Source organism: Tauraco erythrolophus, chromosome 1 (assembly GCF_009769465.1).
Source record: "Tauraco erythrolophus isolate bTauEry1 chromosome 1, bTauEry1.pri, whole genome shotgun sequence".
NCBI lineage: Eukaryota > Metazoa > Chordata > Aves > Musophagiformes > Musophagidae > Tauraco > Tauraco erythrolophus.
In genome coordinates, this window is record NC_141465.1 from 18,405,567 (window position 1) to 18,693,924 (window position 288,358).

The 288,358-nt window shown below is 38.0% G+C and overlaps 1 protein-coding gene across 2 annotated transcripts; it reads right to left on the bottom strand.

Annotated features, from left to right (window-relative positions):
- Window positions 1-63,485: 63,485 nt before the first annotated feature.
- On the bottom strand, window positions 63,486-187,125 carry CADM2 (cell adhesion molecule 2). 2 transcript variants are annotated; one of them, XM_086631278.1, is made up of 8 exons: window positions 187,086-187,125; window positions 184,472-184,609; window positions 179,703-179,873; window positions 159,842-159,932; window positions 128,642-128,820; window positions 107,408-107,527; window positions 65,343-65,468; window positions 63,486-63,604 (listed from the first exon to the last, which is right to left on the bottom strand). In XM_086631278.1, exons 1-8 carry the CDS (start codon window positions 187,123-187,125, stop codon window positions 63,486-63,488), a joined length of 984 nt encoding a protein of 327 aa, XP_086487404.1. The 2 variants fall into 2 exon arrangements, with proteins under 2 accessions (XP_086487404.1, XP_086487412.1); XM_086631286.1 differs by lacking the exon at window positions 107,408-107,527.
- Between the last annotated feature and the right edge of the window lie 101,233 nt (window positions 187,126-288,358).

Consider the following 288,358-nt stretch of genomic DNA (forward strand, 5'->3'; position numbering starts at 1 on the left):
GTTTTATTTGACTTTGTTTTGATAATCACTTTGCTGTTTACTCAGGTATAGTGTCATCTTCTTTGCAGAATACTAAGATCCATGTGGAAAACAGAAATGTCTGCTAATTATTTCCTCCTAAAAGCAAACAAGAGAATGAAATGTCTTGTGTAATTGAATTTGAAAAATGCCAAGAAAGTTTATTCTCTTCACAGCCAAAGTTAAAGCAAATTATTTTGGTGAAGGCTGAAAGAAGGGGCGGGGGGAACACAAGTTTCCATATAATTTGCAGGTGCACACACGTTTTGTCTTTAGTTGTCAAAAGGCAGCCTTTCCATAACAAGTTACAACAAATACATGAAAAAAAGCAAAGCCTCTGTCACAGGGGCTCTGCCTTTGTTCTGTGTTTGTGCAATGCCCAGAACACTGAAGCTCTGGCTTCTAAGCCAGATATAAATAAACATGGAAGTGAAAGAATAACATGAGAGAAATCAAATAGATAGGTAACTTGAGAGAAGAAATTAAATTGTATTTATGCTGTTTAACTCTTGCTTGTCTATAGCTCTTTACGCTGCCTTAGAAAAAAAGCTGGTTTATTACAATTCAGCAATATTTGCAATTGCCTTCTTTACAGTACTTCAAAAACAGTACCAATGGAACATTAAATACATATATATTTATATAGCAATCACACTCTAACATAATAGCTCAGTTTTTTTCCCCCATGGAGCATGGCCCACTTTTATACAGCAGAGCCCATGAGAGCCCCGAGTTATATAGGTTAACATATTGAACTTCTCTAAGTATTGACAAGGAATTTTGTCCTTTATTCTCGCCAGGTAGCGTGACAGTCTTTGATGTCAATTTAAAGCCTCCAGAAACCCAAAATATCTGCTTGATCTTTAGGACAATAATGAGAGAGAGGTGCCAGCCCACCTGCGGGAGAGGTCTCTGCTGGCGGCCGATGAGCAGTTGCTCACCAGCCCCAGCCCAGCAGCCTCTACAAGTACTGTGCCTCACTGACGACCCTGAAAAGTTGAATCAGACCCTTGTCTGCAACAAGGTCTGCACAACTGGGATGCACCATTCTACAAAATGTTGCTGTTCTTATTCCTTTCAACACAGCAACAACAACAATTGAGAAAAAATATAAATGCAGGCATTTTTCTTGAGCTGGAAGACTCCAACAGCAGTGATAGCATTCTCGTAAAAACGATCCACTACCCAGGGAAACAAGACCTAACAAGCTTGCCTAGCTGGCTTCTATGCAGAGGTATTTGCGTGGTATGTAACAACACGAGGCAATTAGATATGATACTTAGGTACAGATCTGTGCAACCAACCATCCAGGACATGAGGGAAGTAAAAAAAGTTACAAATACACTAACTTCATTTACATTCAACAAGGAATGTTATGATCTGATATGTAATACAGAACAGAAGAGGAAATACTGTCCCTCCAGAAGAGAGTTTGTCCTACATATCAATGGATAGACATGTAAAAAACACTTTATTTATTGGATTAGTACTTTCTCATTGGAGACAGCAGAATTAATGGCACAGCCGTGGTCATCTGCATTTTTTGTATCACAATATTTTAAGCAGCAGTTTTGGATTTTGCTGTTCTTTACTTGCTTTGCCAAAAAGATAACATGAAAAGATAGATAGAATAACAAAAGATGGCTGCATTCAGAGGAGTTGTATAGATGTTTTTGTGAAGTTACGGTAGAAAAACCTTTGCAAGGTTATTGACCAATATTGCTAAGAAAGGACAGAGCTATGGAGTACAAATGTACTTGTATTGCCATTTTACAATGTCATGTCCCCTAACTGAGAAATGCATTCATGACAACATCCAGGAGAGGTGGGGGAAAAAAAAAAAAAAAAAGACAGTAATATCTCTGATTTCAACAGATGACTGGAAACCTACAGAAAGGAAAGGTTAAAATGTCATAGTGGCATTTTTTTTTTCTGCAGAGGAACCTGGCAGAGGAACTTTTGCTGTTGGTACAACTGCTGATGTGATCTGGAAAAACTGACATGAGGTTCCAACGGAGTTATTCCCAAATCATCCATGTGCAAAGAAAGCATCTGTGTTCTGTTTTTCTGTTTTCACCAGATCACAGCGCTAGTAAGTTAGGCGCCAAAGGAAGGAAAAGTTGTAGCATCATCATGTTGCATTGAAGACAACAAGGTTATTTCAGAAGACAGCAAGCCTGATATTAGCTCCTATTATAATCAAAACAAATCAAGCATGGGCAATTTGGATCACCTAACCAGGCTTTATACACGCAAGAGGAAAATTTGGTGGAAGCCAGTAGTAATACGATTCTGATGTGTTGTGCTGAATGGCTACATTCATCATTTAGTATTCAGAGTTCCCAGGCTTAAATTCTGCAATGTCCTGTGATTGCTGATTGTTTCAGTAGAAGTAGTCAACAATTTAGCTAAATAAAGAAATGATAATCCAGGAGTTTTTCAAGCTACAGCTTGTATTGGATTTCGAGCATTTGGGATGGAAATACCAACCTGCTTGCAGCTGTTGCACTTGTTGAACAGCACGGATCAACAAAGAATTAACGCGGTCGCTCGTAACCACACAGTAACGACAGAAAAGTGAAGATGTCCACACAAGCGTCATATTAAAAAAAAAGTTTATGAAATTTGTTGCAGAAATATAAAATACTCTAAAACGTCTGAATCATGAAACAGTTCAATGTGCACAGTTACACAAACAGAGCCACAAAGTCTGTCATACAGGAAAAAAAAAACAACAAAGACATATAAAATGTAGGTGTCTGCATTGATCTCAGATTAAAGCAAAGAATAAGCCAATTATTTTGACCCCATGGCTAAAGGAAAGTATAACAAATGCCAATAAAATAATCTACACAAGAAAAAGAAATAGAACTAAGGAAAGAAATTAAGATAGACTTATAAGAGACGAGAGAAGAAGGTGATAAATGAAAGAAAGGGCAAATCAAAAACCTGCACACAGATCTTTTAGCTTAGCAAATTTAATGAATGTCTTTGGGTTTTCTGTATTTACCAAGGAAATGCTGCTGAACACTTGAGATGAAAAGACTTCTAATTTACGCATAGAAACTATATTACAGGACTAAATAGTCTGAAGGAAACAGGGGAAGCCAACAAAAATTCACCAAAATGAACATAAAGTTCTGCTGCTAAATGGAACTGGAAGGTTGATCTCATGGATGCAGTACAAAGTCCTTAATCCACATTTATTGATGCAAGTCTTAAATTCTGAGTGGTAGAGGCTCAGATCATTTGTCTGGCTCTTTTGAAATTCACAGTGCCAGGCTGTGGGCCTCTGATCAGTCAGGGAATGGCACTTTTCCCACTGAATCACTAAGCCAATGACCCATCATCATGTCAGGGGCAGGGAGGGGCTGGTGCTGATGGAAGGCATGCGTGTTTGGATTAAGAAACCCAGCAATTTCCCCTCAAAATAGATACATTGGCCCAAGCGTTCTGGCTAAGTGCAAGTGCCATTGCATTCTGCCTACCTCAATTTTCCCTGTGGTTTTAATTGAAAGCTATATTGCTTACTGCCCATCCTAAAATGTTGACTAATTCTGCCCTGCCTTGCTGGACAGCTGCTGTGTTATGGCCCAGAGGTAAGTGATGAAGTGACTGATCCCTCTGTACCCCTCACTGGCTATTTCACTTGGGTACAGAATGTCTTACCTAATGCTTGCAAAGCACTTGGAGATCCTTAAATAAAAGGCGTAAGAGCACAAAATACCATCATCATTAGCTATAAGGGCCACTGCAGAGCAATGGAAAAATATTCCTTTTTCCCTGCCCATCTGGGGTTTTGCACACTGCCTAAGCAGTGCTCCTGTCTCCTGCCAGCTCAGAGAGCAAGAGATCAAATCTGTGCCTCTGGCATAATAGTGCAGAGTGCTAATTACAGAACTACCATAAAACATCTGCTGTAATGCATAACTATAATTCCTTGGCATGCACAAATACAGCACCTAGATGCTCAGAGCATAGCTCTGTAAGTAAATCCTATGAACCAGAGTGTAAACGACCCTCAAGTGAGTCTCGTCCCAGATGAAGGGAGGCAGAAGAGCATGGGAAGACACCAACCCCTCATGCACTCCCTTCATGCGAAGGAGTGGCAGCTGCAGGCTCCATACTCAGAGAAATGCAGAAGCAAAGCCATTGATGCTGCCATCTATCTGCTTTCAGAGCAAGGTCAACGACCTAAAAGGGAAGGAGGGCTGTACTCAAGAGCATACAGATGGGCACCTTCCTTTCATGGCCCAGGGTGACCCAGAATTTATTGTTTGCAAGACACTGTGAAGCCTTGCCCTACCATGGGAGGACTCAGAGAGGTTACGCCTGAGAATCAGTTATCCCCAAGACACAACTTCTCCAAGACTTCCCAAGGCCTGGCACAGCTTCCCAGTACTTCCTCGCTGCCACTGCAGAGCTAGGTCCAAATAGGGTGTCTTGGCTCCGAGAAAGCTCTGCCATAGACAAACAGGACATTAAGACTCAAAATAAAGCTTCTGTTCATGTATGTTTGGAACGGGCTATTTCTTGTGTATGCTTTGGGTCAGCAGTTACTGACTGCAGAGCCAAAAGTACTCATACACCATATATTATGCTTTATTGCTTTTTAGGATTGGAGGAATGTGGACATTGTCCTTCCAACACGGTGCTCTATCTTGCAGGACTTGGGATGACCTGTCTAAAAACTCATCCAATACATCAGGCTTATAAACTAGATGATAAACTCCATCAGGATGGAGTTTCAAGGAAAGTCATCAAATGTTCCCTTATTCCCAGCTGATGTGCATGGGCTTGAAAAAGTGACACAGAAGGTGCCTGCGTTCTGCACCAGGGTCACAGGGAAAAATTATCTGCTGGAAACTTTTTTGTTAGTGTGAAGCTTTTTTACACTGCAGCCCTGAATTGTCAGAAAATATGTGCTTCAGTGCCTGCAGGAAATACATATCCAAGCCTATTACATCTCTCTTTTCATCAAAGATGAAACACTAGTAGTAATCATCGCTATCATTTTAAAATATTATCACATTTTAAGCATCAACTTTAAAGTAAACCTATAATAGAGACCAAATCCAGATCTTGCTTTGCAAGAAAGTAAAGGACAAATGAAGTCATTAATTCCACAATAACAATTTATGTGCTAATGTGACTAGCCCTGAAGACAATCAGGCCATAATGAAAAAAAAAACCCCACCACAGAATGGTTTTGCAGCAGTTCTGTAAGTCCTATGGAAACACAAAAGTGCACTGAGCTGTCTTGCTGATAGCTTTACAGAAAAGCTGGAAACACAGACACTTCACTTACTTGTGCACAATGGTACTAGAGGAAACGTATAAGAAAGACTCTTCAGCTTGAAATGGATAAATGGAGATGGAACACTGCCTTGATGCAAGGCTAATCAGAGAAATTGGAGGCTTTTGTGCTAAGTTGCTTGGATTTGTTTTGTCTGCATAGAAGCACCTTTAGAAATGTCAATGTAAAAATAAGAAGCTTTCACAATGCCAGAATTCAATATCAAACAAAACTGACATGCATGTTTTAATCTTTGTGCTGGCTGTATCATATTCACCCGAAAAATCTAACTGAAAAATTATGTCTACAAAATCTGAGGAGCATACCTAACATGCAAACAGACCCTTAACTGCATTACACTGTCGGTGAATAGAATGATAGAATGGTTTGCGTTGGAAGGGACCTTACATCTAGTTCCAACCTCCCTGCCTCATCTAGAGGGAAGACACTGTGGGGAAGGCAGGAAAACTTCAGTAATAAGTTGAAACTATATTTGCAACTCAATGAATAAACTAAAACCAAGCTTTCTGTAGTTTGCTACAGAATGTTTTTTTGTTTTCATTCGTGTCTCTGATAAATTTATTTTCACTTAAGAAAGGTTATGTTCTCTTTCTTTTTGCATAAGGCAAAATAATATTCTTAAATATGAGATCTTAATTAAAAAAAGAAATAAATGTGGCTCTTAAACACGTTTCTACCATCCAAATAAAAGTATCTAATAGAAATTAGGCACCATCTTTGTAACAAAAAAAAGCTGTAGCATTAACGAAGGGAAGTCGGTAATGAGCATAGAAAGAAAATAGTAAAATATAACTACATTTTTTCTGCTTTCCTGAGAGAGAATTATTGGTGCTTCCTAAACACTTCTCAGTTTATAGTGCTGACCCAAAGGTCCTTCCCTTTCGTCTTTTAATATTAGATTTTGGGAGATTCAGTTGACCACAGTGCTTCTTTGCCTAAATCAGTCAGCAACCTAGCACGAAGGAAGTCAAGAAGAAAAAAAAAAATATTTTGAAAGGTGTTGCTTCCATAAAAGCCAGAGATAAAGAGATTTACTGCATCTATCCTCACCACTGACTCAAATATATTGGAAACTGGATATGATGGTACGTGTGTGTACACAAGAAAAGCAAGCAAGAAAAAAGATCTTATCTTAGATAAGTATACTTAGAAAATGCATTTGGAAATTGTCAGTTGGGACTGAAGAATTTTATAGATATCAATATATAACTTATTCTTTTTTAAATTAATCAGTGAAATTCAGTAAGCTCTTCCAAATGAAAGAATATACAGAAGAGATATAAGAATATCACATGAGACGGCTGCATTAGAAACAGAGGAAATAATTGTTTAAAGAATCCCATAGGATCTCTGCTTGCTAATACAGTGTCAAACCATTAAGGTCACAGACCATGCTTTGCTTGAGGTCTTTGGTATTCTTCCAGACTCAAGGAATTTATCAAAGCCTGCAAAAACTGCATATGCAGTTTGACATGGAAGCCCATGAGCTGCTGATTATTATTAAAGGAGATCAGTACATTTCTTAGAGTTACTTTTGTGATTATTTATTTTCTTTACAGAACATCGAGAAAACAACTGAAATGGTACTTGTTTTAATTACAACTCTAACTAGTAAGGAAAACCAGTAAGGTAAATAGAGAGTAACTTGGGACAGGATAAAACAGCAGGATTAACTGTTCTTAGAAAAGGAAGGATCGAGAAGAACAACAAAATAAAAATAGTGAATTTCATGAAGGAGGCTAATACATTCAGAGAACTGGTAGACCATAGCGTCATAGGGAAGAGATAAGCCTAAAGAAATTCTGGAGAGCTAACAATTCCTTAAAGAAATTATAACAAAGGCATAAAAGCAAACTAACCCCATGAAAAAGAGGGATAGAAAATTTAATTAGAACCCCGTTGGCTAAATCACAAGCTCTTCATTGACCTCATTTTAGAGGAAGCCACAGAAGATTACTAAGGACTGGAATAAAAAAGTTGCATTAGTATATCTGGGCAATGTGAGACATCGCTTGCTAGCAAACAATGTAAAAGATAACAAGAAATAATTCTAGAAGTACACTAGTGTGAGTAAGGCTGAAAAAAAAACAATATATTGACCTCTTCTTCGTAGAGAGAGAGGATACCCACAAAGTACCGCAAGCCTTCTTTGCTGTCAGTCTTCATGAGAAAAATGATGCACTATTGATGTCAGCAGCAAAAGGCTAGAGTAGGGAATAAACAGCTCAGAGAGACTTATGATTTGTTTTCAGACTCCATGAGCCCGATAAACTTCATTTTGGGGAATTTAAAACATCTGAAAGTTCTTTGACATTAATGGCTAGTTTTGAGAATCTCCAGGAAATGGTAAAACTCCAGAAAACTGGAAAAGATCAAATATAGCATGTATTTCTGAGACGGAAAAGGCAAGTGGTAGAAATTATACATCAGTCACCTTAACCTAATACCTAAAAAACTATCAGCACAATCAAACAGCTTTTACGAACTAGCAAGGAAACAAAGACGTGACTAATTGTGAAGAATCAAATCTATCTAGTGTCTTTTTATCGTGGGATAACAGGTCTTCTGACCTTAACCTTTCTGTGAGACAGAGACTGGTAAACATCATGCACTCGCTCTATGTTGCTTATGAGGAAGTCACAGGCAGCAATGAAGGGAACCAGAGCCTAGATCCACAACACATATAACATTTCCTGGGCTGTCTTCAGAGTACTTATCAGGTGTTCACTCTTAAAATTCAAAAGATGCATCAGGATTAGTTACAAGTTTTGATTCAATCCTTTCATTAGTGGTTTGAGTGATGGAACAGAACTGGTCTATTTGTTGAAAATAAAGACGACACTAATATGAGAGGCAGCAAGCACAATACAAGAGACCATCATTTAAAGCTATCTCATGTATTGGAGGGCCTCTTGTTTTTTTAAGAATGGCATTCCACACAGCCAGCAAAAAAACCCCAACGACCTAATGCTTGCACAAATACAGGCTGGAAAGCGACCTGCTAAAACCAGACAAATAAGTGGCATTACAGTGAATCACAGAAAGAGCATGAATCAACAGTGTCATTCTCTGGCAAAAAAAAAAAAAAAGACAGACATTGAAGCAGGATTACACACAACAGTGTAAACTGTACTGCTTCTGTGTTTCCTAGCTTTCATCCATTTTGCTTTAGTAGTCAGTTCAGCTTTGGATACTGCCCACCAAAACCATGTGGGTTGCTTGCACAGATTCCTGAGGATCAGAGATCTAAGATACATAACCTACAAGGAAAGCCTGAAAGAATTGGGGTTGCTAACTGCAAAATTCTTCAAGTATATTAAAGGCTTTTGCGGAGAAAGAAAAAGAATAGTTTATCCTCCATGTCCGTGAGAGAAAGAACAGAAATAACAGGCTGAAACTGCAGCCAGGGAAATCCACTTTCCATCACCAGAACTTTTTAAGAACAGGCAAGACAGGCATTTTTCAGGAAATGCAGACAAACTTTGTCTTGTCATTTTCTGCAGTGTCTTCCCTCAGGGCTTCCTGAAATCCCTTTAAAACCTATAATCTATGATTTGAAGTCAGTTTCCTGTGCATTCAAAATATTTACTAAGCCACTATATTTCCTTTTGCTGCCCTGAAAAAACATGGTAGAAATATTTTTGAAAAGGTTATTCTTTTTGATAACTACTCTAATTAGTATGATTGTCAGATACAAATAAGATAGCATTTGCTGGAAGCATGACTAGGATCTATGGTCTGTTTATGATGAGACTTTTCCATTTCTACTGTGAAATTTTCTAATTGAGAAAAATCAAACTTCATAAAAAGGAAAAAAGAAAAAAAAAAGAAAGCAGCATCTTTTAGACATTGACATCATTGACCTTGGAATGCTTTTTGCTCCTTACAAAGGCAAACACATTGGTTCTTTCAACCTCCTGTAACCAAATATCTGTTCTCTGTTGCAGGAAATATTTTACAATCAAGACAATTTATTATTTTTCTTATTCTTTAACTAAATTCTCCTGTGTTCCATCCTATTGTAATCACCTCACAGTCCTGAATATTTCATATAGTTACAGAGGCATTGTCTAAATGGGAGCATGTTTTCTTTTTCCTGTCAGTTAGGTCAAAGCAATATCTAACTGTTCACCTTTTTTTTTAAAAAAAGTTATTGATATGCAGAAAGCTAAGACAAGTCCACTCTGAGCATACCACTACTGGCTATCTAGAGATCCAGTAAACAAGATAACATCAAATCTACAAAGAACAGAGGAAAAGAACACACACCATGACAACTCGTCTACTATATCACTTGTCACATGTCCTTGTTTGAATTTTTGCACTCACGGCTTTGTCATGGTTTAGGCCGATCTGGCAACTAAACTCCACACAGCCGCGCTCTCACTCCTTCCCCAGTGAAATGGAGAGAAGAAAAATAAAAGGACCGAGGGTCGAGACAAGAACAGAGGGAGCACCCACCAACCGTGTTCCCGGGCAAAACAGACTCGGTTTGGGAATAAAGCAAAACAATTTATTAACAGTTACTTGAAAGGATAAAGAGAAACAAAGCCAGATTTTAAAAACAACACCTCCCCCCTTTTTTTCCTTTTCTTTCCGGCTCTGCCTCCTTCACCAGCTGCGCAGGGGGACAGGGAATCAGGGAGTGCAGGTCAGTTCATCCCATGTTTTTACCATCGCTCCTTTCTCAAAGGAAGTCTCGTTGTTACACCTTTTTCCCTTACTCCAGTGGATCCCCTACTCACAAGGAAAATCCACAGACTTCTCCAGAATGAGTCCTACCCGCAGGTTGCAATCCTTCCCCATCGGATTGCTCCAGTGCAGGCTTTACCACAGCCTCGGATTCTTAGGGAGTTGTTGCCACTTGCTCTGGCGTGGGTCATCCCACGGACTCTAGATGCGTCTCTACCTTGTCGTGCGTCCCATGCTCCACAACCGTTCTCAGGCTCAGACATCTCTTCTCCAATGTGGCTTCTCCATGGGCTGCGAGTGGGTCTCTGGTCCACCAAGTCTGTCCTGGCCACAGGGGGGCCGCCTGCCATCTTGCCACCGGTTGCAAGGGAAACTCAGCTCCGGCACACCTCCTCCCGTTCCATCTCACTGACCTGGTGTCGGTGTGGTCCTTTCTCTCAGATCTCAGTCGTCTCTGGGTGAACTCGGCCCAGCGGGCATCCTGGGAGCGGGGCACTCCCCAGGTTCCCCCGGCAGCTCTGCAGCTGCCAACCTCAGTGGGTGGTGCCGGCCTGGCACAGGCAGCCGCCCGGCCAGGAGCCGAGAGCAGGGGCAGTGCCCTCCTCCCTTCTCTCCTCGCTCCCAGGCAAAGCACCTTTTGTGGTTCCTTTGTCCCAGCTTAAATAGGGCAATTCGCAGAGGCGCCGATTGGCTCAACCCCGAGGGGGATGGGACTCCAATCTGGTGGCCAGAACCGGGTGTGACCCGGTTCCAAAACCAGGGAAGTTACAGGGAGAAAATCACCTCTCTTGCCACCAGAACTCCTTTACATCAACCCATAACAGGCTTCTAAATATTAATATTGTTTTTCATTACTAACATATTTGTATTATTGTCTTCCTCCTCCCTGGAAGGTTGTCTCCATACACATTGGTAAACTTCTCAGGAGAGTTTATCCAAAATATTTCTCATGCGAAAGAAGAAAAACTAGAGTTCTAAGAAGAAAAGTTATCTCTCTGCACAAGAATTAGTGTCTTTCATACAAGGACAGATATGTTATAGACATGCTTTTAAAGAATTCCTGAATTTAAATGTTCTGGACAAATTTCTCAATTGCAATGCTTTCTTAGAAGGTGAAGAGAATATGTATTCAGTAACATCAGCATGAAGTTTTTTTCCAATTCCCTCCTGACCCAAATGTTCTAACAAGATGACCTCTTTTACCACAGTTTACCTATGAACACACATCATTCTTAAAAAAATATCACATTTATGTATGTGCAAAGTTTGAACTATATCATTCTGAAAATCTCCATAAACACTTAACAACAAAAATTCCATTTATTTTTAGCTAAATGTTTTGTTCAACTCAGAAGAAATGCCCTATGATGAAACTATCAGTTGTTTAAAAGCCTTGGTTTAAGCCTGGAGCATGTGCAAAAGTACTGAAAAGAAAGCTATATGGGCTCTTCATATTCACAGCTACAAACGTAGCACACTGCAAATTCAGCAAACCTACCAGGGTTAAGCAGCTCTTGGGCAAGTACAGTAGCTGTCTTGAGCCATGTAAGATGACTGCTAGAGTTTGGCGCTGACTATTGGAAAACTTCTTACCCTGCCTGTCATTGAAATACAGGTATTTGAGGAAAATATCCTGAAAATGGTGCACTCCTACACTAAGAAGAGTTTCTGGTCCTAGTTGTTTAACTGAGTAGCTCTTCAGCTGGTCATTCCAGCCAGGGCAAAAGGATCATCAAGATCCAGAGACTGGATCCTTGTCTCCTGCCCCTCAACTCCCACAGTGGTACTGCGCTGAGGATGTCTCTATCAGAAAGTCAACTCGGCTTTTTTGATGTTACTGTAGCTCATTGCATCTTATGGCACACAAAGGTTGCTGGAATGCAAAGACATGAAAAATCAGCAGGACAGCAAAGGTGCTGACAACTGGACTGGGATGAGACAATGTGAGAATTTGTGAAACCAGTGAGATGTGGTAGAACAACACTGGCAAATACTGACAGATATTTTCTGAAAGGATATTGCTTGCTGAAACTGTGAGTGACAGGGTTGCCAAGGAATATTAGATGGCTGGGTCACTGACCAAACAACAGGAAAGTATCATGGCTATAAGATTACAGATGACTAATGCCAAGATGGGAATGGAATTTGCTCAAGAGGAACAGTGTTAAACTAGCAGGAAATTAGGGAAGACAATGGCATACACCTGTTCAAGTTGCAGACTGAGAAAAATATCAACCAACAATTTATTACTTGTTTATATAAAAGTTGAAGCCAAATAATAACCCAGAGGCACTCAGATTAAAATCAATTTGCAATGAGTTTCGTGTCTCAAGAAACTTCAGACAAAAAGAAAGAGATGAAGATTAATCTGGCTGCTTTAAGAATGTTAACGTATTAAACAGAAAAGGAAGATCCAGAAAAATCAGACTACAATTAAAATAGGCTACATCTATTTTTGGTGCAAACCACTATTAGTTCTGCCAATATCAGCATACATGGCGATGATGCTCTGTTGATTCTTACTGCCTTATAAAGAGTCCATCAGTCAGGCTCTTCTGTTGGAAACGATGCAAGAAAGAAGAGGAGGTTCTGGTTTAGCTGCAAAAATTAGGCATATTAGAAACAGTAAGTGTATAAAGAACAAGTACTTGCTTTGAGACAGAGAAAAAAGAAAAAGTTATGAGCTGGGGACGGTGCTGGTGCTAGAGGTAGCTTGCTTCATTAACCTGTCAATGATGGAAATGGTGGGCGATAGCAGAAAAAAATGTAAATTGAAACAGCTCAAGGAAAGACGACGAGAAATCAGAATTAAGACAAAATGTGACAGGGAAGATTTCAGAGAAAGGAAAAACCCAGAAAAGGAGGAGATGCAAATAGGAACTGACAGCAAGGAACTGCTTGGGATCGTAAATGAACTCAGAGGAAAGCAGCGTAGCACTCACTGGGCTGGAACCACCGAATTACGGGATTAAGCCCCCAGAACTCAGCACCACAACATCCTCTCCCAGCTACCCAAGCGGCTCTAGCTTTATTATATTGTACAGATGACTGCCTTTCCTAGCCTGTCCTTGTAAAAGCATTGGAGTCAATGATGAATGGAAAATTAACCAACCCATCTCTCTACCTGTCTTTTCATTTCTCATTAAATTAGTGAGAAAACGTAAATGTTATTTTCTCCCTCTCCATCTCTCTTCACCAATTGTTGACATGTGAAAAGCTAACAGCAAGAAGATTTAATTCAGAGCTTTATGCTCTTTCTCCATAAGCCAATGGCCTTCACAGGTGCTATCAGGAACCATTCATACTGCAGCACTTTTACTTTCAACTAGTGTTGTGACCTGCGTCCACGAAACACAAAGAAAGGACTTAAAATTAAAGACAACAGGGTGCTTATGAAAGCATTTCTTTCCAGGGTTTAGTAGTATTCTATGATAAGTTCATATGAGGACAAATCTTTCCCAGGACAATTTCATAAAACTCCTACACAGAAACTCTGGAAACCCAAATAGAAAATTCACAAGGCTGCAGATGGAGTTTGCTCCACATTATTCAAGAAAAACCTTGGTGAGCCCTTCTGTTTTTCAAGGCAGCAGGAAGAAGGGAGGGAGTTTGGCTTACTCAGCCTTCAGTGGGTTTCTACATTTCAGATTTTTGTTACCAAGTGTGATTCTAAAAATACTGAAACTGTCCAAATACAGGAAGCAGTGGGGTTTTAAGTCCAGATATCGAACAGACAAGATGCAAAGGAGGCACGTTTTGTGGAAGACAGACTGTGGTCACCTTTCCTGCATCGTTTCCCTCTGTATTTCATTAGATCTTTTCTCACAGAAATAAAAGACATGGACACCATCTGTGTGGTTCTTCTGGTTTAGTGTATTATTTGGCCAGGAAAAATAAATGGTACAAGACAGGATGTTTCATTCAACTGGCTACCTCCATTTTTATAGAGGTGGGATCATACATTAAGGCACATAATTTCAGACCAAGCATTCTCACATCTATTGACCATTTTAAGGAATCTAGGATTCATTCAATGTCATGACTCTCAGCCTCAGGACTGAGGTTTGTGTGATGCTCAGACTCCTTCTCCTCCTTCCCCCAAAGGATCACATGCTACAAGATGTTTTAAAACAGAGGCAGAAACCTCATCCTTCCAAAAGCAAAATCCAACTCTTACAAAAAAGTGTCAGATTTGATTTATTGGAGTGTGGTCTGAGACAACCAGAGGGCACAGATTTCTACAGCAGCCTGGCTTTTAGCAGATATAGTACTTGCCTCTGCTGTTGCCTCTCTTCCGTTCTTCAGAATGCTTGAAGTAGTGTTGTACAGGCTGTAGCAAATTATACTTTTTGTTTCATGGCTTTTCAGTGTGAAGCAACCCCACTTAGAATTAGCAGTCGTGGTGCCCACAGAGTCCCTGCAAAAGTAGCAGAACCAAAGCCACCACCTCTGCAGAGGCAGTGTGTCCCAGACCCACCAGGACAAGGTATGTTGCCTTATGCTGGGTCTCATGGTCCTAGGTGAGATGCCTGACCTCTTACCTTCATGTCCAAACTCATCACTGTCTCTGCAAAACATTTTCCTTGGCAATAAACTGCCAACAAAACCCTGTTTTTTATTAGAACTCAGAGTCTGTCTTGCCCAGCATAGGGATATGGTTCTTGACTCTATCACAATGCTGAAAAATGCCACCTGGAAGAGACCAAATTCTCTTGATCCAGCTCTCCAGCATGGAATTACCCAAGGTGATGGAGCTCGGAACATCTGGGTGCCATGCTAGGCTGGGCACCTCCCTTAAGTATGGCTCCTGACCCTGCCTAGAAACTATGTGGTCTTTTTCTCTCTTCTGTGTTATCTTTTAAATTTTTAAAATCTCTCTTCCCTCTGGTTCCTTCCCAGAGCTCTAGAAGGTCTGCTCCTCAAGAACACGAAATGACATTCTAGAACCATGGAAGTCAACAGCAAAACTCTCAGTGGCTAATTAGAATGGGCATTTAGTTTAATTTTTACTTCTCTTCTAGAAGATGGTAGCACTCTACTTTTTTGGGGTGGGGTGGAGCAGAGACAGCAGGGAACACAAAAATCCCACGTTATAGATACATTATCTACATATTGTACAGTGAGACAACAAGGAAAACTTAACTCCTATTTTCCTTCTGTTTGTGTTCACTTCTGTTTGCATTGTTGTTTGGGGGTTTATTTTTTGTGTTCGTTGTTGGTTTGTGGTTTTTTTTTTTCCCCTTTCAGATTGCAAAACCTCTTTTAAGTAATCATAAAGGCTCTTGAAGAGTGAGGCCCTTTATCTTTCCACAGAATTAGTATAGCACAGGTTGCTTTCCTGTGCAGCTGGAGGCATCCACTTATAAATGAAAGAGTGGCTCATTCTCCTCAGCCAGTCAGTTCTCAGCCAAGAAACTAACAAAGGGAAATAATTTTTGTGTTTATTTGAAATGTTATTCCCCATGTTGCATCACATATTCACATTGCTGTATAGGAACAATAGGAGACACACCCTGCCCCAGGGAAGTTAAAAGTAATGCTTTCACAGTTCTTCTCCCTCTCCCCAAGAATTGCACACTAGTTATTATAGAAAAATATATTAAGAGCTAAACGTTACAGGGGGGAGTCACGTTGAGGAACAACCCTCTTTTCTCTGCCCACACATCCTTTTCTGCTTCAGGGGCAAGAATACCTACCCTCATCTCCTGGCTGTGAAGGGAGAGGGATATAGGAGGGAAATAGAGCCTGTGGGATGACCTGAGCCACTGTTTCTTCCCACCTGAGCTACTGAGGGGCTGCTATCTTCAAGAACTGGGAGGAAGCTGCAGAGAGAGCCCTTTGCCAACAGGTCTCTGCTCTCCCTCTGCCTCTGAGCACTCATGCACCCCATGTGGGAGTTTGTGCCTGCAGACACCCACATCAGCTCATCATCCGCATGGGAACAGAGGCAGCAAATCTGCAAGGAGCAAGAGGGAAATCCTGAGGGAAAGAAATGGTGAAGAAATTGAGGGCAGGGGAAGAACAGTAAGCGGAAAGAGTAGGGAGACTTTCAAGATATAGAGAGTAGGATGGACCAAGTGAGAATACGGGGAAAACATGGATGAGAATAAGGCTCTTGAAGATAAATGGTGACATTCGGAAGAAGAAAATGAGACAAGGCACACCAACAGATCATGAAAATGTTTGAGAGTTGAAGGCCATTCCTCACCCCACCCACTCCCCTCTTTGTTTTTTGTTGTTTTTTTGTTGTTGTTGTTGTTGGTTGGTTGTTCTTCTGTGTTTTTTTGTGGGTTCGTTTTGTTTTGCTTGGATTGTGTTTAAGAACTTATTACAGAAGGAAAAAGACATTTAGGAGACTGAGCAGGAACAAACTAAAGGCCCCAACATAAAAAAAAAAGAAAAAGAAGTAGGAAGGACTAAAACATGGCTTTCTTAAAGAAGATAGTGAAAAATAATCTTGTGGAGGGCACCAGTGGTCCAGGGCTCTTTTTACCTACTGACTATGTATGATACATCCTGCGTACTATATAAAAGCATTTTGGCCAAAATCACTCCAGTGATATGAAGTGGTTTGTGATAGTAGATGTTATCTACACTAAGGTCTGAAAACACGAACTCTAGCTAGTCAGTTGCAATCATGCAATGAGTAGGAATTTATGTGGTTGAAGCAGTGACTTGAAAATGTTGAAAGTGCTACGATAGACATCTTTATACTTCTTTTCCTACAGGATAAGTAGTTGCATGTAGTTGTAGAAGGAGATTTTCTTTCTAACTGGGAAAAAAGAAAAGAAAACCAACAAACCTAGAATCAGTAGGAAAGAAATAATCCACTGTGCATTCTCAGCTCTGCTTATTTTTTGAATAAAGAAGTAATAAAACACAGTAAACTTATCATCTTAAGAACAGCTTTTAGTCAAACTCAATTCGTTTTCAGGTTGTACCTTCTCACAAGGGAAATACTCCTCAAGCTATCTGGCTTATCAGTATGTTTAAGAACAGAAAAGACTACTTGTTGGCTGTCCCTTTTTCTTCCCCTTTCCAACTCACTGTGGAAAGCAGTTGAGCAAACAGGAGTCAGAAAAAAGTTCACAATTGACTACAGTAGAGTAGTAGTAAGTTCTTTCTGCCTCCAAACAAGAAGGATGAGCAATGATTCAGAGAACTGTCTAGATCACAATGACTCCAGGACTTTTAGTTATATAGTATTTCAGGCTACCCTAAAGCGTAGCTCTTGTTTGCTGAACATTTAGATCAATACCATTGGTACTTTCTTGAACTGAGATAGATACTTTCTTTGATTTCCTGCATCAGGCTACTATTTAATAGAAAGAAACTGTATATATATCAATAAATAGTGAGTCTGAGGTTGTCGTTGAGATGCCAGAAGTAGCTAAAGAGATTATTGAGCGGGCATGCATCTTTGTCTAATTTTAAAAATCGTAAGCAGTTCTTTATGCTTTTCTGTTTGCAAAATAAGTGAAAGCAAACGTGAAATGAAGTCTCATCTTTCTGTTAAAGGCAGTAGTCACCCTTTTTTTCTTATTTGTTCAACCTGTAATTAAGACTTTTGTCTCAAATTTATTTTTTTTTCTGGATAAAATTTATTATTAGTTGTATTAACAGAACATTCACAGTTACATGTTACCCAGTCATATTAGGTTCTAAGTATATATTTATAGAGCTTTGGTGAGTGAACTGACAGATTTCCTTTAAAAAAAATTAAAAAAAAATCCTACAAATCATCAACTGCACTTAGAAATATTAACTAGAACCAAAGTAATGAGTCTTCACAGCAAGTTAATGTATGCTGTAATGACTTTTTCACAATATTTTTAGCATGCAGTGCAACAGCTTGCTAATGCTGCATGATACTTTAAAATATGAAAACATTTATTGAGAGGACAGATAAAAGTGTTACATGATGTTTGTCCTTGGATTAAGAGTTCCTTATTTGTTTGCAATGACATGAGAAATGATAATGGCTCCTGAAAGACTGATATTGTTTATCATGTCAGAGGTCCATTGAGATTTTCCTCTTTACAACAACTTTTAACGCAAAAGTAGACATAAAATTGCATTAAACCAAATCTTAGAGGCTTAGCTTAAATCTTAAAATCAAAATAGTTGACATAATTCCTGATAAGTCTTTAGATGTGGGTAGATCAATGCATAATAGGCAACAGGTATGGATCTTGCATTTGGCTTATAAATGACTCCAAGGTACAGTCCCATATAGAATACATTAACATTTAACCTTCAGGTAATAAAGGCATGAAGGTTTATTATTCAAAATCAGCTTGGAAAGCAAACATGGCAGTTGTCACCTTGCAAGACAAAAGTGGAAAAATTGGTACATTAAGCATGCAGGATCTCCCATCCTCAATCAGTTAAAATGTATGCTTAAATTTCCATTCACCTTTTTGTGCTGGGAGAGAGCACTCCAGTCACATTAAAGCTGACAAGAAAGATGAAAGACTGGTAGTGCCTCACCTAGAAGATCTATACACTGCAAAAGTATTATAGTATGGCATTTTCTTTTGGGTAGGAATATGGTAATTCAAAAGAAAATGTTAGGCTGCTGAATTAGAAGCCCAGAGGACTGAATGCTTGTAAACAGAAGTTTTATTGATATGCTTGGAAGACTTTGTGAACATCATATCTAGCAATACAGAGAAATTTGAGACCAGAAGTTGTTAACCCAAATTTGGAACATTGCAAACACCATCTTAATGGCAATTCATTCTGGCTTTGTGTTTTGCACTTTTTGTTGCTCACTCTTGGTTTTTCTAAATACTCACAAAACTTGGGGCAGACATGGAAACGAAGGCCGGTCTGTTTTGGCTCAGTTCCAGGAACTGTCGCCTCTGGTTGCAAGACTCAGGAGTTGCCCAAAGCTCTGCCACAGTCTTCACAGATGAACTTTTGGCTAATTAATTATCTTTTATCCAAATCCTCATCTGGATGCTACTTAAATTCAATCTACTAGCCTAACCATGACGACAGCTTACATGCTCTCATTCCATGTCCGCTCCTGAATGCTCCTACAGTATATACGTCTCCAGCAAGACAGATGTATTCTGCTGTAACACCTTGAGAGGGGATTTTGGGAGAGAGGTTGAAGAGCAAGCCTTGCTCACAGCTGCTTCCCAGCCCCCCCCCCCCCCCCCCCCCCCCCCCCAAGATAAGAATACAAAATAAGATATATTAGAAAAGCATTCTTCCAACTGAGCTAACGCAAGACCTGCACTAGTACTGACACACACCCAGTGTAAAAAAAAAAACAAACAAATGTCATCTACAATCCATCCACAAGTCTAAAGAAATTTTTGGTTTTTTTGTTTTTAGTTTTGTCCCATAACTGCAAAGTTAAAGTATCAGGTCTTTCAATGCATTTATAGGGGCAGGGAAATGAAAATAATTCAAAAGATGCCATCTTTGTCCAGGTAGAATCTTCTCAGTGATCTTCTATACTAAAAAAAGAGAAGTAACAGAGGGCAACAGTTTGCCAGCTTATCAGCATTGAGGCCTGGACTTCATAGCAGTTTTTAAGATCTATTGGTGTACAGTACTCTGAGAGGAAAGACAGCAGTTCCCTGTTTCCATGGAAGTGGCTATTTTGGTCCCCCTCTCAGCAATTCTGTCTTCAGAATAACAAGCAAAACCCAACCATGTAGCCAACCTAATGATAGCAAGGATTGTCCATCAGTTTCTAGGAACAGACGTTAGGGTAAAAGCATAAAAACATTTTTGCTTTTCTCACAGCCATGGCATATAATCTTCAAAAGCAATCTATATGTCACAGTTGGCTGGAGTCAACACAAGACCCCCATAGCTGGCACTTTGCTTGAAGACAGTGAGACAATGGATATGCCGAAAGACTAATCATGTTTCTCTTTATAAAGGGAGAAAAAAAAAAGATAAACTGACCATAAAGAAAAAATGGAACAACTCTTTTTTTCATAATGCCATACATCAAAATCAAATTATTTGGCTTTTAACAGTGTAAATATCAGTAATCAGAATAAACTCTCTGAATTAGGGAGGAAAAAAAAAAGGGGGGAGAGGAACATGTAACAATAGTAGAAGGATTATTTGCAGTTTCCTGCCAAACTTGTAAAGCAGTCAGATAGAATTCCAAAGGAAAATCCCACACTCTTCAGCCATACCAGAGGTGGCTTGAACTTTGTGTAACACAAGCATACCCACAGTAAACTGAAAATACTCTGCACAATTAGAAAAGCTGTTCAATAAAAGTCAATCTGGAAATCAGTTATAGCTAAAATAATATATACTGCAGGAAAAATGGCAACATTGGACCAAGTAATAATTGTACCTGGATGAAAACTCTAGAAACAGGAGTTGAGGTTGGTAGTCCCACTTTGTGTAAAAACATCTGTGCAATTAAGTGTATTGCTATGATTCTACAAATTATGCTTTTAGCTTTGCAAGATGAAATTAAGACATACAGCCTGAAAAAAAAAAGCAACCAAACAAAAAACAAACTAGAACACACAAAAAAATACTTAAACTTATACTGAATGCTTATTTTTGTTGTTATCTAAGTTAGGTAAGCATTATATCAGTTATATTCATTTTTGCCTCTTAAAAATAATGTTGCACTAACTACAAGAGATTTTCTAAAACAAAATGAAGAAATAAGGGGAAAAAAACCACATCAACAGAGTTATGAGCATCTATTTGCCAGCCCAACCTAAGACAATATTGATTTCATTTGCTCTCCTTTCCTTGGTGAGAGTTGTTTGGATCAGCCCTAGTTTGTGCCCAAATGTCAGAGACCCTTAACAGATGTTTTAGTAACTGAGAACAGCAAGAGTGCATTAACAAAGCAACCCAGTCATCTTCCCTGCTGGGGATGCTGATGAATGCTGATATAGAACTACTTTAGTCCCACTTCACCTGAGCAGCACAGAACAACACCACTCTATGGACTGATCTCACTCTTCTACTTCCTGAGCTCCTACTGCTGTTGCTACACATTTCTATGTTTTTGAAAGAGCAGAGATCTAACACCAGCTAAAAAAAAAAAAGGCAGAGAAGGGAGGAGGAAGTGCACTAGGAACAGTCAGGAAGGAAAATTAAAGTATTACTCATTTAGACCCATGAAGGTCAGGAGGAGACTTGAGGAGTACAAGCTTGCTGAAGTTGGGGTTTGATTGCTGTGTGTTTTTAAGTTGTGTGTTTCATACAAGGCAAAAGAGTTCCCTATCTAATAAATAAAATAGAAGCAAAGGGACTGAATTTCTTTGCTCAAATATTACCAGTTTTTGAACAGTTTTTGCCAGAAAGAATCTCCATCGGCTTGGTTTCAGAGTCAGTTTGCAAGGACCCTTCTGCCATCCTCAGATCTTTGCTCACTTCTTGACAGTATTCGGGTTGCTGCACTGACTTCTCCACTGCACCCAAGGACTGGCTCTGCTACTGGTATTTAAGATAGGATTTGGTCTTCTGTGACAAGAAGACCCTCTCTGAAGAGAAAGGAACTGCTGGGGACTGACAGGATGCCCCTGGCAAAGTGGAGCAGGCACACCCTGGCTGAACTGGGAAATCCTGAGGGAATCCAGAGGTCAAAAGCAAGCACAAGGAAGATGGGAGCAGGGAGAAGTTATGAAAGAGACATCACCTGTGGAGGAGTTCCTCTTTGAGACTGGCCATAATATTCTCTCGGGTATGGACAATCCCTGCTTGGGCCCCAGAGCGCAAGGTTACCAACTAGATTACTTTTGTCCTTCAAGTTAACTTAATGGCCTTAAAAGGAAATGTAGATTGATTGCCTGCCAAGATGCACGCCTCCTGGATGCCTCTCCGATGACCGCAATGAGGAGACTAAAGGGATGAGCTTATTACCTGTCGTCTGCTAATGCTACCCTATCACTATAACCCACGAGAGTGTGTTTACGTTAAGCAAGCCAATTGTAGAATGTAGTCGTGTCACGCCATGTTCTGCTGTATAACCTGTGTGTCGGTTGTAATAAACGAGCATGATTTCTAACCATATTGGTGTACAGTCATGACTTGGGTCCGTCCACAGTAGGGATCCTGCTACAATCACCGGTGTACAAGGTTGCACTCAGGATGAGCAAAGCTTGGCTGGAGCTGAAACAACTCAGAGTTGAGCAGGGCAGTAAAGAGGGAGTCTAGAGGCACCCTGGTAGCAAACTCAAGGCTTGTTGAAAACATGAGCTTGTTGCTGAATGCAGAGTTGACCTATAGAAGAAAAAACATGGGAAAGGCCAGGGCACTTAATGTCTTCTTTCTACAAGTCTTCACTGAGGAGGTCTGCTCTCAGAGCCAGCTGGAGTAAACAGGAACTACCAGACAGAGAACAATCAAATTTTGGGATACTTGAGTAAAAGAAGTGTATACTCATCTGTGGAACAGGACAAAGCATACGGACATATGCTGGCCAATATCGCCATAAGCCCACTTTCTATCATCTTCAAAAAGCTTTGTTGACTTGCATGGTGCCCAATGACTAGAAAAAGGCAAATGTTACAGCCTTCTTAAAAAAAAAAAAGCATTAAAAAAATCAAAACAGCAGGACTAGGATCCAAGGAACTATGAACCACTAGGGCACCCTTAAGTCCCTGGGAAAATTATTTATTTTGCAAGTCCTCATGAAAGACACTTTATGCATGTGAAGGACAGGAAGGTGATTGGGAACAGTCAGCACAGATTTACAAAATTGCACTTGAGCAGTATGATTACTTACTATGATGAAACGACTGATTCTGTGAACAGGGAGACAGTTGATAATGTCATTTACTTTTAGTTTCTAAAGAGACTTTCACCAATGTCACCTGGCAGGTGAGTTACAGTGACTGGGATTGAATGGGTGGTTTATGAGGTGGCTAGACTGGCTGGACTTTTAGGGTCAAGAGTTTGAAGCTTAATTGCAGTTTGTGGGTGGCACTAAGAGAGGCCTCAGGGATTCAACCATGACAGGGTAGGAGAAAAGGCCAACAGGAAAACTGAGGAGGTTCAACAAGGGCAAAAGGAAACTTCTGCACCTGGGACAAGAATAACCCCAGGCAACATTATAGGCTGGGGACTAACAGGCTGGAAAGTGGCTTTGCAGTGGAGGCGACTTATATTATTTACAGCGTAGCAAGTGCTTCTTCCATCTACTGTCAATAAAACAGGCCTACTTCATACACCAGCTTCAACTTTTCATTCAATTTCCCGTCCTAAAAATAAGTTGAGGTAATCTGATAAGGTGTCAGAAGGAAAATGAATATCAGAAAGAATATCTGTCATAGCACAGAATAGAAGCAACCAGAACAATATATTTCCTAGATTTTCTTCCTCTCAAATTCTGAGGCTGGTCATCCGACCTAGTCAGAAAAGGGGACTAAAAAAGAAAACCAAAACACAATTGCAACAACAAAAAAAAATAAATCTGAAGACCCATGACAACCAGATAGATAGTGAACAAGATGTGAGTAAAATATTTATCACATGCCAAATGACATGCTAGACACTTATTTGAAAATAGGATTGTATTCTACTTTATTCTGCTGACACCACCATTTTTACAACTTAACATTTCTATTAGTGTATACCTGTCTTTTACTTTTCATCTGAGAATGTTTAATCAACTTCAGTATTTAGAGAAAAGAGGGTGGGCTGACCAGTTTGCAGCTCACAAGCTCTAGTAGGTTTCAGTAGACATTTCAGACAAATTTGTGTCTATATTGCACTGAATTTTGCGCGCTAGACAGATTGAGTTCATGTTCTGCAAGTTTTCCAAAGAGCAGAACTAGCATCAAAGTAAAAAGCGCCCAACTTCCTGTTCGCTTTGTAGTAGGTTTGCATTTTCAAACAGAGTGTGTAATCATAAGTGAAAAATGGATAGAGGCGACCAGAATTATTTTTGTAAAACAGCAAATTATACACAGAATTTCCACTACAAGGAGGTGAGGGAAAAAAAAAAAAGAGTACAGTATAAGACTTCTTAGAGTTCAACTTCATAAGATTTTAAGATATCTGTGCTTGTCTTCATGAAACATATCTTAACATGAAAAGAGAACAGATAAGATGATTTGACTTGGAAGTCCTGGGAAACCACGAACAAAACAGGCGGCCAAAACACAAAGCCTAGGTCATCAGTTCTTGCAATCCGAAGTAATTTTTAATTGTTCCTCACTAGAAGTACCTGTTCTTTCCAGCTGTTTACAAAAGCCCAGTGATTTGAATCTTGGATACTACCTATATTTGAATGAGTTCATCTGACCAGATAAACCAACATGGCTCCAATAAAGCGATAGTGCCAAATGAGTTTAGAGCCATGAGCGAGGTTTGCCTGCAGGCTTTGCAAGTGCCAGTGGAAGAGAGCAGAGAGGCAAGGGCCGCCCATTTCTGCCCGGTGTGACCAGCTGTGCTCTCCCTGCCACTTCCTGCCCTGCAGGCAGTGGCCGTTGGCATTCCACAGCCCCAAGTGGCATGGTGGGCACACATAGGTGCAGCTGCAGGAGGCAGAGGTGGGGAGAGCAGGGACGAGCAAGCTGCTGTTGCCCAGCGCAGCCTCTCTAGTCACCTGAGCCTGAAGCAATCCCCTGAGATTATGTGTGGTTAGTAGGTCGAGAGAGGTTCTCCTCCCCCTCTACTCTGCCCTGGTGAGGCCGCATCTGGAATATTGTGTCCAGTTCTGGGCCCCTTAGTTCAAGAAGGACAAGAAACTGCTTGAGGGAGTCCAGCGCAGGGCCAAAAAGATGATGAAGGGAGTGGAGCATCTCCCTTATGAAGAAAGGCTGAGGGAGCTGGGTCTCTTTAGCTTGGAGAAGAGGAGACTGAGGGAGGACCTCATTAATGTTTATAAATATGTAAATGGTGACTGCCATGAGGATGGAGCCAGGCTCTTCTCAGTGGCATCCAATGATAGGACAAGGAGAAATGGATATAAGCTGAAACATAGGAGGTTCCGCTTAAACATGAGGAAGAACTTCTTCCCAGTAAGGGTAACAGAACACTGGAACAGGCTGCCCAGAGAGGTTGCGGAGTCTCCTTCTCGGGAGATGTTCAAAACCCACCTGGACGCGTCCTTGTGTGATCTGATCTAGGTGGTCCTGCTCCGGCAGGGGGATTGGACTAGATGATCCTTCGAGGTCCCTTCCAATCCCTAATATTCTGTGATTCTGTGAGATCCTGGCATTCCTGTTTCTGGCTCCCCTCCCATGAGGGGAGGCTGATCTCTCTCCCTGCCAACACCCGAGAACCACTGAAAGTCATACCGGGGTCCGATGCTCCAATCCTGAGCCTCTGGCTTGGTGAGGGCAGCAGTCAGCCAGGCACTGCCTCCTGCACCTTCAGCTCCGGGGGCTCCAGAGGCAGCTGTCTAACCACAAGCTGATTATTTTTTTTTTTTTTTTTGAGCATCAGCCATGGAATTTTGATATTTCCCCTGAATAAACCCAGCAGGTTCCCTTCCGCCCCCCCAGTCCCTTATAGGGGCCCTGTATCTTCTCAGAGAGGTGCTCATATTTAACTTACCCGGAGGAAAACCCTCCAGTTTTCCTTTTAGGAAAAACATATATCGTCTGAAACTTTTAAATGCAAACACACACCCTCACATTAATCACTCTAAAGCAGAAACAGGTCTTGGAAACCTTCAGTATGACTCCTAAAGTCAGAAGTTATATGCAAGCCAAGACAGGCTTTTCCAGCACAAAACCATCCATCCAGTTGATGGGCAGCACTACCAGCTCTCCTCAAAAGTCCCATTCCTTTCGGTCTACTTACATTTCTTTTCGTATGTATTGGGCTAAGTCACAGTATTTTAAGCTTCAATTACTCGTGTCGATTCTTATTCACGTAGTCGAACAGTCCTTTTAACAAAAGGAAGGCTTGCAGTCCAGGACACGCACTGAATATTTAACAATCCGAATCAACCTGAGCAAAAGTATGAAAACAGTTGAGGAAGCACTGCAATCTGCTCACCGTGTGTTCAGAACAGGAGTTAATAGAAAAGCAGATAGAAATGTTCCCCGAGCACCGCAGTTATGAGTGAGCGCACAAAGCAGCAGAAAGTGGGAGGCTGCTGCCGCAGGAGCTCCACCAGTGAAACTTGCTGCTCAGATCACAGGAGGTCAAGCTTTCACTAGGCAACCACGTCTTTGGTCGGTGTACCTCCTTGTCCTCAGAGATTCAACTTCTGAGGCCCAGGTCTACACAGTCCAAGTCATGTTTACTGTATGACATCTTGGCCACTCTTGCCTCAGGCCTGTTTATCTCTGTTTTCCTTTCTTGCCTAAGGAATCGGACTGAATGCTTTCTCAGTAATGGGACTTTTGAGAGCTCACTTTCAAACAACTAATAAAATTCAAAACAAGTCTTCCTGATTTGTTTCTTTGGTACAGTATTCCCTCTTCAACTCCTGCCAAAGCTCCCCTCCCAAGGCAGGCGAAAGTTTCTTCTAGACTATCTTCCTCCCATATATTAATAAAGCATTACTCCCAGGTCTGTACTTGCAGCAGGCTTTCTTTTCACTGACCGCAAGGTAATTGTGTACAGATTTCCAGCCAAGCACTGTTGCTAGCTTAATTTTTGTTTTCTCCACTTAGGGAGCTCAAATTCACAGAGGCTACGCCATGCCTACCACATCATAATACTCACAGTACACTACAATTATTCTGCTAAAACTTATGGAATATTAGCCTATATAATTAGCAATCCCTCATATTAACATGTTGCAGAATTAGCAAGCAATGTGTAATCTGAGAATTTTTTTTGTGTTTGGTTCTTTTCACCCCCTAGGTGTTACAATTAATTACACCAGTGTTTTTTGTTTTGCAAGTATTGTTATAGTTAATGATGATTAGCGTAGATAATTTTGTTAGGTTCCCATTTCTAGCTTAGGGGTATCACTTCTATTCTAAAGTGTTGATTGTTTCTTATCTAACTTTGAAAATGAGATTAGATACATTTAAAATGATGTTTCTTATATTGTCTAACTATGTAGATTTATACGGTAATTTAAAATCTGATAAGATATGAGTGGCACAAGACTGCGTAATAAAGCAATCACAGCAGTTGACACTTCGGAGAGAATTAAATTGAGTCTTGCTTCAAAAGAGAGAGACAAAAAACATATGTACCGCTACATGCTGGGGACCAAAGTGCTGGGGGAAACATTTAGGGCTAGGGAGTCATTACTTAACTTACATGCAGTGCCCTCATTTTCTCTGCGTGACTGGACAGGTGCATCCATTATGTGTTATTTCAGGAGGAAGAATAAAGGAAATAAATGGTCAAATACCAGGAGCTGCCTAGAATGAGATTGACTCACTGAGGATTTCTGTGATGGGACTTGGATTACAGACTTCTCCTAATGCAGTTCTCTTTACATGCTTTTGCACAGTCATGGATGGGAGAATAATAATGTAGGAGTGACCCCAGTCCAGTGGGTGCAGATTCTTCTAGAAGCAATTCAAATTCACCTCACAGGTGGGGCAAAGCAAAAGAAAATCTTTTGCCTTCAGATTTTAATGCAGTTTCTAAATCAAAATTGGAAATTCAATTACACATAAGAACTCTGCACAGAAACGCCATTTTCAGCACATATGAAAGGCAACCAAGAAGTGAAATGTGGTGCTTTTAGGGAAGGATGATGCTCCTGGAGACTGTTAGGTAGCACATGACTTTGCAGGATAGGGAGCTGCACGCTGATTTTGTTCTTAAAAGAAGTCGCCCTAGTATACATTCTTAGATGTTAACTCAGAGTTGTCATGCTGCAACGGGAAAGGTGGTAGGACAGAAAAGGCTAAAAGAACAATCTAGAGCATGCTAGGAGAAATGTCTAATTGAACTATAGCTCTTGCACACTGGAAACACAATCTTGTAGCCTCCAAAGACTATAGCAGGGGCTGCTCTAAATATATCTGTGCAGTGCAGTGACACCAGGGCTTTACCACCCCCAGACACTCCACCCCGGCACCTTCATCTCCCAGTGAGGGATACAGGCCCCTCTCTTGCCTAAATCAGGGCTTCAGATAAAGCTGGCTCTGATTACAAGCCCTCTTTATGGATTAGCCTATGGTGTAGCCAAAGCATATCATTAGGAGGACTGGAGAAGACTACAGTCGCAATGTATGACCTTCCTGGAGTACATATTAGGGGGACTTTGGAAATCTGCATTATGATGTCAGAGTAAAGGGAGAGATGGGCTCTGCTTTGCCTTATATAAATGATCTAGTTTTTAGCAAGACAAAAAGAAACGCAGATAACTATGTCAAGCCAATATATGTTTAAGAGCAGCTGAGTCTCTATCTGAAAAGCAGAGATGTGATCTATTTGTTTGAGATACACAATCCATATTTTATGACCAAATTGTGATCAAACACTATTGTAACCATTGTTCTTGCACATTTTGCATCTGAATGGTAGACACTGCTGTATCATCAGGCAGCTGAGCCACAACACAAGACACATCCCTTTCCTGGCCACACAGCATGAGTAGCTGTCTGAAATAAAGAGGATACAAGCCCTAGTTGAAAGTAGGTGGTAGAGATCCTTTGCTCTCAAACAGGATCATCCTGAGTTAGCAAGCAGAGCTCCCGCAGGAATGAAGAGATGAGATTGTCCTTTGCTTTTAGAAGATAATTTTACAGCATTTCACACTCTCCTTTTCTCTCCTAAAGTCCTGTGCATGCTGGAATAATTTGGAAAAAGGCCGGGAAAAAAAAAAAAAAAGAGGGCCTGGAAGGCGTTGCTGAACTATGGAGGAATCCATGTGCTCTCCTCCATTTGTTTTAACTGAACCAAAAATTAATCAAGTATCACAAATGCATTAAGGTGTTAAAAAAAATAATCAAGAATAAAGTGTCTTTTCTATGCCCAAAAAAGTTTAAATGCTTCTGTGCTGCTGTCCTCAGTTAACCAGAGTTTTGAGGTATGAAAGCCTCTTTTCTCAAAAGCAAACACTAACACAATGTTTTATCGGAGCAAATGCTAGCTCTAACAGCTCAGATCTGCTGGTGACAGTTTGATTGGCAAATCATTTCATTCTTGACTTCTCCTGCACACTGCACTCTCTTAGGCTGGGCTGTTAGCACAATTATGCTTCCGCCCTCCTAAGCAATCTCTTTGCCTTATTCTACTTTCTTCCTCTGGCTCCCTCTTGCTCTGCTCCCTACATGGTCCGTCTGTCTCCAGGCAGCCCTGCTACTCATTGGGGTGAAACAGCCTCCCACCCTCCCTCCATAAACCACCCTCCCTCCATAAACCACCCTCATGACACATAGCACTATAGCCAGGCCAGAGCTATCATCAGGCACCTGCCCCCAACCCTAACCTCTTCTCAACATAGAAGGTGAAGAGTGAGCAAATAAAAACAACATCCTTCCTCATCTTCCCAAATAGGTGGCGAATAACAAAAAGATAAGACTTCTAGCAGAAAACCCAGAGTTAAGAAGTAAACATTATCCAGAAAAGGATAAGCCTCAACTCTTAAATCACTTAATGCCTTCCCTGAAGTCACAGATCTACTGTGGACCAAAAGAGTCAAATCTAGCCTTCTCCAAGGGATGAAGGCAAGGAGGCACACTGCAGGCAGGACTCAACTTCCTATCCTGCCCTTTCATCTTTAGCAATCCTTGTTTCTTGTCTGACACATCTCTGCTAGAGACTGCAGTGCTTTTAATACCAGAGATTCATGCAGGATTTTTCAGTGTCAAGCCCACAGCAACAAAGAGTTCTAACCATTTCTGGGAAATCTTTTTCTATCCCACTCCCTCCCATCAAACTCTCTTAACAGCATCAGTTAAACAAAGCTGCATAAATCCAATATAAATCAACCAGTTTGCTGTAATTCAGAGCTTGCAACTCTTTAATGTTATTGTGCTTTCATACTGCTCTAACTCAGCCAAGCAGCAAGTAGTATCTGATAATAAAATGGCTTTTTTTGTGAGGTGCTTGTAGAATATCTCTGCATAACCAAGAGCAAACACAGTTGCATCCCTTCTTTTGGCAAACTATCAGCTAGGCAAGGTACTTAGACTAACCAAGCAACGTATACTAACACCACATGCTCAAGAGTATTCATAATCATGCAAATATCTTTGGCCCATTGACTGAGTTTCCGCAAGTGAACAATTAGTTTCTCCTCTATAAATTTTAATAAGCATAGGGCAAACCATCTACACTGTAGCTGTTAGCTTTCTCCTCATCTCATTATTACAGAAAAAAAATCCATTTGGCATTTGTCAGCTTTCTCTGTATATCTTCAGAAGAAAATTGTTCTTGGTATTCAGCAGCTTCCTTTTTTAATACATTGTCATAAACAAAAACATGTATTCATTGCTCTTCAGATTTCTCCATAGGACTTGAGAAGAGAAAGTTTTGCTTGGCAGTTGTTATACTTCAGGATATTTTTCATAAGCAAATTATTCACCATTCATCAGCTTTATGTGGATCTACCAAAAAAAGGAAGTGCTTGCTCCACTTTTCATCGACACACAGATGCAACCTCATTATAGTCCAAGGATGAGCAACTCTAGATGCATAAACTCATAACCAATTAGCATTACAGGGAGATCTTCTGTACTTTGAAAATACAATTTGCGCAAGTAACTAGGGAAAACTTCCCCATGGTTATTAATTAGAGTGGGTGATTAAGGCTATTAATCTTACTGACTTTTTTCTACTGATTCACTGCAATTTACTTGGGAATAAATAACCATAATCTTTTGGACAATTCTTCTTCCAGCCTTCAACAAGAAAATTCCTTTTCAGAAAAATGGTTAAGCTTGGAAAGTGCATTCTCTATAGTCAGTACAAACTACAAGCAGCAGTGGGAAACAAAGCCCAATTTGAGTGTCTGAATCATAAGACAACTGAAGCAATTTAAATTGCACCTGCAGCAGGTCAGTAGGAACCTCTTCACTCCTCACCTACACACTTGTCTGCTCAGCTGATCCCAGGACAGACAAAAATGACAGGTAAGGAAGGAGAAAGATAAATTCCCTAATTTTGTCAAGGTGAGGAGCAATCTAGTGCATAAATAGACTATATTATGCTTCAGGTCTGCAACTGCTGCACTGGCATGAGGTTCCTGGTATTATGACAGTGATTGCCACAGAGCCCCGCTGCCACTTTTCCAAGAGACCCATCAGTGGCTTGCTTTATATATCTAAAGGACTATTGCAACACTCAAAAGTAAAATTATTTTTTGCCATCTGCATTTAGCAAAAGTTTTGCACCTGATTTGGGATTTTTTTCAAACAAGCTTTGTACCTCTGTAATGCTTCGCACCTTTCAGAAGCACACAAAGCACTATCTGTCACAGCCAGCTGTTTCCTTCCTACACCTTCCCAAGAGAGTCCTGAATGGGGATTTTATTAGCTGGCTCAAAATGCAATAGGCCAGGTGTGGAGAGAATATGACAGCAAACACTCGCTAATTTAGAGAAACAAACAAACAAAGAAATCTGTGATAACACAGACTTTTGAAGAGACGTTTATTGCTGCTATGGCACAGGCAGGAGTGATGGCACAGAGAGATGTGTAGCTGTAGCTTCATCATTCACTAAAAAAGAACCAGGAAGCAAGTTTAGGCACTGAACCCTGATCATCCAGACTGGCTATTTCCTAGCTGTTTTGACTATTTGAACTTTCCCTTTCTATCCCAATGCCCAAGGCCATCTAGAGACGTAGCTCACTCCAGAGATGGTATAAGATGAGGCTTTACAGGGTCTGTATTCTTTTCTTTACCCAGTTATTTATCACTAACCTGGCAGATTCATGACAAAGGAAAACCACTCTGCTGGGCTGCAACAAAATATTTTACATAGTATGAGATGTTTCAAACTGAGAAAACCACACAAAACATTTCATAATAAAGTGGTCTTATGGACCTAAAGGAATCCCACGTTCAAGGACCACTTAAACGCAGATTTGGCCAATCTGCTTGTGCAGTCTGGACATGAACTGGTGGGTACCATACAGCCTTGGGGTGAGGGACTAGTCTCTCCTATTCAGAGCTGTAGATGTAGCATGTACACTCACTCATATGCCATCAGGGTGGACGGTGATTACTCATCTGCATATATGCTCAGTGTTTTTACAGACACATATGAAGCCTGAGCTCCATCTCTAAGGGTTTACAATCTGAGAAGCATTTGAAGTTTTGAAATAGAATCCAAATAGCCCTGAGGCTATTTAACTTTCCTTTCAAGGTGTTGTGAATTTATACTTAGGCCCCTTCTTAAAAGACCATTTTTGACCCAATGGCCCTTGATGGCTTCTTCAAAGCAAGATACAGTCTATCAGTCAACTTCTGTTTAGTTCACAGATCATTGATACAATGGAATTTAACAGCTGCTCAGGAGCTATTATAGTCTTTCACGTCAATCTGGTTGTCAAGTGTGTACAACAAATGTCAAAAATCTTCAAGAATAATTTTAATTTATATTTACTGACCAGACACAAGAAGTAAGTCTTTATGCCCTAGCCTTTTCTTCAAAGGGTAAAGCCAGAATACCCTACAACCTGGGAATTAGAGCTGCCAGAACAAATTGGTCAACGCAGTAAACATCAGATATGTTCTTAAGCTGCAGGAGCTTAACAGCACGTTTACTCAATAAATCCCTGCTCTTCGTTTCAGTCCTATAAAATAAAACTAGCTAAACTTCAAGAAGTTAAAAAGGGAATACTTTTTATTAAGACTTCACAACAGTTTTAATATAGGTCTGTTTTTACAACCAGCACTTAAAATGCTGTCCTCAAATCATCATGGATGTATGAAGCCTCAAGAACTGAAAAAGTTGGGTTATGTACAGAAACAATATTTATAGGCAGAAAAAATAGTTTGGGAGACCAGATATATCATCCAAAGCATGAAATATAAAAACATGAAGTAATTACTGGGAGAGAGAAAACTCTTATGAGTTAAATGAAAATAAAAAGTCATCCTTGCAAACGAGTGATGTACAGCGTAATTGCTCACCACCCCTTTACCAAGGCCTGTCTCATTACGAAGCTGCAATCCCAAAATAGATAAAACTCGATACCGCGATCCCGGATGAACGGGAGCCCCGAGACAGAGAGCGAGAGAGAGAGAAAAAAAAACACTCTGAGAGCCCAAAAGTGAGAGTCCCGGAAGGGCAAAAGCCCTTCTTTCCGGCTGACCCTCACTCTTATACTGGGCATGACGCTGCATGATATGGAATACTAATTGGCCAGTTTGGCCCTCAATCTTAAGTTCAGGTACAAATTGTAAGGAGAGTTGTGGACCCCTTGTCCCGGCTATACTCCCCCCTTATCTTGTTGTGCTCCTGCACACTGGCAAGAACCCGGCAAGCTGAAAAGTCCTTGAGACCTCAGTGCCAACTATAAAAATCAGTGCGCTCTCAACATTCTTCTCAGAGTGAGCCTCTGAGTAAAACCAAAACACGGAGCTCTTCTAGCTGCTAAAAAGAAGAGCTAACTCTGTCCCAGCTAAAACCAGGACAGTTCTTTACTAAAAAAAAAGACAGTGCAGGAGGGAAAGTGAGAGATGACTAGTGGCTAAAACACTCACAGAAGAAATGCTTCCACACCTTCCTTTCAAAAAACAAAACAAAACCCCCTGCTGTTCACCTAAATGGTGTCCTAATCGCTGGGTTCTTGGCTAGGGCTTTGCTGAACCTGAGACACCTATTGGAATACAACACCTGGAGTCAAGGGTGAAAAAAATTACAAATATATAGTGCTCTGTCCGCTCTGTCCTGTAATGCTCTTTATGAGATGAGCTTACATGCATGTGTGTGCATGGGAAGCCTATCTGTGCTCTGTAGTGGAGGGAGAGGAAGACAACAGACAACTTCTGTGTTTCAATATTTTCTCAAAAGAGTTTTATGTGTCATATAATACACATCAAAGAGCAAACAGCTGCTGACGAGAAATCTAGGTCTTTCCACTTCCAGGAAACACTTTCCCACAGAGTGACAGGGCTTTTTTTTTTCTGTCCCAATGGATTTTGGAGATGTGGAAAGGAATTTGAAAGGAAGAGTTGCTACTGAAGCAGCATTAGCTAAAAGGTAGGCATCCATTTTCATTCCCTCAGAGGATGACAATACATGCTGAGTTACTAGATAGTAGGGAGTGATGCCATCCACCTCCTCTACATGTCTTCCACTAGATGCCTGTTAAAATAGGGAGGATCTTAATCAAGAGCTGTAAACTAAAGCTTTTAGGAAGCGAGACTTGATGGTTTACATACAAATCATCATGGTTGCCCCGTCAGGTGTGTATGTGGCACAGAAGGGCTGATCACATCTTCTGAGGTTTCCATTTGCCAGTAAAAAGAAGCTGCATGTCTGGCATGCCAATTTTAAGTGGTTCTATGATGCACAGCTGACTCTGCACATCCTACTTGGAAGAAGGTGACCCTGCCCATTCACCTATCCAGGCACCCACTACAGGACTCTAGACTCAAAGCTGAGGAAAGGAGAATATGCTTAGTTTTCAGGTATATCAGCTACTCATTTGATCTAGCACTCAGATTCTTTATGAAGAAAAAAGATTATGGAAATTCAAATCATTGCTGGGAGATAGGGCCCCTTGCAGAGAAAGCAAAGATTAGTTAGGTAGCTAGGCCAATTCATTAGGAGGAAACTGCGAGCTCAGTCACCATTGCCAAGAGGATAACAGTCTCAGAAGAATGAAATGAATTTGAGGAAAAAAAAAAGAGAAAAGAAAGGGGGATATTTACAGATTAGAAAGGCCTGGTGTTCTTGATACAAAGGAGTAACTGATAAATTTGAACACACGAATTCTTAAAGCCATTGTTTTTGTAGTTTCAAGGTCTGAGTCAACTATCCCTCACATTCAGGGGCAAAACTGAAATGAAGTATCTAAATAGTCATTTAGCACTAGGAAAGAACATCAACCCACTTCAAAGCATGTCACTTAAAAAGAATAAAATATTAGCTATTAAAAAAATATTTCTGTGGGTTTCTAGAAAAAGTTTCCAAAGTGTTTGTTCAAGTAGGTAGATTGCCATGGATGCATTACAAAAATGTTGATCTGTATTAATTGACGTGTTCTCTTTTCTAAGGTCAGAAAAAAACTGTGAAGTTTTACACAAACTTTTTCTTGGCTGTGCTATCTATTTATCTAGGAGATAAGAGAAGATGCCTTCTTAATAACTTTTGACTGCTCTTCAAGCTCATTCCTGTGTAGAGAAGTTTCACTTATTTCTGAAATGTCTAGACTCAAGAACAGAGAATCTTCTGAGACGTAGAAATGAATGAAAGTAGATTGGTCTTTCCAGTATCGAATCACAAACAGATTAATAAGGAACAACAGCTAAAGATTGAGCGAAAACTTAGTATTCATATGCCTGTGCACAGGTCGATTGAAGCACAGAGTAGCAGGTAGCTATTAGATCAGAGTGATCAGTAAGGCATGTTAACAGGAATCACTGTAAGAAAACTGCAAAACGTCTATTGCTTTCAGCTCTATGAAATTTGGGTCCTCAAAACAAGCTGGGCTCCTACTTTTTGGAGATGAACTTTTGTATCCCTGTAAAATTAACAGGATGCTCTTTGACCCATGTTTGCATCCCATTTTCCCCTAAAGGAGCAACTGTCTGGGAGGAATCCAGGGCTTTCGTGCCAGTCCTTTGTTCTGCACTAGCCACTACACTCAGCAGGCAGGAAACAGCCTTGATTAAGTTATTTGTATTCCTTAGAGGTTTACTCCTGCCTAGGCTCACTCTGCAGTCCTCTAACCTTGATCAGGAACAGCTGAACAACTGAGAATAGTTCTGGCTGTTATATGCCATTAAGATATAATGATTGTCTTAGGAGCACAGAACAGCAGCACACATTTAACTTGAGCAGCAAAGCTTTGGCCTCACTTTTCATTACACCAGTCTACCAGAAACAGCCGAGCGGGTTTGCAGAGCTCTGATGCACAGACAGAAATCCTCAACAGGACACCGCGTTCCAAACTCTCACAGTTCATGCGTCTGTTGCTCCCTTTTACCTTGCCCTTGGCTTTCAGAGGTGCCTACCAGCTGAAAACATTTCATTAGTGTTTTACAGCATGAAACAGTACCCAAACATATAAAACTTGGGCTGGAGGAGACAAGGCAGCAACAGGAATAAGTTCGTCCCTGTGCAAATGGAAACAGGGCCAGGCGTTACGTACTACAAAGATATGAGACAAGGTGCCTACACAGCCACCCAAGACTTTCTGTGGCTTGTAAAGCTGACTTTCCAGAACTCTACCCTTCTCTCATGGGATTCCCCCTCCAACTTAACCAGGTTAAACATATTTCTAGCTCACTTGTGCTACTTCTATTTTCTGCATTGTTGCAGGTAACACAACTGACGATTGTTGTTAAACACAAGTAAGTGCAACTGAGGAAGAGACTTTTTAAATAAAGGAGCAAGTAAAGAACCGTTCAGTGTTCCAATAAAAGAATATGATTTTAAAATGTAGTTTTCTCTCTATCTTGTTACTTAATTTACAGGCCTGCCCTGAGAGAATTTAAGTTTAATCAGTAAAACAAGCAAATATAGTAATTCAATGAAGTGGATGAGTAAGAACATGTCACTTTTATGCAGCGTTGTGTTTAACTAGTTTGAAAATATAAATCTAAAATAATTTCTGAAATGCCTTTACTTTTTCCTTAATCCTTTCCTTTTTAAACAGAGAAAATAATGAACAAATATTATTTAAACTCCAAATACATTCAGGGCAATAGCTAATTCTGTAACCAATTAAAGGAAACTCTAGGGCAAAGAGTAGAGTTTAGAAACTGCTAACCATGAAGAAATACATTGTTAGGTTTCACTGCAATACTTTTGAAAAAAATTTTCACATGTCATTAGGCTCATTATTTCTTAAACACTACAGATATTATCATCAGCATAATACCAGTGTTGACCTTTTTTCTGTCTATTCCTTCTTTAAACTCACTATCCTCTTCAAAGCAAAGTTCTTATACTTAAAAAAACCCCCTTCTCTCTTGTCAGCAAAGCACTCTTATTCTCTTCCTTCAAATCCCTCCATATAACCTACATTTCACTAAGATTGACAGTAGTGCTCTAAATGCTGTCAGTATCACACCCTATCTTACAATTTTACTCTTATCCTATATATCATATTATTCTGAAATCAGATTCTAAATTGCTGAGGGCTTAAAGTTGCCTCTCTACTTTCCTTTATCTTCAATCATTCAAAGGGCCAAGCACTTCTCACCCCGGCTGGTTAATTTGTAGGAGCTATGGGACAGCTTTATAGCAGCTAGAAGAGCAGCTGAGGTTACTCTAGCCATAAACTAGGAATCAGTTGAGCACATAATATTCCAGCTCCATGTTTTCCACTCCAATGGACTACATCACTGGCATAGGACTGGTTACATGGCATTTACAAATTAGATCAAGGTCAGCTTGCGTTGCTCATTTTCAGAAAGCTATCTTGACAGAGCTGTGAATCTGCTTTAATTTACTTCCAGTTTTGTAAGCTAAAAAAAAAAGAGTGACTTTTAATTATGAATCTTGCATATATGATGTCATTAAAATTATGCAATAAACTGAAAAGTAAAAATGATAATCAAAGTCCCAACCACACAGGATCTCAGCATGGCAAGTGAACTGAGACTGTGGAAAACAAAGATGCTCCGTGATAAATGGGGACTGCATATTAACGTTACAACAGCAGAGTATGGCAAAGACTACACATTCAAGACTCTAAATATAAAATGAATGTCTTTAGACAAGAAAATAATTGCAAAATTCAATCTTGATGTTTAATGCAATAAAATGTTAAGCTTTTTAATAAATAAAGAAAAGCCTTTCTTTGGTGCTAATTATACAAAGTTACTGGAACTTCTCCCTGTCAAAATATTAAACCAAACTCACCCCAGGAGTCCTGACTATCTGAAACATACATCTTTCTCTGCTGCTTTTGAAGTATCAGTATATACCAGTAAGCTTTCTAATTGACTTTTTTTTAAATATAGAAAGTCTTCATAAACATAAAATGAGCTAATTTAAAACCTTGATGGTCTTTGCACTGAAGTGCTGACAAGATAAAAAGCATATCTGAAATACTGAAAGTATAGGTTTTTTAGAGAAGAAATAAAAAAACCTAAGAAACTATTCAAATCATTTTTGCTTAGTGTATTTTTCTATTTCAAGAAAGGAAAAGCCATTTTACACTGGCTTATTGTTTCCATAAGCCAGGGTATCGCAAGGGCCTTGGTCTGCTTTTGTAGCAAAATAGCCACTTTCAGATGAGGCATGGGAGCAAGCAAAAAGCAGCTCTTAATCACACTGCAGCGTTCTCATCATCACAACATGGAGATGTTCAGGCTCATTGTAAGCGGCCATAGCCACATGGCTCCTAACATATCCCAGTGGAAGAACCACAGAGCTCTATGATGCACCAGTGAGGCTCCTTTTCCTCGGCTCTGCTCTCAGCCGAGTGCCTCCCACAGGGACTTACAGGGGATGAGGGAATGAAGTCCTCGCAGCAGTGCTGCTGGGAGCTTGCCTCTCACTCTGGGAGGACCTCAGCCCAGAGAGCTATGAGCAGGTCATGACACTGAGGTGGCACAGGTGAAATGGGAACCAAAAATCTGTTTTACGGTTTTCGTAAATTGGAATTTGGAAGAAAGAATCCCTTGCTTTTCATCAGAGGAAAAATACATACCTAAGCACAAATTAGAAACTAAAGGCCATCATTTCTTTCAATTAAAAGACATAGCAGAGAATTAAAATTAAAAAAAAAAGTAAAATTAAAAGGTCTCGTTGAAACATGCTGTTTGGAAAGCAGCTGGAACACTACACATTGCAGCAAGAATGGCCGCCTCAAAGCAACTGGGCAGCGCAACGCACCAGCAGCCCATTGCCAGACAAACAGAACACACCCCCAAATTTCCAGCTTGATGTTCAGCTCATGCTCTGCCTGATAGAAGAGGTTTAAAGCCTCAGCCCTCAAGAACTACAAGCTCTGAATACCAAATACATCCACAGCCACATTCTAACAAAGATTACCTGCCCTGTTGTGGCTGAGAATGCATCTGTGAAGCCGCAAGTGCAAAACCACTGGGATATCTTGAAAGCTGGTCCAAAGAATAGTAACTTGTTACCATTTTGCTACAGAACCCAATATCTGTAAGGGACACTAAGAAGTGTCTACAACATGGATCAATATCTGAAGCTCGATATGCTCTTGGGATTAGCTTGCTTTCCTGTACTCAACCACCCTTTTTAATCATGTACTCTAAGCAAAGCTTCATTTCTACAACATGGAGGTTTCAGCTCCTCACTGTATTGGGGAGTTATGAATCTAAGAAGCAATTTTAATAGAAATACTGTAGTGTAGCATAAAGGTAAGAAAAAAGATAATCAAGACACTACATCTGGGATGAAAAGTTACTGATGCTAAAAGAGAAAGAGAGTCAAGGAAGTTACAGTTCAACATTCTCTTTGATCTGTGCATGACTTCGCCTTTTAATTTGCTTAAGCTTGAAAAAGGTGGACAAGGAAGAAAAGGTTTTATGAGAGAAATGGTTTCACAGCAATCCAACTTCATTTGAGACTTCTGAAAAAGCATTAACTTATATACTACAAATCTGTCTCTTAACCCCGCCCCCCCCCCCCGTTTACTCAAAGGAAAAAAGGATTTTTTTTTTATGTTCATATGGCCCTTGAACTGCTTAGATCATTATGTTATAAAGTAGATGAGTCTCACTAAAGGTGAGAACCTTTTGAATAAGGTTACTAATTCAAACCTTAAAACTGCAAAATTTACACTTAAAATTAGCTCTGTACTTATGATTTTTGAAACAAACAGATAACGAATGTGAGATAGACTGATACAGAAAGTAGTAACAGGGACTCCTTGAGACATGCTGCAAACATTGAGTAACAGATCTGGATAGTACATAACGCTGTCCAGAGGATTTTCAAGGCTGTGTTGAGCAGAACAGACAGGAGCTTCACAGACAGATATCCAAATCCTTCTGACCTGCAGGCTGTCTGTGAAGGCACTGAGGTGACCTCATTTCATTCCTTGCACCCAAGTCTGTGCCACACAGCTTCAGGACCAATAAAGGGATTTGAGAGTGAGACCAAGGCTCCTCCAGCTTCTCCAGCACACCACCCTCTTACACACAGACCCTGGCAGCAATTGTCTTTCTCACTGCTTTGCCACTTTCTCTGAGCACTGGTTGGGCACCACAAACAAGGTTGGTTTTCTGCCCTAGAGACTTTGAGAAGTCACTATGGGCAGGGTGCTCATGCTTTCTCCTGACCAGTTTCCTTCAATTTAGCTCACTTGTTCCTCAAGTAAGTGGGATGAATTAGGTGTAGCACAGGAACTGGCCACTGTACAGTTATGGAGCAGTCCACTCTGACACTGTCCCAGCATCATGTACCAGCTGCCCCCAGTACACTGCAGAAGCAATAACTAACTCTGCAGCTGGGGTGCTTTGCTCCTTTTTACTATACACTTTTACAGAGGAAATCACTAACCCGATCTTCTCAACTGTTTCTTCAAATATCCTGTCTACAAGCTTAATGCCAGCACAAATGTTAGTATGAACATTAGGGAGATATAATTTGATCCCCAAAGCCCCTTGATCCTTTTTCCTCCCTCAGCCTTCCAGATAAAGAGGCCATCAAGAAGTGTATTGTGTGCAGGGTTTTTTTTCAGAAGAGCCAGTAAAAGCTGGTCCCATGGTCACATTAAAGGTCCCAGGTTACCTCTTGTTAGAAGAGAATAAGTATTTTTTGTGTGTGTGTACTTTCTTCAGCCAAGCGCTCTCCTCCCAGGGCACTGTACTAAGTACCTGCCAGCTGTCTTCCATCTCCTAGAGAGAGCTGAAAGCTTTTTTTGTAATGAAGGCCACTATATACATCTAAGCTATTAATTCAAAGACAAACAGGCACTTTGATGGCAAGATGCGAGTCTGTAAGGTAGAAATGGGTTAATAAATGTGAAAATGAATCTTCTAAGGATAACATGCCAGTGTCAAGTAGCAAAACAGCTAAAGCACAGTTCTGACATCTCCTCAGGACACACGATATTCTCATAAAAATCTGGGCAAGGGAGAAACATTTGATGTCTGGCCCTACCATTTATATTTTTAGAAGGCTACACAACAATACTCTGACACCCCCTGAGGTAGCTAATGGTTCAACAGTCCTGTACAGCTAGGTTCTGCCTCCTTTCTAAGGCACACAAATCCATAAACCTTCACTGACCTATAGCGTTGGTATGTTCCTGCCTGCAGCCCTTTTTTTCTGCAGTGTTAGAAAGCCTGATGAGACTGCTTATTGAATTTCTTCCTTTCAACATCAAAGATACTAGCCATGCTCTCCAATTATTTAATAGATTCTGCTACAGTGGAGATCACCGATTCATTTTCACTAGAGATATCCAGTCATTGTAAAGAGCAATTATATATAATAACAGCCTAGCAGTTCTCAAACGTTCTTTTATCAAACACACAGTCCAGTGATTACCAAGATGGGCAATGGTCTGATATTGATAATAAAACTTAATGTCTTTGGTGTTAGTTTTACCAAAATATCAGCATCTTTGCTCTGCAGACCCCAGCATTCAAAACGCAGTGAGACTTTGGACCGATTTTTGCTTTAACTATTATATTTATTTCATGGTCATTCTTTTCAAGCCTCACAGAAAGGTGTCTCTGATTTGGGTTTCTGCTGCTCAGCAGTGCTGTCTGGAGGAATGACACCGGGAGACAGGAGATGCTGACTTCTGAAGCTGGCTCTGTCACTGAGCAGCCTCGAGCAAGACGTTTTGTCTCAGCCTTTCCATTTGTAAAACTTTCCTACTTAACTGCGCATAGGGGCTGAAGATCAATTTGTTAATGGCTGTGCATTAGCACTGCACACAGTCCTTTGAACATATAATATGTCCTAAAAATACTAACCCTTTTTGCCCTTATTCACAGATTACTTTCCAGACCTACAGATTAAAGTATTCTTTTTCTAAAACCTTCCCTGAAATAAAAACTCAGCCATAGCTTCTTACTGAACCCTTTCTCTCAGTGGCTCCAACATAGCAGGTCTTCTACTTGAAGTAAAAATTTTTCCTAACCATTTTACAATTGTGATAAAGTGAAAAGCAAAATTAAACTAGTGAGGTTCACAAGGTTTGCTTGACCTTTAAGCATAAGTTATGAAGAGCAAAATGAGAGTATTCACCTTCTCCAGACCAGTTTTGAACCCAGCCATCTGACTGCAGTGATGAAGATAATCGTCTTGAGCACATTTACATCCCCATCAATAGAAGGCAGTGGTGTGCATACTAGCTTCCCTGCTCTAAAGTGCTATTATGTCCCATAAGCAGTTTTCACACATTTTAAATAATCTTTATTTTAGTTCAACAACATGGTCCTCTATCTTTTATCTTCTGTACTTTCTTATCTGTAAGGCTACAACAGATACAAGTTTCTCTTGACATTCTCTTTTTCTGCCTTAAAAATCAGATCCAGGCAGACTGTGGCCATTTGTCCACTGTGTAGGATGCGAGCACAGTTCCCACTGGATTAGGAATGGCAGCCATCTCGGATCCTGCCCACAGCACGTACATAAGCAAATCCCAGGGGCCATACGCCGTAAGGATGACATGCTTGCACATGCAATACATTTACCTAAGGCACTTGAACCACTTAGAACACGTATCATTCATTCCCTGGATCTGTGAACTGCTGGATTACTCTCTCCAGGATTTCCCTCTCCAGGATTTCCCAGGTAGAAGCCTTAAGGAGACCAGCTGACTGGAAGGCGCTTAGTACACACCAGTGCACAGGTTAACAGGGAACAAAGAGTGAGAGCTGTTCCGGGAAGAGCAGGTGGGTGGGTGCATTTGTTCTGACACATTAGTTCAGATCTTGCACTCAGACCAGAGCACCACACAGCCTTCGTGCTGTCATCCTCTGGCTTTAGGCTGAAACAGGTCAAATCTTTCATGATGTCAAGTAGCCCAGGCATAGTGTGGGGAGCCTGACTCACACTATTCTGCCTCTAACAGCAGGTAGGCTATAGGGAGGATTCAAGAACACACTATGGCTCTACAATCTTCATAGAAAATTCAAGGAGACCATAGGTATGACCACCACACTCTGCGAGGGAACACTACACAGGGCCATGGCCAGGCCAGGGTCTCTGGGACTTCAAGGACTCTTCAGTGCTGCCAGCTGAAGCACTTTGAGCTGCCATTTCAGCTCTGTCACCCCTAGTTTCAGCAAAGTACCTGGCCCAGTTTACCTATTATTATCAGCTGCTCCAGCTCTGCCTTTTAATTGGAATTCATACCCTGCAAAAGCTAGAGCCTGCAGCTAACAGATACAGCAAATTATTCAGCATTAACTAGCATAATTTGTGCTGGTTTTGATGGTGCCTGTTTCCCACTCCTCCCCAGTCACGCACAAGCTCTCTCTGTGGGCACGGAGGAGCACATGTGGAGCAACCACAGCAGCTGTGAGGGCAGCTGGGGGTGGGAAGAAATTTTGCTTGTCCACATGGTTTCTCTACTTCATATTCTAACTCCACATCAATTTTTTTTTTTTTTTCCTCCACACCAGGCAGCTGTGAGGCTTTGTTAATACACCACCTGAAATCTATTTTCATCTAGCATTCAAAACATGACTGTAAATGGTTTATTGTTGTCATACTTTTAGATTACTTTAACTTTAGGAGCACTGCCTTTCTCCTCTTCATTTTTCCTGGCAATACACACTGCTTCTGTAAGGTGAAAGATGTATAGACTGCTAGTTGTCAGTGCTTGCAAGTAGCCATTTAAAAGCAGATATTTTTTGTCAGCATTTTTATTTGTGAAGCTTCTATGACAGATTTGGAAATTGAAGCCCTTGATTTATCTCCAGGCTGAAAACTAGACAGAGGCAAGGACGCTGTGAGCCTTAGGAATGAAATTACAAACATATCATTACCTACTTTAATCTGCTCTTGTTTCTGCGAAATTGCTCCAGACAACCCCGAAAATCCATGTGCTTTTACAACAACAAAAAAAATCCTCTTTTTAAGCTATTTTCCACCCATATTATTTGAGGCTACTCACTGTTCACTTGTGTAAAAACAAAGGCTAGTAAATACATTGCTTTTTAACGTGTAGGGAGATAAGCCAACAGACTCGACTAACATGCAAACCAGTCATGTCTAAAATCACACAGCAACCCCCTTTTTTTTTTATTAAATCTTGTTTGGCTCACAGGAGAAAACAGTTTGAAACAAGTCACACTAGCACTCAGTTCAGGCCACATTTGGCATAACATAACATCACATCTGGCGCATTGAAACCACGACTGACAGACTCTGATCAAGATCTGTGTGATGGGAGTAGCAGGGGTTATTGCAAAGCTGAAGCGGGAGGCATCAGAGGAGCTATAGTGAGAAAGTGGCAAAAAGCCCAACTCCCCTTTGCCTGCTCGAGCATTTCTATTAGCTCTTATTTCTCCACCACACACTATAACTCTATACATAAATTAGAATAACCACCACACATACTAGTTTGTGCTTTTACCCATGTGACAACATCTACAGATGGCTGAAAAGGATCTACTGTGATGAGAAAGGCTTGAACAGGGGTGCAAATGGTTGTATAAAGTATAGCCCCTTTCCTGAGCCAGCCCTGAAGTTGATGCTGGCACTGGCAGTAACTCCTAAGCAAGCAATGCCAAGTGGAAAATTGCAGCTGCCTGAGCTGCGTGTATAAAACCTCCTTCTCAGCAGGATGGTGTGTTTCCCATGTGAGAAGCAGTCTGATCATCCTTAAGCTATTCACCACCGAGATGGTCATCCAATGCCAAGAGAGCGGATGGCCTTGTGCTTTGTACATTTTGCCGAGGTGGAGAACCAGCAGCAGATCTCATTTTGTCTCAAAAATCAAACAGAAAAACTGCAGCAACAGTGCCTTCACACCTTACATAAGTCTAAATGGGTAAAGGATTCACCTACTGTGGAGGAGATTCCATTTCACTTCGGATCTGGGAGAAGGCCACTCCACCTGGGGCGATTCAAGCCCACATCTTCCAGTACCTGTGCCGTTATCATAAAGCTAAACCAAAAGCAGTGCCGTGGAGGAGGAGTGTGTTTTCCCCCCTCCTTTTTCAGCTGATCTGACTTTGCAGAAGAGTGGGTTAGGTCCCTAGCTGTTAACCTCAAGAATTATTCTCATCATCATTGACCCAGTAAAGTCATAATCTTATTATTCCAAGAGTTGGCAGCAGTGACAAACAAACCCTGAAGCAAATGTGGGTGTCTCTGCAGCCACATCGCTTTATAGGAGGGCACTCACACCAGAGCTGAAAACGCTGACGCTGGGGACCATACAACCCCATTACCCTTCCTGGTAAATCTGCCGTTTGACCTGATTTCTGGAAGAGGTTCAGGCAAAAGGTTCCAGTACTGAACCCAAATGAATAACTGATTTATTATAGTCTCAGCTAGTTTGGCAAGGCTCCAGAGAAGGGTGGAAGTTCAGACATATCCCTTTTGTAAGCATCACCTGCTGTCTTAACACTCCACATTGATTTTAAATCCCTCTGTTTTCAGTGGGCTGAGCATCCATGTCCAAGGCACCCAGATCCACCCACATGGATTTAACACAGAGCTCTGGACTCTGCTCTGGCAGGTAGCACTAAACATTAGATATCAAAACACATAACTTGAATCCTTAAGCCCAGTCTACCTCTTTGTGTTCAGATTCCTCTCTGTGACATAAAGCCCCTACTCATCCTTTATCACAGGCCTCTTGTGAAAATAAAAACAACAATCTCCAAGAAAATTTGGATGCCACACTGGCACAGGTTATTTATACTCACTGCCGTGGTGCTCAGCTGCTGTTGTCTGTCTTCACATACACCACCACAGAGAGCTGGAAGTGGGGCTAAAGCCCATTAGTCAAGAAGGCAGAAAGTAAAAAGCAACTGAAAGTGAAAAGAAAAAACCCAAACTCAAAAATCCAGTAGTGATACAAATGCAAAAAAAAAAAAAAAATACTCAGGAGAGAGGTCAGGCTCTTAATGTTGTAGAAAGCTGCAATGAATAGCATTGGAAGAGGGAGTGGGCTGCAGGCAAAGGCAAGAAATAAACAACTGTTTCTCCTCCCCTTTCCCTCCCCTCCCATACCTGCTAAAGAGTTGGTGGAAAGAGCAACAGCTGGGGCCAATGGCAGCCAGGTGCCAAACAACACCATGACAAAGCCAAAGCCATGTGTCCTCATCAGAGAATCCAATCAGCCAAATGAGCAAGTGACAGGCAAAGCCTGTGTGGAGGAAAGGGAGGACTGGGTGCTACCAGAGAAGAGGAATGGTGTCCAAATTGTGAATTCTCTCCCTTTAAAAAATAGCCCTGCTATCAATAGGTCAAGTCTTTTAGGTATTCAAATCTGTGATGGAATCATCTCAGAAAAAAAAATACATTGATAATCATCAAGGATTAACAAAAGTAAAGTTGTCATTAGCCAATAGGGCCTTCTTAATGACGTTTTCTATTATTACATGCTTAGGCTGGAAGTTGCCTTCCCACATAATATCTGTCTTTGTGATGAATGTATCAATTTGCTTCATAACTTGACCACAACAATGCAGAATTCTAGCTGTAAATTACTGGTTTAGTCTTTTCACTTATGGTATAAATACTCTTTATCACACAATATGCATAGTTTTGCATATTAACTACATAGTGGCATTTTACTATGGGCACATGATTTCATCATTTTTATGGTATTTTGTATTGTTTGGGAACAGGTAAATTTAAAACACATTGTTACATAATCTTCAGTCTGGAGGAGATCTTTTGAGATAAATGCATTAGCCTGTAATTTCAGTGTTTGGTGCTAAAATTAAATCTTCATCTTCTTAAATGCATAGGTTATGAGTGCAGCAGAACCATTCTCATGTCAGTAAGATGAGAATCAAGTCCACAGTATGGAAAGATTACTTAATCTGAGATTTTTTTTTGTTTGTTCTAGAATTCGTGATTGACAGACTACCTTATTACTCTTCCTTTTTTTCTTAACTTTAAGAATATCTAATGAAATTAATCATAGCCTGGAGAGACAGTTTGAAACCTGCTAAGAATTATACATGTCAGTGCAAGCTTTACAACTCACTTGGACTAATTTGCTACTGGCAAATATATCACTGTCATACACTTCTGTAAACTTTGCATTTGCAGTCTTTTGAACTAACCATACAGGCTGAAACACTAGTTTTAAAGTCTAAGAGTCTGATAGAAGTGTTGACGCAAGGTTTCCAACTCAGCAGTAGCTCCAATAAAGACATATTTTTACACTCCTCTGTCGTCTAGTAATACTTACTGTTTAGTCCGTATCAGAGATACAGACAGAGTAAGAAAAATAATTTGACCATTTCTAAATAAAGCAAAGAACAGTTAAAGCGAAAACCCAGAGAAAGTGGTCTGTAGAGGCACTCGTATTGTGTGCAACCAGGTTGGATGTTAGTATTAGGCAATGCCTTAAGATCATTAATATTGTTATTAATTAACTCACACATTAATTTATCTTTCTTGGACGGACAAAGAGGGTTGCGTTATGCTACACCCAGACTATCCAAACCTTTTATAACAGCAGCAAAAGTTAGAGGAAAGTCTCTAATAGTTTTTTGCCACTTCAATACCTGTCACTACAGTCAGTTCTCTGTAAGTTATTGATTTCTATTTGAAACAAATACCAGGAACAATATCTATGCTACTAAAACTCCTGCGCTAAAGCAAAACCTTAATTACGACCTCCTATCCTCTTGAGTCAAGATATTGACGTATCTGACTGTCACTCAGCCCATCTGTTTCCAAAGTTGTTTTACAGTGCTGAAGATGCAGTGGATATTACAGCAGGAGATGAGTTGTCCTGCGGAGGACATGCTTTTTCCAGTGTTGGGATTCAGAGACACCTGCTTATTTCCAGACGAGGTGCTGCAGTTCCAGATCTGTCAGATATCCGAATTGAGATTATTAGCAAATTCAGTAGATCCTGTTGAATTCAATTTCTTTCTACACCAGCGGTTGTCACAGACATCTGCTTTCCTGATACCACCACAAGTGCAAATCCAATGGGATTTATAATAGGTGTTAAACTAACATATTAGTAAGAGGCAAAGGCTAATTTTTAACATGATAATCTCCAAAGTACTTTTAAAAAGTGTCATAAGTATTACCTCCATTTTATAGATGGAAAGCATGGAATGGATACCAGACTTGCTCAAAAGAACAAAAAACAGTAAAACCTAGTTATCCTGATACCTATTTAGCTCCTGTCAGTTAAAGGGCTTTGGGGAAGAAAACACTCCCCAAATAACTCCTCCCCTCCCAAACATGTTGACAACAAAATGTGTTTGCACACATAGACAGAGTCAGACAAACTTTTGTCAGAGTTTGACAAAAGGATTTTTCAAAGACGCCTAGGGATTTGAATAAATATATTTAGAGATATATGTGTCTCAGTTGCATTTCAAGATCAGATCAGGTATAGATCTGTATTCTCTAGCCACGCTGCTATGAGACGTTTGGTTAACAAGAGGCACGGGCACATTAGTAAGTGACGCAATCCTTGGCCTCGTTCATCCCAGCTCAAGACCCATCTGAGATGCTGTTTTGCAATATGCGTTTTGTCTGTATGAATAGACTTTCTAATTCATTACAGCAGGAAGCGATAAGAAACCCAGGTACTTCCAGATTGTATTTGTGTTTAAAAAACAAAACAAACCAAACCAAAAAGACAAAGCCAAACTTTGCATACCATTTAAGCTCTTATTTCTTACCGGTCTTCCTGTTTTTTTGAATATCAGGTCTTCCCTAAAGAATGTTACTTGGTACAAATAAATTTAGGAAAGAAGAGGGAATATCAAGAAGCTAAGGGATGACCTCAAGACTTTTTTTTTTATGCTTTTATTGGTATTTTTTATCAGTTTATGGGGAAAGGGAAAGTGTACTGTTGAGAGATGATTTGCAAAGGGACCATTCACACGGGAGTCTAACAGAGACACTTTTAATTTCAGTTTAAAGCCTGTTCTCCACCAAGGAAATGCTGCTGTAATCCTGTACCAGCCAGATGAAGCTGTTAGATCAGTCCCATCATACAAGATGTAGCCGGTTCTTGGTGCCAGCTCTGTACCAGCAAATGAGTTAGTTTTTCACAGCAAGCTGAGCATTAGAGAGGCTGTTTGGCCAGCAAAGAGCAAGGGGATGGGGGTTAGTCACATTGTACCAGGCTCTGCATTCTTTAGAAATCAGTCATTTGCATTTCTTGGAGCTTAGCACAGCTACTGAAAGCAGCTCTGCCCAGTTAATTTTATGAGGACATTTAATTCCCAGACCTTTCCCTGCAGGCCCACAATTCACTCACATAACAACTTCTTCTTAGGAAGATCTACTCATGGTTTTCCTCTGTCATATTTGCCAAATAGTCCATCACAAAAAAATGCCTGCTTTCCCATGACTTCCAGTAAATACATAGGCTTTCAAAGAAAACAAACAAACAGGCAAGCAAATACCCAGTCCCTCCGTTATTATCAGGTTGGGTTTTTTTCCCCTTGTCCGTCTCTAATTGCACATTTTCTAACTTGAAACATGGACAATTCACTATCATCATATGACTGTGCTAGACACTCATCCTTCCCAATATCCTCCCACTCTCAATTTTTATGCATTAGTTTAGAAACAAGCTGTATAACTGTCTCTGCTTCTTGGAAGAGGTCGATGCATTAATATGCTACTGATTTTTTTTCTGAGGCTAGATGAGGTGTGGGACAGAGTCAGCAGGACTGCAACACTTCATGCATTTTTTTTCAGACGTCTCTCATGCTGCCAAATGAGAACTTTGACATAAGACGTCATTCAAATGAAAAAAAAAAAAAAAAGAAAACGAAAAAGAAAAATAAAAACCCTGAACGAAACCTTTCTTCGTTCTTTGCCCCAGGATGACACTACATCCAGCCCTTCGGAAAAGCAGTAATTGGGCTCTACGCTTACTTACATCTATCTGAATAAGGAGTAATTTCATAGAAGTCCAGGGAGTTAGGCTGATTTTAAACCGAGTCAGCTTTGATATAATTAGATTTATTTCTGCAGTTCTCTTTCACTTCTTTCATACATATGTGATGTTTGCCAAGTCATTGTTGGTTTTTTATTAGAAAAACTAAATCAAACTGTAAATTAGCTCACTCATTAGGGATATGGGGCAGCAAAGGCTTTCTTTATCTTTGTATATAATGATCCCAGTTTCTGCAGAATACTTCATTTCCATTTGCAAGAGAATTTCATGATTTGTACAATGAACTCTGTGGCTCATGAAACTCTGACAATGGTCTTCACTCCTTTCTTTTGGTTAATTGTAACAAATTTCATTGCCTTGGTGTAAAGGAGGTTATTTCTGGGAAGGAAAATCCTGCCCGAGGTATATAAGAAGGTGAAAGATTTCCAAGTTTCCTCTCTTGAGCATGTTAATAGTGCACCAAGGTTTAGTCTCTTTCAGTATGAATTTAACAGAGGGTTTTTAGAGTTCCTTTTAGCTGTAAAGAAGTAAGAATGCCTCTGCCACTGTCAGAAAGTAACCGGCTGTCTTCCTTTTTGGCAAGCGCCCAAGTAAGTGGGTGGCAGCTGGTGACAAAGGCTATGACTGCACTTGCCATTTTCTTGTGATAGCTGAAACAGAGCATTGGCCTGAAGCAATTGCTGCTGAGTTCCTTATGTCTCCAGTATGGTTAAGGAGGAGAGTTATGCAGATGTAAATATTTATATCAAATATGCTCATTCCGATTGAAGCTGCTGGTATACCTATACCCCAAAAGAGAAGGGAATGCTTTAGACAAGGTCATCATTTCCCATTAGTTATGGGGAGGGGGTCTCTTTTGGCGACAGGAACCTCAAGCAATTGCCTTCTGCTTTACTGTCTGCTACATATTTCATGCTGAAGGTGTTCCCTTTAGGCGAACTGCTCTCTCTTGGACTCCTGACTTCAGTGTATGTTTTTAGCAGTACCCTTTGATCAGTTCGAAGGCCGTCTGTGAGTGACAGTGGAAGTCCTTTCTGTCAAAAACCTGATGTGATGCCTCCTCAGCCCCAGCTCTGGGGACTTTAAGGCATATCAGCAGCACCAAGTGACACTCTGTCAGTCTGCCATCATCTTATTTCTTAGGCCTTTCCCTCTCTTTGCCTTTGCTTTGAAATTTCTATTTAATTCCCTCCCTGAGCCCTTATCAGTTTTTGTGGTCTTATCTGAACCTTTAGCTATGTCCTCCTTTAATTGTGAACCTCACAATTGAGATTCAGGGTGCTGGGCAAGGTATTGCAGCACTTCATCCTGCCAACACTCTTCTTTTTCTCACTTTTGTTGTGTTTCTTGTTCTTCTCCACCCCACTCAGCCTATGTAATTCTCTTCCCCCTATTCACAGGTCCTTACAGGAGCAGTTATTTGTTAGCTTTGTGCGTTAAAGGGAAATACCGTTTTATCTGGTTTTGCCCTACAGTAAGGTAGGATGATCATGATTCATTTCCTGAATGAAAACTTAGATTCAAGGCCCCAGGGGCATTGAAACAAGCCACATTATTTTCATCCCACTCTGAAAGAAATAAAGAATGATGTTGGCAGAGAAAAGTATGTGATTGGGTGGTCAAATAATGCCTTGATCTGGTGCTCCTGCTGACACAGACACTCTGCCAAGCTGCAGCACAGCCAAAAAGCAGTGACACAGCCAACAGCTTCTTTCCCATCCTGGGTGCAGCAATTGGCAGCTTCAGGTACCAGCATTGAATCTCTCTCCCACTTCAGTGAACACGGCCTAAATGATCTGAGTACAGACAAAAAATCCAAAATGTTTTCCCCACCCCTCTTTTTATATACTAGGGCCTCCCTTAGAAAACCTGGATATACCTCCTGATGAAAAACTTTCAACCAAAGTTGTTGATCAATGAGTAAACCTGGAGTTAGTTACCCATGCCACACAAAGCATCACGAGTAGCTGTACAGGTATAAGGCAAACATGAAAAAGAGAAAGCTGTGTCCAGGCAGACTATGGTAGATATAAAATCATGAGCTTGGAGTAGCAGAGCAAGTGGAAGATACCTAATGGGGTAAGAAGGAGGCATCAAAAAATACACAAAGTCTTGTGCTTATATGTGTGTATATTTCTGTGCCTCTATGCCTGTGTGTTTATGAGCTCATACAACCTGAAAAATGAAAACACTAAATTATAGCCCACTGCTAATTTCAAACAGTGCCTGAATAGGACCCCACATTCACATTCCAGTAACTTGTGGTATTACATGTGAGCAAATTTCTTACAGTCCCTAAATCACCTGTCCGAGGAGAAGCTTACAGTGTGTAAATGACAGTCTCTGTAATGACCTAGTGACTCTCTTCCTTTCTACTCTGTGAAATGAAGTAGCTCTCAAAGAGGTTTTTGTGAGCTTCACAAGGGTTGCTGGAAAAGGGGAAGGTGCTGATACCAGCTTTTCCGGCATAAGGCACCCAACGAGTAGTTATGGAAAACCATATCTCCCATCTTGCAGCTGTCCAGTCTCATGGGATTAATCTTGTCCTACATCAGCTTCAGCTTCCCCATGCAGACAGGAGGCTGATTGGTCAGATGCATTGCATTCATGTGCTGTCTGCATGAAGAGGGCATCAATCTCAATTGTGTACAGGTAAATAACACTTAGGCCTCAGTCTGCCTCTGGAGAATGCCAAAAACAAGCCCCAAACTGACACAGTGGCATTGTTACCCTCCCAGTAGGAGTACTGCTATCCTCCTCTACAACAGCAGCCATTACCATTGCTTTTTACCACCTCCAGGCAATAAATGAATTTGAAGGTGGTGGCAAAAATTCATCTATGTCATCTCTCAGGTGGGCTACAGTGGTGCAATATAACTGGCCATGAAGAATGTCCTCACACAGCCTCAAAGGCATGCAAAACTTCGACGCATCTTCTTGGTAACAATCAAGCCCAGCTTGCTCCTTGCAGCCTACGTTGGCTTCTTATAGTTTTCGGAATTTAGCCCAAGGTCCTGGTCTTTATTTTAAAGGCCAGATTTGAGAGCAGCTGAAAGGCTACCTAGAGCTCATAAATGTAGACCATCATCAATAACTTTATTGCTCTATCACACTGAAGGTTTTACAGGGAGAACTTTCTAAAAGTGGAGCATTGAATCTCACAGAAAGAAAGGACCAGCACAAAATCTATTGGTTTCTTTTCCCAATACAAAATGTTTTTTTAATCTAAACTTTTTACATAAACATCAGAGAAATCTAAAAATAAATAAATAACAAACAATGCTTCATTGCACACATACTCCTCCACAGGGAGTGGCTGGAAAAATAAATATGACAGCTCTTAGTCATGTTGCTTATTGCTATCCTGGAGGGTAATCTCATACTATGTTAGTGAGTGCAATATAATGATGTACTTTAACTGGATCACATCATGGTATATGCTCTTTTGCCTCTGAGGTGAGCATTAGATGCTCCAAAAAGGGTAAAAATGCACTGGAAAAATTACAGAATTATATTGAATATATTCTTTGCTCTGATACAAGCATGGCTAGTGCTCTGATACAGAACTAAGCACCCTTACAAAAGGTATTCTTTCCATTGCAATTATTTGTACTTTCTATCCAACTTCATCTGTCCAGGTCAACATTCTAATTTGCTTGTTTCTTCTTTTTCCTCTCTTTGTATCTTATAAATTCCCACCTCTCTATAAGTTCAATCAACTCAAAGCCTTTCAAATAGGAAGCACCACCTGTTAGCTAGGTGATGGCATCTGTGTCTTGGAGAACATTTCTCACTGTTCAGTAGCTCTGTGATCCTGCTGGTGGGATCAGTTTCATTTTTCACTCCTTGTGGCTGAAGCTCTAGGTGTGAATACAGACCGAAAAGAAGAGTAACGGGCTCCCCCACGGTCCTACACCTAGAGATGGACAAACCCGTCTCCCATGCTCCTGGCATGTGCACAGCTTTGCCTCCTCTCTCCGCTCCCTCCCTCTTTCCTCCAGCCAGCTGGCACAACCCAAAGGATGTACCCCCCCCCAATACACCAAGCAGGGATAGTTACTGTCCTTACCAGCTGACATCAGTGCTAATTTCCTGTAAGTTGCCAGAGAATAAAGAAGAGGCCTCTTTCGAAAAAATCTTTCCGGCTTGCTTAAAAACACTCTCTGTCTTCTTTTCTTCCTGCGTGCAGCTTGCAGAATCAATAAGGCCCTAGCCTCTTAGCCTTGAGCAGCAGAGAAGCTACTGCTATGAACTCAGCAGGAGCAAGAGCTAGGGCAAGTAAGTAGCCCAGAGCTAATCAAAAGTGCCCTCCCGTGGCTCAGGATGTTGCCAAGTGCTTGAAGCAGAACCAGAAGGCAATGCAGTATGACTCTTTTGTCAAGCAAGGAACCATCTTCATTATCCTCACTTGATTATCTCTGAATTTCACTAATTGCACTTACCTTTACCTTACACTTACCAACAGAACTTGTGTTGTTCAATAACACTTGTTTTGAAAAAGTGTGTATGTCGTCTTATAGGTGCCTGATGACTTTTAAGTGGGGTAAGCAGACTCTTTCACATCCCTGTATAATGCCGTGACAGTCTAGTGCAGAGACTCTATGTTCAATGAAATTATTCTCAGTATTCAATGAAATTTCAAGCATCCTTTACAGTTTAAAAGAATTCGTGTTTGTTTCACCTTATAGTATTCCTATTGCAAAAAAAAAAAAAAAAAATCCAAACAAACCCAAATCAAACCAAAAACTCAGACAAAAAGGGACTGTTGTCTTTTATTATACAGAAAGTGGGGAGAAGGGCAGGTATTTAGTTGGCTGTTGATGAAACAGATCCCTTACTGGCATTTATAGATGTAGGGCTCTTTTTTTTAAAAAATAAGGTGAGAGACATACCAGGTTAGGGTGATCACTGTAAGAATCTACCTTGGTCAGGGAAAGGCACAGAGCAAAGTAGAGTTACCTTTGGGGAAACTTTTGCCTGAGGAAGGAACACAAGGCAGTACTAAAAAATTACAGCTTGAAGGCAGAAAACTAGAAATCCATGCGGTGGATTGTGCCATTTGCTGGACTGTGTCATTTTCCTTGAGTAAACTGTAGATTTCCAGCATGCTTTGCCCGAAATCATGGGTGTATGACTTTGAGGATCATGTGGAATTCTGCATCGTTGCTGTATTTAAAAAATATGTTATTGCACATTAAAAATTGCTTAAGGGAACATATTTTGGTTTAGTGAAAAGAAGTAATAAAGACAAGCACAAATTTGCTGAATGCAACCGGGCTGTGCATTTGTCGACTGGGTGCTTTGTTTAGGCCATAGGAAATCTCTGCCATCAGACATGCGCAACAGCACTGGGATATCCTCTGCACGGAGGTACCAAACTCTATTAGTGTCTTTCTCTGCATCTGGGACTTGTTTCTTTTTCATAAACATGGACCCTCTCAGAATTTCCTCTTCCCTGTGACATTTGTCTCTCTTCCTTTGAGACCAGTGGCCTTCTTGCCCTTTGTAACATCAACTCAAGCATGGTAAGTGGTATAGAAAACCTTGCATGAATTCTAGGTCCTTCAAGAGGGCTAAGCCATCATTTAAGTCCCACAGGCTTAAATGCTTTTTCAGCACTTGACCTCTTCATAAGGATGAATTTCTCCTACACTGAGGACAGCATCCAAAAGTTGTTACTTTGTCAGCCAGAAAAAACTGTACAGCAATACACAGTAAATAGTCTATAAAAATAAAAATTGTAATTATCTGTAAAACACCAGTCTCAAAGATTATTTTCTTAGATAACTGTTCAAAATCTCAGAATTAGTATTTAGAGAAGTATTTAATTAAAACAACTCTACTAGAAACAGCAAAATCTGCTCATTGAACAGTCTGTGTGTACAGCCACTGGTCTAAATCAACTCCACTGCCAAACTGGCAAGCACCAGGATATATATTAAATGAATAGACAATTCAGAAATGTCCAACAGATAACTAAAATTGAAATTTTATTTTTTCAATAATATTCATCAGACATTTTTCTGACAAGACTTTTCTGAAAGATGAAGTGCAAATGGGAACCCTGTAAGAATGTTTAGAAGAATTGTACATGACATTTTTTAAGCGCCACCAAGTACACATTGAATACTTTGTAAGTATATAGGCATAGCAACATGCAAGTGTCATGTACCTAACATTACAATATGCATTTTGTCTGCTTGAATTTATTAATGAGAAGATTAAATGAAGTAAATGTGTCTCATCATCACTGCAATATGTTTAATTCCCATGGATTTTGTTTACAGGTTAGTGGTTGTATTTCTGAACCATTCAAATAAATCCTTCCCAAGGTCTTAAATTGCCAGTGTAAGAGCAGAGTACAGTGGAGTTCCTAGGAGTATACACTTACACTGACTATGAATAGATGAAGTTGTCACAGTCCCTTCACAGATTATGCCATATTATTTATTCTATGAAACTTCCTGCTGAACTGAGTTTTTTTTTGTAGTTATAAAATATCTAGTCTAGAAGTAAAAGATGCACAAGGAATGCTTTATAATTTGGTTGGAAAAGAGCTAAATAGCCACTCAAATGTGCATTAAGGACTTGAGCCCTGTTCTTTTGAAATCAATAGATGTATTGTACCCAACTTTTATGGAAGCAGGACGTATATGAATCCAGTAATCCATGAGTTCACTCTCTTGGCACACTGTTTAGGCAGAAGCAGATGATTGTAGGTCATATTTGCATATTTCTATGGAAGTTATAGAGTGGTATAAGCAAATCTGCTTTCACTGAAAAAGGACAACGTGCAACTGCATATTTACTAACATTAATCAATATGCATAGAAAGGAGAGAAAGAGGAAGTGATAAAGAATTCAGTCCAGCAATTAAAGATTTTCCTCCTCTCCATAATCAACATAAACAGTTGATGATGACCATCATTATTTTCTTTACAAGTTATTACTTTAAAATCCCTCCTTTTGAACCTATTATGAAAACCCTTCAATGATTTCATTGTAGAATCATAGAAAATGAGTATGTTTAGGTGAAAACAGCAACAGTGATTTTCAGCACTGTGCATAAGGGCAGGGTAAGGCTGTCTATAGTTTGTGCTGAAATGTGAGATCGGAGCTCACACATGAAACACTGCTGGCTTGACCCTGAACACAGGGAAAGTGCTAAAGTGCTGACCCCAACAAGCTTGGCTTTGCACCTGAAATCTAACAAAAAAAAAAAAACCAAAAACCCTTGAACTTTTCTTTAATAGTAACACACACTGCTCCTTTTAGAGGACAGACTCTTCTTTCCTACCTCCTTTCCAATTGGACTGCTGCTTTTAGCCCAGCAGAGCATAAATGACTTAAGACACAGAACATGGAGAGCAGATCTATCATAAACAGAGAAGCCATGAAGAATTATTTTTTGTCATCTACTGAGATGCTCTGGAAGCTCCTAGTACTGTAGAGTCATCATATTGGCTCCACACCATCTTCCGTCTGGTTGTGAGTACATTAAACATTGCTAAAGAAAACGAACACGGCTTGGCAACAAGATGATTCCTAGATGCTGGAAGAATTCCCTTAAGGGCTGCTGGAAGTGCACAAAGAATGGAGCATCTCAAGGATGTGAAGTGATATAGAAGTGTGCTGTTAAACCATGTTTGTACCCTTATTTCCTCCTGAGTTAAAACAAGTGCAGAGTGCTGGGTTAGATTCATCAATAGCAAGAAGGAACTGTGCTAGCTTCTGCTGATGCCAAGCAGACAACTCACATTTGCTTTAGAGGTACTAGGTCCACTCTGAAAAAGCACGTAGGAAGTCCCACTCTTGATAAGAGTTTCTACTCTGCTCTGTTGACATCAAAGGCTGCTCTATCCATTGAATTTTCTCTTATTGTTTGCATTAGTCCTTCCCTGTCCCTCATGCATTGAATGTTTTTAATGTAAACATGCCCTGGAAATATTATGTTTAAATATTAAGAAACATGTCAGAATATCTCGACAGTACTGGTATTGCATATTTAATACAAAAGCTTGCATGTGCTTTTAAAACTTTCTCTTCAAACCTGCATGCCTTTTACTGGAAAGAATTGTATTGCAGTTGGATTGTGCGCCACTATCTGGTGCTGACTAAATATTGATGTGTGATAGCAGTTTATTTTTAAGCTGTTTGGGATGAATCCCCAGCCAGTGTAAATTGGCCCACATTTAAGGCAATAGAGTGAAGCTGATTTATACCAGCTGAGGCTGTGTCCTTATGCCCTGCTAAAAGCTCAAACAATTCCAAAACTAGTAAAGAACAGAGCAAGAATAATGAACCCAGGCAATAGGTATTTTGTCTATTTTTAACAGGAAAAAAATAATATAATGATCTCATTTCAAGACTACACCAAAGATTCAGTAGTATTTTAAAATGTATACAAATATCTCATCGCTAGCATTTAGACTAAGAGGTAGATGTCATATTGTAGGAATAGTATAGTGTGGAATGATGCTAATGGCAGTTGCTAAATACATCTATTTGCCCGTTACTCAGGACACAAAGGAGGGCTATAGCAAGTGCAACCATAAGAAGGCTTACAACATCCTTTTCTTCTTTTGCTATTCTATGTTATCTGTCTTTTGGTGCATTCCTTCTGGAAGGGTACGATAGAAAAGTGGCGAGAAGTAAAAAGATCAGTAATACAAAACTTCACGCTTACAAAACGTTAGCTTTATCATTAAAGGCATCCTCTGTACTTTGACAGAAGCATTTTTTACTTACAATTTAAGATTACCTGGCATTACTGAGCAAGTAGTGGAAATTCCAGGTGCGGTGATTCAGCAAAATGGGGGTGAGAAGAATGCAGCTTGCTCTCACTATTTCTCTGTTGTTCATGCTAAAAATACCAGGACATATGGCAGTATATTTCAGCATCTTAACATATTAGGCTCCCTTGAGGATGGAAAAAAAGAGGGAACTTGTGCTGTTGAGCCAGAAACAGATTACAAAACAGTGTTGCCAGACATACAGAGCGCTGGCAGAAAAGCCATTAGTGGAGTCAGTGTCTTACTTTGCCTAGAGGTGTTTCAGTGGTTTTTAATGGGCCTCAAAGAAATGGAAAGCAAAGCTAGTAAGAATATGGAGCGGTATAAGTGGTTTTATAAATTAGTTTTCATTGCAAGTAGAGGAATTACACATATTGCATTAGGATATTCACTGCTTGTATATATACCTCCCAGTTTTCCCTTGTGACTGTCAGGGGTCATCCCCCTGCTTGAAATAATCAAAATGCATATTATAATTACACGGTTTTCCAATATCCATACACAGCAAGTACAAGATACTTACATGTAAGTACACTGTATTTACCTATATTTTTGCATAGTTTTTAGTGTGTACTTTGTGCCACTTAATAAAAAGCATTACTCGTATTGTTGTTGTTTGTTTTTCTCTATTAGACAGCTTATTCAATTAAAGTTGAAGTAGCTGGATTTTTGGTACTTTCATCACAGATTACCAGTTCCTAGGAGTGTAGAGATTAGACACTTGGAGGAGCCTGGATAAGCGGTGGGGGAAGCTGCAGTGTGAACACGAAGTTTTAAATCACCTCCTTAATTAAGAAATGCAGTATCAGATTAATGGTGCTAATTTAATAAACTTACCTTTAATTTGAATGGAATTGTAAAGGTAAGAACTCCATTTACCTTTTGGTAACACTTTACAATAAGTGGCACTAAATTACACTATAACTGCTATGTTACAGGGAATTACATGTAACTACACTGTAACTTGAAATAGCTACTGTACATGTGCGTACATGGTAACTTCAGTGCTGTTACAATCATGAATTACATAATTACAGATGATTCTGTCCTTTCTTTTCATTGAAATAGTTATATATATATATATTATACTGTAATGAAAATACACACGATGTTAACTTTCATGTCTTATTTAGAAAAGTTGGTTTTCTTCACGTATTCCTTTACAGAGGGAGTCTCAGTGCAAGACGAACCATCCTTAAGCCATGTGGAAACTCGTTTTTAAAGTGTTCTAGCTTAAATTCTGAGCCTCAAGTTAAACATCAGGTTCCTTAAACTGTTTCTTGGTTTGTCAGATGACACTAAAATAGTGGGAGGATGCAACCCTTGTCTTCCGATGCATCACTTTCTTGTTCAAATCATGAGAATGTTCTTGAAGTGTTTAAAAATAAAATTAAAAAAAATCTACATCAAAAACTTTAAAAATAATCAGCAGTCGACACTGTAAACAGTACACTGGCAGAAACTAGCCGCCTGGTCTTGAGAAAACTACTCTGCAAGTGTGTGAGGGATGCCACATGTATTTTAGAGAGGGCAGTTCCCACTCAGAGCCTCCGTTTTACACATTCGCTGGACACCTCACACCACAGTCAAAGGAGTATTTCAGAATGGGATCTTGGACAGAGGGAACGGACGACTGCCTTTTAGCCCACTGAATGTCATAGTGCTGAGCCATGGTTCTGCTTACAAAAGAGAGGGACGCCTCTTTACACCTTGCGTAGTAATTTAAACCCGTGAAGACCAGACAGGCCTGCAAAGTGCTATCCAGGTAGAATGCTCGGTGTGGGTTTTTTCACACCTGCTTTGCACAGATGCAAAGGACATCACCAGGTGCATGATAATGGAAGATCAACTTTGTTAAAAAACGAGCACATGTGAGAAGTTTTAATTGAAAACCAATGAAATAACCTATTTTAATAGTACAATTTATATCTCTTTTTGTAAAATTTATATGCTGTTTCTATGCCACTGGAGAAAATGGTTTGAAATGGTTACCCCAAGGGCAATTCTGCTTTGGAAGGTCCTGCCTGACCTTGGTTGGGCAATGGTTCAAGTAACAACCCTACTATTCGAGCAAGCTGGAGTTAGGAAGAATGAAAAAAGACATAAACACCGTGCTGGTGGGGAATTCCACTGGAGCAAATAAGGCCCTTGTCCAGGGAAGCACTTATTTTTAAGCATATGAATAGTGCCTTACAGTCCAATGGAACTTCTCCCACGCCTGAAGATGAGCATGTGCTTAAATGCCTACTTGAACTGGGTCCCAGGTCCTGAATGAAACCTTGTTGTATGTGATGCTGTACTGTAGCTAATGTAACTTGCTGTTGTGACAAGAACCCATATTTTTGGTATTAAACTGAATGACTTCCTTTGCCAGCCTTTTACATGTGTATGTTTTGAAAGACATGAATATCTTGTAAACCTATACTAGTTTTCAATGTGTCTAGTAGCACCTACCTGGTTCTCTCAAACTACCATATTATATTAACATATTATTGCATTTTTCCACAGATGGGTATGGAGTGAACTGTAAAAACAAGCATGCAATCACATCAATGCAGACTTATTTCTTTAAAATGTCATACTGTATATGATTTATTATGTTAACACTCAACCACATCATATTATTTATGTCTGTATATTTTGAAAAAAAGTGCTGCTTTGATTGACGTCACCCTTTTGTCTTAGAAATTAACAAGATAAATGTTTCAACAAAAACAATTAAAATACTCTAATATTGTCCTTAAAAGCTTTATACTCTTCTGATAAATAATCTGACACGGCACCTTATCTTCCATTTTACCACACTACATGATGTCATATTCCAAACTCTCTCTCTTCCCCACATAAAAATAAAATCCCAGGAGAAAGTCTGTTACAGCAGACCATCATGCTTTTAGGCTTCACAAGTACAGCAACCAGAGAGAAATATTCTTTTGCCAAAGGTGCAAAACTTAGGAGCAAGACACGCTTCAGCTAGACTAACTTGCGTTCTCCAGTGTAGAATCATTTCCAAGAGCTGTTATGGCAACCTTTTTATTTAATTGGAAGAGGAAATAAGCCGATGGGCTTACAGTGTTTTGTTGTCATATTTAAGAGCGTGTGATTTTTCAGCTGTCAATTACACAAAAAAAAATCAGAAATAATCCAAACAGAGACTTTCACTGTGGAGCTAAAAGCATGGCAGGAATTCTCTATCATTCACGGTGACATAAGTTTGTACCTCACAAAATGCATAGACAGGAATTTAATATAAAGAATTAGTCCATTTACTGTATACACAAAACATATATCTTTTGTTTTAACACTTCTATTTTTTTCTTTTTTTTTTTTTCTTTTTTCTTTTTTTTTTTTTTTTGGCAAACCAACATAGAGAAGCAGCTCTGGAACTGCCAAATTAAAAATTGAGAATTTTAGCAACTCAATAGTATTTTTTAAGGATAGTAATCAAATGTGGTTGTAATTTAAAACCTGAGGCTGTGCACTGGTTGTTAGCTTAAAACTACCTTTCCATATAACATTGTGCTTCCATTGTATAACAAAGAAAAAATTAACAAGAACTAGAAAAGTTTGCTGCTGAACAGTGCTAGGACATACAGACAAAAAAATACTAATACATGTTATCTACTCAGAATATTGATTTGAGTCATATCTAAAGGGATATAATGGACATTAGAAAATGCTTACTTGTGACTGACTTAGCTACCGCCAAAAAAGTTAAATATGTATCAAATAATGTTTAATTGAATTTATTATATGCACTATATACAGATACTAAAATGACTTGCAGTTGTGTCCCATGAATGCTTCAAATTTGAGTAGGCAGGTGAGTTCATGTGAAGCAAATAAATTATAAGAACAGAAATTACTCAGAAAGATCTCTAATCTTTGCGATACCAAAAAGCAGTAAAAGGGCAGGACAAATTTGTTTTAAATGAAGCATTATTGTCTAACTTTGCAGAATCTGTATAGCTATTCAGCATGTTTTTACCACTGAAACATGGCACTGTTGTCAAGGTACCATTTAAAACATAATAAAATAAAGCAAAACAAAACAAAAAATTCAGAGGACTGATAGTTTTTTTTCCACCAAACCCAAGCATACAAGAAACTATCCTAAAAAGATTTCAGCTTGTGTTTCCTAGGGCATATGTTTCAGAAACAAGTTGCTTTTTGAATTATAGATAGACATGTATAAAACATTCTTTGTAAACTTCTAATCTTAGACTTAACATTTTATGTAAGTAAATTAGGTCCTTACCTAATAGTATTTGTTATGAATATTGTTCTATGACACACTAGTAGGGACATGACAAAACAAAACTGAAAAAGAAGAAAGCTGCATAACATTTAAAAATGCAGAAAACTTGGATTAAGATGATGATTAACATTGTTAAGGCTGTATATTCAAGCACTGTATGTTAAGAGAGCAGTGGATATGAATTTTAGGCAATAAGAAATGTCCTGCTTTACGCATGATACTGTAATTATAGAATGATGATGTCAACAGCTGATTGTTGGCATAAACTGGCTACTTATAGCAGGTATGTGAGTTAATAAAGATAGCAGAAGATGGCAGAAATGAATTCTGAGAAATGATAGCCAGTTTTCTCCAGCAGTCAGCCTGATAAGTAAAACTCCAAGACTCTAGCTCTGCATCTAAATGAAATACTCTTTTTTCTCCTCTGCATTGACTTGGCTGCCCTCTGCATTGATAATGGCAGTGTCGGCATCAGGTGCATCTTCAGCTCCTTTTGCTTCATTTGTTAAATATGTTCCTATAGGAATCAGTACAACAGAAAAGAAAAAAAAATAGATTAGGGGTTTTTTTTTAGCTTTATGCTGCATTATAGAAAGTACATTTCTAACAATGATCCAATTCCTTCATGTATGGACAAATATTTTTACAAAATTTTAGTATACATCACACAGGTATGCTCAATTTTCTAATTTGTCTAAGAAATATTTATAGTATTAATACTGAGAACGCACATACAAAAATTCAAGTATATCCACAATAAATTAAGGAAATCTTTTAGTAAAGATCCACTTTATCTAACTACAGTAATATGCAATATATTTTGCAATTATAGAGTAAGTGATAAAATCTTGGTTATTTCATGGAACAGCTACCCATAGAAAAACAAACGAACTTTGAAGACTTAGATATTCATAAATGCTGATTTTTTAAAAAATGGCCACTCATTATTTTTGTATTTCTATTTTTTCATGATCGTATCTATACTTTAATTTTACAGAAATGTATCATAGTCATTTCCATGAATTACAAAATAGAGGTAGTTTTATTAACCGAACTCACACCACATTATACTCTCACAGATATTATTATGTTAAGGATACGAATAAAAAGAATTGTGTACCATAGTCTAACTTTCTCCTTGTGAAAAGCATTATTTATGTTGGCATAAGATGTCTATGTGTTCATTCAAGAAAGTAAAACAAAAGAGACACTTTCACTGGCTCATTAAAAAAGTCTTGGTTTTCCCCTGCACAGTCCAATCAAATTAAAAAGATGTTTTTATCAGATTCTGTCTGCTAGCCATATGGTTATCGTACCTACAATAAGACTTAATGACTTAACACCAACACAAATTCTGTCTTCACTTTTTCTTTTTTTTGGTGAGGATAGGGAATCAACTGAGTTTTAGCAACTGGTCTACATGCCATTCAGAGGTTAAATTTCAAGAAAGGATTTTGGAATTAACTAGGTCAAAATAGGATCATAGAGCAGCTTAGTCAGAAGTCAGTGTCACTTTATCCCTGTTATCTCTAATGACGGGGGGGGATTGAAAATGAGGGAGTAGAATTCTTAAGGTGAAATCTCTGAATAAAGTAAAGCTTGGCCCAGGAATGAAACTCTTCTTCCAGTGGGATCATTGGTAAAAGAGTCACTTATCTGAAAACTTACCACTGGCTTCTAATATTATCTTTTAAATACATACTAAAAGTATTAGCACAGTTTATTAAAATGAAAAATCTTGTTCACTCAGTGTGTGTGTATATATATATATATATATATTCTGCTGAGCCCATCCCTGGAAGTGTTCAAGGCCAGGTTGGATGAGGCTTTGAGCAATCTGGTCTAGGGGAAGGTGTCCCTGCCTATGGCAGAGGGGTTGGAACTAGGTAAGGTCCCTTCCAACCGAAACAGTTCTATGATTCTATGATTCTATGATATAGTAGTGAAAACTATGAGATAATGTAATCAAGTGCCTAGAGCTAAGGGCTAAAACCAAGGGGCAGTCTTATCTCTCAGTCTCTCTAAATCACTGACTTATGATATGACCTTAGGCATGTAACTAGATGTCCTTTGCCTTGGCCAGTCCACAGGAAAGCTGGGTAAAATTCAGGGACTTCACTCATGACTGGATTGTGAACTGAGCTTTCTTGTCCAAATCATTTAGCAGATGGGGGAAGGCAAAAGGGAACAGCATTCTCAGATAAAATCATGCCTTGCTTCCAAAAGTGACTGAACTTCCACTAAATCTGTCTTACCTTTATGTCTTGCCAGGTATCGACCAAGGAGAATTATAGAACATAGCGTTACAAAGACAACTACAGCCACTATTCCTCCTATAAGAGCGTGGTCAGGTCCAGTCTGTCCAGCCAAAGCATTTGGATCTGGAGGGAGAAACAAAACGCAGAAGTGGTCGTACACAGACAAAAATTGATAAGAAAATTCACAAAGCCAAGTTTTATACCAACCATTCTGAAAATAGGGCATTTCCCTCTTTAATATTCAGCATGGTTTATTCCCGCTTTTACTACCAGTATCTTATCAACAACATAGGGCTGCTTGTATTCCCAGATTGTTAAAGCCCTGAGGACATCACAGTTATGAAAAATATTACTTCATTCTTCTTTGGCAGAGGTTATTAAATGGGAAAGGTTTCTGGTTTTGTCGTTGTCATTTTACAACTGAAAACCTGGCCGTAGCTATTTATAGAAGGAAAAACAAGGAACTGAGAATTGGAGATCAGATAGCATCAGCAGAATAGTGTCTGCATAATACATAATTTATAGAACAGATTCTCAGTGGGGATCCCTTATATATTCTCTTCCTCTCATTCCTATCCTATTGCACCAGAAATAAAAAGGCAGATAAAGTGCAGCCGTGCCCAGTTCCTCTGCACATGGCTGAGTCTGCATGAATTTGGTCAGATAAAGGTACCAGGCAACTGGAAAGATCATCAGTCTCAAGCATCAGTTTGTGAATTTTCTACGAATACTCAATTAACGCCCAATGTGAGCAAGCTGTAATAGATATAACAATGTATTAGCAGGTTCATTTTACTAACTCAGTGCAGAGTGCTAGGAATACTGCCAGATTCAAGCTTTCTGTGCTGGTCATTTGCCTGTTCTGTTGCCTGGCACTTCACAAAAGTTGCAAAGAGGCAATTATGGGAAACGGTACTACTTAGGGGTGAGTAATTCTTTGGAGCTTTTGAACAATGAACCAGCAACCTGTGACTTGACTCACCTGAAATATGCAAAAGAAGGTAAAAATTCAATCTAAGGATGATGGTAAGATTTCTATTTTAATGAAAATGCCTCTGCTACGAAGCAATAGTAATTCTCTGAAGACGCTATTAGCATGTACTGTATGTTGCAATCAGTCTACTCTCACTGCTTCAAGGGCATTTTCCTTGTAGGAGCTGTTTATATTCTACAAATAGTTTGCAAACAACTTCTTCGCTTTGCAAAAGGGAAAGTCAAGAAAAATATTTACACAGAAAAGAGGGCAGGTCTGTAAAGATAATAGAAAGGCCTCTGATAATGCTGAGAAGGTGTGATTCCATGGTGCCATAATTACATTATGCTGACCAGGATCACTGTATAACAGTAAGATGTACAGATATATCCACATACACACAAGTGTACATAAATATAACATTCTATAGATGAAATAAAATAATCATGTTTTTCCTTCCTTTCGTAAACTGTCAGGCATACTGAAACTACACTTTCAGGTGCGCTGGAGCAGAGAGTGGCATGGCCACTATTACAGATACAGTTCTGCTCTTAACAGTCACTGACCCTGTCAGGCACGGCTTTGTCACTTATTGCTAGCTTTCTGAGCTCCCACATCTTTCTCTTCTGGCTGCTCAGAGGACTTTGGGGAAGCTGGCCACAGCACTTCTGCGGACGTGATGGCGAATAGTAGTTATTTGCCTCAAAAAAGCTAGAAATACCCTATAAAGTCAGCTGTGCCTGCCCCCTCCTCCATCTCCATGAAACCTCCTGGGATGGTGCTACTGTTGGCAGCACTGCACTGAGCGCGTAGAATCAGTCCAAGAGGACATCAGCTCTATTTCGGTGATTAAAAATGACCCCGAGTTCTGTGCGCCAGCAGCCTTGCAGGGAAAAGCAAGAGGGCTGAAGTCTTGCCTCCCCAAAACAAGAGCTTGGAGTGCACAGCCGTCCTTTCCTACACCTCGCAGAGGCTCTGTTTTCCGAGGGCAGTAAGGAGGAGGTGACTGCTCTCTTGAGAAAATGGAAGGTGACAGCTTGCTGCAGGATTGTCAGCCTGCTTGAGCCATCTAGCGAATTCCTCCTTCTGTGGTGCCTGTAGCAACGTTGCTGTGAGCCTCCTCCCTGCAGCAAAAAGGCAGCACCCATTTGGGCAGGAAGGAGCCCCGATGTCCCCAAGTGCTGCATGTGACCTGCAGGAGATGCTCTTCCCAATGCTGGGCCAGGAGCAGCACCAACGTGTTTTCCCACTAAAAGCTAACTCCTGCTAGTACACTTGCAGTGAAATTAAAGAATGAAAGGAGATATTTTAAGGGATAATACACTTCCTGATGGAGAATATAATCCAGAGAAGGGTTAGCACAGCACTTTATCTGGAGGCATTTTTTAAAAAGCTGATTGCGGTGTGCAGGCTTAGCTCAATACCCAGATTTACAATGTATCTCCTCTGTGAGCATTAATAAACATTATAGATAAAAATCCTCACAATAGACTGAGATGAACATACCTCTGTGTTTTTATCCTCAGGTGATTGCCTATATATAGCTACTCGCTCCTCTGACATATCTGATGTGACTACATGAAGTGACCTAAAGCCAGCATAAATATAAGGTTCCCACCTATTAGTGTGGATTAATGAGATTCTACTGCTGCTATAGGTTGAAATTTTTAATTTTAAAATTAATTTAGGTATTAAATGGAATGCACAGGTGGCATTGTATTTCTGTTACCATCTCTTAACCTTGTTATCAAAGCCAGATTATATTGATAAGTATTGCTAGTCAAGTTTGCCCACAAAAAAACTTACATGACATATCACTGTTATATTACCACTGAAAAATTTATTTGTTAAAAAAGATAAGGAAAGAAAGGAGAGGAAGGAAGGGATAGGAGGGAAGGAAATAAAGAAATATCCCTAGAAGTGGCCAACATTTTCTTGGGAAACAAGCATTCTTTCATCTCAAAATGAAAATCTGTAGAGCATAAACAACATTCTGAACAGGAAGTGCACCTCATAGAAATATTCTCCTCATAGAAAAATAATGTTAGCATTAAATATAAATATGCTCTACATTATGCATACAGAGTAATGCACTATACTTTTGCCTTTCATGAAATGACCTAAGCCCCATGAGTCAATTATAGATCTGGGGCTATCTATCATCATATAAATAATTACTATGTCAAAATGTGCCGGAACAGTACCTGAAAGATAGAAATACAGGAGTTTGGAAACTATGCCATTTTGTATTTTAGGTATTTATACAGAGAACATGTATAATTATCCATGCATTCTGGGCATTTGTATCAGCAACTCCCATTAAAGTTCCTGAAAGTGCTAAGTGTGTATTCGGGCACTGACCACTCCACATTTTGCTTCCCAAAATATAGAACAGCATTCAGATTATTTTTAGATTCCCATTATAAGCTTCAAGGGCTTTACCAGGTAAATCCTACCATGCCACACATATTACTTCAGCAAATTAAATCTTAACTATGCAACTGTGCAATAAATACTGTTAATCCAGCTGCTTCCATAAACAAAAATAATAAAATTATTAGATTATTCTGTTCCTATTTTAAATATAGACTGTTTTTTACTGCATGAGCGGAGGCAGCTGCAGTAGTCATGACCTGTAATAGTGAAATTAAAATTTCATAATCAAACTAGAACTTCTTCAAAGATCAGTTCTTTTTCTGTTTATTTCATCCTCTGATGAGACTAAAGAAATCTTATAGCAAGATGACACAAAAGCTCATAATTTTCTTTTGTTTGTTTTTGTCCTAAATTTAAGAAGCCTCTTCAAAATACTGATTGCTGATGCAGTGAAGTTGCACCCATTTTCAGCCTCTGGGATTTGCCCGGTACTGTTTGCTCACAAAGCTACAGAAACAAAACACTTAAAATGACCAAGAGGAAAAAATGCATCATTCATTACGAAATGAAACACATCAGATAACTCTTAGACCTATTAAATAAGTAGATACATGTTTTTAATGACCTGCTGACAAAGTTTCAGTGTAGAATATTTTTATATGAATTCACACATTAGTTAAGCAGAGAAATTTTGGAGCAGTTTTTCATGCTTCTGCATAAAGTATATGTTAATTATTCATCTAATTTCATTTTCTTCCTGCATAAGTTTCCTTCTTATTTATGCACAGTTGACTTGACTGAGCAGGCTGCAGGAAAGTGTCAGATAACCCTTTCCTGAGCAAAGGGAGAACAAGCACATTTGTGAATGCTGAAATGGCATATTTTGAGGAATATATGCTCAAGTAGCCTCCTTTATTGCAGAACTTTATTAACGTGTGTTTTTGGCTCAGGTGTTGAAGTTTTAAAAAAATTAGTCTGAGCATAAGATGTGCTCACATTTGAGGCATCCAAAATAATAATTTATTTTGGTCATTTCTACTAAAAGAAAAATTGGAAATAAAGGTCCTAATTTGCCATGCTGCTGAAATAGCATTCACAAAAAGAAGATGTATTAAGCAGATGTATTATTCATAAATTACTGTTCCTTAAGGCTGAGAAAAGAACAGGGATGTCCCATTTCTCAGACAAGTACTGAAACCACCAGCCTACAGTCACTTTTACTGATTTCATGAATAATCAATTGCTGAGGAAAAGTAGAACTGCGAGAGTAAAGGATCCTGGGGCATGGCTCCATGTTACACTTTATGTGGCAGAAAAATCTCTTCAAGTGACTCTTGCTTCTTTCTCCATGTTCAGGGACTTGTTATCACCCCCAGCACAACTTGCCAATACTTCATACTTGTGCAAAAGCAATTGTTTGAAGGGCTTGGCTCAAAATCAGATGAGTAAAGCAATGTGTATTTTAGGGTGGGGAAACCCACGAAGCACAAAAATTAAATAAATTGCTCTGTCATATTTGAAAGGCTGTTGAATAGTTGCAGATGAGGGCAGGATGAAAATGAGTGGTGGGAGCCGGTGAATGTTTCTGGAGAAAATTTAGCAAGTAACCACAAATCATGGGACATCTAAACCCATACTACTTTTAAGTGCCCTAGCCAGAGGACAGCAAACTGCAAGAACTATGGGAAGCAAGTAGTTTTGGGTTTTCTGAAGTCCACCAGTGAATGTAACTTAAATTAGAAATATTGCTCATTGAAATTTCTCTGCATTTCAGCTTAATTTCCTAAGGAGACACAGCTTGTGTGATCATGCTCTTTCACTGTATCCAAATTACTTGAGAACCATGGATCCATTACAATGAGTTTTAAGAGACAGTAAAGATCTCAAAATTGTTGTTTTCTTATAACCAACCTGAGAGGACAGGTTGCTGCAGGAGCTCAGACCTTATTAGATATCAGAGAACCTATAGAAAGGATGCCTTTAGAAAAACCATAGCAGAGACAGAAGTTTCAGCCAAGATCTGTGCCCAACAATCAATTTTTCATTAGAAGTTTCTTTCCATTGAGAGTACTTTGGTGTCCAATACAGCACAGATCCTATTTGGAGCTTTTCACATGGTTAGGTGGGATTTATAACATCTGAGCCCTTCTCACCTCACTTTTTTCCTCTTTCCCCTATACACACTTTTCCTGCTTCTCTTCTTGTCTCATAAGGCTAATATCATTTGCCAGATTGAACCGTAGAGACCATATAATTTTTAACTGTCCTACAAACATAAGCTTGGAAAAAAAGAAAAATTTCATAAAAAAAACACAAACAAAATCTCAATGATTTGTCTAACATCAGTAGGAAAAAAAAATAAAAAAGGAATTTACTCACAATATGGATAGGAGATATAACTGGAGTGGTAGCTGACAAGGTATGCACTTTAGGAAAAGTGGCAGTAGTACTGTCTGTGATAAATGCTGGTAAGTAGAATTTACCCATTTTAGCATCTTAATTTGGGCACCCCAGAGTTCAATTTCCCCTGTCTGGCCTGGAGTGCTGAGACAGGTACTTTTAATCTCATTTTTTAATATACTGATAACCACTAAAATACATGTACGTGAAACTTGTGAAAGTATTGTTAAAGGAGAAAAGAAAGTTTCTGCACCTTCATTTAAATTGCAAAGAGTAGCTGCCCAAAGGGGCTGGTTGTGAAATTCGTTGAAAATGTGTTTTGTTATTAACCAATTCTGAACTTAAAATATGTGACAAGCTTCTTTTTCCATCTGTGCCTGAAGCAAAGAAGAACAAAACAGTGTACTAATATACAGCATATATAAACTGCTATTTTAACAGTAGAACATCATCAACCATAGAGAAGACAGGCAGGAAAAAAAGTTTACTTGCAAACCTTCAAAGGAATTGATAGCGTTTTCTTCCCATGTTACTGCAGTAGCACATTTGGCACATTCTACCTCTGTTTTTTTTTTCACAGTACTGAATTATATATACATTCCTATTAAGAAGAGCTCACATCCCAGAAGAATAAAAGTCTCACGCTAATGTTTCAGCAACTGAATCTACAGCACCTTTTGAGGAGTTCATGTCGTTCTGGTGAATCTAAGACTTCTTTCAGTGGAGAGAAAAACCCAAATGCCTTCTGATGTGTATTTGTAAGCAGGGGGCCCTTGTCAAAGGTAAATAAAAACATTACCCATACGTATTTATTTTGTAAATGTATTTTTTGCAATGCTAATGAGAGATCTGTATACCTATGACTTTAAGACAAAAAGTTTAATGATATTTTTCAAGATTCTTAGAGCCTCGTTCCAATTTTTGTACCTTGTGTCATGGACACAGGTTTTTTTAAAGTTTTTTTTTCTTTTCTTTTTTCTTTATGCTGCTTTAAAAGTTCCAGTTTCTTGAAGTTACAATTCCTCTAATTAAAGCACATAAAAGACTTTTCTTATTGACAACATTATATTTTTGCCCGTCAATAAACTCATTAATTGCTTCAGAGTTTGTCTTAAGAAAAAAGAACTACAATCTGCAAATTTTTGCCTTCATCCAATTTTCTGTAGGGGATAATAAGTCAATTCAAGGTTTGAAGAAATACTTGCAGCCTGTCCAGCTATAACTTCTGGCTACTAAAACAGGAGGCTACAGGGAAAGAGACAACTGGCACATATGACTGTAGAATTTCCCTGTTAAGTTTCTCTCCCAAAATTAGTCAACTGTGGGCTGCAGCCACAGGCAGGTGATGCCTTAGCTCTGCTTCCAGCATTTTAATTTTTATCTTCTGGTGAAGTTCCGGAATGCTCAGTGCCTTCATTGTAGAAAACAAAAAAAAATAGATTGAAGTTTGGAAACTTCAGCCTACTAGATACTTAAAAAAAAAAAAAAAGTAAGAACCAAGGGGAAATGGATATAAAGTGGAACACAGGAGGTTCTGCTTAAACATGAGGAAGAACTTCTTCCCAGTAAGCATAACAGAACACTGGAACAGGCTGCCCAGAGAGGTTGTGGAGTCTCCTTCTCTGGAGATATTCAAAACCCGCCTGGATGCGTTCTTGTGTGATCTAATCTAGGTGGTCCTGCTCCGGCAGGGGGATTGGACTAGATGATCCTTTGAGGTCCCTTCCAATCTCTAACATTCTGTGATTCTGTGATTCTGTGTAACCCATCCCTACCCAAAAAATCAAGATGCATGACTTCCTTCTTTGTGAGCAAAACCACATTTCGTAAGAGTCATATTTCCTCTGATGTCTTTCCATCAATAAATATAGGAGGATCTCTGCTCTTCTTGGTTTTCTTCATGAAAAACAAGACAGGCACTAGCTGGAGTAGTGGTGTGTGTGCCCGCACAACTTCTTTTCATGTCATCAGAGTTTAATTATCCATACAAATAATGAACCATTGTCTAATTAACACAGAGACTGGAGATGCCAATGTACTCCTCTGCTCCCTTCCTTGTAGTACCTCATAGTTGTGGCTCTTGGTCACTTCCTACAGACTTTGGTTTGCTAGAGAGAATATGAACATGACTGCATGGCAAGGGAGTGTGGAGCGTGTGCTCAGCCGAGTGTTCTGAGCGTAGGCATCTATGGCTGCTGGCTGTCTCAAGGGTCGCGGCCAGGCACTCAGATGGTTTCTGGCAGTCTTATCTTTCACATACCATGAGAAAGCAACATTATTACAACAACACATCATGAACTATGATGAGATTGCTAGGAGAGTAATCGCTCAAAGCATTTAAGAAAGTTATTCTGCTAACCTCAATAGCTTAAGCCTAATAGAAAGTGGTATAAATGTTCCCACTGTGACTTTTTTGCCACTTTGTTTCTATGCTATCTGTTACACAAACTCACTTACAGATTGCTTCTCAGAGCTAATCAGTACCACTGCAGAGCTCAAATAATAAATACTACCTCAAGTAAGCAGCGCAAGAAAGACATGCTTTCAGCTGAGAAATGGCATGAAACAAATAGAGAAGTTCAGTGAAGTGTAGAGATCGGGACAAAGCTGTTCCCGATGGCAGAAGCTATGGAGGAGAAGACTTTCTCATGAGTAAAGCAGAGCCACAGACAAAGTTAGCCGAGAATGTGTATGTTTGTATAAGGGTCAGAGAGGCATGAACAGATTCTCAGTCACACAACGTATGCACAAGGTATGTTGCACTGAATATGTTCATGAGAGTTTTAAAACCAAGAAAGGCAGCTTTACTTTATTTGAAGAACATCTCTAATTAAAACTTACTCTGTGGTGGAAGAAAACCTATTGTTCAAATGAATTTTTTATGCTTGTCATACTAATTTTTCCTTACCAAATCAGATTAGAATAATTATAAGCCTATAATGACATCAAAACACCCCAGTAAACCAGCCACTTACAGCCAGAATCTGACACCTTATTAATGCTGAATAGCAATTTAATCTGTCTTGGGACTACTCAGTATGAGTAATTGTAACAGAATTTCCTCTTTGGCAGTTAATAGCATATTTTATCTGTCAATATATCTCTAGAAGATTATCCAGGCATACTTGCGGTTAAGGTAACTGATCCAAAAGAGGCTGTTGACTGACCCAGCTTATCTCAGAAATAGAGACGTGAGAGACATTAGCAGAGACAGTCTGTTGTAATGCACAGAGTAAAAGAAAAGAAGAGTAAATTATTGATAGGAAGATGAGCACTCCTGTTAATATGTGAGGCATCTTTTATAGCTGTTTTAATTAGGGCACAAAATCTTATGTAAATTCTTTGGGACAATGGTAATATCCATCAGCGAAGTTTCTGTCCAAGCAATAAAACTACGTCCAAGTTGTCTGAATGTTTGCCTGTGGTTTAACTGAATGCTATCCATTCTTTATGACAACTCTGTACTAATGGAAACAACAATATTTTCCACATTTAATAATGACATGCTTGATGGAATTTAATATCTGAACCAAATTCTCCTCTGGGAACATTAAGACTTTGTTGTTTTCAGATGCCTTAAAGTTAAATACCATCCAGCTATTAGTAAAAGACTGTTTGCTCTTAACGCCATTGATTGGTAATGGATTTGCTAAGAATAAGGTTGATCTTTCCTTTCCTAAAGGCTTTTTGTATTCATAAAAAAATAAAGCTACACAGTTTTTGGTTTATGGGCCTATTTTTTTTTTTAACTGGGCAGCATGCATTCATTTCCAGCAGCACTCGTGGTCCCTATTGTCAGCACCGCTAGCTGCAATACATCCGGATTCTACCAAGGGGGTCACATCCACACCAGTTTGCAACTGACAGATTCATTTCCTACCTTCTCTTGAGACAGCAATGAGGACTGAAAAAATCAGAGGTCCGCTGTAATTACTATGTATATTTCAGATTAAATAAATGTGATAAAAGCCTCCATCTGGCTGTTGATCAAACATGCAGAGGCAGACTGATTTTCAGTGACATATTACAATATGTCTCTTGTAACAGTCCCTAATGCCATCCTGTAAATTACTTACATTTGGGATTACTTGACTACAGGCAGACAGAAATATTACTCACTGCTTAAGTGCTGCCTACTGGGAGTATGGGAGACGCAGTCTAATCTTAAAGTTGTTAAGCAAGGCATTAAGAAATAATGGGGCCATGTTTATTTTACTAAATGCCAATTGTGCTTGCACTATTTGAAGACGGTAAATCCAATTTAATAGTAGCCTGAGCCTGTTCCTGATGCTAGAAAGCTGTAAAAGGTCTAACACTGGGGAAATAAGTGTAAGTGGTGTGCTGGAACAGTTCTTGAGGAGAACTTTAAAGATCAGAAAAGTCTTGCAAAATACGTCAATAGTTTCAAATTATGTTCTACCTGCTGAAAAAATGCAAGCCTCTGTCTGAATAGAAATTCAGAGATTCAGGGCCTTTCATTAAAGAAAATTCCCAACCAGCTACCCAAAAAAGAAACAATGGAAATTTCAAGGGAAAAATAGAAAATGGTGCTGCCATTTCTCCACTTAACTTTACACATCTCCTTGCAGCGGTGCTTGTAATGTGTGAATAGTCAAAATTTACTACATTATTGAAGGTCTTTTAAAAAACTTATGGTAAAAAAGAAAGACTAGGGAAAAATATGTGCGAGATATTCATAGAGCAACTAATTGTGTTTAGATGGGCTGCTCTTTCTTACGATTTACAGCTCCTTGAGGTTTACAACTCACAGAAGAACAACAAAAATAATCCAAAATTGAAAATAGCAGTGCTTATTTTTTAGAAAAGACAAATCTCCCTCCCTAGACAAACTATGGATATTCTGGTCTACAATATCACATTTGTACTTCTTGTTGAATATTCATTCTGCCCAGAAAGTGTACCGGGTCACTCTGTGTAAATCAAGGTGCTGCTCAGCAAGGAGAGCTTTGGCTCTTTAAATTCTTATTGTAAAGCCCAGCAGAAAGTCCTTGTTGCTCTACAGCTCTTATGAGTACATCTTTGTACTGCAGTGGTTAAAACTGGTTTCCTTCTAGCCATTGTTCTGGAAAATGTTCTTGGAAGCATTCACGAGCCCAGGAAACATCTACTGGCATTTTTTCCTCTAGAAATATTCTGCTCATCTCCTATTTAATCACTCCAACAAATAACTTTCCTTTGCTTTCCCTATCAGTTCTTTGTTTTAACTGCACAAGATTTTCCATATAATCCCTTCACCCTAAACTGCCTCATTAGCCTACATCACTTGGCATCCACTCTTACTTAACTGAAGCAGTTCATTAAATGACATGTCTTCTTAAAAGGCCTCTAAAAACTTAGTCCTCTCTTTAGGAAAGCATGAACACAAAATGTGAAAGCAAAAAACTATGTTCCAAACAAAACTGGAGTTAACACGACTTTTCCGAATGCCACTGCTCAGCAACTTTTATCTCTTTCCTTCCTTCCTAAAAGTCTGTTTCCTTTACATTATAGCCACGTAAGGGACATGATGTTTCTCTCTGAAGTATTCTGTGTCCTTAAACTGATTAAAACCAAAGATACACTCCAGAAACATGATTCCAATCATTATGACGTTCTGATCAATGCAGAAGGTTTTGTTAGTCTACAAAATTTCAGTTATGACTATCTCACTAACATCTCTAACAATGTAATTCCCAATATGAAGCTAGTAGGTACTACATTCAGATGAAAAACAGATTCTTTCTGAAAGGTTGAGCATATAAAGCCAAATGCGGATATTTCAACTTTTCTGGTGTTACAGCTCTTAATTCAGTAAACAAGTAAGTGTGCAACAAATGGGACTTAAAACAGGATTAAGGGCTTTTGTTGAGTTGGAACTGGAGTGTTAGATCCCAGCTTCAGTTTACAAGACACTGGCTACCAAAGCAGACAAAGATAAACTGAAGAAGGAGCTAGGACTCCTGTAGCTGTAAGAAGCAGTGTTTCTAGCCTTCCTTGCCCTCCAGAAAGCTTTAGCAAGCTGCTCCTCCTCCTGCGGAGGTGAGATTCATGAATTCAGAGCCAATTGCGACAGCTTCTCTCTGACATCAGCATGTCTGGGTCTGGCGCCAGAAGCAGCGGCAAGCCCGCGGCACCAGGCAGCGCATAATCAGAGAGTCCCCCTTGCTGGTTGCAGCCTCTCATCAAAGCGCTGCTCTTGTCACCTGGGCCAAGGAGGCAGCATGTGGCCTGTTCCTGCAAAATCCATTTCAGTACTTAAGGTGGAAAGGGTTTTTTTACACCTTGCAGTCCAGCAAAGTCATAAAAATGCACACTTGCTCTGCCTAGTGATGACTTCATCTGCTCACAGCAGCACGGAAGACCTAGAGGCTGATGAGGCGTCCCTCCAGGACACCGCTGATGACACTCCTTCAGAGGAAGCTTAGTTTTTCCAGGGATAAGTTTGGAAAATCAGGTTTAAATCCTTGCCACGTAACAAATACCTGGGCATGCACTTTGGCAAAGGGTTTTCTTTAGCTGTGCCTCGGTTGCCCTAAAATAAATTGAGACTCACAAAGATGAATGATCTTGTCTAACAGAATGACTCATTGGAGATACCGTGATAGTAGCAGTAAGGCAGGTACTTCACCTGTCCTTACAAACAATATTCTAGATAATGCTATTTAGAAATGTTTGAAATGGACTTCTGTGGGTTTAATTTTTACTAAGCTTTTGTTAGATATATTCTTTGATCTTTGGATAAAGGGAAACTGAGCATCTATAATTATATATTTGCATAATGAAGAAATTTATGGCTGGATACTTTTATTTCTGAGAGACGAGACTGAACCAGATAGCCTGACACAGCTACATTACTAAAAGTAATTCACGTCAAGTAATTGATGAAGATAAAACCAAACAGAAATATGGGAATAAACCAGAAATTTGATGAATCTACTTCCAGATTATGGAAACAAACAGAGAAATATTAGGGATGTTGTTAAACATTGTTAAACAGGTCGAATGAACTCTTGGGTTCATAAATAACCTTGAATTTAACAGGAAAAGTTGTTCTATTTTAATAATAGAATCATTGAAGATGTAGGTCAGCTGATACAAGAACGTAGCAGAAAATGAATGTCTAAAAAATGAACAGTTATACTCTCCTGGCTTCAGTTTTCTTTTTCATTCCAGTAATGTCTGCCTTCTCATAAGTGCTAATTTATGCATTACAATTAAACATCGAAAATGATGATTAAAACTTCTTTATATTTAGTTACACTAACTTCCTAAAATCTCAGGGGAACACTTAAAGGTTAGTTCCTTTATCTGTATGTTAATCAAACACAACAATACAGTTTGGAACTTTAAAATTACACGAAGCATGCAAACCTGCATCTAGCTGTCAATGTTTCAGTGAATGGTATTACAAGGTAATCCTACAATTTTTGTGACAACTGAGCAACAAAAGCAATCACAACAATCACAACAGAAGAAACATAAAATGTTACTATTCTAAAATAATGTGTGTACTGGTACAGTGATTTCTCTTAATAACTTTAGTAACTGTTCAAGCACATGAACATGTTAGATATTTCAAGGGACATTTGTGCCTTTCATTGCTGCCATAGGGCACAAGCGGTTAGATCTTCACGGTACTATAAACTAGTATTGTTCCAAAAGTTACCATGGCTCTGCAAATATAGGCCACAATATAATGTATTTCACATGTTAAGCATGACAATCCTGGTGAATGATACACAAAAATAAAAAAGAGAAGCAAATTCATATCCTACAGAGGTCAGCTAGTTAGTGGCTGTCTGCACTCCTAGACGGTAAGGGGGTTGGGGGCTGAAGCATATAATGTATGAGGAGATGATGAGAGAATTACTTTTTTTTCACTCTTAGGAAGAGAGAGCTGAGAGAGGAAACATATATTGCTATCTTCAGCTACTACATAAGAAGGAGAAGAGATGATCGAGCCAGACTCTCATGACAGGTACACTGAGATGAGTGAGAGGCAATGGACACAAGCTGGAACACTGGAAATTCAAACCAGATACTCAGAAATTCTTTTTCACCACAAGTATGGTCAAACACTGGAAAAAGTTACCCAGTGATGTTGCGGGTTCTTCGTCCTTGGACATATGTAAAACTCACCCGAATGAAGCCCTGAGCAATCTGATGTAAAGCGGCCCTGCTCTAAGCTGGGCTTGGACCAGGTGATCTCCAGAGTTCCCTTACAACTTATATTATTCTATAATTCTAAGAAATAGGTCATAAGCCACCAAAACAAAGAATACACACACACACAAAAAAGGTTTTCCAGATTTCTGCATCTTAAAATGAAGAGTCAATAGCATCCTGCAGATGGATGCTAAGACCCTACTATTGTTTTAAGATGTACTGTTCTTTCTGTGTTGTCTTACATTGTTTCCATCACTGTTGTATCCATACTGTCAAAAATTCAACAAGCTCTCCAATTACTTTTCTCCTACCTTCTAGTAATGGATACACTTGAATTAGGGAGCAGGAGTTCACATAAAAACTTTAGAAATTATACTGCAGAAAACAGCTGTATGTTGGCAGAGGAAAACCTTATGTGATATAAAGGGCCTTGTCTTCCTCTAATTATTTTTTCTTGAAACAAACTTTTTTCTTTATCTCAAAAACAGGGTCACAGCAGCCATTCTGAAAGAAAACCTCCATACTAGATTATTTCAGATAGTGTTTTACAAAGCATTATACATAATAAGAATGTCAAAGATCAGCAAATTGTTCCAATGGACTTTCCATCAAATTATGTTTACAATTACTGAGAGATTAGATCTGCAAAGAAATGAGCTGATATTTCAGCATTCTGTGGCAATTGCAGTATTTTCAGTCTGAGGATTTCAGTTTTATGCCCAGCTTGACAAAACTAGTGTAATTCTGTTTTTCTCAGGTATAGCTAGGTTTATTTATAGCAAGGTCAACTCATTTGAAATCTCTTGTATCTCTTTACTCACTAGAGAAATTGTCATGCAAGTAAAACTCTGGATGGTGGTGTTTCTCTGTAATAGCAGGGGGTAGGAATCAGCAACTGTAGAAATTGCTTCTCTACCTGTCAGATTTGATATTCAATGCACAAAACATTTTGTAGATAAAAATATACTGCAGCTTATCTCCATGTAATAACAGTGAGCATGCATCTTTCAAAGTACACTGTAGGCCCCAAACACTGTGGGGGCTCTGATGGGACTACTGCGTGGAAGCCCTCATCTAGCAATCTGACAACTAAATATACGGTCCAAATCTTCTCCACAAACCTGGGGAGATAAAATCCTGCTGCAAAAAATTCTGATCTGAAATTTCCCTCTGCCCCCAAATTCTGTGGGAAAACATTCCGGAGTGCATCAGCCATCTCTCTTTTCCTCCTGCTCTCCCCAGTCCCTTCCTCTTTGGTAATCTGACTTCAAGAAGAGGAAAATTTCTCAGAAAACCTGCTAATGACATAGTATCTCAACCATACTTAGGAGTGGGCTTCCACACAGTTTTTTCAGTCTCCTGCCCTCCACAGCTCTAGCACTATCCTTCCCTGTTACTTTTTAATGAAAGATGCTCATACAGCTTCAGCAAAACTGTCATTGAAAACGACTTCCCCAGTGCCACAAGCATCTGCATAAATGCTGTTATTGCCTTGCTATTGCATTGTTGTTACTTCCTGCTATTGCTTTGGAAATCAAGTTTTCCTTGTCCCAAAAGTAGGTTCCATGAGACCTCTTGCATTTTTTTTCTATTCAATGTTACTGTGTGCTCAGGATGAGAACCAAATGCACATTTAAATGTCTTTAATACATCTTAAATCAAATATGAGCAACAAAGCCATGAAGTGTGTTCACGAAAGCATGGCTTAAGCCATTTAAAGGGCAGCGAGACAAATACGCCCCAGACAAACACGGCCTCGGAAAACTAGCGCGGTGTACTGTGCATGCCTAGAGGCAGTACTGTTCTGGCTGATCTGATCATCTGGGTACCTGCCTCCCCAAAAAGTTGTTTTAAATTCACAAAGTAGGTGTCTCTAGCCCTGAGTTGCCTGAGGGCCCAATTGATTTGTTTTACCTCAGGAATGTTAAATGCGCACTTGAAAACACTGAATTCTAATCAAATTGCACTAGCCACAGACAATTTTATTCAAGATGCAACATGAAGAGGAGCAGAAACATTACGTCTCACTGCGGGTGTGGAGATTAACAGGGAATATTAAAATAAATAAAATTCTGGCATGCACGAAAGAGGGTGAACCCCCCTGCAAATCACAATGACATCACCATAACAAAATTACATGCCATGACCACCTTTGCACTATGAGACAGAAATGAAGTCAAGTCCCCCGAAACCAATAGTCATGTTATCTGAGCAGCAGGGTTTTGTGACCTTAATTTAAGAAAATACCACTTTTGAATGAAACTGGCTTGGAGCACAGGTAGAGTGAACACATGAGTTATTTTACTCAAGGAACAGCTTGAAATGCCTACTTCGGCTATAGTTAACTGCCTAACATCACGCACTGAGTATCACATTGCCTCTTCTTTGGCCTGATTTCCTGTTGACTAGGTGTCCCTACAAAGATAAATTCCTCCTGGGCAAATAACTCAGAAGATGGATGCAGTGACACAGCTCTTGTCTCATCTCCCTTTCGTGCATGAGCTAGTGTATGCTGATCAGCAATGGTACCATTTGGCCCGAGGCATGATGGAAATATTCCAGCATTCCCAATGAGATATAAACTACTTTCAGCTCAACAACACTTCATCTACGAATCAACTGGAATGTTATATATAAATACATCATATATGAAGCATATAGTGTCTCTAATATGTTCTGCAACTTTCTGTAATGAATATACAGAATTCCTGACTGTATGTTCAACAGAATACAGACACTCAGGCAAATGTCTCCCTTTCTCTATCCATCTTGCATCTCTTCAGAGGTGTGTAATTTTCACACAGCAGTTGTTTAGAACATAATTTTTTAGGCACATTTACATTTTGTTGATAGGGTGTCTTACTCCTTTATGGTCACAATTATTCAGTTTAAACAATTCAATTTTAGCATCTTATGACAGGAATTTATAGTTCATTAACAAATTTTTTACATTATTATGTTTTTACAGGAACATATAAGAAAATAGAGAATGTGAAATCTTGGAAAGTTTTCTTCTGAACACTGCCTTTTTTTTTGAGAATTTATTTTATAGTCATTACAAGAAAATCCATGAAAGCTATGATGCACAGTTAAAAGTATATCACATTGTTTAGCGTTGCTTAAATATGTTCTTTGAAATACCTGCTTTTCAAGCTTTATTTACCTGTCTGTTGATAGACAGAAAAATTACTGCAAGACTTTTTTGCCAGAAGAGATGTCTATCATTTCACAGAACAGATGCAGAGAAAAGTTGACTTATTCAACTTTTCCTGAAACATTCTGGAAACAAAACTTGCCCAAACAAAACAAATGCTTTAGTTTTCCATTACGTCCGTGAAAAATTACACCAGCCAACCCTTTAAATAAATACTATCATGACTGAGCCCCTCATTACAGGCTTAACCATGAACAGTCTAACATTGTGTATGCTTCATGCTTGCTTTACTTCAGTATTTTGATGGTCTTTTTCCCATCTGATTCCATGTACATTTCAAGCTTTTAAACATTTTAAACAACTTGAAACTAATACTAAGGGTTGTTAGCAGACAGATATGTTTCTCAGCTAATACAGACTACTTCTGGGACCCTCTTTGTGTGTAGCATGGTTGAAGATGTATTTCTTCTTAATACAAATAATATAGAAACCATTCTAAAAAGCACTGAACTGGTATTTATCTTATGCACATATTTACCTCCTGATCTGGCATATATTTGAATATAGTATCACCAAGAAGACTTCCTGAACCAGGTCCATAATCTTTAATAGAAGTTTGTCACATGATATTGGAGCAGAGAACAAATTCAAGGAAGTATATGCAGCCTGGGGGGAAAGAACAACTCTTGTGCTGGTACATCCCCAGTGGCCAAGCCCAAGCAGTAGAATTTCAGGAGGATAATATTTATCATTTCACGTTGCATACTTCAGCATAATGCTTTTTTATGGACTAGTGATTTTTTAGATACCAGTCATAGAATCATAGAATCATAGAATGGTTAGGGTTGGAAGGGACCTCAAAGATCATCTAGTTCCAACCCCCCTGCCATGGGCAGGGAAATCCTCCACTACACCAGGTTGCCCAAAGACTCATCCAACCTGGCCTTGAACACTTCCAGGGATGGGGCATCTACAACTTCTCTGGGCAACCTGTTCTAGTGCCTCACCATCCTCTGAGTGAAAAATTTCTTCCTCATCTCTAATCGAAATCTCCCCTCTTTCAGTTTAAATCCATTGCCCCTTGTCCTATCACTACATGCCCTTGTAAAAAGTCCCTCTCCTGCTTTCCTGTAGGCAAGTTTTATAACAAGCTATTACAGAAATCCTTGTTTAAAATGCTGACATATGAAGGAAAATATTAAAAAATTAAATCTCTTTAGTCCATAGATGCACACAGAAATAGATACTGAGAGAAATTGCTAGAGAATATCTCTCCTTTTAACTCCCAGTTCTCAAAATTTGTCTTCAAATTATTGCAGTCTTCTTATGACAACAGTAATCTGGATAGGATTACTTGAGGAGTAAAATACCACATAGCGTAAGAACTTCAGAGTATTGTCCTTTAAAGAAGCAACAATGTGTATGGGGTCCATGCCACATCAAAAGTACCAATTCAGGGATTGCTTAAAGAGAACAAAATGTTGTGAAACATTCCAATACAACATTTCAAAATGTCTCACGTGCCTTTATAGGAAACATAATAAATGATGGCTGTGATTGCTCTTCATAGCTAACAACAGCATTTTGATATCAGATCTTTCTTTTTGAGGTAGAACCTGTGTGAAACAAGCAGCTGTGCATCAAAACCAAAATATTCTTCCAAAGAGCTACAAGAAAGACCTAAGATATAAAAGGACTGATAATTATAACGGCACAAATGTAATGAGCTCTGAGTGTAATTGATGGTGAGTTGAACTGTTCTTTCAAATCAAAAAATCAAACTTCATTTTCAACATGTTTAGGGACAGTTATTCTAGTGCTAACATTTTAATAGTGTTTTTACACCTAAATTGTACAGGAACCTTTTATTCCCAGAACACCCTGAAAACTAGATGACTCATTTCAATAGGTTACGCCTTGTGAAACATTTTAAACAAACTTGAAAATCAATTATAACGAAAGAGATGTTATGCTGGTTGTGGAAATCTTGGAAAAAGCAAAGCCATGGTTTTCTTTACAGCATTCTGTGCTTATTAACATCTTTGATACAAGAACATAAAGTATTTTAAGAGGTTTTAAAGAAACAGAAGAGACTGGAAAGACTAGGAAAGGGAGAAAAGAATCTGCCCTACGAACACAAACCTCTTTCCTTTCATTTTTCCTATTTCATTCACTTTTGTTTATAAGCAATGCTGAATCATAGAGATGCAGCCATGCTCTCTGATTTGTAGTACTTCCTACAAGACAATGCTCTAAAATTGAGCAGAGTTACTGTGCCTGTGGATGAAACCAGTTAGAACCAACAAAAAGTACTGGATACATTTGTGCTCTTTATGTAGTACAGATGGCGAAAGGAAATGCAGATTTTCAGAGGTTTCTTAAAAGAATAATGAATTAAAACAAGCATGTCCTTCTCAGTTATTGCTGTTATTATTTGTAGCAGGAGTAAGGTACTACCAGATTTATTTTACATATATATTTCTCTCTATTATTCAGGAAAATTAGAATTAGTGTTATAAACTGGTCTTGTGTTTGCTTCCTCCAAATGCTCTCTCTTTGCACGCCATTTGAAAGAAACTTTAAACAGTGATAGGAAATAAGATACATCTTTCTCTGGATTGCACTATTGTCCTTTTCTATCCTTACAGCATTGAAAAACAGAAGTTTACCAATGGAGAAATAAAATACATGCTTGTATATCCCTCTGCATCTTTGATTATCTATGTGAACACCACTAAAGGAGAGACTGAGCTTTAGGAAATGCTCCTGTTTCCTTGGTGTGCAAAATGCAGCCCCACTGGCACAGGACTTCCCCACAGGTCTCTTCCCCACACTTTGAGAGCTGCCTCCTCCTGGTAGGGAACCAGCTCCAAACTTTGCCCTGTTCATCAGTCATAACAGTTAAAACAGCAAAGGCACAACCGAGCTCATGGGTTCTGCTTCATATTTTGCATATGTTCCAAAGTATTTAATGTCATCAAAAGGGGGATGCAGAGACATAAAATGACATCTTCTAGAAGAGTGAGGATGAGAACAGCTATAATGGGGAAACTCAGCCCCTATTAATTCAGCAGGAAACTTCAACTAGCAAAAACCAGATTTCAAGCCAGAATACTAGCCAATGCTCTACTCACTGTTATGTGATTAGCAAAAACCAGATGGGCAAACAATACATACTTTAGGATGTTTTTCTCCTTTTTTCTTTTTCTTTCTCCAATTAGTTGGTTGCTTTGCTGTTGCTAAATTCCTTTTGTTTTCAAAGAATCTCATTTTCTGTCCATTGAAGCAAAACTGAAGCAAAGAAGTGAGAAGGGGCAACTAGGCAGGTAAAATCCTTGTAAATCCTTCTCCAAACTGCTTAATATTCTGAATCTCTACTTCAGGGAGATGAAAACCCTGTTGGTATAGTCTGAGTTGCACTGATGTCTGAGCAGGAAGAGTTTACTGTAGATTTGGAAGCTTGACTTGTTAAAAAAAGGAAAGAAAGAGCAAGAAATTAAGATTCCTCTGTTATGCTGAGGTTTTCTACAACACAAGCCTCACTGATAAACAGAAATATAAACAAACAGAAATTAGAAGCATTAGAAGTGGTCACAAACTGCTGAAGGTCTCCATTTAATTAGTATTCAAACTACTAGCAAACCATCTAGCTCATTTTGATTCATTATGAAACATTACTGGAGAAACAGAAAAATAACATAATTCCTAATGATTAAGACTGCCATTATGTATATTTGTATAGGCATCAGATTCCTTTCAAGTTGCTGGGACCAAGCCAGGATTCCAATTTTTGCCTGAAGCAGGGAAGAGACTCTGCTGAAATGAAACTTTAACATTCCTATTGCAAACAAGTATGCCTTGACAGCGTATGCACAGTTCCATTGCCTGAATATACACACAGGAGCAGAGTCTTCTCTGCATCATCTAGTGGAACAGAATTGCTGTTGTGTGTTCACTATATATTCTTTAACATATTTCAAGCATCTTATGTATTACTACAGTTGTAGCACCATATTAAGTTGTAGTACCCCCTTTTTTTTTTTTCTTTAGCAAGAGAAGATGTAATTAGGTTAATGGAAGGGCCAGGAATTAACTCTACGCTTCCCTTGCCCACCCACCCCAAGAACTCTAGACAATCCAACCTTGAATATTCCCTCACGTATTCAATGTAACATGCACAATATTTCATATGTGGAGTTACTAGGTCAGACTCACAGGGCCTGAGCACTGTAGGCTACTGTCATTTGACAGCCTTCACTGATGTGTAGTAGCAAGGAGCTTGCTCAGGGTATGTCAGACCAGATCATTTGGATGAAAATGTCTACACAGATCATCAACTTCTACCCGTTGACAACTCTCTAGTTGTTTCCACTGATTTTTCTCCCACTCATAAGCGGGTGAATATTGAAAAAGAAGAGTAAAATCCAGATGGTTTTAAATTTTCAGGGCTAAAAGTCACTGTTTCTGATTTATGACTGGATGTGAAATGACTGTGTTTTCTCCTGCCTATGTATTAGAGGGAGTAGGGTGGGCTGACCAGGATATGTATCCCCTTGGCAGCTAGATTTTCACACTCAGCATTTAAGTAAACACAGAAATTGAAAATGGCATGCTAGTAAGTGACAAGAACTGCAGCAGTTTCATTGCTGGTCTACAGTAGCAGTACAGCTTGAGATCTAGAGAGCAGCATGCCTCTCCTTGCTCTCTGCAGAAAGAACCAGAACACAGCTTCAGCTGGGTGCCAGTTTCCAGTGCTTATTCTTTCAAGACAATAAGTTATAAGAGCTCTTTTGATGCATCTCAGGTCTGAACAGCATCACTTTTGCTGTATGATCTTCCTAGGAGCATTCCTGAACATGGAAACCAGCCTGAATTTTATGCATATCACCAGAAGAAAAAAAGGCCAATGAAAACTACATAGCTTTTTTTCCCAAAGGAAAAAAAAAAAAACAAACCACAAAAAATCATCATATTATTTCTTTTTTCTTTAATACATTACATAAGATCCCTATTTTTATGGCTTCACTCATGGATTTTGTAACTTCTGAATATAGGGACATGTGGGGATTTTGGGCACGAAAGACAATGCATATGTATAAATTATTCACAGTGTACTTCATGCTCATATAAATCTGCCCTCATTGGTGCTACACCTAAATTTAGATTTGTGTAATGATCATCAACTTACTCTGATTTCATAAGAATTGTACTAAATGTTTTACCTATGTTTGCTGCGATAAAGGAACTCTGATGTGTATAGCAGCATATTTACATGGTTTGTACATCAGTAAGGTTTTGACAGTAAATCATATGGTTAGAAGATTTAGTTTAACTACATTGAATTAAGGTAGAGAGTTATTACAGTTGTGATTTAATCATCTTGCAATTTTTAGTATTTTTATCTGTGGTTATAAAGTTTGAATTTGCATTATCCTTATATACACTGTATGTTACATATTCCTACCATTATTACAACATACGGTCTTTAGGTTTCCCCTACTACTTTGATTAATTGTGAAACCATTACTGCTATTACAACCTTGAGCCACCAATACAATATTTCTTGACACATATATGGTATTTGAGACTTTTAGGTTTATAGTAGTGTGATTGCTGATTAGTTTGATAGTCATTTTATCACTGAAATCACACAGTAGCTGGCCATAGAGAAACATTAGTTTTCCCTGAAAGCAGTAAGAGTCACATCTGATGAGCATTCTCTGTGTTAGGGTATCTTTTTTTTTTCTGATAATGTAAATTATATAGTAGGATGAGTAAATGCCTTTTTCATCTCTAACTTGTATTTGCATTAGCAGTAAGGAAGAAAACTCTTAACTTGGTTTTTATGATCTTATAATTTCATTGAAACTGTGGGACTTAGCAATAAAGAGTCTAAATTTGCAATTCATTTTGTTAAGATGTGTTACATCACTAGTATTTATAGCAATAACAGTGGAATTAAGCTGCACTCTCAAGCGTCTCTGTCTCTTTCATGACCATTAGACTTTTATTGGGCTTACTTACAAATAAAATCTTAAATTTAGGGCAAAAACTTGCAAATTCTGTAACAGTAAAAGAAAACACACTTTATTGAAAAGCATCCTTCAGGAAAGCACAAAATACTTTACTGTTATGAGTACATGCATAATAAATTGCCCATTTACTTTTACATTTTCAGGGGTGAGGTCTAATTAAAATACACAATGGCACGTTTAAAAAGTGACAAAAAGTTCCAGTATTCGCTGTTTTACACAAGCCTTTAGACTCAGCCCTGTCCCAGTCTTTAAATTCTACACAGGGAGACAAATGTAACCACGTAAAAATGATCTTTCAAAACATTATAGACTACTTAAACAACCTAGCTTTACTAGTTTATAGCAAGACAGACTCCAACTGAAACTGGAATTGCTTTTTTTTTTTTTTCCCAGACAATAACAGACCAATGGTTTTGGTTTAGAGCTCAAAAAAACTATGTACTTAAAGCATAGATACATTTTCCAGGTACAGCTAGATCCACAGTGGGCAGGACGACAAAAATCTCCTAATCTTGCATATAGACATTTCTCCAGCAGGTTTTGTTTCTCCCTGCTAAACCTCATTTTGCATTGATGACTAACTTTCTGCATTGGTGACTATATTCACATGGTTCACTTTTTCATGTAACTTCTAATTTAATTTAACTGCTACCACCTTTCTTTCCAGTTCTCTCTTTTCCAAGCTGAAGAGTGCTAGTCTATTTAATCTCTCTCAGCACAGACACCATTTCCAACACCAGCCATCCTTCTCACATTTTTTTTTACTTTCTACCACATCTTTTTGATGCTAGATAACCAGAACTTTGTGCAGTGTTTTCAATGCAGAGGTGCAGTATTAAGCATGTAAGGCATACCATAACCTGTACTATTTAAGATGCACCATAGATTTATATGATGACATGGCAATGATTTCTATTTGCGTTTCTACTCCTCTCTTGCTGGTGTCATCATTTTACCTGCATTTCTGTATCATCACTGAATTCTGACTTGTTTCCGAAGAACTAGCTGCAATGATCCAACATCTCTTTACAGAGTGTTGGCAGCAGCTCATTCAGACCTCATATTCATTGTTCAAGTGTGTACATTTGAATCAGTTTTCTAGAACCAATATTTTCATTAGATTTCTTCTACAATTGTGTATTAAAATTTTACAAAATTACTAAGTTAGCTAAATGTCATCCTGCAGGAAGACCTGGATGGGCTGGAAGAGTGGGCTAACAGGAACGTATGACATTCAATGAAGACAAATGTAAGGTCTTGCACCGGCGAAAACATAATCCAGGAGTGCAGCACAGGCTGGATCTACTCTGCTAGGGAGCAGCTCTGTAGAAAGGGACCTGGGGATCCTAGTGGACAAGCAGCTCAATACGAGTGAACAGTGTACTGCTGTGACAAAGAAAGCCAACAGGATGCTGGGTTGCATCAACCAGGGCACCACCAGCAGAGAAAAAGAAGTCATTATCCCACTCTACTCAGTGCTTCTCAGGCCACACCTGGAATACTGTGTGCAATTTTGGTCCCCACTATACCAAAAAGATGTGAACAGGCTGGAGAGGGTCCAGAGAAGGGCCACAAAGATGATCTAAGGACATGGAAGCCTGTCGTATGAGGAAAGACTGAGAGAACTGGGCTTGTTTGAGAAAAGAAGGCTTAGGGGAGACCTTATCACCATATTCCAATATTTAAAGGGTGGCTACAAAGAAGATGGAGACTCCCTTTTTACACAGAGTCATATGGAAAAGACAAGGGATAATGGATACAAGTTACTCCTGGGGAGATTCTGATTGGACACAAGAGGAAAATTTTTCACAATAAGACCAATCAGCCTTGGAATAATCTCCCCAGGGAAGTGATGGATTTCCCAACATTGGACACTTTTAAGATTCAGCTGGACAGAATGCTGGGACACCTTGTCTATATGTGCTTTTACCACAAAAGGTTGGATCAGATGATCCCTGAGGTCTCTTCCAACCTGGTATTCTATGATTCTGTGTATTTTTGTTAAATATTCTCACTACATAAAAGATCTGTGAAATAGGAATGGGGATTGTTCAGCATATGAGTACGTAGTTTTAATTTATTTTAAATTTCTGTCATATAAATACAGTTGTACTATTACTATCTAGCAGCAGTAATATTTAGCATTGTCTACTATGGTACTGCATATGTTCATATACGTATTTTGAAAACAAGTAAAAATTCAAAGCCCTATTACTTTTTCTTTCTTTGAAGCAAGTTGTGTAGACACTTCAGACAGAAATTGGGTCTTATCTTAACATTCACACCTTATCAAATTTCTGAAGTCTTACATAAAATAAGCAAATAAAGTAAATGCTTGATAAGTGCGTAACAATATAAATGCTTTAACCTTATCAGGAAAACTATTTATCTATAATAACACAGACTGAGTGCCAAGAAAAAAGAACAAATAAAAAAACTCATTTTTGTTCTGCTTGTCTCAGTATGCAATAAGTGAAAAAAAAATCAAATTAATGGAATATTTGGGCATGATTATGTCACAGTGCCTGTTACACAACTTTCCAAATAAACTTTCTTAAATGAAGCTCAAATACTGAGGTTTAGCCCTGATGTTAAACATGGTCCTAATCTCCCAAAGACACACATGCATTTGACTTAAAAAACAGATGTAGCTTCCCTGATTTGCATGGGATTGCTCATAACACGCAAAGCATGCAGGTAAGCTTTTGTAGGATCAGCCTGGTATCTACAGCCTGATTAATGACATATATCCAGAAGACAAGAAATCACAGATCATAGGAAGGCACCTATCAAAGTGCTAATGTTAACATACTGTGTGAAGAAGTGAGAAGTTCTTGAGATTTCAGTATGGGCCTGACAAAAAGATACCATCTATAAAGTTTAAACTGAATAACACGCTGCTAGATGGCAGGCCTCATTCTTTCTAATGCTTTTGCCCTGCTATGTATGTAAGTAGAGCTTCCAATGCAGCACAGCTCTGCTGCTGATACATCATTTTGGTTTTGATTGCTGAAAGAATAGCTGTGGAATGCAGTCAGGATTAGTTCATATCCCTGCAATGGTTAGTGGTCATCATGTATTTTATGGCACTTATTGCCACAGTCTTAAAAAATCCCACTTTTTCCAGTGCTACATACTTTTATTTCTATGTTTTTATGTATACTTTTTTCACTAAGATACAGGAAATGTAAAGACAGTAATTAATACTAATGAAATACCAGAGGATAAATCTGAGATCTTAAAATACAAGATGTTTATGGAAAGAACAAATTAATTGACAAATGTTAATTAATTAAAATTTTAAAAAAGAAAAGGTTTTTTTTTTGACAGAAAAGTGTCCACTCTCATTATAATAATCTTGGAAAATTCAAACACATTTACTACATTCACTAATAAATAAATCATCCACAGTTATTTTTGACCAAGATCTGAAGCTAGAAGTAAATTTTTAGTTGATGTTCAGGACTAATAAAGTTGATTTTTGGAGCTCTCAACTGACCAAGACTAACTCTGAGAACATGTGACTGCCATTCTCATTTCTCCCCTTTCCAGAATACTTCCTTTTAGCATACTGTTAATATTACAATATGGCTAAAATAACTGCACTTTTCCAACATTAGTCTTTTGAACACAGTATAATGATCATCTTTCAACCCTTACAAAGAGAATTGAAAAAGCTTTTTGAAGCATTAAATAGCCATATAGTGAAGGAATCCAGAAACAGATGGGGAAACCTATGACTGTAACACTTCTAAAAGTTTGTGTGTCTTTTTTTCTAAAATATATCATACTCTTTCATAACTTGAATGCTTTGATTATAATTTATTTGGAAGGAATGATGACCTAGATTTTAATGTGTGATATTCAATGTAAAACTTAGATCTTTTCAGGAACCTATCTCAACTGGAGGTTTGTGAGTTCTGCTGAAACAGCAGGTATCTGCTGTGGCTACCATGACATAAACCTTAAGGATGAATAGAACAGAACAGAATCATTGAGGTGGAAGGGATGTACAACAATCATCTAGTTCTTCTGACTGGACTAGACGAGGCTGACAAATAGATAAAGCACATTACTAAGGGCATTGTCCAAATGCCTCTTAAACACTGACAGGCTTGGGGCATTGATCACCTCTCTAGGAAGCCTGTCCCAGTGTTTGGTGACCCTTTCCATAAATAAATGCTTCCTGATGTCCAGTCTGAACCTCCCCTGGTACAGCTTTGAACCATTCCCACGGGTTCTATCACTGGATCCAAGGGAGAAGAGATCAGCACCTCCCTCTCCACTTCCCCTCCTCAGGAAGCTGTAGAGAACAACAAGGTTGCCCCTCAGCCTCCTTTTCTCCAAACTGGACAAGCCCAAAGTCCTTAGCCACTCCTCAATTTGATGAATTAATGTCAATCGTAAGAATATGAATGAATAGAGTAATTTAAATATGGACATAGCTAAAACACTTCCCCAAGTAAATTACTTCCTCCTTAAAATCAGGTAATCAATAATAAAACTGATATAAGTAAAAGATGTGATAATAACAAAACCTGTGATAAAGAAATAAATGGCTGAAATGGACAACTATAAATTATCAATAGAGAACTTGGAGAGATTATTATGCACAGAAGATTTTCATGAATATGAAGCCACTCATTTTCTCTTATTTCTCCAGCTTTGTTTCTCTATTGACTTCCTCAACCATTTGTTTGGCCAATGACAGACCCATTCAATTTTAGACACTTGTGATTTTAAACATTCATTAGAAGTTTACTCTGAATTCTCTGCTAAAGTTTGTGAAAGCACGAAGAATTAGCAGCACCATTCTGTAGCCAACAAGTCAAAAGAGCAAGAAGGGTTTAAAATATGTTCAATCCTACAAAACCCTAATCAGATGATCCCCAAGGGAATGAAGACTGTATTGAATATGATCTCTGTTTAAAGTGTATGTTAGCTGTTGAGCATGTTTAATTTTCAGTTATATTGAGATAAAAAAGGGGTTTAGGCTTGTGCTTGAATATAAAACTAAGCTGAAACGCTGCCATGCATCCACCATAGATTCAGAGAATTCATCACAAAATGGTTTAATATGTTAGGATTTTGAAAATTGTTCAGACTAGAAACTGGGACAGTACAAACAAGGACAGTATAAACAGAGTTAGTAGACTGTAATATAAGACAACTCTGATATATTTTCAACAGTAAAAAAAAGTAAAAAAAAAAACCTGAAAGTATTTGAGCAGCATTAACATCCAATGTCCTAGAATCTGCTCATTGTGTTCTGTCTTCAGAACAGACAGCTTAAGAGTTCATCAATTTTATAAAACAGACACATTAGAAAATGACTTTTAGAGTGACCCATGTTTTGCTCTTATTATGAACATTATTTATTCTGTTATTTTACTCAAGTGCATGTAAGCATTCCCTATAAAACCAGAAGAAAAATTTTCCTGCCCTTGAACTTCCCTGATATTCCAAATTTCTTCATAACACTGCAAATATATCAAGAGTGAGATGTTTTACTCTGCATACAACCCATCTATTTTAGTATGGTGCTGAAAGGCAACCACACAGCACTGTGAAATTCTCTTGTGTATGAATTATTCCCCTGACTGTTTATTTAGTTGAGAAAGATTTCGAATTAAGTAAAAAATCCTACAGTTCACATACAGTTCGTATTTCATAATAAATATAGAGAAGCACATTCTGCACGGGAAATCAAAACTACAATCTCTGAGTGTCATGGTAGCAATTTGCAGCAAAGTTTTCCACAGAAATGATCTAGTAAGAATTAGTGGATACTACTCAAAAGCACCAGGAAGTAAAGCAGCAGACGTTTCAATCACACAAAAACAATTAGCACAATTCCCCACAGTCATGCTATAATACATGGTCTTATGATAACAATAACAACAAAAAAGTCCCATAGGGACTGGGAATCTATAAAACCACTCACAAATTACTTGGCACAAGGTCTTGTGGTGGAGAAGAGCCAACCTGATTGTAATAAAAGACTAATTTCTTGTTAGTGTTACTAACTCCAGAAATATTGGAAACAGATGCTTCAGAGATGAACTGGAGGGAAAGGGCTATGGAATTAAGCAACCTTTAAAAACTTAAATAACCCAAGGCTGCTATTGCTTTGCAAAACACACAGGTATAAAAAAATAAAAATACAATCTGACATATGGATGTCCACGTTCAGCAGCGACCCAGCACTAACAAAACTGCATTGTAGGGGACAAACAAGTTCAGGATTGATGGCAGTAATTGTGCCAAAGAATCTCAAAGCATGCCCAAGAATGCAATTCATCCCAGGAACAGAGTGAATTCCTGCACTAGAGACAGTAATTGAGTCAAACTCAAACCTAAACACTAAAAATGTTCCTTCTAGCTCTGTATTGAAAACTACACAAAAAAAAAAAAAAAAGAAAAAAAAGCTTTACATATTAACCTTCTATGATGTTCCCATTCTCTAATGAATTAATATAGTCGTAAAAGCTAGTTTCTGTCAAGTATGTCCGGGGACCTGGTCCAAAGCCAACGCTAAAGACCGATAGAGCACTTTGAATTCATTAAACTGAAAGCTGTCTCTTCCCTGTAGGGTGCTGAATGCAGTTCATGACCTGATGTTTATACAGTAGAGACTTGTTAGCCATGAGAAAAGAAATGTATAAAATAAATATAATGGCTTCTTTAAATTGCCAGTCTTGGGGATTTGTCAGTCTTGGGGATTTTTCCCTTTTATTTTTTTTTGACTACCCATAACATATTCCCATAAAGATTTATATTGTGGCCTTTGTTGCCCAGGATCCTTGTCTCTTACCCTTTATGCTGGAAAAGGAAATTGTATATTAACGTAAATTGCTACTCCTGATACTTCTTTCCCTTGACTGATGGTTTTCTATTACAGGCTTGCAAGAATTCAGGCTGGAAAGAAACCCAAGCATCTTGATTGAAAGGATTTGATACATTCTTTTCAAATTCATGCTATCTAAATCACAGCAGGATGACTTGTAATCAAAGTTTTTCAAAAAGAACATAAATTTGGGGAAAAGGAAAAGGCCATTCAGCCCATTGCAAGTCATCTTGGTTAACACAGTTCCACCAGAATAGTATCTCCCTTCTTCTTTAATGACCCCAGTGCCTCCAATTCCAAACTTGGCTCAGTGGGCTATTGAAAAATTGTATTTCTCTTTGAGTGAAAAGTACTTCCTTGTGTTGGTTCTGAATTTCATTTTTTCAGTCACTTCCATTTGTGCTTTTTCGTTCAGTCTTTTATACTCAGCCAAACAGTAAGTCAAGTGTTATTGAATAAGGTTTTCCACTCTGTATTTCTCAGAGTAGATGAGTTTGTAATTCTCTCTTTCAATTTTTACGATGAAAAAAATGAACTCAGCTGTGATTAGGTACAGCCTATTTATGATATCGTACACTTCAAACCAGACTTCTCTTCTGCTTCGTTTGTCTAAGGTGTGTTTTAAGCTAATCTTTTAAAACATTGGTATTTGATTTTTTTCACCTTTTTTCACTTCAGCTTTGTTGACTCCGCTTTTCTACACCCAATGTGACGGCCACACTGCAGCTAAATATCAGCCTTTAAAGATTTTTGGGTTAGAGTCTTAAAGTAATAGAACTCCAGCAATACTCTCTTTGTATTCTGAGTCTTTCTCCCTGTCTCAGTTGCAACAGTGAAACACATTTTAACGCTACTGTCAGAAGCACAGTGCAGCGGAGACACGCACCACCGCCACAGCAGGCCCTGCACCTTCAGCATTTCGGCATGGTGCGCTGAGATGTGCAAGCCACACACTCGGCATTCTGCTCTAGAAACACACCTGTGTCGTGCTGTTACTCAGCCCGTTCACCACTGTGCACACCACATGTTGAAAATAACCCACATAAAGTATGACATCACATAAGGGGCACCAGGTGGGTCTGAGAGGAGACCCAGGCCAAGTACTAAGTCGTACTAATGCTTCTGTTGGCTCCTGAAGGAGCTACCCCTTTGAAGTGGACAAGCCAGCCTCTCCAAGCACCATGGCACCCAGTTTTCTCCATGGCATGGTCTCCGAAGTCAACACAGAACAGACACCTCGAAATACTAATGCAGCAAAAAAGGGAGATGGCTAAGCAATTGATTTCCATGCTCCGAAAAGTGCTAAAATATTACCTTAAGAATACCCTTTTTTGTATTCACTGTCTGAGTAATCTCACATGTGAAAATTAATAGGTCAGATTAAATCATCTCCAAAGTCACTCATTGTAGATTTTGCTTTTATTTTATTGTTCTGGGGAATGCTGTAGCTTTGAGTTTTACCAAGGTCATATTTCATCCAAAAAACTTAATACAATTAGTATCAATTCTGTATTTTGTGAGGCTCATGCTGGAAGTTATTAACTGTGTTTCAAGTGGAGTGTCAGAGAAACCAAGGGCAGAGAGAGTAATCTTTTCAGCTTCAAAGGCACAGTTGATGACTTTAGTTCACTGGTTAGTGAGAAAGACGTGCATTTTTTATTAAAGGTGTTAGCAATAAATTTGAAACTATAAGCATTTTTCTCTCTTTTTCTTTCCTTTCCTCATTTTCAGACCTTGTCGGCACCATTTCAGTCTTTTTTTAACATTTCACATGACATTGGAACAATTGCTTTAGTTGTCCTTGTTGTTAACTGTGATGATACTTAGTTGTATACTTTAGCTTTTAGCAGTGAAGCACTTCATCACTATCCTGACAGCACAGAACTTGCCAAAAACTGCCTTACACAGTCACATAAGAAAACAAGATCTTGGTTTTCGCTGGTACTATTTTTAAATACCATAAATATCTCTCTGAATAAAATAAAACTATGTTAGCCTTGTGATTTGATATAAATACAGCAACAATGAAACATATCAAATGAAAATTTTTACGTAATCTTTCTCCTTGTTACAAGAAATGTGTATTTCCCTTAAAACTCATCATTGAAGATATGCTTGATAATACCTTTAAAACAAACAAAACTAAAGAAAAGTCTTAATAAGATTCTGAAGATCATAGACTCAATTCTTTCAAATTAAGTCCAACAACAAATTTCGAAGCATATTTACAGAGTCTTTTTTACAACAAATATTCACTTTTGAGAACAAAATACATATGGAATGAGAAGCCTTTTTATTGGTGAAAGGTTTAACAAGGGCCAATGTATTGTTAGCCTTGGAGAAATTTAACTGAGAAGCAAGTCTCAAATTTGTAACAATGAGGATAGTTAACTGCCGAAGAGAAAGACCAAGGGAAATCATGGATTCTTCATTTCTTTAGGTCCTAAATTAAGTCTACATATGTTCTGGCGGATGCTCTTTAATAAAATAAAGATTTCTGTTCCTCATTATAAATCCATAAGAGTGGAATCTATACAAGAATTTAGGCTAACTGACTCAGGGTGTCCCTCTGGACATAGCAGATCACAGATTTTAATCTATGAATAACGTACTAAATTACATACAGTCCCACTGAAAATTAATGAGCTAATGTATGTGTAAGGTACTACATAGAAGAAATGATATTACAGCCTGTTGTCCTGTAGAGGAAATTCTTCACATATCTGCAGGTTATTCTCAAGCTTATGGGCCACTGCAGGCAACACTGGCAACACACTAAAAATAGTCTGTCTCTCTCTGGACTGCAAAACCCGGATTCGTACAAACCTCAAAACTACCTGTCAGCTAGCTGGGACAAACTCATTTAACCAATTTGCAAGCCAAATCACTTGTAGAGCTCTAAATACTTGATCCCGAAAGTCTCTTGAAATCAGTGGAATTCTAGCTTTTAAAGCAGCAGGTACAAATATCTATTTTTTTTTTAGTTATTCTGAAAGACACAAGATTATTAAGTATGACTGGAGTTTAAAGTTAGTATGAATAACATAGGTTTCATGTCTTGTTTACATCTGAATGTAGACAATGACCACACATGAACAAAATGTAGGAAACTTTAGGACTGAGGTCACCACTCAACCAGAAGTCAGATGAAAATGGTCAGCATGGTTATGGTCTTCAGTACACACTGACTTTGATGTTATGCTTTACATACAGGTAGTGATACTGATGACTTCAGTCCTTCCCATGTACTTTTTTGAAAGTCTGGTGTTTTCTTGCTAGTTACATGTGGAGGCTGGGCAGAAGGAGAGCTAAGACCCTACAGCCTGTGGCATCTGAGGGAAAGTCTTGGGATGAATTCAGAGCAAAGGACTTTCTTTGCAGGCAGTGAGCATCCTTCCAGAAGAAGGGACTCTTAATTTGGAAAATCTCCCGTATGCCAGCACACAATAGAGACTGTTAGACTGCATAATTCATATGCAGTAGAAAAAACCCAGCGTGATCAGAGCTCAGGTTAGGAATGTTTGAATTCCTGATGCATTGCTGAAACCTCTCCAGAGCTCAGCTATATAATGGAATCTTTATCAGACCATCAACCAATTGTGATACTTATCTGTACAGCGTTGCATTTTGGGTTAAGTGATAATCCATCAAGGCTGGAAATCATTGTGTACTTTTTAAGTTGCATACTTCATTACTGCAAGCTGACAGCTGGATGGATTTGTTAGCACTAGAAATATTTGTTCCAGACACAAAGAGCAGGTTCCTAATATATGATGTTATGATATTTCCTTTCCTTTCATGTATTCAGCGTGCCTGTGTTGTAATCTATGTCTCGTTTATGATGTTCGTTTAGATGGCAAACTATTCAGAGTATGAAATCCATCTTTATTTGTTCCAGAATGTTTCATGAATCATATGACCAACTAACATATAATAATGACGACAGTCTTCATCTTACATTGTAATAGCTGTTAAGCAGACAAAACAGCAGTTTTCTACATTGTGTATTTCTTTGCTTTAGCTTGCAAAAGTTAAAAATTGAAAAGCCCAAGTACATTTCATGGCAATCGAAGTAACTAACGTGATGTGGGTTGTGTTGCCAGAATTTTAGTTTGTGGCTAGACTGCGTGCTGTGCATGTTGACTTGAGGATTACTCTAGAATTGATATTATAACTATAAAGCACCTTTTAAAAGTATTTGAGAACTGGAAATTCCACACAGAAACAGTTGGTTTTGATTTTGGTCTGCTCACAATATAAAATCCAGGGTATTTCCTTTTTTTTTTGTTTTAAGCCTGTAGTGATAATAGAGTTTCACGTTTAGTTTCACACTGCGTGAAAAAGTTCTTCCTTTCATAAACACAATCTGATGCTACTTACAGCCCTGTTGTCCTATTTCCTCTGAGCCACAGGAAGATATCTTCTGTGGATGCAACAACATCCAAAATCCCCAGCCTTAATTTTAAAAAAAATAGACTATTTTTATACTATGTTTGCACAGCCTCTTGCTTGGAGCTGGTATGTTTTTGTTCTATGATCACCATGCATGTTAGCACATACTGTTTGTCATGATTCTGATTCTCTATGGATGTACTTAGAAATCTGTAGTAATCTAGCCAGTAAAGTAAGAAACTGCTTAGTTTTTGGTTGTTTATTTGTTTTGGTTTGTTTTTTGTTGCTGTCGTTGTTTTTGTTGTTAGTTGCTACAGGGAGATACCTTGTAAGGTAAGGAACATAAGAGGAACACCTGAGGACTCCTAATTTTAATTTTTTGCATCTATCAAATCTCTGTACATGGTGCACTACATTAAAATTCTCAAAAGCCCTTTCATGATATTATATGAAGGCTTTTCCTGGCTGTGTATCTATCAGACCTAAAAAACAAAGAGTTCTTTGAGTTAGAACAGATGCTACAATCTCCTCTGTTGATCTTAATTTTGTGAGCTTTGAGAATTCACAGTGTTAATTGTACCTCCAACCCTGACTAGCGGGATAAAACCCTAATTAAATGTTGCTTAGGGAAAGGAACAAATACTCTGTTTCCCCTAAAATAGGCACTGTGGTCTACTAAGCCTCTTGAAAATATACTTGTAGAACTTAGAAACTTCAAGACCTGTTGAACACATGAGGAGCCAGAGAAGGCACAAGCATATAAGAACTAGGCAGGTACACATCAGAAGAACAATTTCATAAGGAAAAGCTGGCAGAATAGACTTAAGCACGAATATTATAGAGCTTCTTTTTTTTTTTTCTTTTTTGTATTTGTTTTAATTCTATAATTTTTCTCCCTTTCCAGAAACTCTAGAAAGTAGCAAGAGTCACACAAAGTAAAGAGCAAGTGAAACCAAATGAGCTGTATATAGTGAAGGAGTCAGAACAAACACTGAGGGATCTACAAAGAAACAGACAAAATTAATAACAATTCACCTTCCTTGCTCATGTTGGGCAAAAGCATTCTGATTTCCCTGTGCATGGCATAGTTCATGGCATAGTTCTTTTGCACCCTACAAGTACCACAGGAAAAGAGAGGAACATAGGGCTGTCTAATTTTTTATTTTATTTTTTTTTAACTCTGGTTCTAATTTCATCGTATTTCCATAAACATCATGTTTGAATCTCACCACAACAGGTATATTTCAATATTAAAAAATCAACTGTTTGATCCTAAAACAACAACTCTCAAATCTTGTCACCTTGCTCTCTGCTCTCCAGGTACATTGGGTCCCTGCTTTGGGTTTGTCCTCCCAGTTGCACAGAAGTCCAGGCTTTGGCCCAAGGAGCCACATGCCTGCTGCTGAGCTGAGGCCATACACAAACACAGCTGTGGAGTTTTTCTTCCAATGTCAGAGCTCTTGGTAACAGAGAACACAGGGAAAAGGAGGCAGACAGTGTTACACTCCTGTATCTCCCCTCTGCACCTGTTGGCTGGTAGAGACCTTGGGAAACTGGGCACCATTTCTCTTCCTGTTGTCCTCTATTTAGCCCATACCAGGAAGGTGCTTTCTGTTCCTGGCCTCTCTATCAGCTGGTTGCAGATGCTGGCTAGGGAAGGTTTTGCAGCTACTACCCAGCTGTAGACTGCAGGTGTTTCACCTGAATAACAGATAGCTCTGACCAGAGACACTCCTGGAGGTTTCAAGACTTTGGGAAAGAGACTTTTAAAATAGGTTTGGGATTTCATCACGGGCTAAATTAGATTTACCGTGATCTATTAACACACATTCTAAACAGCTGGGAAACAAGCACAATGAAAAATAAAGGTAATGAAAGAAGCCATTCTTCATCAAGAGATGGCAGTTCTTGCAAGATGGGTGCTAAAGGCTTACTTGAATGTCTGGTGGGAAAAAAAAAAAAAAAAGCAAAAGAACTATTGGTTTGAACCTCCAATTCTTTGCCCTCCTGGGAAATCTAGAAGTTGGATAAGCCAGTAGAAATTTATGGTAAGAGAAGGGAAGTTGAGAAAGAAGAAATAAAAATGGGAAAGTTGTAATTTTCTTACCTGGATTGAGTAAAACCAGACACAAATTAGATTTTATGTTAGTGCTACAGCTATAAAGTAGTATATAAACAACTAGCTTTTTAGCATGTTGTCATACAAAACTGCTTTTAACATTAGACAATGATAATTTTTTTTTATCAGACTTGAATGCAAGGAAGCATACACAATTATATCTAAGATATAAGTCTAGCCTTATCTCCCTTGTCTCTCACATATTCTATACCTTTTCCTTGCTTTGTTGTTTCTTTCTCTGTCAATATCTCAAAGTGCCAAGTTATATTAATCAGATTATGTGAAAGAAAAATGAAAACACAAGGAAAGAACTGGTAATGCTAAAATTCTTTTGATATGAAAAAAACTGAGGACTACAAGTACCGTCCAAGAAGTGTCTGCATTTAAATTGCCTATAATGACACGGGTATTCCACTCTTTTTCTTTTCCTTTTTTTTTTTCCCCACTCATATGGACTCGAAGGCAAAAATGGGAGAAAAAGAAAGCAACGCAATTTTTTAGCTAAGATGGTTGAAATTTATGCTATTAAACAGAAACATTCACACTTAAAATAAATTCACAATAGTTTTCAAAATCACCACAACCTCAAACCCTTTCTTTATCCACTGTAAACTCTTCTTCTAAATTTAGTTCCACAGATCTCCTTTAAGAAATCTTTCTTTTATACCAAAGTCAAAAATGATAAAAGCAAAGTGGATTATAACAAAGCAGCGGTTTCATTCATATATAAATGTGTACATTCGTTCCCTTTGCGGTCACCCTGACTACTAAATAAACTCTTGAACTTCATAGTGCAGCTGCCTGGGAGCAGCATCATATCTCTGCTATACGTAATGACTTTTGGAGATGTTTTTAGGCGTTGCTATATAAAGCTTGGAACATTCTGGCACAGTCATTATACAAGTGAGTCAGCTGAGACTGAATCACTCTGATACATGCAATCGAACTGAATGGATCTATCTTTTGAGTTCGGATCCTCTTGAAATGTTACCTTTGTACCTGTTTGGGGGGTAGTTGTGAGATTTCAATCTTGAATAATAAGTCAAAATTGCCAAGTTCTATAACCTCTCGGACTTTTTTTATTTTTTTTGACAAGCAAAGGATTTAAATTTAAAAAATCGCAGGGTGTGCATGTGTGGGTGATTAACATAATGCCAGCCTGTGAGAGGGTTTTATGTATATTTGTGTGCATAAGCTTTTCTCCTCTGTGAATCCAGAAACATAGAGCTGTTGTGACTTGAGGTGGCTTCTCCTAGACTGTTAATCACACTCCCTTTCCACCCCTACAGGACTTTGAAGGATTGGCACAGAACCATCTAAATTAACTTTATGCTAACAAATAATTTCTCCAAGGGAGGCATCCCTTGTTTCACTACTGGGGGCAAATCCACAATCCTCTTGTGCCACTTCCCAGTCACAAAAGGGAACACTAGCATGGATTCACGCATAGCTTTCACGAATAACACTACATAAATCTGACAGAAGGAAACGACTCATACAGTGTATAATTATTCTTTCCATAGTCCTCTAGAATTGTTTCTTCTCATACATTTTATTCTCATTTTGTCGTACATTCCTCATCATGGTTATTAGTCTTGAAGATACCCTTGACAAATACATAAAGGGCAATACTCTTCACTGGCATCAAATTGTGTTTAGATTTTTTGAGTTAGTAGGTAATGTACCAGTAAAAGAATAATTAATTCCTGAAGGACTGAGCACAAAAGCAAGCATACATTTGTCTGAGAAAGTGAAAAGTTTGACTAAACAGGATGTTTACGATTTATCATGCTATCATCCAACTGGATCAGTAGCTTTTTTTCATGTTGTTTACTAAATGCCATGCAAATTAAGACAGAGATGGGTCACACACTTCCAGAATTAACTGATGATGGTTTGGAGATTTTTTTTCCCATTAATTCAGGCTTCTGGTAATGATGAGGTGCAATCATAATGTAAAATGCCTTAGATTTACAGACTCTCTGGGCTCTTTATACCGTGTACCATATTCCTGTAAAGACATCCGTTGCAACTGAATGTGGAGTAACATATCCTCAAAGTGGTCTATGTAAAAGTCATGCAGAATAGAATAATGTCTTGTAAAATTTACCTGAGGTGATTCATAAGTATTAAGCATCATAATTTCAGAATGGAATTAGTGAAATCCATCCAGCAAAACTATTACGTCAGCTATTGGAAATCCAGTTCAAAGATATCATTAATTAGTATGTACTACCCTATGATCAGGGGCAAACTTCTATTTCTTTAGGAATGATCAAACAAGATCTGACAAAGTAAGATAAAGATAAATGTTTCTTCCAATGTACCTGGAAGCCAAAACACAACAAAAAGAATTGTTTTGAAGGTTGCAAATATATGAATACCTTCTCAACTTTATGTCCTTATATACTGCTTCATGTCAAAAATCTTACTGGAATAAGAAGCAGAACTGTCAAAGGAAAATGTGTTATATGGTAGTTTTGCTCAGCCAGAAACAGATCCTACTGAAAATCTCTCCAAAATGGGTCTTATGCAGCTTGTAGCTCTGGTGTGTAGGTGCTCTGACAATCTAGATAAGGTTCAGTCTAGTATTTCAGGATGGCAGAACTCTGCCTTGACAACATTCACTGTAAGTTTGTGAACGTTATTTGTTTGTGGATCCAAGAAATGTAGGGGAAGAAGAGAACTAAGGAGAGCATCTTCTCCATTTTCTTCTGCTATGAGAGTCAAGCATTATCAAAGACAGCAAGGACAAAGGAAGTTTGTAGGAATTTCGAAGGAAGTTCAATAGCTACACTGTGTCATTGCCTCCCATGCATTTAGAAAGCTTCCCCACTAAATGCTTTTGCCACTAATTCAGTAGATTCATTTTCCCCATTGAACCTGGAAAATAACTCTTCATCAGAGTCCTACTCACTTGCCTTTTTGAAAAGCAAAACCAAACATACTGGTGCCTTCAGATTCCTCGCAGAGCATATCTTTAAACTTCCTGTCCTTGTTGTTTTTTGATCTGTCTGTATTTATGGTCACCTTTCACTGTGACACCCCTATTAGAAGCAGCACTCCATTTGTCATCCATTGCTGGATAAAGTAGCAATTATTTCAGCCTTGTCTTAATCATTCATGATTATGATCACTACATTTTTTTCTTTCTTTCTTTCATCTAATGTATTTCTAAACGCTTTTGTTTTGTTAAATTTCTCACACCTTGCTAGTTGCAATTACTTTTGCATCTGGTTGTTTCTGATTTTACGCCTGGTTTCCTGTTTCCACACTGATACACTCTATGACTTATGTTTATAGCAATCTTCTCTTATTTTCATATTTTTGATGTTTTTGATTTCTTAGATTGTTAGATGGACAAATTCATTATTCTGTTATATGTGTCCTATTTTTCCTTTGCATTGGGATAGACTATCATTTTCCTTTCAATACAAGATTGTCAAGAAACAGTCTTTCCACACTCCTTTGTCTCTTAGATTATCTGCCCAAGAGACTGTATCTACCAGTTCCTTGAGGTTGAAGTGGTCTCATCTTCTCAGCCATTTTGCTGCATTCACTTATTTTTCTAGGAAAAGTGAATGTTCATGTTTTAGTGATCAATCACCTTCACCCAAATTTCCTTCTTTTACTTTCCCTTAAAGCAGTATCTCTTTGTTACCATAGCATCAAATCGCATGCATTCTCATAGAATCATAGAATGGTTTGGGTTGGAAGGAAGCTCAAAGATCATCTAGTTCCAACCCCGCTGTCATGGGCAGGGACAGCTTCCACTAGATCAGGTTGCTCAAAGCCTCATCTAGCCTGGCCTTGAACACTTCCAGGGACGGGGCATCCACAACTTCTCTGGGCAACCTGTTCCACTGCCTCACCACCCTCAATGTAAAAAATTTCTTCTTTATCTCTAATTTAAATCTCCTCTCTTTCAGTTTAAAGCCATTGCCCCTTGTCCTATCACTACATACCCTTATAAGAAGTCCCTCTCCAGCTTTCTCATAGGTATTAGAGCTGAAACTTAAAAGAGAGTTCTCCTTTTATCAATCTTTTTCTTGATGCCAGGCACATAAATGTTGAAAATGAACACTTCAGAGTAAAGGAAAATGAGGTCCTAAACCACACTGAGGAGGTAACGGAATGCCTTATTAACATCAGTACATGAAATATACAATCACGTCAGTGATATGGTTTAGTCATGACCAGATAACAACAAGAAGAAAACAATTCAGTAAAACCAGCAAACACCAATATGGCACACCAAGCACTTTGTCCTTCCAGTATCCAAGCCTTCAGAAAGCTAGGAAGATTCTGCTGCTTGAGTCAAAACACTCTTGTATACAGACATGATCACTCCTGTCATTCCGTTCCTTTTCAGGAAATGTTCCTTGCAACTACTCAGACCCGTGAGCACTGGACTGTTTTCCATAGTCTATCCTTTTTTTTTTTTAATGGGGGTAAGGACTATAACGCTCTTTCTCTTTTTCACACTATATATAAGTAATACTTTTTTTTCACACTATAAGTAATATTAAAGCTTAAAACGTAATTTCAGGTTTGATATCAGTATTTATTACATGAAGGCCACAATATTAAAATACCAACGCCCTATAGAGGAAGAAGCTGGGTGATCTGATAGTATTACAACCATTATACAATGGCCTTGCATTTAGCTCAGCTTACTCTTGCAAATTAAGCAGGTCACTACAACTGAGTTGTAACAATGCTTCCAGAAAGAAGCAGAGTTCATAACTCTGTCTTAACTTTCCTGGGATAATTATACCTTATCATGTGAATACTTGCAGTGTGATAAGTGAATATCATTTCCCCTCTCCTTGCACAATTAAAGCCTTCAACAGATCACATAGGCACCATTTGCCATTTCGTTCACCGTGAGAGACTACTAGCTACCCAGAAGATGATAATCTGTGAAACCTTACACACATGTTCACTATTGAGTGGGTATCTGATCAGTCACCGAGTACAACAGTAAAATTAAGCTTTATATTTTGTTCATAACAAGGCAAAGCATTACTAGAAACATTTAAAAAGCTATAACAGACAAAACCCAACATGATAGGGGGTGGGGAGCAGGAAGGGGAATTTTTGCTCATTTACTCTAGTTCTGGTGAGATAAAGACACCCCTAAGTTCCAAACACCTTAAATTGTAAAAGACTAACAAAGGTGATGTAATGCGATGCCTCTTTGTTATCAAGCAAGATTACATCGAGACACCTATCTTGTTTTAAACATTAGCACTCCAAATAACCAGTCTTAAAAGGTCATGTTTATTTAAAAATAGCTTGCTTGCATTTTACATTAAAGTTAATTTACTAACCTTAAAAAAATTAAATGCAAATGTATACAATAATTTAAGCATCCTGTCAAAGTTCACATACACACTGCTAGAGCAATAAAAATAGTCAAGGTCATACGAAATCTTTCTTAACCATGTACCATCCTGTGGATTATTCTATTAAATCTATATATTGAACTGGAGCGTTTGAACCCTCTCTTTAGCAATTTCTATCCTTCTTAAAAATAAACCCTATAATTTCCTATTTATAATGTGTTTTTCAGGCCGTAACAAAGAAGCATACTGTACCTCTGGTGCCGATGGCTGTTGCCGATGTGGTTGTGCTGGTGGTTAAGGCTACAGTGGTTGTGACTGTTGCAGTGGTAAGGGAGGGGATGACAGTAGTGGGAAGCAAAGTGTTGAAAACATCTGGTGAGTGGAAAAAAAATATAAAATAAAATCATATCATGCAAACAAAGGAGAACCATAATAGTGGTTTAATTTGTAAATACAAGTATGTCGAGAATGACTAAATTAAAACATGATTAACATAAGTTATTACAGGTACTACAGAGTACCTTTAAATTCTTGACATTATATCACTCTCAATTTTTATAGCCAATCTTCTAGCATATGGAATTTAAAACACTGTTAAAATGACCGAGTTTCCACAGATCTGGAGAGTGACTGTTTAAGTGACAAGAATCCATTTCTTCACTGAGCCATTTTAAATGTCTCATATAGTAGAAACCATATACGGATGAAACATGCTGTGTCAGAGTGGGAGATGAAAAAAACAACACTATCATGCTAAAATAAACACACACATGTTAACGAGGAATGGCTGTATGTTAAAACACCCACTTTCAGACAGACTCAATGAAAGGGAAAAGGGGAGAAAATGCTACTAACTATAAGAGCTGCTTTTTCCGGATTGCTTTTCTTCTTCTCACACATTTGTTTAAGACACAGTTGTCTGCTAAGATCCAGAGCAGAGTATATTTCAAAATCTTTACCCTAATTAGCAGGCACAGTCATCGTTTAGTCATCTTTAACACTTAAAATTTATTAATACACACATCAGTATTTCTCTAAAACAGTTCAGAACTAAAAATCAGAAATGCTTATAATATTACTATTAAAGAACCTGTGTATACGAGTCAGAAAAAATGCATAGCCCTGATGACAGCATCCTACAAAACCCTTCAGCTTTTGATCAAGTAAGTGCAAGGTGTGCTGCTGCTTTGTTGCAGAGGAACCAACAATGTCTGTTGCAAAATGCTACAGTACAGAGCAGAACATAACCAGATGTACAGATAGAAAATACTTCGATTACACTGCCAAAAGCAATAAAGACCAGTATCACTTTGCTTATAAGATGATCGCAGGTTTTAAAGAACAAACAAACAAAACCCCTGAAGAGAACCAGAGGAAAGCAGTTCCGTGAGGAAATAAAAAGCATCTGACATTTTTCAGATTATTTATACCCCAGGTTTAAAAAGATAGGACTAGTTTCTCAGCAGTTGATGGTCAGTAACCCATTCCACAATGATTTTAGTGAAAATACTTCTGAAGGGTGCTATTCAACGCAATAAAAGACTAAAAATCTGACCCACGATCTGTCTTCCCTTGCTGTGGAAAGAAATGCAATTGGTGTCTGAGTACCGTCAATTCTGACTGAAATCAATGGAAGCTGAAGTAGCTCTGAGCTTTGCAGTACCAGGCCCTACAGAACACATTGCAGACACAAGGTCCTTGAGTTCAGCATTGCATAATTACTCTCTTAAGACTTAAAATTAGCATGCTTACCTTATTTTCATACTGGACGACAGATTATTTTGCCACTTTAAAAGTCTCCTTGTCAGTTAACATCTATGAGTCACCTACAATTTTCTGTATTCCTCTGGTTTTGATAAACACCAGCAGTATTCTCTCTGGAGTCTATACTTGTGGGATTTTCCACTTTCGAAGCCATTAGAAAACCACATGAAATCCCTCTTTCATCTGTTGTATACTGATATGTAATCTGTTTCTCAGTACAAAATATTCCCAAACCAGAAAAATTAAAACAGACTTTTAAAAAAACCCCACAGTGTAGCCACATTAATCACGAGGAAAAATGGTAACATTACCTGGAGTGCGAGTACCACAATAATTAAACAGAACTGAGTATAACAAGCATTAGAAATAGATTAACATGTTAAAAAGATACATGTCACATGTACTGATCTATGCAATTGCTTCTCATAAAGGGAAACTCCTTCCCTGACAAGCATCTGCTAAAAATGAAATCAAACAGAAAAAAACCACACCACCGAATTCATAAGGAGAGCAAAGCCTTGTTTATTAGGAAAGCTTTACAAATCAGTCTTGTATGTAAAACCTAATTAGTGTGACTTATGGTTCCATTAATTATCTTCTTAAATATGGCATTTACTTGAGACTACACAATGGCAAGTTAACTGCAACTGGCAAATACAGTTATGGTTTTATGACAGTGTTTTCCATTCTGCAAACACACTGTCTACCTGTTTCACCATATACTAGCTTAAATGAGTCACTGGTGTATTTAGAAGTTCATTGCTTCCTGGTTTCTCTTCTGATTGAAATATTTCAACAAGATTTCTTATTTTAAAAGAAAGACTATGTAGGAAATAGACTATTTAACAAGAACTAGGATATATCAGTGTTTTAATACAGATGTGATAGATTTATCTTTTCTGGTCAGATCAAGAATAATGAAAACTTGTGCTGAAATTAGTTTCCTGATCAAAGTTGCAAACTCTGATGCCAAACATCAAAATGGCAGCTTGTCAGAAGCCTCAAAGAAAAACATATGTTCTCAAAGGAAACATAAATACAAGCAATAGTATTGGCTTTGTTTCTTACTTAGCAGAGTAAGGTGAAATTCACCATGCAAATGACTGCAGTCGGTCTGCTTTGTTCACAGCATTACAATTACTTGCTCTCAAAGACTACAGTACAAGATAGCAACCAGGAATCAGCAGCCTGAAGAGCACTGCATTGCCCAAGCAATTAAATTTAAGTCTGCTCTGGACTCTAGGAACACCCAGTTCATACCTGCTCAGGTTTGAGGCTCTGCCCAGTAGAATCGCTTCTTTGATGACATGAGAGTTTTTAACAGAAATGCACAGGTAAAGTAAGAGAATAGCTCACAGTTCTCCAGACAGAACATTTTGGAACTCTTGGACCATATCCCATCATAGAATCATGGAATGGTTAGGGTTGGAAGGGACCTCAAAGATCATCTGGTTCCAAACCCCCATGCCATGGGCAGAGAAATCCTCCACTACACCAGGTTGCCCAGAGCCTCATCTAGCCTGGCCTTGAACACTTCGAGGGATGGGGCATCCACAACTTCTCTGGGCAACCTGTTCCACTGCCTCACCACCCTCAATGTAAAAAACGTCTTCCTTATCTCTAATGAAAATCTGCCCTCTTTCAGTTAAATCCATTGCCCCTTGTCCTATCACTACACGCCCTTGTAAAAAATCCCTCTCCAGCTTTCCCGTAGGCCCCCTTTAGGTACTGGAAAGCTTCTAGAAGATCACCCCGGAGCCTTCTCTTCTCCAGGCTGAACAGACTCAACTCTCTCAGCCTATCTTCATAGCAGAGGTGCTCCAGCCCTCGAATCATCTTCGTGGCCCTCCTCTGGACTCGTTCCAGTAGCTCCATGTCCTTCTTATGCTGGGGACTCCAGAGCTGAACACAGTATTCTAGGTGGGGTCTCACGAGAGCTGAGTAGAAGGGTAGAGAGCTCCATCCTTAAACTCTGTTTTGGACAGTCCAAATCCTGGTGTAGGTTAGCATTCTGAAAAGCACTTGAGCCCCACATTCAAAAGACTTACGAGCATAGGGCCCCCCAGTCCTACTGAGTCTGACAGAAAGGCTCCTTATCAGTCCTTCCAAGAAGATTTACAGATTCTCACAAAAACTCTACTTGTCTTTGCCTTGGAAATGCTTTTGCAAAAGAGAATGCAAAATATGCACTTCAGAAAAAAAGAGAAGTAATGTCCAGTGTCCCTCATTCTCTCATCAGGTATTGTAGGTGTAAGAGGTAAGCGGGTTTGGTAGTTCCCCAAATCATACAGACTATGAGTATAAACTGATACTCAGCTGCACAGGCTGCTGTTTAAGGCATATGAATCACCATGTTTTAAAGAGGGTGTGCTGTTCTATTTGCATGCCAGAAAAGGGAATTACAATTTGACCCATTTCTAGTCCTGTAGGACTTTTTGGTTACTGTTTTTACTGCAGTAAAATCTTATATCACTGGTGAGGCACACGTTATGTTATCCAGAGCTCCCTGTTGGCAGCTGCTTAGAAACATGCTATCAAAGGAACAATGTAGATTTGCCCTCTTGAGCTGTCTGTCAAGAAGGATCTTAACACAATGGAATTGCAGATTTCTGTCCAGGAAACCTGTGTTGGAGTGAAACTTAATTCCATTTTCTGGCCTTGCAATTTCTGAATCTAGTTGTACACAATGTTCAGCTAAAACCAAATTTTTGTTTATGACTCTCATGCCACTAAATATCAAGGATCATTATGACCATGAGACCTTGTAGAGTGGAACTTTTAAATTCAAGTAGCCATACCCAAATGAATGCAGCAGATCACTACTTCGATAATATTAAGGTATTCATCTTTAACATTCTGTGAAGCAGAAAATAGCTATATTTTGCAGACGGAGAACCCAAGAAGATAGAAAAGCCATGCTCAGAGATCTACAAGTCAAGCAATAATTGTCACCATCAATTTTGAAACCTCTCTCCTAATATGAATGTTGTTGACAGACAGACAAATAAAACAGTCAAAAATTCAATAATGTATTTAAATTGCTATTTATTTCATCCCCTTGCTACTTCTGAAATACAAACAATTCACAGAAAACTTGTTGGAAATAGAAAAGAGTTTAGACTTCATGCCAAGGGAGTTACTGACTCCAGTCCCAACTCTTTTTCATGTATGTTCCCACAGGTTATATAGGTAAGACCTGAACTGGATTTTCAATGAAAGAGACACTCCTAAGCTCTCTCTAGCAGCACAGAAGGGTTTGAGCTGAGCTGCAAATACTCAGCCAAGAACTCTCTTTTCATTGAGGACCTGACGTAATGTCACAGTTCAGTGGACGCAGAGAAAAGTATGGGGAAGGTTTTAGACAGGCATTCTTCATGGTCCCTACTGTCTGTTAGCACGCCATCAAGCTACACGAGTGCTGGCAAGGGGAAGGCAGACAGCAGGTAATCTGATGGCTGATTGCGAGTGGACAGCAGAAAAAGGAGGAGCATTCAATGCTTGGCTTGGTCTGGAGGCTGCTCTTTAGCAGAGGCACAGATGTTGCCTGTTTATGAGTGGCAGAACCGTGTTGTACAAGATTGGCTCAAAACTCTGTCAAGCCCTGCCTGATCATAATTTCCTGTTTGCCTCTCCTTCTTTCTTGAATTGACGCTGCATTCTTCTTACTAAGGCAGAAGCCATTCATCCATTTAAGTGCAGGGGGCCTGGACAATTTACTCTCACTGCCGATTTGGCCCTAAGCATTTTTACTCTCTATTTCCAAAGAAATGAGAAATGGTTCTGTTTGGTTTAGCGGGCTTATGTGAAAGATAGATCTGACCTATTGAAAATACTTGACTTGTTTAGTAAAAACACAACCGATATTCTGAAATGACTGAGCACAATTCAGACAACAATAGCTGCAGTTGATAAAAATGTAAAGGCTTTTGTCTCAAGCTTGACAAAAGCTGACAGAAAAATTAAAGGACAAAGTGATAATGATGGATGGCCCTTGCTGTGTTTTGACTGAGAATGAAAGAAATTTTAAGTGGTAAACTGAACTGAGTGATGACCTACCTGGGAAACAATCTCACTACTCCGTGCAAAATTTAATCAGTCTGTGGTATGTAGTACTAAATAATTTAGCAAGGTTTTAAATTCAAAGGGAGCTGCATTTAGCCTTGCTCCAAGAAAACGGGATTGAACAAAAGGATCGTTCAGCTTGAATATCATGTGCCAATAGCTCCTTAGCACTTAGACTGAATGATCACGAAGGCTCACGGACATGAGGTCAAGGGGCTCTTTTTACTAATTGATTCAGATTTATGAAACTCTGAAATGGCAATTATGTGCTTGACATTTTTGCTAGCAAATCAGATGTCATTAAAAAATATCCAAACCCTTTTAACAAAAGCTCCATGAAGATCTAGATCCCCAGTTAAAACCATTAGAGACTTCTGGTGTATGAGTTCATAATGCAAGACATACAGCTGGGCTAAAATGGCTAGGCAGATTAGAAAGAAAACAAAATAAATTCATATAGTCCATGATGTTTCATGGGCCTGTAGATAATATTAAATGATAGAAGATGAGGAAAAACTCATTAAAGTTTGATTAAGCATAGTCCAGTTGCAGAGTCAGGACAGAGGAAAAAAAATCAAGTGTTAAGAAATACTAGGATTTTGATCTCGTTGCTCTTTTTTCCTAAATTAGGAACTGGGAAGAACAATAGTTTTCTTTTTCTATGGAAAGATTGATAGTTTGGTGGTTTTCTTTTTTTCCTATTTTAGAAGCAATAGGTTTCAGCAGTAAATGAAGGAGGATGAAGTATTACAAAATTACAGTAAAAAAGACAATGTCTCCTTTTGTTTTCAAAGAGCCAAGCGAAAAACTGGTATCTATACATCTCTGACCCAAATTCTACCCTTAGAAAGTCAGGAACATAGTCTGAAAGAATAAAGTCCATTTCAATATTAGTGTGTCATCCCAGATCACTGAAAAGTTCCTCCTTTAAAATGAGAACCTGATAACACACCACGGCACATTTTACAACACATGCTCTGACCAGAATTTCTTATGACAAACTAAAAAATATGATGAATATGAAAAAAGAAGGTGTAGTAGCAAGTTATTTCTGATTATGCTCTCTCATTTGATGTTGAAATATGAAGAAAAAGTTAACTGTCCTTAATTGTCTTGAAACAACTCTATTGAATATTTCATTTATTTTGTGCACCAGAGAAACAGCAGGACTCACAAAGACTAAGTGTGTGTGAAAGGCTGATTTTCCATCAGTAAAGCCAGACTGGGCTCAGGATAGGTATATGAGCTGTCAGAAAACAAGAAGCTGTGGCTCTCAGGCAGGTGACAAGAAAGAAGCCATTGGAAGGAAGTACCTTAATGCAGTAGGAAGGACACTGTAAGGGAGGACAAGTTCTCAGGGTTGAGAGCAGTGACTGGCTCTGCAATTTCCCTCCCCATCCAGGTGTGGGTGCCCGGGCTTAGGCCAGCTCTCATGCAGCACTGTGGGGCCACGGGTCACATGGACTGGGAGGGATATTTCGAAAAAATCCACCTCTACCAGCTTCCGCAGAGACTCTGACAAGCAGAGCAAGCTAAGCAGGGGTAGCTCCCACCCTTTCTCTTGAACCTCTCCCCTTGCACAGAACAGAATTTGGGATTTAGTGGGCACTGGGTCCATGTGTTTTATAATGCTTATGAGTACTTACTAAAATTCAAGGAGTAGCAGTAAACACACAAAAAAAGGCATTTTTCTTTTTTTTTTTTTTTTTCCTGGCTAGAAAAGCATGACCTTTCTCCATAGAACAGATGTTGCCACAAGTACAGCTTTGTCACCTGGAGACTAGAGCAGTCTGTTGCACACACAGTTGGTGGAGTCGCACATAGGGACCACAGGAAACATGAGTCAAGCATTTCACAGGAAAGCATCTAACATGAACATTTAAGCATTGCACTAGCGGCTGATAACTTTCAAAATGCAGGTTTTGACCTCTGAAGCCCTCAGTGCTTACTTTAGGGATCATTTTGCTCCCCACGCCACTAAGCTGAGTTTGTGATCAGCAAAAGCACTCTAACTGCAGCTCCCTTGAAACAGAGAGAGAAGTTTGCAATGAAGGCCCTGAAATGCTGGAACACGCTCCCATTCCATCGCCCATCAGACTCATTGTTTGTCACCAGTCTAGCCAATTAAAAAGCTCACCGTTCTTGCCCTCAGTGAAGCAGAAGAATAAAAGGTGGCATAATGTGTTATCTCACCATACATATACCTATTGCTCTTCACTTTTGGTGGCACAGATGATATGATTTGCAACGTTTTGTACTGGAGAAAAACAATAGGTTGTAGTGCCGTATTTCTTAATTTCTAATTGTGCTAAAACCAGGTGACACACAGAAAAAGTAAAAGGATAAAACTGATAAGATAATAACTTGTCCTGATGATTAGATATTGGAGGTTATTTTAGTACAAGGAAAATCTAATTTCTCAAGTAGATAAATTCTTTAATGCGGAATAATCTGTTTTCAAGTGCTCTAAGTTTTACTTTATTAATTCCTATTAGCGTAAGATGTACCTCCAAGGACAAATCAAAACAAGTATTCAACAAAAAGATTAATATTCCATGTTTCTGGAGTTATATGAATATAATATGTACCACAGATTACTGCAACAGTATACTGTAAAACCTATTTTTTTTCCAGTTACCATAAGTTTTGCTAGTAGTTAAAAAAAGCCCTTTCCCATTTAATAGCAGTAATATTAATAAAGTCTATTATTTTATTTAAAGGAGTCATTCTATCTTGTATAATAGCCCATCTTTCTAATTAAAGTAGTTACAAATATTGCACTGAGCAAATCACTGAAGCTTATGCAACTTGCCTGAAAGAAATTAAGTAAAATTTGCAGAGCATGCAATAGGGTAAAAAAAAAAGCTGTGATTAAATGCTTTAAAAGTGTAAGTTTTAGAGCATTGTTTGAGATTGCAGTCTCAAATGGAGTAGATTTACTTATAAAAACGCACCTATACATGTCTTAATTTTGTTCAAAACTCAACATCAACAAATATATATGAAGTAAAGAATGGATTTCTGCCTTCAGTTTCTGTAAGATCATTATTTAGACAGCATAGACCAAATATTAGGGAAAAGGAGGCAGTATTATTCCCATTTCACAGCTGGTGAAATGAACACAGAAGCATTAAGTGAAATGTCTGATATTTTACAGACCTCTGAGACTGACAGAGGAGTTCCGAACAGATCTCCTGAGTCCCATTTTAATCCTCCACTAAAAAACTAAAAAGAATTAAAACCACGAAGAAAACAAGACCTTTTAAAGTCATATTTTAAAAAGCAGTTGTCCTTATACGTGAAGTGCCAGTTTCACTGGATTCAAGACAAACTGTTACCGCAAAAGCCACCAAACGTCTTGTATAAATAAAGTCAGCACTATTTGCCCCAGACGCGCAGCATTCTATCATCATTAATATGGTGTTCTAGGCCCATTGCCACTGCTTAAAAACCACATTAAGGCTGTGATGTTCATTTTTATTCCTTTTAAGTAAACAGACAAGCCATATTTCCTTGTTTCTCCAAGCCATAAAATAAGAGTATTCAAAATTAAATGAAATAAAGTACCAGCAGCTGGCCCTTGAAAACCTATAAGGAAAAGCGAGTGTATGATACAATTTCAGACACCAGCAGCCTTGAACAAAGATGACAGCTTTCTCAGAATGACACTTGACTCTCTCTGTGCAAAAAATTTCAAAAAGCTCAGCCAGAACTGCACTAGGAAGAAGAAAGAGGCCAAGGAGAATTTCCTAAAATTTCCCTATTAAGTAGACGAGTGTTGAAAATAAATGGAGGTAAACAGATTGATGACCTCTATTTTATTATGGTTGCTGCTTTCATTTCTCTGAGAAATTCAGGACAAATCACTGAAATTGCTTAAACAACTCAAAACTCACTGCAATAATTTTGAGGTTAGTAAAAAGAGATAACAGAGAATGTTATTTATTTTAAATTACTTTATTTCAAAACAAAATCAAAAGGGGTCCAACATTAATCTGAAACGCTTTATCACAGTGGGATAGCTGTATCCCATTGAAAATCACCTTGGGCAGGTTAACGCCATTTTTGCAACCTAAAACATAGCTTATTGTATGTCTTTGCACTGTCTTTGACTAATACACTTAATTCTCACGTTCTTATCACCACAGTACATTAGCTGAAGAAACAAGGCTCTATCTTTTTAGCCGTCAATCTTTTAAGTGCTGTCTTTTTTTTTCTCAAGAGAGCTCTACATATGTTGTTGATTCTTTGGCTTTGTGTAATATACTACTATGAATGGTGGGACACAGGAAATACAGTAAAGACTTAATTTTATTAAAATTATCCACCTTCCTTTCAGGCAGGTAGACATTTAGTATGTTAACTACTAAGCCATCAAATAGGATAGTTCACCAATGGAATATTGCAGTATTTTTTATAATGAATGCTTGGTCATATCTGCTGATTCATTTTAAGCAAAATGTTATACAAAGCAGTGCAAAGAGATTTCAGGTTCTGCTTGTGAATGATGCAAGCCATCTAGAGCTCTCCTCAGTCACATAGCAAACTAGCACTTCAACATGTCAGCCTCCTTCAACTCCTTCCTGCCTCCTACCAGTCAAGGATTAGGAAACCCACAGGAAATATGAAAACCAGAAACCACGGAGGGAAAAATAAATCCACTAGTGAGATGACCCACAAAAATATCTAAAGAATAAAACAGCTTATCCACTCCTACATTTTTACCCTGCCAAACTTTTTTTCCTGTCCTTCCTACTCTCCTTTGGTTCGTTTTTTTCTTCACTTGCCATGAAGACTAATATGGGTAGTTTCAGTTGAAAGATACACCCTGCTCAGGCCTGAGGTTATCAAGAAAATTTTTTTTTTCTTCGAGTGCATATTTGGGGAGTAAACAAGCTGTGTGGATATCAGTGAAGGAAAAGTAAAGGAAATATATGTCAAAGCATAAAGTAGATAATGAAAAAAGGAGATAAAAACTTTAATTCTTCTGTATTCAGGTCTTCTAACAAAAGAAGAGTAATCCTGACTTAAAATTGTTTGGCCTACTATTTTCACAAATGGCACATCACCTTACACCGTAACATGGACTCTGCCAATTGTAGCAGATATCTGGAGACGCCTGTCAGGTAAGTTTCTTCAAAAGCGGTTACAGCTTGTTTTGTGCTGGTGAGGTAACCACAGCCTTGTGAAAGAAGCCAAGGTGTTGTGGGACATCCCCATATGGCACTGGCCATTCCAATCAACTTTATCGGTAGATTCATACTCATACTTGCTGGCAATGAGGTTTGTGTTGGTTGTTTTTTTTTCTCCTTGTAACCTGAGAATGATTTTGAGATATATCCTATTGCCCTCCTGGCTATTTTTTGCTGCCTCTGCCCCTTTCCATGGGAGTCATACAGAAAGATTGATGCAATGATCTATCTTGAAAGCTGTTGAAACTTCTGAATCCTTGAGACAAATCCAAAGTGATTTGCAGTAAGGCATAGCAAGACAGAGGAAGATCCAATGCAGAAAGGCTATGATATGATTTAGTAATAAAAAATGTGACTGATTACAAAGCAAGGAGAATTTTGTTGTATTGGGTCAAGATTTCAAGCAGTAAGAGCTAGAAAAAACAGTTTGTGTTTGCAGTTTAAAGGTTTCCTTTTTAGAGGAGAGGCTAAAAATGCTTTAGGTCCCAACAAAAGTTTAGATGGAATCTATGCTGTGAGGAAAGATGTTAAAAAGATTTTTAAAATTTTTTCAGGGAAATTTCAAATTTTTATCAGTTTGATCTGTTTCTTAGCAGGAAGAATACTGAAAATAAGGGAGGAAAAACCCCTATTTCCTCTAAGTAAAATATTAATAGAATACTGTAAGAAATATTTTATGGAATATTTTTTCCTTTATACGATACAGAAATGCAGGCTCAGTTAAACTCCAGAAAAAGCACACAAGTTATTAATTATTAAAAATACAAACAGCAAAAAAGAATAATCAGAACTAATAATTATTAACATCAAATTATGGATGTTAGAAATATTAATGGTTTGAGATGAGCAAATTCCTAAGTGTCTACTTCTCTCTGAGCCTCCATGCTCATCTTTGCACATGATCAGAGACCTCAGATATGAAACTTCTCAAAGATCTCTAAGAAAAATATGTAATTTTTACAGCTTTCCCTACCCCCCTCAGACTCAGGATGCTGTTTGCAATCTCCCCAAAGCATTTATATCTATCTCTATTTGCTCAGAATGAGTGATTTGTGCTCCCTTCCCAAGGTTTGTAATCTCAGTTGGAACAAAACATGGTACTGATGTATCACCAGGCTAACATCACCAGTTGACATTTTAAGCAATATCACTACATAGCGTATCATTTTCCTTTCTTGAATTGAGGGAAAAATTGAGAAACCTATTCTCAAAAGAAAGGTGAGTTATAGAAGCACTGTGTGAGAAAGATAGAGACAGGACATCCTTGTCTGCATTCCATGTAGCACCTAATGGTGCAGGAAAGATTTCAATTTAGAAAATTACTAAGTCACTTTGATAATTTCTTTATGGTTTGGGTTTTCTGAATAATAAATGATCTAGATGGTAACAGAACATCATTAGCAACTGTTAGACTTTAACTTTAACTTTGTCATCAGTCCCAAACAAAATTATTCTGTTAACTGTTATATTTTCTTCATGAAGATTGCATATGATGTTCCTAGACATGGTAATTTTCAGTCTGACCTGTCAATGAAAAAAGCTCGATTTAAGTACAGCTCAAGAATGTTAGTGGTAAGAAATAGCAAAGCTTGAAGTCCAGAAAATTAGAGAGCAAGCTGTGCTACTACAGCAAATCAGAGTGATAATAAAATCAACAACACTATTTTAGGAATACGCGCCACTTAAGATCAGTTAAACCAGTTCTTTTTATAAGAGCAACAGCAACATATCTAGCACATCTGTTCCAGTACTTTACTGTAGACGTTCTACCCATACACAAGCATTCAAAATACTAACTTTATGCAATTATTGTGTATGTAGAAAAAAGTTCATTATAATTCAAAACTAACATGTAATCTTTTCCTTTTCAGAAATCACATGGGGAATCCAAATCAAGAACTATCACATTAGCCAATTATATATGTACATAGAAAATTAAATATTTTCAAGTGTTGTATGTTATTAAAGACATTATCCAAATCTACATTTTTTTAGAATAAGTACAACTTCTATTCAAATAAAAATGAGCTATACGTATTAAAATGTGTTGTTAAAGATTGGACCCAGAGAGCACTTTTGCTGCATCCACAAGGAAGGGGAGGGTGGCAGGAAGTAATATTAGGATAAATTTAATTCAACTGAAAAACTCTGAATTCAATAGTTTAAATGAGTACTCCAATATGGAAAAAAATAATTAAAATATTCCATATGTTATTTAACAAAATCACAAAAATGAAATCTCTTCTTTTTCTAAAGTCACCATACATGAAGAAGTATCAGTTCACACAGCTCAACTATAGACCCCGCTATTCATGTATTTATCAACAAAAAGCAATTTCAAAGTAGCTGCCTTGTGAGTGTTCAGGGATAATAGCTGGACAATTCATCCATAAAATTAAGCCAACAATTCCACCATCAGTTTCTTGACAGAATTCTTATACCTGAAAACATCAACTAAACATTTTTCTTCTTTAGTCCAATAATAAAAATTGTATTACACAATGATTTCTTAATTCATCTGATTGTGCAGCATTCATGTGCATTGTGCTTTAAGGTGTGGGCCACCTCTTTTAGGGTAACCGAGAGTTTTCTGGAAAAGTTAATATTAATATTACGATAATGATTTAATACCTTAATGTCCTTTTAGACCGTTGATGTATATGCAAAAATCAAAATATTTCCCCACAAATCGAAGGGCTATGCTTTGCAGAATAACACATGAATGAAATTCTCTGTGTGTTTACAATGCTACCTTTATCATAGGGTTATAATGAGTTTCTTTCTTAGGCTTGCTACGACGAAACCTCACTCCTCCATATTTCAGCTTTTGCAAGAAAACCATCCAGATGCTGTGGATTTCAAAAAATATGATGAAGAAAAAAAAAAAAAAAAAGATCTCTTCCTGGATAAGTTACTAGACCTCTGGTTGGTTGGTTGTTTTTTTTTGTATGTGTGTGGGTGTGTTGTGTGCATTTGGTGTGTGTGTGTGTATGCAGGCATGCAGAATGGGGAAGAGGAAGAAAGAAAAAGAAAAAAAGAGATGGTTTGGAAGGAAGGAAGGCTTTTGAGAAGAAGAAAATCTTCAAGAGCATTCTTTATTTATTTTTCAGCTGAAAGCTCAGGCTCCTCTGTCTGTGAGTTGTCTTCTGTATGTTTTAATGTTATTTTTACTTTTTATAAGATGGAATAGGAGAGACTTTTCACCTCTTTTTAAGGACTCAAAACAGAGATACCCTCTTTCTTTTAACTCAAACACAGAGATATAAGAAAAAAAAAATCTCAAAACTAAAAAGCATAGGTATTCACATGCATAGAATTTCAAATGTAGTCCCAGGCAGTCTTCTGAGCCTCATATTCTTGATATGCCTTGATTGCTGTAAGGGCAAGGTTGTTTTTTTAATAAAACACCCTCTACTGTAGCTCTACATGTTATTATTGTTCCATTACACCATGAGTCTGCTCAATTCTCTTTTCCCAAAGCCCAAGCTTTGTTCAGTCAAAGGGTAGGATTTTCCCATAGGCAATGAAAGTCTTTTGTCTGAGATGTGTCTGTAAATGAGATGTTTCAACTCAGTAACTATAAAGAAGGAAACTTTAGAAATTGTCCAACTACCTCAATGTCTAGGAACTTAACACCAAAACAGAGGGCAACTAGATTATTGATGAGCGTGCTGCTCCACGTGGGTGATGCTTCTTTCCCTTTCCACCTCCCTCCTGTCCCTTCAGTGACTATTTTTCTGTGTTTTTTGAGATATGTTTATGAGGATAAAGTATACAAAAACAGTGCATGAGAATTATCAGAGGCCAGTAGTGAAAATATTTGCAAACCAGGAGATTTATTGCCTATCTGATAAGCTTAGTTTTCAAAGAAATAAAAAAAAAAATCTCACCTCCTCAGTTTTATTTCAAATTATTTTTCTACTCAGTTTTTACTTTCATAGAGTGAGAGACGTGCAAGTGAATTACAGAAATAAAGGAAGGAGAGAGGCCCCTATGAGAACATCACAACAGAAATGAAACATAATAAACTGGGATAGTATGCCGATGAACAGATAAAGAAAAAGGAATCTAGAATAGAGAGTGGTATTGGGGTTCGTTTCATTTCAGGGGTGTTTTGGATTCCACAGAGTTTCTACTAATTTAAAGATAAACTTGTATAGAAGTACAAGCGCATAGTGCTGGAATTATGGGTGGCCACAGAAGGTGAACTTCTATAAATGTATTTGGAGGCAGGAGTTAATAAGCTAAGGCGTCTGGTGCAAATTTGGCATAGTGCTGTTCCAGATATGGAGAACAGTCAATCACAGAGATTTACTAGTAGACAAAAAAAAAAAAAAAAAAAGAAAAAGAGACCAAGAAAGAAAGCAGAGAGGATACAATGGACAGAAATCCAGGAAATGCAGAGTCTAAGGTCATAACTAGAAATTGAGAGCAAGGTGGAAATACCGGAGAATCTATTGAAGGGAAGCAGCATGAAAATAGGAGTGATTTTAACTGCAATGCAGCAATCAGACTGGAAAATGGCAAAATGAAGGTGGAAATGAGAACATTCTAGAGATAAAAACAGCTGTGGGACTTAGAAGATGATACAAGCAACTGGCCTAAGTAAGAGAATTTAGAACAGGAGATGCACTGGGATTTGAAAGGAACTATGGCAGTAATGGTAAGACGAATGAGACAGTGCCATTGGAATGCAAACGTGAACACTCATCACAGCGAGATTGTTCCATATTTGCAGCACGAACAGCAAAGAGGCCAAATAGATTGGAAAGTTGGGAAGTGAAGAGATCAAGCAGCTGGCTTAAACAAACAAAAAGGAATACTTTTTCCTCAAAGCACATAATTCAATTCAGAAGCTTGTTGCCACAGGTTATTATGAAAGCTAAGATGATGAATGTTTTCAAATAGGACTGGACAAGCAGGTAGAAGACAAATACATCATAATTCAAAGGAAAGGTGCAGCGGGACCTTTAGTCTTACACATTATAGGAGATCTTCTGTTTGAAAGTACATTTCAAAATATTAATGAGGATGTAACTCAGTCTTTCAGTTGCCTTTATTTGAAAAAAATAGCTAGTCCAAGAAAAAAAAAATAAAAATTGAGAGGCTGAAGCCAAGGGAATATGTCATGCCACTTTTTATTCTCCAGAGATGCTGAGTTACTGGCTCGATTGCTTTCTACTGTCAATGTCCACGTGGAGGCCTGTGACGAGTGGTGCTCCTCAGGGGTCGGTACTGGGACCAGTGCTATTTAACATCTTTGTTGGAGACATGGACAGTAGGATTGAGTGCACCCTCAGCAAGTTTGCAGATGACACCAAGTTGTGTGGTGTTGTGAACACACAGGAGGGAAGGGATGCCATCCAGAGGGACCTTGAGAGGCTGGAGAGATGGGCCTGTGAGAACCTCAGGAAGTTCAACAAGGCCAAGTGCAAGGTCCTGAATGTGGGTCGGGGCAATCCCAAGCGCAAGTACAGGCTCGGCAGAGAATGGATTGAGAGCAGCCCTGACGAAAAGGACTTGGGAGTGCTGGTGGATGAGAAGCTCAACATGAGCCGGCAATGTGTGCTGGCAGCCCAGAAAGCCAACCGTATCCTGGGCTGTATCAAAAGAAGCGTGGCCAGCAGGTCGACGGAAGTGATTCTCTCCCTCTACTCAGCTCTCGTGAGACCCCACCTAGAATACTGTGTTCAGCTCTGGAGTCTCCAACACAAGAAGGACATGGAGCTACTGGAACGAGTCCAGAGGAGGGCCACGAAGATGATCAGAGGGCTGGAGCACCTCTCCTATGAAGACAGGCTGAGAGAGTTGGGGCTGTTCAGCCTGGAGAAGAGAAGGCTCCGAGGTGATCTCATAGCAGCTTTCCAGTACCTAAAGGGGGCCTACAGGAAAGCTGGAGAGGGACTTTTTACAAGGGTGTGTAGTGATAGGACAAGGGGCAACGGATTTAAACTGAAAGAGGGGAGATTTAGGTTAGATATAAGAAAGAAATTCTTTACATTGAGGGTGGTGAGGTACTGGAACAGGTTGCCCAGAGAAGTTGTGGATACCCCATCCCTGGAAGTGTTCAAGGCCAGGTTAGATGAGGCTTTGGGCAACCTGGTGTAGTGGAGGGTTTCCCTGCCCATGGCAGGCGGATTGGAACTAGATGATCCCTGAGGTCCCTTCCAACCCTAACCATTCCATGATTCTACTGCACATCTAAATGTAAGAACTGCCTTGACCATCCACAGCTGCTGATTCATGTTAATTTCCATATTGCTTTGATAGATAATTGATACACAGCATATTATAGCTCTGAATATTTCAACTAATTGAATGCGTGTCTTTAGATTGGCAAATCAGGATATTTCACCAAGGTACTTTATTTCAAACAGGTCTGCAAATTATCAGACACTGCTGTTTCCATTGAGAAGACTTCCCAATGATGTAGACTTCTGTCACCCACTCAATATGATGTTGAACTTCAGCAGTAACATCCAGAGGTTATGAACTACTGCTACATTCTTAACAGCTGTGTCTTCAGTTTGATGATGATGGACCACTTCCTTTCTCCACTCTAGCTAAATCAATGCAGTTATTGCCTAAGCTTTGCAAGTTGAATTTATGTTTTTGGGTTGAAAATCATAAGTTTGACAGTTAGCTCTGTTTACTGATGATTAATGACTAGTATTTGGACAAAGGTAAACAAAAATTTTTAATAAATTGGAAGAGAGTGAAAATTGCCTGGGGCCCATTACCAAAGAAAGGGTGCAATATATCTAGCTGGAATGTGCACTTCTAAAGCACTAAGCTCACCAATTAGAATACAGAAATGACAACAGCTACAGGCATTAAAGCTTGTGGCTTTGTTACTGTATGAGACAAATGTTTGAGAAAACTACATGGCTTGCCTTTGTATTGCTGCCTATAAACTCCGACTTGTGCCCACCTTCCTGGCTCTTGGAGTGTTTTCTTGACATTTATTATTAACTATAAAAGTTAAGAAAAATGAAAGTAGCAGCCGTATTGATTCAGCAAAGCAGCATGAGCATTTTTAATAACCCATGCCTTTTACCTGATTCAAAGATATTCAATTTCTCTGAAGTTTGATTTCTTTAATTACACTACAAATCTAAAAAGACTTTTTAAGTTACCAGATACTAATTATATTAGACAGACTGCCATTTATCTGCTTATAGCAATATTTATTTCTACTCCCATCGCTTAACATCAAAACAGTATTATTACCTCATAATCATTTACAGTGGGAAAAAATACTACTTTTCTGTGTAATTTTGTGTCTAGGTTAGTCCAGTTAAAAACATGAGACACTCTTTGCTTGGTTTGTATAATTAATATGTATAAATACTTTGCTTACCCTTAATTTCTAATTATGATAAACTGTACCTTCCATTTTTAGGCAAGCTTCTCTCTACACTAAAGCTGTCTAAATCTCTTCTGAGTTAGGAAGATAACTTCAGAAATTGAGAGAATTAGTAGATTGAGTCCCACTGAGAGAGGGATTTCATAGGGGAAAAAAGGAATAGAAGCCAGATGGAACTATTACAACCTTAATAAACAGAAGGATAGAAAATCTGTTGAAGTGAAAAAAAAAAGAAAAAATGTAGAGGAAATCAAGGCATGGAAAATAAAAGAAAAGCTCTGAGTCAGGTTACACTCCCCTGACTCTGCAGAGGATACCTCCCATTGATGTCCTCTGCCTTCTCACACAAGCTTGCCTGGGAAAACTGAATCAGCCATAGTATCTCTCTCAGCATGGACATGTGATTGTCATTCTTTCTTTTCATCACTTCAACTCCTCTGGGCTTGAGAGTTTCCTAGAAATATTATTAGTTGTTAAGCAACTGTGGAACTGGACTTCCAGAGGCTCCATTAAGGCAGTGGCTACTAGCACTCGGAGCACTTATGCCTTACTCCTTACAGATCTGGTACGTCACTTTTCCTAGAGTTTACCTCCTTGACCTACAATTTAAAAAAAAACTCTTGTGAAGAGATTGTCTCCTCGTGCAGATCTCTCCCCTCTCCTCTCCCATGTCTTTGTGAACATACTTCCCCTTACATGAAATCTGGCATGTAACTGTACTAGAAACCTAACGCTCAAGGTAAGAAGGCACACTTATAATATAAATCAGCTCTAACAAAGGAGTAGAACAAAAAAAAATGAATTACATCAACACATTAGGCACAGGGGAAGTGATGAGAAATCAAAGGATGCTCCCAGACACATACAGGAAGATATAGAAAAAAAGAGTCATCTATTAAATGGAAGAACGTATCTCAGAAAATGATAAAAAGTAGGTTTGCTAGCCCCTGGGGAGAGGGAGAGAGATCTTGTATAATTTTGGGAGGATTATGTTTCACTAGAGACATTTGTGAATGTAATGAGGGGTAAGACACTGCCTAAATTTATCTATACAACTGATTGTGCTACACTTGATAAAATAATTGTGTCAGTCTCTTCTCTACTTAAAATAAACTTAACAACTCTGAAATGCAGTAAGTTATTAAGAACTAAATATCATCACATACTCTGTCACACTAGTCTCATTGTTTCAGAAACCTCAGAAGCACCTGACATTTACATTCTTCAGTTCTAACACTGGAATTGCAGAAATGTAATTAGGAAAACTCTGGTACTCATAACAGAAAAGGTCAGCAATGTGCAAGCTAAACCTGATAACATGCCTAATGTGCTGCCAAACATAACAGAATGCTTTCCTGATAATGAATGATTTTACAGACTGCCATGAAGTTGTTGCAAGATAATCAGATCAACAGGGAGCATGCCACTATGCAAAAGACACATAGGAGATGGTGAAATATTCTTTGATAGAGGTATATTGCAAAGCCACCACTGACAGAATAATTTACCATTATAAAAGGCCATGTTTTCAGAGATAATCACATAAATAAATTGGGCAGAAAACACAAAGGACACAAGTTTCAACATTCGGTCAGTGCAGAAGCCATTACCTCATTGAAGGTAGCGCGCTTTGTGCCTGCAGCCAATAACCAATACAACACCACCTCCGGGATGTAAAAGATTTTTTCTTTTTCTTTTCTTGTAGTAATCAATGTAAGTAGAGGTTAGAGGGTTTAGTTTTTCTGTTTCGCTTTAATGCAGAGATACTCACTCAGTAGTACAGGCTCTGTGTTCCTCATGCAAAGACCTCTTCCTTACTTGTGCCACTAATCCTACACAAACTAATAGTGAACTTTAAGAAAAATGAAAAGTAATCTAAGGGGTTCTTTTGATAAATAACATTTCATCAACAGTGGCAAAAAGTAGCTCATTACTGAAAGCTGAAAGTTGCACTTATTAAAAGTTTTCTGCCAAATACCTAAAGGCGGGCTAAACCATTAGTGAAAAATGTTTCTGAGACCTTACAAACATCAAAGAAACATATATTCATTATACCTGAATTCATCATGAGCAAATAAAATCTATATAGTTCCTATGTCTATTTACAGACTATAATTTGTATTAGATTGTTTCACTTTATTTTGTCATAGTTACAAGAAGTTGCATTTGTTTAATAACTAGAGGAAAAAAAGTACCATCAGGAACTAGAGTGGAACCTTCACCTCCATATTCACTTAGGTTAAAATTCAAATTATAGAACTCATAATCTTCCAGGAATTCTCACATGCATATCTGTATGATACGATATGAGAATAGAACATTACGTTTTGAGACTGCTAGATCCATAGTGCAAAGCTGTGTTAAATGCTAACTTTTTATTACAGTTTCTCCTTCGTCTGAATTATATCAATCTATTTAATGATCTATTTCATAAAAGCCAGCTAGTCTTTTCACGTGACACATATTGTTGCCTAACTAATTAAGGAAAACAAATCAACTGTAATTTAATGTGAAGCTTTTTATTTTTCGATTTTATTAGAAGAAATATCATGAATTTAGGACATGACATATTTTGGGAGGATTGACTGTTAATGATAGGTCAGATGATTATCAGCTAACTTGTATAAGATGCATTTTCTCAGTAGCAGGCTACAACTTGTGTGAAGAAAAGTATCTGATTTCCTGTCTTTGGTGGTCTATTAAAAATGAAACAAAAAACCTCAAACACCCATCTGTCTGGTTTGTCCATATTTCCCTTCCTATATCCTTTTGGAATCGGCTTTATCTAAACAGGGTGTGCCTGAGGCAAGTATTTATCAAACAGTACCGACATACTGCAAAATATTTTTACAGGTGCTTACTTTGCAAAAAGTTCACAACATAAGCAAATATGTTTTGTTTAAACTGTATGAAGAGAGGCGTGCCAATAAAAGGAAGTAAACATACTCCCCACAACTGGATAATAACATCAATAAAAGCACAATTATACTTCGAGCTTTTTCTTGCTATCCTTTAGGTAACGATCAGAAGCAATTGATTGTCTTTTCTTGAAATGCTACATATGCACAACATGCACCAAAAAGCTAACGAGAACACACTCACCATGTACTATCAGGACATATTCTGTGCTGTTTCGGCCAATAGGATTTTTTGCTTCACATCGGTATGTGCCATTGTCTGTTTTGTTTAGGAAACTGATGCTTAGGACCCTGCCATTGACAACCATTCTCTCTGGATCCGGTAGTTCTCCACCGTCCTTTGTCCACAGTACTGGTTCTGGCCTGTTGGATCCAAAGTAATGCATTTAATCAGATATATGAAGCATGTATATGCACCATGCACATCAGAAACAGTAGCTTCAGAAACTTATGAATAGTAACCTGCCATCCAAGAACATTCAATGATCATTTGAGTTACTGGATATAACAAACTGTGACTATTACAACCTCACCATCCTGGATGGGAACTACTAAAGAAAGTGGAAGAACAAGCAGGGAAAAGAAGGGAAACAAAAGAAGGAAAGAGAATGGTACGTGAATAGGGCAAGGTCTTTCCTAAATTAAAAAACTGTTATTGCAAGGTTTCATGGCCCACAGTTCGGCAAGATGCTTGGCAAGCTAAGTGAAATCAGCTTTCCGTTTGTGTGATGAGCAATATGGTCCTGTGTGGCTAACAGGCATCAGAAATCATGCAAGCAAGCTGAGGTAGATGTAAATGGTTTGTAAATGGAGTCTAAAATTATTAAGGCCATTCACATTCACAAGTGCACTTGCATGCGCTGAGTGTTTTTCCTGAACCAGGCATATCAGTCTCAAAGCAGCACATCTTACACACAATCTAAATTTGTTCCTCTTGCTGCATTGTGTCACGGCCCATCCCTTTTTCCACCCTTTCTGCCTCCTTCCCTCAAATAATTGCTTGTTACGCATGTTATCACAAGCAATGTAAGATTCAACTTAAAATCCTGGATTTCCTTCCTTTGTGAAACCTTTCCTCTTGTGCCTCATGAACTCACATCAAACAAGCCAAAGGCAAAGCACTGACAGTGATAATGCCCTCGGCAGGTTAAGGGCACCACAGAGAAGGAATTGACCATCTTGCAGATTTACATACACCTTCCCACTGGCAAGTGATACCTAACTCTTTCCTAAAGACTCTCAAGAAGCTCCACAGTTCATCAGATTTGCTTAACAGACAGCAAGATGTATTTATTACTGGTATGCAGTCTTACATGTAACAAGATCTACTTTGAAATTTACATGAGGGAAATCATCAAAAAAGACAGGTCCATGTCTGGAAATGAAAAGTCGGCTTACTGACCCCTGACTATCTCACAAACAGACAGAGCATCTCAGGTCCTTAAGATACTGGTCACTAAAGCAAGATATACACAGCCTGGGGATTCACTGCTACATTACTTGTATCTGGTAGCTTTGTACACTATAACCCAAATAGCAATCCCTTTTTTTTTTAGGTTTTTTTTTACTACTTAAGTAATTTCAGTCAGGAGTTCTAGATTTGCATGTTTATTTGGTAGGAGCATGTTACATTATACTTTCCTACTGAAGTATGCAGCTGTATGACTAAGCAATAAAACAAAATATAAAGCGCTGTTATAAAATCAGGAGCTGATAAATTAGTCACCAGTCTTACTCAAGAAATGCTTAATTTCATTAATTTAAGCAAGTGTTTAAAGCCTATTAAATATAACAAGTGTTAAGAATGAGAATTAAACCAAAATACCTAAGGAGAGACATTTTGCCAAAATATGGCCTCATGCACAGGGAGACTAAATGACTGCAAAGATGTGATACTCTTTTAAGTTAGGCAAGACATGTAAATAAAGCCAATTTTTCTGAAATGCACTTAACTGCTATATAATTTCTATTACTTTTTGAAGTATAAATACTATAACTTATGATTCTTCTGAAAGACAACAGAGATTTATACACATTTTCACAATATTTGGATGACTTCTTGTTAAATCATAGTTGAACTTGTTATCTAGACTGGCTATTCTCTGAAGTTATGTTTTTTTAGAAAACAAGACTCACACAATTTTAAACGAAGGATTAAGAACAATCAGTGTAATGTGCTTTATTTATACCTTACTGTAAATATGTCTTAATACTCTTCCTAAGTGCACTTTCAGAAACTGGTATCTAAATACACGACACACAATATACACACTTCCTTTCTGCTTAATGCGAGCAGGGAATCTAGATGTCCATGCTGTTGCAGAAACATTGCCCTACAGAGTTCACAACATTAAAGTGTGATTTGCTTTGATATGTTGGGGTGGATTTGTTCAATTTTCTAGCAAACTCCTCATTGTTCCCCATTTACCAGTTTACTGTGAATCTGTAATCCCAGGAGTGGAAACTCTGAAACACTTCTGCTACAGTGTGCACGATTACCTTCATAAATGGCATGTTAAAGCAACTTCTGTGCAGTGGTAATTTATGGAACTTACGTTTTAAATTGAAATTAGATGGCATATCCTAGGGGAAAACCCATAGGATAACAAATAAGTATGAAATGGAGCCTTAGACATAAATTATTCAGGGAGCTTTGTCGCATTGTAATATACCAACTCTACTCTTACACAGAGTGCTTAGCTATGGCTGCAAAGGAAGGTGGCAGAAAAATTATGTCTTAGAGAGGCAGATCTACATACTCTGGGTGTTGGGGAAGCTGCTAATTAACAGTCAATATTAAGCCATCCTGTGCTGGCTTAGTGGCAGCAGCAGAGCAATTCCTGGGCAGCCAGCTCATGGTCAACATATCATGGTGGCTGGGCACAGCTCTCTCTCTCTTCATCTCACTGCTCTCAGGGAGGACAGTGTCTAAAGCAGCAATTCTGTCACAGCAACAAAATTAAATTTTGCCTGCACTGCTGGGAAACTTTGAGACATTCCAGTCTAAATAATTCATTAGTTAGGCAGAAGTGAGCTAAGAACACGAGACACGCTCACGCACCCAGACCAGCCCGCTGCTGTGGTCAGCGACAAGAGGAGCGGCTGTTTAAGGGAAGCATGCAAGTGTGGCCATTTTCTGTGGTCCATTCCCCCTGTACTCCGCCAGCATCCACAATCATTCTATCGGGGATGCTGGAGGGCACATCTCTTGTTCTCTTTTGTATCTACTTAGTATTTAGACCTGTTGCCTATGAATGTCTCTAATATCTTTTTGAATCTGCTTATACTGTCTGTCAACCCGGCCTCCTGTGGCAACGAATTCTGGAAGTTCCCTACCTGCTGTGCAAAAACGTATTTACTTTTATCTGTCTTACACTGATCTCTTAGCAGTGGCAATGAATATTGCAGGATATGTTAAGTAACGCTTCTGCATAATATAACCTTGTTATGACAGCCTTGTACTTAGTAGGCCTCTCTCCTTCCCTCTTTCTGTTTATTTGAATTTGATACTTTCTGAGATTACTAGCAGGGGGGAAAAATCACAAGAAAAAAAGTAAAGAAACTGAATTTAAAGCATATTGGCTATTCCTTAACAATTGCTTTAGTACCTTCATTGTCTAAAGCACAAATGCAGCTGAAACACTGATGGAGAAGCTTTCCTCTGTGACACAAGGCACAGAGAACTATGATTTCCCCATAGTTTATCCTACTGAAACAAGTTCATGGGTGCAGATCCAGACAGAGGTTCTTTCTCTTACTCAACATTTTGAACGGGTTCTGGTTCAACTGGGGTATATTCAGGTTTGACGTTCTAAAACAACCAGCAAATATGTACACTCCTAATATTGCACATTTTTCTCCACTGCATACATCTCTAATATTGCCAAATATCAGCTTTTCTTCACGTAGTAAAGAGTTGCCATAATGCTATCTACTACTGTGTGGACTGGACCAAACAGAGTATCCCTCTGCCTCGCACTTGTGCTGACTTCAAGTTAAATCACACTTACCAGTTTAATCCCAATTTTTCTCAGACAATCCTGAAAACTTCTTTCTTGCAGCACAATAGCTATAAAGTCAGAAAGAGCACCGTGGCCACTAATGGAATTGCTTGTTACTACCTTCACACATTTCATGGCACAAACAAGCTCACTGACCTACTCTGTCCTAACAGGAGCATGCAGCCTGCTAGTACCAATGCAGTCACCCAAAGAACAAGTCTGTTCTCTCTTCTTTTTTTCCCTTCCATCTTGGGTGAGAGGTGCTTCTCCATATCCCTGGTTTAATCCCTCCCATGTGGATGCGGTTAAGCAGAAATGAGCTAAATGAGCTATGCTACCACTGAGAGCCTTCACTGGGTTGAGGGAGGTAGCAGAGCTGAAGCACCAAGATGCTGTTTTCTTCCCCAAAACACAGCTCTGCTTCTGGCTTACCTATTCTAATTTGCTCCCAGTGTGACACCTTTTAAAACAAAAACAAACAAATTAAGCATGCTGTACTGAAGAAATTCTTTCAAAGAGATAGCTCAAATGTGACAGCCCATGCTATTTCTTTGGCTATTATGTATTGCTTTTAATGATTTAGCTTTGTATGCAGCTATCCACAGTGGCACTTTCAGGACTGCGTTAAACTGAAAGCCAGAGATACGAATCACAAGCACAATAAAAATCCTTAATTATGACCAATGACTTCTCTGCCAGCCCCCCAAAGGAAATTTGAACTCTATACTCTCTCTGAAGAACTGCTAAATGGGCTTAGATTTTCGTATAATTTATGTTTAATCCTAGTAGAAAAGCTCAAAAGCTTTCAGTAACTGACTTGCAAAAGGGAACCATTTTTTTAATATAAATAAATTATTTTCTTAACTATCTTCATGTTAGCCCCAAAATGTGACGTAAAAAGCAACAGAATTTGGTATTGTTTCCTAGACAAACTGAAATGGGGCTGCAATTGAGATACAAAAAAAAAAAAAAGATATTATGTTCCAGGATGATTCATGTTTTATACTGCAGAACAGGAGTTCTCTTGCAAGTAATTTAACAAAGAATTTGTAAATAAAGTGAAATTATTTTCTAATCCTGAGGCTAAGAAACCCTTTCTTCCAAAATAAGTCATCGAGAAAGCTAAGGGAAAACTGCAATGTGTTGGAAAAAAAAGTGTTTTAAAAATCACCGTCAGATTTGATTAGAAAAGAAAACTTAGGCACAGACTTACCTTTTCAACAAGCGTTTATGTAACATGAAAGTCCACAGTTAATATTTAAGACCACATTAGTATTTTTTATAGTCTAGGCTTTTAAAAGTTACACAGTAGTATTTTAAAACAAGTTCATTAATTTTCCATCCCTTTCTCCATCTTTCTCCATCACCAAAGGACTGTGATGCTTCAGTGCTTTCCTATAATCCTCCTTTCTAGCGATGTCTTCATATCTAACCATTATATTTATCTCAGCCTTCATTTAAAAATGATTGTATCACCTCTTCTTTCTGAACAAAATGAATTTAAGCAATGCAATCCATTCTCACTTGAAAGTTCCTGGCTATGTTAATTTTTGTTGCCCTTTTCTGATTTTTGTATACAGAAAGGTCATGTACAAAGTGTTCTTCACTGAGACCTTAGTAAACAACACTCAGATAACTTACTGGCCCACAATACTAGCACAGGAGAACCTTTGAATTTCCGTAAGATCACACTCAAAACGCCTCCAAGAAAACAACAAGAAAACCAATACCAGCTTTTTACATACTCATTCTCACTGATGATATTATCATTCATCTGAGTATCTAAGCATCCTGTCAAAATTTTGTAGCCAATGTGGATAAAAATGCTAAAGACAGAAAAAGGATTTGTGGAACACTAACAAGACGAGTAAAATCATTATTTGAATAATGCCTTTTACTTCTCCAAACAGGGGCATGCTTGTATTCTCTGAAGTCCATAAAAACATAATCTAGTGAGTAATGGAAAAGGTATCACCACATTTATCAGAGCATTTTTTGTTGAAATCCTGTTGCAATGTGAAAAGTCATCTACGGGAATGATTGCTTCATTAATTTGAAACTTATAGAGTTTCTCTGTATTGAGAATCTGGATTTTTAGCTTTGTCAGTTAATCATCCAGTTGAAAGTTTACATCCTGAAGGAACTTCTTGTTTATATAAAGTCTCAGTCTGATGAGTCATATTGGGATGAGCTCATCTGGGAGCATTTCATCTGTCAAAAACATCAATATCCAGTCACTAGCCTTTCATAAAAGGCTTGGATAGACGGTTTTTATTTTATAAGAACTCTCTGTGATTTCTTAGTTCTGCAAAGTTTGAGTAACCTTCATAGAGTGTTTTTCTCCCCAGAAGAATTAGTCAAGAGTATCCTAAGTGCCTTTCATAAAGTTTTCTTTTTTTAAGAAGGAAGCTTTGAACAGCTGAATTGACTATTATATTTGTCTACGCTTTTCTCTTTTAACCATCTCAGCAGACATAACATAGCCTAAAAATATTTATGATGCCCTATACCAATGTTTTTAAAATGGTTAGGAATCAAATTACCAACATATGCTAAAAATGAGGTGGCAAGAAAATATAGATTTCTACTTTTTATATAATAAAAAATGGACAGGAATTCACAGCTATGAAGACAACAGGAACAACAAGAAATGTTGATGACAGTTGCAGTGTATTATGCCTTTAAAAAAGTTGCTTAAATGATAAAGAGGCGACAGGAATCTCAAACAGTGTTAGTATTCATCTTTTAAAGGAAAAAAAAACCATAAGAGAACATGAAAAAAAAATAGGAAAAAAAAAAGACAGCAGAAAAGGGGGAGAAAACAAACAAACAAACAAACCCTCAACCATTCATCCCTTATCTTCTGTCCTGGATAGATAAAGCCTTCCTTTTGTCCATCACGAATGCACTTGGGTGACAAGCCTCCCTGCCTGTAGCTTGCTTTGGATGAATCAGGCAGTTCTCTCACCTTCAGATTGGCTCACTGGATTACAGATGTTAACCATGTTGCTATGATAGACTAAATTTGCAGCCGAAAGTCCTTATGCCTCAGCAGCCTGTGACAGTAACTGATTACAATGACTCAAGAAAAGTCTTTTTAAAGCAAAGGTATTTATTCTTTTACTTAAAAATACAAAGTATAGATTGCCAAGAGGTAAAAGAGTAATTTTTCGTATTCATATTTCCCTGTATCTATTACCCTAATCTTCCCTTGCAACCATTTTTAAGGTTCCTTTCAGGTCAGTTAATACCTCCCTTTGCCTGTAAAAACCTGACAGTTCTCTTTCTGCTATAACTCTCTTTCCTTCTCTGTCTCCCTCTCATCAGGCTGATAACCCACTCCCCTTTGTCCTTCAGTATCTTTAGAATATAGGACTCTCTTTGACCTAAGTCTTTCAGCCCTTAACACAGATGTGCAACGCTGCTGGTCTCTGGACAGCTTTTTCCCAGTTTATCACTAACCCTTTATAATGTTAACTTATGTTCAACGATTTACCTGTAGTTTTTGCCTTTGCCTTTTGCACATTTCTTGTGGGTTGTGTCACCCCCCGCCCCGCCTCCCCGTCTTAACTGTTTATTTTATGTTAGTTATTCCAAGAAGGCAAGGCAATAGCAAACAAATATCCTGAAAAGCATATAATCCATAAATATATGTGTGTATGTACTAAGTTTCTTACCTAATTCCAGTATTATTCACAATCTTCCCAAAGAAGTGTGAAAAAACTATTGTGAATAACATTTTGGAGATTGGCTTTCTCATAGTCATGAGACAGATCAACAGGAGAACTTATGTGAAATCAGAGGATAATTATCAGTGAATTGCATCAGAAATATCCCTTGCATTCTGCTATTGTAAGCAGCAGGGAGGCTAGAGATGGACAAAAATATCGTCTCAAAAACACCCCACAACACTTTGTGAGGGAGATGCCATAAGGATGAAGTCCAGAATTTGATTTAAATAACCTCGAAATCCATTGCCACATGAAGACAGATGTGGGGGAGTCCTCTAAGCTTGTTCACAAAGTACCATCCTCCCTAAGGTAAGTTTAGCGCGGGAGGAAAAAGAGAACACCAAACTGGTGCACTCACTGCTGTGGGTGATCCACTGTCTTTATCCACACTGGAAGTGAAAAACAGAGTTCAGAGAATTGTAATTCTTTATCAATAGTTACTGTTTATGTGTTGGAGCAGCAGTGTTTTGTCAGGGTTAGTTTGGTTGTGCCAGCACTGCCAGCCCTTCGGCTTTGAAGGAAATGCAAAATTAGATAGCTCACAAACGTGCAACATGGCTGATGGCTTGGGGTCGGAAAAAGCTTCGTTGTGGTATTGTGCAATACACCAAAATGGAGAGCAAGTCAGCAGATTTTCTCAACAGCAGAATACACAGGAACCCACCACTGCAGCATGTGATAACACCGTTCCTTATCGAAGTGATTGCTTATGCCCTCAATACCAGCGCATGCAAACGGCCAACGCAGAAAAAACGCAGTGAGACATGAAATCAAACTGTGCACAGTTGGTTGCTAACGCCATTTATCGCCCCAAGTACCTCTAATTATTCAGAGTCAGGAAAACACTTACCTAAAAATGCATCTTCTTAAAAACTGTTCTTGTTATACAGATTTCTAAGAAAATACTATAATCATTCCAGTTATATGTTTTATTTTGCCAGTTTCAGCAGTGTTTCTCCTAATATTATTCATTTCTTTCAAGGCTTTTATCTGAACACCTTATCTGCTCTCCTCTTCTCTATCAGAAGAAATCTCTCTTTTGTCTTAGAGTTATTAAACTCATATTGCAAAGAAATTGCCATTCCACGCCGTAAAAAATAACATGCTAACCTCTTAAAAATATCCCCTGTCTTTAAAGAATGCAGACAAACTGTTTTGCCTTACATTTTTATTAAGTTCTGAAGAAGAGCCCTGTTAAAAGTTCCTCTATGTGGTCATCATAAGCTAGAAAAATGTAAGTGATTCGAAGCAAGACTATCCTCTTGATCTGGAAGAGAAATACGGTCTATTTTGTATTTCTCAACTTGATCATCTCTCCTCTGCCCAGCTTCTCTCCTCTCCCATCAGAAGCTACTCACTATGACATTAGGCTGAACTGCCAAATAAGCAAGAAGACAGTTCTGTCTGCAGAGTTCCTACTTCCCTTACAGCCCCGTATTACTTAAGCCAATATCACCAGCAGAGGTACCAGCAAACCCTGATCTACCTTTCCGTTGTGACAGACAGCTAAATCTTCTTCTAATAACGGAACGTTTGAAGAGATGCTCAGAAAGACAGCTTTTCTAATTGATATTAATAACTTCAAATTTATATCTCAATTTATTTGCCAAATTGTATCCTATAAGTTGAAAAGCTTATACTTTTGCTTTCTGATTAACATGAGAAATCCTATTATCTTCAATTTACATAAGAACTAGAAACCTTTTTGCAAAGTTCATAGCCTCTGCAAATCACACAGATCTCCTGCAGGGTGAACAAATTCAGATTTTATGTCTTAACGAGCTTGATTACTCTTAAATGGAAATTAACTATAAACTCCTGAACTATTGACAAAAGGTCTTAACTGTGTGCCGGTATGTAAAGATAGATCAGGATTGACAGGAATCTGCTATCGCTTAAGGCTTACAGTTCATTTCCACTATTTAAATTATTCAGCCTGTGTTTTCAACTAACCTTTCTATTTTCTACTTTATTTTCTACCTTTCAGCAATTATCAGTTTTGCAAAACATTTTCCTTTCAATATGCCATTTTGAGAAACTGTTCTAAAAGGTATTGCACTATATAGTATGTTTTATTTCCTGAGTCTAGAACTTCCATGCCATAACAGCTCAGATTATACATTAAAATATGAAAATGCATTAAAATCCTAGCCATCCAAATCTAGTATACATTCTGGAGTGGAGCCTTTTCAGGTTCATGTGAACAACGATATTTTGTCCATTGTTCAGTGAATTACTCGGTCCAGGTCTGAATCAAGACTTAATCCTGCATTACCATAATGACTCGAGAGTACTGAAATGAATAAACACTGAGAGTGACTATATAAAAATTCCTAAAAAAGGAATTCTAAGTTTTCACTGAACATACTTTCTGTTAGTACTTAACAACAGACCACACACAGAATACTTTCTCCTCTTAATGTTTTAAACTCAGACTTATATTTTAACTCACTTTGAGGATTAATATCATTAAGAACAAAAGTCCTTCGGTTTATATGACAGTTGCTTGCTTCAGCTACCATTTCTGTAGTAATGCAAAAACGTAATACTTTGTGTCGTTCTAATACATAAAACATATTTTCTAATAGCAAGTTCTAGAGAAGGCAAATCTATGAAGTATTCTAAATATCCCATCTTTTCAACCTAGTGGAGGTTCAGACATCTGTGTTTCAGGATAAGCTGTAGGAAAATATTTTTAACTCTCATGGAAGTGCAAAATGTATTTCAGTTTTTATGGCTGTTTTAAGGACGTTTAATTGCTTACTGATTGCCAGTCTTATTTTGGTGCAATGAAATCTCTGAATGATTTCAGACTTCATTTCCAAGTTTGTACTTTAAAACAAGAAAATATATCCAAATAATATTCTTCTAAGACACTCTAGTTTTACTATTTGTATATAAAAAAGAATTTTAAAATACTTTTATTTCTATTATTTTGATGAACGATAATGTTTGAGTTTCATCATAAGATCTCAGAAATCCTTCATTTCTTCATTCCAGTTCTACTTTTAAATGAATTTATCATGGTACCTAATATCTCCCCGAATATACATTCAGTATTCTTCCAAACCTGACACATTCTCTATAGGCATACTTCTGTGGTTTTTTGTTTGGTGTTTTTTTTTTTTTTTTTAATCCAAAACTATTTTCAAGTTTTTCTTTCTTTTTTTTTGAGATCTGAACTCTTCAGATGACTTGTAAAATTTCCCACCGTCTTTAAGTGTTTTATTGTTGTTATTATTATTGGTATCCAACCAATTTGCTAATTTCTCTAACGGAACTTCTTCATCAGATTAAGTAGTAGATCTTGTGGCTAATTTTCTTCAAAAAAAAATCAAATCTCATTGTCTTCACTAAAAGATTTTTTTCTTCCTTTTTTCCCCTTGATATTTAAAACTGGTCACAATTTTCCTTACACTTACTAGGCTTTGCCAATATTTTGATATGGGTGTACCTGTGGGTTGAGCTCTTAAATTCAAAATTGCATCCTTTCTGAGCAGTCAGACTAATATAATAGAAATGGTTGCACTTTACATTAGATGTGTGTATGATGTAAAGACCCCATATGTACACAATTTTTAGGAGAAGGCTGCCAGTTCCCATTCTACAGCAGCTTTTACTCACACATTGATGGGACACTGCCAGCAGGCTTTTTAGGTCAGTCTTAAAAAGAACAAGAAGAAAAAAAGATGTTGCAGATCTGTGTCTCTCTTGCATTGGAGTTGTGCACTCTGTCTTGCATATACACAAATGTTCACCGTGAAAAAAAGAAAAGAAGAATCTTGTGCTCATACTGTCCACCTTCTTGATACAAATTAAGATTCAAAACATTGAATGTTTTCTAAGGGGGTGTTGATTTTCTCCACCCTTTTTCTTGGGCATCTGCCTCTGCTACTTCCTCAGTCAAAATGTGGGAACACTGCAGATGTGCTAATTTTAATGGACTTTCATACCAGAGAACAGCAAGTGCCTTCAGCTACCCGGTCTGTATAGTGCCCATTCTATAACTCCACCTTCTAGTTTTCCATTTTGCCCAAACGTCTCCCACATTCGTCATACACTCCATCTACTTTCAAACTTTTGGTGTCTCATTTTATCCTCTCTCCAAGTTTTTGCTTTCTCTGAATCTGACCAACTTCTCAAACAACAGATTGGACATATCTGCTCCTTTATACTTTCTCAAGTCTTCAGACATTTCTGCACGCTGCAGGCAATTACTCCCACAAAAGGCAAAATTTGTTAAACTACTGTATTTCTGCATTCCATCAGTGATGATTGTGGAAACACAAAACGGAGAAGGGAGAAAGAGACAGCCGTATTTCCAAACTTTCAAGGCCAGACTGTCATTTCGGAGCAAACAAGTAACTGAAGAATACAGGCACACAGATGCATACAATAAACAAAAAAGGTAAACTCCTTTAAATGCACTATTAGAATGTCTGGGAATAGGCACTGTTCATTTTTTTCAGATTTATTCTGAAAGAGATTTGGATATTTTAGTGCATTTTTAGCATTTCAAATCAAAGTTCCTAGTATTTTAGAACATTTTTAGTAGCTAGCTATTAATCACACTTTTTTATATGTATTTTAAAGTCTAAGGCTCAAAACATCTTAAGTTCATAGAAAACACTATAACCTCTACAACTTAGGAACAGCTTTCATAAAAAGGGCATTTTAAAATTTCTGTCTGTAGAAAACAATGGTACGTATGGCTATACCATTCATTTTGTGTTGCCAGTTTATAAATAATTTATATTTCTTTTAAATTTTAACCAGGAAAAAAAAGTCCTCCACAGAAGTGTAACATCTCTTTCAAAGAGATTCCTGAGGCTAAAAAGGCAGAAGGAGAGGTGTAAGCCTCTCCTGTACAGCAGCAGGAGAGAAAAAAAATACATTAGAAAATCTTATGTCATAAATCCTGCCTTACTTTCTGGAGAATGGTGGCCTTGCAGAAGCGATCGTCACTGCAGCTAACTGACACTAGCTCAAGGACAAAGTACTAGGTAATACTTTGCAGGGAATATCCGCGAGTCGGCCTGGACTTGGCCACAGATTAGATAAGATGTTTTCCAATTTCTATCAAGTAGCAAAGATGTTGCTTTTGTATCAGAAGTCTTGTATTGAAGGCCTGATATGAACAGATTGTACAACAACGAGCTGTTCGGGTGGATGCACAATGTATTATCTGCCATGCAGTTGTTTAACAGCTTTCACAGGCAATGGGTAAGATACCCTTAACGACATATCGATAATTAAGGGCAAGCAACAGCCTTGCTTTTAGGAGATTGTGCAAGAAAGTGAAGGGAGAGAGATGTTCTCTACAAGGTGCACCTCCCTTACTTTGTGGGCAGAGGGGGAAGACAGACTCGGTGAAGCCACCACCCCATCCAGAGAATGAAAAGTCAGCAAAGCCCAAGCTTCGGGCTGACAGACAGGTTAATCTCACACAGGGAAAGAAGTGAGGTCCCCTCAGGGCTACAGCGACATTATTCCAGTCTGGGGAATGGGTAAAAGATGAAGCAGAGAAACAGTGATGCCTTGAAAGCTCTTTTTAAATTCTGGAGCTGGAAGTAGTCTGGATCAGTACTGGAGCACGTCGGTAATACGTACCCTTCCTCTGTTCTGCCTGGGATTGGTGCCATGTACTGACGTGCAACTTAGAAATACAAATCCCTTTTCCTTTCAGCCTCATAAGCTAAGACCTACGCTCTCAGATAAAGGAGGGAAGGAGAGGAGAAACTATACACAAATAAGTGAACATAAAGAATAATTGTCACACCTTGCTTAAATATTTTATTGCTGTTCCTAGGGGCTTTTTCTTTTCTGTCAGAGTACAGCTGAGATGATAAATGGCATGTAAAAATTTCATTCACATGAAAAATCGTTGATTAAACATAGAAATCTTAATGGCCTGGTTTCACTATGATTCTAGTTCTATAGGTTTCTTATTATGTAGTCTGTGTTCAAACAGCTAAATCTTTGGGCTTCTTCTACTGCTGTTTACTCCTTGTTGATTCCTTCTTAACCTTTAAGAGCTATTGAGAAATTAGTAGATTATTCTTTTTCATCAGCTGTAAGTAAAGCATGACTATAAGAACAAAGGACGATAGAAACTGCAGTGGATTAAACGGACAATATCTGAAAAAAAAATGTATTTCAGAGACATGCAAATGTCAGCAGTATTGAGATAATATGGTGCTCAAGTGGATGCATCAGAATGGCTGCTGAAAATTACTGGGATTAACCAGGAACTATGCTTCTAATGTTAATGAAGTACTGCTGGGGATAGGAAAGCAGCAGCAAAGCATAATGATAGGATGTGCACACCTTAGTTACTAGGCATTTCACAGAAGAGAGGAAAATAACACCTTCCCAACCAGCATGTCTTCAGAGCTGCTTATATTGTTGTGCTGCTTCATACAGGTTTACAAGCATACTGCATCCCTAGCCAGGGCAACAACAGCTGGGGAAAATACCGATTTATCAGAAGTAACAGAAAAATAGCAGAAAGAGCGTCGCCACCACTTATTTTGAATGTTTGACATTTTCATATTATGGGATTAAAAAATGTACGTTTTATGAAACTAGCTTGTTTTACACAGGTTATGCTGAAGTGCCACATAGAGATAATGGTGGAGACTGCAAGAAAGAGGAAACAGGAGCTTACTACTGTCACACTGCATTTTAGAATCATAGAATCATAGAATCGTTAGGATTGGAAGGGACCTTAAAGATCATCTAGTTCCAACCCCCCTGCCATGGGCAGGGAAACCCTGCACTACACCAGGTTGCCCAAAGCCTCATCCAACCTGGCCTTGAACACTTCCAGGGATGGGGCATCCACAACTTCTCTGGGCAACCTGTTCCACTGCCTCACCACCCTCTGAGTGAAAAATTTCTTTCTTATATCTAATCTAAACCTGCCCGCTTTCAGTTTAAATCCATTGCCCAAATGGATTTGGGCAATGGATTTAAATCCATTTTCAGTTCCCTTTTCTCTTTTTCCTTAATCAACATTATGTCTGTTGGTGATATCTCCACTGCCAGTTGAGGCTCGAAGGGTATCAATGAGCAAAGACTATTATGAGCTTTTTTTTTCTTTGATGACTCAGGATTTTAGACTGCTTAGATATTTCAGGCTGAGACCCTGATGGGTATTCACATGCCTAACTTGCATGGTTTTCAGTAAGAGCTATGTCCCAACACTTCTAAGAAACTCTCTCTCTGTTATTACAATAAGCTGAGAAATCCCATCTAAGAAACACCAGCTGCATTTTTTGAGTTAAGGTCAAATGCCTGCCGGCACAAGAATCAAAGAGGAAAACGAAGAGTGGCTCTTTCACTTCTGCTTTTTCCATTAAGTAAACAGTTGAAAATCTCATTCACAGTTTCTTGCTTATCCAAATACTACTTGTTTAAAATCATTTGCTGTTGATGTAAGGCACAGTCAAGGAGAAGCCTCATTAAACCAAAATTCCTTCATGAATCTGAGGTGAAGTTACAACACCCAGAGAGCTGATAAGAGTACCAGTACTGCAACTTGAATGACAAGCAAGGACTGCATGAAGTCTCTAGTACCAACCCTCATGACCCAAGGTAGGCACTTCTTGACTTTCAATGCATATAAGAACATCATGAAGTTTGGGAGATGTACCAGAATATTGTCTTTTCACCAGATAAGATACCTTCAATAACTAGCCAGAACAACGACATCTCTAAGATCTTTAGTTGAATCATGAGTTGTTCTCAACAAGTAAGTTGATGTTTGCTGATATTTATAACAGTCATAGGAGCACCAAAGGAATGGAAATACACCATAACGTTTTTGTACCTTGGTTATATTTTTTCACCAGTGTCAAAGTGTCCCGGAAAAAAGGTGATGTTGAAGTACACTGCATTAGATCACAATAAATAATAAAATGTGTCATGCTTTCAAGAGAACATAATGAAATCTTAATAACAATACACTGGTAACTTATGATTATTTATATTTCAGAGCTACGTCCTTTACCATGGTCTGTGTCAATTTCTTTTACATCTAAAAATATCTCATGAAACAGTACTACAATAAAGGGAAAAAAGAGACAATATTATTTACTTATAGGAGTTTGCTTTTCTTCTCTCAAATGTATCATTATCTCCAGACAGAGTGGAGTGCTTTAGTTCACACAAACTTCTCTCATACAGAAAATTATTCATTAGTACCTTCATGGCAATAATTTTAGCACTGTAAAGGAGATATCCTCAAGCTCTCAATGGGATCCAGCTCCATTAGCCTCTGGTCCTAGCAAGCCACAACAGTCTACGTTCCACGCTTAACATCACAAAACCAGCTGTACTGGATCAGACTAAAAGTTCAGCTAGCCCACTGCCTTATCTCCAACACCAGGGATAAGCAGATGTCTAGGAAAACAGGTCAAGCACAGATGTTGCCTCCCCAAGCACTCCTCCAACCTATAACTATCTCAGGCACTTCTGACACCAAGAACAGCTTAAAAATATTCTGTAAACCTTAAGGATTTTCCTTTCCATGCACTCATGCAATTTTCCTTTGAATTACCACGAATTTTTACCATCTGCCATATCCATTGACAACAAATTCCCAAAGTTTACCAGTCCTTGTATGAAAAATGACCTCCTTGCTCTGTGACAAAACTGGTTCCTACTAGCTTAATTTACCCTTGAACATTTCTATTTGAAGTGAGAATGAACCAACGATCCCTAACAACTATCTCTTTGCCATTTACAGTTTTGGAAACATCTATAATATTTCCCCTCTATATCAAACAGGCCACCACAAGGCACATTTTCTGTGCCCTTCGAGGAACTTCAATATGTTTGTAAGATATGATTTTCCCTCTGCCAAAGGCATTCTCCTCAGAAAGTTTGTTTTTATTCAGATGCTTGCTAATTCTAATCCTTTTAATAGTTTTCACTATTTGTGAAGCCCAGGTGTCAGTTCTGCAGACTTGCACATTCTGGGATCTCTCCTGAAGCCCTGTTGTCCCAAGTTAGAAAGGTGGTTTCAAGCATGAAGTTTCCTGTCACTGTTCATAATTCATCAATCTCATCCTTGAATTCCCTTCGAATGCCAGAGTGAAACCATCTGGTCCTGCTGGCTTGTTACTGCACGGTTTTCCCATTTATTCCACGACCTCCTCCACAGTCCATTTAAGAAAATCTTCTTGGTGAGCGCCTCAGAAAACAGGGAATCAGTCTGTAATATACTAATATACCCAGTTTCTTCCACAGTAAATATGGCTGTAGCAAATTCATCTGGCTTCCCCTTATACCTTGATCCTCACTTGATCCTAGAAATGTACTGGCACATTTCCTGATATATTTCAAGATTAACTATTACTTTCAATTCCCCTTGCTAGTTGCTCCTCAAACTTTTTTTTTTTTTTTTTTTTTTGGTGTTTTGGCTTACTGCATTTTCATATTTAATCTGCCAAAACCTAAGGATCTTCTCTTTCCTTTGGAAAACAACTTCAGCTTTTCAAATTATGACTTTGCCATTTTTATTACTTTGCTTTCTCTTCTGTTTAGACTCAGTAATTTCTCCTTCTCAAGTGTTTCTGCCAGGTGATATGTACTGACCCTGTGGTTCTAAACTCTTTCTTTTTCTAACATAGTCCTCAGGCTGCCTGGAAAGATTTAATTCTCTTAGCTGCCCCTTTTGGCTTATTTTTAAGAAGATTCTTTGGTTTTATGCAGTTCCCCTTTTTGATGTTGATTACCGTATAATTGTCTAGACTTCATTTCTTGCCCCTAGGTGCAAACTGCAAGTAAATACATTTTAAAGAACGAGCTGAATGCAGACAGTGCTAAGAGCTCCCTCAGACTGTCACGCCGCAGGACAAAAGGACTCTGTTTGGAGCCTTCTAGAAATTGTATGTATGAGGGAAGAACATAAGCTAGGGATATTTGAAAGCAACAGAGAGTAAAAAACCCAAACCCGATCACAACTAGATAGCAATAATAAGCAGAAACACTGGCCTGTCTCCCACTTCCCTGCCTCCTGCTAAACCCTACGGAGCTGCAGTGCCCGCACACCATCGGCTCGCCTGGCTCTGGGGGGAGCAGGTGTGGCTGGATCTCGCACTCCTACCGCACGGACAACACACTCCATCCCACTAACATTTCTCAATCCTTGCTAAAGTCGTAGTAATTTCATCCTAAGGGTGACCCACGCAGTGTTTCTAAGCAATAGCAAAACAAAACAAACACAACAACAAAACATCTATGTATCTACAGAGACTGGCCGCGTGTTTTAAGAAGTGGATCCATACCCTAAAGTCCATTACGGAAATCCTGTGCAGCAGCCCTCGGCAGGGATGCAGCTGCCTGTCCCCAGGCTCATGGAGATGCTGTGTGGGTTGGGGGTGCCCTGGGGCTGGCGGGGGCTGCAGAGCCGCCTCTGTGAGGAGGGGCTGGGGCTGCCCCGTGCTGGACACAGCCGGTTCCCCGAATCGACCCACCACGGGGCACGTCTGAGCCCTGCGGCCATGACGGCGGCACCTTGGGGAAAGCTGTGTAAGGGAGGGGAAAATGCTGCCTGGAAGCAGGGGAAAAGTGCGAGAAACAGCCCTGTGAGTGCTGAGATGGGGGAAGGAGTAAGGGAACGAGCCGGTCCAGGCACCGGAGTGGGGATTCCCCTGCAGAGGAGGCTACTCTGCTGGAGGAGGCCACTCCAGAGCAGTGTGAGGAGGATTAAGCAGCGGAGAGGAGCTGTTATGGACTGACCACAGCCTCCATTCCCCGTTCCCTGGAGGGGGAAGATAGAGGAGCTGGGAATGAAGAAGCAAAGGTGAGCCTGGGAGAAAAGCGTGGGGTGAGAGGAAGGTGTGTTCAGTTTTTGTCTTTGTTTCTCACCATCCAACTCTATTTTACCTGAGCTGAGTCAGTTCTGCCCATGACAGCAGTTGGTAAGGGATCTCCCTGTCCTTATCTCGAGCCATGATCTGTTGAGTGGGGTGAGTGCAAGAGTGGCCAGGCGGACATCTGGCAGCCAGCCACGGTCAACCCACCAGAGATGGGCACGTGGCAACTCCTGTTAAGCACGGAAGAAGATGCACAGGAGAAAATTACAGGATCCTTTACTAAGTACTAACATCTTTTTCTGTTTTCCAATGTATAAACACTAAATGCTCTCATCTTGTTTGCATTATTTTGATAATGAATAACCTGTGCTGTTCTTCCTTTGTACAAGACTGTTACTTCCAGCCTGTGCTGCATAATGCACAAAACCAGGTATGCATACAGCTCAGAACACACACCTGTGATGAAATTTTCTATTCAGAGCTCCACCAGCCAAAACCCAGTAGACTCACCACCGTCTCCCTGTTAGATCATTCCCTGACTGGGTGACCCAACATTAAGAGCCCCAATGTGGCTGTTCGGCCACATAAGCTGCTTATAGCAGGTTATTAAATGAGGGACAAACGAGGCAACCACCTATAGTAGTTTCTTGGCATCTCTCTTCTCCTTGCAGTTCAGCATCCTTCCAGCTCACCACTTTTGCTCTCCTGCACAAGACTACAAATCAAAACCTGGATCTTTCCTCAGGTCTCATAATATGTTTTGGAAACAGTTTACAGTGGTACTTTAAATACTAAGTCTTGAATCTGGAAATTTCATTTTACCTAGCCAAATGTCTGAGAAATCACGGAGATTTTCCTTGCCATAGAAAAACAAAGATTATTGAAAACGAACAATGAATAAATTGTAATTTACATTGAATAAATTAAATTTATTTCATTTACAATGAATAAATTGTAATTGTAAATTACATTGTAATTTACTATTAATAAATGGTGTTAATTTATCCATTCTCTTACCTGTTTCCTGCCATGCCTGTCAGAACCACAATCCCACTTGCCTTGTCATCTCATAGAATCATATAATGGTTTGCATTGGAAGGGACCTTAAAGATCATCTAGTTCCAAACCCCCTGCCACAGGCAGGGACACCTTCCACTAGATCAGGTTGCTCAAAGCCTCATCCAGCCTGGCCTTGAACACTTCCAGGGATGGGGCATCCACAACTCCTCTGGGCGACCTGTTACAGTGTTTCACTTCTCTCATAGTAAAAAAAATTCTTCCTTAGATCTAATCCAAATCTACCCTCTTTCAGTTTAAAGCCATTATCCCTTGTCCTATCACTACACACCCTTGTAAAAAGTCCCTCTCCAGCTTTCTTGTAGGCCTCCTTCAGGTACTGAAAGGCTGCTAGGAGGTATCCCTGGAGCCTTTTCTTCTCCAGGCTGAACAGCCCCAACTCTCTCAGCCTGTCTTCATCAGAGAGGTGCTCCAGCCCTTGGATCATCTCTGTGGCCCTCCTCTGGACTTGCTCCAACAGCTTCATGTCCTTTCTGTGTTGGAGACCCCACAGCTGAATGCAGTACTCCAGGCGGGGTCTCACAAGAGCAGAGGAGAGGGAGAGAATCACTTCCCTCGACCTGCTGGCCACGCTTCTTTTGATGCAGCCCAGGATACAGTTGGCTTTCTGGGCTGCAAGCACACATTGTCGGCTCATGTTGAGCTTCTCATCAACAAATGCCCCCAAGTCCTTTTCCTCAGGGCTGCTCTCAATCCATTCTCTGCTCAGCCTGTATTTGTGCTTAGAATTGCCCCGACCCACATGCAGGACCTTGCACTTGGCCTTGTTGGACTCCATGAGGTTTGCAAAGACCCACCTCTCAAGCCTGTCAAGGTCTCTGTGGATGACATCCCTTCCCATTCAGTTAAACTCTTTCATCCAGTGTTCATTTTCTGTACCTCATCTGCACATTAATCATGCATGAGCCTCAACTTTGCAATGACTGGAGAACAGGCCAATACCTACACCTCAATAACGATTCAGTGATTTCAAAAAAGGTTACACTCTGAGCTTGAATTGTGCACACCAAGAGCTTGAGATCACAAGTAAATGTACAGAATTGATGTGACCAAATCACAGAAAACTGCTACTCCCTGTTTTGGGGATTTAAAAATAGAAAAATAGACAATTGCAATTTAAGAAAAAATATATCTAACATAGACCCAGAAAGCTAGGGAAGAGTGAAAAATTAAAGTTTTTTTTGTACTGAAAATAATAAACTGAAAAAAAGTAAAGTGGAGTGGAGAAAGGAAGGAACAATACAAATTATTCTTAATAGGGGAAGAAGTAGCAATTCCAAAATCAGTGTCCAACTTTATAAAGAGAGGATATGTCTTCAGAACAGAAGATGAGGTTTTGAATGAAAAAATACCAAATTCAAAGAAGAAATTTTAAAAAATTACGAAATCCTAATTTGATTTTAAAGTGCCCTCCTTACGCTGTTCTTTAAATGCACACTTCTTTTCCTTTAGAAGGATGGTGCTTTACCCCGCTAGCTTGCAGCATGCACATGTTCTCAGGGCACTATACTGCTATAAACGTGGGGTAAAAATGCAAATGAGGAATGATCTGGTGTTCTCCATGACACTGGGTGTTCCAGATCACATCTGCTATACAGGGAACAAGTTTTGTTTCTGTAATTGTGTAACAGAGTGAACATTGTGAGCATGATTTGCACTAAAGGAGTTCTGCTAACATGTCTTCTTGTGTTCTACTGCTAATGGTTGATTCAAGACTACTGTGAGTTTATCTGTAAGTGTAGCTAAACCTTTATCTATAGAAACTGAAGTATCTAAAAGACTGAGCATCATATCCTCTCCCAGAATGTTTTTTTTTTTGCTCATGTTTTAACTTCCAGTCCAGTACTCAATTAGAAATATCCATGATGTATTTCAATTTTATCTGTTATTCTATTCTATGGGCCTTTTTTATTTTAGAAAGTGTTCCCACCTGAAAGCAAGGAAAAGAATTATTTCGAAACACATACATGTGTAAAATGGATTTAGTGAGCACTAAAAATACTGCATTTAGTTGTTTTTCACACTGTACTTTCTGCACCATTTTATGTGTAAACACTTCAGAAAAGGGACGCTTAAAAAAGAGGAAAAGCAATTATTGAATTGAGCCTATTAGGCAATGTGATCATTTTACAGAACACTAAAGGGGAAGTTCTTAAGCACTGCAGGATCCTTTATTGTAAAGTGTAATTTTCAGACAGGCACTAATGCTCCCACCTGTTTCTTTTTGTGTCACACTTTTTATAACACCAATTTCCCTACTCCCTGCAAAACACTAGGGGAGGTGGGGAGGGGAACATAGAAGGACCCAGCTGCGAAAAGAAGATACAACCTCCCAGATGGCCAGGATGTTTAACACAAACTGAAATTTAATCTGTTAAATATACACGCTGTATCTCAGCAAAAATGTTACCTGCTTCCTAGTATGTTATCTGCTACATCACAGCATACTTCTACAGTGGAGGTGTAATGTCAATGACATATTGGTGTAGAAGGCTACAAGCTGAACGTTTACATAATCCTTTAAAATAATTGGCTCTTTCTTGCAAAGAAAAACTACTTATCTGAGAAGTTTCACTAGGCAGATTTTTTCTACAATTCATATGATATTTTTAATGAGATTTTAGAACATTTTACTGAAAATGAGCATCCATTCAACATAGCATATAACAGATGTCTACTGAATCAAGGCAGGAGATATCATTAGGATGAACTCGTTCAAAATGGTAATAATTTAAAAATTGGTCAACTCTCCAAAGAAAGTAATTACAGCACTAAGGCAAAGTACTGGCAAATGTTGCCGAGTTTGGCTTCAGCAGAGGTTGGGCTGTCATCAGTGACTATTAACTAGAATTGTTTTAAAAATAAAATAGGCATAAGATTTAGATACTGAAAAGGTTCACCATTATTAACAGTTATGTATATTCCGATCTTACAAAACTTCTGTCACATGCTATGTGATCAGGCTATGTTGCACATGATATATTTTCTCTTTACCTTCCTGACTGAATGACTTCGAAATGTAGTGTTTAATACTGATAAAGCTTTCTTATACACTGCTGCCTACATGGGTGGAGCATCTAGATGCTTAACTTACAAGTCTGGCTAATTATAAGAAATTTCTATGTGGTTGACAATAACCATGGGATACAGAGTGATTAACATTACCTGATGTGGGTTATATCCCATCAGATCAAGTAATCAGTACGTTGTTTTTAAGTTAACAATCACCTACTCAAATATAATCAGTTCCTCTTTGAGAAATGGAAGATCACACTTCTCCAAACATAAAAGAATATAGACAGAGTCTAAATAAGATAAAGATATAAGGATGAAAAAAACCACTATTTAACAAAAAAAGAAACTTTAAAAAAAATTAGAACAAGGCAGAAGAGATAGACAGGATAGAGATTCCTACTGTATTTGTAGGAGACAGGCTCTATCTAATTGCTGAACAAGCCATATCCAAAGGACAACTTGGAATGGACAGAGAGCGAGGCAACAGACAGGAACAGGAGAGCCTGAGCTACCTTGAGAGCTTTTCCACAGTGACAAGGAACACAGGGCTGAGAACTGTGAGGAAGGATTCTTACTTTTGTCCAGGTCTACAATACTTTGTGCTATATATGTAAACATTTATTCAAGAATATATTTACAGAATCTTGCCCAAAGCTGGGTGTGACGTATGCCTGGAAACTCAACTGTAAACTCAGAATGCTCAGAAAGCATAAATCCAATAAAAAAAGACACTTCAGTTACTGAGAGGTATTAGAGGTCAATGCTAGTCCTGGGATCAAGGCGAAGGACGCCAGGGAGACTCACAGTTTGTTAAATGCATAGCAGTTAAGATAAAATTCAAAATCATTCACCTTTCTACCAAGACAAAGATTGTCCAAATCTAAACAGAAAACAATGGAACTCCAGTATCTGACTTTCCTTCTTTCTTTTCACCAACATGATTTCAGTGCTAGGTGGTCCTTTCCAGAGAAACCTGGAAACAGACTCTTACAATTCAGGATTTCTTTTGAACAAATATGTATGAAGCTTAAGGGAGAAATACTTTGATACCACATTCATATCTTGCTAGAATATTTCATCCTGGATATGGACAAATTCATCCAATTTTCCAAATCATTAATATTTATTGATACTGCCTGAGCATCCAGCTTGGGCTGTGGCTTCATTCTGCAAGGTGATTTATAAACACAGAAATGCACATGCTTTTCCAGATTCATTACGATAATTCATTTAGGCGGAGTCAACATTAGCATTCCTTTCTAGGCTGCTAGGTATTCATGGCACAATCCAGATAGTATTCTGCAGGGAATAAGACTTACTCAGAAAACGAGATAATTTCTTACAGAACCATCACCTCATCCGCTAGAGACGCTGGGCAGTGTATCATGTCAAAGTAAGAAAGAAAGAATTGTACATGGACAAAAAGCTGGCCGTTAGACTAATGATTCAGAATCTAAACCTGCCATTATGATGTAGTTTCAAAGCAATATTGGCAAACTACTTACACCAAAATGTTAACAGCTGAATGTCAAGTGGGTTTCCGCTATTTTCTCTGCTAGTTGCTGATTTCAGACTCTTGAGCATAGATTTGTAGATGTGCTAAGAACTCAGTGTTACAATTCAAACCAATGATAAACTATCTTCTGAGTATGACGCTACGCCATGTCAAATACTCTTGGGAAAATGAGGGCTGTGTTCAATGTTAGACATAAAATATGTGTGATCTATTCATCAATTTTGATCTTAGGATTTTTTTTCTGCTTCAGTTTCCATCTGTAAATTTGAGGCAATTGGATACTCTAATTGTCCACAGATAACAATAAAAATACGCATATACACATTTGCCAGGTTCTCAGATACTATGGGGAAGGAACATATGAACACTTACGAAGAAATTATTTTAATTTGGTGTTCTGAGGGCATGCATCAAATAAGACCTGAGTCGTACAGATCATTCATAGCCACCATTCATAATTACTATTCCACTGAAGGAGTCAGGGATCCTCTTCAAAGGCTATATCCTGTCCATAATGCCACAGTTTTCAGGAAGCAAAGTATTATGATGTTTCTCATAGTACAATGAAAGTCAGGAAATCCAAATGTGTGCCTTCAAGCATTTCTCGAAGTACCTTCCTTAAGTTCACAGGTCTTTCCACTTTGAATTAGTTTGAACTAAGGTAAAACTATTCAGAGGAAGAAAGAGATTTTCTCCTCTTCTCTTTATAATGCATTTTATCCTTGAGCCTGTGACAAAATGATTCATGAAATAAATGTTTCTATAATTTCCTAAGTACCAAGCATGTGAAAACTCTAAAGAAATGACAGGATCTGTAGATGAAGACCATGCACGTTGTTTACCATGACTTCATCAAGTCTTTGGTTCCTGTCTCCAGTGGTATTCTTTGCATCTAGGCTGGGATGTTACCGTTGTGCTGGATGTGCGCACTGCTCAATGGGTGAAAAACTGGCTAGACCATTTTGATCGGGTTGAAGGGACACTCCACCTGGTGGCTGGTTACAAGTAGACTTCTTCAGGAGTCTGTCCTGGGTACTGTCCTGTTTAGCTATTCAATACCAAAGACTTGGCTGAGGTGGCACTCTCGTTAAGTTGGTTGTCTACACCAAACTTTGGCTGTACTGAGTATAGGTGAGGGGAGGGCCACTAGTGAGAGGGGCATTTGCAGGCTTCTTCACTAAGTTTTCGTTTTTCACCTAGAGTCTTGTCAGGTCCTTCTCCAATGAAACAGCCACTTACTGGGGTCTCTGACAGAATGGTGTATATTTCTCTGTTACTATTAGTATTTGTTTCCATCAGCCTTTGTAAAATATTTGTCTCACTCAAGGGAGTCTTTTAAATAGATACTAGAAAAGACATAATTTTCTGTGGTGATGCCATACACATAGTTTACAATAGTTTTATAAAGCAAGCTCGATTATTTGCTGTACCTTCATTATTAAAAGTGATCAATTTTTCTGATACTAAAATGTTTATTTGACTGTAATTTATATTACTGGGTATATACAATATTAGTGTTTATTACTGATTATACTTTTCTCTGTAACTTTTTCATGACTTTAATAATAATTTTATTCTAATGAAGGATTCATATATGAGTGTTCTCCTGAAATACAAATCTTTCCTATTTATTTCAAACAAGGCCAAATATTCACTTTACATTAGCCAACCAACTATACTGTGATTCCCCTGAGCTGCATGGAATGGAAAGACATTTCTGTAAAGCACACGGGAGACAGACAACTGCCTTTTTATTTCACGTGCCCTAATTATTCCATTATATTTTGACGTCCTTTCTGCTGAAATGACACCGACTTAAAAAACCCTGTATTTCATGCATGCTTTGGTGAGAGTGCTAACTAAGAATATTAAATATTGAACCTTTCTTCAATTATGGGGCAGTTTTTGAGTTCACTTTTGGGTCAGTTTTGAGTCACCAGACTATATTGTTAAGACACAACAGAGTGCAGAATCTACAACAGGCAATAAGAAAACACTGGCTTTTAAAATCTTTTGTAAGCACAGATGACTGTAAATTATCATTTTGTTCTTTGGTTTTTACTTTTTACAGCTGTCTTTTGTTTATTTTAAAATATTCAAAATATTGTTTAGACATTGCATGTGAGTTGGTAAAAAGAATGTCTATGATTTCTGAAGCTTAATTACATTTCCTTCTTTGGAAAATAAACAAAATCTAGGTAAAACTATATTATGCTAAAAAAGAAATAAATCAAAAACAACCACTGACAATTTACAGGCATATTAGTCAAGTTCATTTACTAAAGTGTCATAGCCTGACAACTGTTCAGGAATTCAGCCAAATATATTGGAAAAGACAAAATAGCTCTAAGGATTGAAAAGGCAAGAGATTAGCTTCAATTTGGTTTGAAACTATACAATAATATCTCCGAAAGAGAAATGCTATTGAATAGTGATGTCAGCTACAGGGTGTCTTGACCTAAGCTATGCAGAGAACTGGCTAAATACTTTTTACCTACAATTTTTTTAAAAATTGGACTTAATTATTATTAAAATTGACAACAGGGTGAACAAACCAGCAACTGAGTCTTGCATGAGAAAAGACTAAGCTGACACAAACACACCTACTACAACTTTTACAGAAGAAAACTCTTAAATTTGGTCTACTGACTGAGCATCACTCAATCGGACAATAACCTCACAAATGCTATCTTGAGTTCTCTTAAAATATTACAGATAATACGGTATGTTTCTACAGTGAGCTATATTTGTAAGCCTGTTTAAAAACGATCTCTGTGGTAAACTGATTAATATCTTTCCTCTTTTTTCTTTTCCACCAACAGAAAATTATAATTGAAAATGTCGTATCTTTACGCATACAGTGTTCCAAATACCAGCCTTCCACTTTTGTTCATAACTGGTGCTCTAAGTGTTACACAAACTGGAACAGAACATCATCGGATCCAGAGGTCTATATCCATAAGTGTAACTTGATTTTTTTAGAGAATGCTCAAGCTTTGACGCTAGATCCTAGAGGCAATAAATTTATACAGGGTTGTATATGGAAGCAAGAGGCAGGTCTTTTGGAAGGCAGTGTACATGGAAGCCTCCTCCCCTCACCATCTTACCACTCCCATTCTGACTCAACACTGTGATCTGTATGTCATCCACCACATGGGACTGGTGTCATGACTCATGTGCCATCAGAGCCCCCTGGGAGGCAAACCCAATGACTGATGGCTCTTGCAGTAACCTCCCCACCACCTCTCAGGCAGCCTGCCTCTGCTTGAAGCTGCACCAGCCACAGCACGTACTCCAGAGGGAACCGTGGCAGAGTCTATAATGATGCCTGACACTTTATTAACCCCCCATATGGCCTGACTCTGCAAAACCATGGCAGAACAGGCTGGACACCTGGCCTGCTCTTTTTGTTGGTATCATCACACTTCTATAGCAGCAATACAGTGTTTACTCAGAACAGCAGCACCTGCCTCCAAAGTAATTCCCCTAATAGCAATAAGCACAGAGTCATGAAGAGACTCAGAGCTATGCTCCACCTCAGAGTGATGAACAGAGAGAAAACAGCGCAGTTACAGAATTTTTTGCATTGTGTCTTGCACCCTCTCATGTTGCCTCACTGGATCATTCAAAATGGCTCACCCACACTTCCATCGTCCTCTCCACCCACTCTCCTTACCCCACCCAACTTCTCTTCTGCCCCTTAACCCACTTTCAGGACTCCTGTTCTGACATTGCTATTGCTGCAACAAGACCACAAATGTGAGGAGACAACGAACCCATTTATAGCAACTAGCAACCTCAGTCTGGGATAATTCCAGCCCATCTCACACATTATGACAATCGATGCTGCACACATCCAAGAGTCTGAGGCCATTTTTTCTCTTGTCCAAAGTCACGGCCATCAACTGATCAAGCCAAATCCTATATCCTAAACTACGAAACCTTAGCAGAGCCTTAGTTCTCCAGTTATCACACTCAGTGAACAGTTGTTCCTCATCTCTCTGCTATATCTCTGTAGGGTGCTATTTCAGCAGGAAATGCGGAGGGCAGTTGATTTCCCAGAGGTGTTCATCTAAGCAAGGCTTCCCTCTCATTCCCTGCTACAAAACAGTACGTTAGATAGGGCTTTTCCCTAGGACTGTGTTGTAGATTCGAAACACAATATCTGGGTAGCTGTGATGCACATGGTTAGAGGGACAGAATCCTTGCAAAGAGGGGCTTGGTGATGAGATGCAAGATGGGGAAAGTACGTTCTAGCTTCAGCCTCATTCTGCTTTTCCCTTTTGGGAAAGAATTACTCTTCAGCAGCTATCAGCATCATGAATGTCATCACAGCCACAACCTGGCTTCATTCTTTCTCCATTTTCATCCTGAATGTCATTTTGAAGCTTGTGAAAATTGCTCTGGGATACAAGAGAAATGTACCTATAAGTAAGTGTTCATTTACTCGTATGATTCACTGCTGCCTACAGGAAACGGGAAAGACTGCTGTAACTGTGATAAAAAGTTGACAGTGTATAGAAGTTAACCCGTGGTGTGTAAATGGCTATGAAAGACCATGGTTGGCTCTGAGCTCTCCATGAAGCCCACAGTTCATCACTTATTTTTTGACACTGATATATTTGGGCTCTGTGGACCTCTCCAATTTCTGTCTCTCTACAAGCCAGAAGGTAATCATAATGTAGGTTGGGAGCATGACATTACCGTTTCTCATGCTAAGCAAGTGCAAACTGCTCCCAGGAGGATGCCTATTTATTACTGGCTCTGTGCCGTGAAAGACTGACCTAATGAAGCAATACAGAGCAGCTGATGTTGGCAGTTCTTGTGGCATGGACAATTAAAGGTGCTTTTATTGGCAAAATATTTGCGCTCAAAAGGCTACCACGTACAGGTGCCCTGTCTTGATAATTCTGTGGTGCAGGGTTTTTATTTGGCTGCCCTTTCAAAACCACATGTAAGCTTTGCATTTGAATCCATTAGGGATGCAACTGAGTTTTATGTAAAAAAATAAATAAATAGGTAAACAGCTCGATTGAAGCTCCATTTTCATTATTATGTTTTAACTAGTGTCTCCTAATGGTAACATATAAAGCATATGTTATATGTTACCATTAGGAGACACTATCACATGTACCAAATAGAAAATATTGTGTATGTCAAGTTAAAACATGTCACTTGTTTAGGTTTTTACTGCCTTCATAAATGACTAACAAATACAGGGTTCTAGAGTAAAAACCAATATCTGAGAAGATTGACTTTTTTTTTTTTTACCATTCTAACATCTTTGCCATGTGAAAGAAAATGTTAGCCCATTTTCAATGAAGGTTATGAAAATATGGTTTTAAAGTGCAAAGAGTGAGAGGTATCCAACCAAAATTAAACATAAACTTTCATACAAATGGCTATATTTAGACATCTGTATTTGGTATCCCAAAATATAGAGGTAGATATCTGACTGAATTAACTGTCTAAACTCCATGTAGTTAGTGGAGAGACAGTAGCAAAGGTATGATACAGCCTGGCTCTTTCTTCTGTAATTGTCTAATGTACAGCAGACCAGTCATGTCATAACAGTGTCTAAATCTCTCCACTGAATGCAAAGGAAAGTCCAGGTGAGCAGTTCAGACGTAAATATCTACTGTGCAGATGTTTAAAGACAGTTGAAATGATGCCCATACACTCAGAAACTGAAAAGCAAAATGCCTCCTTGTTGTAACACTCAGAGGCAAGTGAAACTGGGAGGCCTAGAACTCCTAAAAAAACATCCTAAATAACACCTAGCCAACAGTGCACTTGGAGCAATCAGGGCTGACCCCTTTCCTAAAGTTAAACACTTGCATATCTTCTGCTGAATTTGAAAATGACAAGGAAACAGACTCTGCATCTCCTGATACCTAGGGGAATGCTCAAAGGCTACTAGATAAACGGATAATTCCTTCTCCTTCAAGTATATTATAAAAGCAAGACATGGCTTGCAACTGATTTTTGTGAGTTCCCTACAGACTTATCTATCTCAGAAGCACATACTACTTCAGAAGTACGTAGGTACACAGAACAATTGCATTGAGCACCACGTAAGACTATTTGGATGGACCTCCAGTGTTCTGGTCTCAAGTGGGGGGTATAAGCATGATCTAGATGCTAAGTTGCTCAGCTGAGTCAAGGTTTGGATGAAGCAATTGATTTAAAATGATACAGGCATATAATATAAAAAAGAAAAGTACTTATGAAGTTTAAATGATGTCAGACTAAACTCAGAAGAGCTTTTCAAAATAGAAATTTTGGACTTAAATGTCTGACTTGACTTAAATCTGACTTCAGGTTCCTACATTAAGCAATTCCATTAAGTCATTAAAGTTACAGCAGGGAGAAATTCAGCCCTAAGTGACATGATTTTTGACATGTAATTTGCACCTTTTCTAGAACCAAAATGTTATTGCACTATCATTTTCAAGACCATTCTAAAGCCGTGCATCACCACTCTGTATACACTATAATTCTTTTGAGCAGAAGGTCAATATTTAAGAAACTTGATTCATATTAACCTAGTATTAAGCAACTGGATCATTTATATACCTTTATGGGTAAATATATAACAGCTCATATCAGAAGATACTGTTTTAAAGAGTGAAGTCTATTTAAATAGTAGATTCTGTGCAAAAGTTTAATCTCTGCATATCTGCCTTAAAAAATTATTGATGGCAGAGATGTTAATTTCTAAGTAAAACAATTTATATTCTTAAACCAGGCTACATCTTTTCAAATTCTGGTAGAAACAGGCAGCCAACTAGCACATATCATTAAACTTCAGATTTCCCTGTAAATGACAGCCAAAGCATCCAGAAACTTCAATATATTTTCTCTGAGGCTAGTTGATGTAGGAAGATTTTCATGAGATGTTTTCTCTTCTATCATCACCTCAATGATGGAAACAGTGACTGATTAAGCCTACACTCCTTTCAGGTTGATATACCTGACTGAAAAAAAATAAAAAAATAAATCTCACAGCAGGAATTCTTCCTGAAAACTAAAATAGATGATAAAGTAAAAGACCAATCCTCTACTGACACTTAATGAAGACAGGTTTCAAGGGGTTTTCTATACCAGAGATTACTTTATACCCCAGGACAAGACGAAACCAGCAGATTTCTGCAGCTGAAGATTACAATCACAGCAGAATAAGAAAAATAACAAAACCATATTACTTGTTAAATCACTTACACTGGTTTTCCTTTGGATTCACAAGTCAAAATTATAGATTGTCCTTCTTCAGGCCATGAATTGGAAGAAATTATTTTAACTAAAGGTGTATCTAGGAAGAAAAAAAAATAAACATCTTGTTGATATACACAAAAAAAGATTTATTATCTAAGAGTACATTCTTCTCTATTTACAAAAGACTATACCATAGATTTAATTTACGCTTGGAGATTCTTTTATATGGAGCCTTGTGCAATTTCCATTGTCTTCAGGAAGGCACTAAAAATGACCAATGGAACCAAACCAGTAACTTTTTATATCCCAAGGAAACACAGATAGAAAGCACGTGTATACTCAGAGGAAATAACTTTTTGTTTTCTGTGTTCAATGCAAATACTCCATACGACTATTCCAAAGTCTTGTATCTAACAACGAAATAAAAAATATTGAGGATGAATAAAAAGTACTCTGTGTCTGCCAATTGTTTCTTTGTCTATTTATAGGTTGATATAATGGAATGCTGCTATTAGAGGAATGAATGCTATAATATACATTTGAATAAGAACATTTTTATTGTTGCAGAAGCTTGAAACTCATAATAAGAAAGCTACAATAGATTTTCAGATAAAATACCTTGTTACAGGCAATTTATTGTTACAGGATATTATTTCTGAACTACAATAACACTGCCCCATAAAACAGAACATTATTCTTTTAAAAAACCCAAAATTTACAAAGAATGTTTTAAATATCTGCAAAAAGCACTAGGTAAAAGTCTATAATCTACCCTAAAAATTTAAAAATATTGTTCCTATACATTGGAATTAACTTTATAGTTTTAATTGCAAAAAGATACACAATATAGCTACTGTGATTTCATGCAGAATAAAACATTTTCAGTAGATCTTTAACTTTTGAAAAATGTTGCCAGCTGGCTTGCAAGCATATATTCTCATAATCAAAATATTTTCCATTAGTTAGAGGGGTACCCCTTATAAGGAAAAAAAAAGAGCATAAAGAAAGAAACATCTCTATACAAAAAAGTTTTTTCCTTAGGAAAGGGAAAAAAACAGTTCATAGTCATAGTTCATAGTTCATGGTCATTTTTCACAGGAAAATTTTCAGACTTAATAGGAAAATATAAATTCTTGTTTCCTCCAGTTTCCTAATACGAAACACATGTCTTCACCTATGGCACAAGAAATACTTTGACCTGCTAATCTAGAGTATCTAAGTTTTGTCTGATCCAATTTGCAATTCCTATTTTCATTACAGTGAGGTAGCAGTGACACCACAGATATCCTATTATCAAGCAAATGTGAAAGAGCATGACAATATGACCCTACAAAATCAAATGGAAAAAAATGATACGCTGTAATGATATAATTTCTTATTGAGATGCTAATAGCCCTGTTGAACAGTAAATGGCATATGAACAATTAAAAATGTCAGAAGCATTTTTCTATTTTTAATTTTTATTTTTTGGCATATAATAATGTATTAGCATGGCACAAGACAAGAAAAGGAGAAGGCTTAGTGTAGACTTGTCATAATTCCACTGAAAGCATTCTCAGCATCATTTAGCTTTCAGTACAGCTGCGCTAACCTTACACCAGTAGCAAATCTGTTCCACAAGTTCATATTTTTAAGGACTCTGCAAACCATTATGCAGGTGACTAATCCTCTGGAGGTCATGCTGGCATTTGCTTCATTTTTAGCACAGGCTTAAGGCACTGACCTCAAGTGCCTTAATAAATCAGGGCATCAAGTACTTCTGTGATTTCTGTGGTGCTATGGAAGACAGATAAATTACTCTCTTGACTATACATTGAACCAGAGGAACAAATTAGTATCAGAGAGGAATACAAGAAGAATTGAACTGAGGGAGGGAGACAACTAATGCGATGAGATCAAGAGGTTTCCAGACAAACACGAAAAAGAGCTAAACTTTGATGAAAGTAATCATGATAGCCATAGGTGAAGCAAGAAATTAAAGGCCCATCTAGCTAGCATTACCGGCTCAAACATTTAAGAAATGATCAGCATTTTAGACATTACTGTAAGTGACCCACATAAAATAGACGAGGGAACTTTAGGCAATTAAGCTTTCATTTGCATGGATCAATGGAGTGCTGTTTCCCCCAACTTGAAGTTCCCATTCCTGCTTCATTTAATATCCAAGATAGCTCTCTGGTCTCCATGCATGTCTAAACAGAGCTTACTAATATAGAATAAGAAAGGTCTTATATTTATGTTTCACCCTCTAATGCACAATAAAGTAGCGTAGGAAATATATTACGTTGTGGTTTTCCCTACTGATTGACTTGTACAGTAACTACTTGTTTCTTTAAAACAGGAATCAAAGGGATTAATTCAACATATAGTTTTGGGGGAAGTTTACAATTGACAATTTTTTAATTTTATCAACAGTCCTTTTTCAAAAACTAGTTGATATTCTATTTCGGGTGCTTCATTCTCAGTGTTATCGTTTCCACTTTATTTTCACGCTGTGCTTGATTTCTCTCTAGAATTAAAGCGTACACTTATAAGGCGAAAACTTATAAGGGGAAAACTTTTACGACAAACTTGTCTTCCACTTCTACATTCACATCGATATTTAAAATGAGAAGAAATCTTTAGAATAATTGCATGAAAACTAACCTAAATATGTTATTTTAACAAAGATAATAAAACCCTGCTGACTGATATTTTTCCAGAACACAAAATGCTGTTACAAAATACTAACTCCTGCTAGGACTGTTCATTTTAGAAGAATTTGACAAGTATAAATGTACTCTATCGATACTGTGAGCTTTAACCTATCACACTCAGAAGTATTAATTATAACAACTGGAACATCACCTAATCTCCAGCAAACAATAACAACACTAGAAATAAAGTCTAAAGAAAGAAAAACATAACAAGAATGATAACACAGTAAGTGAGGTTGATTTATTTTCAGATATGCTCATCAACTTGTTGTTAAGTTATGTTAGATATGTCAAAAAAATCTCTGCTTTTACAACTAAAACAGACAAAAAGAGTAGGATCAAGGGTTTTACTGGAGGTCAGTTCTTCTGTTGCTCCTCCTCTAAAGTCGGTAAAAGTATACCAATTTCCATCAGTTAAACTTCCCAGAACTTTAATAATTTACATCTTCATTAGGATTTGGCCAAGTAATTTAACAGCAATAAAATATTTTAAATCAGTATTTCAAGCAGAATTCTTATGAACAAGGGACTGGTGACTAAAATGTCTTTACAATACCTACAAATATGCCTGAGCTCTAAGGACATAAAGGAGATAAATATTCCAAAAAGAATAAGCATTGGGAAAATCCAATATATAAAAAAAACACACTGCAGTGATTTACATGACTGTAGGTAATACAGCAAGTTTTCACAGTAAAACACACTGGTTTCAATATCCAGTGACTTAATTATTTACATGTATCTCCCACAGCGTGCGAGCTACTTGGCCCTCCAGTCTTTAGCTTGAGTAATGAGGTACTTATGAGATGCAATGGATTGGTAGTACCAATCTTAACTGAGACTCAAACAGAAACTTACAAAGGAATATTGTATCAGATTTAGAGATACAAGTCAGGGCTCCTGTTTTCAAGTTCTCTGCTTAATTATACATTTTTATTTTGTTTAAACAAATACAGTAACTTACTATGAAATTTAAACTTAGCAGCCAAAAATCTTCCACTGTGGCTGAAGTTTCAGGAAGCAAAACAGAACAAGAACATCTTCTTCTATTCAATTACAAGATGTTATCAATCCCTGAAGAAGGTTCTTGTATTTCAGTAATGTACACTTTAGAAGAGTGCTATACCCTCAAGACTTAGGAAGCCATTTCTCTACTCCCTCACTTACAGGAAATTCGATTGTTATGAGAAGTTATAATTAGCCCACCAAGACTAGTTCTTTAGACAAGTTATTAAGAGCTTATGAAGCGATTTATGAGAAAAAGATGTTTCTTCACTGAGTACCAAAGTATTCACACTAAGTACATCAGATCCAGAAAAATACTTATTTGACAGTAATTCAGTGATTAGAGCATTCAACCCTTTGGAGTCTGTGGATTAAGGGTTTGGTCTAAATTAAAGAGTCCAAGGACTTGTGTGCTGATCTCCCATGCGATAGCAGAGGTCTACCAGGTATTCTAAGGTCTCTCTTCCACTCAGGTTTTGAACCAAGATTTCACTTTGAATCTGAAAAACCTTTTTTCCTACCTATGTCCAAGTTTGGATAAATCAGGATTTTCTGACACACTAAAAGATAAAAGGTATTAGAAAATTCTTAAGTCATTCCACATTATGAATTAGAATTCCACAGTAACTCAGTACTGTGCAAATTGTCCCTATTTACCTTCAAAGCCAACATAACATGGAATACACCATTCATCTTACTCATATTCAAAAAGGGTTTCTAAAACCAGATCAGGATACTCATAAAAAGAAAAATCCATAAAATGTTAATATTTCCTACACATTTCTAGGATGATTAATTTAAACTTCTGTCAACGCTTAGCATCAGGCTGTCTTTGGTATATCCATGTAAAAATTTTACTGAAATGGTTTCAAAGGCCTTTGAGCTGGAGCGCTGAGAGTATCCTTCTTAGTTGTCAAAGATGGCAACGTTTTTAATGTTTAAACAATTTAAACATTTTTCAAAAAATTAAAAATCACTAAATGCAACAACAACAATGCCAGAGGGAGATATTAGATATTTTACTAATATCAGCCCAAATTTAAGTACGCAGCTAGGGCATTTATGTTTGCACATTACTATTTCATATGAAGTGCAGTGCCCCTTCAAGTCTTTGGGTTTCTAAATGTGTTTATTGCAAGAAGTCTGTAACTCCTCAACGCAAAATGGTGTAAGAGAAGATGTGTTTTCTACAAAATTTTAATGACAATCTCCTGTAGTATTATACATTCATGGTTTTGCATGGTGTATAGTGATTTTGCAAAATTTGTGGATCTTCTCTGTGTATCTGGCTACCATGTTTTTGTCATGATCAAAGAGGTCCACTAATAAATATAAAAAAAAAGTTATTTGCTGTTTAAGTAACAAACAGTACATAAAGTACTATTGGTCTCAACTTATAGTTTTAGAAAGTTTGGTTGACATAATTCTAAGGAAATGGGTGACAGTGTCAAGAACAAATCAGATTTCTCTTGGTTTCCACCGTTGTCCCTTCATCAGAGAATGTATTTTTTCTGGTCTGTAGGATATTGAAAGACCTGGAACAGAAAAATCGTCACATTTGGTGACAGTAGTATATAAGGTTCAATATATAGAAGGTGTATAGCAAAAGATTAATCTCTTGAATTATTTTACTTTATGAGTCTTTGCGGATCAAAAAGAAAAATCCATTGATGAGGTTCTTTCCTCTATGCATAGCACACATCAGTGTGATATGTGCTGTCTAAATCTCTCTTTCTTAAAACATGAGCGATTCTGTGCTTTTTTTTATTTTTCACAATATCTCACTTAGTCTTCCAAGTTCAAACTAGTACCAAAAGAGCTAAATCTAGTGAAAATGGTAGAAAGAAAGGGAGGCACAGCGATTCGAATGTTTGCCTGTTGTGAATAAAAACGTTCACCTCTATACAATACAATATTACAACAAACATTATTAAACCTCCAAACAATACCCTCCCATGGGATTAGTTTCCATGCAACCAAATTGTCGGGTGCCTATTTCAAACTCAGGGCAACTGCAATCCTGTCCCTAATCATGTTCTAAGTAATTGAAAACAGCTCATTAACATCATTTGACCCTAGGCCTCCACTGGAATACTTTGATTCTGATGTGTGTTTTCTTTGAAAGTGATTCTTTCTCTGTAGTTCATATTATGAACATCTCTCCACCTGCAGTAAGAAGCTGAGCTTTTTGTAATGAAGTCTGTGATCCTTGTTGGGCTTACTGTTTGAGCGCAAGTTATGTCACCAGTAATAGGAAAGACACCAATACAGGGAGGGACGAACACACCACTTGCTGGCTTTGTGTGAGGAAGCAAGTGCTCGTAATATGTCAGGATGTGCTACAAGTGTTATTCAAATCCCTTCTTCTAAAAACATTGATACTGCCTTCTTATTTAATCTTCTGCGATGATGACTAGATGTTTTTAATTACCTTCTGTGACTAGAAGTTTTCTTCTACGCACAATTATTTAAAAAGCCTTAAAAGTATTGCTAGTAAGAAAAGGCTTTGTTTAACAATGTCATTCCGCATTGGATCCAACAATATGGAATATGCCATTGGATCCATTCAGGAAGAGAGCTATGCTTGTGTGACAAAACAGTCCTTCCCACCGTGATCAGTGAGCTTCCCATGAATGCCAGGTCTTACTTTCATGGACCCTAAGCAATACAAGGAACACGTCTTATTAACTACTCGCCAGTTCGGAAAACACTCACTCAAGCTCCAGGCAGCCCACAGAACAAAATACGCAGGCCCTACCTAGAGCATAACACTATGTCATACCTGCCAGATCATTTGGCAGGGGCAATGGAATGAGGTTTCTCTACTTCTGTAGAGGAAATTTTGTTGGGATTTCTAAGAATAACAGGAGGACTCTCATCTTCTCAGCAAGCAGGTTGTACCTTGTTGCAATATATGAAATTCTGCTTTGGTTGGTTGGTGAGGCTCACTGCACTCTTCTCTTGCGAAGAGCAATGGATCATAATATTACTGTCCTCCCCAGACGAACAGGTAGGTTTCTCTCGCTGAGGGTTATTGTTTCAAGCTGTGCAGCCAGCAATTGCCACCACCCAGTAAAACTTGCAAATTTTCCTTTGTCATCAAAAGGGACAGAAATGTATTAGCCCCCTACCTTCCTGCTGATGCTCACTGACTGTTCGCAGACCATGCTCAGTTCTGACATGATCATGTACTGTGTGCAGCAGCATGTCCTGCCTGGATCTATAATAGTCAGGTTTACTCTGCCGTTTTTAATTAATTTACCTTGTTGGTTTTTTTTTTTTTTTTGCACTAACCACCATTTCGTCTTTGTATGAGAGTCCAAATTAGTATGACAGATCCATTACAAGACATTTTTCTTCTTACAGGTTTAGCTAAATTATGAGCTACCAACAGCACGTCTTTACTTCATGATTTTATTTTATGACCACAAACCTTCTGAATACTGAAACGCTTCCACAAATATCTCTGATGTTTTATTGTGGCAATGAACAACAACAGTTCTGGTGCTATCATTTTAAAAAATGTTATGAAAATCTAACAGTCCGATAATAAAAGATTATTGCTACCTGGTAATAAATGACTGCAAGAAGATAATATTTTTAAAGTATTTCCTGAGAGACTAATTCATTTATTTTATACCTGGTTTTGTCTGTTTTTTCAAAAAGCATGTTTGTGAAATCTATTCATTTCACAGCCTTCTACATTTTTCATCATGCTTTTTCTCTCTTGTTTCCTTGGAATCTTTCCATCATTTCCAGATGCAAAGATAAAATAAGCAGATACCTCTGAAAATGATGATGTATCTACTTTCCAGATTAATTAGCACTGGAGTAAGCATAAGACAGTTTAAGGTATTTTTTTTTTCCAGAAACCATGAGAAGATCATAATTTTCATATATGGATAGCAATTACAAAACTCCTTGAAAATTCTGTATTCCTACACAATTTTATTCCTATTTCTAAAAAAACTAAGTAATTAAGCTCGGAAAAAAAGACTTTTAAAGTAAATTTCAAGGACAAACCGCTCTAGTATGTACAAAAATAAACATCAAATTGGATATCCCAAATGAGATCTGAAAGAAGAGAGAGGAGTGCTCTAATCAGCTCTGTGAAAGTGCTCACCATTTTTAATAGCTTTTACACTTAGCAGCTGCGTGCACCCTACAGCTGTGAATCAGCATTCCCAAAAAATCGGGCTGCTTTTGTAAATGACAAGTAGCATGGCTTCTGCCTGGGCCCTGTGGCTTTGAACAAGCACTGGCAAAGCAAGTCGGCATTGGTAAACTTCATCAAATTACCCTGGGAGATACAGTAAGTTTGATGCTCTGCTTCAGAATATAATGAATGACTCATTGCTTAAACAGATGAGAGAAAAACTCAGTATTATGCATCTGACAAGTTATTTTATTAGTAGAATTTGTGGGTGAGACAATCAAGATCAAATGATTGTGTCATGGCAATGGTATTTCAATAACTATTCAACAATACTGTAAAATTGAGCTTTTTAATATTTTTACAATATTTAGCTTTGATAAAAATGAATACTTGGTATCATATCCACATGGATATTCTTATGTCTTCTTTTTACACTCCTTTAAAAACTACTTTACAGTCAAGCAGCGCTAGAAACAGCATATGGTCCCTTTGTTATCTGAGATTCTTTGATGACCATTATGTTGTCCTTTATCTCGTCTCTTTTGATTTAGTTTAAAACGATGTTTGTTGAAGAAAAAAGTAATAACAGTTTGTACCAGAAGAGTGTAAAAACACTCTCCTGGATGCAAAACAACAAGCCAAATGCCAACATGGGGGAAAATAAAGCTTGATCAGTGAAATATTCTCTCCTGACACTTCTAATTCATGAGTGCCTGAATTCAAGCACCAACCTTGCAGGAAACCCTTTAAGTTACTAATTCTGTGAACACTGATTATCTGGTGCTTTGTTAAAAATATTCATAGTACTTGTTTCAATATCTCACCTGTCAGTCATACCAGACTCTTTCACCACAATTGCTAAAAAAAGTAATTAAAATGTGATAGTACATAACACGTGGCTTGGAGTTTTTGGAAAGGTGAAAGAGAAGATGGAAGTACGCTACCAAAGCTCCACAGTTCCTCTCTGCTCCATTTAAAATGTGTTAAAACCTTACTCTTCCTTCATCATATAGTGTGTTCATTGATCATTCTTACCTGCTTTGTGCTTGGTCTTAAAACTGGCAGAGATAAATGTGAGCATAGCGTTGGATGTATCGGTAGACCCTGCTGAATTAAGTGGTAGACAGAGTGGCACTGTCACCACAGTTCTAAATGTGTGCCACTTCATGAGGACAGTTAGCACCAGTAGCACTGCCTGTGTAAATACAGCTATTCCCCTTTACAGGCTTTTGCAGAACGGGTCGCTGGTTTCTCAGGTAGCCGTTAAGTCCATACACACATGAATGACATGATAGAAATAATATTTCCTTTGGCAACTGAGTTCTGTTTTCTTCAGTGAACGCAAGCAATGAAGCTTAGTTTTACAACTTTTATCTTGTTTAATTATTTCTGTCATGCCATTTCTTTAGACTAAACAATCTCCATTTTGCCAGTCTCTGAAGACATGTAAACCTGCCTGTTCCATTTAATCTCTCTGTTGTCTTACAATGTGCTCTCTCCAACTTTATTTATCTTTAATCTCATTTTTGCCATGTCACGTAAGAGGAGTGAAGGAAAAAAGCAAGAGAAAAAACTCTTCTGCCTAAATCACATGTTATTAAGAAATTCCTAACTCTGAGTGAGCGCGTGACCTTTCAATGTAACTTTATCTTCTGCATCCTCAGTTTCTTTTGCCTAAGGCCTTCAGTTTTCTGTTATGTCTGACTTAAATTATCTTGAATATGGTTTGAGAATTGCAGTACATCCAAAATTGCTGAGAAGTAAATAAGAGCTCTGGATGTTCAGCATACCCAAATACCCCTTCAAGCCTTTCTCTGACATTCATGTCAGATACTGGGCAATACAAAATTTTAATCTATATAAAAATATCTAAGCAGTAGTATGGGGACATGAAAATTTGACTTGTTTCTTATATATACCACACCCTCATGAAGGGTAAACTTTATTCCTTGGAAGGTCCTACTATCAATCTCTTTATATGTTTTCCTCCAAACTGTTTCACCTGCATGCTAGCCTTTAGTTTTGGAAGTAAACAGCTCCCCAAAACGTTCTAAAGTGAAAGCCTGGAACAGCTCTGTCCTTCTGTCATTAGGTTCACTGGCTGAAGGTCACCAGAGTCGTAACCTGGGTTGTAAGCTATACAGTTTCTGTAATTTTCAGTCTCCTTCCAAGATGATAGCATTTGAAATAACACCAAGTTCAGGCTAGGAAAAAAATGAAAAAGGTATTTGGAGCATATTTTCAAAGGTAGCATGGACCTTAACGGATCTTAGTCATGTACCTGAAAAATCCTTGTTCCAATTGGGATCTGACATGGAACTTCTCAGCCACTGGACTGTAATTCAGCATCTCAGTCTTTATTATTCTGTTAGTGCTGTCTGATATAAAGTAGTTATAACAAGTATATTTAAAAACTTGCTTTCTAGTTTTTCTGTAAATTCAACCTTCCACTACCTATCTGTAACATAGATCATATCTAGATTATATCCATATAGGCATTCCTCTAGTAAAATACAATATGGAGAAATTATTTTTTAATCACTTTTATAATAACTGATTATTGCATGGATTAGGAGCTTCAAAAATCCGTCAGTCAGTCTTGGGGACAGTGCTGGTGGGCTGTCTGGAATAGATCATTATTTCTGGGTTCTACCTCCTTACGTAGAGAAGCAGAAAATCAGCTGCACTGCTTTTTTTACACCATTACACAAGTTTTCTCATCTTTTCAGCTAGAAGCATTAACTTGTTCTCTGTTCTTATGTCCACCTAAGAATATCCTGCAGTGGCTGGACAGACTCTCTGTGGGGATTTCTACTGATGACAATGGCACATGGCCAGTCGTGACCAAATTAACCATGCGACCTCAAAAGCCTACAGTGAGCTCTGTAAGGTTCTGTCCCCACCTCCCCTCCAGAGAGGAAACAGATTTTAGCCCATCAGTGCTCATTAATTCAGAAATGTCACCACACTGGTGGAAGTGAGTATCTCCACATGGCAAAGCACTGTGTGGTTCAAACATGTATTTGGAACAGGTTCAGGGATGACCTCATTGTGCTCCATTTCCCAGCATAGCCGTGCCCTCTGTCTTTTCAGTCCTTTTACCACAGGTTGTCTCTTTCCTATATCTAAAGGCTTACTCCTCTGAAATAGAATCATATTTATTTTATTTTTATTTCCTGAACATCCTACTTTAAATATTATTAAAAGTTCTCTTCAAAACTTTGAGACCTTCTTGAGCCCTCTCTTAAACAACAACATGCAAATGGAATAACCTGCCCACGTCATATCTTAAAGCTTCTATGCAAAATACACAAGCCACTCTGTGGATTTTCCTACAAAAGACTTTAGAGAGAAATAAATTATATTAGATCATATTTCACTTGTAAACCATATTTGAACATAAGCCTCCAGATGGGAAAGGTCAGGATTGTACATTAACCCTTTGAACTAGATATCCCCTTTGAAAGATGAAAGTTTGGCAGTAAATGGACCCACAAGTTTTTGAATAATTTTGCATTTAAATCATGGATTTCTTATTTTCATCCATCATTAACCTAATTGATCTCATTTAAACATGCAAATTTGTGGCACTGAACTTTCATGTTCAGAGATATCATTCTTTACTGTTTACAGTAAATATCCTTTATGTTTCATTTGTTCCAAGCATTCACTAATATGAAAAGCTTCCACAAGATAATTTTACTTATTAACATGTTTTTTACGTAATTATTGAGCTAAATAATTAAATAAAATAACTTCTTATTTACTTTTCATTCAATATGAAGAGGTGTACATGTACCGAAGGCTGTATCTTTTAATTTGCATTCTTATTATTACTTTTAACTGCATCTTACACTGGTAAATATGAAAATATCCCTCCTTTAAGGGAGACTGAATGCAAAGAACGGTCATCAAAGTATTGAAATAACATTGAGATAGATTGCCCATATTAATATTCACACTGCAATTCAGGGATAAAAATATCCTGTTTGGGGAAAACACCAGAAGAGTATCTCACAACACGAGTGAGTCTTGGGTGGAAACCTGTATGTGTAAAAAAGGTAAACTTGTCTCACAATATAACAGGGAGTAAATGGGGAGATCTTGAAGTTCTCTTTCTCAAGGTCACAGCAGTCCAGCAGAACATCTTCATTGAAAGAGAAAAGCAAGAACATCCCTCAGATAGTTGAGCTTTAAAGGATGGGAGCATCAGTCACAAGCGACAGTACGTCTCCATTAGACTCAGGTAGCCATTTAAGAAAACATCTAGCTTTTCCTCATGAGCATCTTAAAGATTTAAATGGCTGGTAGTTTTTACTCAAGTGATGGAAACCTCTGTTCGCTTAGGCTTACAGAGATTGCCTATGATCAGAGAAAGAGGTTTTGTGAAAGACCAAGGTCTTGTCTGTACATTACACAGAAAACATAGCCCCCTTGCTTTTTAAGCAGGAATGAAAAGTGGCTTTAATCGGTAAGACCACTTAAGCTGTAAAATGAAGGTCAGCTAGAGAAACCCCCTTGAAAAGCTGAGATCTAAGAACCTGAGGTCCAGGCCTCCTATTCTGTAGATGTGGAGTACCTCTTGAAAACAATATTGCTATAGCCAAGCCCAGGTGATCAAGATGCTGGGTGGTATCTCACACAAACCAGCTACTACCCTCCATTAACTCAGGATAGGAAGTATACTTAATTGAGAAGGGTAAAGGACACATGTGAAAAAGATCCCTGAAACAGGTCAGTGCTGAAGCAAAGAGATTGCTCTTACAGCACCCAGAGTCCTGACAAATCACTCAAAAAAACTTGGTCTGAGTTTCCCTCTTGTGGCCTATTATTCACACGTGGCTTTGTCAGGTACGCTTAGCAGAAGGACTGATAAGAGATGACAGTCTGATAATGACTTAATGACTTCCAAAAGGTTGGGTCTAGGTAGCTGTGTGATGATGATAGCAGACTGTTTCCTCAAAAAAAAAAAGAACATGTAGCCTAATTGTGTCTTGTCCCCAGAGCTCAGTCTAAGAACTCTGAAAAATAAAGCATTAGAGCCAACGAAAGCATTATATCTTTTTGGAACAAAACAATTCTGTTTCCTCAAAGGAAATTTTCTTTGCCATTTGTTATGAACAGTATGAAATAGGATGGGCCATGCCAGAGAATGTGCTGCTGCATCTGTGCCATCATGTTACTCTTGAAAGAAGGCTTAAGCTTGAGATTCTGGCCACCTTCCACAAGTTCCAAAGGACTCTGAGGTGTCACAGTTTCCAAACACTCAAATTATTCTAAGATAAAATGGTTATAGCAAAAGAGAAAATCATGCTAATTTGAAATAGAGAACTGCAAATCCCTGGATGTGCAAATCTCAAGCAAGTTCTTTCTTTTATGGCCCCAGGGGATTATGCCCTTGGAAAATTCAGGTCTTTTCACTGTATCAGAAGTCATAAGGGAACTGTGTGCTTAAGCTTATCAGCTAAAGATATAGATAGATAAACATTTTATCTCATGGCAAAGCCAAAAGAAGTTTAAATTCTTACAAATATTCCATCTATTTTCACTCCTGACTCAACATACAGTCTACCTGTATTCATTTGAGCTGGCTCAATATTCTGGGGCCCTGTTAAAAAATAAATGAAAAATTGGAAAGCTATGACACCTCTATATTATCCTAATGTTATCTAACATTATCCTAGTTAGTAAACTATTTCCTGATTCTGGGGATCTCTCTCTTGCCAGACTGCCCATACAAAGATTGAGACAGTGCGTAATCATGCCAAATATTCCCAGATTTTACTTTTAGTCAGTGTGGCTTTAAGGCAGTCACACAGCATAATGAAGAGACGGTCAGAAGCAAATGAGAACGACCAATAATGCTGTTGACTGATCAGAAATTGAAAAAGATGAGCATCAGTGGAGGAAATTTCTTTTAACTCTCATATTTTCTTCATTTTTCTTTGGAAAAACATGTTATCTGCTTAGACAGTACAAGCTACTTCCAAAAAAGGAAAACGTGCCTTTGGTCCTAAAGCATGGGTACCACTTAACTCATGGGGAGTTCTGTGAGACATACCTCAAAAAAAAAAAAAAAAAAAAAAAAAAAAAGAAGTTATCCTGAGGGTAAGGATAAAAGGAGATGACTCATGCCAAAACACAAGAGCAAAAAATTTTTTTTTAAACATAAAGCTGGGGAAAATAACATTTGCAGTACAGATCCCATGTAGGCAACAGGGAAAACCACCCCTCTCCCCTCATGCATTGTCATAGCTACGAGGTGTCCAATTCCGTATGCTTTTGCGTGGGCACACATCTGTCCCTTCTGAGCCACCAAAAGACAGCAATTCCATGGTTGAGACAGTCACCTTGAACAGCCACCCAAGATATTTAAAATGTAACTAATTCATTAGGATTAAACATTAAGACTTAAGGAAGATTTTTTTTTCTCTAAATAGTGTTCTGATGTGCAGCTGTACATGTTTTAGGCATTCTCCATAGAGAAATGGTCTAACAATGAACTATGCAAGACCTTTTTCTTGCCTTTTTTTCATAATGCCTTATTTCACATAGTACTATATGAATGTATATTATATTTCATCTCTTATATTTTTGCATATTCACATATATACTATATTTCATATATTTTCACTTATTTTTTGTTCGGAATGTATGATTGCAGAAACTGTGTTCCAACAAAACCTTGAAACCAGCCAAGGAAAAACACTGGCCTAAACTCTTTTAGTGAGCATCAGGTAATGTAGCGCTTTGATAAAATTAACTCTGCTTTACACCAGCAGAAATTCTAACCCCATCCTGTTGTCAGAGAAACCTCCATTTGTTAATACATCAGAAATCACAGTAGTACGGTGTTGTTAGACACACACACACACTATTACACACACACACAATTTTCTACATGGCTGCACAAGTGCATTGCTGATTTGCTTATTTGTAGTCTGCTGCATTCGAGGTGTTTTGTTTACTTAATTCAAAATCAATAAGTTTATTTCCCAGACAATAGCTAACATTCTCTTGGAATTGTTGCCTCATTTTAAAGTCAAGTTCAGATGCTCATTGCAAAAGAATCTATTAACAACCTGCAAATGAAGAAACAGCCTATTACACGGACATTGTTGGAATAGCCTGTAGAAGCAAGTTAGCTGATGGCTATAGACTTGTCAGACTGACAATTCACTGCACATCTGTGCCTGCCAATATAGAATTTCCTCAAAATTGCCTCTCTAGACACTTCTTTACATAACACATATTTAGCTTATTAGTGCTGTCATTTGGGAGTGTGGTCAGCTTTTGAGCAAAATCTCACTGAATCCGTTAACACGTATCATATCGCAGCTGCCATTTTAGAATCATGATGATTAGGTTTGAAGTTCATATGATTTGATTTCACTTTAAAGCAGCCTCTGGGGCAGACTTACACAATTAATTTTTACTGAGGTCTGCTGGGTAATCTACTGTAGTCAGAGAATCTTCACCAAGGTAAGGTAATTACCACCGGATAATTTTATGGCTCTCTGTTCAGAGGGAAGCAACGTGTTGGCTGGCTTCTGCTCAGGTAAGACCTGGTGGAAGGTGAAGATGCTGCTTCTGGAAAACAACATACGTCTGAGACATTGAGAAGGGATGAGCAGAATTCACTCACTTCCCAGATGTGCACCAGAAGTTGTACTTGCCCTCAATATGTCTTGTCAGGAGCGTGCATGAGGGCCTACAGTACACAATCTCATAGATATTGTACTGAGAAGCTTTCAAAATTGAAGTACTGCACCTGTGATTTTTTAATACAGGAACAAAGAATGCATTCTTAGTTTGGTTTGAATGCAGAAGTAAACAATAAAACAAAATATCCCCTTGAGATTTATATTTATCATGTACAAGAAGGACTTCCTAATAATCAGTGGCAGCTAGGCTGACAAGCAAACTTCAGAGCAAAGCCACAGGGGATACAAGTCTATTTTAGGTTTACTGTTGACATTAAGGGTCATATGAAAAATAAACTCAGCAAGCAGTGTCATGCCACCACAAACCTCTGCTGGCCAAGCAGAAACTAAATTACAGCCAAACACGACAGAAACACTTGGGCAATTGGGCTGCCCTGCAGTGCACAGAGCATGACATACAGATGATCAGGATTAAGCACAAGTGAGACATAATATAGATTAGTGACAAATAAAGCTCAGAAAATTGGAAGAGCTAATTATCCCACAGTCTGGAGTGAGGTACAGTATGCTTACCCCAACAGCATCTCTATTATTTTAATATTTGAAGTTTGCAAAATTAACCTGGAAAGCCCTGTGAAAACAAGGACTGATCATGGTCTCCTTCAAGATATCCTTCTTTCGGTCAAGCTATAAATAATATAGGTAATCTCTAATTCTGGACCTAACCATTAAAACAAAAAGAAAAGAGCAGCAGAAAGATCCAGACGTTATTTCTATTTCATATACATATATCTATTAAAAGAAAATAAAAACTTTTTTATCTTAAACGTTAAGTCCTCAGCTGCATTTCACATACTGCAGTACTACTGGGGAAAGCTGATTTGATTGCTCTATCACACTAATAAAAGCTAAGATTTGTGTAAGGAGAAGAAGAGGGGATAAAGTATATTCCATATTGATATCGCTGCTGATGGCATTACTGGCTTTCGTTTTGTTAAGTTTACTTCCTATTAAAGCTGACGATAAAGCAGCTGTGTGGACTCATAAGCACTTCTATCTACATCTCACCATGGACTCATTAAAAATATCTGTTTCATATAGTCTCATCGTCTAGGACAGATTTCATTTTATTCCATCTTTCACTAGGCATAAATAAAAACCTGTCATTTCAACCATTGCATTGTTTTCTTTTTTCTCTATTTCTCATCCGCTGGATGCAAACACAATCCTGTAATTCCTACTGTCCTGTTGTTTTCCTTTTCTTTGTTTTTTTGTTTGTTTGTTTGTTTGTTTTGATGAAATCACAAATGTTTTGTTTATTGTCAGGGGCTAGTTGCTTGAAACAAAGCAGACTTCTTTACTTTTAAGCATAATTATATAGGATAGAAACAGCTAGACAATTTATTATTGCTCTTTTCTTCTAACCTGTGATGATACACTGATAATTCATAAGGAACATCCATGTACCACAGATAAAACTCTTCAGATTTTAGAAAAGTGTTTAAAAACAAGTGCAGTTCTAGCAGGCGATGCCCAATCACTGTGCATCTGCCATTCTCTGTCAAACTGATAGTCATCTGTACTGTTCTCTTTGACCATTTTAAGGTACTTGCTTATCATTCTCCCATAGCTCTGTGCTCATCTGAAATACTCCTGGGCCATTCAGAACAAGTGCCCTATGGAGCAATGCCACACTACCTGGTTGTGATTTCAGAGCTTATGGGACGTCAGATTAAAAAACTCTCCTGACTTTTCTCATGGGGTCCCATAATTCATCTGTTTTGTCAGTACTATTTTTGAACTGCTGTCAGGTGGCATTGAGGATATATTGGGTCAGCTCACACTGGGTCCTGCGAGCATGCCTCTCATTAATACAAATAGGATGTCTCTTATGTGTTTGAAGTCTTATGGATTGATGGAAAAAAGTCAGCAGCTTCCAGTGACTGCAGTATTATCCATGATGATGGTGAGCAATACCAGGAGAATAAAATCAAGGAGCCCAGTTCAGGTGCAATGTACTACATTCAGAGTCTTTGGGATTGCTCTAGTAAATCATCCTTCTCCTCTTTTTCCTTCAAGGCTGTCTGCTGAACCATATCATTATTTCCCCGAATCTCCTTCTCTTTTTATAAAGTTACCGTTAGAAACTTGCCCAGTGTAGGACTTCTGAGTATGTTTGAGATCCCTTCTAACCCTAACCATCCTATGATTCTATGTTGACCATGGAGATGTAGGTGGTAAGGAAAAGGACAATAATAACCTGTTGTCTCCTTGTCACTAGTAGCGAAATACTGCATTCTCCATGGCTTTAATGGTGTTTCCACCCTCTCTTCTAAACTTGAGTTTCTTTTGGCAGATTTCTCACTTATCTTTCCATGTATAATGACTCTATACTAGTGCTGGAGAGTATTAAATTGGTTGGTGGAAAATTAATGGAGCAAGCAGGAATGATAGAGAATAATTACTTGTGCATTGTGGCTTTTGATAAGTTGGCAGTCTGAGGGGGCAGTAACATCAAGCACATTAGTAATTTTAAACGCCCGCTGCAGTTTGTCCCTGTTAGAGAACTTCGGTGAACCCACAGAGGAGAGAGCAGGGTCTTGTTCAAAACATGAAGCAGCAGCCATAGAGGCAAATGCACCTCACTGCTGTTTAGCAAGGTGATGTCTTGCTACCTAGGGTGTAAACTGGAAGCAAACAACAAACGTTCAAGAAGCTTTATATATGTGAGGCCACAGAACGGCTTTTCTTTGCCTTATGATCTTATGATGCTCACGCAAACCAGGAAACCCAGCCTTTACCTTGAACCACACTACATTGCAGCCGCTGTGACTCCATTTAAACCTCCTAAAGCTGTCCTATTTCTGCATCTACTGTTCCATTCAATCAGGTTCCTGTCGTGTAGTGCCAACATCTTGAAGCAGGGCACTGAAGGAAGAGCAAGCAATTTGGAAGTGAAGGCATGGGCCAGCTCAGCGGCTGACGGCTGTTGGATTTGGAACTCAAGCATTCACGTCTCTAGCACAGATGCCATTTGAACGTGTTAGGGGAGGCAGGTGTTTAACAGCCATTTGGTGAAGAAAGGCTTTGATCACCCTCAGTAAAAAGAAGGGTAGAATGTTTCAGAAAACAGTTATTTTCAGTACATATTACTTGTGGATGCTAATCCACATCCTCCTAATTTTCAGTCATTTTTGCAGATGGCATTTTTAGCAATGCTGTCAGCTTCTATGCATGGAGTGCTTTTGCATTACCGCATTTTACGTGTGCTATGAGTCTTAGATGCTTATAGAAACATTCCTGTTTAGAAATGACTTATATATGCCAACAGTCCTTGACATGGTATCTCGGGAACTAGTTGCAGCTACTGGTAGATTCTCTGCTATATGGACAAGCTTGTCAGCTTTGTAACAGGTTGATTACACCTACCCTAGAAACAGATTCATGAAAGGTCTCTCCCCTTCACCTGGTTGCCAATATTTTGCAGATGCCTGTTTTTGCTAGCTGGCAATCAAAAGTATGGGTGTTCTGCAGAAGTACGAATAGCTGTACCCTGAGGAATTGTGGGTATAATGCAAGTGAATATGAAAATGTCATCTGATGGTGAAAAGGTTTTCTCCTGAGTGTCTCACAGTTTGTAAGTGAAAAAAACCACTGGCTTAAAGGACAACATGACTTCAGAGTAGGGCACACAGATACACAGGCAGGTTCATTTAACTTTGAAACAATGCACTGTGGAAAACATCAGGTTTCTAAAAATCCTATTTGAAAAAATTAGCCAATATACAGAGATTCAAAACAACTGAAGTTTGGATTATCTAGAGTAGCATCCTGTACACACAAGGCATAAAAATACATTCTAAAGGGCTTTTCCTCCTGGACTTGTGTTATTAAGAGCATTACAAAGAATTTCATTAGTAGGATTCAAAGTTATTGGGGCAGTCTGCTGTGAATCATACCCTTGCTTCAAGTTTCTAGGTACTTTCAAGGAAAATTGTGAACTACTATGATATTGATTTTTAAGAACTCTTTCACATTGCTACAATGATAAAAAAGACAAATGCACTTCCTCTCTACCATTTCTCAAAGCAAACCAGGAACTCGGTCTCATAGTATTTTCACTGGTAAAGCCCTCTTTAAGCTTTTCAGAGTTACTCTTGTAAAAAAAACAAACAAAAAAACCCCAATCAACCAAGCAAATACAAACCAGAAAAGATGTTTAGATGGCTAAAAGAAAGATGTTATCTATCCGCACAAAACCAGAGATTTTAATAATTTTCCTACAACAGAAACTCTGAAACAAAACAAAACTATAAAAGCAAGCATATATAATGTGCATTACTTACAGTGTATTTCTAGAACCTGCATTGCTATCTGAGGTGTAGAGTTTAGGGACTCATGATCTACTCTGCAACTTACAACTGCACCATCATCACTGCGATCTGCTAAGAAATCCAGCGTGCTGCTGACTGTGAATGTTTTACGATTTGCATCTTCTTCTTTTAAATATTTAACATCTGAAAGAAAAAATAAACAAAAAATTTTCTCTCCAATATTTTTAGGAAAAGTAGTCCAGCGTTAGACAGCTAAATTATCTATTACACTTGCTGAAAAAAACACGTCTTTCATATTTGTATTAATCTCTAAAACAAAAGTAATGAGACTGTAGCTATTCCTCAATCTGCTCTGATTGTCAGAGTAGGACATTTATATTGGAAAAGAAAATTTTAAAATTGGTTACATGATACTGCACTCAAACAGAAATTCCTTTCATCATTATCTCTTATATGTTTAAGTCTAAATTTGATATAAACTTTCTCTGTAGCTCATTAGAAAAAATGTGGCCTCCTCCCACCCTCACTTCCCTCACGTATTCACAGTGCCACTAAATATTAAATTTTCTAAGTCCATAATAATAATCTTTCATGGTAATGCAATATATGAATGTTACTGAAGCCATGTGAACTAAGGATTGCACGCATGTAGTCACATTAATCCTGTGCTTACTTTATTCGTCACTTATTCTGTTGTTTGGCCAGAATTATGCTAATTTATGAATTAAACTAAATCAAAGTATAGCTATCAATGGTGATGAACAACTAACTGTAAATAGAGCCTGTCATAGTATTTACTGAAATCCAGAGACAAGTCCCAAGAAGGCTGGAAATAAAATTACTTCAAAGAGACCTTCCACTCACTGCTTTATATCATGTTAAATTGGCCTACTGTTTTTGTGTAGATTCACTTAAAAATCTCTTTGACGGTTTTCAGCCCAGATACTAGAGTGTGAGGAGCCTACAGCTCTGTTTAGGAAGTATTCAAAACTCAGCTCAAGGTTGAAGTTCAAATCCAGAAAGTTTTGTTGTAGGACGTACATGTTAGATCAGAACTGAAGATCCAAAAGACTCAGCATTTATTTAAAAAGTTTTTATATATTGACTGCAACCTGAGATACACATAACTTAGAACTGTTTTACTTGTTTCACAACTACTTATAATGCTTACTGATTTCAATTTATTTCAGCAAAATAGTAAGCTCGTTATATTGATTTGTTACAATGAAAGCTTTAAAAGACATATATAAATATATATATTAAATTAGACTGAGATTGCATATGTCCTCTGTGTCCTTAAAAAAAGAAAAAGTGAGAGGTTTCAGTTTTACAAATTATACTAAATCCCATTAGAGAAGAAGATGACCTAAATAAAAATTCCATGAAGTATCAATTTTAGAAAGCAAATTTTAAATGGCTTAAGCTACATCTTTTTAGATTAAAAATACCTCTGAAATCAGAAGGGTGGTCTTTTTCGTTGTCTCCAGATAGATGAAGACACCACATAGTTATAAGATATTCATTTTTCCCTAAGAAAGAATTATATCTTGCATACAAGCATTTTTCTGCCTATTGCTTGCTAAGCTTTAAGAGATTTCAATTTCTGTCACAATGACTATTAATATTTAGGGATCAGTCAGTGAGAGAAGTATTGACCAGGGCTAAAGTAAAGTTATTATAATCAAACAACAAATATCTTCACTAATATTTAAAGTAAACACATGAGATTTTGTTCCCAGAGTTAGATTTCCAAATTTAATAATAAGCACCTATATAGATAGCCTTTTGCTTATAAGTAATGTACACATCCCTTTGCTTACTGACTTCAGGTGGAGGACAGAGAGATCTCGAAAACATCAACTTTAATTTCAGTGAGAGGTTGTGGATGTTTAATCCTTTAGCAAAACAAAAGCAGTTAATTTCCTAAACTGATGTTTAGAAGCCTTTCTCTAGACATCTATTACATGGAAGAGTTCAACTCAGTTAGAGTTAATTACCTTTGTAAAATGAATGGTGATATTATTCTATAAGCTGTTGACATCCTCATCAAGAGAAATACTTAGCTTGTCCATTTTAACAGCTGTATCTTCTTAGGTTTTTCTTCATAGCAAAATTAAGGTGTGATTGTGACATATGCTAACTGAATATAAGCCCACCTGGATGTAAAACCAATGGACATCATGTACTGGGTATGTTACTGTACGCTAAAAAATATTCCTGAAACTAAGAATATTTTTTTTTACACAATATTGTCAAAATAGCATGTAACAAATTTTGTTAAAAAAACACATAGCTTTTTACTATTTAGCTTCTCTGATATTTTTGCATTTAATAATCTTCCAGAAATGTCACCAGAATGCTAAACTGCAGATCACTTTGCTAATTTGGTGCACATGTGAGAGACAGAATACTAAAGTAAAAGGTATGGCACTCGGTGCTTCACATTGAGTCTCTCTCATTACTAACACTTACTCTATCAAACAGTATTCCTTTAGCAGATGATGATTCCTTTTTTGAGTAATAGCAATGGAGCTACAATTTTAGAACGGCTTTTTCCCCTTTGGTGCAACTCTGAACTCAATGCATCATTTATATTCTTTTGCACCATGTATAATACACTGTAACACAATTGGATTTACTGGTACTAGACAGACGAACTCCTAACCTTTAATGTCAGACGCATTAGCATATAATTTCATATCTATTTTCTCAGATTTATCATTTCACCTTTTATAGTGCACAAAGCTAATGTAACTTCTGCTGATGCCACTGCAAACTGGTTAGGTTATTTTATTTCTAACCTTTGTGAAATGGCAATGTGCTCTTCAGAAGACCTAGAAAACTAAGCTGAAATGAATGTGCTCAGTACTTTCCTCTAATTTCTGTTGTGGTTTTTGGGTTGTTTTTGTTTTTTTTTTTTTCTTTACTGTTCTTTTTCATGTATCTTCTTTGTTCCTTCCCTGCTCCCTTTTTTAAAAAACATCCCTCTAAGAACTACCGAGAAAAGCAAATTAGTTAAAGAGTCAAACCAGCAAATTGTTCGCTTGGTTTCAACTACATGTTAGCTGAAAGAAAGGTAAAGTTAACACACCAGATTTTAAAAAATAATTTTTCAAATAACATCTTTTCAGATGTGTTGCTTTGCCATTAGGCCAACTGTATCAGTGGTTCTCTTCAAATATTGACATTGCTTATAGTGATTTTCCGTCTTTACATGTCTTGAATACATATATTAATCCTGTCATGTTTTCTTGATGACAGAATCTATGGTGTGCCATATGTATTAGCTGTGCTGGTAAATTCTTTTTAATCACATGTGATGAGGTACTGTTTTTCTTTCAGCAATTTCCTCAAATTTCCCAGTGGCTCGAAAGAATGGTCTCTGTTTCTTCATTTTCTATTCTTGTTACAAGTGTTCAAACAGGTTTCAAATGATTCCAGCCTAAAACTCTTGTCTCTTTCAACACTATTCGGATTTTCATTGGAAATCTAAAGACGCTTCTAGAATGGACCTGGCTCCTTGGACAATCAACCGCAGTCTCCTTTATTTACCAATCTCATATCACAGCTCTGGTTGTGTACATTGAACTGTGGTAGAGAATAGCAAAGAAAGATTAATGGATTCTGTAATTAATGCTGTAACTTTGCCTGAGGCAGTATATTGAGATAACAAAATCCGCAATGTCAGACAAATATAAGACAAAGCAGAAAATAGTTGTTTTTTCAAAAAAAAAGCTACACGAAAAAGGTGGATTTTGAATCATTTCTTGATCTGGTCTTGCAGCAGAATGAATAGAGGTGACATGAATAAATACCAATATCTTATCCTTTTTACTCGTCTCATCTATAAATGGGCACCTCAGTTGGCTGTGGTAGATATGACTAAACCTTCTGTTACAGGAAGCTCTCTCCACCCAAATACCAAAAAGAATTTTAAATTATCTCTGTGTTTATGAGAATATGGACTAGAAAACTAAGTTCTAGATAAAGAACATACAAAGTGAAAGAGAAAACAGAAAATAAATAAATAGCTTTTATATGCAACTGTTTCCTATCTCACTTCATCCTCAAGGGCAAATCCTTGCTTTCATCTTCGGTTTTAGCCACCTGATGACTTTCCAGTTACAGCAGACTTTGTCCAACTGCCCCAGTCCCTGTGAAGTTCTCCTCTTCTCCTTTGAAGCCTATCTTCTCTCTACTCCTCCCCACACACTCTCAGCATCTTTGCCTCAGCTGCAGGTTCCCAGTTTCCCAACTGAGATTCCCTCAATTGCTACATCCTGACTCTTCCTCACCAGAGCAGCCTCTGTAGCTCCCCTGCAGGAAGTGTAATCTCCTGTCTCCTCCTGATGTTTCTGCCTCATCTGGTCACTTTACTTTGAGGAGTGTAAAATAAAACTGGCAATCAACCAAATCAGTCATACGTCATATTAGAAAGGCAAAAAGAAATGAAAACGTAAAGTATCTGGGGTGAGTGGTATGGCTGTGATAACAACAATCCATAAAATGTTTTCTCTGTGAAGCATCACAGTTGAGTTTATTATGCTGATCAGAGTTCAGAGCAATTCAAAACATCAGTTTTCACCATTTGAAGAAAAACTAAATGGATGGTTACATGACCACTCCAGTAATTTACAATCAATTCCTTATCTACATACTATCACGGATTCATTTAACAATTAAATATGAGAAACTTTACAAACATGAATTAAAAAATGTAATTCTAAACAATGTATAGTTTTGACAATTAGACCAAATTACACCAAAGTCCTTTTAAATACCTTTAACTTCTTTATCATTCTTGAACCATCTGATATCAGCTGCTGGTTTACTACCGGACGTCTTGCAAGTCAGCTGCATCCTCTCTCCCTCCATAACTGGTGAGGTAAATCCAGTAATTTGTGGCTTCTCGGGAACACCTAACAAGCCAACAAGCAAAACACACTGATAGTGTCAACTGCTGCCATAAATATATAAGCAACTTAAAGTTTACTTCTTCATACAATCTATATTCTGGAAACAGACTTCTATCAAAATTGCATGTCAGTGAATCCTGTTTCCTACTGCAAATAAAATGTCAGCCTGAACTGTAGCTGATTCTAAAGAATTAAAGAAAACAGAAGTTGTCTAGTTTTCTAAGGGAAACATGGTATTTTAAAAACTATTTTATTTATATATATTCTGCATGTAAGTCTAGTTGTCTGACTTGTTATTACAAGGTTTAAACTGGTCTGCACGGCAAGCAGGATGACAAAGTTTATTAGAAGTACAGCTATGAAAATAAAATGCAACCAGCAAAAAAAGGCTGAACTGATCTAAGTTCAGAACAGACGTTTAAACATGAATTATGAAGATTTTTTACAAAATCCTGGGAAAAAGGAGGATGAAAATAAATACAGGAGTTACTTTATCTTCACAGAACTCAAAACTAAAAAATCCAATAGGTATAATCACAATTGCATTGGCTATGGAGAATTCTTCAGCTGAATTCAAGTTCTTTGGAACAGATTGTATGATCATGAAATACTATATACATAATATCAAATTTGAAAATAGTTGTTTTTCAATGAACCATGGAAGATTTAAAAAAAAAAAATATGAAGAGTATTGGGGAAAATTTGATCACTACATGTAGAAAACCATTTGATGTCCAAAAATACAAGAATAACTTATTTTAAACTGATACCGATGACTGTAATTTTAAAATCTCTGAAAATGTCATTGTTACAACTTGCATCTGCAGCACTTTGATGCATTCATATTTGTGGCTAGATAAAGGGATCAATCATAGTAATTGATCCTGTGCCCTGTATTTCACAATTTTGTTTGTTTACATCTCTTTTCCAAAATGACAGATTATGCACATAAAAACCAAGCAGCAGTACCTATCACATAGTACATTTCTGTAATAAATCTACTCTTCTCTTTCAGGACAGAAAATGGTGTCTACTATAATACCTTGACACTTAAATCTTCTAATCCATAACAGAGCAGTCAATAAAGAGATTATTAGTACATAAAAGGAGAGTTTATCTGATTAAAAGATGTAATACATTTCAATGGAAAATAACTCCTCCTCAGATAGAAAGTGTTCCAAGAGTTAAAATGTTACTTTGAAATAGAAAATTACAAATACAAAAATGAAAAAAAGACAGGCATCTTAAATCTTGCAGCTTGCTTTCTTGAAAGGTAATAGCTGATGCTGGGAAAATTTCATTAAACCCTCCCTCAAATGAAGGTAAAACTAAAAAAGCTGTGAAAGATCAAGTTACTTTGTTTAATAAATATTGGCAATTTTTTTTTTTTGACTTTGTAACACCTTTCTATGTCTTTCTGCCATTTAAAAGTTTGAACTGGTCTACTCATCTATTGTTTAGATCACGAGATGTCTCTCTACAGAAAAGAAAGCTTAACGGCAGGCAGTAGTTATTCCAGAATATTCTGCTTTGAGTGGGTATTTTCTGTCCTTAATGGCAAACTTGTGAGGATCTTTGTAAAATAGTCTCACAGGGACTGAAAGGGAGATGTATTTCATATCCTATGCACAAAACCAATTCCCTGGCTGGATTAATGTGAATATTACTGGCACAGAGAACATCTTACATTAGTTCTATTAAATTCAACTGTCTGCCTGTCTACATATAAAAATAAAACAAAAAGAAAGAGTCAAGTTCAGGGACAGAAAAAGGACAAAAGAATAAAAATCAATCTCTAAAATCATATAACCTCTTAGGTACGCAGGTGTGTTTCAATGAACTATAGCAATTTCAACTGATTGGGCTACTGACATTCATAGAATCATATAAAGCTTCGAGCAGAAACTTTATTTCCTGGGCATCTCTTGAAAATCTATTGCTTTTCTATGTGTATCTATAACCTTTGGGGAAAACAGTAAAGCATTTAGAGGATAAAGCACAAAAGAACCAGCAAACCCAGTGAAAATATGCACTTTATAGACCAAAAAAAAAAAAAAAAAAGCAAGCAGAATGAGCCAAGAAAACGCACAGCTAAGGAAAAATGATAAAGCTCTAAAGCCCATTTTGATTTCATGCTTTCTGATTTTCTCCCCTTTGCCCTATACAATACATTGTTAGGAGATGAACACATGCACCTTCTTCGCACTTCTGGTGCTTGGGATGTAGAGGTTATGTCCATTTTATGGAGCACTCATACCATGGTATTTGTGTGCTCCCTAATTCATTATCCTGCCACAGTGCAAATAGTAAGCGGCATGTTTTTCAGCACAGCAATATGAAACAATAAACTTCAGGGAAACAAGATCAGACATTTACATGTATCTTCTGCCAAGCTTTAGAAAAGTTCATTCTTATCATAATTTGCCAAAGCCTGAGAAGTTTAACACTTGCTTCTTTATGCTCAGCTATTTATACTTACCAAGAACGGTAAGAAAAGCCTTGGAAGTTTTGACAGGCATAGTAAATAAAGAGCAGGTGTACTGCCCTTCATCTGACAGAGACACATCGCTGACACTGATACTCAGTTCATGCCATGAAGCTCGGACCAGCTCAATTCTGTTGTCCCTCAGAGCTGAAAAACAAAAAGTCATGTTATGAGGTAGGAAACAGCACATTAACAAAGCGTGGTATGTTATACAAGAGGCTCTAGGAAGCAGCCTAGTGAAAATACACCCTAGATTACACAGTTGTCTTTAGGCATAGTAGTTTGCTTTCTCTATGGAATAAAGCACAAGAGCTCACCGAGTATCCGAATAGTGTACTGAGTGACTTGTAATGTATATAAACCTAGAAACTAAGGGACGTTAGTTACCGTTGATCTTCCTCTGGAAAAAAACAACACTGACTCTGATTTCTGCCCCCTAACAGCTTCGTTCAGTGCCTAAAATAACTCCTTCCTAAAAAATGGTGTTTCTTTCATGTATTTACAAATGCGGGTGAATATTGAGAATCCTGTTTCATCTACTAACAAACTATATTTCCAATTAAGAAGTCTAGCACTATGTAGCTTGCCTACAGATTTTTCTCACTTCGATTACTACTTATATTGAACTGGAATATCAGATTTCTTGAACGTTGTAAGGGTATTTCTTATTATGAATATATTAAAAGTTCCACTTCCACATGCATACCTAATACATTTAAAGATTCTAGGTAATTAAGTATAGTGGCTTTACTTTTTTGATTATGACTAAAAATCTGATCTTCTATCAGAACATAGAATCATAGAATCATAGAATGGTTAGGGTTGGAAGGGACCTCAAAGATCATCTAGTTCCAACCCCCTTGCCATGGGCAGGGAAATCCTCCACTACACCAGGTTGTCCAAAGCCTCATCCAACCTGGCCTTGAACACTTCCAGGGATGGGGCATCTACAACTTCTCTGGGCAACCTGTTCCAGTACCTCACCACCCTCAATGTAAAGAATATCTAACCTAAATCTCCCCTCTTTCAGTTTAAATCCGTTGCCCCTTGTCCTATCACTACATACCCTTGTAAAAAGTCCCTCTCCAGCTTTCCTGTAGGCCCCCTTTAGGTACTGGAAAGCTCCTTCCTAACAAGATTTTGTTTGCACTAAATCACTGAGGGAAGAGAAGAAGGGAGGTGTACTTAAATTCAAAATGTCACTTTAGGTAATGCTTGAAAATATTAAGTATTTTAAAGCCTATATTTAGATTAACCCACATTTTCTGTTTAAAAACAGTCTAAACATTCCCAAACATTCAATTTCTCAGAAGTAAAGCTGCTTCAAGAATATACATATAGTTATCAAATATTTCCACAGAATAGAAATACTAGTATCAGAAGTAAACATCATAATTCTCCTAAACGAACAATACAAAAGCCTATATAAATCAGTATGTTTTGCTGCATACCTCTAGATTTAAATCTTTGATGTGGCAGTATTTGAATCTTCAATGAGTCTATTTTTATAGTAAGCCTCTGATAGCCAAAAATAAAATGGGACTATTATAATTACTGGGAGAGCTATGCTTTGATTTGTGAGAAGAACGAAGATGTTCAGGTCCCTAATGCTGTTCTCGCTCACCCCTTTCTAAAGTCCTCAAAAGTTTACATCTGTTTCTCCTAACATTCATATCTTCCAATGATAAAAATGAGCATTACTGTGGTTCTTTTGCTACTCAATCTAGGTGTTTTTGCCCCATTGCAAAGCTCTCCAAGTGCTAGCAGTACAGGAAGATTTACACCAAAGTAAGCAGCTACAATGAAAATTCAGCAAAAATACGCCTTGAATTTGTTGTCTTCTAAGGCTTCCATTCAGGTTTCTTTACAGTGATCTCAAGCTGAATTTATTGGTTATTTCAGAGTAGGCCAGCTACAGCTTGACTTAGTCTCTGCAGGGTCTGGTGACTGAAAGGTGACAGCTTAAGCAGACCTAACATACAAGTGTGCCGTGAGCTGCTCCAAGGCACATCAAAGTGACTGAGATTGTAATGGACACATTCCAAACATAACCGAGACATCTTCTGGCCAGCCACAGCAAGAAATAAATAACATAACATAAAATCCATATAATGACAGAAAATAGGTGCAACATTAAAGCAAACAAGCAAGCAAAAAAAGCCACAAAATGAAAAGCTATCTGTATACCAACATGCTGACATAACAGCCAAGAAAAATGAGCTCAAGAAAACAAAAAGTACATAGAAGTGAGCTTCCACCAACCCAGAACAGCAGGCAACGCTGATGGCTGTGGCTTTACTAGATAACAGTCCTCACAACAGTGAAGCTGTTGCTATCTTTGAAGAAGTAGATGGAGGCTCAGAATTCATTTCTTAGCTTTTCAATTCTAGTCAGATGCAAACTGAGCAGACATAAGAATGGTAGTTGATTTCACATTACTGACCTTGCAAAAAACTTATTTTCGAAATGGCGCAGTCCTTCCAAATGGTTTGGTTATCTTTACACCCATATATATAATTTGGAGAACAGCATAGGAAATACAAAAAAAAAAAAAAACAACACAACCCCCCAAAAAAGGGGGTGTTTTCCCTTATGGGGTATCTCAGCACCCCATAATTTGAAAGTGATGATTTTTACCTGCTCTTAATCAGAAATGAACTAAAAAATAATGTTGTATATAATCTTTCTTTGTATTTTATTTTGTTATAATTTTCAGTTGCTACTGCCTCTTCATAAAGATTTATGTAGCTGTTGAAATATTTTCCTATAGATGGGGCAATGTGCAGAATTTCATGCACTAAAAAGAACTGTAATGATTTCCACTAGAGCACAAATGGTCTACAGGTGATGCCAATAGCACACCATTTCGATACTACTTGTAGAGAAAAAAACAATTGAAATACGAACCACCTGCATCAACTACATTGCTACTGCTCCGCTCTCTCTTCTCCTTCCCTCCACGCTTTTTTTAACCTTTGTACAACATAGAAACCTCAGCTCAGTCAATTTTCTGGAAAACTGGTAAAAACAACCACTGATCAAGAGCTGACATCAGATATTCCATGTTTCAGCCTGGAGTGAATTTTTATTGAAAAAACAGAAAGAAAAAGTTTTGTAATGGAAAATACCAAGACAAAGCTTTTGCAAAAAATGCTGCAAATAGTACTGACATAATACTCCTTCTCAAGAAAGCTGTTTGTCAGAACCATTTTTATAAGTGCTAAGTCTAAATGCAATTAATTACCTGTGCCATCAATTTCAAACCTAAACATCTGTAAGCTTTCCTGGCTACGCAGATTTGAGAGCAAACCAATGTTAAAACTCTACTGCTAATGTTTAGGCAAGGCTAGCACTTACGTGGAGTCCTTTTAGAATCTTATTTTTCAAACTTTATTCCTACATCTCTGTTTATATCCTTATCTATATGTGTTTAGAAAGACATCAGTTCTTGCTATGAGATAGATAACTGTGACGGATGCCAGAACTGGTTTGTTTTCATTTCCAGTGTTAGGTATGTTTTACTAAAAGGGTGAAGGTGGATCAGAGACAAATCAGTTGCCTAACTGCCTAGTCCTGGCTCCCACTCCCTGGCCAGGGGAACCCTTTGGGAAAGAGTGACTGCTCTCTTGGACAGCAAATGTCTGAGGCATTGGAGAAGCCAGGAGTACTTCTAGCCAGCTAGCAATCTCCAGGCATGGAGACAGTGGAGCAGGGGTCTTGCATGTAGCAGAGAGTAAACCCTTGCCAAGGCTAGATGATGGAGCAAAGAAACCTGTGGAGCTTGAACAGAAGCCAGCTACTGAAAGGTATCAACTGGCAAGGAAAAGCTTGAAGGAGAAGACATACTCCTCAAGGAGCTGGTAGAAAGAAAGGAGATTTACTTATAATACTCTGTATTCAATCTCTTTCAGCACATCTGAGTTCTACTTGTTTAAAAAGTGATGTCATCTAGTTTATTACTCTGTATTTAAAGGACATGAGCCTCAAAAGCTTTCTGCAAGCTTTTTGATTGCTCTTTCTTTGAAGTGAGAATTGCCCCAAACAGGGCAATTTTACCACAAGCTTCAAGCCAACTCCAGGTTCTACCATAGTATTTTAAATGAAGTACCATAAAGTGAAATACAGAAAGTTCTCACTTATTTAACCAGCAGCTGAAACAAAAAGCAGAACATGCATGGGGACATTCTGCATGAATTTGGAGTTTGGTACAAGCTAATAAACAGATTACCTACATACTGAAACGTCCAATGTCCATGCATTGCAGTACCAATGGCAGTAAATAATTCTAGCTCCCCACAAAAGCTAACAGGAAACACCAGGCTTCTCTTTAAAGTGTCTCATACTAAAACAAAGCTGCTGTATTGTCCTCAGGTGACTGTTTATTCCTCTGCTTTTTAAGAAGGTTAAACTAATAGCTCCATTTGTATTCCACGGGTAGTTTCTGATTACTACTTATTAGTTGTATTGTGGTAGTGACTAGACAGCCCAGGTGAGCACAGAAAAAGACAGCTTTGTCCTTAAGGACTCTACAAGCTCCATTCTCACTTGACTTGCATGGTTTCCGAGCCACGCTCCTACCTCTGTCTGCTCTTTCAGAACCTTCTCTGGAAGCTCTTTTTTTTCCTTTTCACTTTGTTAGAAGCCCAACAGATCTTTTAGGCCTCTTCCTGGGGATTTTTACCTACATTCCTGAATCATTACCTTATCAGTAGTTTGCATACCTACATTTTTGCATGATACAGAGATGCTAGCAAAAAATTAAATAAGCAGAATACGTATTTGACTTCTGGGAAATACACCTATGCCAAAACAGTAACAAAGAATACCATCAACATCTCCTTCCTGGATTCTTACGTTGCAAGCACTTATAAAAAATGTAAAAGGCAACAAGAAATATAATTGCATAGTAAATTTCAATATGCCCTAAATACATTATTCCAGTTTTCTGTAATTCCCAGGCACATATGATGTAGTTAATTTGCAAGGCATGAAATAATTATACATAATATACTTGTTGTTAACCAAATATACTTCATTTATTTTACCTGTCATTCTCTTCTTTTGTGGAAAAGATTTCTTTTCAGAACATTTTCTGACACAAAAACAAGCAACCCACGGTGATTTGAATAATTTAGATTATTATGAGCAAAAGATAGTAATGTATTTCAGCTGCATTAATTAGCAATTTTTGAGACTGGCGACTATTGCAATAAACTTTTCTCCTAATGAATTCACAATCACAAAAAGCTATACTTTATTTTTTGCACAAAGTAATATAATGATCATGTGTAGTCACATAGTGAAATCCTGCAATAGGAATTATATCAAAGAGAGAAAAGAAACTTAGAAATTCACACTGTTGTGGAAAAAAAAAAATCACATTTCATACTAATCAGAAAAGGCAAGTGGACATGCTAGATGTAGGAACCAGGGAGCAGCATCTCTAATCTTATTTCAGTAAAACAACTACATCTTACTTGTATTAGGTGTTGTATATTTGAAGAATGGGTAAAAAACAAACAACAAACCCCCTGAATCCTCCAGAGTAATTTCCAGATGATTTGACAATACTAAGTTGGCATATGCTGCTATTCTGGGATTCAGTCAACAAAATTTTCTTCCTTATGTTAGAGTTGTTCTCTCTGTCATGGGAATAATGTAACCATTAGTCGGAACCAGAAGGATTTCTGATACTCTGCAGGTCATGTCCCAGAACTTTAATACTTTTGAAACTGAAACAATCCCTCTGATTTTCTGTTTCCAACTTTCTGAACGGAGAAAAACATCCTCAAATCTGAAATAAAGGAATTTATCTTTTGTTTCTGTATATACTTAGATATACTTTAGAAGGCCTTTTGCTTTGTTCCTAATGAATTCAGTATACCAAGATGCCTGTAGGGATGATCTACAGCACTCATCAATAGTTGTGCATCAAAATCTGTCCGGCCACATACCACCACCACCACCACAAGGGAAAGAAAAAAGACAAGAGGAGAGTAAATGAAAAAACCAAACTATTATTGTTTTCCTGTGTCTAGTTTTCTAAGCCTTCATACTCCTTTTCAAAACATTTCAATTTCCTTTTAAAAAACAATGTATTCATTTGTATGTTGCAGTATCAGCAGTTTCATAGATTTCATAGACTTCTAGGTTGGAAAAGCCTTAGAGATCATCCAGTCCAACCGTCCCTAATCTCCCATTAAACCATATCCTTAAGTAGTTCATCCACCCTATTCTTAAACACATCCAGGGATGGGGACTCAACCACCTCCCTGGGCAGCCTATTCCAGTGGCTGACAACCCTTTCAGAGAAGAAATACTTCCTAACATCCAACCTGAATCTCCCCTGACTAAGCTTATACCCATTTCCTCTTGTCCTATCACCCATCACTAATGTAAAGTGCCCTTCCCCTACCTCCCCACCATCCCTTCTCAAGTATTTGTAGGCTGTAATCAGGTCTCCCCTCAGCCTCCTCTTCTCCAGGCTAAACAGCCCCAACTCCCTCAGCCGCTCTCCAAGTTTTATTTTCCAGCCCCTTGACCAGTTTAGTCGCCCTTCTTTGGACCCGCTCCAGGAGCTCAATATCTCTCTTAAAGCGAGGGGCCCAAAACTGGACACAATATTCCAGGTGCAGCCTCACCAGTGCCGAGTACAGGGGCAGGATCACTTCCCTGTTCCTGCTGGTTACACTATTCTTGATACACGCCAGTATCCCATTGGCCTTTTTGGCCACCTGGGCACACTGCTGGCTCATATCAAGCCGGTAGTCAACCAACACCCCCAGGTCCTTCTCCGCCAGGCAGCTCTCCAGCCACTCTTCCCCGAGCCTATAGCGATGCTTGGGGTTTTTACACCCCAAGTGAAGGACTCTGCACTTGGCCTTATTAAAGCTCATGCCATTGGCCTCAGCCCAACGATCCAGCCTGTTCAAATCCCTCTGAAGGGCCTCCCTACCCTCAATCAGATCGACACAGCCTCCCAGCTTGGTGTTGTCCGCAAACTTACTGAGTTTGACTGTTTCCAAACTGATACGCAGTTATTCTAATGATGCCTTACCTATCTAGTAGGTACTTGCATGGTACCTGAACTCCTAATATTTTAAAACTTCTCAATTATATGTATGTTGGAAGAAAATCCTTTATCTTCTTCTTTCATTTCTGGTCATGCACATTACTTGATTACTTTTGTACAAGGAGGGACACAAGCATAGGGTGGTAGAGTGGATATTTAGTAATCATATGTTTTCTATTTCTATTTCTGCATGTAGTGAGGCCATTTTTATCTCTCACTGGAAACAAACTCCGTAGCATGGCGTCTGTGAAACTATCACTTTTGCTCTTATTACTAGCTGGTCATGATTCCAACAGAGTCCAAAGGTGAGAAAGATAGATGATCTTTTAACTAGTCTAGAGTCATCACAGATTTCAGTACTGGGACAGAAACATTGAAATTGAGTCTACTTTCACAGGTAATGCCAATGCAGAGCGAAAAGCACTTGGTAACACATTAAAAGTTTCTATACAATCTATTAGATAGGCTGACGTATGTACTGTTGGAGTCCTTTAAAGATGACATCATTTCTAAGTAAGATTAGCAGAAATAAAAAAACCCTGAAGGTCACAATGCTGTGGAGAGATCTTTGGCTAATTGGCTGTGGAACAGTATTCTGGCCAATTTGCAGATATATGATGATTTTTTTCCCCATTATGAAAGTGATTAGTAACACAGATGAGTTCAGAAAGACATTCCAAAGCGTCTTTCACAGTTTTGTGTCACTCGGATGCTGTGGATACTTCAACTTTACTGAATTTTCCAACCCATTCATGTACTTACTGAATAAATTCAAGGCATCAATGAGTTTCGTAGAAGGTGCTAAGTAAGGTTTTTGAAATGGAAGAACAACATAACAATCCTTGGAGATTAGTTTTAATTTCATTCCAGTGTATTTCTATTTCTCTTTGAACCCTTCTAAAAATACTTGGTATTCAAAGGAAATAATAACAGGGCCAATAGTAATCTACTTCTACCTCTAATCACCTGGTCATCTACTTTATGCTCTGGCTTGCAATCTAATAAGAAAATACTAGATTATTTTCAGCTGAGAAATACCGCTGAAATATTTGATTCGCTTATTTAGAGAACAATGTTCAACAGCAAGCTGCTTTCTCCTTTTTATATTTTTCAGATTTTTTTTTTACGTGGGATAATGCATACGCCAAGAGCTACATAAAACTCCCTTCCTTAGAAGAGGTGCTGACATTCTCACTAACAGAGGCATTTCTCTGTGCCTACTTACTGCCTTGAAAAGGCCAAAGAACTGGGGACCCAGAACCTGTCCATACAACATTATCTATTATTTATCAGGGTGGGCTGCATTTAAAGAACAGCCTTAGATGCTCATCAGGCAAACTCAAACAGCAAGGTAATTTCTGCAGTGGAACGACAACAATTCTCCATTTCTTGCAATCTGGATAAAACTAGAACAGGTTAAGATGACTTACAATGACTTACGATCTTGAACACATCTGCTAAGTGAGGTTTCTCCAGCTGTTGCCAACTGACAAAACAAGGCCAGGACGATTATATGTCCTTCACGATTGGAATATACATGGTAAAACCTTTCTGCATGCCAAATTTTCTGCACTGAGCTACACTTTCTCTCACATTAATTTTCTGCATTCTCTTCAGTTTCTCTCTTTCAGAGTATTCGAGAAAGATGGCAATATGCAAAAAGAGAAGAACTTGCCTTATAGAGTGTTTATAATGCCAATTTCTGGTATTAAAGAGATATTGCACTTAGGCTCTGCTTGTCTTTGAGAATCATAACTGATGACATTTATTGACTTAGAAGGTCTGAGGGCTGCCTCACTTTTACATAAGAAATTTAAGTTTCAAATCCTTCCAAAGCATACAAGTTTGGAACTATGAAGATGCTTTGTTGTTTTATCATGTTGGAATAATGCTTAACTGTATCTCTAAAAAATGAAACAAAAATCACGTTAGTCCGGATGAAATGTTGTCTTACAAGGTCTGCTCATCTGGTTCCTTCTGCAATGGGGAATTATAAGATTTCCTATTATACTAATGCAACTGGACATGTGCCACAGCACGGTAGCCTAGAAAATCTTTAAAAATTGTACTTCTCAAATATGCAGCTGCAAAAATTAAAATTGCAAAATGAGCTGGCAAGGTTAGAGATGGACAGAATTAAAATAAATGAGATTCAATAGATACAAGTAATTGGTAGAAATGATAATCTTATATACCAAGTTGGAGACTGATATTTTGAAAGCAGTAATGCAGGAAAGAGGCCCTGAGGATTACAGAGGAAATCATTTAACTATATGTTCAAATGCAGTACCACTCTAAAAAGATGAATCCTATTCTGGATTGTACTGATCCTGGCAATTATGGTAAAAGGAAAAAATAATGCTACAATATTCCAAAACTGCATATATCATACTGTGTCATGTATTGTAAATTACAGATAGAAACAGGCTCTCAGCTGGGAAGGTAATTTCTGAAGGTCTACTGATGGAATACTACTGCATAGGTAATACTACTGCATAATACTACGAAAATGAAAATAATACAATGGAGAGATGTAATAACAGCCCACACTTACCTAAGAAAATACTAATAGAAGTTTGAAAAAACAGTTTCTTTTTCTATAATGTTGAGGGTAATACTGAAAACATGAAACAGTATGTTTCAGGCTCAATGACAGTTCATTGTAAGTGAGAAATATTAGATAATGACATTATTAAAGTAAAAAGGATAAATAAATAGTAATCCTCTTGCAAACTGAACCAAAGGTACACAGATTTTCAAGTTTGTTCTTCTGTGAAAACCAGACTAAACAATTTTTCCTCATTCTACTGATGTTGATACTAATCATTGTGTTAACAGTACTTAAATGGTTGCTGATCTAGGCAGAGTTAAGCTTGCTTAGGTATTAAAAACTGTCTAGCCAAACAGCACAGAGCTCTACCAAGACATTCTATATATTTTAAAGAACATCTGTTACAGTATACTAACTTCTTCCTCTTCAAGAGACTGCCCTTTACAATCACCACTGGTGACCTTCATGCACCGCTTTAGACAGCTTTGGATGCAAGGAACCCTAAAGGGTAGGGAACATAGAACAACTCAGCCAAATTTTACATTCTTAGCACCCCTGGAAATCCAGAGGTTTCTCCTCAAACCTGCTCTTATGCAATATGTTTTTCACATGTGTCTGCAGCTGACCATATCTTAAGGAAGCTGCAGAACAGACTTATACCTGTATTTCTCTAACCTTGGGGATGGTGACATTACAGTTCTGCTCATTCACTAGCTAAACTTAATGACCCTATCATCCTGAAAATGTTTTTAGTGGCATGAATGAGTAATACTTGTGGTAGAGTCATGTTTATGGTATTGCTTCCTATATTTTGGAAAGTCACAGTCCTCTAATTTATAAAGAGTGCAGTCCTGTTCAAACATATTGTCTCAGCAGAATTTGGAGAGACTTTTTCACTTAGTAATGACCTAAGAGAGATCTCTCTCTAAGTGAGAACAGCTATAAGATACCCCTGTTCGTTCTGCACTTCTTGATCATTCACATAGACGCATAAATTAACATCGCTCTTACTGTAGCAGATGGCTGCATTGGCTAGGAATACTCATTCGTCATAACTACATTAAGAAGTCAGACTCCCTAAACTCCTGCAGCAGTCAGTGGAGCAAGATAGCTTCCTCCAGAGGCCAATTAAGAACAGGTTGCTGCCTTGAAAATATTATAGAACCTGAACAAAACAGCAAAGAAATCATAAACAATTGATGTGTATCTGCAATCAATCTAGCAACTGATTCCAGTGCCAATGTAGAGTCAAATACTAATGTACATGTCAATACTGAAGGTACCAGTGGTGTTAGTGATGACTCGCAGATCTCACTATTGAGGGAATTGAAATACAGAACAAAGTATCAGGAGAGATCTGAGATGAGTCTAGTGCAATTCCAGAGAGGATTCTCAGAAAGCTCTTTGGTGGTTTTAACATCTTTTATAACAGAGCCCTTTAAAGTTTATGATGTCTCTCATATAGTCTAGGAGCCGACAATCTGCCTCCGAACCAAAAGTACACAGATGCTTCCTCCTTTGCAGGATTTGTCTTAGTTTTCCAGATGCAGGTGTGCTGTGAAGGTAACTATTAGTGAGAAATGGTAATGGAAATAGATAATTAAGGGATTGGAGCATCTCTCATACAAGGAGAGGCTGAGAGACATGGGATTGCTTAGCATGAAGAAGCAGCAAATCATGAACTTAATCCAAATACAAAAGAAAAATTTAGCAGCAGAACTTTCTAGACTTCTAATTTTCTGATGAACCTACTCTAACTGGACATAGTAGGAGAATAAAGTTGGACTAGGTGACCTCCAGAGATCCTTTCCAATGTGAAACGTTCTGTTATCTTGTTAATCTAGATGTTTTTGGGGTAAAGAATCTGCATATCACAAAATTCAGGAATGTGACCAATTCTGGAACATCAAACTTGTGGTGGTTATTCAGAAAGATTAATCTTCTTTATCTTTTCCTGAGTGGTTTTCTGCCTCATGGAGCCTTAGGATTTGAGTACTTCAGAAGAGCTGCCTATGTCTCCCCATTATAGTCAAAGAAAACAAAAAGAAAAAAAAAAAAAGGGAGAAAGAGAAAAATTAGCTTTTCTAGGCTACTCCTAGTTTGTGCAAATATGCTTCTTGTGCAGCTATATTCCAAGAATGTGGTGACCTCACAAGTGCACCAATACAATATTTGGAGTCCAGAGTGTTGGCTAGACATATTCATCAAGTACTACGCAATAGCATTTGGAAAAATAAAGCAAATATTTGACATACAACGGCATACTAAGTACTGATAACTGCACTGAATAAAAACTCTAATTTGAATAAATGCATTATTTAACAAACAGTAGATACTGACAGTAATATATGCATGGAATATGCATTGCATGGTAGCTACCATTGGTAGCATTTATCCCCAATATCAGACATTTTTGGGGTCATTCACATATATCAGATATATTTCAGTATGTAAGAAGAACCTTGTCTGTGCTTAACATACATGTCTAGACTAAAAACAGCTCAACACATCTTGGCTTTTTCATTTAAATATTTATTGCAGGCATTTTCTTTTTGGAGAACTGGGGAGAAATATTCTTCTGGTTGTTTCTTTCTGCAGTTCAAATTGTAGCAGTAGGTAAAGGATTGAGGACAATAATTTGAAAAGCAAATATTAAGAGTAACTACCATTTACAGCTACATAGCTAGAGAATGCTACTTACCCTTCACACTTGCAACAGATGATAAATAATACTGGTTCTCATACTGCACTTTTCTTAACTGGTATAGTCTGAAGACTCACCAAGAAGCTGCCATAACTAACCTGACTTCAGTTTATTACTTTTGAAGGATAGATTTGTGTATCATGATTATCATATGAAAGGAAGCATTGAATATTTAAAAATTGCAAGTAGTTGTTCCAATGTTGACTGCTTTTTGTGGCTACTTTTAATAGACTGTAAATCTCTTAAGTATTGGAGATACAGTCTAAGAAAAATTTCTGAATTTACTATGTAATACTGAATTGTGTATAATGGATCAAGAGCAATTTCTAATTCTGCTTCACAAGCTGGCTGAGATATGGCACAAGCAAAGAAGGTATTTGGCCTTCAGGGCAGTGAACATTTCTTGGGCTTGTCGACAAAGTGCCCGTCAAAGGACATTAATTGCACATTTGGATGATAATACGTTCACAGCACCAGATGTAAAGAATGCTGCAGTAACAATCTACAACACTGGATACGTGAATGTTTTTGGTATCTAAGTTGTAATACCCCTTTTTTAATTATACTGTGTCCTTGATTCCTTCTCCTTTCTCCTCTCTTCTTTTCAGAGCTGATTCACTTAACTCCTTTTCATCAAGCATTCAACTACTTTTCCTCTTCTCCACGCACAAAATTTAAGACCTCTACAGAGGTCTTTTCCTCTGGAAATGAGTGCTGTTCTGAGTAGGCCCTCCCATGAAAATGTCTTTTCCCAGAACAACAAAGAATTTAATAAGCTTTGATTGCATCAGTGAAAATGTTTCCAGTTAGAACAACAGAAAGGGAGGAGCTGGAGATAAAGGAGCCTGCCAGATGTTTGAAGTGGATACATATGGATGAGCTCTCACATGCTCCAGGATAGTGTTCTAGGTGGCTGTGATCTGTTCTGAGCTGCTTTTGCTACTTGTAGGACACCACAAGCTTGAGCCTTCCAAGAAAACTTTCGTGTCAACACTGAATTACATCATCATGGTCAGAAATAACAACAACAACAACAACAGGAGCCTTTCAGAAGATCTGGCAACTTAGATCTTCAGGGTTACTGAAAAGCCCAACAAATTACCTCTGTACTTAGGGTTAATTTCCTCATTGAGAAAGGATGTTAGTGCTAGCTAGAAATTTAACATGCTTCCTCCTCAGACCAGCAATTCCATGGTGTTATCAGGATTCAGCGGGAGTCAAAGAAATCTCTTTAAGAAAAGCCCTAGTAGACAAAAAAATGAGTTCTATAATCCAGTAATTAAAGGTGCAGTCATGAAGTACCTGTAAATGCTGACTTAGTGAATATGCTTTTGAACCCTCTATGCTTGGTAGATAAGAATCATACTGGATTACTTTATTTCCAAGAGGTCCATTCTGAGAGCAGGAAAAAAAATCATACAGCACTTATTAACCTGTCATTAAAAATCTGAATTAAAAAAGCCCACAATAATTTTGTAGAAAAATGCTCAGAACTGATCCTTTCTCTAGTATTTCCTAAATCTGAAACTTTCTTTGGAGACTTAATTTTCTCTAGTTAAATCCTGGAAAGTTTCACAGAACAGTGATAGATTAAAACAAAATAAAACAATCCTCCCCCACTGATACTGAAAGAAAAAAAAAAAGAAAAAGGAAAAGGGAAAAAAAAAAAAAAACAATCGAAAGTTCTAGCACAGAAAACTACAATCTTGGCAATTTAAGAATACCGGCAGATTTCACTTTACAGCCAGTTAGAGAAGGGTAATCAGGGCTACATGGATTAATGCTAACTCAAAGGCACTGTAAAGTTTTGTAGGAGACCGTAGGGAAGCTCCTACTGTAAAATCCAGATCATGAGCTTTACACCAATAATTAGCAGAGTCTGCAACCAGGTTGATCTCCAAGGGATGAAGACAAAATGAAATCCTCATATGCAAATCTGTCTTCCTAATTCTATCAACAGGCAAAAAACATTAAGTAGATTAAAGCCAAAAAGGGGCAAAAAGCGCCTTTGTCTCCCTCAATAGCACTTTAGAGTATAAAGATCCTTGGAGACTGCTTAAATTCCAAGAAAGAGGAAGTGGGAGAAAAGACTGGAACTACTTGAGGATCTGGCCCTGGCGTGTCTATCTGGATCCAAGACAGACGGATACAGATGAGCCTAGATGAAACATTACTGACTGTGACTGACAAAGTAGGATGGGAATGATGATTACACTGCTCTGCAACGTGAATTGCTGCAGCCAAAGTGACGTCCTGAATTGTTCTGTGAATGTAGTTGCTGATCATCCATTTTAAAATTAAAGATATATTGTTCCCTGTGAAAATGAAATCAAAGACTCGACTCTGATCTCTCCCATTATGGAACAAATCAGATAATGTAAATCAAGTGTCATCTTGTAAGGTGATTTCTATTGGAATAAATTTGGCAGCTGAGACAGACATGTCAAAAAGCCACTACAATAATACCCAGGAAGCTCACTGGCACTCTGCACTGTTATCTGATGTCTAATATTTCTGTCAGTTTATTAAGGAACGGTACCTAGCTCTAGTTGTGGGTGAACTTACCACATGAAACTATAGCAAACATCAGAAACATGAATCCCTGTGCCTAAGGAAAACCTTTGGGCACTGCTGAAATCCTTCAATTACCCAATGACAGGTACCTAGCTGAGTTGCTGAGTTCAAGTCTCTCAGGATGTAAAAATGCCTAAGGGCAACTGCCTGAATTCTCCTGGATCACTTAACTGCATGGGGAGAGGGCGGGTAGATCCTGTGTCTGCATCAGGGCAATTCGCAAAGTGGTCCTCCACTTGTTTTGCCCATGAGCTCTCCCACTAGACATCCTCAGAGTTACTTGCCAGATCTCTTCTTGCATGAGAGGTGTAGGCAAAACCTTGATCTCCAAATTCTGCCTATTCACTGTCACTCCCAAACTTCTGGGTAGAGAGCCCTGCTCAGAAGAGGCAGACCCCAGAATTTCCAACTCGCTTGACCGTCTGCATGCCATTGCCACTGGACTTTTGGGCATTTGCCATAAAGAGTCTCCTTTAAAACTACCCTACTTTGTACCAATACACATTATACACATATCAATAGAAATACACATTAATTGAAGCAAAGACTTGAACATTATTTTCCTGTGTTTCATAACTGCTAGCTCACCTTTTTTCTGCTTTCTACTTTGAATATTTGCAGTGGAATAGCTACAGTAAGTGAAGGCGTGATCAAAGCCCGTTAAGAAAGTACAGTGGCCAGATGGTTAGGGCATTCTCTGAGAAGGTCAGTAGATCAAAGGTCTTATTACTGGTCTGTATTAGAGACTGTGGCGGTTAAAAATCTTGTCCCTTCCTTACCCATCCCACTAGCAGGGACTGCTCTAACTACCTGGCTACTGGCTAGACCAAGCAGCCTCTTCTCTGTTCTTCTATTTATGTCTTTGTTTTAGTGTGAGGAAGATCTGATCTGGTTTAAACGCTGTCTTTTAGAGAGAAGTGGAGAATCCTAAGAAGCACTAAATACTTCTCTTTAGGCTGAAGTTGCTCGTCCAAGCTCTATGCCCCATCATTAGGATTTCCCAGCACCTATCTTCCATAGCTTCTGCTTTAGCTTGATGTCTTTGGAGAACTGCACTTGTAATTTGTCTCACTCTTTCCAGACATTTCTCAGAGAGCTCGAACATGTAATTTGAGGCAGTCGTTTCCTATAGGTAGATGTGCCTTTTTGGGGAACCAGTGTCTTGCTTCCCTAGTGAGGACAAACCATAGTTTTCATTAAACAATCATGTGTTATGAAGTCACTAACAAAAGCCAAGCGTTGACCTCCCACCACATCTGTTTGACTGTTTTCAAAATCTAAACATCAGGTAAGATTCTTTTTTATTTTATCATATACCAAATGATATAATTAAAGTTAGGTACTGAGCACTAGTTATCAACATACAGTGCCAAAGTCTATGCAAATTCCACAAGAGAGGTGTACATAATGAACTTACCCAAACAAAGCTTTTTTAAAACATCTCAAAGTCCTTGTTACTTGTAATATAAAAGCTATTGATGTTTAAATGTGTGAGGTGTGAAAAGTTCTGTATAGACCAGAAATGATCAAGTGAGGAAGATGCTTATTTTTCTACTTTCTATTTTAGTGTACGGGAAAAAAGGGCGACATTTCTAGGGTTGAAGTTGAAGACATTTCTCATCTGAAAAATGGATTCTGGTAACATCAACAATATACAATCTATACAGGGTATGTGTATCAACTTAGAGGGAAAAATGAGGAAAACAATCGTTAAGACAAACAGCAGACTAAACTAAACCTGACAGGCTTGAGTGATGACATAATACCCTCTTACTCTGTGATGGTGACACAAAAATGCCAAAGGACACAAAGCTGTCAGTCTTCTTGTTTATCTTCTATCTAAGACTAATAAAAGGAGGTTGGTGATTGACAGAACAGACATGGGCACAGTCCTAGGCATACAGGTTGCACTCTGCTTGAAAAATGTATTGATGGTTTTAGGAGTAGCTTATTTGTTATTGCCTTTTTCTGCATTACCTTTGTGATCTTTCACAAACTTTTGATATAACTTTTTTAAAGCTATCATTGCTTTTTAAAATTCCTAATTAGCAGTTATAATTGCTGATATTGCAGTGCCCTAGTAATTTATTAACAGTATCAGCTCCTGGACAAGTGTCCAACTTAGTTGAAAACAAAACTAAGTTTCGCACAACCCCTTAGGTACTATCATGCTGAATAATGGAATATTATCAAACATTTCTATTTTTAGCTGTCTCAGAAAATAAAGCCTAAATGCGTCCTGATACATCAGCTCCTAAATACTAAAAGTGGAAAATGACACAGGTCTCTGTAGAGCACAACACTGAAGCAGCACCATTTAATTTTAGCACACGAATCTTGAAAGGCAGGTAAAACTACAAAGAGAGAGAACAAGGAATAGTTTACATAGTGAAATGTTGCTGAAAACAAGTGACTTATTTTGGTTATTTTTCTCTGTAAGAAAGAGCTGATAGAAAACACTCTGAAATGAACCCAGTATCTTTCAGAATTCTGGAAAATAATTGAATGGGAAGTCTGTTTTACTAAAAAAACAGCAGATAGCATTTTAAAAATCTCTCCCTAAATAAATGCGCGTGTGTGTGCATGTGAGGATGCAAGGCCAGTAAACCCCCGATTATTCTGCTTTATTACTCAAGGACCTCATACGGTTGGGGAAGGTACCCTACAGAGCCACGCTGTCTTGCCAGTCATTCCTTTCACTGGAGGGGTTGCGCAGGCCTGTGTTAGGAAGATACCTCTTAAAGACTTCCAAGAGATATCTTCTCTTTTAAAAGCAAATACACACGATAATAATAAGGGCATTTCGCTCCAGATTCACTTGTCCTCCCAAACTTTTATTGACACAGAAATACAAACAAGCTGAGCTTTAACAACTCTGTTCATCTCCCAGTTGCTGAACATTAGGGTAGTAGCAACAAGGACAGCAAGAAAGTCTTTGGCTGGAACAGCTGAAAAGAACAGGAATTTCACTACACTTTTAAGTCCCACCACGTTTTTGTATGTCCATGTGTTTGCTACCATGGTGTTTGAGACAGAAGTTTCAGTTCTCAACTCTTCACTGTCTACAAACCAGTGCAACCTCCTCTCCCCTGTTTCAGTGATTTTGACTGATGCCAAATCAATTTTTCAAGTTTCAACAAATCGTTTTGCTTTAAGGCTGTGCTTTGGTGGTATATTTAATGCTGGTCAAAGAAAGTACAACAGTGCATAAGGTGAAGGATAATCAGAAAACTCCCCTCTCCTTCCTGTATTAAAACTGCATTACTATGCAGTTATATATATTATAACAAGACATGTCACCACTGTGCTACAGGCACGTTATTCCAGCTGTTGAAGTTCTTTCTCTCTGGCATCACAGCTCAGTACCTGAATCCTCCCAAAGTCCAGAAATGCACAGCCTATCATGTCTTATTACTTCAGTAATACAGAAAACCTGTCTAGCCAGTGAATTTAGCAGCAGGTAACTCTTCGTCTGTCCCCTTGCCCTGCACTCCACTTACATGTTTCCAGTGATAATAGAGCATTTTATTGTTATTTCAGGTGCAGGAATCTGCTAATGTTTCAGCCATCTTGTCTTCCTTGGGGCAGGATAAGAGTAAAATATGTGAATGAAATACATGAGTGGAATAGAGGGGGGCTTTATTTGCTGAAGTGTGCCTTAGCTGAACTGCTTCTCCCCACTGCAGTATTATGTTAGCCTTCTTAAAGACATCAGTACCTTTTAGGTGAACATTCCCAGAAAATTTTTATAGAAATCGTTACATTTTAATGCGAAAATCTGCCCTTATTTTGTCTGTATTTTTTGTTCAGAAAATAGGAACTTCTTGCTATTGTTAATAGTATAATAAAAATCATCTGATAACACTGCATCATTTCAATATGATATATTTAAAGCAGTAACGTGATACATTTACTGTCACTTAAATATACAGCCACAATGCCATGTCATTACTCCTTTCCATGCCACACTCCATAGTGAAACTCAGCAACAATTAAATGGAGGCATTTAAACAAATTTATGGTTTCAAGGGCAGCCTAAAAATATTACAAGACAGCCTGAAAGCACTATGTTCTTAACACCCTGATGTCAGCCTCCTGTCAAAGCAGCTTTATTCTGACTACGAAAGAATGTGATCTTGACTGAAATAACAATGAAGGGAAGCACTCAGTCAGAACTGCTCAGATGTAATTCCTGCTCTAACACATTCCTCATTGTAAACAGATTCTCAGATGACATTGGATCAGTTAAGTTTCTACCTCAAAATTTTAAGTGCTCCGCTAAAGTAACGTCCTTACATCTTTATGATAGTAAAAATGGAAATTATACTCACACAGCCACATGCAACACCCTGAAACAAACATTGGTACTGGGAAGAGAATACCTTTTAGCTACACTAAATGATTTTGAGAAAAACGAGACATGAGCCAAATCCCTAGAAGGCAGGAATTGTAGATGTTTATCTCAGAATTTATACCAGTCTTGAGTCTTTGATAAACCAGGTAAACTTTTTACCTTCTACTCCTATTTCAGAAATGCAGATGATACTTACTCGAAGGACAGAGATACTGAGTTCAAGAATACATAAGGCATTCAGAGGAAAAGCTAAAGAACATAACTTCTCATTATATTCAGAAAAACAAGTGACATTCCTAATTCAATTCTTAAAACTACAGTACCATTAATAACATCCTACATCTTAAATCAAATAAATTAGCAATACCAGACTCTAAGTAGGAAAAGAAAAATATAGCATCGCATCCATCTTGAAGCTCTACATCTTACTTTCTTACCGGTCAAAACACGAAGATGGAAGACAAAATACAATTTAGCATATTTTAAGGATTAGTGAAACTGTATTTTCTCTAATAAAAGTTGGGACTAGTTTCCACAGCCTGGAGTTCCTTAGGGAAAATATGGACACCCATATTCCATTTTTCAATGGTCCATGCCTGAATATAGGTATACACTGCAAGTGCTACAGATCTGCATGGTGTTGTTGAACCTGAGCAACCCAGCTGTACTCTGTGGAATAGCCAGCCTATGCTCCCCAGCCCTAACAGCAATACCTTGTACACACACAGTCCCAGAAAAGAGTGTGCTGCTTAGTTTGGGCATACTTGGCACGTGAAATCCCCAATACGATAAGCGAGTGGTGACTCTGAAGGCACGTCACCTGAGAAGCAGTTTATCACTGTAGCCTCTCTTATCTGACCAAGGCATGTACCATCTCATGATCCCTGATGGATACACATGGAGGACACTCACTGGAAATGTGGAATCTCACTGAACATAGTTGAATGCCATTGTACAAGGCTGCACGAAAAAGAAAGCTAGGCTAAACAATATCCAGAAGTTAAGTGGAAACAGGATATAATACACAATGAACACGTGCTTCTATGTGCAAATGTACTTCTTGGTAGTCACTGCTCAAATTAATGACCTTTTGAATTGTCTCAAAGTGAAGCGCCACAAAGTACATGTTATAATAAGGAATAGCAGTATAGTCACTCCGAAAGGTGATTCTGCAGAAAAAAATGCAGTACCATAACAGGAGTATCAGACCTAGCATGCATCTACTGGCAGAGTGCAGAGGTATCTGAAACCAGTCCAGCTGCAGTAGCTGTGCTCAGCAGCAGTAATGTAAGAGCAGTGATGTGGCTATGCTGCTTCAGGGACCTATGATGGTCTTTCTGCACAGTCCTTTGTTTGGCTACATGTCTCAGTACCTTTACCTACTGCCTGAGATACAGATATTTTTCAAGACTTCTTTCTAGGGTTTTGTTTCCCTAACACAGCAATGCTTAAATTGACTGTGGGAAATGTTCAAGTTTTTCCTATCTGCTAAGTTCAACCTGGCATATTGATTGTTGTAAAAAACTCTCACAAAACAGAGGATTGTTTTATTCTTGTAATTAATAAGGTGTAACCTTCGTGTTAAGGAAACCTTTTATCCTTCAGACACTGTACTATTCCATTACAAAGTGGATAATAATCATTTGTCCAGCAGGACTAGCAAGAGTGCATCAGAAATCACAGTAACGATTTACAGGACCATTGATTGCCTAAATATTTGATCAGTCTGTATCATTCATCTATTGCAATATTTATTCTAGATTTAAGTAGTTTTCCTGTGCTCATTATCTCTGCAAATCATATTGATGAGTTGTAGTTCTTCAAATAAGTTTTTATAGCAAAGAATAAAAAGTGGCTTTTAAGTCTAGAAGCAGAAAAAGGAAACAGAAATTATTTTCTATTTTTCATTGCAAGGTGATGTTTTTGCTAATCAGACTACCAGAATCAATGCACCATAAAAGATTGTTTGGCACAGAGAACATACATCACAGATAAACTTAATTACTTTTCAAAGAGGAAGGAAAACTGTTCTGTGAAATAGCAGACAGGTCTCATATTGACCTGAGATGAGCAGACAGAGCTGATTGCTGCTATACTGTAGCTCAGACACGGTTGCGTCTTACAAATCTTCTGGCAGGCATGGGCAAGTTACCTACCATAACAATTCTAAAATTAGTGCTGTTTTCACAGGTGTCTTTTTAATCTGCACTATTAGATCTGGGGAAGAATAGGACCAGTGAGAGCCTTCTAGAACTGATGCTAGAGATTTAGTGAAATGCTTTTTCAGTCAAGACCATGCCTGTCACTATTATTCACACTAAGAAGCATCTTAATTGGTAGGAAGCCCCCCTTCAATCAATTACAATGCAATTCCTGTCTGCGGTAGCCTTTGGTCCAAGTGCATTGCAGTTTGACTCGGAGGGATGCCTTCACTCACCTCATTCTCCAAACAGGAGAACGTGGTACTTCAGCAAACTTACATTCTCAAGGACTTGTAGTGGATCCCTGGTCATATCAGCACCATGGCAGGTAGCTTTGTACATGATTTTCCCTTTTATGTCCTAAGGTAGCATAGTTCAGAGAGAAGCAGACTGGCCATGTAGCTGCTTACTTAGAAATTACAGTTATGGAAGCCTACGTAGCTCTTCATTTAACGGCAAGATCGTGTTCTCCTTTCTTGAGCCAAAAGGAAACCAAAAACATACTGATAAGACTGTACCATTTTTATTGAGGTTAGGATAAGGGCACCATATTAATGAGTTGTAATTAGATTAACTGAGGGATAAAGAGAATTTGCAAGATCTATCTCGTTTGTTAAGATGGAGAACTGTGTGATGTAAATTTGCAGGGCCACTGAGTCAGACAGTGCATGGTTAGGAGAGAAAACTGATAGTAAACATGACATCACCTTCCTAACTGCAAGGCATGGTAGACATGCAATCTCTCAGATGGGTATATAAATACATACAAAACCATCAAGTACTTGTAGATGTACTCAAAACAACTTGCTTTCTTTAAGTTAATATCATGACTTCAGTAGTCCACATTAAATATTGGTAGCACTGATTTTGCAAAGAATATTCTTCAAAACACATTTCAGTGGTATATTCGACTATATTACTTTCACTGAATAGGAAGTTAGTGACATAAAATCCTTCATCAATAATCTTGGTGTAGTCTTGTTCTATTTCAATCCAATTTATGATACTCAAAAGCTTTCGAGCTACTTTCTCCTTGAATAATGATGCTGTTGCTTTTACTTTGCTCTTTGTGGCTTACACATCATTTCAGATTTGATAAAACAAGCCCTAAAAATTTTATGATTCTTTCTGTTGTTTCAAGATTCCTTTCTACATACTATTTTCATGTCTTACGTTTTCATTCTCTTTTCCTTTCTCACATCACTGTACTTCATAAATGTGCTTTGTTTTACAGAGCTTTACTAGTCTGTTTTTTATGCTGACTCTTTATTATATTCTACTTCTTTTATTTCTTTTGTTCTCCCTTTATCTTCTTTCATGTCTCTGTATTGTTATGGTGTGCTGAAGTACACAGAGCGAAGCTACCATGCATTCTAAGGAGGACAGCTGAATTTAGAGGGGGAAGGAAACAGCCTTCATCCGGGTTTGGTTCCCTATTTTTTTTCTCTGGTAACAAGGTCATTACTCAATTGTGCTTCCAGAATCTAATTATATTGAGTATTATTTCATTAACCTTTTCTTTTTACTAATCATTACAAGGTTTGCAAATTCTTTTGTACGGTTGTACCCAACACAGGGATGGTCATGGCTTATACACTCTCTTAAATAAATTGTAAACTGCTATTTGAACACACTAGAGTGACAGGGACATTAAGAGATAAGATAACATGAAGGGAACTAAATAGCAAATTACTCTGTATGCTTTCTGAGACGCTTGCATTAAATATTAAACACATTTGAGGAACGCATAACCTGTCATATCTCAGTTCCCCTGTCTCTTTCTCCTCACGCTTCCATATGCTCTTTTTCCCTTTATTTCAATACTTATATTGAAAATACAAATTAATGGAAACACTCTTTAACAACCAACCAGCTGGAATTTAAAGTCTGTCGTTTCAGGTGTTAATCAAATCTCTTCTTCCATGACATAGGAAGGAATGTTATGGAGCAATGGCTTCAGAGTCACGCTTCCTGCACGAGATGTGGACTTAGTGATGGCATAGTAAGGGAAGATGACCAGTTTCCTGCTCCACGCAAGAGCGAGTAACTGATAGGCCTGCGCTAGTGCTGACTTTCCTCTTTCAGGAGCTTTAGATGCTATTACTTTAAAAACTTGTTTCCTAAAACCACTTCATTTTCAGAATTCGCAAAAGCCAACAACTACCTATTTGGCAACAAGAACAGGAGTTAATCATTGCATGGCAGATATTTTAATGAACTTTTTCTCACTCCTGTTTTTCTCTTATTTTTCTCCTGCCCTTCCTTCCCCCTCCAAACATATTTCTGTTCTAAATTGTCTATTTTGTACGTATACAAAATTTGTGTAAATGGAATTGACCTCATGTAGACAGGAAAATAAGATTGAGTGGCAAGTAATTCAGTTATGTCTGGCTGTGATTTCGTATTTATATATAACATAGCAGGGGTTTGGTTTTGTTCTGTTTTTTCAGTAACACCATCTCTGAGGTACAATTCTACAATCCATGTTTAATCTAGCAGATAATGAAAAAAATTGGTTTATTAATCAGTTTACAGAACCATTTGGTTTTAGTTTTTTACTACAGGTTCTCAACTATTATGTTTTTCTAATGATAATTATTTTGTTAATGCTACGAGTCTATAGTTCCATCTGAGTGCAAAATAACTGTGGGAGGCAAAATCTCAGTTCTCTCTTATATTTAACATTTTCCTTTAAGTCTTTTTTAAGTTACTATCAAAATGTTATGAGAATTGACAAGTTTGCTATTTCTGATGATACTTATTCTAGTAATCTGATTAGTTCTTCCTGTTCTGTGATTGTTATGCAACTATATTATGTCATAAACCCAGCATGTTCTGTGAAATTGTTCTTTATATTTCTTCACGAAGTTTTGGTACATTAAAAAAACACAAAAAGCATTCTCTGTAACAAAGCCATAAGCAACCCCCAGCATCTTTTTTTTTTTTGTATTTATAAAACTCTTATTAACAAATGAGACCTTCAATTTACTGGAACATATTGAGTATATGAAAATAAAATCTTGCATCATAACACCCTATCTTTGAAATGTTCTGCACCAATCATATCAGATTGTTCCCATTGACTCAATCAGGCATAATTTAATCAGAAATAAATTAGACTTCCTCTATTAGAGTAAAAATAAACACTTGATTCATATTCAGTCCCTTAAAATATTTGCTTGTATCTGCAGTCATATAAGGATTAAGGGGCTCAGAAGGCTCTCTGGAGAAGTAATGCATTTTCAGCTGATCCTTTGGTCTGTTTTCCTAAGTCCACAACATACAAGACATTACGTGTGGTAATGGATGTCTTTTTGGCTGATGACACTGAAATCATATGAAATGTCCAGCTGATAATATCTCTCTCACTGTAACTATATCTTTGTTTCAACTACCCATAGCTAAAATGAGGACCATTTTCTTGGATGAACTACATTTTATACTTCTCTATATATTCTATACTTATCAAAGTAAGAGTAGAAGTTTTCCTAAAAGCAAAGTGAGTTTGGCAACAGAATAGTCTCTGTACAAAAATGGCAGATGATGCATTGCAGTTAATTTTCAAAATTAAACAGAATAAAATATCAGGAAACTATATACAAAAAAGAACCATCTTGAACCAGAATGTAGGTAACATTCAGTGAAGAAAAAGATTAATTATCTTTCATCTGAATGTCAAAATGATAAATTTGTGGGGGCAAAGTCTTCAGTCTCACCAAGCCTGTCTGATAATGGCATATGTTTTTGCCTTTGTCTAGCCTCAGCTTATGCCACAGTTTGCCTAATACTACACCTTTTCCTTGTGCCTAAGACTCTTAAAGTAAGACATCACCAGACTAACGGTAAAATCCATGTGAAAAAGGTGGGGTTGAGAATCAATACTTAGTCATTTTTTCAGATGAAACATGTAGCCGCCTCAGGTCATACAGAATACGGTCACAGCAATCTGGATCAGACTCCGGGATGGGCTATCACAGGCATCTATTAAACAAATGCAGGAATGAGGGGCATCCTCAGATGTGATTCTGGAATTGCAGAACACTGAATGAACTGCTGTCCTCTAAAATCCTTTTGTGAAGAAAGAGCCTCGATTCATTCTATGTCAGCAAAAACTGTCAAATGAATGACACACTTGGGCATCGAGCATTCATGCTTCACATTGCCAAATGAAAGGCGATGAACAAGTCCATCTCAATACATTCAACTCTTTCCCTAATGGTTTATATAATGATAAGTATTATGTATCAAGCAGATAGGAGAATTGAAATAGAGGTGACATTTGATGCATATGTTAGCATCTCCTCATTCTCTTGTACGAAGTGCACCACAAGGTGGGAAGAGAAAGAATGAATTCTTTTTGTTTTCCCTAAATGTAATTTCTATGTGAGGAATCTTCTGTCATACAAGTACTTTAAATGAACAGCCTGTTTGCTGGGGAAGACTGTGATGGTTGGGATGAAGAAGCTCACAGCTTCCCTTTAGCAAGTGATTTGGATGTTTGGTCTTTATCTCAAAACCTTTTCCCAGGTATGGCCCGAGGCCCAGGGATGCATACACACCAGTGATGTAAAATCTTTGGAAGACTTGCTACTGTTGTCTCCCATGAGCTGTATAACCACACTGTTTTACTGCATTGAGAACTACAAAGTGTGCGTATGTGACTTTTATGTATTCATAAATACCCTGACTTCTATTTTTGCTATTAACAACCGTGACAAGAAAAAAATTGAGTATATGCACTTATAATTTTCTCCTTAGCCTTTGTAAGAATTAGAATAACTATTGCAGATAGACTTCTAAAATAAATAAAAGGCATGTGCTCTTTTATACTGCTTTGTTTTGCACAGATTAGGAGAGCTCACCAGCTAAGCTGTTTATCAATTACAATTTCAGTTGGCTACCATTTAATGGCTTATTTCTCTGAGGCAATGAGAAGGCAATTTTACACAAATACTTTCCTCCTCAGGTGTTCTCTCATACAGAGCTCTGTTCTTATTCAAAGTACCTATCAATCAATATATTTATATTTCCCTACGGAAGGTGAGCGAGAAGTGAGGGCAGTGGCATTTTACATGCCCGGCATTCAGTAAATCTTTAATATCTTGCTTAGTTTAACCACTAAGGCAGCAAAGTGCCTTACCTGATCTTTGGAAGAGGGCCTGAAAGTATAGCTTCTGTCTTTGCAGCTCCAGGCAGGCAGAACTGAAATAACTGCTAAACACTGAGAGGAACACCTGGATAACTTCACAAGGATTGCGCTGCTCATTGAATAGAGGGGGCTAGCAGCCTTTTACTCCTGAAGACGACAGTCAAAGAGATCGTGGAGAAAAAATATAAGGGGATGGTTTTTTACTTATTCTTGTGCAGCATAGATTTTGCCAAATTTTCTTACTGATGCCAGCTATTCTAAAATTACGCTTCAAAGATTTGAGACATACGTGTTAAAAGGAGTTTAAAGAGGCATTGACATCATGCTGATATAGAATAAATTTGCAGTTAACTTGGAAAATCCTAATCCAGAATACTACAACAAATACTATGCTGCCTCATACCCCAAGGGAAGAATATCTCGACAAAACTGCACGAACCTGTTCAGGGATCTCCTTGGCTGTTTGCTAATCTCCAGACAGGACAGAAGATGTGGGTTTGAGTCACACAGCTCGAGGTTGTCTGAGATGCAGACACAGATACAGTGTATCTTCCCACTCAAGGCTGGCAAAAGCAGAAATGCTTGAGCTTGAAACCGCTCAGTGAAGAACAGAAAAAAAACACGAAGGGAAAACGCTTTCCGTGCCTGGCTTTTAGTTCTGCAGTTGTCCTTGTCTTTCACCAAACCCACTGACTTTCAGAACGTGCTGCAACAGCCCTTGATTGCACAGGTCGTGCTACCACATAAGCTGGTGTCTTAATTTTGGCAATGCTCATGTTCTTGTTATTTTTCACTTTCCTGTTAGTCAGCATTGTGGAGACTTTTTTAAAAAGTAGACAAAAGGGTTAAGATATTTGCAGAGCTATCTTTGAAAAGGAGGAAGGAGAGCTCTTTTTGCACTTGAAATTAACACTGAACTGTTCGAGTATTTATTAAGGTGGTAGAACACCTGAATCTATGTACAGTCCAACTGGAGATTTTGGTTACCCAGATGTTAGAAGCACATTTAATATTTGAACAAAGGATAAACGAGAGTACAGAGTACAAAAATAAGAGGAAGGACAAATATAAGATATTTCTATTTTATCTGTATTTAGAAGCAAAAATTTCCTTTAATATAATGGCTGCTACTTTTTAAAGTCATAATGTGTCACATAAGTTTTACTGATGCATAACATAAATTTTTTTTAAATCCTTACAAAAATTAAAGTCATTGCTCCTGAGTGCTTCAGGGACTAGTAATTTCAACCGAGGTATATTAGTGCCATTCATACAACGGAAAGAAAGAAGCTTTGGAAAAGCCTACGGATTACTCTTGATTTTTAATCTCAGTCAGCTGGGAAGCAGATGTTTTGACAGCTATTTAATGGCACAGGATAAGGTCCAAGCCAGCTGTGTCAGTCTTTCTAGGAATATCATGCAAAGAGTTACTCATATGGATGATATCTTGTTATACTGTAAGAACATGAAAATGGGCACGTAAACTTGAAATATTAAAGTTCTAGAAAAAACATCCCACAACCTACTCAAAGATAACTAAGTCACAAAACCCTTCATAGCCCCAGGACAATAGTCTTATGTCACTGTTGCATAGATTTGCCTACTTTTAGCACACATTAATCTTGAAAGTGACAACAGACACCACATTGATTACAAAATAACTTAATAAAAGTGGAACAAACTGTAAACAACATTCAGTAAAGCTAAGCAATATTATAACAACAAATAAAAATTTGAGCAGTAAACTTCTCAAAAATCCTGTGTGAGTTATATTACTTTCTTCTATCTACTTTAGTAAGCTTTAGTAACAAATCTTAGGGAAATGCAGGCTATAAGAAAAGAAAATGTTCCGTTTCATTATGGAGGGGTTTTTTTTCACTTAAATATTAAGGAATGGAAAAATATTATTCTGTTTATATGACTTATGGATCTATAAGGATATATTCTATCCTTATTTGAGATGACAATAGAGGGAAAGTCAAAATTCAAAAACTGTGATTGAAAATGGGCCAGGATTTTACAACCTAAGTTCGCAGGACTAGAATATAAACATGTACCCCTATTGAGTTCGGAGTGTGCAGCTTCCCTTGCAGCTACCTGACGAGACTGTCCAAGAAATTATTTTAAAATTAGAATTTAACCACAAACTTTTCAAGTACCTACATGGTCATCTGGGGCTTGCTCTTTTGTACAAACACCAACTCTTGATTTTGTAAAATGAATTAAAAATACTGACATTACTTAAGTTATTGCAATGAATACACCATACAATAAATTAATAAATAGTATATTTTTAAAAAATAAAATTATTTAAAGACAATATCGAATATGATCTGTATGGTTCACTTAATAATTGGTGTTAGCAATAACAGGGATTTTAAAATGGCAATGAAACAAAAGACAATAAGGGTTTTCACATTCAGATAACTGTTTTCCATGGCAGAAGAGGAAAAGATTGAAATGAAATAGTTTTTGAGCTCAGGAAAAGACTGGGACTGAGTTCTACAGCGTGGTGTAAAACTTAAGGAATACTCTGTATTCTCAATTCCAATCAACTTCCAAATTTGAGACAGTTCACCATCCAATAGTCTTGGACAGGTGAAAGAACAAACTATTGTATCATATACTTTCATTTTTATGAAGGGTTGATAGAATGAAAAATGGCAGCAAGAATATCAGTAAAGAAAACAAATTCTGAACACTGCTGCTGTGCATCAGAGTAGACTGCAAATACAACAATAATCTGGATATTTAAAATGTAGCCCAAGGCATAAACCTACATGAAGTTTTCATTATCTCATACTTAAAGGTAATCAAATGTAACTGTCAATCAGTTTAAGAATATTGTAATGTTGAGTTAAAAAGACAGATAAGCCTCTCTAAACCACTTAGGAAAGAAACCCTTCCCGTGATTAACACTTCTAGAGACAGAAACTCTTGTTACTTGCAGCTTTTACTCGTGGAATTTAACAAGGTCACAATCTACTTACAGAAGCAGCTGGTAGGACACTTCTCCTTTTAACAGTTTCTTTTTTAATTATCACTGTTATCCGAGATAGTACTTCTCATTGTGGCAGCACATAAAATCACATACAATTAAAAAAAAGAAAAACAAATACTGAAAAGTACCCACAGATAAGAATGAAGTGGGTAGGTTTATCAGAAGTTTAATGAAGTAGAAAATGTTGGAGATTATCAGAAGTTTTTCTGAAGTAGAAAATATTGGAGATTATTTTATGCATACTGCATTCTAGCACCTCCAACTGACCCGTATTACTCTTCAAGCCAAAACCAAGTGCAAAATCCCCTTTAAAGACTTGATTCATTTGAAATAACAGTAGTAGAAGCAATTCCTCTAGGTCCTGCTGACACTTAGTAGGAGAACCAAATATTGAAACTGTGGAAGAAGAGAATTTTTTAAAAAAGTCTGCTCTACTTCCTTATTTTTTCAATGAAAATTGGCATAATTTTCAATGACAGACATTGCTATTGTCATCCACGCTGATGCAGGAAAATTAACGAAGCATGAATGCTGCCCCTTCCTGCTTTTGGCTGCCCTACGTATCCAAATCTTCTTGTTTCCTTTATGTTATTCAAAGTTCTCTTAAAATTCAAATCTGCAAAATTTCTTACCAGATGAAAAAGGGTATTTATCAACATAAGAAGGAAACACACAACACATCTTTGAGTTTTGTATTGGGTCTGGCTGAGATGGAGTTAATTTTCCCCATAGCAGCCCTCAGATTGCTGTGCTCTGTACTGGTAGCCAGAAAGCTGTTGATAACACGCCAGTGTTTTGGCTACTGCTGCACAGCGCTGGCACAGCATCAAGGCTGTCTCTCCAACACTCCCCCCTGCCCCCGTCACCAGCAAGCTGGGGGCGGGAAAGATCTTGGGAGTGGACATAACCAGGACAGCTGACCCAAATTGACCAAAGGATATTCCATACTGCGTGTCATCTGCTCATCAATAAAAACTAAGAGAAAAGGAAGAGGAAGAGGGCATTCGTTATTTATGACATTTGCCTTCTGGAGCAACCGCTATGTGTACTGAAGCCCTACTTCCTGGGAAGCGGCTGGATATCACCTGCTGATGGGAAGTAGAGAACGAATCTTTTGCTTTCCTTTGCCTCCACACACAGCCTTTGCTTTTGCTTTATTAAATTGCCTTTATCTTGACCAACGAGGGCTTTTTCCATCTTATTTTCTCCCTGCCTTGTCCTGATGAGGACAGCAGTGACAGAGCGGCTTGGTGGGCACCTGGCATCTAGCCAAGGTCAACCCACCACAAGTTTACTGAACTGTCATCTCCGATGGACTAACTTTCTAGAAATACTATGAATGAATCCCATAAACAGTAGCTGAAAATATTAGATGTTTGTGCCAGCACAGAAGCCTCACGTCTTGGAAGTCACTGAAGTTTAACCAGTTCCTGACCATGGACATAGCGAAATCATACCATACCAAACTCATCCACGAAACACTGTGGAGTATGAGCGTTTACTCATTTCTTTTACACTCTGCATCCTAGCTAACATGTACTGGTTTAGAGGAAGAATACCACCAGAGCTTTTTAAAATATTTTCTATTCTCTTTTTTTTTTTTTCCTTTTAACATAGAGCAGCATTGATTTTTGGTGAAAGTTTAAGAACTACAAGTAATCACAGATTGCAGCTCTGAAAATCTAAACTGCAAGAACTGGCCCGAGGCTGGCAATTGCTGCTACCACAGTTTCGGCTGAATAAGCTATCATCTGACCCTAAAGCACCTGTCCAGCCAAAACGTATCAAAGAATGGATGACAACAGCTATTTCAGCAGTATTTGCAGAGACAAGAACACATCAAGAGTCAATAGTGAAAGTAATAAAAAAGGCTAAACTTTCCATTACAAATAAAACTCAAGAAAACCTTTCTGATCTTGTTTGTACAAGAAATGTGTGTAATGCCAAGGCTTAGAAGTGAAAAGGGAAAAATAAACTCCACACATTATGACTGGTCAAAGTGAAAAAGGATGCCACTATAACCCCAAGGAACAGCCTTCAGGAAAATAAGCACATCTTTGTTTCTCTAAATACTTTTGTGACTGTATTTACAGTTTCTTTGGGTATTTGTTATCTCAATTTATCATCCATCTTAAAAGCATGCTGGAAAAAAGCTAGAAAACCAACTACTGAAGAGCTCTTTCAAAAGCACAGTGTAAATTATGAGCATTACTCAGTTTCCTCCTGCCTTTTATCATTAGTTAACAACAAATTATTGGAATTGAGTTCTCAGTGCAAAGTTTCATCTGAAAGCCTCTTAGGTTAGTGTTTGCCAGACAAAATGAAAATTTTAGAATTAAAAGTGCCCAAAAGCTTGGGTTCTAAGTTACAGTTTTATATTTCAGAAATCCCAATTTTAATTGTTTGTGAAGAATGTTATTTTATTTAGTTTCATCTGAGCAGTGTTTCAATTGTACCGGATACTGAGGAAACAAAGAGATGTCTCCACACTGTATTTTAAAGCAATGCTTAGATTGTTATATATTTTAGTGTATCACTCATTATAGTCCTATGTTACTTGTCAAACTAGATAGCAGTCTGATTCCTTCTAGATCTAATACGTTGCTAGATTCTATAATATTAATGAAGTAACAAGAATGGAATGAAAGATATGTCAATCAAGGCTGACTGTGTCCAAGCTTATCCATCTACTGCTGCTGCCACTGGAAGAGGAACCACAGTTGCATGGACACTGAAGAGAATGATCCTCTGACATGGATTGTCATGCTATCTTTCAGGTACTACCTACCTTCTCTTTTTATACTTGTACTCATTGCAATTATTAATGAATATGCAATTATTAATGACTAGGCAGGCCTGAGTTTGCACTGCAATCCAGATTTATTTAACTTTCATCATAATCAGCCCGAAGCACAAAGCTTTGGTTGAATCCTAAGAAAGAAAGGAGGAAGCAGCAGTTTGCTGTCACTCTGACCCTTAGCACGGAGACTACTTGTTCCATACACAGGCAAATGGCTATAAGAGGGCAGGCAGGTAGGCTTTGGGCTTGCTTTAGATTTTAGGAACACTCCCACATCTTACCCAGTGCAGGATGCCAATGCAGACCCTGGCTGAGGACTGGGTAAGTGCACCACAATCTAGACATAACCTAGTGCTGACTACCAAATACATGGAACTCACTAGATTTCATTTGCTATCTTGTTTTTACTGCACCAAGCTGTTTTGATGTAGGTTGAAGGTCAAGACAACTACTTGTACTCTTTTATCAGCTATTCCTAAAAACCTAAATATAGTTGCCCAAAGTAGAACACTAGATCAAAGAATTTTGTATCTACATGTACAACTTTCAAGTAATACAAACAAAAAAATTCCCTAGGCCTCTGCCTTTCCACTTGTTACCCTGTTTGATTTTTAGGGAGAACAGCACAAATAATAATCTCCAATTATAAAATATACACCGTTAGTATTCAACTATTGCTTGATTTGTTTCCATCAAACGCAGTTTATGCCATAAACTAGTTTCCTTGCATGTGATCTGCAAATTTCTTCTTACCTTGGGAAACATTTTCTTATAATCAAATTTACAGTGCCTTTAGAAAAGGGAAAAATTTTCCAAAATGTATATAAAGAAGAAAAATCTCTGGTGTGCGAGCAGCTGTGACCTTTAACATACACTGCAAACTCACAGGAAGCATTGTAATTAATAAATTTAACAAACTGCTGCATTAAAATTGCTACAAATTGTTTACTCACTTTCATTAACAAAAGAGAATTTGTACAACACACAGCCAAAATACAGTCTAAGAAAAAGACAGCATACTGTGTCTGGTCACAGGGCCAAAGAGCCCATTTAACAAGGAAGCAGAAAAAAGTAGAAAGTAAGTAAAAAGTGCCATGACTGAGCCTGGAAATCTCCTTGATGGAAAGTGATCACATTTCCAAAAGGCTGTGATAGAGAAACTGTCATTAAGCAATGTCTATGTGGTGTCAGGACACATTAGGAGCTAGCAACCCGGAATTAGAATTCTGAGAAGGAACTTTAAACACAGAGTACATCATGCTCTTTACTTATTTATTTATTTTTACTCTGTTATTTACAGATTTATTGTAAATTTTTTCCTGCAGCTACTTGTCAGGTAACTCTGAAAGCACTTACACTGCTATCAAGCACTGTGGAGGTCACTCCCACACATCTGATCACCTCCTCATTTGATTCATAGGTGTATTGCTAGGCATATACCTGAAAGCTACCGTGAACAATCCGTTCATTTCTAAGAAAGATGTCTGTTACATATCGCTCTTGGCCTCTGGAAGCTACAAGAAGCTAACTAAATTTTATGGTAATAGTATGACTTCCAGAACAGCGGTTCTACATTTTAAATATTGGGTCTTACGAAGAGGTAGGTATTGTTCAGAATAAGTCAGCAATCTGAAACATTGGCAATAATTTTATACGTGGTGTTGCCAAGGGAAAGACGATGATGGAAACTCATAAATTCACAAGAAAAAAAGGTTACTTTAAAGTCTCATATGTGGAATAAAGAATGTATCTTTTCTGACTCGAGCTACAGAAACTCTGAAAGAACCTTGATAGGGAAGCAAACCAATATTACTAAATTTACTACAGGTTATCTAATATACCACACTTTCCACTTGAATAAAGCAAAACGGCCTCAAAGCCCACTGCTAGGAAAATAACAATTGCTAGTTGCTCTCATTGTTATACCTACATCTTTACTTTAGAATCACTGTACACTAACAAAGAGGAAGAGACCCTGCCCTCAAAGGTGTAATAAGGCAAGAAACAGATAGGAGAAGGGAACACTTAGATCCTCGAAGCCATAGGCAGCATACAGAAGCTGAGAAAGATTGATGGTCCTATTTCCAAAAGGGCTTATTTGCCAAAACAGAAACCATACCTGAAGACTGTCTCCCTAGACATCCAGAGAGATAAGGGTTCCTAAACAGCTATCTAATCCTCAACCATGGGTTTATGCTGAAAACACATAAAAGCTTATAAAGAACCCTGAACTTTCATTCTCTCTGGACCACAGTTTTATGAGGAACAGATGCAAGAGCACCTGTTACTGAAAACAGACAACATACTTTTTCTTAAAGAAGGGATCAAAGCCCTCACAAGCTTTTACCTGATGCTCAGGGATCTCATCTGACAAATTAAAAATGTACATTTGGACTCTTTTAGACTGCAGATGATATTGAATATTAAGTCACTGAGGTAAGATTTTTTTTTAACACTGATTTAATGTTTGAATGAGGGAAATGTTACAGAAACATGGCTAAGCACTACCATTGCCTCCATTAAAACAAAAAACAGGTGAGACATGAACGCCTCTTTCTTATGAGAAAGGGAGAGACTTGTTACTCAGAAAACTTACACCTGGCTTTGTATACTGGTAGGGGTTAGCTACTCTAGCCAAGATATCTCAGGACATAAGTGGAAGTAGAAATCTACCTATTTTGTAAGCTTTCCAATAAATGCGTGCCCTTATCCAATTCTAGACTTCTAGAATGCACTAAACGCTATTTTACAGTCTTGCTTAAGTCTCTCAAACATTTAACTTGCTTAGGTGTCTCTCCTCTCAGTACCTAGGTATTTTTGAAAATGGTACCCCATCTTATTTACCAAAGGTTACATGAGAAGCCTTTGACTGAAAGAGAAATTAAAACCACATTTCACGAATCCTAATCCAATGCTTTAAGCGTAAAAATATTTTTCTGTAATTACCAGCTTCCCTCCACCAGTTTCTACCACACAGTACCTTACTGAGAAGTTATTCTGCTACTGAAACCTAAAGTACTTGAAAGTGAATTAAGATGATCTCTTTTCCTGTCCTGTAGTGTTCTTTTAGATGCTCTTCTGTGCTCCTTTGAAGCCAGCTATGTTCTTCCTTCCTCAGTTCTTTTCCCAGATATAGCTTCTGCCTCCTTTGTCTCTTTGAAATCTCCACCTTCTTCTACAGAGAGCAGCAGTGTACCAAAATCTTACATCTTGATGTTATTCAAGGACCTTTCTGACACTCATTACTTGAGTCCTACAGAAGCCTTCAGTGAAATCATGCAAAAGTGAAAAGAGTTACAAGGAGTACAGAGACTTTCAGATGATGCCAGAAGTGAGAATAAAATGACATCTTTCCACCATACAATGTGTTTAAGGGAGTTTAGAAATAACCAAACTTTACTTATGGAGTAGTGAGACAGGAAAGCTAGAGAATGCCAAGGGGTTTACTTCAAGTCTATGCATTTAAACTTAAGTTACTTAGGACTAGATCATTAGCATGGGAATAGGTCGTTCTCATGAAGTGTCCTGTTGCTCTCCCCACAAAACGTGGCCTTCCCAAAAGCACCTGATTATACCTAAGGAATAATGGTGTGGGTCTATCACTTTCACAAGCCAGCTAAGAAGTTCACTTGCATATTACCCTACTGAGGAAACAGACTTTCATTTTGATGACATTGCTTTTGTTCTGAGATCCTTAGAAGAACTGTTGGATTTAAAGTTTGCAGTGTGTCTTTGTTTAGATCAGAATTGAAGAATTCTGCTCCTGATGTACTGTAAAACCCCACTGTAAATTGCATCATTATGCAAAGCTCACTGGTGAACCTTTCTATCATGCACCACATTCACTAGTGTACCCTGGTGAGACAGGAGCACTCTCACAGTTCCGGAGAGAGACAGGTTCAATGATAAGAGGTTCTATAATCTCCTTTAATAACCAACATCAGAATCGGTGACTCAGAGGTATATTCAGAGGAAGAAGCTGTGGGGGAGTCCTTCTAAAAAGAGCAAGCAAAATAGAGTAAGCAAAGCACAAAACTAATTAAACTTGATGCACTAAAAAAACCTAAAGCATTTTTGATGCAATTTATTAAGGAGAAAAAGCTGTGAAATTAACAGCAATCAAAAACTAATTAAAGTTGATGCTATAGGAGCAGCCAAAGAATGCCTGATAACATTTATTGAACCGAAGAAACATGGCTGTCAAGTTAAAAGAAATCAACCAAACTCTGTTTTTGAATAGTAACGCAAAGATAATTATTCTCCGGGTGACACTTACAGAATAAGATTCAAGTCATTACTTCAAAAAACAAAAGAACTGACATGCTGTGTTTAACTGCCTGTGAAAAAAAGGGTCTTAATACAGAAACTTTATAAGTAATTCCTAGGTCTTGCATATAAACAAATATGACTCATCAATCAAAAACAATACACTATTATTGTTATATCAGTTACTTCTATAAACTAGTATTTGACATTTAGGAGAATACCTTGTTTAACAGGGTTCTTACAAGCTAGAGACTCCTGGTGTTTTCATCCTAGCTTTGAAACTCATTGCCTCAGCGCCTTGGGCAAGTAATTAACATCTAGGAGTCCATTTGTTTTAGGATTAGGATGAAAAACTTAATTCCTGATGCCAAGCACCATTTAAAGTATGGCCAACTGCCAGATATTCTTTTCTTATAGAAAGTCTTGGTAGTAAATAACGAAGTGGGTCTGTCCACAGCAAGAGAAAGTCACTTGTATTTCCCCTATGTAGTTGTACTTCTTTTATATTAGGATCTTAGCTTTATAAAAATAATTCAGACAATAATGGATGTTCACAAGGGGTATAATAAAAATGAACATATAAGTGCTTTATGTCAAAAGATTCTAAAGTACATTAAAAGCTTCCTGTTTAACTAAAAATCCACCTTGTAACTCCTGTAGGAAGGGTCACAGTCAGGATACCGATTAGGTGAATCTCATTCAAAATACTCAACTTCCAGCATCTTTATTCTGGAATCATGGTTTAAAACCAACACAAGGAATTCTTCCCAGTCAATATCCAACATTATCATTATCCTACTAAATCACGATCACAAGTCTTCCATTCATGCACTGAACAAACAAAGTCTATCTGATAAAAATATGACACCATAGCCAAACGTAGCACAGATCCCAAGAAAACTATCAGATTTGTTTTATTTTAATCTTGAAAAGACAATTGCCTCATCTGAGAAGTAAAGTTTTCCATAATTAATTTCAATGCTTTTAAGTTCCACTTCCTGTTCTAGTAAAAAAACCCTACCTGTCTCTGGTGTACAGCACATCAAAAAATGGCTGCTGAAGCCCATTATTCAATTCCAAAGAGCTATAATCTGGTATTACTGACATGCCTAAGGAAGATTTCCATGTCACATTACTCCACTTCTTCATAAACCTGGCATTGTTTTGAAGTATAAAATCCTAAGTTAATTTGTTTAATGGTGTTGATTTTCTTCTTTACTGCATTTTTACCCCCAAGGAGGTTTTAGCAGAGGGAAAGATCCTCCTTACTCACACGATCTTTCAGCTCTACTTTTCTTTTTTCTAAAAATGCTCACCCTTACATGGTCAAAACACCTATTTTACTTGCAGAGACAGTTTATATCATTAACATGGATGTTTAAAGGATCATTTTTTCCTAATCTATTCAGAAATTTCTTAAAATTTCTGAATGAAAGTTTTCTTCTTCTTCATTTTGTCTTCTTTACAGTGAATCAAGATTTTGAACTCCTTTTTATCTTGGGAATAAACACTGGCTTACAGTAAACACTTGCTTGTGTTCACTTTAACAGCAGATCAATAAAGTTCCAGTTGAGCTCAAGTAAAGAGAGTATTTTCATGTTTGTGTATTATAGACTTCTGCAGCGTGGCACAACTTCAGTACACCTAGAATCATGGGGTCAAATTAATTCCTTAAATAAGCAAGTTAATGTTACTGAAGAGGACATAGTAGTATCTTCTACGTCAGGTCATGATATGGCCTGTTACAGACAAAACCTGTCTATTAGGCAACTGTTGATATGTATTTATCCTTAAGACTGAGCCTGGAGGTCAACCTATTATAATTTTACGTTTTGAACACACAGAAAGTTTTTAAAGTGCTAGCTATTCATGATTATTTACTTAGTTGTTCAGCAAAGAGCTACTGAAACCTGAACTCCCAAGAAGTTATACCACAATAATTAATTTTTCCCTTTTACAAAAATTTGCAGCTTCCTTCTCTATCCTTCTCTGTTGAGTAAGAAACAAATGAGACATGCTCTCCCAGTCTGGACCGTTGTACGGGTTGACTAGCTGCCTCATTCTCCTGTCTCAGCTGCCTACTCAATCTCTGCCTCTTTGAATGGAGGACAACAACATTCTATCTGTGTTTCTTACAGTAGCAGAATAAATTTAGATCACTTTTTTCTACTCCTAATACTCATGAATTTATACATATTTGATACACTTTCTGTCATATATGTTGGAACTGGACAACAGATTCAAATATTAATGAGGGAGCATTTGGAAGAAAAGAATGTGAGTTAACTGATGGTGCAATCATATATGCTACCATTCACTAGGAATACTGGCTGAAACCCATTTTTCTTCCAACATTTCAGATTAAATACACACACACTCACAAAATTGCAGAACAAACCTGAAAAAAACAGTGACAGTACATACCTTGCAGAAACATGACTTGAAAATACCTGCTCATTTCAAACCACTGCAGAAGGGAAAATCTTTGAAGATTCTCAGGTTGTACTGTTGCCAGTTCCACATAAATTACACCAACTCAATTTCTATTACCCTCTGATTCTAGGTCTATTAAATCTTTACTAATAGGTCTCCTTCATGTCATGCCCGTATAGGGAGATCCAAGGCTCTTTTTATCATAAGTTAAACTGTGGTAATGGGGGGATGGTTGGGTGACATACTGCTCTCAGACAAGGAGAGTAATTTCCATATTTTAAAATAAGAAATTAATCCTTACCGCCTCTATTACATCTTGAAGGACGATTCTGATCTACTGCGCCTTGATCAGCTTGGTATAAAAAATATCTGTTTATTGTTGGTAGTTAAAAGATAGAAGAAGAAATAGGAACTCACTACAAAATATGACTGCCTGAATATCTTTCATCAAAATTGTTGCAAAGCACATAAACTGAATAAGGACATTTTCATATCACTGTCGTTTGCTCTTTTCCCTTGCTACTTTCTCTGGTGTTTGAGAACATAAACATAGATGTAGGCTATTTGACTGTCTTAGGTGAAAGGGGAAGATCCTGTCACAATCTGGAAGACCTAATCTATATTAATAGGTGTGATTTTTTCAGCAAAATGGGTTTATTACTGACCGGTGTGAAAACTATCCTCTCAGGAAGCTGCAATACCCTGATAGATTGCATACAGAGGCTTTAACTTACTTCATTACAAATTGACAACATCATTGCCAGCACATTTTGTTAAACACAGATGAACCGCACCTCTTAAATTCTTCAGCAGCAAGACTGACATTTTTTGGACAGTAAATCCTCTCATTTTTGAAAAAGAAATGATATACACTTTAGGACGCATCGATCTGGAGGATGAGCCCAAGCTCATCCAGGCTTAAAAATCTGGGAAATAGCAAAAGCTGACCTGAGTTGCATTCGCTTTTCTAAATTCCTCTACAGGCTCTCCAAAGAAGCGATTCAAACATAACATGATAGGAAAGCGTTTATGACTGTCATTGGGAGCCTCAGCATTGTGTGTTGATGTGGCACTGCATCATCTTGTGGTGATGAACTCTGGCTCGAGTAGCAGAGACAGAACAGAAATACGTTTGGAATGAACTCTTCTTACACCACCTTAACTGCAATACAGTCAGACAGAGAATAAGGTGAGTAATGAAGCAAGGACATACTTTGCAAGACTAGGTAAAACATGTCTTTCTGCTTAGCACACTTTCATCTATAAATGGCTGAACGTATATACGTCCTTGGTAACTTCGATGCTCAAATCCTGGATTTTGGAAGTCTAACATTACAAAAGTGATCTATTTTACACAAAGCCACAATCCATTTTATATCATAGTTTTAATTTCCTCAGAGGTTAAGAGTAGAAGAGTTCAGCAGAAGGGCAGGGGATCAAAACAAAGATACATCTTGGTTTTCTTCCCTCCTATTTTAGAGCACTGATGTGACCAAGGTCCTAATTTTTAATGAGCAAGGAAAGAATTAGTTAAAGGACTTGTAAGTCGTACCTTTCTTTCTCCCTATTGGTGCTGCTTGCTTCCTGAAAATAAGCAGAAAAAAACTTAAGAAGCCCCAGTGAAGAAGCAGCAGCCATCTTTTCTGTTTCTGCTAGGTATGAATCTCACCAGAAATGACACAAAAGGAATCTGAAACGATCCAGCTATACTACTGACAGACCTTTTCACAACACAAAGTAATGCTATTTAGCAACACATTACCTTGTAATGCTATCCCTTCGCTATGTAAGGACAGGTATTCACAGGTATGTCCTACCCCTCAACAGGTCTGTGATGGAGCAGGGAATGAGCTCACAGCTCTCAAACCCAGCAGCTTGATCTGCCCTCCGTGAGAACTGGATGTTGCTCTGATAGCAATGTAATGCTTTTGAGGAAGAGCCATTCTAAGAAATGAGTTGTTCCAGTGGTGTTTTGCTCCACGTTGTTACAGTTCATGCCTTGCTCCTAATTCCCAAGGGACAGAAATTCAGAGTTTTAGATCAACTCTTACACATATGAACCTGATTTTTGAAGTGGACCTTTCCACAGCTCTAACACACCACACCTGTCATGAGTGCGTGGAATAACAGGACAAAACAAAACCCTATATTAAATTTTGTTTTGAATTCGAAGCCAGCATATAGAGCCAAAAAATTGAGTGATGCTTTATCAGTAATCTGTGCAGATGGGCTGATGTGTTCTAAACAAAACCAGTAAAAACCTCATGTTGACAAAAGCTTATTATTTACTGAAAAATAAACTAATTGATGCAGTAATGCCTCATTTTCCACTTTCTATTTCGAAAGAAAAAATAATTGTAGTGATAGGATGGAAATGGAGTATTTTCATTTACTTAAAAGGAAAAAAAAAGGTTTTTTGTTTATGCCACACAATTTCCCCAAAAAATTTATTAAAAAAAACCCCAAAAATCGAGTTTGATACTTGAAGTTGCATTTTGAAAAGAAGAATATTAAAATTGTGGTATTTCCTTCAAAATAGCAAGTCTAGATCTCACACCAGTTAAGTTCTGAAGTAGGATAGCTTTAAAAGATAAATTAAGATTTCCTTATTAATGCTCACAGCTTCACTAAAGAGGCTTGCAGATCTTCAATACACCGCTATGCTTGAAAGACAAAGGCAAGACATCTTGATGTTTAAGGATGCCTGTTACAGAAGGTGTAGGTACCACAGTCTGGTGCTTTTTTCCAAATACTTTCTGTTCTTCACTGTGAAAGATATTGTCTTTTCACAGCCTTTTACAGAAGTTAATTCAGATACTTTTTCTCCACTGAGTGAAAGATCAGGCATGCATTGTTCATCTGAAGCCTTGGCATTTTGTTTACAACATAGTTCGTACCATGACTGGTGAACAACAAATTTACCTGCAAAATGCATAGGGAGGATCCTTGGCAGCTACAAGGAACTGGAACACATGAAGTTTCTGAAATGCTTTACTAAGAACTACTGAATAGAGGCTGACATGGGTATTCTAAGGAGAACACCACAGACTATGCTTGGCCTCTTGACTCAGAGGAATACCAAGCTGCGCGATTTCAAGGCTCCTACTTGCCTTAACTCTAAGGTGATCCTTCCGGTTGAATGCAAGAACAATTTCAGTATGAAACTGGACTCTGTGACAACAAAGAAGGAATAAATCCTCCCTTCCATGAATCTCCCCAGCCCCACGCTAACAGACGCTCATCTGCAGGAAGACAGTCATATGAAATGCAAAAAACTGACCAGGCAGCATCACAGTGCTGTGCATTGTGAGAAAGAAAATAATCAGCAATTTTTAAAAAATGTTAATAAGGGGAAACTGAAGCCTTCAACAGGTCTGAAAAACTACTCATTCACAATCCTGGCTTATCTGTACAGGGAGAAAATTCTGTATGTGTGAGTCAGTTGCTAAGCAAGCTCTGACTAATGCAGATACAAGGCTGACTTTTTAAGTTGACATTTCTACTTTTCCAGTGGATCAGAACTGTCAGGAGACTTCCCCAGGCAGACCAGAGGATTGCAGAAGAAAGTTATTCTGTAGCAGTCTAAGAGTTATGGTGAAAGTGCTTTGATGGAATTAGCAATGGTAGTTTAAGAAACAGCCTGGACTCTATTCCCAGCACTGGCAATTACCAGTCCCATAACAGAATCAGAACAAAGGAACAGAATCAGAAGGAGACCAGCTGCAAATTTTCCTATACGGGCAAAGAGCAAATTCCCTTCTGCTGCTGCTTTCACAATTCCTTTAACTAACATCTGGCAGTGGGGCAAGACAGACAACTGGAGACAGGAGCATTTAAAGTGTTGCTACTAGACTTGCCAAGAGCTCAGCTGTCAGAGTCCTTACACTGTCTTCATGCCTCTTCTGGTTTTCTCACAAGATGTGACTATGATAAACATTTATTCTTCAAAAATTAAATATGATCAAAACCTCTTTTATCAAGTACATCAGCAGAACATACTGTGCATCTGTAGAGTACCAAAATAGGGATTAAATAAAATGTTGCTAGGTGGTTGGAGAAAAAAAGTCTTTAAAGATAGTGTTTTGCATGGGTTAATCGCCTCTTTCATTAAAGAAAGGAATACATACTGAGAACATCTTTCTGCTGTCTGATTAAGCAATGAGCCAATACAATTGTAAATCTTCCAGAAATTCCCCATGGTTCAACTCAACAGAGGCAGTTCTTTACTTCTCAGACCCTATCCTTCATTTTCAGATAATCATTGCATTAATTGTGTACAAAAACTTTCTATCATGCTGTTAAAAGAAATGGAATGTGACTGTTCTGTGACTCTCCTTACCAACCTTTCGCAATTAAGAGATTGAATATTCATATATATTTTTAATAGAATAACAATTTTTAAGTTCGCCCACCACTTAATTGCTCAAACAGCGAATAAAACCAAAACTGTCTGATTCTAGTACAAACAGCGCAACTGTTAATTTTCTACAGTTTTAGTGGCTGATACAACTTATTCTATCTGTAACTGAGGTAAAAAGGATTTAAGGGTGCTATTCTATATTCTGTCCCCACAATCACATGCTATGATTTGCCTTGCAAGTCATTGGAATTTTTTCTTTCTTTGAGTAAGGCAGATTTTAAGTCTTGTCTGCACTTATTTGTATTATTTACAAGTATTATCAGTACTAAGTCTATGTAATACTTACCCACATTACATACAGTCCCATGCCAGTCCGATCAAGTGAATACTCGTTCAACATGGTTCAATGCGTTAGTAAGCAGCACAACCATGGTATTAAAATAGAAATGATGGGATTTGCACTGAGATGCATGATAACTTTATTCAAGATGGGAAAAATACAGATGACACCTGCTCTATTTTTAGGCTGCAAAATTGACTAAAAAAAAAATCTGAAGAATATCAAAAGGGAACATATGCCCTGTATGAAGTAAAATAAATACACATGTGCTAAGATTGTAGATTGTGATGCACATTTTATAAACCAAGATTTTGTTCACTGGCAGAAAGTGAATCACCACCGAATAATCTGGATGGGAAGAATGATGTAGTAAGATGGCATTATATTTTTTCCTTTATATGTTATTTTAGATAACGAGAAATTCTATTTAAGTTGGTTTTGCTTCCATTTAACACACATTTGAGCTGTCAGTGTAGTTGCGTGGTATTATTCTCTTAGGCTTCCACTGGATAATAAAACTACAGATAGAAATAATATAACAATAGCTTGTGACAGGTTACATTTAAAATGTTTCATCAGATTGATCAATGGGGGCCTTCACTTCAAAAGCTAAGTTGGGGTTCAAGGAAGGAGAAGATAATGGTTGCTCCAACAGCTTGTCCATATCTCACTGAACTGGAAGGCATTTGAGATGCAGCCCCAGTCTTAATACAGTTGACACATACAAAAAAAATGCTTTTTTGCTTCTCTGACTCCAAGATGGAAATTCATATCTGTCTTTTTCTTTCAAAAAATACTTCTGTTAGAATCTATACACTCAATTTACATTTTGGTTTTATTTTAAATTTCAGAAGCTTTATTCTTCTTCCCAGGCTTGTAATTATTTTATATTCTTTAAGCAGCATTCTGAAAACTTATTAATATTTGGAAATTAATATATAGATAACAATAATTATCAGTCGGTTACTGTAGATTAGCTGTTACAGGTGGGGGGTTTTCATTATTTTTTTTTTAACATCTGTTAACATGCCTTGAACTCTCTGTGTGCTACTGGTTTGTCAGGTTTTTTTTCTTCTCCATTTACATAATTGCCTTTTGGTGTTTGTGTTTCCTCAAGCTCCTTTTACCCAGAGTACACACCTCTGAAAGTAATCTCATTCAGGTTGATTCAGTTCTCATTTCTGTTCAATTTAAAGTTATTTTCTTTGGCTCACAGCAGAACATTACACAGTCTCTCACCGAGTTATTGAGGATTTTCACCCCATATCAGCAGCTCATCAGCAATTACTTTTCTGCACACAGATCCTTAAAGATCCAGGACATGATGATTTGTTACACTTTCTGTGCTGAAACAATCATGAAGGAAAGCTCCTTAAACAAGTTTCTACCAGAAAGGAAGTGGAGAGAGGAGCACTTCTAATAATGATAGATCCTTCACTTCCACCTCAAAAATTGAAGATCATAATATTTTTAGGTCCACACACTATGAAAGTGTACACCTACTGCCTTTATTTAAATCTTTGGATGTATTAAAATCCTCATTTTGCCTGACCTTAATACTGCGATCCTCCTATAAACTAATCTTCTAGTTTTTGGATTGGCTTCATAATATCTGATGTTAGATCTGGTAAAATTTGTCTTTAATTTGTTTCCCACTGCCAATGGAAATTTACATCAGGTATTCTATTTTTGGTGATACAGCGGAGTTTATTGTCACATGATAAGGTCTGACTGTAATATAGGGGAGGTATTAAAAATTTCAGTTAGATTCAGTACACATCTTTTACAAATTTGTTTCAGTAACTATATTGTTCATATTTTTAATAATTTGTGGGTTTTTTTATTATTGTTTTATTTTATTACAAGCAGCTCTTCATCCTAAACAAAATTAGGATTTCCTATTTCATTCCTTTATATCACACGGTGTCAGTCAACAAGGGCTTATTGTTTTTAGTGTGACCATTTAAAACAAAAATGGTATTCTGCTTTACTAGAGTCTTCAAACGTAAAGTATATTATTTTACCATAAAGTCTTCCTGTGGTATACAGAGCAGCTGAAAGTGAGCCTTTAGTAGTATCTTCTCCATTTTCAGGGTAAAGAAAAGCAAATCCATGCTATTAGTGAAAAAAGATGCAATCTGTCTTCACCCTTGCTAAGCGTGACAAGAGAAGTGAAGGAAAGCTTGCTGCACAGACGTTCACACTCACTGTACGCCAGTTAGCTCTAACTCAGAGAGAATTTATTTCCTCTAACCAATAAACTCTTAAGCCCTGCTAATAAACATTGTGGGGACTTGACATCTCAGATCGTAGCTTTGAGACTTCTCTACCGTATTTGACTGAGCAACGTGAAAATGCTCATACAATCTGGCAAGCCTCCATCTTCTCCGAGAAGCTGTAATTTCAGAAGGCAGAGAGCTGAAGTCCACAGGTACAACTGTTATCAAACCGTCTTCTGTGGCAGGTTTGGAATTCAATTGTCTCAGGTCTAGTTAATCCAGACTGGGAATTCTGTATCATGCTGATAGAAGAGGATTTTCCTATTCCTTTTCTGTTTTCCTACATAGTAGTCACTATCGTTCAGTCATATTCTTTGGAGCTGTTCTCCATCCACTTGGGTAATTCTCTAAAAATATGTTATTGAACCACTCTTCTGGACTACATTTTCTCCTTGACCTGCTGTGTTTTCATTCCTCCAGCATTTGCTGACTGATATCTCTACTTTAACCCTTCTAAAAGCAGCTGGAATGGCAGTGACTGCACCACCTGCTTTTAGTCTAAGGCTGCTGTGATCATATTGCGTTCAATCATAGAATAGTTTGAGTTTGTTCAGTTTCTGTTTCAAATTCAGCTTTTGATTGATTGTTTTCATATCACTAGCCAATGTGTTGTGGAACTTCAGATTTCAAATGTGTTAAGCTACAATCGTTTAAAAGCCATGCTAAAAAAGTTACTTCTTTTCAGCTGACCTAATTTGCTTGGAGAAACCTTGTGGAAGGTAGACATATCAGCCAGCAACACCTTAGCTAGCTTAGGTGCTAGACCAGATGTCTCCACGGCATTGTGCCATGAAGATATTGCCATGTTTTCAGTGGTTTCTGGTTTGTTCTTGTAAGAGTTTTGTCATCCAGATGCGAAGTCATGATTGTATCTGTTTTGGATTTTTTTCTTATTTCTGTATGCAATATATCACATCTTTCTGTCCTAGGAATATCTGAACATTGCGTGACTGTCTTTCCCTTTTAATTATAAATATTTTTCAGCTTTTATTAAAGCATTATTAAAGTGTTGTCTATTTCTTTATAATTTGATACGCCATTTCTAAATATTTGCACTTCAACTTTTCCCCCTGCTGCTGTTTTCATTTTAGAAGAACGTTCTCTGCGAAGTTAAGTTTTCTTGAATCTAACAATCACTTGTATGACAAAACATTCAGGTTCTGGTCTGTCTGGTAATTCTCTTGTCCCTATGACCCTACTGTACTGAGTACGTTGTGATATAACAATCAGGACTCTTGCCTGTCACCTAGTTTCTTCAAAAAGACAACCTTCACTTTCCCTAAGGAAGGCTGTTCACCGTGTTCCTGACTAAAAACAAAATGTCTTTTTCTGCCTACCTTCATGTTCCTTATGATGTATAATGTTGAGCTCTACTGCTCCTGGATCTACCGCCTATCATTGTGAGTGTATTCTCCCACTTGCCCTTCTCTACACTCAAATTGTTCCTCGCTATCATTTGCTCTAAGAGTTGTCTGAAAGAAAACGATGAGTTCAGAATTTAATGTAATAGGTCCATTTTCTTCTGAAACCCCAGGAAGCTTTGCTCATCCACACAAACAACTAGTTCAGAGAGGTCAGGTATAAAAAATTTCTCTTTCTTTTTTTTTTTTTTTTGAACATTTTTCCCCTCACCTCCCCCCTCAGATTTCTCAGTCCTTACAAGATTCTTTGCCATTTAAAACAAAAATAGCCACCAGCCTTAGCATTATGAAACTTCATAACAGAGTAATCTTAGCAGCGTCATCACAACTAGTGTTTCACTTCATCATATTCCAATGTATCAGCTTCATTCTCCATTTAGCTTGAGTGCTGGCAAACTTAATTTCTGCACGTACCCACACTTCAGCACAATATAATGCAAACTCCTACACTTTCCAACCGTCACTATAATACACTCATTTACTCCCTTAATACTGCTAAGAAATGAAAAAATAAATGCTATAAGTGGGAGTAGTTCTTCTAATTTATTGCAATGAAATAATATTATAATGTATTGTAATACATTTTAAAATGTAATTTTCATATTCATACAGACGATAACTGTCAAGATATTTTAACAGACTCCTGCTCTCTTTTATCATGTTATCATATTAGGCATGAACACAAGCATTCTGGCTTTCAAAAGTAGCAACCTGTTTTTGAAACCTTGGTTTTTAAGGATCAAGCAAGACACTTTTTGATCTTGAAAGCTCTAAGACGGCTTCTTTTTCTCCTCTGAGCACTAAGGAACTACTATCCAAAATCCTTTAGGCGCATTTCCTACCCATGGCTTAGAGGTAAGGTGTACTGGGTCTGGTTGGGATGGAATTGATTTTCTTCATAGCAGCCCGTATGGTGCTGTGTTTTGGATTCATGACCAAAACAGTGTTGATAACACAGCAGCGCATCGGCTGTTGCTGAGCAGTGCTTGCATAGTGTCAAGACTTTCTGTTTCTCACTCTGCACTCCCGGTGAGTAGGCAAGAGGCTGGGAAGGGACACACTCAGGACACCTGACCCCAACTGACCAAAGGGATATTCCATACCATATGGCGCTGTGATCAGCAATAAAACTTGGGGGTTGTTTTCCCAAAGTAGGGATTGCTCAGGGACCGGCTGGGCATCAGCTTGCTGGTGGGAGGTGGTGAATGACTGCCTTTGCATCATTTTTTGTTTTTCTTTTTCCTTCATTAATTAAACTGTCTTAACCTCAATCCATGAATTTTTCTCAGTTTTGCCCTTCTGATTCTCTCCCCATCACCACCGCGGGGGAGTGAGTAAGCATAAGAACCCATTAGTAAGAAACAAAATCGCAGCTGAAAGACTTAACCTGTGCTATCTATCCCTATATATCATACCATGGGCCTCAAAAACAGACAAAAACTGGCCATACAGCTACTGATGGTTGTGTGACATAACTGTGAAATCAACAGATCTGACCAACATCAAAAATTAAACTTAACTACAGATCTTGGAAGAACTATTTTAAAAGATCTTAATGGAAAGCTCTCTGGGAAAATCAGATTTTTATTTCCTACAATTTTTTCTTTAAAAGCTAGAAACCTCTCAAATGTTACAAGGCTGTTCAGCTCAAGGAAAAAAAAAAAAACAACCAACACAAAAAAACCCCTGTCCCTCTGCATACTTTCTCCCCAACTTTTCCAGTCTATATGGTTTCTTGCATTTTTCCCATTGCTTTTCATGCTACGTCATAGGTTTATTACAAGGTATTATCTCATTGAAAGGGTCTATTAAACTCTAAGTAACAGTGAATCTCTAATTTATACGGGTACCCTAAGATGGAGTTAAGCTTGGTCATCATCTACTGTCTGATACCATCTCCACTCAATTATGTAATAGGAAACAGCGTGTGAAGGTGGAGACATAAGTCCATTCATCATTGCTACTCGATTTCACATTACTTAAATGCTAACGTGCTCAGTCCTCCCAACAATACAGCCTGTCTGCCTCCCTCTCTGCACAACTAATCTAAAGCATGTATCTCCTACTTTCTATTGCAAAAAGAAACATTATTTTCTTTGCTTCTCTGACTTTCATTTTGTACAAGCCTATTCCTTCTGTCTGAGGATTGTTTGTCTACATGTATAACTACATCTTAAATTCAACTGCTTACCAGAATTATTAAATGTCCTACAGGAAGGAAGTTCACAATTTCCCCCCCAATCAGAAATATTCTTCAATGATTTTTGTAACTCACAAGTGCCTCTGCTTGTTTATGCAGATTAGAATCTGAGGCTTGAATCACCACAGAGTGGTGTAAACTGGGTTTATACTTAAGTTCAGTATCCAGAGTCTGGCTTCCACAAAACAAGTCAAAGAGTAAATGCAGCTAACTAGGAAGGAGTTGTATGTCTACAACATCACAGAGACAGGATTTTCATACCTGAAAGTGCCAGCCTTTTGTATGGTAATTCACCATTTATTTTTGACAGTGTTAGAGTAAGAATTAAAGTTCTCTGCAGTAATGACTCCTCCTAAACTGACATAGGTGATGGCGTATTTAAAATCCCTTACCTTGCGCACTGTGAATTTCAGAGTCTCCCTCTAAATATCTTTATATGGAGAAGGAAAAAGGTTAGGAGTTGTTTTCATGGAGTTGATAGTACAGCTAGGTATGCCAAAAGGCACGACATTTTGATTAGAGACACGTCCTGTCTCTAAACTTACCCACAAGTTCTAATGTTATCGTGCTGCTCCCGAGAGGGAGCAAATGCTGAACCTTATGGGCAGCTGCTATACCCAAACATGTTTCCACAAGCTCACCTGAGGCATCGTGCCTATCAGGGAAGCTCTCGGGAGCTTTGCAAGTACAGTGCCCTCTCATAACCCTTGCCTAGCGCGCCAGTACCTTTGAAAGCTTTCAAGATGATAGGGACTTACATAAATGCCAAGCACTCTTACATGTAAAAAATCAAAGGTCATCTAAAGAAACATATTCTGCTGCTGAGGGATGAATAATCCTGAGGTTGGAATACACTTTCTAATTTTTTGCTAAGACATGAAAGTGCTACTACTTGATGAAAGCACAAGGGACATGTACCCATCTATGATTAGCATCAGGCATAAGTCTCATCAAAATCTGGAGTGTCAGTTTGTGGCAAACTTACCATGATTAATGTCAACACAGCACTTGTTTTACTATCAACAGACCTGCAAACTTCCCTGTTAAGGTGAAGAGCAGGTATTTTACACTTTCACTTGCCTGACTGGGCACAACTGTTAGGTATGTATACGCCAGGTATCATTTCTATTCCTTTTTATAGTCTGATTGCACTTTTTTATGTTGATGAGATTAAACACCCTTGACATCAACAGCCATCATTCAGTTGTACATCTCTCCTTTATAACTCAATATCCTGCTCCGTATGTATCTATATTCCTTTCTGAAAGGGAATGTGAGAAGACGGCTACTTAACAAGGTGAATGTAGGTTCTTCTCAGTCTTCTCTTTATCAACCATCTCTGTCTTTCCATGCTACACCCTTTTTGTTATACATCTGCATTCATATTTATGTCTCTCTGTTTTTATTGCCCACCCAAAATCTTAAGAAGTACCACCAGTGAAGATCAAATGAAATAACCTATATTAATTTAAAATCATATCTGCTAGTTCTACATTGTTGCACATTGTGCTTCTTCCAAAGGCAGCTATATAATTATAGGTACTCGGGTGCATAAAGTGATACGGTGGTTTCTATGGCAATTATTCATTTTAATTGAAAATTGTGTAGGGAAAAACTCGTTTCATGTGCAGCATGCAATTTGCATTTGTTTCCAAAGAATCTGAACTTGCTCAGGGTGAGCTGTGAATTCATATTTTCCAGGAAGACACAATCTTTAAAATTCTGTCTGGAGGGGTGGGAAACTGAGGAGAGGTCTTAGTAAGGTTGTTAAGCCTATTAAAATTTAAGACCATTTATGCAACTAGACTACCTATCTTTTTACTGTCAGGTAAAGATTTTACGCTTCAAATGAAAGAGGAAGAGTTAAAAAATCAAATTGATACACAATGTCCTTGAAGCTACAAGGCAAAGGAATCAGAAAAAAAAATATCAGAAAGGACAACAGAGAAACAGCATGCTCAAGACAGGTCATAAATGAGACCAAATCCACAAGATCAAACATTTGTATTTTCACATATTGTAGCTACTGTGTGTTAAAATAATAACGAAGACAAAGTTAGTTCCATCTTTAATACATTTTAGAGTGTCAAAGAGTTGGAGGGAAGCAACTGTCTTATCTTGCTTAGCTAATAAAATAAAGCTATAGTTTATTTTCCTGTAGGAAAATAGGATTTCTTTCTTCCCCCAATTCCCATCACCACAATGAGTCAAATGCATTTTAGGCCTAAACTTACAACAAAAACCAAATCAACTACTTCAAGTGATGAGGAACTGGAAACAACCTCTGAACTGTGGTTTTGTATTCACCAAATTTGTAACATTGCCTTTTCTGAAACAAAACTCTACTCATTTTCTATCTAGATCATTGTAATACTGTATAGGCGAGGTACCAAACACGTCTCAAGCTAAAAACAGTCCTTGTCTCCTTCATAAATATTGAATACATATTAAATTGCTGGGAAGGCAGGGAAGGAAGTGTTCTTTAGCAGCCACAAAATCCTTCTAACTGAGCAAAACCTGTACTTAAAAACATGTAGCCACAGCAGTAAGTGAGGAGAACCAGAAGAATAATTTTAACAATGTAGATTTGGTATTAGTGTATTTGGCTGACTCCATTTCCGTACTTATTTAGAATATCTAAAGCAGAAAAAGGAAGAGTATGACTCTCAACTTCAATGTCGATTGCATCACAGTTCAGAAGAAAGCAAACTGACATGAACATGCTTTTCATAGTGTATGTCATCCATTTTGAATGAAATGGAGACTAATATTAAACCCCTTGTTGAAAGACACAGGACTGGGAAGCAGACTTTCCCTCCACCAAACAAATCTTTTTTTCCTGGCCCACAGAACAAAGGTTCTATTTTGGTCAGAAAATGTTTTTGCAAGACAGGGGAACCAACTTGCCTGAAAAAGAAGCATGAACATGAAAGGGGTCCCACCAAGAACAATCTAGTGGCAGAGGACTTTTTACTGCATGTAGAATTTGCTCTATTTTTGGCACCTCTTCTGCCATACGCTGACAGCTGTCACCTCCCTCATCTTCTGCTGCACTTAGGACCTGCTTTTGATATTTATCTGACTTCCTTCATTTTACTACCTGACTCTCTTATAATAACTAGGATGCAGAGCAATCAATAGAAAGGTTTCTTGATTTTTTTTTAATGCTTCCAGACATAAAAGAAATATACTGTCATTCCTATGTATGTCATTCTTACGAGTACGTATATAGAAAATAACTTACTGAAGGGAAGTAAAGTTAAAGGCATGCAAATTTGATTTAGTTCTGAACATGGCAATATCCACGGTTACTCAGCTCTGACAGATATAAAGGCTACTGGTGGCGCTCCTCTTCTAAGGTTCTGTTTCCTACACAGAACTTAACCCTACACCATTTGTTTACCCTACACCTACTGAACAGTTTTCATGAATTTTCAGGGTTTGAGTAACATAGCTATTAACCAGCAATTTTCATGGTGCTGGAGGGAGAAGTACGATCCGAAGGTTGGTCTTGGCTAACATTAACGGACAGGTTTGAAATTACTATGGCTGAGGCAGTGCTCTCAATAAATCAAATGTAATGACTGGATCTAGTAGAAAGCTGCTTTTTATAGCCAAATTGTATGCCTGGCTGGGAGAAGTGGGAAAAGGAGAAAAAAAAAATAAAAAAAAGGAAGACTTTACAGTTGCACTTGCCATCATTTACTGAGAAAACCACCAACGTATCAGAGCCATAAATATCTCTCTCCATTTTGGCTCAATAATGCAAGCATCAAAAGCATATAAATGAAATCTCTTTCTTGGTTATAAGAACACATAAATATACACATAGAAAAAATTGCCAATGAAAGCTGATCGTCATTTTCAGAAATGGCAGAGTATTTTCCATGTAGGACTTGGATGCACTGCTCGCTCCTCTCGGTATACTCAAGTCTGGAAATGTCACACAGAATGCAAAGGTTTGCCAATGTAAGAAAGACTAAATATCTCTGATTGAAGGACATAAAGTTTTTCTTGACCACATTAAATATTTTCCTGTCTAACAGATGCACAGTAATCCCTCCATAAATGAATCGTCAAGTATTCCTCGAAGTCTTGGGACAAGCTAAAAGTTCAATAAAGAGTGTGGTCCTTTAAATTTACACACTTCAGCTCCTCACATTTCCTGTGAGGAATATAAATTGCTTCTAAGTACTTACTATGCTGCATGCCATTCAAATTCTGTTGCTTCAATTCATTATATTAAAAAGTAATACAAACTTCAATTATTCGTTGTAAAAGTACAGATTTAGCTGAAGTACACAGAAAATTCAATTCACACCAAAATGGCTACGAAGTTCAAATTAATCTGTCTGCAGTCCTCCCACATCCTTCTCAGCATCCTTTAAAATGTCACTTATTTTATAAAAGATATAGATTTTGTGAGTATTGATGTGCTCTATCAACAGACACGTTCTCTCTGCTTTTAGTTTTGCAGACATTTACCCGTCCCAAATCACTACCGATTACAACTGAAATAAAGGGGTCCATATGAGTAAAGGTTACAGGGCTAGACTCACGGCTCAAAAGTTTGCACCTTATAAACCTCTCATCTTCAATCCTGCATTCAAAAGGTACTTATGATTTCAAAGAAATTGCAAATCAAATGATTACACGCTACAGGAAATTAGATAAAAGAGAAAGGAACCACTTCAACACTATAAAGAGATTCTATTCAGCTATTATATTAATAGCAAAACCCCATATTTTGATTGCAGCTTCTGCAGGTATAAAATGACAGGTTTTAGACTCTACTTTTATTGAAGTGCACAGATCTACAAAGCATTTTCAGTCCTGTAGGTGTTTTAAAGTCTTGTAATCATTCAGCAAAGCATTTGGACAGCACTTCTTTAATTTTAAGTAGAGAGGAATAACTGCACTTGTTAAAATATGCTCTAGAGTACGTAGCACCTTTCAGAATAAATTCAAGCCGTAGAATTAAGTATAAAATACTGTTGAACTTCTGTACCATTGAAATCAACACCAAAGCTTCTGCATTTTTGAAGGCAAGTGATTAATTTATTCCTCATAATTTTAGTTTCAATTTCTTTATGGAATCTAACATAATCTTTATGTTAACATTCTGCTATGTAAAATGCAATGCTTTTTCATTTCAGATTAAAATAAATGTCTTAGAAATATATCCTACTGCAGTGATAACGCCCTTCTTTTTGTAAGGAATAGACACTTTCCTGCCTTTTTTCCCCTCTAATTTAACTAAAATTAAAAAATCTGTGCACGGTATAATCAGAAAAATCAGCGCACTAAAACGTAACATTTTTATTAGCTGTTAAGAACACCTACCACAGCAACTGCATATTGCACTAACAGCCAAACAGCAGTACACTTGAAGCAAATAGTGGGATTATATACATATATAAAAATATATATATATATTATATATATGTATACACACAAATACACAGTAATAAAGCAAGTCACAAGGTTTATGGACATCTTCCCATACCAGCCTCTCATCATCCATGAACGCTCTTCAAAGATATTTTGCAACAATGTTTTCCAAATTAGCTTGCAATAAGAATTTTAAATATTTTAAATCTTTTCCTTTAATAATAACATTCAACTTACTACGGAACAGAGCACTTCAATGAACTCCCCTTCAAAAAGATTATATAATACTTCTAGCTGAAAACATTAAAACATTAGAGAGGAATTGTTTTACACATTTCTTTCTTAGAAAACATGATGCAGAACCACGAGTTCAGGAAATGATTTACCTTTCTTGTCATCGAAGTACAGTGTCTGTTGAGCTGGATTTGACCACTGGAGGGAGGTGTTATCATTTTGATCGACCCTGCAGGTCAAATTTGCTGTTCCCCCTTCAACAACCGTAACGTTCTGTGTAAGTGGAAACTGCCCTTGGCTGCCTGAGGAGAGAGGGGAGGGATGGAGAAGGGAAAAGAAAAAGAGAACAAAAAGAAAGGGTTTAAGTTGTAGAACCGAATTTATTGCAGCAACTTTCCACAGATGACAGTCTGAATTCAGTGTGATCTATTCCGACCAAAGAAAAGTAGTACAAGAAATTGAAAAAAATTACATTCGCAATATATTCTCTGTACCTAAAAAACAGATGGATTAATCCAGAAATAGGATGTTTTTTTCCCCCCTCCCCCCCCCTTTTTTTTTTCTCCCTGTAGGTCATACTAATTAGTTCCAAAGAAATACTCTGCAATTTTATCTCCTCAGACATACCCATACCTCCAGGACACGTGTCCGCACAGGGCTTAGGCGGTACATACTGGCATAGGCGTCTCAGTACAGATAATATAGTTAAATGGCTGTTGAAAACATCACTGAAAGCGTGACATAAAAATCCACACAGGATTTTTAAAATAGAGGGACGGGAAAGTCTTAAGTCCCTGTTTCTTTTTATGCTTTTTAAAGAACTGTCAGGACAATGTTTTTCCTGCCAGGCTTGGAAAGTTGTTGGAGAGCAAATGTAGTGTGAATCTAATACTTGATGCATCCTCTGCTGAAGGAATATAACCTGATCTCGTATGAAAATGGAAGTGATGATGTAGTAGGTCTCTTTCACATCTGTGATTCTATCCCAGAGCATTATGAATCACATTAACTGCTTGCTGAAAAGTCACTGGGAAGATTTCCAAATACCTCTACACAATACAGGAGCAGTATCACCCAGGTTCTTGAATCACAAGCATTTTCAATGGCACAGTTAAACTAAAGTGTTTATGTATTGAGAGAATAGCACAGGGCTTTTCAAACAGAACACTCTGACAAAGAGTATTGCAACAAGGAAGCACAGTAAAAACATGAAAATAATTTTTAATATGGGTGGGGAAAGAAAAATTTTTCACTAATAAGCAAGAGACATCATTATCTGGGGATATATTAATTTATTCAAGGATACAATGCAAAAGAAAGACAATCCAATAGTTTAAATCAAATATATACTTCTTCCTTCCACTCCTTTTATATAGGTTCTATTAATAGAAGAAGCCCTCAAGGGCAGGTAGAGCTGCTAGCATAAGAAGTATAATATCAAGATTGACACTCAAGTGGGATGTGTCAGAAGTGAAAATTTTTTCTATAGTCCTATAGGAGTGAACAAGTTCATAGACATGTCATAAGTACATCAAGGAAATTATATATACAATATCCACTAATTATACTGATATGGAATTACAAATCCAGCATAAAACCTTCACAGAAACATCCTATTTTAGTAGCTCTCATCAGAGTTGTTCCCAGCTAAGTTAAACTGAGGTATGCCTTCTATACGGAAGGCATGATAATATAGAAGTCTATTATCTAGTATACAGGTTTTCAGATGACCAGAGTAAGGAATTGCTAAGTAGAAGATTAACGACTGAACTTCTATTTGACCTGTTGATATTGCCAAAAATGCAATGTTTTGATAGCAGTCCATTTCTCTATGTAAAAATAATTGTGATGGCCTTACATCTGGCACATAAGCATCTGTCGCTGGAACCATTAGTGTTTACATAGTCTAACGCTCTCCACAAATACCCTACCAAAAAAACCCCTATTCTACTGTCTAACTGTTTACAGTCTGAACAAATTAATAAATTATCAGCAGTGTTAAGGAAAGATCATCTCGATAAATGAAATTACAGTAAATCTTCTATTTCAAAAAAACCACTTCCTTGTCTTGGTTTAATAAATAAATAAATAATGAAAGAATTTCCATCAAAATGCCAGATCTGAATAACTGGTATAATTTTTGTATAAATATCAACTTGCTGTAGATGTCTAAAGATTAAAATTTACCTTGTATTGGTATTTACTATAAGAGGATATTTACTATTAATAGGATAACAGATACTGTAAATAAAAAATAAGGAACATTGAAAACACCATGGCTAATTTAAATGCTGCAAACAATAAATGCCAAAATTCTCATGACATCCTCTGTGTCTGACACTTCATTAATCAAACCCTGCTTCTTGAAAACCGCATGTTGAGAAATACTTGATGAGTGAAAAATCATAAACAAGGATGGAAAAAAAAAAGAAAACAGAAAAGATTTGTCATTCCCTTCCATTTCTCCTCTTTCAATTCCAATGTGTCAAGGAACCTCAAGATATTGCATAAATTGCTTATCGCTTAAATTAGAATTTTAAAAATCCAGAAAAATGCACACAGCCTCTTACTACTTCCACTAAATTACAGGCATCTTGCCAAAGAAATAACCTTCTAAAGAATGAGTTATGGATAAAAGGCTACAGCGGCTAAAATATTTTTTGCATATAAGAAGCATTAAATGGAACCTAGTGCTAGAGATTAGCACAGTGAAATCTGTCATTTAGGTTAAAGACTATAAATGGAAGATAGTTTAATAAAGAACTGCTATAATGATTTAGGACCCTATCGACATGATTTGGGAGACCTCCCCAGAAATACTGAATATTCTTTTTCTGATATTATAGTTCCTATCATGGAGGTCTCAGTGTATATAGAGTCTATCGTTTGCTACTGATTGTCAAGTCAGAGTTGTTTGACTAGAAGAGCGCTTAGTAGGTAAACTTTTTTGATCAACTATTTAAGTGGAAACTGAAGATGCCATGATCTGAAAGAGGTTAGAAAGACTTTCTTTTCTCCGGCCATTCACTGCATACTGATGTTTTGGAAGCAAGAATTAATCTAGCATATAAAATTGAAACCAAAGCATTCATCCTATCCCTTACCAATAGAGAAACTGTGTGGATCCAGAGAAGATGCACATGGCTTCATAGGAAGCTTGCAGTGAAGAGATACAGAGAAAACGGGACATTTAATCTGGAAACTAGTTCAAGTGGAAAGAAGGGAGCCTGTGCAGAACAGAAAAATAGACAAAGCAAGACCAAAAGAACGGATACTGCCCACCTCTTAATGAAGATGAAAACTATTAGTAAGTGATGGGAAAACTAAGACAAAGAAACATTTACGAGATTTACTCTATTTTTTGTATCAGCATCTAACCTGGGTTATTGAAGCTGGAAGGACAGGAGAAGGTTGTAAAAGCCTACACCAGACCAATGAATGTTCTAAGAAAGCATCAACATTGTGCCATTTAACGCAGTATTATTAGAGTCAAAGAGGTGGGTTTATGCCACTAAAGATTAGATCTGGTCCTGGGGAGGACTGACAATATTTTGCTGGAAAAGGTCTCAGTTCTGTTAAACAGGTAGGTAGCACGTGCCCAGGACACACGCCAGTGAAACTGCCGGCCCATGCAAGCAGTCAGTGGGATGAAGAACCCAGGCCATGCGTGATGCAGACAAGCTGCTCTCAGATAGTTCTAGGTACCGTTGAACTGTGGCACAGTAACCCACAGCTGGAGACTACTGACTGGAACCACAACATCATTTCCCAAGGTACCTGCTTTGGAAAACACTCTTACACCTAGGATAACTTACTGTCACTGCAAAAGAGTATTCATACTTCCAGCATTGAGTATGCCAGTTCTGATCCATGTGAATGGTCCCATTAAGTCAAGAATACTCAGTGATAAGCCTTTAATAAGAAGACAAGCCTAAAGACCCTGCCAGATTGAGTCCAGCATGTTAAAAAGAACAGTTTTTCATCATCATTTCAACAAAAGGTTGCTACCACTGTAGACATCTAGCATAAACAGTTCTTAATATAATTATCAAGTATTCTTGTAATTTCTTCTTTAACTCTGAGAGCAGAGATAATGTCCTCTAACAAAAGCATTCCATGTTGAATTAAGATGTCTACTAATGGAAAACCTAGTGGAACCTTTGGTAACTTATTTCAGAGTACAGCGGTCATCAATGTTTAAATAAGAAAACAGGATTTTATACCTAGTCTGAATTTGTCTCACTGCAGCACCTAGTATCCACTGGCTCTTGTTATATCTTTTTTCCTGCTCTGAAGAGCACTTTATTATCAAATTTCTTTTTCTTTTGTAGGTACTTAGAGACTGTGATCATATCACCCGTTAACCTTCTATTTGATAATCTAAATAAATTGAGCTCCTAAATCTTTCTGTAGAAATCGTATTTTTCTAATCTTTTAATTAGTCTGTGTCTCTTCTCTGTGCCCTCTTGAATTTATAATCTTTTTTCTGAAGTGTGGAGCCCAGACCTGAAAACCCCACTGTAGCAATCACAGAAGGAAAAAAAGCAAAGGTGACGGCAGTTCTCTACCTGCACTTCATATTTTTGTTTGCGTACCTAAATGAGTCCCCTTGGCCACACGGTCAGAGGAGGACCCCAGTTTGACTGACTGTCTTGCATAACACCAGTGTTTTTCCTCTGACACTGCTCCAAAGACAACTTCCCGTTCCAGTTCTATGACCTCCTCCTGTAGTTCTTCGATCTATGTCCCCATGTTTCACCACATGGAAACACATTTCTCTGAGCCCAGTGACCTGTGGTCTTCCTTGTTTCATATATCCACAGTCTTTGCAGTATCCACAAACACTGCTGGCAACAATTGTATTTCCCAGGGTCTTTATATAAAAAAAAGCTCTGAAAACGATCTAAATAGTATAGTACCAACTGCTTTTCCCTATCCAGACAAATGTGCAGAAACTCAATGGTTCAACCATGAGTTCTTTTTTATCATTACACTTTCACCCTATTTTTTCAAACAGTTCTAACCTGCCTAATGCTTGTAAGGTTGGTTTTGAATAAGCTTTGGTTATTACTCAAGATGTCATGCTATTTCATGTCAAAGGCCTTACAGCAATCAAAAGATTTTAAGGATTACAGTGAACTTTTTTTAGATGTAACTGTAATTTAAGAAGTCAATAAAATATTAAATTGGTCAAATATTCATTTATAAATATATGAAAAAACATGTTGAAAATAAATTCATTCCTAACAAAGATTTGTTTTAAAACAGAGCATAATAAAAGTTTCTATTAAGGCAGAAAATTTAAGTACAAACTAACATTCGGATTTCCTTTAACGGTGGTGATATCACTGAGACATAACCCCATGAAACTAACTGAAATCTCAGAATTCAAAATCTGAGATTTTGAAAGTATTTCAAAAGTATTCCTAAACTTACCATTGACTTCTTACATGACCTCAGCAACCCATTTAATCTATGCTTTGTTAAACAATCTACACAAAAGAAACAATGATGCTTATTCAACTCGTAAAATGACTTGGCTCCAAAAAGATTTAAAAAAACATTTTTTTTTTATTTTTATATATGTGTTTCCACTTTTTCTCATCTGATTTCAGTCCATACCACTGCTGCTATGAGACAGAGAAATGTACTTATGCAGAGCAAGGGCTTGAAACAGTGATAAAATAAACTTTACAATGTTTCCATTTGAGTTTATGGATGAAAATTTGTATTACTCTGTTGTGTATGTTGTTCAGATCGCATGGATCTGCTGGTTTGTGCGTAAATACTGTTAAACAACACTTTTATACTGTCATGGTTTGATGCGGGGGGGGAGGTTCTGGTGGCAGGAGCTGCCCACCAGATCAGACTCCCATCCCCCTCGGGGCTTGAGCCAATCTGCACCTCTGCGAATTGCCCTATTTACGTTTGGACAAAGGAACCAGAAAGGTGTGCCGGTGCCCAGGAGCAAGGAGACGGGAGAGGCGTGCGGCTCCCGCTCCCTGGCACCTGGCCAGGTGGTGGCCCGGGCCAGGCCGGTGCCACCTGCGGAGGATGGTGGCGGCAAAGCCGCTTGGGGAACTCGGGGAGAGCCCCGCTCCCGGGGTGCCCACTGGGCTGAGTTCACCCAGAGAGGACTGAGATCTGAGAGAAACGGCCACACCGACACCAGGTCAGTGAAGATGGAACGGGACGAGGTGTGCCGGAGCTGAGTTTCCCCTGCAACTGGTGGTGAGATGGCAGGTGGCCCCCCTGCAGCCAGGATGGTCTCGGAGGAGCAGAGACCCGCTCGCAGTCCGTGGAGAACCCACGTTGGAGAAGAGATGCCTGAGCCTGAGGACGGTATGCATCTAGAGTCCATGGGATTACCCCCATCGGTGGGGAGGTGTTTTGTTTAAAGGAGATGCCTGAGGACAGTTGTGAAGCATGGGCACAGGTAGAGACACATTTAGAGTCTGTATAGAGACACGTTTAGAGTCCATGTGACGACCCACGCCGGAGCAAGTGACCACTCCCTAAGAATCCGAGACTGTGGTAAAGTCCGCACTGGAGCAATCCAATGGGGAAAGATTGCATCCTGCAGTAGGACTCACGCTGGAGAAGTTTGTGGATTTTCCTTGTGAGTAGGGGATCCACTGGTGCGAGGAAAAATGGTGTAAGGACTCCTCCTCCTTTAAGAGAGGAGTGGCAGTAACAACAAGGGATGAACTGACCTGCACTCCCCCATTCCCTGTCCCCCTGTGCCGCTGGGGGGAGGAGGTAGAGCCGGGAAGAAAAGGAAAGGGGGGTGGAGAGGTGTTGTTTTGAAGACCTGGCCTTGTTTTCTTTGTATCCTCTTAAGTAACTGGTTTTGCTTGTCTTTATTCTTTTAAGTAACTGTTAATAAATGGTTTTGCTTTCAGAAAGCTGAGTCTGTTTTGCTCAGGACTGTGGTTGGTGGGTGCTCCCTCTGTTCTTGTCTTGACCCTCAGTCCTTTCCTTTTATTATATTTTTCTCCTCTCTCACTTTACTGGAGTGAGAGAGCAGCTGCGTGGAGTTTAGTTGCCGGATCGGCCTAAACCACGACATATATTCATTCTACAAACAATTTGAGATCATTTCGATTCTCCCCATCTAACCATAGCTTCCTTCTTCAGGAATAAACCCTTGTAATAATCAAGTTAATTTTAAAAACATAAATGTCTTTATTTCTGGATTATTTTTTTTGTATTTGATGCACATATTTTGGACACCATCAAGAAGTACAATAAAAGAGACAGCTGATTTTGTAGAATTTTAAGACGACTTCCAGATCTTAGTAATGTATCTAAGTCTACCTAAATCTCTTCAATTTCTGAATTAGACTCATCAATGTCACAAATACAAGAATTCTTGCATTGTACTTATGTTGTTGAAAAACAAAAGTGATTATAGAAAACACACTCAGACCAACAGCAAACAATATTGAACTAAATTGTTTTTTAGTCTAACAAAAATCCTACATGGTCAGTAGGCATGAGCAGAAAGGAATAAACATAGCATATGTCTTGAAAATAATTAATTATAAGTTGAATTTCAATAGCCCGTGGAAAACTTCTAAGCACTTCCTGCACTCTCATCAGTACATTAAGCACTTCCCAGATACATCATCTTTTAGTCCGCATTATGCTAGCTTAACAAACCAAGATGTTTTATTTGCCTCTCACCGGATGGCCCCTCCATTCCCGTAACAACTTGGCAACACTTCTCTTCCTTGAGCAGGAGCAGCCAGAATGCTACAACTCCACTCCAGAAATCTTACCAGTACATTATACAAAGGCACTAGTAATTCCTTGTTTCAGGTTGCCGGTATGGAAAAGACGCCCAAATTTTCTACTTGTGCTAAGGGTAGACACTGAGACTTGCTTTAGGAGATGCACCAGGAGAAAAATATGGCATTACATGATGATGTTGGGACACTGGGCTTGCAAAGGATAGGGCCATCTTGAAAGTATACACCCACATGCTCTCCAAGCTTTTGCTGCCTGTCAGCTTTTAGAGAATGCAGAAAAAACATGAGGCTGATCAGCATTAGAAAAACAGGAATTATCTCTGTTTAGCTGAAGAAGCAGAAGGTAAGAGTGTAAGATGGGCATCTTAAGAAGGTAAGATGGGGCAGGGGACTGGGGGTGAAAGTTATATCTCTCACATGAATTTTAATTTGTACCAAAGAGTAATCCCCCCTCAAATGCTACTTAGTAAGTATTAAAGGGCCATTTTATTTTTATAAACATACAGAAAATGTAAAACATGTAAATAACAAGTACTCTTCTGAGCATAGCTTTTCGTGTAAGTTCAGTGTAATTTACTTCATACTTTACTATTAACTGAGATGATTGACAGGTACGATCAAAGTAATGAACGTTACTCAGATGATCACTGTTCTACAGGCAGGGCTACCCATTCTGCTTGCTTGCTTTCTTCACAAGAAATGGTTGGTAATTACACTTCCACCCTCCACCAGCACTTCGGGTCAATCAGATTATCCACTACAGTATATACAATTATGTTCTGTTCCATGATCAAACTTTGAGGCAAGCCAAATAGTTTTACTGTCTGTCCAGAGTACACTAGTAAAGACAGCCTGAGGGGAAAAAAAAAAAAAAAAAGGTATCGCTGCCCTACGTTACAATTGTCTTTTAAATGAAGAGGAAGCAAGAAGTTTCATTAGAAAACACTCCAAGGATACACAAAGATAAATTACAATAAGCAATGAAGCTATTGCAAAAAGAAGGTGGCATCTAGATATCACTGTCACCATGCTGTATCCCAGTCCCAGTCCCTCTACTCATTTTAGGAACCTTTTTTAGGAAAATTATTTCAGCTATTTTGCCTAGATGGAGCTATAGTTAAGCACATTATATCACAGGTTGTTTCTGCGACGCTTTGTGGAGGACCAATACTGCCTTCCAGTAGAACTGACAGGCTCATATCTCATTAGCCACAAGCTGTTTTCAGTCAAGAAAGGTTTATTGGTTTTTTTTTTCTTCACCCAGAAATTATTGCTCAACTGCTTTTACAGATTTTAAAAGTGATTTTTATCTCAGTGTGTGACAAAAGAATGCAGAATAATTATCATTATTTGGTCCAGTTTGGAAACATTCATCTTGTGAGATCATCTCATGTTTATCTGTTTATGTTTGCAATTTTTTCTACTTTTTGCAATTAAAATGAAAACTCTTTAATGAGTTCAACACTTCCATTTGATGCTTAGGTTATATATTCTTATCAATTTACCACGCTAATTATAAAGGTGACTTGGTGGCTCTAAGAACTGAAAAAACATAATCCCCTCTTTACTTTTGTTTCTGCAGAGGTCTGTTTTTGTAGGAAACAGCTATGTTACAAATTGAGAGTTTCACAGTATCAGAGCAGAAGGCTTTGCCTACTCATGTCACTATACATCAGAAAGCCCTAAAAATAAACGGACGTGGAAAGAGAGGAGGGACTGGACAAGAGGTGACAGCAGTGAGTTGGCAATCTTTTCGCGCTGGCTCAAAGTTCTCCTGCGAGGCTGCCTGCCCACCATCCCTATGAGGTAAATGAAGTTTTTCAGCATATGCAAGAGAAAGAACAGAGCCTATAGATCTGATTGTTCTCACACGGAAAGTCTATAGCATAAATTTATCCTTTTCAGTCTTGTGTAGAACCACAAAGCAATGGGATTTTTATTTGACACCTTTATAGCATGATTTGGCCGAAACCAGAGCCCATAAAAAATGCAAAACTGTATGAGAGGAAATAAAGAAAATAAATCTTGAGCAAATTATATTTCAAATCAGTCAGAATTTTTAATATTGACTTCAATAGGACTAGGTCCTAAAGGAAGAAAAATACAGAGTAAATATTTGGGTGAGGAGGCAAGCAACTTACTACTTCAAATAGAAGCCTGCATCTGTAGGGAGAATACATTAATTTTGGCCTTCTTTCTTAGCAAGGAACTAAAACATTAGAAAGCAAAGCCAGTATGATGAAATATCTAAATGTACTGAATCGGTTTCTTGACTTTATCTCTTAATTTATGTATGAAATAATGCAAACAACTCTCCAAGGAGGTGAAGTGTTATTAGCTTGTCTTTACCTAATTTAAAGAAAAAGGATACTGCATATCAGCAGGCATAAACTCAGGTCTGCTCTACTGTGCAACTAGTGCTTCTTCTAACTTTTTAGTAAGAATGAATCCCCTTCCCTGTTTTTTCAGCATGGATACCGTACAGAAAGTTTGTGTCCTGGAAATTTTGAAGAAGGAAACTACAAAGGAGTTGTTGGCCCTTTTACTTTATTGAATATCTAAGTATAGTCTCAAGAATGTGGTAAAATATTGACTACAGATTAAAGATATTTTAACTTTTGATACACAATCATCTGCTGTGTTGTCTTGTCTTTCAGAAAATAAAAAGCAATGTAGCCTGTGTGCTAAACTCTATTCATACAAAATTTTTAAAGAAAGAGAAATTTGCCTGAGCATAATTTGATACACAGAGAGATTTTGACTGGGTCGATTGGCGTTTCCTAACTTGCTGTCTTAAATTGCATTAATTTAGTCCCATATCTGGATAGCATGTATTTTTTAGAGTTGATCCCCAGAGAGTATGTCCTGTAAATTGTTTTCTCACTGAAGAAACATTGTTTAAAAAAGAAACTAAACAAAGGGGGAAGAAGAAAGCGTGCTCTGGTGACTATTACATGCTCCAGTAACAAAACCACTTGCAGAGAAAATTGGAGTTAATGAGAACACTGCAGAAACTTACTAAAGAATGACAGACTTTTAGGAGAGAGAGAAGAAATAACTCAGAAAATAACTGTTACCCCACACTGTGCATTCAAGGTCATTAGGCTTTTTTAAATGTTTAAGCAATTACTAAAATAATCCAAAGGACAAGAGCATGATGGTACAGTCACTGATTTCAGACTGCAGAATTTATATTAGACAGCAATAACAGAGAAGGAGGAAGTCTTTGTTCCTTCCTTCACTCCCTGTGTTTCAGGTGCATGTTTCTACAACAGCAGCTCACTCCAACTATAATTGATTCGGACTATATTTCAGTGAAAGAGATTGCAGATATAAATTTAAGAAAATTATATATTGAAGTACAATTATTCCATAAAGATAAACAGGACAAAGTGAGAAAGAGACAATGGAATAAAAAGTACACACAAACAGTGCTATTTCCTAGGAACCTCACGTAAATGACTATTTTTTACTCTTTTCAGACTATCACCATGGTATTATTTGCTTGTGAATGGAGAACAGTATTCAGTGATTTTATTTCTTTATTTTTAAAGGGGAAAAAAAAAAGGCATTCCCTTCCACCACTTTAAATTCCAGATGGAAGTTACAAACCCAAAAATAATTGAAGGGAAATTCATCTTCCCATGACTGTGATAAGAGACTGCTGAATTTTCTGTTTCTCATAAGTGCAAATATGGTCTGTCACTTCTCGCTTTAAAATGCTATGCTCAATTCTTTGTGTCTCACCAAACTGTAAAGCCCTTTTTCTCTAAAAGCAGGAAGGTACCCAATTCTAACATGAACAATAAGGAATTGGGCACTTTCATTTCTTTGAGGATCTGGGCCTCATTGTCACCACATTACCATTCCCAATCTGTAAAATGAGAATAATGGCGTTTCCTTACTTTACATTAGTGCTCCAAGAAGAAAATGAAAAAAATTAAAATATTACACATAAACCAGATAATAGGGTAATGGAAGAAATACGTAAAGCTATGGGGAAGACAAATACACATACAACCCTATCAAATCTACCTCTTGCTACAAAGTTAGAACACATCATACGCTTTCTTCTCCCCTAAATCCAAGCATTTCATGAAACTGATACTTCTTGCTTTTAACACAGCCAAAAAATCTGTGAGGCAGATCATCTCTCATAAAAGGCAGTCTAGAACCTCCACTGGTTTAAGTTGGTATCAGGCACTATCAATTTCACATCAGCTATGTTATTTGGCTATTTATGCTACTGAAAGTACTGTCTATTACAATTTATTACTTCTCTGTTCAATTTTCTCCTCTGAGTAACAAATGAAATGAAGTTCTGGACACGTTATTTTAAAAGATAATTTAAGAGCTGTAAACACATGACGTACTAGACTTTAAAGGACTGACCAACAGCCACATCGCACAGGGTTCTGGGAGGTGCACAAGCAGGCAGTATAGCTCAGGGCTTTTGTCTTTGCATGAACATGTGCTACTGCTTAGACACAGGCTTAGATTAATTGCTTATCTACAATAAATACAGAGTTAAAAGAATAAACAATTCTACTTTGGATACTCCTCTCTTTCACTGTGGATTGTCTCCACAGAATAAGAGCCAGGTAAAAGGAATAATCAGCAATTCCAAGCCAAAGATCCAACTCCAGTTACGTGCACATGAATCTGAACAGTTTACCCAAATGGCTACAAAAGGACAAGAAGAACTTAATGTTGCTGTTTTTTCTAAGACAACTGTAACAGAACCAGGGCTGTCCACACCCAGCATCTCATCAGTGAGTCAGCAATTCTGTAGTATGTGTGTCAAAAAAAATTTGACACAAACATCATTCTATATGTGCAGGAGAACAATAGGAAACTGTCTGAGCCTAAACATCATGGGAAGACTTGCACCTATATTGTCAATTTAAAAGTAAAGCATGCAGCTACACATGCTACCTGACTTACACTGTGAGTTCTTTATATATCACATCAAACAACTATCATGCAGATGTTTAGCAATGATAAAATATATTTTAAAATATACTGTCACTGTAATTTGAATACAGCGTATTAATAGAAATGATCCATTAGTAAGTACTTAAAACAGTTCTAAAATGACTTCAATGAAATGCAATCTAAAGCACACAATTTTCACGCGTTTTCTGTCCTGTCTCCATGTGATAACTCATTGCAAGTCAGAGACGTTTGGCACGAGGATGGAATGACCCAACTTTCTACCCTCTTGAAGTCCACTGCACTTCAACAAGTGCAAAAAAGCCCAACCAACCACCACCACCACCACAGAAATCAAAAAAGGACACAAGCTTTCTGATGACCTCTATCCTGGAACAGTAAGCTTCCGTTTTGGGGAAATGGTCACAAGGCCTGAATGAATATTTTGGGTGAGAGATTTTCTTTCTAGTTCTGTACACTCAGAACATCCAGAAAATTATGAGAAGCATTCAAAAGGTTACATGTTTACCTGAACGTAATGCAAACCCTGGCTACTCTTTAAAGTACACATGATTAACATAAGTTCTTTTTGTTCTAAAAAATGCGAAACCCAGAATTACCTAAAATGAGATCAATGTGGGTCTGTAGGTATATATTTTAGTACTCCTAACAACAAATCTTTCCAGTATCTAGAAAGTAAATACTACAAAAGGTGCCTTGAAGAAATGACCAAATTTTATGGCAATACATTGATAATCCTCTTTCAAGCATGTTCCATGCAGAAGCAGTATCACAGGTAAGTCAGGTAGAGAAGAGTGTGTAATTATCAAGCACAGTTCTGCAATAATTATGAATGGGGGAATCTAGTTCTTCTCAAGGAAGGCACTCCTAAAAAGATGACAGAGATATGTAACCTCAAGAATATCCAGAAAGTTAATTATTTTAAGTTCACAAAAGTACTTTATCTTCCCAGAATACCATTTGAAATGTTGATAATCAAAACAAGCAGTTGTCTCTCTCTCTTTACAACAAGAACAGTTGAAAGATGAACAGCTAAGAAATAAGAAAACTACAATCATATTCAGAGATGTTCACGAGATGACAAAATCACTTACCCAAATCTAGATTCAGCCTGGAGGAAGTGTTCTGAAAAACGTTGCACAGGTACTTGAACTCTTTAAGATTAGTGTGAAGATTCAGCCCATCTAGGATAATGTAGGCTTTGGGGTGTGGTTGGGTTTTTTTTGTTGGTATTGTTTTGGTTTTTAATAGGAAGAGAAGAAATTCAGGTTGCCACATCATTTTGTATAAGTTGTTCTTCCAGAACTGAGAACTACAAATATTCATACACAGAGCTTCAATATGGAGCACATGACAAACAACAGCTAATGTACCAAAGAAGTAAATGAATCCTTTCCATAGACCTAAATCAGATCCACAAGTTTTCTCTGTAATCCTGTATGTTTCATCTTTTCTGTGAATTAAGAATTTGGGTAAACTATTAAGTGTTAACAGCTGTCACTGCCTGATCAAACTGTGCACCAGACATTAGCAACTGTTGCTGGATTCTACATGCTAAACTCATGTTACCTGTATTTCCATACAACTTGGTAATGCCTCGCATTGGCTCAGTGAATGTTGCTCCACAGGCTGCACGTATTATCCCTTCATTCCAGTCAGATACTCAGCTCAACTGATCTGCTTGCAGAACCTGTGCTGATCTCACAGATACTTCAGCAGTCCCATCATAGCCTTTCCCATAGCGCTACCCTGTTAAAATCTCGGCTTGACATACTCTGGAGATACACGAAAACATATGACATTAATGCTGGGTGAAGATATTATGGAAAATAGTAAATTATTGTTTTGAAAAAGTAATGCATAAGGAAGACCGAAATTACTATAAATTCAGAAATAACTGAGAAAATAATTTTGGTTAGAGAAAAAATAGAGATGGACCAAAAACATTAGAAATACTATTTTGTCCCAAAAGTGTTAAAAGCAAACCATTTTTGTTCAGAAAAGTCAAAATATTTTGGTTTTCATTTTTGTGAATTAAACATTGCAGTGAAAAGAGAATTACAAAACCAAGAAAAAATGCAATTAAATCAGTAGATTTTACCCATTTTTTTTTCTCCTAATTTTGCCACAACTGTTTTCATCACTGCCACACTGTCCAAACCTCAGAAGGCAAAGGCAGGGACTGGGAGAATAAAGAACTGCCCACATCAGGAGAAGATCAGGTTTGAGACCATCTAAGGAAGACCATCCACGAGTCCTGAGGGAATTGGCAGATGAAGTTGTTAAGTCGCTATCCATCATATTTGAGAAGTCGTGGCAGTCCGGTGAAGTTTCCACCAACTGGAAAAAGAGATACCTAAGCTCCATTTTGAAATAGTGAAAAAAGGAAGACTCAGGGAACTATAGGCCAGTGAGTCTCACCTCTGGGCCTGGAAAGATTGTGGAGCAGATCCTTCTGGCAACTATGCTAAGGAGCATGAGGAAAAAGGAGGTGATTGGCGACAGCCAACATGGCTTCACTAAGAGAAGTTACCACGTTGGTGGATAAGGGAAGAGCAACCAATATCATCTACCTGATTCATATGAAGTATTTCACACTGTCCCACACAACATCCTTACCTCTAAATTGAAGAGACATGGATGTGACTGATGGACGACGTGGTGGATAATGAATTGGCTGGATGGTTGTACTCAAAGAGTTGCAGTCAATGGCTCAATGTCCAAGTAGAGACCATTGACGAGTAGCACTCCTCAGGAATCATTATTGAGACCAGTGTTGTTTAACATCTTCGTTGGTGACGAGGACAGTGGGACTGACCCTCAGCAAGTTTGCTGCATGGTGTGGTCAACATGCTGGAGGGAAGAGATCCCATCCAGAGGGACCTTGATAGGCTTGAGAAGTGGGCCTCTGAAAACCTCATGAAGTTCAACAAGGCCAAGTACAAGGTCCTGCACATGGGTTGGGGCAATCCCAAGCACAAATACAGGTTGGGGAGAGAATGGATTGAGAGCAGCCCTGAGAAGAAGGACCTGGAAGTGCTGGTTGAGGAGAAGCTCAACATGAGCCGGCAATGTGCACTTTCAGCCCAGAAAGCCAACCGTATCCGGGGTTGCATCAAAAGGAGCATAGGAAGCAAGTCAAGGGAGGGGATTCTGCCCCTCTGAAACATTTCAAATCTATTAGCAAAAATGCTCTCTCAGCCTTTCCAGCTATTGAGTCATTATGAAAGATAATATTCTTGCATATCTCCAGAAATAATTTTCCTTGTTCCTTCATCCTTAAAATAGATAGTGGAGTTTGAAGTCCTACATGCAGATAACCCATCCAGCAAGAACATTATTTATGTCTGTCTATTTATATTCTCAGTTCAGTTGCTCTTTCCAATGGAGAACACCACAATCAAGGTTTAAGATCCTTCCACTTTTAGCTTTGTCTTGTCACTTTCTGAAATTTCATCCAAGCCGGATTCTAAAAGACAGCAGAAGACACAGCTATACTAGTCAGCTCCAAGTAGTGCTGTTCTTCAAATGTTTGTAACATCAGAGCATTCAGGAATCCCCAAACCATACCATCACTGAACTGCTTGGCCTTATTTACAAACACCCTTGGCCAAAGCTCGCTCACCACTTTATACCTTCTGTGTTTAAACAGAAGCTGGAATTTTTCACTGCACTAAACAGCTGAGCAAAAATGAAAATGTAAACTGTTCTGTTGCCTTAGTATATGTCCATACAATAGCTTTTATTCTGGTTAAAATATAGATGTAAACACGTATCTTGTACATATTCACACATATATACACAAATGGGAGAGGGGACGAAGAAGAGCAGTGATGTAGTCACAAATAAAGCACCAGTTTTAATGTGAATTTAACTTCTTTCTACTTCAGACTGTATATTTTAATTAGAATAGAACAGCGTACCTAAACACCGATCTTACTGCTTCTGTTTTAGAAACAAATCTGAATAAGAATCACCTCTCATTGCCCTGGTACATTAAATAAATCCTTGCTACCTGGACTTTAAGACTTTCACTAATCTGTCCAGTTCGCTTCAGGTGACATGCAATCCTCAAAGGAAAACGAAGAAGGAGAAAAGGTAGAAAAATCAGATTTTGATCAGAGATGCTATATGTGGTGTTAACACTTCTCTGTTCTGATTACCAGTGTTTTTCAGTGAAATACTTTGCCGTTGCAAACAGTCTCAATTAAAATATCCTAGAGGTAACTGGGGATGAATATCAAGAAGTTAGTTACTTGATACTTGTTAGTTACTTACACATTTCAAATAAAATCCCTTTGATAATAAATATATTTACTGTAGAAACGATTGTGAAGGGGGTGTGTGTGTGTGAAACATCAGTACTGTCTTAAAGGTGGGAAATATCGTGTCTGCAGATGCTTTTGAGCTGAACAGGCACTCCTTTAATGACTTTGTGTTGATCAATACCTAGACGCACCCCAGCCAACTGGTAACATTTCCTGAAGAAAGCAGTTCTTATTCTCATAAAGCAAAAAACTGAAGAATTAATCAGAAGTTTTCCACTTGTGATCATCTGTATATTCATGTTTTCGTTACTGGTGATTTCACTCATGTCAATACTGACCTTCTTTGATGTTTGCCTTTCTGTAGCACAGAGGAAATCTCTGAAACACAGCTTTCTTTAAGCAAATAAAAGTTCCAATACGAAACAACAGTTTTAAAACTGACTTAGCATTTGATTTTTTTCCCTCTTTCAGTTTACACAATAAAGTAACACCAGGAATTCCAACCAGAGAATGATTGCTGTGTACAGTTCTAGTACACCTTTTGAGTCTAAGTGGCACCAAACTATAAACAACAAAATTACTTAGGCCAGACTACACTCTCAGGCGCCAGAATCCAGGCTTGAATTAAAGAGAGAAAAGGTAGTTTACATCAAATGAGGATGTATATTCTCTTCTATCATCTATCCTTGCCGTTTCAACATTTATTCTTTTTCTATGTTGTGTGTCCTGACACAGAACAGCCCTTGCAACAACACCCTTCCCACTATTTGTATTTCAGAAAGATGGAGGATGCTTCTGGTCCAAGCTTCTGGGTAAAGGGAATATTTTGTCAGGTCACTGCTTTTTGTCAAATTTCATCTGGGAACCTAGGTGAGTTGCTTGTATTAGCAGATATTCTAAGATTAGGATTCGCATCCTGCTATTCTTTCATGTACCTGTTCCTTAATGAGCCTTGCATATTGATTGGTTGTAGATGCGGCTCTAATTTTGTGCAATTTAGATATCACTTTCTATAAAACTACACAAGACTTTGGTGTACTTTGAAATAAAATCACTTACTCTACTGACTTTCTTCTTTTTCTCCCTACGGTCTCTGAAATATCTATTGATATGGCAGTGCTGATCTGCAGCAGTTCTCCCTGCTGACTTAGGCCAGCAAGCTGCTCATGAATCTAGCAGATGTTTCAGTTGTCTAGGCCAATGGAAACCTTATGGACCCTTTTTTCTTCATCTCCTCCCAGGAGCAAATGTTAGTACAGCAGATACCTGGATGTGTGCCATGTAGCAACAGAGACAGGAAAAAGCTGCTGTGGCTTCGCTAAGCATGGTGCTGTATACTGATTGTATTTTTTTTTCAGTCCTTTCTAAGGGGGTTATTTACAAATGCCATACTCTTCATATATTGCCAAAGGTTAAATCTGTTTTTTTAAACAGATCCCTAGACTTCCCCTGTTGTGCTATTGAACCTTAGATTCATACACAGATGTAAATGGGAAAGATACATTCATGTGTTAGACTTCTTTTTCCCTGCCAATATCAATTTAGAAGTGCCTAAATGCAAGTTGCATTTAGCATCGTGTCCCTAATAGATTGTACAGACTGTGTCAAGAAAACTGTTAAGGGGATTTAGGTACAAGAACGATTTAAATTTTTCAAATTGAATTTAAAATAGATTAATTAAAAGGAAATGATATGCCTGAATTCTCCAGCTGTTGTCAAAAATAGCTATAAGGAAAATAATTTTTTTTATCACTTGACCATGATTTCACAGTCTCTTATTCAAAAGTCTTTAAGTTTTTATTCTAGAGTCTGTTTCTTTTTTTAACGTGAACTTTGACTCTCTTTTATTTGTGATTATTTAACGTAGAGTGTGTCATTTGCAGTCATCTATGAATAAAAAACTTCAACCCGAATATCATATTTGTCTGAAAGTCTTGTCCTCACTGTTCTTAAAAGTAATGAGTTGGTATGACAAAAGGAATCAGTAGAAAAATATTTGCCAAATTTCTTCACTTTAAGCATTCATGAGATGTATGTTTACATACAGGGATTCGTTAACCCTCTCTCATGAGCAAGTTAAATTCTGACTGCTCAGAAAGCACAAAAAGAGACAGGACAGGTGTACTTGAGTGAAGCCAATGGCAGAACTGGGAACTCAGTTAGAACTGACTTCTGAATTTTTACAACAGGCAGTAAAATGTTACCACTATCTTCTATGCCACTTGGACTGAAATCTGTCTCTTTTAAACTAAAAAAACCTACTGTATATCCAATAGGCTAACAGAATAACTTCATTCATCAGTTATTTTCAATTAGAAAAACTGCATATTTATTGGGAAGTAATTCTATCTCCTCACAACATCAGGGACATCAATGCAAATTTTCTGTCTTCCTTAAAATCATACTTTGGTATGTCCTCTCGCACAAAGAATCCCTTACGGATCTGGAATGAGATTCACGGTTAAATTTGATTTTTTGCCTTTTGAATGCAGTTAATTTATCAGCTCCATATAAATGCTCTCATAATTTACAGCTAAGCTCTACTTAAAAAATTAATTTTTATTAAAAAAAGTAAACCTAAGGAGCTACAGTAGCTGTATAATTGCTTTAGTATAGAAAAGTTTTAGTTAATTTTATAACATGTGAAACACAAGGGCACTTTGCAATAACAATTTTTTTTAAATCCACTGAAATGTAAGAAATCAGCAAGTATATTGATATGTGCATTAAAGTAATTTTCTAGATCAGTGAATCCATGTCAGTAATGGTTGACTAGATTTCCTTCTTGGCTGTAAGAATATTTTAGTTGAAGGCTTTTATTTTATAATTTACTGAATTATTCTAAAGGTTATTTGGTATCTAACAAAATGTTGACTTGAATGAGTTTCCTCTAGAAAAGAGAGAACACCACTCATTCTGCACATGGTTGAAAAAATGTTTGCCTTTGTCAAATTTGCAGGATAGCCAAAAATTCTCTTACTGGTCACATTAACATTACCTTCCTTCTTGCATTTTAGATAATGAATTGATACAAATATGTTTTTTTTTTTTCAGGTTTAAATCACACCATGGCCAAAAGACAGGAGTGCTAACACACGTATTTTTAAAGCCCAGCAAGGAAAGGCTGTGGAGCGACCATATATCAGGAAAAAAAAGTGCAGGGCAGTTGAAGGTTTCCTTACTGAACGACAAGCATCTTTGGAACAAGCTTTAATCTTGCTAGTGTAAGCGTCAGTAGCTCAGATGACATATCCACATACGGTTATTATCTGAATCAGTGCCATGCTCACATGCCTAAACAAAAACGAAACTCCGAGTTCATTAAGGGGTATTGCAAAGAGAGTCAGGAAGAAGAAAAATGATTCAGCAAGTGAGGATAAGCAGCCCCCTCGTTATGGCTCATGGAGTAAGAAGCAGCAATATTCACGGAAGGAACATATGGGGCAACCACAGGTGTGCCGTTTCTTTAATCACCCTAAAGGATGAAACATTTGAAAAACTAACAAAAATGCTGTTAGACAATTAGGAAACGAAAAGAAAAGAAGAATTTCTCAATTGCATCTATTACCATATAGCTGTCAGGTTAGCAGCCTGGCAATTTGTGAGCTGCTGCACAGTCGCATGCAGTGTTTACGTGATTCTTCTTGCAGTCAGTTCTACCAAGTGTTTGTTAATTACATTAGTATTGAGTGTTGATGGGTTTTATTCATAAGAAGAAAAGGCGAACAGAGCAACTGTGAATCAAAATGCCTTACAGTATATTACAGATTCGTTTTTGAAAATGTAGGGTCTTGCACACACTCTAGAAAAAGAAAAATCTCCCACTTAGTAAGGAATTCATTACACAGCAGAGGAGGATATCTGATAAAAATCACAGAACTGATTTATCAGCTTCATTATAGAGATTTTTTTTCTTCTTTTGTTTTTAATCTACAAATTTTACCACAACTAGCCTAAACAGGGAAATATATTTCCCCATTAGAGAAACATAAATTCCAAATACCACATTTGCATACCGGGGAGGGAAGGAGAGGGGAGGAGGAGACACAATGACTAACATCTGTTGCAGAGATTTAGACAACTAGACTTTTTCTGGACAGCAGAGTGCATTTCTCAGGTGAAGAAATGGAAGAGAAATACACCGAATTAATGTGTTTCATAGTGGAGTATCGTAGAGTTGAACATGAGTTTTTAATGTTTGATTTTTAAAGTAAGTTTTTAAAACACATTTCACACAACTGATTATTGGGTTTAGATCTTCAGAATGAGCATAATCATTTTAGCAACTTTCAGTCACGGTATGCCCTATATGCGAGTAAAATAAGTTGATTTTTTTCTAGCTTGTCTTTGCTATATATTTTTTTTAATTTAAACAGTAGAAAACGCAACATGACTATTTCTAAATCTTGTTGCCCGCTTACATTAAACTATTTTTTTTCCTTCTGTTTGCTCAAAGCACTTCTTTCTTGGCATTCATCCACTTGGCAATCAGAATCCCTGCCTGAAAGTCTATATATGAGAGGAAGGTAAGAGGACAACTGATTTCCCTCATCAAGTGCTTTTCAGTATTGAGACTTCCGTATTCTCAGGACCATGCACTTGTTTATGTACACTGACAAAGCAAACAAGCAAGTGCTTAGAACACAATGGGTTTTATTAACATTGTTACTGCAAATTTTATACCCATACATACCTACATGTTTGCTGCACAGACTCCTTTGACTGCAATCGTTATAGAGTAGCTCATTTTGTTCTGAGGTAGTTAGCTAAGAATATAAAGATTTGAAAATGGTTTCATTTGGGAAAGGAAGGTGATGATGTAGTGGGGAATTTCTGTGATGAAGTCATACCGGTTTAAAAAAGAGTGCACAAAGTTCTACGTCTCTGAGCACAGACCACATGAAAAAAACAGAAAAGGTGACTTTGCCCATGATTCAAATCTTTTTCCAGTCAATACTCAGCCTCAAGGCATCTGTCACACTTAGATTTCCCCCCTCCTCCCTAGTCTGTAGTGCAGTGCTCAGTGTTTTCTCTTCAGAACAGTCTGTGGGAAGTAGCTAACTGCTACAGCACCAAGTCCTACAAGGGCTCATTTATGCTGTTTCTCCATTTCTGACCTACAGCAAGCAGTTATCTCCACATTATACCCCAATTTGTAGTGTAACCATCAGTTTTACTGATCTTCCTAAGCTTCATTCACAGAACCACAAACAAAATCGTATCAACTAAATGATTCAAGTAAACTAAATTCTTTCACCAGTGTGTATCTTCAATGCCTGCCATTTGGGCCAGGCCGTTGTGGGGTAGAGATGACTGGCTTTTTCAACATCATTATATCACATTTTTTCAACTATCTCAAGTTCAATAGTTATGTATCCACGTTTCAACAAGATACAGCAAAATCCATAACAATATCTTTCTAAACCCTTAGTGAAAAATTAGCTCTTCCATAGGCTTGTACCTCTTGATATTACAAGTGTTGTTTTACTCTTTTGGATGTTGCTCCTTCTGCTTGACTCTGAGAATCAAAGGAACAGTAAGAACGATAGCAATGAAGATGACTTTTAGCATCATGCATTGTATAAAAAGTCTGAGTGAGTTCTCCTGAGGACCATGGAATTACAGTCTATTACATACACTTATAAATCTTTCTTATAGCATTCATTGGACTTTCCATTCCTCAGTTCTCCCAGAATAATATCCACCGGCAAAAATGGATTTATCAACACAGCAATGTCAATACGAGTCAAAAGTCAGGAGGAATGTAGCCTGCTGTAAAATAATCCACTTCTAAAAAACAACAGGGGCATAAAAAAGCATTTGATCTTCTCAATTAATTTGATCTATAATTAAATCATGTCTAAATTAGATAGTCTTCCATTTATAACTTATACTTTCACCATTGAAAGCAGTTGCCTTGAAGCCTTTTGTCAAGCGTGCTTCTCATGTATGACAGACTTGGAACAGTGAATCTACCTTACTCTTTCATTGGCAGCAGACTCTAGAACATCTTGGCTGCTTTGCTCTAGATGTTCATTTCCCTTGCCAAGTTCTGCTTACTTCACCCTGTTTGCGGCTGTACCACTCCAACTGTCAGTCTGTCCACACCTTGAACGGAATCTATTCAATGATTTGGTTTCAACAGTCCTGGGCTGGCTGGCAAACAGCTGAATCAGTGCAACTGAGGTTTACAACTGAGAAGAACTTCTCTGATATCAACTTGTAAGAGAGAAAACCGGTATCAAATCACATTCCTGTGATTTCTGAGTGCAAGAGAAACTTACGCAAACAGATAAACACAGTGAATATGTGCTGAAAAGCAATGCAATATGATTATAAAAAATGACTCAAAACCCAGCTGGAGAGTCCACTTACTTAACATTACACTAAATTCACTTACAGAAACAACTTACAATAACATTTCACAAGGAAGTTTACATCTTTAAAAGACCAAGAATAATTGGTTGGCTTTTATTTAAACATAATTGTGTCCCATGTTTTGAGCAGAACAAAACAAGGAAACAAGGAAATTGTTACAGTCTCCAAACAAGCCGCTGTTACAGTGTCTGTTCCACTGTAAGACTCTAACATTATTTACACTGCTTCTGGGCAATTATTTTGAAGTAATAAATTCACTGTAGCTAGCACATCTCATTCCCCATGAATGGAAACTTACCTTTCTAGGAGTATATACAGGTCCTCAGAAGATGCCCTCTGTAAAAGCAGCTTTTAATGGCTTTGCTTTGGGGCAGTGGGGGGGTGGGGGGGGAACCAAACCAAACCCAACCCAACCCAAACCAGACCCTGCTTATGTTTTCAGCAAGAGCCATTTATCTAAGCTGTTGTAGACCTGCACTGGCTCATAAAGAGAACTCTTTTTTAATTCGTTTACTCTGTACAACAGGCAGAACAGCTCTATGAAAACATACCATCAAGAAGAAATTGCTTAAAATAAATGAACCTGTTCTAAGAGAGGATGAAAATAAGAAGAGAAAAGAAGCAATTGAAATTATGCTTTGGGATTCACATAAATGTTTCCAATTTTTTATGCAACGCCATATGGAAAAATTTATACGATCCAGCGATTCCAAGAGCTGGAGCTTCAATAAAAAAGAAAAACAAACGCAACATCGAACAACACAAGACTTGTCATAGGACAGCAGGAAATAACAACTCTTCTTCATACACAAATGAAGACGTGAAAGAAACAATTGTGTGTTGCACTGTTGCTGCAGTATGATTCTTTTGTTCCAAAAGGCACACCGAATCCATTAAGCTGCTGCTACAAGAGCAGGAAAAGAACAAAAGCTCTATGTCGGTTTACAGTTGAGAACTGGTACAGTGATACAGAAAACTTACTTGCTGTTGACTGCTCTAACTACTGCTGTTAGAAATACTGTTGCTTCAGGCTTCATATACAGAGGGACAACATCCCAGGGAAGAAAGCAAAGAAAAAAACAAAAAAAAAAAATCAACAAAACCAGCAATTCCTCTCACCCCCCAAAGCAATATCCCATGTGTTTGTATATGGGAAGTTCTGTTCCAAAAGACTGAAACAAAATGTACAGCAAACCCAGTGCTTGCAGAAAGCCCTCGGAGCCTGTGCAGCATAGCCACTTGGCTCACAAGCAGCTGATGCAAGGCTTCTGGAAAATGCTTAATGTGCTGCCCATGAACAGGTCCTGCACACGCATACTGTGCATGAACGGCTGGTCTGCTTCAGCTTCCTCCTGGCTCCGGAGCGAGATGTGTGGTCTGGCCTTCAAGAAATGGTGAGCTGCACCGTCTTAAGTGAAGCATAAGTGGAGGTGTGTGGGAGTAGGGTATGTCTTTTTTGCTGTCTAGAACACAGTAGGAAAAATCATCCAATATGAACAAATGCGAGTACACTTGTTATTGCAAAAGAAAGATTAAATCAAATTTTTGCTCCCAAATTACAGAAACCATATGTCATAGACATCTAAAGATATCACATCATCTTAAGAGCTATGGTGAAATAGTTACGATGAGAAGCTAAGACTCTTCCCCTCCCCTCACTACTGCAAGCAACGTTTCCTATCTCTGGCAGCCAAGATAGTTAACTGGGAAAGTAAACTTTTTATTTGTTCTCCCTCATATGCTTACAGATGACTCAACAGTACCAAAAGTATTAAAATACCAAATGGAGGTAAAAAGTAGAAGGCAATTTTTCTAGCACTCAGAGTGTGTCTCTGTTATTAAAAATGAGATAGGGAAGCTGTATCTATCCTTTAAGCAAGCACACTCCGACTAAGCCACAAAAAGCTTTGCTGGTGTGTGATCATCCACAGATTAATGACTACAGAAGATAAGTCAAAGAGATGGAAAAAGACCTAGTTGGACCTCATTCTCTATCTTACATTTATGGTATATATGTAGGCTTCAGTTATTATAATTAAAATTATCCAAGAGACCACTTTACCCCAAAACTCCCAACATTTAGAACATTAAAGCATAACAGCAGAAACGAAGAAGGAACCAAAATGATATGATGTGTTGCAGACGACAGCACAGAAATTGATGCGGTGAGATTCAGAAGGCTGGTATAGTGGGCAGGAAAAAAAAAAAAAGGTGCTACTGAACTGAACTGCAGCTAGAGAGAATATTTAAATAATTGCTTTGGGCAGACTACCTGCAGATGACTCAAACACCAGGAAGCCGGAGAGAAAAAGATTATGACAAGATGCCTGAACAGCAATGAACAACTTTTAATCGGTCTTTAATATGCTTAATTTTACACGTATAAAAGAGATCTAGTTTCTAAAGGGCAGATCTCAGTGTTTGCTGAAAAACTGAAAACCACTAGCCAATTCTAAAATGTGTGGCTGAAATAGCTTGGGTGTGAATAAGGCTTTTAAAAACAAGGAATGATAGTAGGTTGAAGTATAGTAATAACTGGAAATAAAATGAAGGAAACCGTACAGACAAAATTGGATGAACAGGGAGAAAGGTGAAAGAACCAACTCCACCAGAAAGTGCTAGTATGGCAGCACTGAGATATTTCACAGAAATGTATCAAATTCTGATGACATTTTGTTTAGAGAAAAAATATAACTTTACAGTCTTTGAAATATCAGAGAGGATTATTGTGAGTTTTCATTTAGAAATGCATTTTACATTGTTATTTTGTTTTAAAATATTGAGGTTTACATTCGATGCTGTTTAAATTCACATACTGTATAAAGAATGCTAAACAAACTAAAGAGAAGATATAAAAGAAAACATTTAAGTTTTAGCAATTTGAAACATTTTAAACTGACCTTGTTTTTCACCCTGATACCTTACTAAATATGAAAGGTGGAATGCTTTTTGTCTAATATGGATTATTTTAAGGTAGAACTTTCCAACATAACAAAACCAGCACATTTCCATGAGTTTCAACATGTCCATTTACATTTATACATGGTCTCCAGCTTCATCACAGCATTAAAAGAGGGATTCACAGAATACAAAGTCTATCTATATTTTCCTCCTACAGGTCACAAGAAATAACAATAAATTCTTTAAGTAGAAGTATAGAACAGACTATACTAAGGTTTCTAAACCAATTTTTGTTCTACTTCGATTTGGGTGTGGAGGGAATTGGCTAATAAAAAGTCTTACACACAAAATTCACACAGGAAGGCTCATTTCCCCCAAAGTGGGTCAGAATCAATTTCAGCCTTGTTAACGGGATGTGAAAATGAAGACTGGTGAAACAAGCAATGCAGGAAAGAGATTTTAAAGTCTTTGTTTTGTACCCAACCTCTAAGTTTAACAAACAAATTTTAAGGGATCAAAGCTAGCCTATTATGAAGCATAAAACTACCTCTGGTGAAAACTATGAATTATGTATGGAGCAGGCATATTTACTAGTGCTGCTAGTAATGCAGAACATCTCTGAATGAGCACTGACTGCTGAATGCCTCATGTTCTTTTATGATGAATTATGCAGAAAGCTCCAACACCACAACTATGCTAAGGTGCTAGAGTTCATGTGCATAAGTGCATGTGAGCCATTCGATAAGCAGGAAACAAAAATATTACCTTTTTCCTTTTGCTCAGGTCCAATGTTTTTGAAGAGTAATTGGCCTAACGCAAAAAATAGGTATATTGAAAAATGTCAGAAAAAAAAAATTGTCTTCTCTACCTCCCTTCCTTTTTTTTTTTTTTCTTTTCTTCTTTCCTCCCTGCCTTTGCCACATCTCCTTTCTTAAACGACACAACTGCATAAAACTCTGAAGTACTAATTGGAGCGATGTACTAAATTCCATGAACAGAAATGGCATTTAGAATCATAGAATGGTTAGGGCTGGAAGGGACCTTCAAAGGTCATCTAGTCCAACCCCCCTGCAACAAACAGGGATATCTCCAACTAGATCAGGTTGCTCAGGGCCTCGTCCAACCTGGCCTTGAATGTCTCCAGGGATGGAGCATCCATCACCTATCTGGGCAACCTGTTCCAGTGTTCTACAACTCTCATGGTAAAAAATTTTTTCCTAATATCCAACCTGAATCTACCTCCCTCTATTTAAAACCATTACCCCTTGTCCTATCACAACAGGCCCTCCTGAACAGCCTCTCCCCATCTTTCTTGTAGGCCCCCTTGAGGTACTGGAAGACCGCAATCAGGTCACCCCGGAGCCTCCTCTTCTCCTCTTCTGTTATATTTGAGAATATAACAACCAGAATGCACGTCGATTTGAGTATTTCCTCCATCATCAGTAGTTAATTTTCAAAAAAGCTTTTGCTTCTTCCAAAACAAGGAAGAATTTCAGAACAGGTTCATTTATGTTCAAGACTCAGAAGAATTTAAAGTACTGGTGAAGTGTGGGCAATGTCTATGTGGCCCAATGAGGCACAACGCATCACCTCTTCCCCTCTCCAAGGTAGTGACATCCAGAAGCCATCTGCTACACTTCTATCAATACACCTAAGCTGATTGATGCATAGCTATGCCCTAGCTGTACTATTTCTGATTCAAGACCTAAGTCAGTATTTTCTTTCTGGTAGCCTCACTGAACTCCAATGAGTTGGTGTGTGTGCAGGCAGGGATTTTTAGTAGACAGAAGTGAAACCAAAGCAGAAGAGCAAGCGCAGGTTTCCCCAGCCAAATCTGGAGCACATAAGGAGACAGCAGTCTGCTGTGGAAAAATATGTGAAAGACAACTAAGTAGTCATTGGGCATGTTCCAGAAGACTGGGAAGAAAAGATTAGCCTAAAACCCCCACCCACACACTCATTATGAGCCTGCTTGGTTACCCGATACACGTGTGGACAGGCATGAGCAGTTTACCATTCCCTAAAACAGAATGATAAAAATCTGTAGGCAAGCTATCAGATTCAACTAAAAATATAGTAAAATACACTTCATATGCAACTTGTCTTCATATAGCGCTGCAGGAAAATACAAAGTGCTACTAAACAATGCAATTTCCCCCCAAATACTTAACGTATTTCCGATTCCAACCAAAATATGAAAGCATTTTTCAGTCTTTGTGCAATTTGCAGAATCCAAAGCCTTTTTTGTTTATTTAGACCTATACAGAAGTAAAAATATTTAATTTTCTTCCTCTCTCTTTTCACATTAAAGACAGTGGTTTAGCACACTGCATTTTTTCAAACTTCTCATTTAAAGCAGGTGGTTTAATTTTCAGATCTTCAGGGAAAAATATCCATCTTGGGCTGAAACTTTATCTGTCTCATTTCAGCAGAGAGGATTCATTTTTTCCTCTTTAAGAAAGTTATAAACCTCATCTTGAAGTCTTTGAAGATGAAATTTATTTTCCCTATGCTCCTAACTTCAGCAACGGTCTAGAGATTTAACAGGAAACTAGGTCATTAGAGTCCCCGATACTTTCTTTGACATAGCTAAATGACATCTCTTCTGGAATCCAAATGTCATTTTTGCCCTTTATTCTTAGAAAAATAGCTGTCAATCCCCATTGGAAAACATTGCGATCATTACCTTTTGATAGAAAATTTAAATCAATGGGAAATAAAATAAGTTTGAGGTGCTGCTTCTCTACAGCTTCTGTTTCAGATCAATTTTCTAGGCTTCATGAGCTGCCCAAGCCTCTCTCAGCTGGGCAGTCTCTTCTTCTAATCAAGAATGAACCTAGAGGTACACAAGGCAGTGTCCATGCATTTTGGAGGCCAGCTCAGAGAGTTCAGGATCGCAAAAATTCCATTCATTTCACACTGGTTTAGAGAAAAAGCAAACCTAGCATTTTAGTCAACTTTCATGCTACAGTCTGACTTCACATTGTTATGCACTCAACAGCAGCACAAAGCATAATGACTACATTACCATACTGTAGATAAGCAAATAGCAATGGGTGAAACACAAAGCTCAACGGGTTTTAAGATTAAATGGCTTATTCCAATCATAAGTTACACTTAGTTGTGAAAGCCTTGTCTGTCCTTTCATTGGCATCCTCCTGACACCATCCCAGATCTCCCACTCCTCCAGCACAGCATTCCTCCTTTAAGAATCCCCACCTCTCCCCCACACATTTTAAGCATGGCTTTAAATTTTACAGATTGACTGGTATTTTGTGTTTTTCTGTTAGGATCCCCCAGGATACACAATTTATGTCTAATAGAAGCTCACATCACACACTTAAGGAAACAAAACAGAGAGAAAGAGGGAAACAATGTATTTTAAGACAATTTGCCATGAATAGCCCAGCAAGCACCATTACAGAGACCTCTATAGCCACAAGGCCTTAATATTTGAATGACAGAACAACACTGAAAATAGAAAAAAACCACAAACCATAGGGTGTGGTGGGAGGCCAGGGGATGGCCTACCAGGAAAAAGTCTGAAATTCAAATCAGTACAGAAGCTGGAAGATCTGAGCACTAGAAATACAGATCAGTTTAATCAATACGTAAAATCTGCGTTAGCATTTAATTCAAAAATCCTTTCCCACTTATTTCAGGAGTATCTTGAGTTCCTTTCTCCCATCACTCTTCACACAGGCTCCAAGTATACCAAACTCTTTTTTTCCCCCCTTGTTTTCTGTAACAGCTTTCAACCCCCAACTCTAGTGTAAAGAAGTGAAACACTGGCACACAGGCTTTGACCAGAATTCAGGGAGAGGGCTGAGACAACCTCCTCTTTAATTCCAGCAGCACAGAATGAAGTACTTATAAACAAGAGAACAAGATCCACAGTCACATGCACTTGTCTTCTGTATAACTAGGATCCTGCTAATGAAAGTGCAGGGAAGTCCTTAAAATGCCTCCTCTTGTAAGTTCTCTCTTAATGATGATCTATTCTATGTGCCAGTGCTGAACCACTAACCTTCTAGAAACTGATACCTTCACCTCAACCCAAGAAGCTGAAGAAATTAAGCCAGTAGCCTCTCAAAGAAATATGCTTTATTTCTCAAAGAAATTAGCCTAGGAGATGCAAAGATCACCCTGGAATTTCAATGACCCATGTCAAGCATGGTACTGTGGAAGCATTCAAGTGCTTTGCTTTGCTAAAAACAAAACCTCTTCCCAGCTTTGATTGCAACAAGCCCAGCTTTTATCTCACCTTTCTAGGAGACTGTGAAATAAGATTCAAGAGAAAAACACTCCAAAGCAGCATGAAGCTCTTTGGTCAAGGAGATGTGCAGCTTCAGTATTCCCTTGGCCAAGCAGTTCAAGGGTTTCAGCTGACTGAACTTGTGAGCAGCCTCCCACTATCACATCTGCAGGGTTTCAAACACTGGAAATTTAATGTGATGAAAAGGCTTTAGGATATCTGTGTATCTAGACCTTTTATTTTTCACTCTGGACTTCACGCACTGAGCTTTCTCCCAAAAATAAGAAGTGCATTCTATCAATGTATAGGAAATCTTTTAATGTTTTGAAATTTAATAATACGAGTAAAAAGTGAAACCAAGATGAATGTAGGGCCTCACTTTGGTCAAATTAGTTTTGTTGTAAATATCTTCTGCAATACAAATCTCTTATTTTTTTCTGCATTTTACCTTCAACTCTGATTGCAATATAGTGGCAATCAGCTGGGAAGGAGAAAGGTATTTGGAGGCTTGACTCTGGCACCCATAACACCTAGCCACCCATGTGCCTATTTCCATGATGCATACCACATTATTTTTTCTCCAGGATCTCCTTAAACATCTTTAAATAAAAATGTAAATACTTGTAAAATAATCCTTCTTCAGATCTAGCGACTGACCAGATATTTACCTTCCCATACTAAGTTAAAAACAAAAGATAAAACAGCATGTAAGGCATCTGTATAATTTTTTTTCCAAGACACATCATCTGATTCACATTCACCTTTCTCCTTAATATTGTTCATGTTACGTCAATGCCCACACATATTAAAAGAAAGAAACTAGTTACACAAATGAAACAAATAGTAATAAAAATCCTCTCAGATCAGGTGACAGGCTGAAATCTGAAGGGAATTCTTTTTTTCCTCTTTTTTGTTTTATGTTCTGCTCAGATACTTGTACATTCTTGAAATTTCACTTGTGGTCTTTCAAATCTAAAAGTGCAAACTCTTAGTGGAAACATCCTTCAAGATAATCTGGCTGCATGTACTATTATATTTACAGTGATTGGTTTTTTTTTTTTAATCACTTGTATTTTCCTATTCCCCCCCCCCCCGCCCCGTAATCTATTCTTTTTGAATACAGAAACAAAAGAAAGAAATTAGATTCACAAAAATATCTAAACAGAGAATAAAAATTTTAAATTGGTTAAGGATACAGAATTTTTAAGCATGGGACAAATTTGATTCTTCTTGAGACAGCAAGGATATTAAAAAAAAAAAAGAGAAAGACGGGGAGAGGCTGTTCAGGAGAGCCTGTTGTGATAGGACAAGGGGTAATGGTTTTAAATAGAGGGAGGTAGATTCAGATTGGATATTAGGAAAAATATCAACCATGAGAGTTGTAGAACACTGGAACAGGTTGCCCAGAGAGGTGGTGGATGCTCCATCCCTGGAGACATTCAAGGCCAGGTTGGACGAGGCCCTGAGCAACCTGATCTAGTTGGAGATATCCCTGTTCCTTGCAGGGGGGTTGGACTAGATGACCTTTGAAGGTCCCTTCCAGCCCTAACCATTCTATGATTCTATGATTCTAATTTTACATGTCCTATGGAGAACGGGAAGATACAGAATCAGTTTTCCTACGTAGCAATGTGAGAAATTAGAAAAGAAACATCAAACTAGATAATATTTAAGACATTCAAAGAAAATTGGTTAAATGGTTAGCTATTAAATTGGACAAGAAGACTCCAACTGTGACAAAAAGTAGTGGGATAAAGCAAGGAAAAGACTTGAGAGATATGTTCAGAAATGCATTTAGCATAAGAGAGACCAACAAACAAAAGACAGTGACAGAAAAGAGTAGTTCAGAGGCATATTTTGAGTGCTTAATTCGAGCTCTTACCGCCCGGCTATAAAGCTGCCTACTAGATGACAGGGATTGCAATTGTCACTAACAATGCCAATTCTAACAAGAAACCGCAATAACACATAATTTTATGAGGCACAAGTATTGGTTGCAATAAATAGATGTTGCAACCTTGGGCTAACAATGGAAAACGTTTGAGGGTCATTGGAGGGAGGAAAAGACTTTGATGAATTCTGCTGCTACTGTCTGATCGAGTACTGAGATACAACCAAACGTATGAGCAGATTTTCTTCAGTGAGCTAAGAAAAAAACAGCCAAGCAAAAAAAACCACCTTACACTAACTTTGCAATAAACTCTTTCAGTGCATGGCTATTTGTAAAGCACATCATCTAACCATGAGGCTTCTTTATACCAAATGCCAAGTAAATTCAGATAATCTTGTGTGAATTCTGATACCAACTTGAAGGCACCAAAACTACTTTTTGAGCCTCTGTTAGTAATCCAAAGCTAAGTTGCTAAGATAATCATTATATCATAAAACATTTCAAAATCATCTTGTATAGACTCCAATTTAGCCTGGTTTTATTTAAAAAAGAAACAACCAATCTTCCTCAGGATTCCTAGCCCTCTGCCTTTTTTTTTTTTCATGCAAATAAATTCACCAGCCTTTTCCAAAACACTGGAAGAAGTGTAGAAGAAAACCTACAACCCAAGACACTGAAAGACATAACAGTACAAAAGTTGCCTCAGAATCAAGGAACTGATTTATTTCTTAAGAGATGTGGTACAATAACTAAGATATTTCAGATATTTATATTGACTTTACCCCCAACTTTAAATACACAGGTGGACTCATTAACTTCAGGAGAATTACAGACTTAACTTTAAGCACATAAGTAAATGTTTACAGGATCAAGTTTCGAATTTATAGTTCATATAAGCCCGATGCTTAACTGCTATACATGAGAAAGCTGTAAAACCTCCTTCAAATGAAATTCTCTGCAGAGTGTAGACAACTGCAGTGCATTACAGAAGGAATTAGAGGTTTGCTCTAGCTGAAGAAGTTTGAAGATGAGAATGAGAAAGTATACATACCTTTGACACAAACAGTGACAAACTCATATTAAATGCAGTCTGTCATAGCTAAAACCAAACTCCTCGCTTTTCATATGAAACTTGGTTTATGTTGCTGTAATGCAATAATACTTATACCAGAGATAAACAACTTTTCCAATTTACAACACTTTCTGCTGAGTAATAACAAACTATTTGAAAAGTTATTCAATTTCCCTCTTGACAGTATTAAACAATGAGGAAAGAGATATAGGTCTCCTAAGTTAACCAAATATATTTTAACATGTAATAGTCAACATTCTACACTACAAAAATGACTTTTCAAACCTTTATTATAGCTAACAACCATACCTCTCTGCACCGTTCCCCATGAAACCCCGTCTCCCAAAAGCCATAATCCTAAATCTTTCTCTGCCACTTTTGTCAGTTCCCTAACAAATCTCTTACAGTACTGCTACCTTCATCTCCACCCTCCTACCCCAATCAACCAACTCACCCCTCAAACTGCGATTAATGCAATTTGTCACATCTTACACTGATCCATATCTATTTTCTAAGTCTGCCTTACTCCTGCATCATTCTCATGCAACCAGCACCCATCTCTGTAGTCCAGATCTTCCTTGGAATCCACAGCCTTTGCACCCAGAACCTGTTGAGCATGTACACACCTTGCCTCCTGGCTTGTGTAGCTTTCTGTAAAGGCTTAGAGTAAGGACCTTTTGTGGGACTTCACTGTCCACGCAGCATATCAGGCATGATGTGCTGGCTGGATATGCCTGGCATCAGGACCTTGAGGCAGAAGAAAGCCTATTATGCTGTGCTGGAGACAGGACTCGAAAAGATCTCCCTAGAAGATATTTGCCCATCACCACTACGGGCCACTTCTTTCTCACTGTGTCACTTAATGCTCTGCTCCCTGCTTGTTACATGGTTTTGCCTTTTGTTGGTATCGGATAAAATGAGAGAAGGCACAAGGTTGCAGAAATAACTCAATGTCATCCAGGGTGCTTGAAAGTCAACTATAGCTCAAACTGCCTGTTTGGACACCCATTCATCCACAAAATATTTTCCATTTAGGAATCTACATAAATCAAGGGACATGTACAACTCAACTCAAAAAAAAAAAAAAAATCATGGCCTTACTATTATTAACACATTAACATGACTAATATATCAAAAGATTTGGAGAGCTTACAGATTGTGAAGTTTGGCAATAGTATAATCATTTTTTGGACAGATTCATCTTCTGTTTAATTCCCATTTCACCTGAGAGATTAAACCCTATTCATGGGGAAAGGAAAGTGCTGGCAATTCATAAATGCATGCACTTAGAGAAGAGCGATTCAAAATGCTGACCTATACATTTTCGGTCAATAAAATAGCTTGTAAAATCTGGACAATTATATCAAAAGCATGAGAATTCTATGCTCTTGTTTCTAACAGGATAGTATTCTTGCATTTCTTCAGAAGGAACCAGTGGTATGTTGTCATGGTTTAGCCCAGCCTGCAGCTAAGCTACCACACAGCTGCTCACTCACTCCTTCCCTCCAGTGGGGTAGAGAGGAGAAAAATGGAACAAAAGGTCTGAGGGTTGAGATAAGAACTGGGAGGGATCACCCACCAACCATGGCCCCGGGGAAAACAGACTCAGCTTGGGGACACATCAATTTACTCCATCATCAGGTACTTCAGGGAGGATAACCAGAAACAAAGCCAGATCTTAAAAACAACTTCCCTCACTCCTCCCTTCTTCCCAGCTCTTCCCTGTTCCAGCATGAGGTCCCTTCCTATAGGAGACGGCTCTCCACAAACTTCTCCAACGTGAGACCTTCCTGCAGAATCCAGTCTTTACCCAGCAGGGCCTTCCAACTCGGGCTTTTCCCATGGAGTCACAGCTTCCTGGGGTGCAGCCACAGCCCAGTGTGGAGTCCCTTCCCATGGACTTCCCATGCATCTCTGCTTCACCGTCATTCTCTAGCAGTGTGGGGTGCTTTCCCACAGGGCAGAGACATCTCTGCTTTCGTGTGGGGTCCTTCACAGGCTGCAGGTAGATCTCTGCTCCAGAGTTAATCTGCACAGGCTGCAGGGGGGCACAGACTGCTGTCTCACCGTGGGCTGCAGGGGAACGTTGGCTCTGGCACACCTCGTCCCACTCCATCTTCACTGACACCTTGGTGTCTGCATGGCTGTTTCTCTCACATCTCTCTGTGCTGCAGCCACGCCAGGCCCAACTGGCCCAATGAACGTCGGCAGTCCTGGCAGGATGAACTCCACCCATCAGGCACCCTGGAAACAGGGCACTTCAGAGTGCTCCAAGCCATACTGCTGTGGTCATCTCCAGGTGAAAGGAGGTGGCCCAGCACGGGCAGCTGCCCACACAGGAGGCCAGAGGCCAACTCCCTGCTTTTTCCCCCTCTTCACTACAGGTCCCGCCTGGTTCGGGTTCCTTTGTCCCTTTCTTAAATATGCCATTCACAGAGGTGCTGATTGGCTCAGTCCTGGCCAGAGGTGGGTCTGACCAGTTTTCGAGCTGGGGAAGCTTCTCAAATCTCCTTACAGGGGCTATCTCTGCAGCCCTTCCCTGCTACCAAAGCCCCACCACATAAACCCAGCACATACATCCCTACATAATCAACTGTTTTCTTTCCCCCCACCGTATGCTTACTTTTTGAACACTTTTATATTTACATACTGTTGATAGAAATTAACACACTGTTAAATAAAACAATCATGATGAAAGAGAAAGGAGGGGGGAACCCCACAAACCCAAAAAGATATGCAAAGATTGAGAAATCTAGGTCATAGGTCTTCCTGTTCTTTGTAAACGAAATACAGAGGAGAAGCAAAGAATACAACTAAGACAACCAACAGAAGTAAATGCCTCCAGGACCAGACAAATTAAAACAAAATTTTGAATGCTTTCACTGGAAACACAACTCTTTCTCAAAGGACAGACTGCCTCGAAACTGTTTTCTATTATTTAGAAGTCTATATAGAAGAGAAAAAATATAGAGAGAGTCTATATAGAAGAGAAAAACAGTCCTAAAGCTGGATATGAAGAGCATTCACATGCATGAGATGCTGGTGAAAAGATGTGCCTCATTCAATTAGTGAACAGATAAGAAACAAGCAAAATATTTGCATGTTAATGCAAGGAATATGGACAGCAAAATGCAGGAACTGTAGACAAGCGCCTTCTGTTATGGAATGAGAGGAGTAAGAAGAAATAGCAATCATGATTAGAACATCACAAGACTATGAGTTCTTCATGAAAGATGAAAATACAGGTAAAGTTAGTCAGGTCATAATAGCAATACATGCAAGAAAAAGATGGCAGAAAAGATTTTTGTTTGGGTGAAATTCATTTTGAAGAAGCTGGTAGAAGAGATTTTTTTTGTTGGGAATTATTTTAGTTCCTTAGAACTAGATTCGGCTGTGTAGTACACAGACCTTTTTGAAAACACTAAAAAACCAATCTGACTGCAAATTTTGCTGCAATGAGATAATTCTCAGAAAGCACATGGTGCTAACAATGGCAAGACCTCTTAGTAACAGGATGCTCAGGAGACTTCCTAAAACCAACAGTGGTGTTGATCAAGATGTTCCTAAAGAAAGGCTCTTTATTCCCAGTTTCACTCTAAGTATGGCATTCAACATAAAAACAGAGGAAAAGAAACACTAATGAATCTAGTCAGAAACTGCATGTAACATCTCTCATGATGCAATATATAAGGTTTCACAACATTCTTTAATGAAGGCTGATGACATTATTGCAAATCAACAGACTTTCAGAGGTGGGAAGAAGGACATTCTCGGTACCTTCAGGAGTGCTAAATATCCAGTAGCAAATCTAAGGAAATAATTTTTATAAAAAAAAAAAAAAAAAGAAAAAAAAAGAAAGAGATGAATTTGTAATTCTAGCTTGGAACCAATACTTTCACTCCTGGCCTCTTTTCTGCCCCAAGCATGGGAAAGTCACCGTAAAGATGGTCTAAGCAGGAGAAACCCTATGTCAAGATCATAACAGATTCCTGTATCAGCCATGAGAAAGACAGAAACAGAAGCTAGCTTAAAACAGCTAGTGTGTGTTATCTTTCTCAGTGATATATAACATATCCCAATACTATATTATGTTTTGTCTTTTCACAACTTTGTTCCATAAATGCAAAACATATGTTTTTTAAGTGAACACACTCTTTTACCCATAATCTCGCATTCTGATAAACTAAGTAAATGATCTGACAAACAAGTCATTAATCTCTCCTGGTCAGTGGAGCTGGAACAGGTGTTGAGCTCCCCATGTAACAAGTTGTGCCTTTGCAGGAGCAGCAAGCCTGGTTGTGAGTGACAGTGCACGTACTCAAAGAGGAAAAGTCAATCCCTGGCTGTCACAGGTCACTGTGAAAATTAAAACAGGGAGCATGCCTGAATCCCAAGAATACCAAGTGAAAGTTTTAAAATGTAAAATAATACTAAGAATGCCTGAAACAAACTAAAAACCAAACAAATATATAATAATTTTAAAGGCCATCACTGAAGAACTGACGTCTAAAGAGTGTGACTAACAAGTACACAGGTAACAAATTATGGAATAGAATTTACCATATATGTAGCAGATTGAAAGACTGTAGAAGATACACATTAGGCACTTGTGGAATTATATGCAAAAAGGTGCAAAAACCAGGAAATGTCTGAAAAGACACATAGCTTGGCCATATACAATACTGCTGGATACATGGCACAATAATTACTGTATGTACTTAGTATACAGATAAAGAAACAAGCCAACTATAAAGTAAATGAAAAATGACCAGGAGAAAATTATAATAATAACAATAATAATAATAAGGATGTATAAAATCACCTATCAGGAAATTATTATACATGAAGTATAGCTGTAATTTAGATTAGATTAGACATAAGTTGTATTTTTTGAATCCTACTGCTTGCTGTTTTATCACAACTAAATACTACTGCACTTGCTAAATACCAGTTGTCTTGACTAAAAAACCCTAGCTAATAAATCCACTGTAAATCATCTTGTGTAGATCAGCAAGGATAAGTGAATTTCTTCCCTGGAAACTATCAGGAAGAATTGAAAGAAGGGATCAGAAACTCTGGCATAGTCAACTGAGACAAGCAAATTAATACTAAGTTAACAAACATAGATCAGTCTAGTCTAATCTGATTGCTGGCAGACAATGCAAATTTAGTAGCTTAATCTTTACTTAAATGTGTTAGAATGAGATCCCATAAACACAGCATGTAAATTAGGCAGAAGACATCAATGCAGGAAACGTGGGATACATCAAGAACTTGCTTGTGGGAGATGGTGTCAGGCTGGAGCTGAATGGAAGAGGAGACTTGAGGGAAGTCATTAAGGCTTGGGCTTCTTTCAAGGACTCCTCTTCGCTATTTCTTTTTTAAATTAATAATAATTTTATTAACAGACAGCATGAGCAAGTTAATGACCAAACCTTTAAAGGTACCATTCATACAGAAGAGGACTGGTACATCTCACAGAAAGTGCTAGACAACCTTTAGGACTGCGGTAATAGAAATGAGAAAAAAAGTTCTTGTACTTGGGGATTAATAATTGAAACTTCAGCGATACACTAGAATCTCATCAGCTGGGAGCAACTGAGCAGGAAGAAGACACATTTTCTAATTTACCACTGGATGACTATGAATGACCAATATGAAGCAGCTTCAAAGAAAGCAGTCAAAAGACGAGCCAGTTAAAGTATTTCTGGTAGATATAGGAACGTTTGACAGAAAAGACTAGGTAAAACACTGCAGACCATTCTGCTCTCTCATTCAACAGCAGCCAGTTCACACCACAAATTCCAGTTCACACTGGAAGAGTATAACATAGTCTAGGCCATCCTGGAAAGAGAAGAGACAGAAAAACATCTGGCTGTCTACCAAAACGAAGACTGAGGGAAGACATGATACCTGCCTTTGTATTACTCACAGAGATGAAAAATGAGGAGGAAGAATATTATTAGATTACAATTAAAGATGATCTTGACATAAGAAAAAGTTATATGACCAACCTGCTTCTAGAAATTAGAAGAGCATTCCTGACAATCGCAAGGGAAGTGTTCACAGTTTCCCTAATCATAAAACTAGCTGAGGAGGAAAACAAACCAAACCAAACAAACTCAAAAAAACAACCAAACAACTGAGCTTTTCAGAAGAATGCATATATGGAGGAGATATGTGATGCTTATAGAAAGAGACTGGACTTAATGATCAAGAGTATCTCTTATAGCTGTCCACATTCCTGAATATCACGCAGAATTTGCTTTTAAAAAGCAGCCAAAGGGCTAGAATATTGTACTTCCAAAAGTCAATCAAATTCATGTCCTTTGGAAAACATGTAACATTCTCCAGGTAAGACTGACAAGTTTACAGCTGAAATTCTGATATGACATCTTATTTTAAAGAATTGTCATGGGAAAGCAAGCTTTGCTCTTCAGAGAGACACTAAAGAAAGTGAAATGTATTTTTTAAGAGGTAAAGTTATTAAAACAGTTATCATTAACCTATACAAATGACTGAATATATTTTGAAAGATATTTAGATCAAATAAAGACAGTAGCTGAATATAGAAGAAGGAATAATAGAAGATTACAGAAATAGAAGATTACAGAACTGTCTCCCGTGTTACTGGGACATACCAGAATGGGCAGGGAAGCAAAAAAAAAAAAAAAAAAAAAAAAAGCAGCAAAGCAGAAGGGAAGGACCAGGAAAACATGCTATATTGATTGGCAGGCAAGGTGGATACAACTGTACAGCACGTGGCCTTGCAAACACTGAGATCAGCAGAGGTGGAAGCTGCCTGAAAGTAAACGGAAGGGAAACATTGGCAGAGCACAATCTGAGTGCATTTCTCTGATGTTGGAACTTGCTTCCTAGATGGTGTCCCAGAAACCTGTAATCTCTCAACTGCACCGCCCACTTTTTTCTCATGAGCTTCTAGAGAGAGAAAAAGCCAAAGATCAGAGGAATTTTATTATGTCTGCTCTAGAGAAACATTTATTTTACTAGCCTGCCTCCTGAGGAACATTCATTGTTGCAGTGGGATGGGCAGTCCGTTACGATAATCATTACAAAAATTAAATTCTGTAAGAGAAGCCTGACCGTGGGAGGAAAGCCTATTCATCCTATTAATTTCTGTATATAACATTATCTGAAAAGAATGTTGAATTATTAGCTCATTAGTTTTACACACTTGTAAATTCGTAAAATGTAAATGGACACCAATGCAGCAGTTGATATTCCGCCTTCATTTCTGAGCTGCTACTTGGGAAGCATGAGCTGACCCACTTTACATTTCCAGAAATCAGTGACAAATAAATACAATAAGTATTATTCCTTGAAACAAATGAAAACAAATACTTCTGAAGGAAAAACTAAGGAGAGAAACAAAGGGACCGCGGATGTCAGACATCTTGAATCTACTAAGTATGGTATGAAAAGCAAGAATTTCTACCTTGAGAAACTTACGTAAAATCATTTCTAAATCCAACTATAATAAATCCTTAAAGTATTTCTTCTGATACACCACACACAATATGTATTATGTATGTATATAGAAACAACAAAAACTTTTAGAAAAAAAACACGACTAGAAAAACCACCGCTCACAAACGAAAAAGGGTTGCAGTACTCCCAGCAACAGCTAACAAATGAAAAGCAAGCTTGTGGGAGACCAGTTGGATGTATTGTATCGTGCACAGGTACTGATATAAATCAGGAGTCTATAGTCTTATCTTTGCTTACACAATCCAGACCAGCACAGTCAGGAAAGCCAGAATTTGGCAAACTGTCAGTGACTTCTAATAGCAGCTGTAAGACACATGGGGACCTGCAAAGTCTAAGTATCGCTGGCTGCTGCAAAGACCCACTGCGTTGGTAGCCATCACACACTATTCCTTTCCAGTGCCCTCTTTCCAGTGTTTCCCTCCCTTCTGACAGCTTCACTTGATTTTATTTTGAACTCCTTAAAATTTTCTTGCTCATTTCCCTTTGAAGGAGTTTTATCAGGTTACAGCATTTTAAAGATTTTTATCATTTTTTATAAACAGCATAATAAATGTAGAAGGTTGTTATGTTGGAATCATGACTTTTAGTTTGTTATTAGCTCTTCAAGGAGCCCATGAAGAGAAAGCTGACATAACAAATGAAAGATCCAACATTTACAGTGTTTTTTCTTCATTACTACATCTTTTATCAGTTTTAGAGATAGTGTCATTACAAGTGTTCATCACAAAACAAAAGAAAAAGAAAAAAAAGATTCTTTATTATCATTACAGTATTTTTAGCTTCTGGACCTGATTTCTTAGAATAAGGCTCCTAAAAAGGAAATCCTAAGACTTTCTCTTTCCTGGAGTACTGCTACTGACATACTTTCAGCTACAGCAATCTGTGAAGAACAGGAACATACTTGCTCATCTATTTAGCTTTCTGAGAGCCAGCAATGGTTTCCAAAACATAAATTACATAGGTTCCTACTGAAATTTGCAGTTTTTGGCAATAGGCCAAATAGAGTTCTGGTTCTTTTACTTGAGCTGAGAAGCTGCATAAAGGCAATATGATGTTGCTAGCTAGTTTTTTTAAGAGGTGAAATGCACTTTATCAGCATAACACAAAAGGAGTTCAGTGTTCTGCAAGCAGGTGAATAGTGAATGAAGATGTTAATTGAGAATCAACAACCTAAGGTGCATGATAAACGAACGCTGCATGTTTCTCACCTTCATCTCCAATGATCCATCAGATCTTGCGGCCAGTAGATCCACATGAATAATCCCTTGATTGTTTCTAATAAGACCAGATTTTTGAGGTAGTTGTGTGTGAACAGCACAAGAACAAAAATCCCCACATAGTACTCTGCTCAAGTGTTTTCCACTACCTTTCCCTTATGTGCAGTCCGTAATCTAATTAAAACGTGAGGAAGACCTTGAAGTTATTAGCCCTTGAAAGAATCCCAGACTAATGCAGAGCCTAATGCTTACTTACAAAGAAATTCTAGACATCCTCTATAGAGCAATGGTAGCACACATGGAAAAGTCTTACTTTCCTTTCTTCTGTTCCTGTTCCTGAACCAAGAAACCAAGCTAATATTACTATAAAGCACCAAATGTTAGCAGCAATAGTGAATCCTTAGCCATTTAAACACCGTGTGTTTCACTGACCACTGTCCACTAAAGTAAAACAAATTCTCTGAAGATTGATCTCACGCAGAGATTTAAGAAGCAAACCTTGAGAACTGAGCTAACGTGGAGAATCAGTGTAAGTCCTATGTTTTTCAAAAGAGCATTTGAGAAAAAAAATCTTTCCTTTTATTTAAAAGCACTCTCTCCACTTCCTTTGGTTATAAAAGCATACTGGAACAAAGCCGAGCCTGAAAGAGATGCTTTTTAAACCATAGGCTTTTATAACTATCAACAGAGACGTAAAAATCAGTGATCATGGGTTTCTGTAACCTGTAAACCAACTGTATCTCTTCTCTAGTCTTTAGGTATTATTATAAAATTCTTTTTTTCTGTCAGAAATTTTGTCTCAATAGAAGCTGAGGAATTTAGATACTTGGGACAAAGAAAAGTCAATAACCTGCTTCAGAGCAGCAGCTCTATCCAACTGCCAGATATCAGGAAACCATGCCTGGCGATTCCACAGCATGTATAAAGTATGGTGAACGCATCTTGCGTACTCATTATATCCTTTTGATTGTCCGTAAATTAAAAGTCTAGACTACGAAGAAACGTGTTTTGTCTGGCTGGAATCTGAAAACTGACTTCACTGGGCAAGCACACAGCAATGTGTGCTGTATGTGATGCGTTCGCGATGCTTTCATATCTGAAATGCAACACACTGCCTATGACGATTCTTTGCAGACCGCCATAAGGGCTCAATGCTCAATACCACGACCAGATTCACAACAGTACATCCATTCAGATAACAAATAAAGCAACTAAATTTCCAGCAGGGCTCTATTCAAGTATGGCAAGCTCTCCTAATACACTGCTTTTGACAGTCTGGTCTCAAATACTTAACAACCAAACGAGGGCAGACAAATTGAAAAAAAGCAATCAGAATTCGTATTAAGCATTGTGGAGGGAAGAGTCGCCTGTCTGAAAGCTGGGGAATAGGAACTGACAAAATGCTTTAGTTGATGATAACCAGGTCCACCACAAAAGGGAGCATCCTCTCTAGAGTCCCTCTCCCACAACTGTGCTGCACTCCACAAGAATGAAAACAAACATCTTACTCCATCCCAAACTCTTCTACACTGATTATTAAACTATCTAGTCAATAAATGACTGACATGTTGCCTCAGTGTAGATGTCTCTCAAATGAAAAGGGCATGTCAACAGCAATAGCCTACCTCTACCCATCTCTTCTCAGTGAGGCTTTGTACCTTCCTTCGCTGTTTCTACATTGCTAGACCTGCTTTATACCATGGTGACCTACAATTTTAATGAGCATGTTACATTACCAGAACTATTAATGGTTGCTTTGTTTACATCTATTCTGGAAAACACACCAAAATAAAATGCATTTAAAGCAATAAAGACAACATACAGGCTTGCATAATTGCTGTTTACGGTGCTGCTAATGTAGTTCCTCCATCTAAGAAAGAAAAAGCTGATTCATGATTTCACAGTCTCTAGTATGTAGCAGAACTTGAGACCCTGAATGGCAGAAGGATTTTGGCTAGAAGTAAAATAGTGAGCATTTGGACTGTGTACCCACAACACTATGTGGAAATCTCAGCTGTCTTAATATTGGAAAGATCTTACAGATCCGAGAGCCAAGTACTTCCCAGATATAATTGCTAAGGGTAAAGAGCAGTCAGCAACTGTGTTAAGAACTATTATCATCATTACAGTTCCAGTTTTCTCCCTCTGAGGATCAGCTAGAGTTTGTAATGAGAAAACAAACAAACAAAAAGAATATTTTGTGAATCTTCTAAAAAAACCCCTCAGAACCCAGGCAACTGCTTTCTCTTTCAAATGGCTTTTGACAAATGACATATATTTTACTGAACTAGACAGATATAATTTTTTGAGTCTAATATAATTATAAAGTTTTAAGTTATCCGATAGAAAACTGAAACTGTGAAATAACCTATTGTCTTGATCTAATGTGAACTTTTGGATTTAGGAGGATTTAAAGAAACCCAACAAAATCCAACATCTTTTTATATTTAGAGACTAACCATTAAACTGAAAATTCCTTATTCTTTTCACCAAAATAGAACAAGAACTGGAGAAACACAGTAACACCTACCTAAATTCATTTCTCAAATACATGCTTCTGTATAAGCGTCAACAGCAAAAGCGTGCAAGGATTCATGTATGCCTTCACAGTTCTTCTGCACACTTAACATAGTAATTTTCAAACCTTCTCTTTTTTCTTTTTCTATGCACTCTCTTCATAGACAAGCATCAAATTTTGCTCTTCGTTACCACTTTCCTCCCCATCAGAACCACTGAATATGAGAAAACTCTGGCCTTAAGTGCCATGAGAAATCATGAGGAAGACTGTGGAAGATCTAGGAATGAAATCCAGACTTTTCCAACTCACAAGTTTAGCCATTAAAAATGATTTAATCAGCAGAGAAAAGCACTGGACCTAAGAGGTTATGTACTGGAAGCAGTGACTAAAGTACAGAGGAGGGAATACAGCAGGGAGGGAGACAATAAAGGAAAGGATGTTAAGGCTTCATTAGCTTCATTGTTCCCCCTCTAAAGTACAATCAATTTATAAATAACAAAGGTGTTTTTATTACCTTAAAGTGACATATGAAAATTCTACCTTTAGAAGGTAAAACTACATTTTGAATAAAAATATCAGAAGATTTTATGAAGAAGAGCTCCTTTATTTCAAAAGCACTAGAATACCTGAAAGATATTCAATCAGGCTTCAGATCATGCTATGCTACTACAACAGCCTTGGCAAGTTTTTTGTAATGACCTTGTATTAAAGGTGGAATCGGACAGGTTTTCATTTCTTCATGTCTCAGTGGTGAAAGCTTGTAACCATAAATAAATGCTCTTTCAAACTACTGTGAGTTATGGAGTTTCCCTAGGCTCTATATTGAATTCACACTTTCAACATCTATACACTTCCACTAGTGTGTATTTTTTCCCATAATGTTGCAGTGTGTCATTTTTATGCAGATGATACCCTGAGTTATCTATTCCTCAATAGAGAAAACTCTGCGACAGCAGGGCTAATGCCTGACTGATGTTAATAACTGAATAGCTCAGAACTTTGTGAAGATAATGCAAATAAGACAAATAGGAGTATTTGGGTCTCCTTTGTGTACATTTATTTCATCGTGTTCCTAACATGGACAGCTGCTGTGTTACTTGCTTGATTTCAGGATGATTTTACCTTGAATGAGAAATATGCTAGGCTAACTATATGTACTGAAAGAAGGATCTAAACTGTAGGTCTTCCATACATGGAACTCTAGTTGACACAATTTATCTGTGT

Coding starts and splice junctions, on each gene's coding strand:
- CADM2 (XM_086631278.1), bottom strand. CDS start 187,125: ATGCCTGTCAAAACTTCCAAGGCTTTTCTTACCGTTCTTG. Junction 179,874..184,471: donor GAATGATAAAGAAGTTAAAG/GTATTTAAAAGG, acceptor TTTTTCTTTCAG/ATGTTAAATATTTAAAAGAA. Junction 128,821..159,841: donor GAATCCAAAGGAAAACCAGT/GTAAGTGATTTA, acceptor TGGATCCAACAG/GCCAGAACCAGTACTGTGGA.